The following is a 205,035-nucleotide window of genomic DNA, read 5'->3' as shown; positions in this document are numbered from 1 at the left end:
GGCAGGCCAAATCTCTGCCACCCAGAGGGGAGCCTGATGAGATGATGGCCCAGTGAACTGAGCCTGATGAGACGATGGCCCAGTGAACTGAGATACAGCAAGTAACACTGGATTCCTAGAGACACGGGAGTTTTTGATCCAGCTCTGCCCCAACTTATCTCTCAGTGGAGGCCTGAATGTTGCTGTGATGCTGAACAGGTTTCAGCAGAGCTTCCAGACTAAGACAGACTAGGAAGAAAGGCTTTGCGCTCTACTTCTAAAAATCAGCCAGTGAAAACCCTATGAATCACAATGGTCCGATACCATTGCATATGGAATCTCCAAGAGTCAGGGGCCAACTCAACAGCAGCTAACAATGACAGCAAATGCCTGAAGTCAACTCAACCCCTAGATCCCTCGATTTTCAGTTACATGAGTCAATTCATTCCCCTTTTTTCTCACACCAATTTGAGCTACGTTTTTGTTTAACTTAGTTGTTTCGGTCTTTTTTTCTGAAACTTGCGGCTAAACGAATCCCCAAAAATATAGCCCTTACTCAGTTCCAGGCATTGCCCTGAGTAATTGGTGTGAATTGTCTCATCTGACTCTATGAAAGAGAGAATAATTGTGATGCCCATTGAACTGATGAGGAAACTGAGGCTCAAAGAGATGAAAACATCACCGAAGATCAAAGCCTGCCTCTCTTTGAGTACAAGCAGCAGTTGCTGGATTTGGAGATTCAGAGGCAGGAGCTGAGGGTACTGGTGGAAGGGGGCGAGAGCCAGATGCCAATGACCTGGGCAACTCGAGCTTTCTTCAGATGGCACCTAGAAGCTATGGAAGGTTGTAAGGAGGGGAGGGACATGATGAAGGATGGACTGCAATGTGGGTAGTAGGCTCAATAATAAAAATAATAATAAAAAATAATATTTATCGAACCACAACAAAATATCTCTTCACATTCACTAAAAAATAAAAATAAAAAAAAACACCAAACCTGTTGCCATGGAGCCAATTCCAATTCATGGCGACCCCATGGTTACAGAGTAGATCTGCTCCACAAGACTTTCTTGGCTGTGAGCTTTATGTAAACAGATCACCAGGACTGTCTTCCAGGACACTGCTGGGTGGGTTCAAACTGCCAACCTTTAGGTTAGTTGTTGTTGTTACCAAAACCAAAACCAAATCCAGTGCCGTTGAGTCGATTCCGACTCATAGCGACCCTATAGAACAAGGTAGAACTGCCCCATAGAGTTTCCAAGGAGCACCTGGCAGATTCGAGCTGCCAACCCTTTGGTTAGCAGCCATAGCACTTAACCACTATGCCACCAGGGTTTCCGTTGTTGTTAGGTGCCATCAAGTCAGTTCCAATTCAGAAGAGATGAAAACATCTCTTCCTGCACCATCCTCACAGTCTTTGTTATGCTTGAGCCCATTGTAGCAGCCACTGTGTCAATCCATTTCTTTGAGGGTCTCCCTTTTTTTCTCTGACTCTCTACTTCACCAAGCATGATGTCCTTCTCCAGGGACTGATCCCTCCTGATAACATGTCCAAGGTATGTGAGACAAAGTCTCACCACCCTTGCTTCTGAGAAGCATTCTGGTTGTACTTCTTCCAAGACAGATTTGTTCCTTCTTTTGGCAGTAGCCAAGTGCAAATCACTTGCACACTGCTTGCACCACCCAAGGACCTTTTCACACTCACTAGGACGACTATAATATAAAAAAGACAGATAAAAACAAGTATAGTGAGGTTAGGAGGTTAATACGTTGCTGGTGGTAATGTAAAACAGTGTAGTCGCTTTGGAAAACAGTTTGGTGGTTCCTCAAAATGTTAAACCTACCATACCAAAAAAAAAAACAAACAAAAAACAAACCCAAATCTGTTGCCATCAAGTCAATTCTGACTCATAGCAGCCCTATAGGACAGAACGGAACTGCCCCATAGGGTTTCCAAGGCTGTAATCTTTACCCAAGCAGACTGTCATATCTTTTTCCTGTGGAGTGGTTGGTGCATTTGAACCACAGACCTTCCTGTTAGCAGCCAAGCGCTTAACCACCGAGCAACCAAGCCTCCTTATTATAACATAGATGAACCTTAAAAACATTATAATATTTTGAATGTAAAAAAAAAGAGGCGGAAAGCAGAACAGGATTTCAGATTCTCATGGCCTCTAGACTTTCTGGAGCCATGGAAGGTGGGTGAACCCCTGAAACTATTGCACTGAGATAATCTTTAAACAGTAAACCAAAAATATCCCCTGAAGTCATCTTAAAACCAAACATTAGCTTAGCTTAATTAGTAAAAAAGGTCTGCTCTGAGCATTATGTTCTTTTAAGAACTATCTGTATGAAATCAAACTGACAATAGCAACTCGAAAGATTAGATAGGGACCTTAGGGGACAGTGAGTTTATGCTAATGAGAAACAGCTCAGAAAAGGAGGATAAGAATGGTTGTATACAACTCTAAGACTGTAATTAATGTCACTATATTGTACATGTAGAAACTGTTGAATTGGTATATGGTTTGCTGTGCATATTCTCAACAACAATGCAATAAATTAAAAAAAAAAACTGCTCCACACACACACACACAAAATTATGATAAGTGGAAGAAGCCAGTTATAAGAGAGTATATATTCTGTGAGTCCATTCATATGAAATGTCCAGAATAGGCAAAGCTAAAAAAAGAATAAAGAAATTAGATTAGTGGTTGTCTAGGGCTGGGGGCTAGAAGAGAATGAAGAGTGACTGCTAATTGGTACAGCATTTCTTGTTTTTAGAGTTTTATTGTGGCAAAAATATATACAACATTTGCCAGTTCAAGATCTTTTACATGTATAATTTGGTAACATTGATTACATTCATCGTGCCGTGCCATCACCATGAACAGAAGCTCAGTGTCCCCCAAGCAATGACTCTCCTTCTCTCCCTCCCTCCCACCCCTGGTAACCACTAACAAGCTTTGGTCTCTCTGTATTTGCCTATTCTAGAGATTTCGTATAAGTGGGATCATACACTATTTGTCCTTTTGCAAATGACTTATTTCACTCAGCATAACGCTTTCATGGTTCATCCATGTTGTAGCACGTACCAGAACTTCATTTCTCTTTATGGCTGAGGGATATTCCGTTGGATAAATATACCACATTTCGTTGATCTGTTCATCTCTTGATGACATTTGGGTTGTTTCTACCTTTTGGGTATTGTGAGCGTTTGCATTCTTGTTTCAGGACTTTTGGGTATATACCTAGGAGTGAAATTGCTCAGTTGTATGGTAGTTCTATCTAACTTTTAGAGGGAACAGGGTTTCTTTTCGAGGTGATTAAAATGTTCTAAAATTGATTGTAGTAATGGTTACACAACTCTGCAAATACACTAAAAACCATGGAATTATATACCTTAAATGAGTGAATTGTATGGTACGTATGATTGTTAAGATTGTGTGTCAGCTTGGCTGGGCCATGGTTCTTGGTGGTTTGGTAGTTGTATGATGATGTGGTCACTTCCTTGATATCTAATGTAACGTGATCACCCTCATAATGGGATCTGCCATGAGTAGCCAAGCAGTTGAAAGGGAGTTTCCTTGGGCGTGTGGCCTGCATCAAATGTAAGTGGACATTCTGGCAAGGCTGGTGAGCTTTTTTTTTTTTTTTTTGCTTTTTAAAAGTTTATTGATTGCCTCAAAGTATTGATTCTATTTAACAAGACCAGGACACTATAAAAGGGAATATTCAGAAAACAAATAGAACCCTTAGTCATTACATATAGCATTTTTATCTATATATATAATTATATATAATTTTATGTTTATGTATAATTACACACATATATATATTTGTCATACATATGATAGGAGAAATCAAAAATCATTAAAATGGTTCAAATATGAAGTGGAAGAACTGTCTCTGAAAGTGAAACAAAAAAGACAAAGAAAATAATAGTCCAAAAGTGTGAAAATTAGAAGACAATTACAGGATCCCTGTCATCAAAATAATAGGAGTTTCAGAGCCACAAGCTAACACCCCACCCTACCCCACCCCCAAAAAAGAGAACATCTTAATGAGCTACTTCAAAAACTTTTTGTGTTATGCAAAATTTTGCTTCTTGATTAGAAGGGCTCACTAAACGTCCAGCACAAGATTTGCAGCTAGATCCACAAGAAAAAATGAACTTCATTTCACTTCTTTGTCTCCCACTCCTGGTCCGATCTACATTAGAAGATGGCTAAGTCGCTGCAATAACCTGCTAACTAGTCTTTCTGTTTCTGCTGTTGTCCACCTTTAATCCTATCTTCATACAAGCAACCAGAGAAATCATTTTAGCTTATTAAATTTTTACCTTAAGACTCATAAGTGGCTTTCCATTACACTTAGAATACACTTAAAGTTCTATTTAAGGCTCAAAAGTCTCTGCATGGTCAAGCCTTTGATTAACTCTCCAACTTTCTCTCCTCTCACCCTCTCCCACTAACTACCCTTCAACTGGCCTCCTCACTGATGCTTGGACAAGCCAGGCTCAGGGCCTTGGAACTTGCTTTTTCCCTTAGTCCGAAATGCTTTTTTTCTTCCATGTGTTTGTATGTCTTTCCCCATAATTTTATTCAGATCCCCAAGCAATGTCACCTCTTCAGACTTGCTTGACTTTACAATCTATGTTTTACTTCCATTGCTCTTTCTTCCTCTATTCTACATTATTTTTCTTCAACATACTTATCATTAATTGAATAAATGAATAAATACCTAATTTTGCTTATTTTTATCTTCTCTATGGAATATAAGCTCCACGTTGGGAGAAACACAGCATAGTTTATTGCAGTAATCAATATTTAAAACCGTGCCTGGCATACAGTAGGCACTTAATACTTTCTACTGAAATAAAGTTGTAGGTATTTCCAGCTGCTGTCATCTATACGTAAAACTTTGTTCTCCCTCAATTCTATTTTATTTTTATTGTTTTGTTATCTTGGCCAAACCAGAGGTTTCTTTTATTTTTGAGATAGGCTCCTGGAGGGGAGTATAGTAGACTGTAGGTCTACCAGCAGTGGGGAGGAGAACTAAAGCAGTTAGAAAGGATAGGAGAGCCTGCGGAAGCATGACCTGAGGAGGTAGGCAGAGCTTGTCCCAAGACTATAAAGGAGGTGGGGGCATTGGAGCTTCTCCTAAAAGCAAAGTCTTACCTGTTTGTGCTCTAGAAAATTGGGAAGGTCTCAAAAGGAAATGGCTATGTGGGCTCCTGAGCTTTTGATAGCCATGGATCCTGCAGCTGGCTTCTGTTCATCTGACCTCTGGTTCTTGGAACTTGAGCTAGCAACTTACCTGCGGTCTTACCTGTCGATTTGGGGATTTGTCAATCTTTGCAGCCTGCGAGCAAGAGCCCTGCTGTCTGGCCTGCCCATCTTGAGTTCGCCAGCCCCTGCAACTATGTGAATCAGGAGAAACTTCTATCCTGAGCCACGGATTTGGGACTTTCCAGCCTCATGTGAGCCATTTCCTTGGTATAAATCTCTCTCTATATATATTTATACGCCTTGCTAGTTTTGCTTCTCCAGAGAACTATATCTCAATAAAGCTGTTAAAAAAAAAAAATAATATCATCGCAGTTAATTGGCCTAATAACTTGTTTAGTGCTTTGTTTTTATCTCCTAGTTCCTTGTGTAGTGCCTGGAAGGGACCATTCAAGACACAACAGTTAGTCTCTATTTGCCTAGGGCAACAGAGGAAGGAGAGTTAGGAATTGGAGGAGGAAATGAAATGTGTAGCTAATTGCCTCCATGAACAACTACCTCCTTTGTCTTGAGACCAGAAGAACTTGATGGTGCATGGCTACCAGTAATGAACATGTTGATCAAAGATTCTATAGAAGAATTTGACCAAAAAGGAGAAAATGCAGAGCAGAATTTCAAATTCTCAGATTTTCTGGAGTCATGGAGGCTGGATACACCCCCAAAACTAGTGCCCTGAGATAATCTTTAAACCTTAAGCCAAAAACATCCCCTGAAGTCTTCTTAGAACCAAACAACACTTTAGCCTACCTAGTAAAAAATGTCTGCCTTGAGCGTTGTGCTCTTTTAAGAACTATCTATATGAGATCAAATTGACAGGCAACTCAGAAGAGATAGCAGCCTTAGGGGCCATTGAGTTTATTTTAATTTGGAAAAGGAGGGTGAGAAGGATTGTACAACTTGAAGAATGTAATCAATGTCACTGAATTGTACATGGAGAAATTGTTGAATTGGTGTATGTTCTGCTATGCATTTTCTCAACAACAGCAACAAAAAATAAAATAAATTATTAAAATAATAATCATAGCATCTAACATCAAGTAGTTAGCTCTAGGCCAGGCAATGTGCTGAACTCTATACCAGTGACCTCATTCCGTCCTCATAAGATGGCTGTGAGAAAGAGGCTAGGATGCTACCATTTTACGAGACAGGAGACTGAGACTCAGAAAGGTTAAGTAAGCTACCCATAGTCATACAGCAAGAAGGTGGCTGGGCTCCAGAGGCCTGGTATCCAAGGCCCCGCCAGACTTGGCCCTTTCCCAGCCCTGAGCTTCACCTCTCATTCTGCTCCTTCCTCCCCGCAGGCCAGTCTCCTGTTTTCAGTTCTTCAGTGCACACATTCTTTCCAGCCTCCAGGCCTTTACACATGCTGCTTCCACTGCCTGGCTGTTCTTTCCCCTCCCCTCCCCACCTGGCCTGTGAAAAGAATATCTAAGGGTGAGGGTGCCAGAGAAAGGAGGTGCTGACTCCAAGATTCCAAGTCTGAGGCCTGAGTGGTGAGAGGTTTTGGGGGGCACCTCAAGGGGCTGCTTGGAAGAAAGATCAAGACCCTGAGGGCTGCCCTGCCCCCAACCTACCAAGATAGTATGTGGAGCCATCACTCACCCTAGGCCTGGGATTAACCCAAGCTGTAAATGGGGTCTCAAGGGGAAGGAAGAGGTCAGATTTTCCCAGGGAGTTCACCAGGTCAAGGGTGAGCAGGTGAGAGGAGACAGGCGTGGCCCTATCCAGTCCTGCCCAGTGCCTCAGCACCAGGTGTCTCCCGTCCCTCTCCCAGCTGCCTTTACCCTTCCTAACTCAAAGCTTCTTCCCAAAGCCTTGTAGAGCCTATAAGAAGTACACTAGGCTTTTGCTCACGCTGATTCCTCCGCCGGGAACACCCTTCCCCACTGCTTTTGTAGTAGTCTGGCATCAGCTCGCTTCTGCTCCTCAAGGAGGCTTTCCCTGCTCACAGGATCTAAAATAGTCCCAGTCACTCTTGTAGCTCACTGTGATGTTTTGTTTACAACACACACCACTACCAGGAAGTCTTTTATTAACTTGTTTATGGAATTTTTTTTTTTAGGTTAGATTAGTATGTGAGTCCCTTATGGGGAGGGGAGAGGGTGTGTCCCCATTTTCAGTTGAGAAAACTGAGACTTGGGGAAGTCATCTTGCCATCCATGCTTCTGGCCTCCCAGTCAGAGATCTCAAACTCAAAGATTGTCAGGAGCCAGGATGGCAATCTGAATGTCCAAAGCCACCTGGTGGGGTGTCCTGGGAGCACCTGAGGGCTTCTCAGCAGATGTTTTTATTTTTTTATTCTGAAATAATTTTGGACTTACAAACAAGTTGCCAAGATAGTGCAGGGATTTCCCATCTATCCCTCACCCAGCTTCCCCTCGTGTTAACATCTTACCTAACCACTGTGCAATGGTCATAAGGAAGAAATTAACCTTGATACATTACTACTAACCAAACTACAGATTTCATTTGGATTTCCCCATGTTTTCCCTAGCGTCATTTTTCTGGTCCAGGATCTCTCTTCCAGGAAGACCCCTGTTTGTATTTGGTCGTCACGTCTCCTTAGTCTCCTCTAGTCTGTGACAATTCCTCAGTCTGTCCTTGTTTTTAATGACCTTGGTGGTCAGGTATTTTGTAGAATGATCCTCAGTTTGGGCCTGTCTGATGTTTTTCTCTCATGAGACTGGGGCTTTGGGTTTCACGGAAGAAGATCACAGAAGTGAAGCGCCCTTCCCTTCATATCATATCAAGGGGTACGTGATAGCTACATGACATTACGGGGATGCTGACCTTGACCTCTTGGTTAAGGTGGTATCTGCCAGGTGTTTCCACTGTAAAGTTACTATTGCTCCTCTTACCACACATCATTCTTTAGAAGCAAGTCACTAAGTCCAGCCTACCCTCTATGAAGGGGGAATTAAACCTCACCACTTGGAGAGAGAAGTATCAAAGAATTTGTGGGCAAAGGTTAAAACCATCACCAAAAAAAGCAAACCAAACTCATTACCATCAAGTTCATTCTGACTCATAGACCCTATAGGACAGAGTAGAACTGCCCCACAGGGTTTCCAAGGAGTGGCTGGCTGATTTGAACTGCTGATCTTTTGGTTAGCAGCCACTCTCTTAACCACTATGCCACCAGGGATCCAAAACCATTGCTTTAACTAATAAATTTTGGCGGGGAGAGCCTTAAAGACTACGTGAATTTCCTATTTCTCTTTACAGTGCTGCCCACCGATTACGGCATTTATCAGCAGGCCCTGACTGTGATGGTTCTTTCATCACTCATTCTATGTTTATTTATTGCGATTCTTCTGTAAGAAAGATCTGTCTTTGCCCCCAATTATTAATTTGCTTATTAATAATTTACTTATGTCAGTATGGGCTCATGAGTATTTAGTGTATTCTTTGGGGTGTAATCTAAAATGATTGCTATTTATTTTGTTGTTCAAATTGTTCCAGTTTGGCCGTTGGGAGTTCTTTCAGGTTGGCTCTTGTCTATTTTTGACATTTTGAGTTTTGGGTTTTTTTCCTAGTATTTTCTGGCTCCAAGCTCATCTTGTGTTTTCCCTGCCCCAGCCCTAGAATTAGCCATTTGCCCAAGGAGCCCTAGTTCCTCGTTTTGGAGATGGTATTAGAAACCAAGTTTTGAGTGCTAGGTGTACTCATTGCTACTGGAGTGTCATTGCTTCTGGGGCCTCAGCAAAGTTAGGAAATATGTGTGTGTATGTTAACTCAGGGTTGCCTCAGAAGAATGGCTTGGCAATCTACTTCCAAAAATTCAGCCACTGAAAACCTGATGGAGCACAACTCTACAACACACATGGGGTTGCCATGAGTCAGAATCAACTCGACGGTCACCTCAACTGCAACTGGTTTGGCTTTTTGGTTATACTAATCCATGTACACATATACATATGTATCTGTATTTACTTTTGTGTCTATCTACAATGAAAACTGTGAAAGCCGGAACTCAACAGGACTGCCTTGTTTTTCCAGGTCTTGCAAGTTTTCTGCCTTTGACAGGGTGCAATCTTACCACTTTTCTATCACTTGTTTTAGCGGAAAATATATAACCTTTCCTTTCTCTGACATGTTTCCGCCTTACACTGGTTTTAGCTTTCACAAGATTTTACTGTGTCTGCATATAAAACCAAAAAAAAAAAAAAACCCATTGTGGTCCAGTTAATTCCAACTCATAGTGAGTGACCTTGTAGGGCAGAGTAGAACTGCCCTATAGGGTTTCCAACGCTGTAATCTTTATGGAAGTAGACCGCCACATCTTTCTCCTGAGGAGCAGCTAGTGGGTTCAAATCTCCAACCTTTTGATTAGCAGCTGAGTGCTTAACCACAGAGCCACGAGGGCTCCTTTATCTGCATATACAGTATATCAAAATAAACATGAGTTCACACTGATAGCCCTAGTCCAGCATCACAAGTTTAAGTCTAGTATTCCCTCTTTGCTTATTTGTAACTTCCTCCTTCAACAGTGAGTCATTATTTTTATATTTACTTAAGTAAATATTTACTTATTTACAATATACTTACTGGAGCCCTGATGGCACAGTGGGGAAGAGCTTGTTCAACCCTAGCATACGAGTAGTTTCAGAATTGTTAGCGTGTACCATGTAAAATATTGAATATACCATTGGCCATCAAAAGAACAAACAAACCTGTCTTGGAAGAAGTACAACCAGAATATTCCTTAGACGCAAGAATGGCGAGACTTCGTCTCACATACTTTGGACGTGTTATCAGGAGGAATCAGTCTATAGAAAAGGACATCGTGCTTGGTAACGTAGAGGGTCAGTAAAAAAGAGGACGACCCTCAACAAGATGGACTGACACAGTCGCTGCAACAATGGACTCAAGCATAACAACGATTGTGAGAAGGGAGCAGGAGCAGGCAGTGTTTTGTTCTGTTGTGGATAGGGTCGCTATGTATTGGAACTGACTCGATGGCACCTAACAACAACAACTGCTGTGAAAAACAAATTTACCAACGAGAGTAAGGGTTTCTTTACAGTTCAGAACAATTTTTGACGGGGAGCCTCGCTGAGCTGAACAAAGACGCCTTGTAGGTAGGGTCCAGTGTGAGACCCCCAAACTCTGACTGCTCTGGTTTCTGGCCCTGGGAAAGTTGTCAGCACACATGCAGCTCTCTGTTGCACATTTGTGCCTCTGGCCTGTGTGCAGGCTGGTGAGGAGGTGAATGAATGAATGAGAGGCTCTGCAACAGCACTCTGGGTGGGGCCAGGGTCTGAGGGGCCACGGGAAGCATTTTGCTCTTTCAGGGGTGTGGACTTGGCTTGGTGAGAGTGGGCACAGACCTGGCGGGACGGCCCCAGCCCCTTGGCAGCAGAACTTGCTAGGTGGGTACGCCAGCCCAGGCATGCATCTGACGGGCAGGTAGTGGCAGGAACATGGATGCCAGGGGTGCACTTGGCCTGGGATGGGACCAGGCTGGGCTGGGGGTGGGGGACTGGCTGGGTCTGAGACTAATCCCCTCTTAATTCCTCACAGGGATACTCTGGTGACCAATAGTAGCCACAGCTAACCCTTATTGGGCTCTCAGTGTGTGCTGGGGCTCTGTTCCAACCACTCCTTACATCCTCAACAACAGCCCTTGGAATCAGGACTGTTTTAGCTCCATTTTACAGATGACGCCACTGAGGCTCAGAGTAGGACATCACTCACCCAGGATTGTAGATCATGAAGTGGCTGAGCAGGGATTTGAACTCTGGTCTCCTGGCTCCAGGTTCTGTGCCCTTAACCCTTACACAGCTCTGGACAGAAGAACAGAGACAGTCCCTGCCTTCCTGGAGCTGAGGGTCTAGGACAGAGTCATACAATAGGCCAGATGAGGAATAAATGAGCCACGGAATTTCAGATGGTGCCCGTTGCCATGTGAGAGCTTGTGTGTGCTGAAGGAGAGAGGGGTAGGGATCAGGGGAGGCCTCTATAAGGAGATGACTAGGCAGGGGAAGGGTGTTCCAGGCGGAGTGGTCTGCAAGCCCAAAAGTGCAGAGATGAAAGGTGTAAGGAGCTATGAGGAGGTCAGTGCACTGGAGGGAGAATGGGAGGAGAGAAGTTCTGAGAAGACACAGATCTGGAGGGCCTTATGGGCCAAGGTGAAGACTTTGGCTTTTACTTTGAGTGACATAAGGAGCCGTGGCAGGGTTTGGAGCAGGGGAGGAGGGTGGCCTGAGTTTTATGAAACATCCTGTGGCTGCCGGGTATGGAAGGGAGAGTAGGGGTGGAAAGCAGGAAGGCGTTCAAGGGGCTCCAGGCATCTGGCCCAGGGGCTGGAGCCTGGGTCCCCAAGGGCCCAGTTCATGGGAAAGAGGGGCAGGGAGGCGGTGGAGGTGAGGGGCAATGGGCCCGCGACCCGCAGGCCGGAAAAGCTCCCCTCCTCCACAGGGCCCCAGGGAGGCGAGGATGCCGCCTGCGAGGTGTGGAGAGGCCGCTGGGTGCGGCTTCCCCTTTGCTGAAAGAGATCATATATCGAACGCCTGCTGTATGGCAGGTGTCGCCCTCCCGCGCTGGGGATCTCCAAGTTCACCCCAGAGGGCGAGGACTGGGGCTTGGTCCTCAAGGCTGCGGTGTGCCAGGCACCGAAGCGTTAATGCCCCCTCACCGTGGGTGTCGCCGCTGAGCCTCATTGGCAGCGCTGCCCTCGCGAGCGGTCTTTGATTGGTCGGAGCAAGCAGGTGCTGTCCAGTACCCCTCTTCCCCGAAGAGAGCAGCGGGCACTGGCCCTGGATCCGCCGGGCCAAAGGGAACTGTCCCGGTGAAGGTCGCGGCGGCCAGGCCCAGTCCCACCGCCAGCCTCTGGCACTGGTCTGAGGATGGGGGAGCTGGGCCCGGCCCGGAAGCTCTTGGGACCTGGGGATGGGGGTGCGGGCCCAGCTGGGACTGGCCAGTTGGAGAAGCGGCAGCCTAGGAGAGGCGTGGGAGAGCGACACCAGCAGAGAAAAACACAGACAGCACGGAAAGACAGAGACTGAAACAGGGAGAAACAGAGACCAAGAGATAGGCAGGGTGAGACTCTGAGAGACCCGACGAGAGAGACACACACAGTGAAAGAGACAGTCATTCTTTCAGTCACTCGGCAGGCACATATTGGGCACTGGCTGTGTTCCTTGCAGTACCCACGACAGACACAAAGCCCTGTCCCCGTGGAGCTGACAGGCTGGTGCGGACGCAGCCCAGAAACACGGTAAATGATTAAATCACATTGTCCAGAGCGACAAGGGTGGAAGAGACGGCGGGAAGGAGAAAAACCCAGGCCCCACGGGATCGGATGAGCCAGACCCTCCTTATCTCTGGAGCGGGAAATTCCCACCAGGCTCCTGCCTGTGCCTGCCCTTCCCCCACGAGCCCTGGGACAGGGCCCAGGAGCCTGGGGGGAGGGGGTTCAGGGCACAGCCATTCCTGTTGAAGACCTCTCTCGTCACCGGCGCTGCCCGGGGCCCTCCCGCGACGGGGCATACTTGGGGCCTGCCCAGGCTCAGGAGGGAAGTGGGCGGAAAATGAGGACAGGCCTGTATCCGCGCGCGGGAGGGCACCGGGATCCCTCTGATGGGGGCAAGGGACTGAGTCCGGGACCGCCCCTGCTGGGGAACCCTCCACCTCCTGGTCTCCAGGCCCACCAACGCGACGGAGCCGGGAACGAAGCCCAGGATCAGAGCGGGAGCCGAGGGTTCGCCTGTGCCAGTCGCCGCCGGGGCGCGCTCCGGTTCCGCGCCGGGTGGCACAGGCTGGCAGCCACGGGCTGTGTGCCCGGGCCCCAAGGGGAGGGGGCAATTGCTTTCGACCGCTGGGTCCTCGGCCTCGCGGGCCCGCCCCGCGCCTGTCGGATCCTGTCCCGCCCCCGCGTAGCGTCTGCTCACTCCGCTCCCGTCAGCGCGGCGACTGGGGGCGCACCGCCGGGCACAGGGGTGAGTGTGCTGCACCGGTTCCAGGGGACGCGGGGTTCGGTCTGGCCCGGAGGGGGTCTCGCTTGGTGTTATCACGGTCTGCTAGGGCAGCGCGCCTTGCTGGGATTTCCTGGGTCTTTCCCGGCGGCCCCCAGGGAACTAGAAGCCATAGTCGCTGGGGCTAGGTCCGGAGCCCTGGGTAGAGGACGTCTGGAATCCGCCGGCCTTGCCCCCTCTGGGCCACGCCACTGCAAGCTTCGCTACCTCAGTCCTGCCTTCGGGCTAGTGGGGCGAGGGACGATGCGCCTCTGTGCGGGTGTACCCATCAGAGCATGTGTAGCCCGGGTCAGCGTGATTTAGTGCCTCACCTCCCCACAGCTCAGCGTGACTGAGCCATTGACTCCCTATCCGTCTGTATTCATTCCCGTGCGGTTCCCTGTGTGCGGCTGAATTTGTCTGGATTCCATTTGTCCTTGCTATGTGTCAATAAGTCTGGTCCCCTCATTAGGTCTCGGTTTCCCGAGACTGAGCCACCATTTCTGCGTGGATGCATTTGTGTGGGAGCGTACAACCTTTGTGCCTGCTCATTGTGAGCATCGGTTTCCTCATATGCAAATTGGAATAAGAGGAAACTCGAGGGCATTAAAGGGTGAAGCCGCAGATGGGAGGTGTTATTATATCTAATGACATGTGTGACCCTCGGCAAGAGTTTGTACCATGTGGATCCTGTCTGCTGCCCTCCAGCTATGTGTCTGTAAAATGGGTACATAGAATCAGCTTTCTCACGGTTTGGAGTGGATGAAGGGGTTTGGTCAGGAAAGAGCCCTGTAGACTGTGGGGCTGTGGGCCCGAGGTTGAGGGATGTGGTGTGGGTGGAGGTGGTGAAATGGTGGTCTGTGTGACTATGTGTCCCCATCTGCGTGTGGCTGAATTTGTGTCACTGGGTATCTCAGCCTGTGTTGCTCTGTTGTATGAATGCATCTGTGTGCTTCCATGGTGGTGTGTGACTGTGTGTTTTGGCCTTTCTCTGTGACTATGTGTGTCAAGGAGTCCCTGAATTTGTGTGTGACCCTGTCTGTTAATGATCGAATATGCCTCCGGCTATCCCGGCTTGCTTGTGAATTATCAGTGTCCCTTCCGCTTGAGTTTGTCTGTCTCCATGGGCACCCCCCTTTCCATCCCGAGCCCCTCCTTTGCTCCGGCGTGCGTGTGGGGTAGTGGACAGGGATGAGGGCCCCTTTCCCAGAGCCGCGAAGTCACACCCGTGCCGCTTTCCGCAGGCCGCGGGGACAGCGCGCGCGGGGGATGGCCAGCCTGACGCCGCACCCCACCTCTCTGCAGCCTTGGGGTGGGCGGCCCATGGAGCCGGGGCTGCTGCGGCCGGCGCCGGTGAGCGAAGTCATCGTCCTGCATTACAACTACACCGGCAAGCTCCGAGGCGCTCGCTACCAGCCTGGCGCGGGACTGCGCGCCGACGCCGTCGTGTGCCTGGCAGTGTGCGCGCTCATCGTGCTGGAGAACTTGGCCGTGCTGCTCGTGCTCGGGCGCCACCCTCGCTTTCACGCGCCCATGTTCCTGCTCCTGGGAAGTCTCACGCTGTCTGACCTGCTGGCAGGCGCCGCCTATGCCGCCAACATACTACTGTCCGGGCCACTTACGCTGCGTCTGTCGCCGGCGCTTTGGTTCGCGCGCGAAGGCGGCGTCTTCGTGGCGCTCGCTGCGTCCGTGCTGAGTCTCCTGGCCATCGCGCTCGAGCGCCGCTTCACCATGGCGCACCGGGGACCCGCGCCCGCCGCCCGGCGGGGGCGCACGTTGGCGCTGGCGGCCGCCGCCTGGGGCGCGTCGCTGCTCATCGGGCTGTTGCCGGGGCTCGGTTGGAACTGCCTGGGCCGCCTAGACTCCTGCTCCACAGTGCTGCCCCTCTACGCCAAGGCCTACGTGCTCTTCTGCGTGGTCGCGTTCGTCAGCATCCTGGCCGCCATCTGTGTGCTCTATGCGCGCATCTACTGCCAGGTGCGCGCTAACTCGCGGCGCCTGCGGGCGCGACCCGGGGCTAGCGGGGGCGCCTCGGACCGGGCGCGTCGCACGCCGCGCACGCTGGCGCTGCTGCGCACGCTCAGCGTGGTGCTCCTGGCCTTCGTGGCGTGCTGGGGTCCCCTCTTCCTACTGTTGCTGCTCGACGTGGCATGCCCGGCGCGCGCCTGCCCAGTGCTCCTGCAGGCTGACCCCTTCCTGGGCCTGGCCATGGCCAATTCGCTTCTGAATCCCATTATCTACACGTTCACCAACAGCGACCTGCGCCACGCGCTCCTGCGTCTCGTCTGTTGCGGCCGTCGCCCCTGTGGCCTAGGCCAGGGTGATTCCAGGCGGCCCGGGAGCGAGGCTGGGGCTTCCGGCGGCCTGCGCCAATGGCTGCCTCCCTGCACTGATGGCAGCTCCAGCCACTCTGAGCGCTCGTCGCCCCGACGGGATGGGCTGGACACCAGCGGCTCCATTGGCAGCCCCGGCGCACCCATGGGTGCCCAGACCCTGGTGCCCATGCCCACTGCAGACTGATGCCTCAGGCCCGCCATTGCCTTCCCTAAGAGCTATTTTGCAGACTTTTTTGCTTTAAATAAAGGAACCTGTAGGAAACGCAGCCAAAGACACAGGGCAGATATATTAATTGAAGTCAAACCCTATTTATTGAGTGCCTACTGTGTGCCAAGCTCTATATTAGTCACTAGGGACACAGCAGTGAACAAAACAGACTACATCTTGCCTTTGTGGTACTGAAACTCTGGTCCAGGAAGAAATAAACGCGATAATTCCAGTAATAATACAATCATGGTGTCAGTGATGGTGGTCACCTGAACAAAGGGCACTTCAGGAGGAAGGAATTGCAGGTGCAAAGGCCCTGAGGCTGTTGTGTTCAATGAAAAGCAAGGATCCTGGTGTGTCTGACAGAGAGTTGGTGGGGGAGTGCAGGAGGAGGCAAGGGAACAGATTGTGTAGGGTCTTGTGGGGGAAGGGGAGGACTTTGGTTTTGCTCTAAATGAGATGGCAACCATGGAGGGTTCTGAACAGAGGAGCCAGGTGACCTCGCTCGGGTGTTCACAGGCTCCCTCTGGCCACTGTGGAGACAGGCTGTGGGGAATGAGGTGATGGTGCTGGCCCAGGAAAGCCATGATAGGAACACCAACCAGGCTCAGACCAAGCGGTTACCGTACAGATTTTGGAGGCAGTGAACAAAATTACCAAGGAATTGGGTATGGGGTGAAGGAAAGAAAGAAATCAAGGATGACTCCCCACTTTAGAGGCAAGGAAGCCAGGGACAGGGCACCCCAAAATTTGAGAGATTCAGCCAAATCCTGTCTGAGCACAAAATTTTCTTGAGTGCAGTGTCGATCCCTCATTATAAAAAAAATAATAATAAATTTAAAGTTAATAACATTTACAGTTTATTGACGGCACTGGGCTTTTTGGTTTAGTCGCCTTAACAAATCCTAGGCTGAGGACACACATTTGGTTTTTTTCTCACCCTTACAGCAACTTTGCAAGGTAGATTTTGTCACCTCCATTTGACAGATGAGGAAACTGAGGCTCCAAGCAGTGAGCACCTTGCTGCAGTGTTTTCAGCCGGGATTCCAGCCCAGGCAGTCAGGCTCCCAGGCCCAGGGGGCCTCAGGTCTAGCGTCTGGCTCCTCCCGACGATTCCAACCGACACTCCCAAACCCCAGGGGTCTGCATTCTCAGCCAGGGGTGCTACCAGGCCCCTTTGTGCCCATAAAAGGCTCCAGGCACGCTGGCCACAGCCCCGGCACGTCCCGAGGAGCATTCCTGACCCCTGAGTTGTCGGCGGCCGGGGGAGGGGTGGGGGGCGTCGGGTTTTCACTGTGGTGTGCCACCTGGTGGGAGGTCTCGGAACTGCAGGCAGCCAGACGGCGGTGTTTTTGCAGGGCCGGGGGCCTGTCCTGGGGACCGTCTCCGCGGGCCATACCTGGGCCGCCCCTGAAGGTTACACGCCTGAGAAACCAACCTGTTTCTTGAAATATACATACACAAGCTTGGGGGTCACAGTCCCAGGACGCTTCTGGGATTGGACCCAATTCCACCCTTGCCCTAGTGCCCCTAGTCCGGACGCTCTTCTAAACTTCCAAGGGAGTCTGGGGCCTTCCCAGACATTTCACCCCATTGTTCGATGGCGAGATGGTAGGGGACTTATTGAATTGTTTACATCTCACAAAATTGAAAAACAAACAAAAAAAACACCCATTTCCCTTTCCTGGATTCGATCTTGGGAAACTTCCAGAGCTGTCTGTGAATAAATAAGCTGAAAGGAGTTTTGATCATGTAATAATAGGTCTTGGAGATTGTTGCACGTATGCACATTTTATTCTGCTTTGTTCTTATATCTTTTTTTTTTTTCAGTTAAACATTCATAGAGTAAATGTCTAAATGTCTTGCTCCTTTTAACCGATTGCATAGTATTTCACAGCATGGCTGTAAAAGAAAAGCTGTGCCCATCACTTATTAAGCCACGTCCCCATGGAGTGACATTTGGGTTGAGTCCAATCCACACTATACACAGGGCTGCAATAAACCTCCCTGGACATAAATCCTCCTGCACGCGTATCAGTGTATCTTGGATAAATCCCTACGAATGGCACTGCTGGGTCACAGGGCGTGAAGGTTTGATTTATAGATAGGCAAGGTTGCCTTGGGGCACGTGCGAGGAGGGTGCGTGTTTCCCCACAGCCTGGGCACTCAGCGTATTCGCCGACTATGAAACAGCGCTCCCCACCCCCGCCGCCCCGGAGAGGATAGGGACTGTAGTTTCACGCAAAGGGGTTGGGGGGGAAACCCCACACCAATTTCGGGCACCAGTTTAATTTCAGATCCTGGTGGCTTACGGAATCCTTTCGTAGACCAACAGCTCTTCATTTCAGCGTCTCCCCAAACTTCATCCCCTTCTATTACTTAGTTTTCATTTAGATGGACTCCTTTTAAACTAAACTTAAACACATTTATTTAAAAGTTAACTTTGTATCATAAACGGTGCAAATGGCTGTTTCAATTATCTAGTGCTGCTATAACAGAAATAGCACAGTGGGTGTCTTTAACAAACAGAAATTAATTTTCTCACAGTTTAGGAGGCTAGGAGTCCAAATTCAGGGTGCCGGCTCTTGGAAACCCTGGTGGCCTAGTGGTTAAGTGCTACAGTGCTAACCAAAGGGTTGGCAGTTCGAATCCTCCAGTCGCTCCTAGGAAACTCTATGGGGCAGCTCTACCCTGTCCTATAGGGTCACTGTAAGTCTGAATCTACTCGACGGCACTGGGTTTGGTTTGCTTTGGCTCTAGGGGAAGGCTTTCTCTCTGTGTAGGCTCTGGAAGAAGGTCTTCGTCTTTTCTGAGCTTCCTGGGTGATCTTCATGTAGCTTGGCATCTCTCTTTCCTTTTCTGCTTGGTTGTTTAATATCTCAAAAGAGACTGACTCAAGACACACTCTACACTAATCCTGCTCATTAACATAACAAAGACAACCCATTCCCAAATGGGTTATAACCGCTAGCATAAGAGGTTAAGCTTTGCAACACATATTTTTGGAGGACACAATTCAATCCGTGATAGTGGCAAATCAGTATCCCTTGTCATGAAAAATAATTGTTCATATCTATTGGGCGCTCGCCTTCGCATTTAGTCCTTACAACAACCTAGCCGGTAAAAGGTCCTATTATTTTACCATTTTACAGGCAGGAAACTAAGAGCTGCGGGAGGCAGAGCCGGGGTTCGAACTCCGGCAGGTGAGCTTCACGCGTCTCTTAATCAGAGGTAATAAATAAAGACAACAAAATCCCAACTATGCAGGTAATTCTGGCGGGATCCTGCGTGCGCCAGAATGCGAGGCCTGTGCCGTGTGCAGTTACAGGGAGAGGAGCAGGTCGCGGACAGCAACCCTGCGCTGGGACGCTCTGGCCACGAACTCAGGATGGAGCAACAGCGCTCAGGGGGAATGGTCCCGGCGGGCCCGGAGCCCCGCTGGCCTCGGATGGGCGCCCCGCACCTGAGGGAAGGGCGGGGAATCGCGGCTCCTTCCCCACCGCGCCCTCCCCACCCTCTCCCCGCCTCCTTCCCGGGCGTCCCGAGGCTGCCCCCCACGCGACGGCGGCGACCCCGCAGGCTGCGCCGCCCCGGATCGGAGGCCCTGCGACGGCGGAGGCGCCAGCGGATCCCCGACGGCGGAGGTCAGGTAGGAGCCGCCGCGGCCCGGCCGCTGCCCTTCAGGCTTCCCGGAAGGGCCGCGCGCGCGCGGGTGGCACCGCCGTGCCCCGAGCCGCCGCGGTGACTCAGGCATCCCCACCGTCAGCGAGAGCTACGGAGGCGACGAGGAGGCCGAGATGAGCGCGGCGGCAGCGGCGGGGAGCGGTGGCCACCGGGTCCCCGGTGCGGGTTGGGGAACGCCGGGCCTCGAACTACCGGGTGTAATCCTCGCGGCTCCGGCCGCGCGGGTGGGGGCCCCCGCAGAGGACCGGTCCCCGGCCGCGCGCACGGTAATGGCCGTCTCTGTGGTGGCCTCACAGGGGCGGTGCAGCTTGGCGACCGCGGGCGGGGGCGGGAGGTGGCCGCTCTCGCGTTCCCGCGGCGCCGCCAGAGGCCCGGGCCGCGGGGACTTTTATTCTGACACGGCGGGCCCCGGCTCTGCTTAGTCATGGTGACCTGCGCGCTCCGCGCCTCCCCCCGCCGCGCGGCGATGGAGGCGCCGGGGCCCCGGCGGCGGAGGCGGAGCCCGAGCGCGGCCATGGCGGGGTGAGTGAGGCGACCTGTGCCCGGGCTGCGGGCACCGCGGGCCGCGAGCGCCCGAGCGACCGTGCCTGAGGAGCGGGGAGCGGGGCGTCGCAGGCCAGGGCGCCTCGGGGTTCCCCGCGGCCTGGAACGGCCAGGAGACGGGTCCGGGGTCCGATCCTTTTGTTGGACTGCACGACCCTTGGGTTGGCCCGAGAGGAAAGAAAACAGGGCGGGAGGCTCAGGGAGCGCCGATCGCACGGAGGCGCGGGGACCCCGAGGCGTTGGGGGGACCCGTTCCATCCTCTGGGGCTGGCAGGCGAGAGGCCGCGGCGGGGTCACTTCCTGCCTTCTCCAAGTCTTGGTGGCGGCCCATGCGGGGCATGCGCAGTCCGCACTGGGCGCTTCGTTGGGGGAGTGCCCGGTGGCCAGGGGGCACCAGTGATCGATTGGCCGAAGGTGGAGAGGCAGTCGGTACGGGAGAGGGAGCCAAGCTGCGCCCTGGGTCCGGGTGGAAGAGGGCGCAGTGGGGTGGGCAGGCAGCCAGACGGCCCCGTGTTTACTGAGCCCTGCGCAGTGTCAGGCCCGGGGCAGGACGTGGGGGTGGCACGGCGGGGGAAGGCACAGCAGTGATCTAGACAGGGGCCCCCCCGGCCTGCCGGAGCGCTGAGGCTGTGTGTGAGAAGGATGGCCAATTCCTCAACAACAAGCCATGGAGATCCTTTCAGTTCCTGACAAGTGCTGTGATGAAAATGCATGAGGGAGGTGGTGACTGCATTTCAATGAGGAGGAGAACCTAGCCGCCCCTTGCAGATTCACCCCCCACCCTCCAGGCCAGCTAGTGTGGAAACCTTTCAAAACACATCGCAGACCTGGCCCTCTGCGACCTTGGGCTTTATGCAAGCCCAGCTCCTTGTCTCCCACCATACTCTCAGCAGCTTTACTCCTCCTCCTGGATTCTCCAGGTTTCCGCTCCAGCCTTACTGATTTTATTTATGGTCCTTTCCTCCCCTAATGTCAGCTCCACAGAGGGCAGGGGGTTTTGTCTGTCTTGCCCACTGCTGTGTCCCCAGTGCCTAGAACAGTACCTGGCACACAGTAGGCACTCAATAAGTGTTTGTGAGGTGAATAAAGGAATGATCTTGGCGTGCTGTAGGAAGGGCATGCTCCAGATGGCTGGGACAGAGAGAGCAAAGGGAAGAGGCTGCAGGGGCTGACCGGGCCTCTGAGGAGTTCGGTTTCATTCTTAGTGTCTTGGGGAGTTGTCAGAGGATTCTGAGCAGGGGAGGGACATGGCCTGACCTAGGTTTTAAGATGGGCCCTTGGGCTGGTAAGGCTGGGGACAATTAGGAAGCTGGAATGAATGCTGCTCTATCTGGTTCCCTCGGGAAGGAAAGCTGATCTGAGAATGGCTTTATCTTACAAAAGGAGGCCTGGCCGGTGCTGGCCCAGCCCCAGGCCCTGCCCCCAGCCCTGTGCTCTCCTCCTCCAGGGCCCTGAGTGCCAGTGGTGGTGTTGTCCCTCATCGCCAGGAGCCTCATGCAGCTGGAACCCAAGCCTAGCAGGGCTGGGGCCCACAGCCGATTCCTGCCCCTGCAGTCGCAGTGCCCCGAGGGGGCAGGGGACGCAGTGATGTATGCCTCTACCGAGTGTAAGGCCGAGGTGACGCCCTCCCAGCATGGCAACCGCACCTTCAGCTACACACTGGAGGACCACACCAAACAGGCCTTCGGGATCATGAACGAGCTGCGGCTCAGCCAGCAGCTCTGTGACGTCACCCTGCAGGTCAAGTATGAGGATGCGCCAGCTGCCCAGTTCATGGCCCACAAGGTGGTGCTGGCCTCATCCAGCCCTGTCTTTAAGGCCATGTTCACCAACGGGCTGCGGGAGCAGGGCATGGAGGTGGTATCCATCGAGGGCATCCACCCCAAGGTCATGGAGCGCCTCATTGAGTTCGCCTACACGGCTTCCATCTCCATGGGCGAGAAATGTGTGCTCCACGTCATGAACGGCGCTGTCATGTACCAGATTGACAGCGTCGTCCGTGCCTGCAGTGACTTCCTGGTGCAGCAGCTGGACCCCAGCAACGCCATCGGCATTGCCAACTTCGCTGAGCAGATCGGCTGTGCTGAGCTGCACCAGCGCGCCCGCGAGTACATCTACATGCATTTCGGGGAGGTGAGCGTGGAGGAAGGTGCCTGGAATCAAGGCTGGGGCAATGGCAGGGAGGGACCAGGGAGAGGAGGACAGGAGGTCATCATGTCCCTTTTGGGATGTGAAGGGTCAAGATAGGCAGCTGGAGAGAAACGGGCTTCTGAGCTTCTAGTCCACACATCTGCAAGACTGGGAAATAGCCATGGAAAGGGTAGTCTCCGTGGGTCTCTGGGCTTCCTGGTTTCTCATAGGTCAAGGGTGGAGACATGGTGTGGTGGACATGACAGCAGCCCAGCCCTGGGGTGTGCTGAGCAGGGCCCAGCCTTTCAGGCTGTCAGCAAATACTCACTGAACACCCGTGACATGCTGTAAACTGCAAGCCTGACCCGTAGACGTGTTTTATTTGGTCCACTCTGTGTTGTTCTTAATGTTGTTTTTTGGTTTCATTTTCGTTTTTAAGTGGAGGAAGTTAACAGAAAATATCTTGAAAAGTAACAGTGATGAGCCCAGTTCCTGCATGGGAACACCTAGCAGTGGTACACTGAGATGATAATTATAATAACGTTGATAATATTTGTCAAGCATTTGTGTTGTGTGCTAGGCTCTCTTCTATGTCCTTTAAATCACTGACTCTTCCCAGCCATCCGATGAGGAAGTACCGCCCTTAGACCTGGGCAGGCGAGCAGGGCCAAGGCGCCAAGCCTCAGAGAATCCCTAGCTTTGTAGTATCTTCCCTGAAACCTTATAAGTCCTCCTCCAATGACTGGGACCAGCTGGGGTCAATGGTATCCTCATCCCAGAGAGTTTGAGAGATATGCCTGCAGTCACACAGCTTGAAAGTGGGCGCGGGGGGGTGGGGGCAAAACTGCAACTCAGGCGGGTTTCCTCAGAGCCTTCACTTTGCCCCAGAATATTCAGTTGCTGTTAACTTTTTCCTTTTTAGTCAATCGGGTCTTTTTTAAATGTGCTGCCATTAAAAGAAGACGTAGGTAAGATGTTCTTATGATTCAAAAACCAAATGATACAAAAAGGTGCATGGTACATTGTATCTTCTCTTATTTACCTGCCTGAGCACAGACAACATGCCTGTTAAATAAAAATAAAGCAAACCTCAGTTGCCTTGAGCAGCTTCCCATGGCAACCGCATGTGTTACAGAGTGGAAGTGGTCCATGGAGTTTTCTTGGCTATAATCTTTAAGGAAGGAGATTGCCAGGGCTTTCTTCCACAGTACTGCTTCTGTGGAAGAGAAATGGGCTTCTGAGTTTCTAGTCCACACATCTGCAAGACTGGGAAACAGCCGCGGAAAGGGAGGTCTCTGTGGGTCTCTGGACTTCCTGGTTTCTCATAGGTCAAGGGTGGAGACATGGTGCCGTGGGCATGACAGCAGCCCAGCCCTGGGGTGTGCTGAGCAGGGCCCAGCCTTTCAGGCCGTCAGCAAATATTCATTGAACACCCGTGACATGCTGTAAACTGCAAGTCTGACCCGTAGACGGTTTGGACTGCCAGCCTTTCAGTTGTCAAGCACAAACTGTGCCACCCAGGGCTCTTAGGTGCCTGGCATGCAGTGTTAACTCATGTAACCCTCATACTATTCGAATCCCCATTTTACAGATGAGGAAACTGAGACTGTGTCAGAGGCAAGTTGAGAGCTTTGTCCAAGATCCTACTGCTCGTACGAGGCGAGGGGTGGGGGAGTGACACAAGAGTCAGCCCGTCACACTAACGCCCTCCGCAGGTGGCCAAGCAAGAGGAATTCTTCAACCTGTCCCATTGCCAGCTGGTAACGCTCATCAGCAGGGACGATCTGAACGTGCGCTGTGAGTCCGAGGTCTTCCACGCCTGCATCAACTGGGTCAAGTACGACTGCGAGCAGCGGCGCTTCTACGTGCAGGCACTGCTGCGGGCTGTGCGCTGCCACTCGCTCACGCCCCACTTCCTGCAGATGCAGCTGCAGAAGTGTGAGATCCTGAAGTCGGACTCCCGCTGCAAGGACTACCTGGTCAAGATCTTCCAGGAGCTCACACTGCACAAGCCCACGCAGGTGATGCCCTGCCGGGCGCCCAAGGTGGGCCGGCTCATCTACACGGCCGGTGGCTACTTCCGCCAGTCACTCAGCTACCTGGAGGCTTACAACCCCAGCGACAGCACGTGGCTCCGGTTGGCAGACCTGCAGGTGCCACGTAGTGGCCTGGCAGGCTGTGTGGTGGGTGGGCTGTTGTATGCCGTGGGCGGCCGGAACAACTCGCCCGATGGCAATACTGACTCTAGTGCCCTGGACTGCTATAACCCCATGACTAACCAGTGGTCACCTTGCGCCCCCATGACTGTGCCACGCAACCGGATTGGGGTCGGGGTCATTGACGGGCACATCTATGCCGTTGGTGGCTCCCACGGCTGCATCCACCACAACAGTGTGGAGAGGTGAGTGCTGGTGGGAGGGCTCTGGGGGTCCCACTGTGATAGGCCCCAGGCAAATGGGATCTGGGGGTTCTGCCTGTTGTCAAGTGCTCATCTCCGTTCCCTGCCTTCAGCGGGTGGAAGCCTCAAGGTGGGAGCTGAACTTCTGGAATATTTATGATTGGTGACCTTGTGCAATGTGTTTATGGCTGTGAATTGCTTCTAGGGCCGTCACAGACCTATACGGCTCCTTCGTGCAGATTTGAAAATGGTTTCATCCATTTTGTAGTAATATGGGGATTTTGTTGAAACAGGACATTTCACTGCTATCTGTCCAAAAACTGTCATAATAAGCAGATGTATGAGGTCTTCGATGTGGTAAGTGCCCCCTTAGACATAGTACCCTTGTGCAGTGCACAACCTGCACAGCTGTGCATGGTAGCCCTGTGTTTATAGAGGTCAACCATTTTGGGACTTTGGCTCTTGTGTAGCCTAGTCCTCTGCCTTCTCCTTCTCCCAGAAGAACGGCCTAGGATGCAGTTCTTACCTGGAGAGCTTGTTAAAACAGGGCAAATTCCTAGCCCACTGCTGGGAATGCCAGAGATCTGAGGAACAGGAATTTTAAACAAACGCCCCCCAGAGACTTCTAATGTAACTGGTCTGTGAATAGGATGATGGGGTGGTGAGTCACTCTAAGCAGGCCACTTTCAAGGACAGGGGCACTAGTAGTAATTACACCAGAGCATTGAGCATCAGACTTTCAGAGGTACTGCCCTGGGCCACAGCTGGTAATTAGAGTTGAAGTTCTGAGGTCATAGGGGGCTGGGTCAGACCCCAGCTCTGCCATTTACTTGGTGACTCCAGGCATACCACTTCACCTCTCTGGCCCTCATCTTGTCATCTGTGAGGTGGGGGATGATAATAAGGACTGACTGCCCCATTGGGCTTGGTGGGAGCTGCACTCAGTGTGGGGCCTGGCAGTGGTAGTATTGAGCCATTGGGGTCCAACAGTTGTGAGTTGGACCTTGAGCAGGTAATGGCTGTGAACCTCAGTTTCCTTACCTGGAAACTGATCACACCTGCCTTGTAGAACGTCACGAGGATTAAAGAGTTTAAGTGTATAAAGAGCTTCAGGAGGGCCAGGTGTGCTTGCTGTTGTCACCCTTGTCACTGTTATTATGCCCTTGCAGGTATGAGCCAGAGCGGGACGAGTGGCACTTGGTGGCCCCCATGCTGACTCGAAGGATCGGGGTGGGAGTGGCTGTCCTCAACCGTCTGCTCTATGCTGTTGGGGGATTTGACGGGACAAACCGCCTCAATTCGGCTGAGTGTTACTACCCAGAGAGGGACGAGTGGCGAATGATCACACCTATGAACACCATCCGAAGTGGGGCAGGTGCGTGGGGACTGTGAGGCAGGGGGATCCTTGAGGAACGCCCCCACCTCAGGTGAAACTCGGCCTGGGTGAGGCCTGAGCCCTCTCACACACACAGGAGAGCTACATTCTGACAGAACCCAAGCTCCCTCTCTCCTGCCTTTGTTTCTGAAGGGTTCCTCAGGAGAGGGGAGGGCCTCCTGCCACCCCCCGGGAAGGTTGTCGGGGGGGCCTCCAGGCCAGGCCCCAGAGTCACCCTCTCTGCATGGTGCGGTTTAGGAGTCTGCGTCCTGCACAATTGTATCTATGCTGCGGGGGGCTACAACGGTCAGGACCAGCTCAACAGTGTGGAGCGCTATGACGTGGAGACAGAAGCGTGGACATTTGTAGCGCCCATGAAGCATCGGCGGAGTGCCCTGGGGATTACCGTGCACCAGGGGAGGATCTATGTCCTTGGTGAGACCCGGGGCAGGGGTTGAGGAACAAAGATCCCTGATTCACCCCCTATTCTGGGGCTGGCCTTACGGGGCCTTGCTTTTTCCTCTTTCCTGGTCCCCTGAGGGGGCATGACCGATGAATGCCCCCCTGCTCTCCCTGCAGGAGGCTATGATGGTCACACGTTTCTGGACAGCGTGGAGTGTTATGACCCAGACACGGACACCTGGAGCGAGGTGACCCGCATGACGTCTGGCAGGAGCGGGGTGGGCGTCGCTGTGACCATGGAACCCTGCCGGAAGCAGATCAACCAGCAGAACTGTACCTGCTGAGCCATTTTTATTTCCTGGGCAAAAAAATGGTCCAATCGAGAGTATTGTTTTTGTACAAAAATAAGGACCCAAGAAAAGGTAACAGAGCAAACCCTTCTCCTTCAGGATGGGAGGCTGAGATGCCTCAGTGTTAAAACGACAGCTTGAAAGCAAAGAAAGCTGGAGCAGGAACCCAAGTCAAAGAAGTCCTGGGAATGTCTGAGAGCCTGCCGCCAGGGTGGTGTGGAAAGGGCGGGCTCCTGGCAGAGAGGTCCCCAACCCACGGGCCAGAAACTAGGCCTGGGTCCCACACCAGCAGCTGCACCCTTTGAGGTGAAAGCAGGTGCCAAGTTTGTTCCCGGTGATGTTGTGATTGGTTCCTAGAGGCCTGGGAAGGGGCCGAGTGAGGCCTCAGAGGTTGAGGCCCCTGTGGAGGTGTGGACCCCAGGGATGGGCCTGTACATAGAAACCACTGGATATCTCTGCCCTGGACAGTCATTTTGTTGATAAGTAACCCTGTAACTTTCCAATGAAAATAAAGAACAGACTAACTAGTATCTTCCACCTGGCTCTCAGCTGGAGGCCTTAAACCGCTGATAGAAAGGGCTCTTCTCTTGAAATGCACTGAGTCTTTGATTTCAGGCTTATATTTGAAGCCAGTTTGTTATCTCTGGTCATCTCGCCTTGATATGTAGGGCATCTCTCCCCACAGGCAGCCACACAGGACTCACATTGTCTCAGGTGCTGATGTTTTAGAAGGCAGTGACCTAACACCTTGACATATCTCCTAGGACCCCAAGGTTCATTTCTTTTTTAAATCAGCAGGGGCTGATAATAACCCAAAACCAAACCCATTGCCTTTGAGTCGATTCTAATTCATAGCAGCCCTATATAGAAGCGAGTAGAATGGCCCCATAGGGTTTCCTAAACTGTAGTCTTTACAAGAGCAGGCTGCCAGGTCTTTCTCCTGTGGAGTGGCTGGTGGATTTGAGCTGCCGACCTTTTGGTCAGCAGCTGAGCACTTAACCACTACACCACCAGGGCTCCTTGGTCTGATAACATGCGTGTTAAATTCCTTAAGGAATTAACAAATGTTATTGGTTTTCAGTCGCTGTCCAGTCGTTCCTAACTCATGGCGGCCTCAGGTGTGTCAGAGTAGAACTGTGCTCCATAGGGTTTTCGTGGCTATGACCTCTTGGAGGCAGATCACCAGGTATAAGATTAATTTCTTACCACCATACAGTTTATATTTTAAGGCTGACCAATCCCAGCATGCCTTTCCAATTTAATGAAAATCTACCCAGACATTTTTTTATGTGCTGCAGTAAGGCAGACTGAACCTTTGTTTTATTTAGATGCTCGGGTATTAAAAGGACAAAGGAGCTCCCAAGAGATGAAGCCGCTTGGGAATTACTTTAGGCAAGGGGTTCAGATGCTGGTCCGTTCTGAACAATTTGTACAAAGGCAGTATGTGGCCCGGATCTTCTGCCAGTCAGCTTTGCACATGCTGGCGGAGGATAAAAGGTAGACAAAATAGGGTGCTAACCCTTGGGGACTTCACAGGTTTTTCCAATAGCTTACAGAGGAAACATTGATCCCTTCCATAAGAGCCCTAGGAGAAACCTGGTACCTCCCCTCTCTGCAGTCTTACTCAGTTCTGGAAGACTCAGGGCTCCTTATTGCCCCCAGGAGTTCTCTGGCCCTTATCATAAGGTTTCTATGGAAAAAGAAAATAAATGTGTTGGCTGCATTGTACAGTTGGGGAAAGACTGGAAATTATAAGCATAATATCCGGAAAGCCTTTTAGCATTTACAAAGTGCTTCTACACATATTGGAGCCCTGGTGGTGCAGTGGTTGAGAGATTCACTGCTAACCAAAAGGCCAGCAGTTCTAATCCACCAGCCGCTCCTCGAAAACCCTATGGGGCAGTTCTGTTCTGTCCCGTAGGGTCCATATGGGTTGGAATCAACTCAATGGCCACGGGTTTGGTGTTTTTTGGTTTTCTACACATGTTTTTGACCCTCACAGTAGCGCTGTGAGCTAGAAAGTACAGACATGAACTCTTTTCCTTTACAGATAGAGAAGCAGGGGATCAGAGAAGCAACAAGCCCAAGGTCACACAGCCTGTAAGTGGTAGAGTTCACATGTGACCTTTGGAACCTGAGACCAAAGCAGCCATTGTTACCCATAGCCGGCTACCTACTGCTGCTCCATTTGAGAGAAGGAGCATTAAAGAGGGCTTGCGGAGTCAGTGACGGAGCTCTGGTGGCACAGTGACTAAGCGCTCAGCTGCTATCCAAAAGTCAGTGGTTCGAACCCACTAGCAGTTCTGCGGGAGAAAGATGTGGCAGTCTACTTCCCTAAAGATGACAGCCTAGGAAAACCTATGGGACAGTTCTACTCTATCGTATGGAGTAGGTATGAGTTAGAAAGAACTCAACGGCAGTGGGTTTGGTTTTGTGGAGTCAGCATGTATAGCGGTGAAAGTTCTAGAGACCATGATCTAATCGAGTAGAAAGTAGAGGGGATTTGCACACAAGCAGTTGCTGGAAGCCTTGCAGCCTGTACCAGTGTGGGGTTTCCTTTCAGAGGGCTTGAAGCCCTGTCTGGAGGTCAGGTTAGCAGTGTAGATAAGACCAGTCAGGTGAACAGCTCCTTAGCTGCAGATTGGTACTTGGAGACCTGTGGGGTGCTGGGCCCTGTGTGAGCTGCTGGACCCATAAAGGTGAGTGCCACACCATCACTGTACTTATACTCACTTTCTAACACTATGAAATAAAAATAACAACACAGAAAGCTTTTTTTTTTTTTTTGAGTCCTTGCTCTGCTAGGCACTGGGGCTGTGGTGGTGAATAAGACCCACATGATCCCTGCCCAGCAGGGAGGGAAGTAGGCTGGCCAATTTGTCCCAGTTTGCCTAGGACTCTCTCAGTTTGAGTACTGAAAGGCCTGTGTCCCAGGAACCCCTCAGCCCTGGACAAATCAGGACAGCTAGGCCCTCGACAGGTAAGTCAACAGTTGAGACAATAGCTACAAACACGTTGAGTGACAGATGCACTGTGTCACCCGGTTACAGCACACTTGGAAGTCAGTGGCTCTGGAAGCTAGGTGGAGAATGGCTGGTCAGGGACAAAAATGGAGCAGGGAAGGCTAGATAGATAAACAGCTCTTGTAGTAGTCCAAGGGAGAGATGATGGCGGTGTGGATTAGGCAGGTGGCTGTGAGAATGGAAAGGAGAAGAATCTACAGGCTAAGAGACTGGTTGGATATGTAGAGTGGAGAATCGAGAAATGCCTGGGTTTCAGGCTTGAACAGCCAACAGTAGAGAACCTTGCAGGAGGTGGCAGTTAGAAGGGAAGTGACAATGAGTTCAGTTTTAGGTGTGATGAGTTTGAGGCCCCAAGATACACTCGCTGGCTTTAGCAAAGTGCACAGAGTCAGGTTTGCTAGCCCTTGGTTTTCAAGGCTTCCAACAAATAGTTCCTGGGTGCTGCCATATGCTAGGCGTGGAGTGGGTGATCAGACACAATGAGCAGCAAATGTGATGCTATCACTCACTCATGGAGCAGAAATTACTAACCACATGAATCGTGTAATTGCAATCACAGGTAAGCTCTCTGGAGCATGGGAGCTCGACCTGGGCCAGAGGCCCTGTGAAAGCTTTCTTAAGGAAACGACTTTGAGACTGAGAGCCAGAGGAACCGGTAAGTGGTGTCAACCAGGTGCGAGAAGGGGCAAAGTTCTGGATGGCGGCAGCATCATGTGTAAAGTCCCTGTGGTGCTGGGCAGCAAGCCCAGCTGAAGCTCAGAGGGAAGAGGCACGTGGTGTGAAACAAGGTTGAACAAAGGTAGTCAGAGGGCAGACCATGCAGGGCCTTATGGGACGTGCTCTTTTCTCTTTAATTTTTAAACGTATAAATATTACCTTTAAAAAAAAAAAAAAGTCCAGATAAAGCTGAAATCTTACTATCTCTCCATTCCGGCCCTCTTCAAATCTTAAGAAAATAATTTGCAGTCATGTTCTACATGTTTTCTTATGGAAATGACACAATATGAAGCTTATTCTGCAAGTTGCTTTTGTCCTTTCAATGAGACTTTGAGACCTATCTGTGCAGTCACATCTTTTTACCAGCTACTCGACATTCCATTTTCTCTCTTCCACTCCTGATGAATGTCTAGGTTATTTCCAAGGTCTCAGAATTACAGATAAGGTGGCAGCACCCCCTCTCAGCCACACCTCCTTAGGCACAAGTGTGAGTGTTTCTCCACGTAGCTACTAAGAGGTGAGCCTTACTATATCACAGAGTCGGCACAGTTTGAGCTTGATTTAAAAAAAAAAAATCAGATGAGATGCTGCCAAATCGCCTTCAAAGTAGTGGTAACCAATTATTTTCCTGTCGTTTTCTAGGATTTCTTTATAAATTTAGGTGGTCTAGTTTCACCTGCTTTTTCTTGATGTTTCTTTGCTTTTGTGTCCTATTGAGGGGGACCTTTTGGTTTTTGCTATGTTGGTTCTTTAGCCTTGCCATCCACTGGCTACATTACTGGGTCTCCTGCCCACAAATTAATGCCATTTCTGCCTAAGTTAGCCAGAGTCAGTTTTCGTTGGTTAGAACTAAGAATACGAATGAGTAGAGTCATCAGCAAATTTAAAAATACATATATTTTCCTCAAATATGTTTAAGTTTTGCTTTAACACTCTTACTAAATCCATCTGGAATTTGTTTTGTGTGGTACGAAGTAGGGATTTTAATTTATTTTCATATGGATGGCTGCCCAGCCACTTATTTATTTATTTTAAATGTTAATGGGCCTCATTTATTTTTTTTAATATAATAGTCTTTATTTTTTAGAGCACTTGCAGAGCTCTCGAAAAATTGTATAGGAAGTACAGAGAGTTCCTGGATCCTCTGGTTCAGCACGGTTTCTCCTGTTATTAACATCTTGCATTAGTGTAGTACCTTTGTTACAAATGATGAACCAGTATTGACACGTGATTATATTAAAGGCCATAGGTTACATGAGGGTTCACTCTGTTGTATGGTTCTATGGGCTTTGACAAATGCATGCTGTCATGTACCCACCATCACAGTAGCATACAGAATAGTTCCACTGCCCTAAAAATGCCCTGTACCCACCTCCTCTCCTCCCCCTGAACCCTGGCAACCACTGATCTTTTCACTGTCTCTACAGTTTTTCCTTTTCCAGAATGTCATAGGGTTGGAATCATGCACTATATAGCCTTTCCAGACTGGCTTCTTTTGCTTAGCAATATCATCCATTTTATTTTTTAACCTGTTTCTTAAGGAATAGTTCATTTTTTACCCATAGTTTTGATATGCCGTCCCTATCGTATACCAGGGAAACCCTGGTAGCATAGTGGTTAAGAGCTATGCCTGCTAACCAAAAGTTTGGCAGTTCAAATCCACCAGGCGCTCCTTGGAAACTCTGTGGGGCAGTTCTACTCTGTCCTATAGGGTCACTATGAGTCGGAATCAACTCGCGGCAATGGGTTTGGTTTGGTGGTTTTTTATCATATGCCAAATTCGCATATATGCACAGGACTCTCTAGCCTGTTTCACGGACTTTCTATTCTGTTTATTGATCCGACTGTCCATTTTTGTACCCATTTCATGGTTTTAATTACTACAGTTTTATAAGATGTCTTAATATCAGATGGAAAGTGGCAATGGGTTTGGTTTGATCTTTTGGTTCTTCGATGTCCTCAGGAAAGCTTTATAACTTCCCCACAAAGAGCGTGCACGTGAGTTTATTCACCAGAACTTTATGGTTTTGTTGCCATGGGCAGTAGGACCTTTACTCCTTGCCCTTTTGAAATTGATACTGCTGGTATATGGGAAAGCTGTTGATACAGGTATGCTGATCATCCACTGGCCTAGTTGGTGAATTCTCTTGATTAGCTCTACTAGTTTAGATGTTTTCCAAGATGGTCATATCACCTGCAGATGATGACAACGTAATCTCATGCTTTCCAGTCATTCGTTTATCTTTCTTCCCTTGGCTTACAGCATTAACTAGGGCCTCGTGTACCATGTTGGTTATCAGTGGTAAGAGTGATGACCATTTCTAATGCGCCACCATTAAATCTCATGTTTGCCAGAAGACTTTCTGTAATCTATGTCACAAGTTTTGCTGGAAACTTTATCAGGTTCAGGAAGTTCCCTTCTAATCCTATTTGGCTGTTTGTTTTTAAATCATAAATGGCTGTTGAATTTTGCAGAGTCTCTCATTCAGTGGATAGATTGCTGCCTTTGAGTCGACTCCAACTCCTGGTGACCGTATGTACAACAGAACAAAACATTTCCTGGTCCTGTGTCATCCTCATGGGCACTGTCACGTTCAAGTCCATCGTTGCGACTAATGTGTCAATCTGTCTCACCAAGGGTCTCCTTCACCCTCACCGGGCCTCTACTTCATCAACCATGATATCCCTCTCAGCGATGGCTCCCTTTTGATGACATGTCCAAAACAAGCAAGTAGATTAATGTTCTGTTGTGATTCATAAGGTTTTCATCGGCTTATTTTTGGAAGTAGATGGCCAGGGCTTTCTTTCTAGTCTATCTTAGTCTGAAAGCGCTGCTGAAACCTGCCCACCATGGATAATTCTGCTGGTATTTGAAATACCAGTGGTATAGCTCCCAGCATTACAGCAACATGCAGGTCACCACAGTATGGCAAACTGACAGCCAGGTGGTAGCATTCAGTAGGTACCTCACCCATTGCCATCAGTTCTGACTCATAGTGACCCTATTGGGCAGAGTAAAACTGCCCCACAGGGTTTCCAGGGCTGTAAATCTTTACAGAAGCAGACTGCCATATCTTTCTCCCACAGAGTGGCTGGTAGGTTCAAACCACCACCCTTTCGGTTAGTAGCCAAGTCGTTTAACCCCTGCACCATCAGGGCTCCTTATTCAGTAGGTAGGCCCCAAGAAATTGCGTTTCTAACAAGTTCTCAGATGATGCTGATGCTTCTGGTCCAGGGGCCACACCTAGAGACACACTGGTATAGAATAAGAACAATGGGTAAAAGGCAAAATCTGAGAAACGTTAAAGGAGTAGATAGAAATAAGACAGCTTCACTGACAACATAAAAGCTGCAGAAGATTATGAGGAAAACCAAGACTAGTGTATTAACCTGTGTTATGCAGATGGCACGAACTTGCTTGCTGAAAGTAAAGAGGACCTGAAGCACGTATTGATGAAGATCAAAGACCACAGCCTTCAGTATGGACTACACCTCAACATAAAGAAAAAAAAAATCCTCACAACTGGATCCAATAAGCAACATCATGATAAACAGAGAAAAGATTGAAGTTGTCAAGGATTTCATGTTACTTGGATCCCCAATCAACACCCATGGAAGCAGCAGTCAAGAAATCAAAAGACGCGTCGCATTGGGCAAATCTGCTGCAAAAGACCTCTTTAAAATATTAAAAAGCAAAGATGTCACTTGAAGACTAAGGTGCGCCTGACCCCAGCCATGGTGTTTTCAATCACCTCACATGCATGTGAAAGCTGGACAAGGATAAGGAAGACTGAAGAAAAACTGACACTTTTGAATTATAGCATTGGGGAAGAATACTGAATATACCATGGGTTGGCAAAAGAACAAACAAATCTGTCCTGGAAGGAGTACGACCAGAACGCTCCTTAGAAGCAAGGATGGCCAGACTTCATTTCACATACTTTGGACGTGTTATCAGGAGGGACAAGTCCCTGGAGAAGGACATCATGCTTGGTAAAGTAGAGGGTCACCAAAAAAGAGGAAGACCCTTAACAAAATGGATTGACACAGTGGCTGCAACAATGGGCTCGAGCATAACAATAATTGTGAGGATGGCACAGGACTAGACAGTGTTTCGTTCTGTTGTACATAGGGTCGTTATGAGTCAGAACCCACTTGATGGCACCTAACAACAACCACAAGAATAGTGTCATAGAAGCCAAGAGGGGAAAAAGTGGGACACCAAAAGTTTTGAAGAGCAACATTGTCAAGTGCAAAGAGGCACAGGAAAATACTTTCAAACTCCTACTGGGTTTGACACTGGCAATTAACCTTATTTAGAACCATTTCAGTAGAATCCTGAGGATAAAGCAATAGACTCTTTCAGTAAGTATTTGTTGAGTGACTCCTTGGAACAGACGCTGCTGCAGAAGAGACACTGAGTCAGTGAAGGAAGCTGAGGAAGGAACTTCTCTTTTGAGATATTTGACTGAAAACTAGCAGAGAAAGATAGAGGGGAAAGAAGGGTTTAGGAAGGGTTTGAGGTTTACCTTTTAAGATTCAGAAGATTGAGAATATTTATAAACTGAGAGGAAATTCCAGTATAGAAAGAGATACCGAAGGTGAAGGTGAAAGAGAGGGTGGACTCATGGTGACCATAAGCAAGTAACTTCCCTCTCTTAGTTAAGCGGACAATGTGTAAGATAATTTTCAGCTCTGTGAAGGGCACTGTGGTTCAGGATGCAGGTGTACCTTGCTTTGTGCAATAGAACGTGTCTTCAGTTAAGTGAATATCTTCTCCCTTGGAAGTGTATTCTGGTTTTAAAGCATAAATATTAGTAGAATTATATGCTGCAGAAGATAGAATTTAAGAAAAGAAAAAAAAATACCCTTGAGTACAGACATTAAAATGGTTAAGAGTTTAGATTTGAGACCCTTCTCTGATACTTGGTGTGTAAATATGAGCAAATCTTCATTGTGCCTCAATTTCCTCATCTATAAAATGGGGACAGCAACAGAACCTCGCACCTGGCGCTCAGTGAAAATACAATAAATGTTAGGATTATTCAGTAGGAAATGAGTAAGTACTGGAAACTTGAAATGCTAATATTATCTGAATTATCAAGGTTGTTAAAGTTAGAACCAGATCCAGAGCCCCAGTGGTTCAGTGGTCAAGCCCTCAGCTGGTAACCGAAAGTTCTGCGGTTTGAACCCATCAGTCTCTCCGCAGGAGTAAGATGTGGCAGTCCACTTCTGTAAAGATTACAGCCTTGGAAACCCCGTGGGGCAGTTCTACTTTGTCCTATGGGGTTGCTATGAGTCAGAATCAACTCAACAACAACAGATACAGGATATGATTAAAGTTGGAATGATAATGATAACATTTAATGAAAGCAGAGGACTTGTGTGTTGCCTTGTTTAAAATTCCTCACTGGCTCTCATTACCTATGAAAAATCGGCACTTCCACCAACCCACCTGTGTGATGGTTTTGTAACTCTCAGATGACTCTCAGGGCTGACCTAGAACGTGAGGTCTAGAAGGAGTGGAGCACCCTCTTGTGGGTCCCTGGGTGAAAACAGGAACTATTTCCAGAGAAGAAAGTTAGAAAAGGAACAAGACTGGAAGAGCCCCAGGGTGTAGAATGCCCTGAACTTCTTCAAAAATCGTGAGCAAATTATATATATATATATTTTTAATTTTCATTGTGCTTTAAAAAAAATGTTTTTTAAGTGAAAGTTTACGAATCAAGGCAGTCTCTCATACAAAAATTTACATACACCTTGCAACATACTCCTAATTGCTTTCCCCGCAAATTGTATTTTTTATACATCAAATAAGACTTCAAATGCATCAGGTAGCTCCCCTCTTTAAAGGACTCTCCCTCCTTCAAGCCCTAGCCTCTCATACACACCCTTTGATTGCTCAGGGTTGTAACTTTGAATTTTATTACATCACATTTTAAGCAGGGCACCCAGGAACACTGTTTTCAGATGACATATCCCAGGATCCTCTGGAATTTAATCAGCTGATCTGAACAACTTTGGTGGGAAATTTGAAACTGAGCATTCTGAGGCGGACATCACTGGCCTCTTCGCCTTCACTTGCTCTCAGCTTCAGGGTCAGGAAAGGTAAATAACATTAGTCAAGGAATTGGTTTTTGTTTTCGTTTTTGTTTTTTTTCTCAAGCCTCAGATATTGTCTGGGGGCCTTCTTTCATCTCTAGCCTATGTCTTCCCCTGACTCACAACACTTCACCCTCCCTGACCATCTCTCAGTTCCTCTAAAATATTAGATTCTTTTTGACCTCTATGTCTAGAATTTACCCCCCAGCTCTTTTGCTTAAAATAACATTTATTGAGGTATAACTGACATACAATAAATTGCACATATTTAAAGTGTACAATTTGATATGTTTTGACATATGCATATACCCATCAAACCATCACTACAATCAAGATAGCAAACACCTCACCCCTAAGGAATTTTCTCATGTCCCTTTGTGTTCTCTCCCTTCTGTTTCTCCCCAGCCCTCATCTCCATGAAACCATTGATCTGTTTTCTATCACTATAGATTAATTCGCATTTTCTAGAGTTTTATATAAAGGAAATCATACAATATGGACTTTTTTTGGTCTGGCTTTTTTCACTCAACATAGTGATTTGGAGACTCATCCATGTTGTTGCCTGTATCAACAGTTCATTCATTTTTATTGATGAGTGGTATTCCATAGTACGGAAGTCCCAGTTTGTTTATCTGTTTCCCTGTTGATGGACATTTGGGTTGTTTCCCATCTTGGCCATTACGTATAATGCTGCTGTAAAATTCATGTGCCTTTCCCCCAATTCTTGGAGAATCCTTACACATCCTTTAGGTTCTCATTTACATAGCACTTCTTCAGAGAGCCTTTCCTGATCCAGGCACCCCCTCCCAGCCTAAGTTAGGTACCCCCTCATTATTATTCCTAGCACTTACCATCTTGTACATATGTTTGTAGGTGTAACTGTTTAATGTTTGACTCCTGTCAGGGATTGAATTTTGTCCTCCAACTATATGTCTAGCAACTTGGCTAGGCCATGACTCCCAGTATTGTGTGATTGTTCACCATTTTGTCATCTGATGTGATTTTTCTATGTGTTGTAAATCCTACCTCTATGATGTTAATGAGGTGGGATACGTGGCAGTTATGTTAATGAGGTAGGACTCAATCTACAAGATTGGATTGTGTTTTGAGCCAACCTGTTTTGAATTATGAAAGAAAGAAGCCAGCAGAGAGACAGGGGGACCTCATGCCACCGAGAAAGCAGCTCCAGGAGCAGAGCTCTTCCTTTGGACTTGGGATTCCTGCACGGAGAAGCTCCTAGTCCAGGGGAAGGTTGATGACAAGGACCTTCCTCCAGAGCCAACAGAGAAAGCCTTCCCGTGGAGCTGACACCCTGAATTTGGACTTCTAGCCTACTAGACTGAAAGAATAAACTTCCATTTATTAAAGCTATCCACTTTTGGTATTTCTGTTATAGCAGCACTAGATGACTAAGACAACTCCCCAGCTAACGTGTAAGCTCCATGACAGCAGACGCTACATCTGTTTTGTTTACCACCAGCATATACCATGTTGTTCTTGTTAGGTGCTGTTGAGTCGATTCTGACTCACAGTGGCCCAATGTGACAGAGTAGAACTGCCCCATAGGGCTTCCTAGGCTGTAACCTTTATGGGAGCAGATTGCCAGGTCTTTTTTTCCACAGAGTGGCTGGGTGGGTTCCAACTGCCAACTTTTGGTAACCGGCCGAGTGCTTAACCATGGTGCCACCAAGGCTCCTTAGCATACACTATAATAGCTCTTAAATAAATACTGGCTGATGGAATGAAGCCATCAAAGATTTGTCTGCTTTAATGCAGTATATATAAAAATTACAAAGGTTTATAGTTAACTGGTGGATTTTTTTTTTTTTCAATCCTATTTTAACTTGAAATTTACAATTACTTCTCCATTGCCCCTGCCAAGGGAAAACACCTTAAAAATAAGAAAAAATAACCTTTTATTCCTTTTACGAGACTTTGCTTCTTTTCTTTTTTTTCCCCATTTAAACTTGGTCAGCTTTATCTGGTTTCTGGTTAATCACTCTGTGTGTGTGTGTATATATATATATACACCCACAAATTAAGGCAAGCTTTTTAAAAAAGATGGAATCGCTTTGTTGTTGTAGGTATTGTTGAGTCAGTTCCAATTCATAGTGATCCCTATGTACAACAGAACAAAACACTGCTCAGTCCTGTGCCATCCTCACAATCATTGCTGTGTTTGAGCCCATGGTTACAGCCACTGTGTCAGTCCAATCTCCTTGAGGGCCTTCCTCTTTTTCGCTGACCCTCTACTTTACCAAGCTTGATGCTCTCCAGGAGCCGGTCTCTTCTGATAACATGTGTAAAGTAAGTGAGACGAAGTCTTGCCATCCTTGCTTTTAAGGAACATTCTGGCTGTACTATATGAAGAAGAATGTGGCATCAGGATTGGAGGAAGACTTATTAACAACCTGCAATATGCAGATGTCACAACCTCGCTAAAAGTGAAGAGGACTGGAAACACTGATGAAGATCGAAGACTATAGCCTTCAGTATGGGATTACACCTCAACACAAAGAAAAAAATCCTCACAACTGGACCAATAATATCATGGTAAGTGGAGAAAATATTGAAGCTGTCAAGGATTTCATTTTACTTGGATCCACAATCAACACCACTGCAGTCAAGAAATCAAATGATGTCATTGTACTGGGCAAATCTGCTGCAAAAGACCTCTTTAAAGTGTTAAGAAGCAAAGATACCACTTTGAGGACTCAAGCCATGACATTTTCAATCACCTCATGTGCATGCAAAAGGCTGGACAATTAGTAAGGACAACTGAAGAAGAATTGATGCCTTTGAATTCTGCTGTTGGCAAAAAATACTGAATATACCATGGGCTGCCAGAAGAATCACTTTAAGCCCTACTTTAAGAGATTCAGAGCTATTCTGATTTAATATCTTACTCAGGGGCAGGAACAATAAACACTCCAATGTGTACCATGTTCCACTGTACTGATAAAATTGGGAGCAGAACACATGGTTTCTGTCCTCCTGGAGATTACAGTCAACTAGGGGAAACATTTGTATAGTTGTTCCTTTATGTATAACCACAAACCCTGACAAGTGCTCTAGAAAAAAGTACCTTGCAAATGTCATAATGTATTTGTCAACCTTATGTTTGTAAGTTATTCTTCTATTCTCATTCTGTATTGTTCAGCATTATATTTTCATGCCTAGAACTCTGGTACACAATAGGAGCTTCACAAATATTTCAACATTACTAAGTAGACAAATTCTTGGACACAATGGATGTACTAAACATTTGCCTGATTGAATTAAATTGGCTTGGTCTTCCAGAGGCTTCACCAAGGGTGTGGATTTTGCTAACTCTGTGGAAGAGTAGCCTGTCAAGATTTCAGCTCAACACAATGAAGCCCTTTCTATGTCCTTGTAACTGTTACCATCAGATGCTTTGGGACTTCATGGAACAAAGTAATACCTCTTCCATGTAACATCCAATCACTGGATAAGGAGCTGGTGAGGATGTCAAGAACTGTGAGAAGCACTTGACAAATATTTTAAGCCAGCTTTAGACCCTTCCTGCAGCTCCTATTTTAGGAGGAACAGCCCCAGTTCCTTAAATGATTTCTCATGTGACATGGTGAGTTCCTTTATCAGCTAGTTTCACTCCCTCCCCACTTCGGTTCCCCAAAAGGGGGGCAGCAGAGCACAGGAGAGGGCTTTGGGACAACCAAAGTTCTTGTAGGGGTCTGTCTCAAATGGAGCCAACAGGATTTCCCTCAGAAAGAGGGGATAGAGGAGGGACAACATCAGGGCCCTGTCTCAGGAAGGCGAGAGGGTGCCAGGGTCCTCTTCAGGAAAAAGGATCCTTGAGGAAAGAAGGATGATTCTGGGGTCTCATCAGGAGAGGGGCACTTCTCAGAGCAAATCCGGCCTAGAGGTGGGGTCTAGAAAGTGCCCTCACTTTCCTGAGGAGGACCCTGGCGTCCTCTCACCTTCCTGAGGGCAACTCTGGCTTCCTGCCCCCTTCCTGAGGACTCTGAGAGAGCTGGGGCTCCATCAGGAAAGGGGATTGTCACCGGAGTTTCCTCAGGAAGGGTGGATGACCCCAGGATTCCCCTAAGGTAGTGAGAACGACTCTGGTGTCACTCTCAAGAAAAAGAGATGGTGCCAGGGGTCCTCCTCAGGAAGGTGAGAGGACTCCAGGGGACTCCTCAGGGAGAGGGGAATGACGTCATGGCCCTCTCAGGAACTGGCGACGATGCCGGAGTCCACCAGAATAAAGTCGGAACAACCCTGGGGTTGCTCTCAGGAAGAGTAGCGGTGCTAGCGTCCCCACACCCGGCCCGGGGGCGTCCTACCCGCCGCTCCCCAGCGCCCCGCCCCCTCAGTTCTCGGGTTCTAAAGGCGAAGCTGCCACGCCCTTCATTGGCTGTTTTCTTGTGTACTGACAACCATGCCAGCCAATAATTGTGCGGAAAAAGTCGCCTGCTGGCTCTAGCCACGCCTCCCATCTTGCCTGCCTGTGCTCTCCTTCTTGGTCCTGTTGTACTTCCTCAGCTCCACTCTAGGGGGCACTCGGGGACTTACTCTCCCAGCTCTGCCTCCTTCCCTGCCTAAACCTATGACCCCTTTTATAAAAATTGTACCTACCACTGGAAACTCTGGCTGCGTAGTGGTTAAAAGCTACGGCTGCTAACCAAAAGGTCGGCAGTTAGAACGCAACAGGCACTCCTTGGAAACTCTATGGGGCAGTTCTATTCTGTCCTATAGGGTCGCTATGAGTCAGAATCTACTCTACGGCAACGGGTAACGGATATAGGGATGTTGTGAGAATTAAATGCGATAACAGTGCCTGGCACTTAGTAACCGACTAGTTAGTCTGCGCTATTGTGATTACTTGCATTTTACAGCGAGGGAAACTAAGGCACAGGGAGGGTAAAGTAACCTGCTCAAACTAACCAGCCATTAACCGACAGTCTGAACCAGAACCCAGGCAAACTGAATCCAGTCTGTGTGCTTATCCACCTTGCTTTTGTGCTTCCCAGATAACAAACACCACCTGGTTATTATTTCTTTCCCCTGATTATAAAATAACTTCCTCCTGATGATAAAATATTTCCTCACTGCAAAAATTCAGAAATACCGAAGACTACAGTACAGAAAATACAAATCTCTTTTAATCCCACTACTGTAGAGAGCCACTGTTAACATTTGACAGACAAGCTGCCTTTTTTATGCACATATTTTTTTAGTAGGATCGTATAATACAGAACATTCTGTACCCTGTTCTTCTTAACGTGAACATCTTGTCATTTCGGTAAATATAGATATGTCTCATCGTTTTTAGCAGCTGCATCGTTCAGGTGAAGCATAATATAATGACCTAATTTTGGACATCTGAATTCTTTAATAATTCTTCACTATTCTGACCAAACACTAGAATGGACATTTTTATACCTGCATCTTAAGGTATTCATCCAATTGTTTCTTTAGGAGAAATTATTTTAAAAATGCAATGGCTTATGAATTAATGCCACTGAACTGTATACTTAAAATGGGTTAAGATAGCAAATTTTATTTAATTAAAAAAAATTGCCATCAAGTAAATTCTGACTCATAGTGGCCTATAGGACAGAGTAGAACCAGCCCATAGGGTGTCCAAGGTGCAGCTTGTGGATTTGAACAGCAGACCTTTCGGTTAGCAACCTGAACTCTTAACCATTGTGTCACCAGGGCTACGAAATATGCAATGGCTGGGTCAAAACACATGCGTGGTAGTTATGTTTTTGATAACTATTGCCAGACTGCCCTCCTGGAGAGTTGTATGTGCAAACTTCCATCAACACCAATGACCTGCAAAAGTGCCTCACCTACCCGGGACACGGTTCATCTTTTCATTCTTTGCCAACGTTGTTGTTGTTAGGTGCCATCAGGTCACTTCTGACTCATAGTGACCCTATGTACAAAAGAAAGAAACACTGCCTGGTCCTGCACCATCCTCGCAATCATTGTGCTTGAGCCCATTGTTGCAGCCACTGTGTCAATCCATCTCATCGAGGGTCTTTATCTTTTTCACGGACCCTCTACTTCACCAGGCGTGCTGTCCTTCTCCAGGGACTGGTCCCTCTAATAGTTGAGGGGGAGAAAAATGAGCACCTTGTTTTAATTTCCACTTCCTTATACTTTTATGCTGTTAAGGAGGGGGAAAGCAGCCCTGGTGGTACAATGGTTAAGTGCTTGGCTGCTAACCGAAAGGTTGGTGGCTTGAATCCACTCAGCAGCTCCGCAGGAGAAAGACCTGGCAATCCGTTCCTATAAAGATTGTTGTTGCATAGCCATCCTCTAGGACAACGTAGAACTACCCCATAGGGTCTCCTAGGCTGTAAATCTTTATGGTAGCATGTTGCCAGGTCTTTTCTCCCACGGAGAAGCTGGTGGCTTCAAACTGCAGAGCTTTTGGTTAGCAACTGAGTGCTTTAGCCATTGTACCACTAGGGCTCCTCTCATAAAGATTACAGCCTAGGAAACCCTATGGAGGCCGTTCTACTCTGTCACACGGGGTTGCTATAAATCAAAATTGACTCCACAGCACCTCACAAGAAGGAGGAGGAAAAACTACCCACATTAAAAGGTTTTGTGCAAGTAAAATGGTGACAATAATATACAAGTAAAAGTAATAATGGCAACTATCATTGTCCAGGGATTAACTAAGAGCAGTCATTGAGTGAATGAAGTGTGACCCCACTTCATTTCCCTGAATCTCCTGATAACACCGTGAGATCTATGCCTGGGCCGCAGTTTCCTCATCTGCAAAATAGAGCTGATGATAGTACATACCTCAAGGATGGCTGGGGAGAGTCAAAGAGATAGTCTAAAGAGTTCAGCCCAGGCAGAGTCCTCAAAAGGCTGGAAAGAGGTAGAGACATTTAACCAGGACCAAATAGCCTGCAAGTGGCTGGTGTCAACTTACAAGAATGAACCAACTCCACCCCTTCCCCAGGTCCCCCTGGTCTGTTCAGATTTCAAGGCCTCACTAAACCCCAGTGCCCTAGGTCACCTTTGCCTGAGGAAAGATGACCTCCCCACCAGGGGAATTTTAAAGACCCAGCTGATGGTCACATGCTGTCCCCACCCTTTGACCTACATTCTCAGTCTGTTACCACATCCTAACATGAAGCTTGTCTGAGACAGGAGGTGTTTGGGATGTCACGCCTGCCCTTTTACACTTGGGGAAACTGAGACCTGGAGCAAGAAGGCTTGCCTGAGGACAAGCAGCCATTCCCTGCAGCCTCCTGACTCCCAGCCCGACGCCCTTTCCCCCTGGCTCTGCTTCACTTTGAAAGACCCTTGGGAAAAATGTGTCTCCTTCTCTTGTACAAAGTTCAGATTCCCTAGAAACTTCCACCTAGTTTTTCAGCTTTGCTTCTCCAGTCTGTGTCCACACTGGCCCCTAGCCCTCTGGGCTGTCATACCTACTGTAAATCTTTACGGCCACAGTAAAGCAGGTGAGCCTTGAATGCTTAAAATCCTCTACTTCAGCTCTCTCACTTAAGTCCCACAACTGCGCCGTCCAATATGGAAGCCATTGGCCACACGTAGTTACAAAAAGTAAAATGGCAACTCCAGCTCCTCTGTTGTACTCACCACATTTCGAGAGCTTGCATATTGGATACTGCAGATACAGAAGCTTCCATCACGGTAGAAACTTCCACTGGACAGTGCTGCTCTACAACAGCTCTGAAAGTCTTGACTAATGTTATCCTTACTTTGTAAATGACACAACTGAAGCTCAGAGAGATCATGTCCAAGGTCATACAGCTAGAGCTGGGATCCAAACCCATAGTCCCTGGAGGCAGAGTGGGCAAGTTGACCCTGCCTTGGATTCAGGCAAGCTGCCCTCATTTGGTTCAGAACACACGTTATGAATCTATAGACCGCATTCCACCATTTAAGCACTGTGTCTTAATTTGTTACACCCTAGAGGCAGCCAATATTCTCATCAGAAAGTCCATATTCAAATCCTTTTGCTGTCCATATCTTTATCCAAACCAGAGGTTTTGCTCGTTAGCGTAATGACTGCCAGAAATGTTTTATTGGGGAAATTAGTGGTTTGTTAATTAGCCTAATAAAGATAAAAAAAATAGGCTCCCATGGGTGGAATTAATGGTATTCAAACATGTGAATTGGCTAAAATATCTGAGACTCACTACCTAACCTTGAATGAACAGATTAGGAAAAGTTTGAATCCTGAGTGGTCGTCCAGCTATTAATTTGGACGATTCAGGTTGCCTGATATCCATAAGGCTTAAAACCTCGTTGTCGTAGAGTTGATTGTGACTCATAGGGACCCTGTACGACAGAGTAGGACTGCCCCATAGGGTTTCCAAGGCTGAAATCTTTATTCAATCTGTATGCTGAACAAATAACCTGAGAAGCTGGACTATGCTAAGAACAGGGCATCATAACTGGAGAAAGACTCATTAACAATCTGTGATATACCAATGATACAACCTTGCTTGCTGAAAGTGAAAAGGACTTGAAGCACTTACTGATGAAGATCGAAGACTACAACCTTCAGTATGGATTACACCTTAACATAAAGAAAACAAAAATGCTCACAACTGGACCAATGAGCAACATCATGGTAAGTGGAGAAAATATTGAAGTTGTCAAGGATTTCATTTTCCTTGGATCCACAATCAACATCCATGGAAGCAGCAGTCAAGAAATTAAACGTTACTGCACTGGGCAAATCTGCTGCAAAAGACCTCTTTAAATTGTTAAAAAGCAAAGATGTTACCTTGAAGACTGAGATGCACCTGACCAAAGCCATGGTATTTTCCATCACCTCGTATGCATGGGAAAGCTGTACAATCAATAAGGAAGATCAGAGAAGAATTGATGCCTTTGAATTATGGTGTTGTTGAAGAATACTGAATATACCATGGATTCCAGAAGAACAAATCTGTCTTGGAAGAAGTATAGCCAGAATGTTCCTTAGAAGTGAGGATGGCGAGACTTCATCTCAAATACTTGGACATGTTCTCAGGAGGGAGCAATCCCTGGGGAAGGACATCATGCTTGGTAAAGTAGATGGTCAGCAAAAAAGAGGAAAGCCCTCAATGAGATGAACTGGCACAGTGGTTACAACCATGGGCTCAAGCATAGCAACGACTGTGAGGAAGGCACAGGACTGGGCACTGTTTTGTTCTGCTGTACATAGGGTTGCTATGAATTGGAATTCAGAATGGACTCCATGCACCTAACAACAACAATCTTTACGGGAGCAGACTGCCCCATCTTTCTCCTTCGGAGTCACTGGTGGGTTCGAACTGCTGACCTTTCAGTTAGCAACTGGGTGCTTTAACCACTGTTGCCGTCAGGGTTCCCTCCATAACACTTATGGGCTCAAAAGGGCTCAAAAGTACCCAGAACCCTTACAACAATAAAACAAAAATAGAAAACATCCTGCCTTTGGGATACTTTTTTTTAATGTAACATGAAGGTTGCAACACCAAAATGGATAGAATGCTGGAAGCTCATGGAACTTACAGGTATGAATTCTTCTGTGCCTGTGAATTAAATTTAGTATCTGCACAGCAGAACTTAGCTTAAGACCTTTTATCATAACCTGGTAGCCAGATGGTGGCGGCATGGTCAATCTGGCCCCTTGGAGGTTTCTGGGGCCACTGCTAGGTACCAGAAGAACCAGAGCTGTGTCAGCCAGCAAGGCTTACTCGTGTCTGTTGGACTTGAAAGGCTGGGTGACCTGCACCTCCACATGGCTCCCTGGGTCTCTGTGCCAGCACATGCCTGGCCCTGAGACTACCTCCAGCTGAGCTCTCCATACCCTCCTCAAGTTCTAGTCACAATTCCAACTGCTTAGGGAGGGCAAGAGACAGATAACCCCCCTACCACCAGGCAGACAGTGCCGGAGAGAGGCCCCTCAAGAAACAAGGGGGAATGAAGCCACATGAGCCAGGAAGATCAGTGAAAGCCTCAGTTTAATTGGAGACAAGATCGAAGGATTATCGATCGACGGACCAATTGATCGTCAAGTAGACAACACACAAGAAGCTCGTGGGGGTCCTGCACCCACCCTGGGGAGAGGAGCCCTGATTGGGGGTGGGAGTCCATCTTGCCAGTCACCCAGGCTCCTGGGGAAGTGGGAGGGCGCAGGCTCTGCCCAGCCAGCCCTCGGCCCCTCCGGTGACACAACTTCCCAGGTCTATGGTACAGTTTATATAATACAGCAGGAGTGGAAGTGAAGTTCTCCTTCTGGAGGCCCCTCCCTTCTTCCCCTGACCGGGGCAGCCAGGGAAGGGCAAATTTTATTTTCCCTTTTTGCCTCTGTAGAATAATTTACAAACCAACCTTAGAGCAGGTACGAAAGGAAAAGAAAAAAAGGAAAAGGAAAGGCCCATTCTGGTGGCCGGGTGAGAGGGAAACTTTTGCTACAAAAATAAACCCTGTTCAGCATCGTGGGGGTGGGAGCGAGCCCTCCTCACCTGTATGATGGACGGATGGAAGGCTAGGCTGGGGGCGGGGGGTGGGGGCTACAGTACCGTGTGCTGAGAACTCGGGGGAGGCCGATGAAAGAGATAGCCCCTGCCTTGCCAAGCTACAGAGCCAGGCTGAGGGGTGTGGGGGGAGAAGAGGGGGTCTTTCCTTCTAAGCAGTCCCCCATGGCTTGGAGAAGGTGGTCTTGCATCTGTCTGTCCTATTGCTGGGGAAGAGCCAGGGTGAGAGGGGCAGGCGGGCAAGAGAGGCATCGGGACGGGACAAAGGAGAAATAACGCAGGTGCTAGGACAGGGAGTGCCCAGGAAGGGGGATGTGTGTGTATACCATTATTGCTTCCTCCTAGGGCGAAGGGTCAGAGTCTGGAGGGGGCTGGGGAAGGATGGGGGATGTGCCCAGGATGGGGGCTCTGGGCCTGGCCCTGCCTCATTCCAGGTGCAGTTGGGAGCCACTGCAACCCCCCATCTCCTGTGGCCACGGGAGTCATTAAGGCAGAAACAAGAGGAGAAGCAGCTGAAGGGGGGATGCGGATCAGAGTTACCCCCACAAAAACGGAAAAACTTCCAAATGAACCGGAAGGGGAAGGGAGTGGCAAGTGGCGGGGCGGGGGGGTCAAGCCTTCACCAAATCTCAGGCCCAAGGCTGGCGGTGCAAATGGCCCCTCACCCCTAAAGTGAACAGCTCCCCGACACCCCGTCCCCCCGGTCAGTATTGCCAGGTTTGTGCAAAATGAAGCGGAAGACTTCTGGGGGCAGGAAGCCAGGGAGGGGCTGGAGCTGGGGCCTCCCACAGCAACCCCCCCCACCCCAGCCAGCGCCACCCAAAATGGCTATTCCTGGTTGGGTTTTCGAGACCCTCCCAAATTCAGGAGAAAAGCCCAGAGGGACTCCCCACCTGGTTTGGGCCCAGGCTAAGAGGCAGGAAGACTGAGCCTGGAACCTGGGGGGAAGGGGCATGGGGGTGGAAAAGGGAGCCCGGAATAGGCGCATCTACAGTTACTGTGTTTCCTTCAGGTTTTTTTTTTTTTTCTTTTTCTTTTTCTAAAAACGTAACAATTAAAATTCAAAAAATAAAACCCCTTCCCAGACCTCAGCCCCTCGTTCCCCAGCCCCCACCTCCAAAAAAAGGCCCCATGGGTGGGGGTGGGGAAAAAGGGGAAAAAAAGAAAAGAGAAAAAAAGCCACTTTTCTGTTTTCTTTTTTCTCAGGCCCAAGAGTTTTTGAGGCAGCAGAGGAGGTGGTCCGGGAGTGATGGTGGAGGCGGGCAGGGAGGGCAACAGGGTCTGGGGGCTGGGGCTCAGGTAGGGCCTCCATCTGCCCCCCACTCGCTGGGAGCTGGCAATGTGGCTGGATCCTGGCTGGATGTCCCAGTGCACACACTGCACGACCTCTTGGCAGCCTGATGCTCCCTTTGGGCCCCCACCTCGGCCGCCGTGGAGGGGAGGCCCAGGAGGCCCGGGGCCTCCTCTTCAGAGGGTGGGGTCCTCAAGGCAGACAGAGGGGGGCTTTCAGGGAACAGGACAGGGGGGCTGCTGCAGCTTACAGCATCCAGAGCCACAGATGTGTCCTGGGACGTGGACTGGTCCTGCGTCATAGACCCATTCTCGGCTGGGTCTGCCGGCCGTGTCAAATACAATTCCTCTATCTCTACCTCTGTGGATGGGTCCTGGCCCTTGACCTCCAACAGCTTCTCAGCTGGGGATGCAGCCGGGGCTATGACAGATGTGTCCTTGGCTGTGATGGGCACTTTTTGGGCCAAGGACAGTTCTTGCACTGTGGACGCATCTTGGGCTGTGGCTGTTATCTGGGCTGTGGTCACCTCCTCCTCCTCTTCCTCCTCCAGAGTCAACTCAAACTGGAACTTATCAGGTGGGGGTGGGTGGCCTGGCCCCCCAGGCTCCTCCTCCGGCGGTGGTGAAGGGCTCTGCCGAATGGCACTGTAGTACCAGTCCCGATTGTCCTCCAGTGTGTCCAGGATCTCCTGGGCATCTGGGTGGACCAGGTCAGCCCATGTCTCCCACAGCGGGTGCACGATATAGTCAATGAAACCCACCTGGGGAAGAAGAAAGAGCATCAACACGTTGCCTCCTGGTGCAGATGGCACCACCACACTGTGAGATCTACAAAAATGAAAAAAGACATTTGTACCACTTGACCCAGCAATTTTACTTCTCCAGATCCACCAAAGCTCTTGCACAAGTAAGAAAAAAAAAAAAAATGAGAATATAAACAAAAACTGGAAACACCTCAATATGTACATGGATGGGGAATTAGTTTTGTTGTAAATCATGGTACATTAAAGGTGCTCATTATTACAGGTTATGGTGAAAATGAAACCTCATGGCAGACGGCTGGCTAACACCCTGACTTCCCCTTCCCTTTTTTCCCTCCCTACATATTTTATTTATTTTTGTTGTTGAAAATACACACAGCAGAACATATACCAATTCAACAATTTCTACAGGTACGACTCAGTGATACCGATTACATTTTTTGAGCTGCGCCACCATTTTCACCCTCCGTTTCTGAGTTGTTCCTCCCTCGTTAATATAAACTCACTGACCTCTAGGGTTCCCATCTAATCTTTTGAGTTGTTGTTGTCAATTCGATCCCATACAGACAGTTCTTAAAAGAGCATAATGCTCAAGGCAGACATTTTTTACTAGTTAAGCTAAACTATTAGACTTCAGGGGATATTTTTGGTTTATGGTTTAAAGATTATCTCAGGACAAGAGTTTTGGGAGTTCATCCATCCTCCATGGTTCCAGAAAATCTGGATTCCATGAGAATTTGAGATCCTGTTCTGCTCCCTTCCCTCCTTCTTATTCACGGAACTCTGTTCTTGAGGAGATAATGCATTCAGCTGAAAACTCTCTTTTCCAGTCTCCCCTGCAAAGAGAGCATGGCCATGTGACCATCTATGGATGGAAGATGCTGGGGCTGCCTCAGTTGGCACTGGCCATTCCTCCCTGAAAAGTAACCAGAATTGACAGCATCTGTGCCTATGACGAGGCGCCCTGGTGACGCAGCGATTGAGCACTTGGCGGCTAACCAAAAAGTCAGTGGTTCAAACCCACCAGCTGCTCCCTGGGGGAACGATGTGGCAGTCTGCTTCTGTAAAGATAACAGCCTTGGAAACCCTATGGAGCTGTTCTACTCTGTCCTATAGGGTCCCTAGGAGTCAGAATCAATTCAACAGCATCCCCAAAATGGAAGCCCCACACTTCAGGTGATGGAACAGAAAGACCAAAGGCTCTTGGTGCCTGTGGAGCTTCTGTCCCTGCACCAGATTCCCTTTCTCTAGATTCTTCTTGGAGTCCCTGGGTGGCACAGATGGTTAAGCTCTCAACTACTAGCTGAAAGGGTGATAGTTCAAACCCACCCAGTGGCAACTTGGAAGACAGGCCTGGGAATCTGCTCCCAAAAGGTTACAGCCTTGAAAACCCTATGAAGCAGTTCTACTCTGCACCCATGGGGTCGCCATGAGTCAGAATCAACTTGACAGCAAATAACTACAACAACAACAACAGACGTTTCTTACATGAAAGAAAAAAAAAATAAAGCTTTATGTTGTGTAAGTCACTGTGAATTCCTAACAGCTAAAAAGCTAAATGTTCACCAACAAGGGAATGCCTAAATAAACCATCATCTATTTATATCTACTGGAATACTATATAGCAACAAAAAAGGGTGGACTAAATCTATGTGTAATATATTGGAAATACCTGCTAGTCATTGCTGGGAGATTAAAGCGAGCTGTATACAAATAGGTATATATCGATACAAATAATAGTTTAAAAAAAAAACTAAACACACGAACTATTGCTACTGAGTTGCCTATGGATATAATTGTATAAAACATATAGAACACTGGTTCTCAATGGGGTTGGCTGGGGATTACGGGGTAATTTTTCCACCTAGGGGACATTTGGCAATGTCTGGAGATAACTTTGGTTGTCACAACTGGAGGAGAGCAGTGCTCCTGGCATCTAGGGGGTGGTGGACAGGGATGCTGCTCAACACCCTGCAATGCACAGGATGGCCCCACCACAGAGAATAATTGAGCTCCAGGTGTCAGCACTGCGCCGATGCTGGGAAACCCTGGTCTGGAAGGACATACATACCAAAGCGAGAAGGCTGAATCTCACCAAGGAGACTGGAAGAGAGGAGGGTGAGAAGCTGTCACGTTCTCACTTTAGAGTTAAGTCTTTTACAACAAGTTTGTGTTCCTGTATCTCTTGATACAGGACAAGTCATTGCACCTCATTTTGAAATCCACTGAAAATCAAGGACAGTATTAGTCTCTGGGTGGGGTAAACAGTTAATGCACTTGGCTACTAACCAAAAGGTTGTGGTTCAAGTCTACCCACAGGCACCTCAGAACAAAGTCCTTGTGATCTACTTCCAAAAAATCAGCCATTGAGAACCCTCTGGACCACCGTTCTGCTCTGACACACAAATCGACTTGACGGCAACGTTTTTTTTTTTTTTGGCAAGTGCAGCCATCACTCGTTTGTCTGTCAGTAGAGGCTTGCATATTGCTGTGATGCTAGGTTTCAGCAGATTCCAGACTAACATGAACTAGGAAGAAAGGCCTGGGAGTCTATTTCCAAAACTCAACTAGTGAAAACTCTATGGACCACATCGATCCAATCCTGTTTGTTGTGCATGGGGTTGCCATGACTTAGAGGTGGCTCAAGGGCACCTGACAACATTTGGCCATATCACTGGGACACTGATGCTAAAACAACATAAAGTTTGCAAATTAGAGTCAGGCAAGTATCATCATTGTTATGGTGATTGCTGCAAATGAGTAAGAACTGAGAGCAAGTCTACAAATTTGAGTCCTGAGGCTCAGTTTGGTTGTCCTGTGGAGAAAAAATTGTGGCATATTTTCCATCAAGACAGAAAAGGGTAAAAAAGAGAAAAACTTGATGCTGTGGAGAAGCAGGTGAGGATTTCCCAGGTCCCAGAGCTCTAGGCCAGGCCAGGATGGGGTGGGGAGGCCTTTCTGCTCCCTTCCACCCACTGCCCCGTCGTACCTGGGACTTCTCCACGGAGGCCGTGTGCTTGTCACACATGGGGCTGATCTCCATGCCGCGCTCACGCTCCCGGTCCCCCTGCTGAAAGAACTCCGCCATGATGCGGTCTGTCCACTGGCGGTATAGCTCCAGCGGCTTGGTGGGGTTGCTGAGGTCGGCACAGTGCACCATGTTCCGAAGGACCTGCGCCGAGTAGGCAGGGGCCTTCAGAGGTCATGTCCCTGGCCCAGTCTGGGGCCTTGGGGCTTCCTTACCACCCACCTAGGGGAGAGGGAGTGGGGAGAGAAGGAAAGAGAGAGTAGGAGGGAGAGGTGTGGTGCAAGGTGGGGGAGATGGGAAGGGGGAGCTGGGGGAGAGAGGGAAAATGGGGGATATAAAAGGAGAGATGGGAATAGAAGATGGGGGAGCAGAGAAAACCAGAGACACAGTATGGGGAGATGGAAGAGACATGACAGAGACTGGGATAGGAGCAGCAGCCCAGATGGATAGGGGTGAGGGGAGTGGACAAGGTCCAGTCTCCTTATTGGGGTAGGGTACTCCACCTGGATTCGGTCAGAGTAGTTGTCCAGCAGGAGGACCCCTGAGCTGGTCACTTTCTTGGTCTCCACCATGGTCTTCAGGTCAGCCAGGAGGGTCATGTGCTTGGACATGTCTGTGGCCAGCACCTAGGGACAAGGGGGCAGGGTTACTGGGGCGGCTGAAGCTGAACCAGGGCCTTGTGCAGAATCCGCCTTCCCACCCAGGCCCGGTCCTCCCACCTTCAGGGGGCTCCTGTGAGGCTCTGGCCTGCCCCTCCCTCAGTCCCCTTTCCCACGGGCCCCGCCCCCATTCCGCCCACCATGTCGATGACCATCTTCCGCAGGCTCTGCCGCTGGCGCTTGCTGAGGTTCTGGAAGATGTCGCAGTTGTCGTCCTGCAGCAGCTTGAAGCCCACAGCCAGGTGGTGGTTCTCGAGCACCGACTCATCGTTGTACATGAGTGCCAGCTCCGAATCTGCAGCCCAGGCCCGCGATCAGGGGAGGGCCCACCAGGAGCCCTGCCCGACCCCGCCAGCCCGGCCCCTACAGGGGCCACTCACTGGTGTTGATGAGGAACTGGTTGGAGACCCCAGGGTGGTCCACATCGTGGATGGCAGCCGCAAAGAGGGCGGCGAGGATCTCTAGGTCTGTGAACACGGCCTGGGGGCAGAGAGAGAGAGAGAGGTCAGAAAGATGGGGGTCAGAGAGTCAGGTGGGAGTCACAGGGATGGGGGTAAGGGATGGAGGAGGCAGACAGACAGATGGAGGCCAGGGAGGAAGTAGGGGGTCAGAGAAATGGGGGTCATGGAGGGAGGAGGGGGTCAGAGGGATGGGGGTCAGGGAGGGAGGAGGGGGTCAGAGAGATGGGTGGAGATCAGGGAGGGAGAAGGGGGTCAGAGAGCAGGGGGTCAGGGAGGAGGGAGGGGGTCAGAGAGGTGGGGGTCAGGTAGGGATGAGGGGGTCAGAGAGATGGGGAGCCAGATGGGGTCTGAGGACGAGGATCAAATAGAAGAGCCAAATGAAAGAGAGATGGAGGTCAGAAAGGTAAAGGACATCAGAGATTGGTTCCCAGGGAGAGAGGTGGATTGGGGAGACACAGGGGAGGTGGCTGGGGCCAGGTGGCCAGTGCTCACGTCCAGTGCAGGTGTGGCCAGAAGCACATGGGTGGACTGCAGCACGTCAGCCGCATGCAGGCTGTTGTGGTAGGCCACGTCTGCATGGTAGTGGTCCTCCAGCGTCAGCATGTATGTCACCATGGTGTCCACCGGGATGCGGAACTTCTTCAGCAGGTCCCGCTCCTGAGGGCAGACAAGGCGGAGTGGTGACCCCTGCTGGCCCTCAAATCCCGCCCTGCCCCCTTCATCACAGCTCACGCCCTTTAGCCCCCGCCACCTGAAAAATCGTGTAGATGATGCAGCTGAGGGAGCGGCCTCCGGCGTAGTCCGACACACGGAAGATGTTCAGGCCCCACTTATTCAGGTTCTCCAGCTCCTGGAGGGGATGGAGGATAGAGGTCAGGAGCATCCGAGCCCCAGAGAAGGTGACCTGGCCTCCTAGACCCTTTCCTAGGACTTTGGAGCTCTTAGAACTAACGCTGTCTGTGGGTAGCACATTATGCCCGCCCAGCAGCTGGTGTGCTCAGCATAGAATTGACCACCCATGTCCTACGGGGCTGGATAACAACACAATGACCCCAGCTGCTGTCTACTGAGTGTTATTACTTGCCACACACTGTGCTAAGCACTTGATCTCATTTGGCAAGTGAGGGAACTAAGGCTCAGAGCAGTGAAGCAACTTAACCCAAGATCTTATAGCTCATAAGTGGCAAAGCTGGGATGTGAACCCAGCTCGGCTGACCCCCAAGCACAGCTCAGCCTCTAAGCTAAATTACTCATGAGCCCCTGAAGAAAGAAACACGGTCTTACTTTCTATGTCTTCCCAAAATCCTGAGTTGATTCCAACTCATGGTGACCCCACTGGTCAAAGTACAACTGTCCTCTGTAGTGTTTTCAGTGGCTGGTATTCAGAAGTAGATCACCAGGCCTTTCTTCCGAGGTGCCTCTGGGTGGACTCGATCCACCAAGCTTTCAGTTAGCGGTGAGCATATTAACCGACTGCACCACCTACGCTTGCTCCGCTCCTTCCTATCCTCTCTCCTAATAAAGCAGGTATCCTATCCTCAGCTCAGGCTGTTTCTAGGGAACCCGACTTCAGACTTGACCCAAATCCCAATATTTCTTTGGACCCCAGGAAACCCTGGCTCCTGCTCTCCAGCCAGCCCCCTCCAGGCCCCACCCACGTGGGCTAAGAGCTCCTCTTGATCAGTCTTCACCCCAAAGCGGGGGATGCTGGCGCTGTTCAGGCCGCTGCTGTGCATCAGTTTCTTGACGCCCGTGATCTGAGACATGGGCTGGAACTGCGGCACAGGGGGCGGGGGGTGCTGGGGGGGTCGCTGCTGCCGCGGTGCGTGCTGTTTCTCTCGCTCCTTCATCGTGGGTGATAGGATCTCTACTTCGTTCTGCTTGTCTGCAGAAGGAAGCCAGGCCAAGGGGCAAGCTTGAGAACTGCCCAGGCTCCCTCCACTGGTCCTCAGCCCCCATCACACCCTGGGAAGCCTCACCAGAGAGGACAGACCCCTTCCGAACATCATGCCGCCGGCTACTCAGAGACTGGAAGCCATAGGCGGGGTAGGAATTCTTCTGGGATGTCGTGGGCTGGAGTGGTGGCCCCTGGGCCAGCCCGGGGTTGTGGGGAGTCCCCAGTCCGACCACTAGGTTTGGGAGGGGGGTGGTATGGGAAGTCAGGAAGTGGGATGGGGATGCCAGGGGTTGCCGCTGCCTGCCCCGGATGGCCAGAGGGCCTTCTTGGGTGGTGAAGGCGCCCCCATGGTGGCCCAGAGTGCTGGTGGGGGGCGGCAGTGATGGGAGGAGGGAGAGGGTAGGGGTGGTTTCTGGCTCCATGGGCCCCCCCCTTGGCACCATGGCACAGCCTGCCTGGGGGCCAGCCCCAGGAGCACCTTTCCTGAGCTTTCAAGGGTTTCCAGAGCCCAGCCAGGGCCACCCATTGTGACCTGGGGCTCCCAGTCAATGGCAATGGCCTAATGAAGGTCATTTGCATGCCACACTCCCATTGGCTGGATCCTCAGAACGCTAGGCACACCATACCCCCATGAACCCCTCTCTTGAATTTGTGGGGGTTCTCCTGAATTAGGAAGCTTTGGTGAGAAACTGGAGCCCAGGTGGTGCAGTGGTGGAGAGCTACGGCTGCTAACCAAAAGGTTGGCAGTTCAAATCCACCAGCCGTTCTTCAGAAATCCTATGGGGCAGTTCTTTTCTGTCCTATAGAGTCGCTATGAGTCAGAATCAACTTGATGGCAACAGGAGGGTGAGTAAAGGAGCCCTAGTGGCACAGTAGTTAAGCACTTGGCTGCTAACCAAAAGGTTGGCAGTTTGAAACCATCAGCCGCTCCATGGGAGAAAGATGTGGCAGTCTCCTTCCATAAAGACTGTTGTTGTGTGCTGTTGAGTCGATTCAGACTCATAGGGACCCTAAAGGGCAGAGTAGAGCTCCCCCATAGGGTTTCCAAGGAGTGGCTGGTGGATTCGGACTCCCAACGTTTTGGTTACCAGCCTAAGCTTTTTAACCACTTTGCCACCAGGGCACCTATGGGGCAGTTCTACTCTGTCCTATAGGGTCACTATGAGTCGAAATCGACTTGATGGCAATGGGTTTTCTTTTTTTTTTTTTGTAATAAATTAAGTCATAAGAGTGAGACTATCCTGAGTTTGGGATATACCCTTAGCTTGGGGGCTCTTGGGTTCAGAGGTTAGGATGACTGTGAGGTCCCCTTAAACTCAGGAGGTACCATGAGTTACTCTATTTTGGGTTTCATTGAGTTAGAAAATTTTCCTAAGTTGGGGGAATCTATCACAGGTTCTTAAGCTTGAAAATCTTACTGAGTTTGGGTGTCTAAAACTTGGGATCCTCTGAGTTTGGGATGTCATTCCAAGTTTTGGGACTTTGGGGGGCTTTCAGCTTGGAAGGAGGAGCCCTGGTAGCACGGTGGTTAAATGCTCAGCTGCCAATCAAAACATAGGCAGTTTGAATCCACCCGCCACTCCACAGGAGAAAAATGTGGCAGTCTGCAACCATAAAGATTTATAGCCTTGGAAACTCTACGGGGCAGTTCTACTCTGTCCTATAGTGTCCCTGTGAGTCAGAACTGACTCAAGGCAGCAGGTTTGCCTTTTTTTTGTTGTTGTTTTTCAGCTTGGAGGTTTTTTAACGTTTGGGGGTCTTTTGTGGGCTCTTAAGTGAAGAGGTTCTCTTAGGTTTGAGAACCCTACTTACTAAGTTTGAGCATCTCTTTTGAATTTGGGGGGCCAATCCAAATTTGGACAATCGATTGAATTTTGGGTTCTTGAGTTTGGGGGCCTTTTCAGCTTGGAGGCTTTTTGAAGTTTAGGAATTCTGTTTGAGTTTGGGGGTTTCTTGAGGTCTTAAAGAGTTATATTGAGTTTGGGGTTGCGCTGAGTCTGGAGGGGTTTTTCAGCTTGGAGCTATTTTAAAATGTAGGGGTTTATAAAAGTTGAGGTCCCACTGAGTTAGGGGGCATCATGAGTATGGGAGCTCTTGCACTTGGTGACTTTGACCTTCAGGGAGTTATGAGTCAAGTCCCTAGGTAAATCTAGGCAGGGGATCCAGGGTCTGGGGTGGCCCTCTCTAGCCCAGGTGGGCCCCCTCCCCTGCCACTTGTCACTCACCCAGGAATGTTGTGGAGATGTACTCAGAGACCTGGTTTCCTGACCTGCTCATTTCTGACAGGTGTGTGAGCTCACGGTTTAGCATCCTCTTGAACTAAGGTGAAGTGAAAGAGACAAGAAGGAAGGGATGATGGAGGGTCATGGCCGGTGGGGGCAGCCCTCCCAGGATACTCCTGAAGACCTCACGAGCCCCTCCTCTTTCTCTGCTCAGCCAGCAGAGCCCCTACCAGGCTGCTAGAGGGGAGGGGCCAGCCCCTCCTCTTCTCCCCAGCTCTGGATGGGGGTCCCCAGGCTTGGGGAGTCAGGATTTCAGCATCCCCCTCCCTGCCTGAGGAAACAGGGGTTCCCCCACCCACAAGGAGAATCCTGAGGGGCACCTGTGGAGAGGAGGGGCGCCTGCCTACCAGGGAGCCAATGGGGTATCAGGAGAATACCGTCACCATGGTGATGGGAGTCTCCTTAGCAACTCCCCCTCCAACCAGCTGCTGAGCTGGGGGGGAAGGCAGACAGGCCAAGGCCCCTTAACCCTTGCCTTCCCAGAGCTACCCCTGGCCCAGGTCTTCCCAGACAGGGACCCCAAGCCCTGGGGCTCCTGGCCCCACCCCCGGCCCCTACCCTGGTTGAGAGGGGAATACAATATCCAAGCTCTGGTGAGAAAAGGTTTGGCTGGGCAGGAGTGAATAGTGAGCTGAGGAAACCCCAGTTTGGCCACCCAGGGGAGGGGGGTCCCATCATAGCCCCTCTCCCCCAACCTCAGGGAGGTGGACTGACACACAGACAAATGGAGTACACCCATACCCCGGCCTGGGGGCCGCTCCTGGTCCCCCCATGTCATTTCACACAACCCTCTGCTGTGACATTGTGCCGAGAGGAGAAAGGGCATCTGCTCCCCGCCCCCCAAGCTCTGCCGAAGCACCCATAAAGCAGGAGCAGACTGCTTAGAGAGGCAGGAGGGGTGTGCCTATGTGACCCACACCAAGACAGGTGCTCGCTGCCAGAGACCCTGGGTGTACAGACACAGACACACACACACAACCACACACTGTCACAGACCCTGGTGTTACACAGTCCTGCACAGCCTCACATAGCCACAGACACACAGACCAAGGTGCACACACGAAGGCAATCACTGACACTTGGGGTCACATGCTCCAGAAAAACCATGCAGCTGTGGGCTCACAAACATGGCCCAACACAGAGCACAATCACGGCCCCACACCCCCAGTCACCCACTGCCGCCATCCACACCCAGCCCAAGACCACATGCGGACCCTATCACCAGGCTTCATCCCCAGGTCACACACACGTGCACAGCTGCACATACAAGCCCACATGGGGGCTGGAGGGTCTGAGGTGGGAGGGCCCGGGAGGGGTTTCTTGCCCATCCTCCCCCCTGCTTTCCCCTACCTGGTCCCACCAGCCCACCAGCCACGGCTTGGAGCAGGTCTCGCAGAAGAAATCTACCAAGGGCATCTTGGAGCCTTAGCCCCGCTCGGGGCTGCCGAATGCAGAGGCTGGGCTTGGGGAGTCCTGGGTTAACAGTCGAGGGGGTTGCTGGGCAGGTGGGCAGTGAAAAGGGAGCCGCGGAGGGGCCTGGGCCAGCCCAGCAGGACTGGGGGCTCCCTTCCCCTCCGCGCTCCCAGTGGCAGCCCTGGTTACATGGTCTGCCAGCCCCTGGCCCTGGTGGGCCCCCCCACGGCGGCAGCTGGAGGTGGCCAGGGGCCCCTGGCCATAGGAGGCAGGGTGGGGGTCCCGGGAGGGAGGCTGTGGAGACCTCAGGCTGCGTGTGTGCACCCGTGTGTGTGTGTGTGTGCGTGTGCGTGCGTGCTCACTGCAGCACTGGCAGGCTGCATGCGATGTCAGGTGGTGCTGGGGGGGGGGCGTTAAAGGGGCATTGGAGCCCAAGGCTGTGGCCAGGAGCCAGGTAGGGCTGCTGGGGGATGGGTGGGGAGGCAGAGACATGCCCCCTCTGTGGACACACTAGAAACAGACATGCACCCAGGTGCTCCACATGTTCATGGATACACAAGCACCCTGAGACAGCTCCCATGGACACAGACACACACACAGATGCTTTCAGCCCTACACTTAACACACATACCCAGAGACACAGTCATAAATCCTGATGCCCAATAATACACTCAAGCACAGAGACACAACTGCCTTCAGGCACACCCCTTCTAAGACACAGACTCACACCAGACACACGTGGAGAAACACACCTAGGGACAAACACCCAGACACTGGACACACTGACAGACATGTATGCAACACACCCACAGACACACTCTCAAACAAACACAGACACCCATAGTCCCTTGGACATAAACATGCCCTGACAAGTCCGTAAGCGAATACTCACACAGATGCACAAGTACACACACACGAACACACACATGCACCATCACAGAAGCACACCCTCAGGCCCACATCCAGAGGTACAGTCACATTCAGGCACACAACTGCCCTCAGACTTGCATGTCCCCAGATAAGTCTCCACCTGCGGAGGTACACACCTCCCTAAGACAGACATACCGCTCCGTCCACAGACATACGCATCCCCCAACACAGACACCTCCTCCATCTGTAAACATAAGCACCCCCAACACAGACACCCCCACCGACACACTCATTTCCTGATAGGTATCCACCGACAAGGGCTGCCACCACATGGCACAACTCCAGGAAGCAGTGTTCACACTACTGCCCTCTCTGAGTCGTGCCCCCTGGGGTTGTGCAGTGCACAGTCTGCACAGCTGTACACGGAAAGCCTCACACTCTCCCCTGCAGCCCTGCAAATGCACACACAGTCACAGACATAGATACACACTCAGATTCACACCTGGACCAACTCACATCTGCAGACAGCCCTCCAACACACTCAACACACCCATCTACCCTCCATAGGTACACACCTGCACCCACCTCTCCTGGGTCCTCTGAACACAGCCCAGCACTACAAACACAGGCCCAACAAACTGACGCCCACACAGACTCACAGCCACAGAAACTTCCTGCAATCTCCACAAGCATAGGACCTCCCAATAGAGATGGTGACCATGAACAGACATACTAGTACAACTCCTGTGTGTACACACACACACACACGCATACACACGTGCACACACGTACATACACCCACCCACCCCCACTCCAGGCTCCTAGCCCCAGGAGAAGTCAGTATCTGCAGAAGCTACAGTCCTGAAGTCCCACCCCTCCAGCCCCAGCTCCACCCGGGCTGGTCACGCCCCTTTTGGCCCCACCCTGTCAGCACACCTTGTGAGAGGCCATCTCGCTGACAGAGCGGTAGGTCTGCATGGTCTCCAGCTGCTCCAGACACCAGTCCAGTTCCTCCAACGTCTCCCGGGCCAACTGCTGACATGTCTCCTCTGGGTAAGGGGTGGCTAGGCTGTGACTGCAAGGCTCCCCAGCAGCCCTGGCCCACGGTGATGGTGAGGTGATGGTGATGGGGCTCCCCAGGTGATTGCGGTGCTGGGGAAGTGGGTGGGACAGCCATGCAAAGACAGGCCCTCCTCCCTCTGGGGCAGCAAGAGGGGCCCTTTCCCACCCGCTAGGCTTAACTACCTGACAGTGTGGCCTTGCAGACAGGGGGTGGACCGCCAAGCGGTGACCGCCTGCAGAGAAATGCACCCCAGTGTCAGCCTGGGCCCCCCACATCTCTGTCTCTCCACCTGCCATGATCCACCCTCTGAAAACCCAGGGCAGTGCCAGTTTTCCTCTTGCCCAGTGTTCCTGCATCCCAAGCATGCTGCCATGTACCATCTGTGAGCCTCTCACTGAACTCAAGAGCCCATTTTACAGATGAGGAAACTGAGGCTCAGGGAGGTGAAACAACCTCCTCAGGGTGACTTGGCTGATCAGTAGCAAGGTCAGGGCCCGTAACTCCAAAGTCTCTGTTCCCTTGACTGCGACCCCCTACTCCTCGAGGTCTAAGAATGGCTCTGTTTTCCCCTCCCCAGAGGGGCCAGTAGTTCTCACCATTTGCCTGGCAAATCAACATCAGGGCCAGGAATGGGCCAGGGCAGGGGTGACTTGCCACCCATGGCCTCACCCCCCAGCATCCAATCCTTCATTCTTTCTTTATAAAAGCTTCTGGGCCTCAGGCTCTCGAACCACAGTGGCTCATCAGTCTCAGAGGGAGGCCTGAACAGAGGCTCAGAGACGTCAGGTGCTTGCTTGAGTTGAGGCTGCACAGCAGGCCCGAGAGTTGGGCCTGGCCTCATGATCGTGGGTGTTGCCCTCCAGCCTCGACTTACTTGTTGCTGGGAATGGGCACATTGGTCAGGAGCGAGAAGTTGCTGCGAACACTCCGGAGACTGGCCAGCACCTGGGACAGGGAGGGGCAGTGAGGCAAGGTGTCAGGCAGAGGGGTGGCTGGGGCTGCGCCCCTTTCCCCTCAGTACAGGGGAGAACGGGTAGGGTTCTCACCTGGGCAAAGGGTGTTACGATGAGATCTTCAGCATGCCTGAAATTAAGGGCAAAGACAGGTCAGGGCACCCCTCAGCAGGAACCCCCAGGGGCCGGGGGAGCCAGAAAAGTGACTCTGCGGGTAGACAGTGTGGGGCAGGGAGGGTGGCTTGTGGGCAGGGCAAGGAATTTTGGGGTGGGGGGCACTTTCACCCATAAGGGTGCAGGACCTGAAGGAAGTAGTGGGTATGGAGAGGGGCTCAGGTGGGTGAGAGGGGAGGGGCTGGGGACGGGGACAAAAGGGGTCGAACATGCTTCAGAAGCTGAGCTTGGTGAGAGAAGTTGGGGGGGGGGATACTTGATGTGCTGGGAGGAGAGCCAGAGGACAGGAAGGGGTCTGGGGGCTGAGGTGAACACCTCTACAGGGGCAGGGCCTGGAGGAGCCGGTGGGCGGGGATGGGGTCGAGCAGGTCTAGGTATGGGCATGACAAGGGGGGCTGGTTTGGGGAAGGCTGGGGAGAGCAGGAGCGGGTCTCAGGTGAGGTGGGGGAGAAACTCATGCCGAGCTGGCAGGGAGGGGCCCGAGTGGGGGTACACCCTCCTTGCTGGAAGAGATAGCTGAGGTGGGGCCAGGCCTGGGCAGCCAATGGGTAGAGAGGGCTCTCGGGGCCCGGGACTACGTGGACATCAGTGGGCCTGAGGGAGGGGCTCAGTGTGGGTGTCGGGAGCAGAGATGGGGTGGGCACACATACTGTAAGGCGGCTGAGCCCAGGCTGAGCTGGGGAAGGGCACACTCTGGGGACACACTGCTTATCCCTCACTGGGGAGGATAGCTTGTGGGGGGGCTGGGCAGGGTGAGGTGGGCACCCACACTCCTTGCTGGGACTGGCAGCTTGGGGCCGGGCTGCAGAAGCAGGCAGGTGAGGAGAGGGGTACTCACGCTTCGCTGGTGACCGATGAGTTCCGGGACATAGTCTTGGGGGACATGTCGTAGTCGCTGTCCGAGCGGTAGAGGAAGGACTCTCGGCGCTGGCTGGTGGCCCCCCCAGCATGCAGCACCAGGCCTGGGCTTGCCTGCAAGTCCAGGGGGCTGCGGCCGGGTGATGGCATCGGCCCATTCTCTGCTGCCTCGAAGCTGCAAGGGACAGGAAGAGGGGCAGGAAGGCTGAGCTGGTAGTGGGGAGGTCAGGAGGGAGGAGAAGACCAAGAGAGACAGACACGCCAAGACAGATGGGGGACAAGGCATTGCAGAAAGCAGACAGTTATTGAGCACCTGAGGGTGTTGAGCAGTGACCAAGATAGACCACGTCCATCGCTCAGGGAGATGACAAGGGGGGTCAGACAGCTTAACAGAGCAGCAAAGCTCCCCCCAGGCTGCGAGGTCCTCTTTGGGTCCGCGCTTCCCTTCGCACCCCAAATAATTCACAATCAGCCCACTCTTCCCTCCCTCCTTGGTTGGTCCCGTCATCTACCGCCTAGACCAGTGGAGTTGTCTCTGCCCTTACTCCCCGCCCCCATCCTCTCCAGTGGCCAGAGGAGCCTGTGAATGCTTGCATCAGGCCATGTCCCTCCTCTGCTGGGAACCTTCTATGGCTCCCACCTCACTCAGGACAAAAGCCCAAGTCCTCACTGTGACCCACACATCCTGACCCGTCACCTCCCTGCCCTTGTCTTCCTCCATTTTCCTTCTTGCTCACTCTGCTCCAGCCACAATGGCCTCCTCCATGTTCCCCAAACATTCCAGGCACATTCCAGCCTCAGGGCCTTTGCACAGGCTGTTGACACTGCCTGGAACATTCTTGTCCCTGATATCTACATGGCTCTTCCCTTGCTTCCTTCAGGTCTCAGCTCAAATGTCACCTCCTCAGGGACGGCTTCCCTGACCAAAAAAAAAAAAAAGCCATTGCCATCAAGTCGATTCTGACTCATGGCGACCCCATGTGTTACAGAGTAGAACTGCTCCATAGGGTTTTCTTGGCTGTAATCTTTAGAGAAGCAGATCGTGAGGCCTCCCTTCCGTGGTGCCACTGGGTGGGTTTGAGCCAACAATCTTTAGGTTTGCAGTCGAATGCACATGCCACCACCCAGGGACCTGTCTTCCCTGACCAGCCCATCTAAAATTACAACCCCATACTGACATTTCACACACCGCTTCCTTAAAAAAAAAAAAAATAAAATTACATATCACCACCTGACATACTCTACAGTTTCCTTATCTTCTTTACTGTTTGCCATCCCTTCTAGAACTAAGCTCCACAGAACAGAGATTTTTGTCTGCTTTGTTCACTGTTGAGTCTCCAGGGCCTAGAACAGGGCCTGGCACAGAGTGGATGCCTGTTATGGATTGAATCAGTGAAAGTAGTGCCAGAAGCAGAGCGTGTCCTTTGGACCCAGGGTCCCTGTACTGAGAAGTTCCTAGTCCAGGGGAAGATTGATGACAAGGACCTTCCACCAGAGCCGACAGAGAAAGCCTTCCCCTGGACCTAATGCCCTGAATTTGGACTTGTAGCCTACTAAACTGTGATAGAATAAAATTCTGTTTGTTGAAGCCATCTACTTGTGGTATTTCTGTTATAGCAGCATTATATAACTAAATGTTTATTGAATGAATCGTTAATAAATGAATGAATGAATGCATGAACTGGATTGTGCCTTGTAGAGAATTAAAACCAGATGGGGTGACAGGAAGTTACTGGAGCGGGGATTTTAGCTGCAGAGGTCTGGGCAGGCCTCTCTGAGGAAGAGACATCTGAGCAGGGCCTGAAGGTGATATAGAGCTGGCCTCAAGTCAGCAGGTAAGGAAGAGCACTCCAGATAAAGGGAACAGCAAGTGCAAAGGCCCTGAGGCAGGAATTAATTTGTTTTTGAAGAACAGCAAGGAAGGCGAAGTGAAGCTACAAACAGAACAAGACAGAGATACACGTACAGAGGGAGGGGAGACAGCAGGACTCCAGCCTGGGGGCACTGGCAAGGCAGAGATCACCAGGATGAGGCAGGGAGACCCTGGCTGTGCCACTTCTCCACTGTGTGACTTGTGGTGAATGGCTTAAACTCAGTTTCTCCGTCCACCACATGGGGACAACCACCACCTCCCTTGTCCAGTTGTCCAGATGACCAGCATTAAGACAGGTAAAGTGCTTGGAATGGTACCTGGGACAGAACCCAAAAAATGTTGGTGACAGTCTGTCAGCCCCAAAAACTCCACTTGGGGAGTGGACTCAGCAAGGCAGCAAGCAGTTGACACACAGCTGAGGGTGAGAGTAGGGAGCTGTGAGCCTGCCATGGGCTATATGGCCTCAGGAAGGCCACTGCCCTCTCTGGTCTCTGTAACTCTGTCGTTAAAGCTGGACTGGTCAGCAGACTTCAGGTTTGCTCTGAGTGGGAAGGGGGAGGAACTGGAAGTCTCCCTTTCTGTTCCTAAACGTCAAGAATTATTTATTTGAATAGTCCGTCTGCTAAGAAATAAAACCTTGAAATCTCCTGGGCCAAGACAGAGATACCAGCTTCCACATTGTTGTCGTTGTTGCCTGCCATTGAGTCGATTCTGACTCATAGTGACCCTATATGACAGAGTAGAACTGCCCCACAGGATTTGAACTGCCAACCTTTTGGTTAGCGGCCTGAGCCCAACCACTGTGCCACCAGGGGTCCAGCTTCCACATAGTGTGCCTTTTTTCTGGGGCCAGTTCTGGGAGTGCTTCACTGACAACATTTTACAGATAAAGAAACTGAGGCTCAAGGAAGAGAATGCTCAGCTCTGGGGCATACAGCACGACTGTGGCACAGTTAGAATTTCAAACCATCTTTAGACTCCAAAATGTTAACTGTTTTTCCAATAAAGGTACCTAACAAAAACAACCCTCTGCCTACTCGACCCCCCATTTGAGCAGAGATGGCAAATGCAAATGTTCCCAAGGGTCAGGCAGCTGACATAAAAAGCAAAGCAAAGCGGAGCTGAGGGCTCTGGGGAGCCAGATGTTCCAATTTTCCAAGAAAAACCAGGAATTCCCACTTTAAGTAGTCAAAAATTCAAACTTCTTAAACTACTTTAAAAAACACTGTGAAACTTTTGCTCTGCAAAAGATACTGTCAGGTAAATGGAAAAAAACAAACAATCTACAAACTAGGAGAAAATATCTGACAAAGGACTTGTATCTAGAATACATAAAGAACTCTTAAAACTTAATAATGAAACAATTCAATTAGAAAAAAATGAACAAAAGATTTAACAGTTCACTAAAGTAAATTTACAGATGGGAAATAAGCATAGGAAACATAATTCATCTCAGGGAAATGCAATTAAAACCAGGAAATACTGTCACACCTAATAGGATAACTTCAAAACAAAACAAAACACCAAACTGATAATACCAAGTGCTGATATGGATATGGAGCAACTGGAACCCTCACACATTACTGTTGAGAATGCAAAAACATTAACAGCCACTTTAGAAGACAGTCTGGCAGTTCCTATGAAGTTAAATACACACCATATGACCCAGCAATTCTACTGCTTGCTATTTACCCAAGAGAAATGAAAATATTTGTCCACGTAAAAACCTATATGCAAATACATATAGCAGCTTTGTTCATAATCAAAATCTGGAAACAACCCAAAGGTCTATCAACTGGTGAAGAGATAAACTCTTATAGATCCATACAATGGAATAATATTCAACAATAAAAAGGAATGAACTACGGATACACAAACCAACCTGGATGAGTCTTAAATGAATTTTGCTGAGAGAAGCCAATGGTTGTGGTTACATGTGTGTCAAAACTCACAGAACTTTATACTAAAAAGTGTGACTTTTTCTCACATGTCAATTCTAAAAAAAGAGAATTTTAAAAACTCTCATAATCACAGATCATCACCTTGGGCCTTTTGATGATAATGTCCATTTATTGAGCAACTGCTGTGTACCTGGTACCAGGTTACGTCTGTTTAGGTATACAATACGGTAAAACCTGTGAAAGTGGGAACCTGTGCAAGGTGAAAGCCTGTCAGAGAAGGAAAACTAAAATATTTTCCACTAAAATGAGCAATAGAAAAGTGCTAAGACTCCACCCTGTCAAAGGCGGAAAACTTGTGAGACCTAGGAAAACAAGGCAGTCTTATTGAGTTCCAGCTCTCACAGGTTTCACTGTAACAAGACACTTATTGAGCACTTTCGGTTTGCCTGGCATCTTTGAATCACTTTGTACATATTAACCCATTTATGCCTCCCACCAACCCCATGAGGTGGATACTGTTAACATCCCCTTTGATAAGGAGACTGAGGTACAGAGGGCTGGACAGGGGTTGGTGGCTTTGCTGCCTGAGAACAATGTTCTGCACCCCCAAGGCCCAGCCTGGACTTTCTGGCTCTGCTGGCTGAATGCCACAGGGGATGGGAGAGGAGCACACCTCCATATGGAGGACCCCACCCCTGCCCCAGGAACCAAAGCTGCAGCTTAGGGAGGGTGAGATTCGGGCCCCCGGAGGGTGCTCAGCTGACACCGCCCAGCAGATACACCTGCCTCGGGGGGACTTTGCTCTGCGCAAGCAGAAGCCCAGAGGCCAGGACGGGAAGAGGCAGCCCCTAGAGATCTGCTGTTTGTGTTTCCAGGAGCAGATGTCTCCTGGAGCCAAGAAAGGACAGAGGGAAGGGGATTAGGGCTAGAGAACAGTAGTCTGGGAGTGGGGTCCCAGCTACCCGCCCCCGAATCATGCTGCCGGGCCGTGTGTGTGGGGGGTTACCCCTTCTTGACCTGGCACTGCTCAAGGTGGACAAAAGTCAGAATGAAGCCTGCTTCAGAGATGCCCCAGCAAGACCCACAGCCAGGGACCAGAGCCGGGGCCACCGACAGGCTCTGACATCATCACAGCCACATGCCCTGACACGCCATCAGAGAGGTGAAGTGACCTTCCCAAGACTCCCCTCAGGCAGGCTGACCTCATGATGGCACTCTCAGGTGAAGTTGCTCCCCACTTCACCCTGATGGGTCCCCTAGGCTTGCCCACCTGGGCAGCAAATTGGGTCTCTGGAGGACTGTGCAGCCCCGGGCGAAGCGGGCCTTGGGGAGCTATGCTGCATGGGCTGATGGGAAACAAACAAGCTGGGGAGGCAGGGAAAAAGGACAAGTCACAGTTGATAAAAATGATAAAGACAGTGAAAGTAGCCAACTCTTATTGAATACCACATGCCAGGCACACCTTAACAGCCCATTTTTGAGAGAAAGAAACTAAGGCATGGAGAAGCTGACTAACTTGATTAGCGGGCTGGAGCAAGGATTTGAACTTGGGCAGCTGGGCTACAACACTGCATTCTCAATCACTGTGTGTCTGTCTCCGCCGGCTCCCTGCCCCCCTCCACCTGACTCCCTCAGAGGAGGTGCCAGGCAGCCTTCATGGAAACGCCTGGCATTTGCCTTGTGAAGGTCACACGGAGGTTGAGAGCGGGTGTTGGTGTGTGTCTGCCAGGCAGGCATGTGGTGCCAGGTGACATGGCTGTTTTTGGGGCTGGGTGTGCGAGGAGGGTCTGTGTGTGTGTGCGTGTGTGTGTGTGTGTCGGGGGTCTGAGTGCAAGGGCACCCGGGTGTACCCAGGTGTCTGTGCAGACATGTGCATCTGTGGGTATGAGTGGGGTGTCTGGGTGTTCGGGGTACCTGTATGGATCTGTGTGTGAGCCTCTGAGACTTGGTAAGAGCGCAGCTGTACCCTGCTCAGGTGCTGTGACCATCCCTGAGTGTCCCTGAATGTGCACCTGTGTGTTCCCATGTACGGGGAGAGCCAGGCTGGCGTTTGTGAGCAGAAGTCAGGCCTGTGGGGCCTGGGCGTGTGTGGCAGTGAGAGTGTGCTCCTGTGGGCGGCACAGTGGATGGAGGCTGTGTGAGGGGTGGGCCAGAGCTGCTGTAGTCTGTGTCATCATAGCCGTGAATCAGCTGTGGGTTTTTCCTTGTGCCCCCGCCAGCCAGGAGACCCACACCTAGCACAGTAAAGACCAGGTGATTCCAATTAGTGTGTGGTGTGTGTGTGTGTGTCATGTATGCTGAGGATGTGTGTCAGTGCTGTTGAATACCTGTGTATCCAGACTGTCTGCAGGGGATGGTTCAGGGGAACAGAGTCAAAGCTGGGGATCCCCAAGAATTCTGGAAACTTAAACGCTACTTCTCTGCCCCAGCACTGTCCAGCTGATTCTAAATACCCTCCCCAGAAGGAGGCCAGGAACCCTCCCTCCTCCTCCCATCCCCACCCCCACCCAGTTTGGTTTTCAGCCTGGCAGCCCCAGCAGGGAGGGAAAGGGGGAAGGCTGGTGACACTGAGCGGGGCAGGGCAGGAGGATCTGGCTCCAGGCCCATGGCCCGGGAGCAGAGCCCAAGTGACGCTGGACACCCATATTTGCTTCCAGGGTGAGTGCTAGAGCCCAGGTTTTGGGGAACAAAGAAGATGAAGGAATCCCACCTTGGGCAGGCAGGAAGGCACACAACTCCAGCACCTTTTGGGGCAGCCACTTTCAGGAAGTCCCCAACAGCACTCGGACCTTTAGGAACAGGGAAGGGGGTGGGGCCCCAGCCAGATCCTGGAAGCCACTAGGGGGACTCCCCAAGGTGGGTTAGGGACCCCCCTCCCCGTGCAGCCAGAACCCTCAGGACTCCAAGGAGACTGACTGTCAGAGGGCCACCCACCTGATGGATCTGCCTGGCAGGTGCCGACCAGTATCCTCATCGCTGAAGGAGAAGTGGACCAAGGACTCAGGGAACGCGGGGGGCAGTACCAGGGCCGGGGGCCGGGGCCGGGGCCGGGGCCGCGGCGCTGCACCTGAACGCATGAGGGCTGCACGCCGTCGGGGTGCACATGGGGACGGCTGCAAGGTAGTGTGGCGTGAACTGCTCGCTGGCCCGAGGTGTCTGCGGTCACAGCCAGCGCTGCCTCCGCCCTCCCGGTGACCCCCCAGGGACGGCTCCGGGCGTCTGCAGCGCTGGGGCGGGCTCCAGGCCTGCCCGCCGCCCCCCCCCCCCCACCGGGGCCCTGAGGATCTCGGCGCACACCTCCGGCCCCCTCCTGCCGCTGGCCTCGAGGCGCCCAGGGCTCCGGTTCCCCTGGCTCGGCTCGCCCTGGCCCTGCCCCGCCTCCCCGCCCTGACGTCGAACTGGACCTGCTGGAGGCTCCGAACGCCAGGCGCCCCAGGGGAGTGGGACTCGCGGGCCAGATGCTGGACCCCAAGACAAAACCCAGGGGAAGAGGCGGTGGATGAGGGAAGGTTAGAAACAGAGATAGGGAAACGGGGACGGAGACATTAAAATACAGAGACACTCAGAGAAAGGCATGACTCTCCACCTCACACACCCGCCCTGACCCCAACCGAGCTCCGAAAGACCCTGGCTCCTCCCCCTCCTAGCTCTTTCCCCGTGCATGAGCTAGGCCCGGTCCTGACCCTTCAGTGTCTTCTCCCAGTCTTGCGTCCCCAGATTCAGGTCCCAAACAAGTGCGCCAGAGAGCCTAGAGGGAGCGGCACCCCAAGCAAGGCCAGGGTGGGAGAGAAGAGGCCCTTCTCCCGCGCCGGCGAACCCCCAGCACCAGCCCGCGCCCACCCACCCCCGGTCTTGCCAGCCTCCCCTTCCAGGATAAACGAACTTTGGGAAGCTAGACCGGATGTGGCCTCGAGGCCCGTCACCTTCAGTCTTCCCGCCTCTAAAGCCCACCGCCTAGTCTGGCCAGGAAGGGAACTTCCATTTGCCCTGTATGCCAGGTGCCCGCAGTAACACCCAGACTCTGGCCAGGCCAAGAGGGCTCCGCTGGCCCATTTCACAGGTCACAAAACTGAGGCCGGCAGAACTGAACACACTTTCTTAGGTTACTCAGATTGGCAAGTCCGCAGCCTCGGGTCTGCACAGGAAGTGGTACCGAGGCAGCGTTTATTGAGCGCCTACTGCATACCCTATCAGATGTCTCCACGGCAACCCTCACGGGCAGGGATGATTTCTATCGCTGCCATATGACTGAAAAGAAAAGTGAGGCTGGACTGAGCTAGCCCCAGACGCCGGGGCGCACGTGAGGTGGTCAGAGGAGACTAACCCAAAGCCACCGGTGCGCACTCACCCTGCCCACGGCTGGCGGCCGAAATCCTGGAAGCTACGGTGGAGCCAAAGGCGTCTGCGGAAAGTTGGGGACGGGCTGGGGAAGAAGACGGGAGAGGAGGGCGGCGAACGCGGGCGACGGGGCGCGAGAGGGGCCGGGGGCTCGGACAGGAATGCCTCGTCTTCGGCCGCCGCCGCCACCGGGAAGCCCGCCAGCTGCAGCTCGGGAATGCGGCCCAGGCCGCGCGGCCGCGCCATGGCCGCGGGGGGCGCGGGGCCGCCACCCCGGCGGGCGCTGGGGAGCTACACCGTCCGCCCCGAGCGGCCCACGCAGGCCAGTCGCCCAGCCCTCTGGGCCCCGGGCCTCACCCCGCCCGGCCGTCTCGGCCCTTCCGGCTTCGCGCTGGGGCCGCCCCCGGGGCGGGGCGGGCCTGGGGCGCCCGCACGGCCTTGGCGGGCTCCCCCGCGGACACGAGGGGTGCCCCGCAGTCTTCCTGACGTCCCCTCACTTTCCGGGAGCGTCCCCACAAGTACCAGGGACGCCCCCAAATCGCTGGAGGGTTCCCCCCAAATCCCCGTGGTGCCGAGAGGCCCCACAGACCACAGAGGCCCCTCAGACACCCCCGGATGCATGCCCACTGTCCTGAGACATCCCTACAAACCCAGAGGTGCTCCAAGAGGCCCCGTAGACCCTGGGGCACTTCCACCGTTCCCCAGATATCCCCATGATTCTAGCAGTGTCCTCACTGTTTCCAATACATCCCCCACAAATCCCAGGGGCACCCCAAGAATTCCAGGATGTACTCACAAATCTCAGTGATTCTGAGAGTGCCTGAGAAACCCTTTCAGACCCCAGGAGCACCCTCCATGGTTCCTCAGATGTCCCTTAGATTGCTGGGAGCACCCTGCCATCCTTGAGACATACAGAGACCCCCACAGGGTACTCCCAGAATCCTTCACAGCTTCAGAGCCATTCCCACAGACCCCATGATGGCTCCCAGAATCCCAGAGTCCCTCAAAGCCCCAGGGATGTTTCCACAGTCCCTCAGTTGTCCCCCCATCCCCAAGTGGCTCCACAGCACCCTTAAGATACCCCTACATGCAGAGACCCCCAACAGAACCCCAGAGATGCCTTCAAACTCTGACATGCTCCCAGAGCCATGCCCCTAGAACCATGCCCCCAGAGATGCCACCAAAATCTTGGGGTACCCTACAGACCACAGGGGCACAACTAATTTCTCCACAGCTCCTGAGACACTCTTACAACCTGAGCCCACCCCTGGAACTGAAGATGTACCTGCTATCTTTGGGGACACCCCCAAAATGCTTCAGGGATGTTGCCACAGCTCTTATACCCGTAAGACACCCCTAAAAACCATGAGCATACCCACTGTCTCTAAGATACTCCCTAAGGGCCCCCAGCCCTGCTACTCCTCAGAATCCCTAGGGCACCTTTAGAAGTGGGGGGCTTCGACAGCTAGTGAGGTTTCATCAGGAGAATGGGGGCCCCTCAGTCCTAAATCCCGCAATAGACACAGTAGGAGGCTTTCTGGGGGCCCAGCAGTCACCCTGCATGCCCAACCACTGTGATCCTGTGGGGTGCACATTATCCCCTTTCACAGATGAGAAAACCAAGGCTCAGAGAGGTGAAGACCCTTGAATAAAGCCAGTCAGCTGGTTATAACTCCAGAGACTCCCCCAACCTGTCCCCAGCTCTTCAGGGATGGGGAAGAGGGAGACACTTATTTTAAATAAGAAAAAAGGGGGTGATTCTGCATTTTAGGCCCCCCACCTCTGTGAAATACTTCTTTCTCTCTTCCTGTCGGCTCTGATGCCATAGGGCCCAGAGTCATGTGGCCGGAGCTTGAGTCTGGCACATGGCAGTTCTTAAGTATGTGACCTAGGGCAAGTCACTTCATTTCACCAAGCCTCAGTTTCCCCAGCTATAAAATGGGTATTAGGATATTACCCACCTTGTGGATGGGCTCAGAAACGTGTCAGACATCATAAGCTCTCACTAGCCATTAGCTATGATTACCATTATTTGACAAAACATTTAAGGGCTTATAATGTTCTAGCTACTGTGAAACTACAGATGATGATGACAATGATAATAACAGTCTTCCTATGCAGTCAGTGTCTCTAGCTACCGAACACCGAACCCATTGCAGTTGAGCTGACTCCAACTCACAGTGACCCTACAGGACAGAGCAGAAATGCCCCATAGGGTTTCCAAGGAGCGGATGGTGGATTTGAACTGCTGACCTTTTGGTTAGTGGCCAAGCTCTTAACCACTGTGCCACCAGGGACCCCTCTAGCTATGATCTCATTTAATCCTCACAAAAACCCCATTTTACAGACAGGAAAAGTGAGTCTTGGAGGGAAGTAAACCGGCTCAAGATCACACAGCCAGTGAGTGGCTGAGCCAGACTCTAGACCTGTGTTTCTCATCCTTTATTTCATTATCACTCCCCAAACCAAACCAAATCAAACCCGTTGCCATACAGTCGATTCTGATTCCTGTCAACCCCACATGCTTCAGAATAGAACTGTGCTCCACAGGGTTTTCTTAGCTATAATCTTATGCAAGTAGGTTGCCAGGCCTTTCTTCTGTGGCACCACCAACCTTTTGGTTAATAGACAAGAGCAAACCATTTGTGCCACCCAGGGACCTCAGCCCCCCGCAAGAAGGAGGCTTTTTAGACATTTTTTCCCTAGTCACCTCTCCCATGAAATATTACTATCACAGATAATACTGTACATCTGTTTATATAATGTATGTACCAAAAAAAAAAAAAAACAACCAAGCCCATTGCCATTGAATCGATTCTGACTCATAGCAACCCTAGGAGACGGGGTAAAACCGCCCCCTAGCGTTTCCTCGACGGCAGTGGGTTTTTTTTTTTTTTTTGATGTAGCGTTTCCAAGGAGTGGCTGGCAGATTAGCAGCTACTCTCTCAACCACTATGTAAAACACTTGTACTTTATACATAAAAGTTAAAATGTTTTCATCACCTTCTCCAAGAACCAAATTTCCTCCCCTTGAGAGTAATATCACCCCATTGAGAATGCAGGGTCTCCCAACCTTGGCACTATTGATATTTGGGGCCAGATAATCCTTTGTCCTGGAGGCTGTCCTGTGCACGGTAGGATGTTTAGCAGCATCCCTCCCCTCTATCAGTTAGATGCCAGTAGCACCCCTTTTAGTTGTGACAACCAAAATATCTCCAGGTATTGTCACACGTCGGGGAGGCAGAAGTGTCACTGGGTGAGAACTCAGACTCAGGTCCAAAACAAAATACCCAAACCGGTTGCTGCCGAGTTGATTCCGACGCATAGTGACCCTATAGGACAGGTCCACACACTGCCAACCAGGACTCTGCAGTCCAGTTACAAACCAAAAGGAAGATCATTCATGTTCGCTAACCATCCACCCTAAGTCTGGACCACACCCTCAGGCCTCTGCATTGTTCTGCTGAATTCTCAGGTCACAGGATTTCTTACTAAACCCACGTCGGAGATGGGGAAGCTAAGGCGTGGAGAAGGGTTGCTTATCCAGCTGGAAAGAGCACAGCTGGATTATGAACCCAATCACCTGACTCCAGAGACTGGAATTTTAGCCACTAGGACACACAAGCCCTTCGTGGGGTTAGTCTCCTTCCAGTCCAGTGACCTTTGCCCCTTCCTAGGAAGTCCGATGTAAACTGAGCCTTGACCATGGCCTACAAGGCCCTACAAGAGCTGCCCTGTCACCACCCCTGCCTCATTTCCTTTCACTCACCCCTCACTCACTCTGCTTCTGCCACACTTATCTCCCCCCGTTCCTCCAATTTATTAGACATGCTCCCACCTCAGGACCTTTGCACCAGCTGTTCCCTTTGCCTGGGACCCTGTTCCCTTAGACACACCCAAAACTCCCTCCCTCACTTCATTCAGTTTTCTGTCCAAATGTCACCTCAGAGAGACCTGCTCTGATCCTCCTATCCATTTGTCTTCATATCCCACGTCACCACTGGAATTATCGTATGCCTTTACCGTTATGTCTGCCTCACCCGCTAGTTTGAAACCTCCGGGACAATAGGGACTGGGTCTATGTCATTTGGCATTGTAGCCCTGAAGCTGCTCAGTCAATGTTTGTGAAATGAATGGCCCTGTGGAGCCCTGGTAGCACAGTAGTTAAGAGCTCGACTACTAACCAAAAGGTCAGCAGTTAGAATCCACCAGCCGCTCCCCGGAAACCAAATGGGGCAGTTCCACTCTGTCCTATAGGGTCTCTGTGAGTTGGAATCAACTTGATGGCAATGGGCTTGGTCAGGTTTTGGTTACAGATGAAGAAATTGAGGCTCAGACACCAGTGTACACAGCTGGGGGGCTCCCAGCAAGAAAAGGGCAAAGACTGGGTTCAGAGGCATAGTGAGGGGGAGGTTAGAGAGGGGCATGTGCCCTGGGAGCACAAGAGGGCACCAGATAAGGCCAACCAGCAAATCCTCCCCTACCATCCCCCACCAATGGGGGGGCACAATTTAAAGATTGTCCCTGGGCACTCCTTACCCTCGCTAAACCTTTGACTGGATTTGAAGTCTTAGGAGTGAAACAGTGAGCTCAGCTGTCTCCTGAAGCTCTGTTCTCACTCTGCCAGTTTGCCCAAAGCCTGTTTCCTACAACTCAGAGGAGCTTGCAGTGGCTCTGTTACCCGTGAAAGATGAGGCTCCCTGGCAGCCAACAGCTTGGGTTTGTGGTTTGGGGGACACCTGCTTTCTCTCTGCTGATGTCACTTGAGGAAGTGAGTCCTCAAAACACCAGCTCTGGCTGCCCAGGCCTGACCTAGCCATTTCAGCCTTACCACAACCCTGGGGGTGGGCAATCTTATTTTTGAGCCTTGTTCTGCTGATGAGGAAACTGAAGCTCAGGGAGAGTTGACAGGCAGGACCACAATTTGAATCTTACCCACTGGTCTGGAGTCAAGGAGATGTGGTTTTTAATCCCACTTCTGCTCTTCCTTACTGTGTGACCTTGAGCAAGTCATTGCATCTCTGTTTCCTTGGCAGGAGTGGAGAGCCAAGGACGTTGTTTTTGTTGTTAGTTGCCATCAAGTCGATTCCGACTCATGACGACCTCATATGTTACAGAGAAGAACTGCTCCATAGGGTTTTCTTGGCTGTAATCTTAACAGAAATAGATCCCCAGGCCTTTTCTCCCGCGGTACCGCTAGGTGCGTTCCAACCGCTAACCTTCGGGCAAACCGTTTGCGCCACCCAGGGACCTTAGACGGTGAGAGTTAAATCCCAGGTTGGTAGTGGGAGGCCCGGGCATAGGTACAGGCAAGGGCGCACAGGCAGAACAGAAACTTTGCGTCCCCGCCGGGAACATTTCAGCCAAGTTCCTCTTCTCTCCATCGGCCAGGCGGCTCTCTCCGACGCGCCTGGAAGGAGGGGGGTGGGAGGTAGAGGAGGATAGGGACAGCACACTAGTCCCAACTCGGGGAGGGCAAGGACCCCACCCGGAGCCTGCGGTCCGCCGGTCTGGCCCCCACTCTCCGGGACGCTCAATAACCATGAAACTAATAATACCGGGCGCCGCGGTAGTGGCGGCACCAGCGACTTTGCTTTGGTCGGAGACCAGCGTCCCGGAGGCAGGTCCGGCCTCGGAGCGCACACCCGGCTGTGCTTTTCTCATCGTCCAGCAGAGGGCGCGCAGAGGGAGGGGAGCGGGGAGAGACACGCTCCCGGTACAGACCCAGAGATATGGGAGAGCCAGCGACCAGGAGAAGCGGGGACCCAAGTGAAGACAGAGACCACGGGCCAGAGAGCCCTCACTCTCCCCAGCCCAGCTGCCTCCACCCTTTTTTGGGTTCACACAGAGTTTTTATAGCGTTTCTTTCGGTGAGGAGAGTTTGGGGAACCCAGCCGAGGGGCATACCCTGGACCCTCAAAGCAGGCAGTCCCTCCACCAAGCGTCCTTCTCCTCCTCATGCTCCATCTGCCTCTTGACAGAGCATGGCGGTGCCGTGACTCAGCTCTGCAGGGCGCCAGGAGCTCTGGTTTGTACATCCGCAGGTCTGGAGGGGGTGTGCAGATGCCATCTCTGATAGGGGCAGTGCCTTCTCTCTAGGGTTCCTGTGACTCAAGTCTGGGGTTTTCACCGGAACCCCCTTTTGGAGGCTGGGTGAGCTTCTACTTGGGGAGTGCTGGGAGCCCCCTTCGGGAAGAAGTAGCCTGACCCAATGCCTGTTCTAAGGAGGGGGAGTTCCCAGCAGAGGCCTCTCAGTTCCCCCTTCCTTTTTTCTCCCTGGGGGAAGACACTGGCACCAGTGTCCTCCTCTCAGGCCACAGGCCACCCACTGGGCCAGCTGTGGGCTCCGGTGCAGACACGGGAGGCTCCATGGGGCCCCGAGTGCGACAGAAACCTGAACCCCTGAAGTTTCTCCTTTTTCTCACCACCCAAGAGGAGCAGGGTCCGCCCAGGTCCCACCTCCTCTCCCCTGAGGCCAGGTCCCTGAGCAAGTATCCACTGTGTGAAGTCCATTACACACACCCCTAAGGGCAAAGAGCTTTCAAACTGACCCTCACAGAACAGTACCACCAATATCCCCTCTTAACAGATGTGGAAACTGAGGCTGAGTGAGGGTAAGTCACTTGCACAATGGCACACAGGCATCAGACAGACCTATGTTGTTATCCTGGTTGCCATTTCCCAGTTGTGTGAGCTTGAGTGAAAAGAAGGGACTTTGAATCTCTGGGCCTCAGTTTCCCCATGTGTGCAACAGGGATACCTCACCAGGCACTGGGGACGATGACATGTGGAAAAGTCCCTGGCATGGAGCCCCGAGTAAGCCACTAAAATAATGATGATTACCACTCAGACACTGTCCGCCTAGAGTCGGCATCCCAGGAGGCCAGGGTAGGAGGAGTCTCCAGGGTCTTAAAAAAGAGTGAGGCCCAGTTCCCACCCCACCCCACCCCCATCTTCATGTCTCAGACAGTGACCTGCATCAGTTTGGACTGCTGCCCCTGGTCTTGGCATTTCCTGTTGATTTCAGTTTTGTTTTCTTTCAGCTTCTTTTCGCACTCCCCTTGGGAAATATCAGGTTGTGAGTGCTGAACCCATGATACTCGCTTCCTGGGAAGGGACAGGGGACCCAGGGCTCAGAGTGCCCAGAATGGAAGTAGGGTGGCTTTGGGAGCTGTGGTGCCTGCTGGAGGGGCCCTGAAAGACCTAGGAATAGCAGGGTGACAACCTAGAGGGGCCACTTTCAGGAACTCCGGGGGTGAGAGTCCCCCGTCTGACTGTCTTAGTGTTGTCTCAAGAAGAGGGGCACCCATGGTGCAGAGCACATGGTCAAAGCCATCAGTCACACACCACCAGAGCAGGCAGACCCCAGAGCACTGTGGCAGCAGATACAGTAACTAGGGACACCAGGCAGTTGGAGGACGGAGAGCTCACCCACCTCTCAGCCAGGACACAGAGCAGCAATGAGGACACCCTGCAGGCCACAGTGCAGATCCTGGACATGGGGCAGGCAGGTGGCCAAAAGCATGGCCACAATGTCCCAACCAGCGTCCCAGAGAGCATGGACAGTCCCACTGAGTATACACATCACAGTGTCACAATCACTGCATCCCAGGAGTGCACACTATCACAACTACTGTCCCAGGAGCACAAAGTTACCCTGTCACAGTCACAGTGTCCCAGGGGCACATGCAGTCATCCTGTCACAGTCACAGCGTCCCACGGGCACAAGCAGTCATCCTGTCACACAGTATCCCAAGGGCACACACAGTCATGCTGTCACAGTCACAGTGTCCCGGGGCACACAGTTACCCTGTCACAGTCACAGTGTCCTAGGGACATACACAGTCACCCTGTCACAATCATAGTGTCCCAGGGGCACACACAGTTACCCTGCCACAGTCACAGTACCCCAAGGGCACACACAGTCATGCTGTCACAGTCACAGTGTCCCAGGGGCACACACAGGTACCCTGCCACAGTCATAGTACCCCAAGGGCACACACAGTCACCCTGTCACAGTCACAGTGTCCTAGGGCCACACACAGTCATGCTGTCACAATCATAGTGTCCCAGGGGCACACAAGTCACTCGTCACAGTCACATTGTCCCGGGGCACACACAGTCACCCTGTCATAGTCACAGTGTCCTAAGGGCACACAGTTACCACATCATAGTTACAGTGTTCTAGAAGCATACATAGTCACCCTGTCACAGTCACAGTGTCCTAGGGGCATACACAGTCATGCTGTCACAGTGACAGTGTCCCACAGGTACACACAGTCACACCGTCACAATCACAGTGTTCTGGAGGCTCATGCAGTCACTCCGTCACAATCACAGTGTCCCAGGGACACATGCAGTCACCCTGTCTCAGTCACAGTGTCCCAGGGGGCACACACAGTCACCCTGTCACAATCACATTGCTCCTGGAGCACACACTCACACTGTCACAATCAGTGTCACTGTCAAAATCGTAGGACCCCAGAAACCCAGGCACAACACCCAGCCAAGTCAAGCACAGCTAGTCGTCAAACCAACAGTCAAGCACTGGGTGGGCAGAACTCAGGTGGATCAGAGAATATACATCACCACCAGCCCAACAACCCCCCCACACACTCTTACCTCGGCAGGGGCAGGGACTCCCTCACCCTATGCTGGACAGTGCACCCCTCCACACTGTTCTCTACCGCGGGGCGGCTCTTGTCCTCAGAGGGGGCTTCAACCCAACACACAGGCCCTGACAGTGTAGCCCAAGACGCTCCCTCTGGGTTTCTGACTCCAGTGCTGCAGGGTGAGTCCGCAAATGCCCGCCACCCCACACAGTCCTCCACCCCCTACAAGGACCCTAAGACCACCCCCCCAGCCTGGAGCAGATTATGATCCTAGCAGGCGCCCCTCTAAGAGTGTCCCCAGGACACCCTCAAGCGCACTGAATCTAGCCCTCAGTGAGGTGCCACCGGGAAGATCCCTCCAAGCACTACTCAGCCTATCCGCCACCCTGCACTGCCACCAGTTGAGGATCTAGACCCCTAAAGCTGCGGTCCTCTCCCCCAACCCAGACCCTGTTGATAGCACACGTAACATGGCACCCTCTAAGTCCACCCCTGGACAGGATTCATCGGAAGCCGCCTGCACAGTGCACCGCCAAGAACTCGGTCCAGGACGCCCCCGCAATAGATCGACCCCCCCCACCCCAGATGCCAGGCACACTGACCCCACCCGCGTCACAGCGCCCCCTGCGGTCGGCTGGGCGAGTTGCTTTCTCTCTGCGCGCTTATCCGCTCCGCTCGCGTCCACCGCCCAGGGTCTTACCGCCTGCAGCTGCCTCCGCCCGCGCCGCCGCTGCCGGTGCCGTGGAAGGACGAGGGCCAGGACATGCGGGACGTGCGCAGCCCAGGCCGGTCGCTGGTATCCACGGCGTCGGCGCGTTCTATGGGCCGGTGCAGCGGTCGTTCGGGCTCCGCGCGCTCTGCGCTGTCGGAGTAGCCGCGCTGCTGGATACGGATAGGGGTCCGCGGCTGCCGCCACAGGTGCTGGGGGGGCGGCTTCAGGGTGGCCTGGCCCTCTCGGGGCCCAGGCAGGGACAGGGACAGGCTCCTCTCCGAGGGGGCGGCCGGGGGCTCCATGGCGCTGGCCCCAACCCGCGCCCCGGGGGCCTCGGCCTCTCCAAGCTGCACCTCGCTCAGCGGCTCGCGAACCGACGCTTCCGGAGCCCAGCGGGTGCGCCCGGCCTCGGTGGGGCCATGGCGCCCCGGGGACAGACCCGGGGGCGCTGCGGGCCGATCGCCCCCGGGCCGGGCGCCGCGGCTTCCTGTCGGCACCCGCCGCTTCGTTCCTTGCCGGGCTGCGCTCTCCGTGCTCGGCGCCCCGCTCGGCGCCAACCCCGGCTCCTCCGCCGCTTCCCGCCCCTCCCCGCCCCCCGCCCGCCGCGGCTGTCAGCACCGCCCCCCTCCTCCTCCGTCCGGGCCAGTGGGGGGCAGCCACTAAGGGGGGGGCTCTCCCCTCCCACGCAGATCCCGGTTCCCGGCGGGGAGGGGGCGCCGGAACTCTGCTCTCTTCGGAGTGCCCTGCCTCGCCGCGGCGCGCACGGGCATCAAAGAGTTAAGCGGTTAAACCGATCGGGAAGAAGACACGCGACTGGTTGCTGGTGTGTCAGTCAGTCCGTCCATCATGGCGGGGCGGAGCCCAGGGTTGGCGTGTCCTCGCTGCTACCCCTGGCCGGGGGAGGTTGTGGAGAGTGGGTACCCGTGCCAGAGGCGCAAGTGCCTGAGGCCGCCAGTGATAGTGTGCGGGAAACCTCCTGCTGATGATTCCAAGGATGGCAATGGTGTGTGTCCGGGGCGGGGTGTGCACGCACGTGGCCCCTTCTGAGGGCTGTTTTCGGTGTCGGCTGTAAGTGTGCGTGTGCACGTGGTTGGCTGCTGCGGGCTGCTGATTTCTCTGGATTTCGCTGTGTATCTGTTTGTGTGTCTGTGGGTGAAGGATGTGTGCGCACGTGTGCTGCCTGTTTAGAGAGTGTCCGCCTCTACAGGGTCTGTTCTGGTGGCCTGGGGGCTATGTGTGTGTTCCCATGCGTTTGGTGTGCTTTGTGGTCCATGCCTGTTTGCAGTCGACGATGTGCCTGCGATTCAGCCTCCATCGTCTGATTGTGGTGTCTGAGTGCGTATACGCGTGTTGGTGCCTTGGGGTGTTTCTGGGGTGTGTTCATTTGGTTCTTGAGTGGCTCCGGGAGGACACCGTGGCCACTACGCCGGCTGCCCGTCCAACGCTCTATCTTCCCTGTCTGTTTTAAAGTGTTTCTGCAGAAGGTAAACTGAGGCAGGTTCGCGGCATCTGCGGGGCGCACCTGCCTGCCCCTTTTAGGCGAGTAAACAGGCGGGCCTCCTCCCCGCGGCCCCCGTCTGCAGAGCCCCCCTTCCGGCACCTAAATCGGGAGTTGCCGTGACTCACGCTCCCGCCTCCCCCAGCGCAGCGCCGAGCGAGGAGCGAGCGAGCGGGATCTGGGCGCCCTCCTCCCCGGGCCGAGCCCCCCTGGCTGCAGGGTGGGGGGTGCGGGGGTAGCGCACGCGCCCTGGTGCCCCTCCCCCCAGGGCCGAGCTGTAATCCGCGCGAACCCGCTTCAGTGCTCGCGTTCAAGGGCAAGGCACGCGCCCCCTTGCGCCCCCTCTCCCGGGCTCCTGGGAGCAGGCCGCGCTGTCTGCCACCGCCCCTCTCCCCCGGTGGTGTTCTCCTTATGAAAAACTGCCCGTCTCCAACTCCCACAGCCGCTTTTCTCCCCGCCGGAGGGGGCTCCGGGCGTGGGCGCACCCGGAGCAAAAATCAGCCCCCCCCATCAGAAACCGCCCGGTGTCGCAGAGACCAGAATTGTGCTCCCCACTTCTCACAAGGAACCCCCAAGTATGCGCTCCAAACGACTTCTGGGAGAATTTGCAAGGGCTGAGGATCTCCCCAGATCATTTGAGGGTCCTGGGCTGAGCCAAATTCTTGAGGAGAGGTGTTTGTAGCGTTGGCCAGACCTCTGGAAGGGGGATGGGAATGCCCTGGATGGGGTGGGGGAGAGAGACAGGCCACAGCTAGGGTTGCAGAAGAATGAGGGCCAAAGGAGGCAGAGGGCCAGAGCTGGAGGTGGGGGCTGTGGCCTGAGGCAGGGACCATCAGGTGGGAAATGAGGGCAGTAAAGGCTAAAGCCTTGGGAGGGGGGTGGGAAATGGCAGGCACTTCCTCCCCCATCTGGAAATGATCCGTTGTACCAGGACCCAAGCAGAGACCCTGGGTAGATAAACAGGGGTGTGGAGGGGGGTGGGCGGATGGAGAAAGGAAAGGCCGCAGGGAGCAGTGGCCTGGGGAGAGCAGTGGCGTAGGGAGAGGTCAGCAGCCAGGGGCAGCTCAGCTGTCTGCCTTTAAGACTTATCCTTGGGCCAAGAGGGGTGTGGGGGTGTCCTTGGAGGACCCCAGACGAGAAATAGCAAGAAAGTGAAGGCCGAAGCTGGGCTCAAAGACCCTCCCAGGTCACCCCAACAGAAAAAAAATGCCCTCCAGGCCTCCAGGATCCCACTATCCCCTCTGAGAAATGGAAGAAACGGAATTCTTCCAGCCGGAAAACGCGGGCTCACAGCGCACTGGTCAGAAGCCCAGTCCCCAGCCTGTGCCAGCTCCATCAATGAGGGGGCATTGCTGGTGGCAGGAGGCCTGAACGCCCTTTCCTCAATCCCGCCCCTCGCTGACTCAGGCAGCTGCAAAATGGAAGAAGGGGTTCCTAGAGGCTGCAAGAGGCGCCTTTGGGGAGGAGTGCTATAGCCCGACGATCCAGGCTTCTGGAAGTCTGGAGCTCTGGGAGGGCTTGTGACTGGACCAAGCCTAGGTCGCCCTGTTCCTTCTCCTTTTCCCCTAGCCCAGCCAGGTTCCCCTCACGCCTACCTTTCGGCCTCTGCCCTGGTGATGGAAATCCGAGGCGGGATCAGCAGCGGCAGCGTGGTGGGCCGTGGCGGCTGAGAGACCCCATGGTCGGAGGGCTCAGTCTGAGCCCAGCCCAGGCCAGGACCGGACGAAAGACGGCGGCGGGGGCGGCGGAGGTCGGCCCCCAGCATGTTGGAGCGGCCGGGCTCGGGGTTCTCCCGCAGCCTCTGAGGAGGAACAAGGGTGGGATGGGGGCGCGGCCTACCTGGACAGCTCCGAGCCCCAACCCCCAGAACGTCCCCACCCAGCCATCTCAGGGCATGGCTGATGGGGAGGGGATAGGCCCTCTGTGCCCGTCTCACATCTAAGCTACTCGCTGAGCCCTCCTACCAAAGGTCCCCTCCACTCCTCACGTCTGAGGAGTACTTTCTCAGCCATAATTCTTGTGGGTCTCCCTCTCCCTGGGGCTCTGGGTCCTCAAGTCAGTGCACTCTGTCCCTCACGTCAGAGGCCCCTCTAACACCTCGCTTTTTAGGATCTTTTTCCACTCTCCAGAAGGCTCCCTCTTGGCTTCCATGCCCAGCGCCCTTCTCCCCACAATCCTCTCCCCAACTGGGAAGCCCCTTGCTCTATGCTCCTGGTCTGCGAGCTCATAGTGCGGGCAGCAAGAGAAGAACGGAATCAAGGATGTAAACGGAGATACGTGGGGACGAGACAGCCTCACGGCTTCGAGGCAGTGACGCCACGCTCAAGAAAGCGCGATCACCAGAGGGCGTCCTTCTCCCCTGGGACCCGTGCCCCGCCCCCTCCGGACCCCGCCCCTCGCACCTCGTCCCCCGTCCCGGCCACCGACAGAACACTGCGACTCCTCTTCATCCCGCCAACCTAGAGCGCCGTGCGGATGCAGGGGCCATGGCAGCCCGGGCCAGCGCCTCCTGCAGGACCAAACCGAAGGCATCCACCATTAGCGCCCCGGGGCTCCCCCTGTTGGCGGGGCCTGGAACCCGCTACCGCCCTGGAGCTGATTGCCTCTCTCTGGGCGTGACGTCAGCATGCGGTTGACGCACTGCCTGGCGGTGACGTCGCCCGCCCGTTACCAGGGCTACGGCTGACGCACGGCTGGGCTCCGGACAGCGTCAATGCCCGGCTTCGCCGCTGGGGGGCCGGGAGCCTCCGAGCCCGGGTTGCCCCAGCCCCCACCCGTCTTCCCGCGGGGGTTTCCCCGGCTCGGGGATCCCGCAGAGAAGACCAGGAGCTCCCGGAGGCGGCCGCGTGTGGCGCATGGTCCGAGCTGGGGGCCGTAGGAAGCGTCTCCTCCGAGCTGTTGGGCTTTTATGCCTAAACCCGAAATAACTCCGATGTGCGGGGGCCGGGCGCAGAGAGACGGCGGCATGGGCACAGATGGGGGACGCGCAAGCAGAGGCGCGCGGAGACAGACAGGGACGCGTGGAAATAGAAACAGACAGACAGGGACACAGACGCAGCTCGAGATGATGGATGCGCGCTGCTGCCGCAGTTGCAAGTCTAAAAGCTTGGGGTAGGGGAGGCTGGCCTACTCACTTTTGCGCCCAGGCGCTGCAGATTATTGCTGTGTGGCAATGGGTCAGTGGCTTCAACTCTGTGAAGCTGTTTCTCTTCTGTGAACTAAAATGATGATCTCTACGGGGTCCGTGTGAGAATGCAATGAGATCATATCTGAAATCTCACAGAATAGTGTCTAGCACTCAGTACCAGAAAAACCACGGCTGTGGAGATGATTCCGAGGCATAGAGAGACCCTATAGAACGGAGTAGAACTGCCCCATAGGGGTTCCAAAGCCGTAATCTTTGAATTATGGTGTTGGTGAAGAATATTGAAGATGCCATGGACTGCCAAAAGAATGGACAAATCCGTCCTGGAAGAAGTACAGCCAGAATGCTCCTTAGAAGCAAGGATGGTGAGACTACCATGGGCTTAAACAAAAGGATTGTGAGGATGCCAGAGAAGTGGGCAGTGTTTAGTTCTGTTGTACACAGGGTTGCTATGAGTTGGAACCAGCTCGATGGCACCTAACAGCAACAATCATCACGAATGTAGACTGCCACATTTTTCTCCCTGGGAGTGGGTTCAAATCGCCAACCTTTCAGTTAGCAGACAAGTGCTCTAACCTTACCCTGTTCTATATTTCCACGGCACTTAACACCTCATAACGTGCTATGTAGTTTATTTATTGCATTTATTTCCTGCCTCTCCCCGCACTGCAATATCAACAGCAGGAGGGTGGGGCAATTTTATTTTATTCATTACCGTATCCCCAGTGCCCAGAACAGTGCCTGGAACACAGTAGATGCTCAATAAGTATTTGTTCAATGTCTGGTTATTATTGTGAGGATTCAATAGCATGGTATCTATAAAGTTCCTAGCAGGCCTACCATGGACTAGGTGCTTTGCCCCCTACTTTTTTGTTTTTTCTTGCTCTATTGCACTGGTTAGCACTTCAGTTCAACATCAACTAGTAGAAGTGAATGTGTACATCATCTCCTGACTTAACGCTGTGCACTCAGTGGACCCTGGACAGCCACTTGTTGAACAAATGGATGAATATAAAAAGATAACTTAAAGGTCACCTCCAATTTCTTGCCCCCAAGTGAGCCAGTCCATGTTCTGGGCTCCCACTGCCACCTGTTCTGCCATTAAAGCACTTGTCACTCTGAGTTGTAATTGCCTGTGTTTCCCAGCAGACTGGGTACTCTCTGAGGTCAAGTCCCTCTCCACCCTGGTCAGGACCTAGCACACATAGTCTCAACAAATGCTGAATGAATAAATGAAGGAATGAATGAGGCAGACACAAAGAGGCACCGAGTGTCACCTTGGGCAAATCACCCAGCCTCTCTGGGCCTGTTTCCTCATCTGTAAAATAGGGATGATATTAGTATCTACCCAATGGGGCTGTTGTGACAATGAAGAAGCCATGCATGTAAAGTTCTGAGCACAGTGCCTGGCTCATAGTAGGTGCTCACAAAATGGTAGCTACTATCCTAATAATAATTATTATTGTTTTTGATTCATGTGGAGCTATAGACAGACACAAGAGATAGCAACGTATTAACAGAAATCTTACTTCTTCCCACCCTCCGCCTCTCATTTTCCTCCAGCCCCACTAGCCTCCTAACAGTTAGTTCCTCAGACACTCCAAGCATATTCCCACCTCAGGGCCTTTGCCCTTGTTGTTCCCTTCAGATGGGAAACAAGCCTCAGAAATCCTGTGTTCTCCTACTCCTCTGGTCCCCTTCATACTGCATGTTTTGTTTTAGACGGATAACAGTCTAACAAGATATGCAACATATTATTGTTATTGTCTCTTCTTTGATTAGGACACAAAGCAGGGATGATGGTCTGTTTTGTTCCCTGATGGGTTCCAAGGCCTAGAACACTGCTGACATGCAATAGGTGGTACCCTCACCTCCTTCAGGTCTCTGTTCAAAGTCACTTCCTTCCAGAGGCCTTCTCTGAGGTAGACCCCTCCCACCCCTCAGCTCGATTTTTCTTCTCAGCTCTTGTTTCCATGATGTGCAACCTGTGCAGGCACCCAGGCCCCAGCCCCACATTTTCATCTTGCCCGGACCCTGCAAATTCTGTCGCCAGTTCTGGCTGTTTGCCCCAGTGCCTGGAACAGCACGTGGTAGACACTCAAGGATTTGTGGAATGAAGGAAGGCATGGAGGAGTGGATGTCCAGGGGAGGCTCACAGGCCGGAGACAGCAGCAGAGACGCACACCCCGCCGCCACTGGACACATATGGACATCTGCAGACATCAGCTCAATATAAGCCCGTGAGTGGGAGGCAGGGTGAACTGGCCTGATGCCCCAGGCGGGGGGCGCCTCTAAGCCTGCCTCCCTCCCCGGGCAGCAGGCCAGCTGGGGCGGGGGTTCAGATGGCAGAGGAGACAGCGCTGGGCAGCTTGGGCCTGTCACCTGGCAGCCCCACAGCCCTCAGAAGGAGACAGGGATGGGTGGCCACACAAGAGAGAAAGTAGTGAGGATGAAGTCCCTGAGTATCCCCTGATCATTCAGGCCTGTAGAGGGACAGTAACTATCCAAGGTCCATGCCTGGAGCTGGAGCAGGGCTGGGAAGGACTATCAGGGGCCCCAGACACGTGTGCTCATGTGCGGCTTTGGACATGGCCACTTGTGTATACCTGGACAGACAGAACTTTCTAAGATTGCGTTGTGTAGCGTGCACACATGACAGGTTGACATCTGGGGGTGGCAGGGAAAGAAGCATGTGGACACAGCAGGAAGCAGCATTTCACAGGGGTCAGAAATGCAGGTTCTGGGCTCAAATCCCTGCTCAGGCCCTTACTTAGGCTGTTGGTTTGGACCTGTGTATGGTATTAGTGTCATTAGGTTTGTCTGGGTTTGAGTGCACAGGTTGCATGCGTGCATGAGGTTGTGTTTGAAGAGTAATTTAATCCCTCCAAGAGATCTTCCTGGATATCCCACTTGAAATGTCACAGGCCCCCTATTCCATCACGGTCCTAATAACAATTTGTTATGTATTTATTTGTTTATATTGTTTCTTTTCTGTTTCCTCTATTAAATGTCAGCTCCATGGGCAGGGAGTTTGGTTCCCCAGCACCTGGCATATAATGTTTTTGTTCTTAGGTGGTGTCAAGTCGGTCCCGACTCAGAGCGACCCTATAGGACAGAGTAGAACTCCCCCATATGGTTTTCAAGGAGTGGTTGGTGGATTTGAACTGCCCACCTTTTGGTTAGCAGCCGAGCTCTTACCCGCTACACTACCAGGGCTCCTGGCATATAATAGGTGCTCAATAAATACTTGTTGAATTAAAGAAGGCAGGGCTGTGTCTGTGTGGGTGTGGGGGGAGTGGTGGGCGCTGGCTGGGTATCACAGGAGCCAGGAGTGCCCTGTGCTCAATTCTGCTCTCTAACCCCTTTCTGTCCTAGCTGTTCACAACCATTCATTTATTGTTGCTAGCTGTCTTTGAGTCTGCCCTGACTCATTGGGACCCTATGCACAACAGGACAAAACACTGCCTGGTCCTGTGCCATCACCATGGTCACTTTCCGATTGGATCATTGTGATCCATAGGGTTTTCATTGGCTGATTTTCAGAAGTAGATTGCCTGGCCTTTCTTCCTAGTCCATCTTAGTCCGGAAGCACCTCCGCTGAAACCTGTTCAGCGTCATAGCAACACACAAGCCTCCACTGACAGACGGGTGATGGCTGCACATGAGGTGCATTGGCTGGGAATCGAACCCAGTCTCTCACACGGAAGGTGAGAATTCTACCACTGAACCACCAATGCCCCATCTGCCCTGCTGTGTCGCCTATGTCTTTCCCCTTCTCTGGGGCTCAGCGACTCAATCGTCTCATCTGTAAAATGGTGGCCGGGTGGAGGTTGGATTGTTTCATGATAAGCTCCCTTCCTGATCTAAAATGCTATGAACCTAATTTCCCCTTTAATTTGCTGAACATTTATTGAGCACCTACTGTGTGTCAGGCACTCTTCTGGCCCTGGCCCTACCCTCCTGTAGCTCAAAGAGAATGAGGAAGACATGAGCCAGAAATCTCATTTAATCTTGAGTGCGCCCTCCCCCAGTCCCTCTCCTCACCTGCTGGAATTCTAGTCTTCACAGTGTGGAATCACCTTGGGTATTTCTCTGTTTACACACTGATCTTGCTCCCTCATCAGCCTGGAAAGTCAGCAAAGCAGGGACCCCTAGGTGCTGTTTATTACTGCAGCCCCACGCCTTTGCCAAAGGGCCTGGCGTACAGTAGGCACTTGGGGGAATAGGTGTGGAATAGGCCAAGAAATAAATGATGGAGCAAAGGGAGGCTTGGCATGCATGACTTAATAACTTCCATGAGTCTGTCGTTACCCACTTCGCAGATGAGGAAACTGAGGCTCAGGAAAGCAAAGCCACTTGCTCGGTTCCCGCCGCAGCTAAGTGGTGTGTGGCTGTTGGATGCAGCAGAGGAAGCAGGGGTAGCGGAGAGGAGTAGTCCCAGCTCCCACCCCACCCCGCAGAAACAAGAGACACAAGGGGGTGCACTGATGCGGCGGTAAGACCAAAAGACAGCGTAAAGCAATTCAAGGGTCTGTCTCTCTCAGCCCCCAAGGCTGGAAATGCTTTGCTGGAAGGAGACTACGAAATATTTGGCGCTGATGGGGAAGCTGCCTATTCCCTGTTGCCAGCTCTAGAGATCTGGGACGCCTGAGACTCTGTTTCTCGGCAGCTTCAGGTTCCAAAGCCGGGGAGGAACCCCCCGCCCCGTGCCTACCGGGGAATCCCCTGCATCCGGGGTCCTCCCCACACACCCGGAGCCGGGCGGCTGGGCCGAAACCCGCAGAGCGCAGACGCGGTGCCCGGGTTTTCAGAGAGGCGGGGGAAACACCCCCCCGTTCGGGCCCCCACCGTCCGCGGCACTGGGTCCCTTTCCCGCCGCAGTTCGCAGCACGAAGCTTACCTTGCAGGGGGGCTGGGGAGGGAATGTGTATGTGTGTGCGCGATTGTGAATCCCGCCGGTGTGTGGGTACGTGCGCGCGCGTCCCCGGGCGGTGACGGCCGCGGAGATGCTGGACTGCCAGGGCTGGAGGGGGAGGGGGGACTCCCCCGCCCCCGCCCGCCCACTCGCGGGCTTGAATGGACCGCTAGGAGGAAGGTCGGCAGCGGGAGGGCGCTTTTGTCTGTCTGTCTGGACCCTCCCTCTCCCCCGGACCGGGCACTCCCTGCCCCCCCAAACTGGAGACCTTTCCTCCGTTCTCTCCTGTCCCCCAATCACTGACTTCGAGGGAGTCTGGGAAGTGGTGCCCCTCGCTCGGGTGCCAGAGCTCCTCCCATCCGCTCCCAGCCGAGCGTCCTTTAATCTGATAATCCTGGCCCAGGGCTGTAACCAGGCCTTTTATCTTGGTATCAAAGCGTGGGTTGCGGCCGGGGTCCCCCAAGCTCAGAGTAATGGAGTCTTTGGAGCCTTGACAAGGAAGGGGCCCCCGACGAAAAGGAAGGAGCTAGGAGCGGCCCCAGACAGCGGCGCCCAGGAAAGCCCCCCATCCGCCTCTCCACGCTCCTCCGCCCGGCGCGGGGCCAGGAGCATTGGCCCCAGGCTAGACATTAGCGACACTCAGTGGCCGCGCGTGGAGACAGGCGCCAGGAAGGCGGGGGGGAGGGGAGGAGCCCGGGTGATTCCAGTGGGACGTGTGTCTGTGTTCGAGTCCCCGTTCAGGAGAGGCAGAAGACGGGGGCGGGAAAGAGACCTGGAAGGTGGAGGCCGATGTCTGAGCCGAGGAAATACTAGCCCCTAAGGGCAGTGCCACGTCGCCTTCAGATTGGAAAGGTCCCCTTAGATCACACACCCTTCCCAGCGCAGGGCTAAGTGTCCCCTCACAAGAGGCAGGGGGCGGGCCTTCTCTGCAGTGGGCTCAGGTTGACGTCATGCGGCGTGGCCAAGGGGACAATCCCCGCCCTTACTCTTGCCAACTGCCCTTTGAGGCCGCTGCAAACGCTCACCGTGGGGCGGCGAAAAATGAAGGAGATCGTGGCTGGAGCGCCCTCCCGTGTGCCCTCAGGAGGTGCCCATTGGAGCCCCCGGGCCCGCTGAGGCGGGGTCTTAGTGGAGACTCCCCGCAGCCAGAACACGTGCGCAGTGCCCTTTAAGGCGTGCTCGGTCTCCAGTGGCGCCGCCGTGGTTACTAGGGATGTGACGTCACGAGTGGGGGCGGGCGTGTCCGGCGGAAGCGGAAGGGGCGGGGCCCCGCGGCCGTGTCTTCAGCACCGCTGCAGCCGCCGCCGCCGCGGGAGCCGGAGCGGGCTGGGCCGCTGAGGCAAGATGGTGGACTACAGCGTGTGGGACCACATCGAAGTATCTGACGATGAAGACGAGACGCACCCCAACATCGACACAGCCAGCCTCTTCCGCTGGCGGCACCAGGTATAGTGCACGCGCCCGCCCGGTTCCCCGCTCGCCCGGACCCGGCTCCAGAATTCTGACCCCAAGTACGGGCCAGGGACCTCTCCTTTAACACCTGTGCTCCCACCTCACACTCCGGATTTTTATTATCTCCCGGGGTCCCTCGATTCAACTCCAGAACCCTGAGTACCGCCAGGACCCTGTCCGTCTTACTGCGATCCCGAGACCCCTTTGATGATCTGCGTGGGACTCCCTATTGACCCCTAGAACAATTTTCCCAGTCTAGGTTCCCAAGATAAGCGTTGGGTATATCCTCAGTCCTGTCCGCGATCTTCCATTTACACTCAGAACCCTGCCTCAGAGCCTGGATCCTCAATTCAGCTAGGTGATTTGTGGTCCTATTTGGATCCCCACTTCTGAGCTGGGATACTCCACTAGGCCCCCCAATCCTAGGGTCTGGAACCCCAATACTTTAATCCTGTCTGGAATCCACCTCCAGGGGTCTTGATGGGAATTCCTAGTCAGATTCCTGTTCCTAGGCTTGGGACCCCAACCTGCACCTGGGACCCCTTCCCTAGAGGTGAGATTTGCGATCCACCAGTGTCCTCATCTTGCCTGTTGTTGTTTCGAATTATGGCGACCCCATGCGTGCACAGTAGAACTGCTCGGTGGGGTTTTCAAGGCTGTAACCTTCCGGAAGCAGATGGCCAGGCCTTACTTCCAAGGCACCTCTGAGTGAGTTTGAACCGCCAATCTTTTGGTTACTAGTCCAGCACTTAACTTCTTGCACCACCCAGGGACTCCTCGGTTCAGCCTAGGACCAGGGTTTTGGAAACTCCAGACTCAGTCACCAGCTTCCATCCTGTGGAGTTTCCAGTTCTGACTGTCCTTCAGCCTCACATACTATAGATCTCATTTCCCATTACACTGGGAAACCTGTCTCCATGGCTTCCGGCCCAGCCAGAGCCCCTGCCTGTGTTTAATATTGCAGACCCCATTATCACCCACCTCCAAGACAGGCCTCCCGTGTGAACCTCTGCCAGCACTGGAAACCCACAGCTAAACCCAAACCCAGGACCCAACACCCACCCTGCCTTACCCTTTCCCGCAGCCTGGTCTGCCATTATCTGATGCCCAAATTGGTCCTGCACTCACCCAGGGACCCTACTGATTTGATTTCTAAATTCACTACCCCTTCTTTTATCTGTCTTCCCACAACACAAGTACCAGTTGCCATCGATCGAGTTGACTCCGACTCTTGGCAACCCCATGTGTGTCAGAGTAGAACTGTGCTCCACAGGGTTTTCAGTGGCTGATTTTTCAGAAGTAGATTGCCAGGCTTTTCTTCTGAGGTGCCGCTGGGTGGACTGGAACCTCCAACCTTTGGGTTAGCAGCCAAGCACGTTAACTGTTTGCACCACCCAGGGACTCCCACAAGAGAACTCCCAGATCCAGAGCTCAGAATCCCAAGTCTGTGTGACCTGTGACCTGCCACCCCGTCCTTGACTGGTAGTGCTCATGGGCCAATAGGATGACTCTCATAAAATCTAATGGTCTGATCCTCTGCTCCCCCAAATCAGAACTCCTGTACCCCCCACACCTATGCCCGTTATACTCTCAAACTGAGGGCTTATGCTGGCTAGGAGTTCTCCACCTCCTCCTATATGGCACTTCCCAGTCATTTATCCAGAAAATCCTCAAAGGGCACTTCCCCATCCTTATGGGACCCTACACTGGCTCCTGTATCTGGTCCCCAGTTCAACTTTGAGCCTCCCATTCCTTAAAACAGCAGTCTCCTGGGTAATGTACCTGCTGGGCAAGCCACTCGTATATGGGAGGAAGGTTCTAGCACCTCTGTTTCTTGCTGTGTGTAACATTTTGTTATGAAATATTTAAGACCTTCACAAAGCTCTAAAGAATGTTCTTGGGAATACCTATTTCTGTCTATAAAAGAGTTAATCTTTACTACTGTGTAGAGGTGATTTGGTCCCCATCCCCATGCCCGGCTCCCCAGTGCCAAGTGCCAAGGGCAGGGTGTCTGGGCGATGCCCCCTTTCCTGCAGTGTCCTCTTCCAGCCACACCCTCCTCCCTGGCCCACAGCCTTTTCCTGTCTGGCCGCTGAGAGCCCCGCCCCTTTCCTTCTCTTAAAGGCCCTGTGGCTGTAGTGGAGGCGGTGGCCTGGGTGTTTCCAGCACCAGGTTCATGGACAGGCAAGCTTGGATTCTGATCCCAGCCCCACCGTTTCCCACCTCTCTCCGTGTGAAGTGAGGTTCATAGGCCCCATCCATGAGTCCCTGTGAAATAGGGATAATATGGCCCTGTCTTTATGAAATTGTCGGAATGAAAGAGATTAGGTTTGAAAACAACCGGGCTCAGGGCCTGGGAGGCAGTGTTCCAGAAAAGGAGGTAGGCTTAGTTAAAAGGTAGCCTGGTGCCTTTTGACTAGCCCAGCTCCTTCTGCACCACTGACAAGCTGTCTCAGTTTCCCCAGCTGGGAATATTAATAATATCAATTTTGTAGTGTTGTGAGAAATATACTACTTAATGTCTGTAGTGTTTTGTGGATAGTATCTAGTACATAATCTTTCTATAAACGTTAGCTATTGTCATTGTTAATATTTAGGTAATTCATGGTCGTGGTGAAAAATTCCAAAGCTTCTAGTAGGGATAAGAGGACAAATGAGTCTTGCTTCCTAGCCCAGCTCCCCAGTTCCCTTGCCCAGAGACAGCCACTGTTCCTGGTTTTTTGTGGCTCCATCTAGTAAGCTGTTCAGCAGTGAGGTTCGGTGGCCTAGGTTTCCCCATCTGTAAGGCAAGAGGGCAGTGATTCCAGCTGCCGTGGCTCCTGGCCTGCCTAACCTGCTATGGGCCCTTCGTAACATGAGGTGTAAAGCTAGGGCCGGGCAGGCTGCCGGCCCCACAGCTCCAGGAGGCCTTTATTTAGCTTTCACGTCCCTGGTGGCCTCTCAGAGGATGCTGGGAAGAGCTTGGAGGCCGTCCAGCAGAGAAAACCAGGGTGGTCGGTTCCTGCCGAGGCCTGGGACCACCTGTAATGTCAGCTGCAGAGAGCCCCTTGCGGGTAGCAGGAAGGTTCCATGGTGACACAGGGCGTTGCGGAGTATGGGTGGTGGCAGAGGCCAGGGCTCCTGTCCATGAGGCCTGGGCCTTCACCCATTATCCATGCCGGAAAAGTAAGCCTTGGGGCTATCCCTGTTAGTTCAATTGGGCATTGGAGTAGGGCCCTGGTGTCACAGTTCTCACTCATCATTGGCCTGGCCCTGTGCTAGAAACCTGGGGATACAGCCTCATAGAAGGCACAGAAGTGAGTCAGCAGACTGTTCTGGTGGTGGTGACAATGACAGTGGTGATCTGTGGCTAACATCTACTGAATGCTTGCTGCGTTGGAAGCATTTTTTTTTTTGACTCGTTTAGTCCTCACATTTCGTCTCTCTGACTTTGGACACGTTATCGGGAGGGATCAGTCCCTGGAGAAGAACATCATGCTTGGTAAAGTAGAGGGTCAGCGAAAAAGAGGAAGACCCTCGATGAGATGGACTGACACAGCGGCTGCAACAGGGGACTCAAACATAGCAACAATTGTGAGGCTGGTGCAGGACTGGGCAGTGTTTCGTTCTGTTGTACATAGGGCCGCTATGAGTTGGAACCGACTCAGTGGCACCTAACAACAACTACAGCAGTCTTCACAGCAACCCTGTGAGGTCCCATTTCACAGAGAGAAAGACCAAGGCAGGGAGAGCTTTAAGCGACTTGGCCAAAGTCATGTTGCCAGTAAGTGGCGGTGCTGGGTGCAACAGCAGTGAAGTTGCAGCATCCACCCCAGTTCTTGAGCATTTGCTCTGGGCTGCAGGTTAAGCTGAGCACCTGAAGTACCTTTTCCTGTTTGAGCCCCAGAATAGTCCCCAGAGAGAGAGAGAGAGAGATTATCTCCTTGAATGGCTATTTCTGAGTGCCCAGCACGGCTCTGGGCTTTTTCCTTCAATTGCCGCCTTTGTTTCTCCTACTGCAACCCAGTGAAGTAGATGCTATTGTCTGCATTTGACAGGTGAGGAAACCAAGGTTCAGAGAGCGACACACTGCAGTACGTGGTGGTCATGGGATAGGACTCCAGGTCTGGGGCCCCAAGGCCATCCCCCAGCACAGGAGATAATCATCTAATGATGGTGGAGGGGCCTGGGGGTGCTCGAGGGCAGCTCTGTTGGAGCTGAGATGTGGGTGAACTAGAAGAGGGTTCCAGGTGGAACGAACATCGTGTGCAGAGGCCAAGAGGCCAGAGAACGCTGGTGCGTTTGGGGAACCCCAAGGACCAGCATCTGTCTGGGACCTGGCATTGGGAGTGGAGAGCAGGACGCAGCTCCCATGGTGCCTCAATGCCAGCCAGGAGCTTGGGGAGGGTCAGGAGTCTATCTGAACCCTAGCACATTAAGATGGGTACGGGAGAGAGCTGCAGTCAGGCGTACCTGTCTCAGACTGCTTTGGTGGCCTGTGAGCCTGGACTGAGGGACAACGATTGAAAGTGGTGGCACCTCTTGGGGTTCTGTCAGCAGCTCTGGATTGATCCGAAAGGAGCAGGATCTGGGAGCCAGGGGAGGTGGTGGTGGAGCTGAGCAGGAGTGGAGAGCAGAGAGTTTTGAGCAGCCTGATAGGGGCCAGGAGGGGTTGGAGCTAGAGAAGGAGTGAAGGTGGGGGCCAGGAGCCTGAGGAGACACAGCGCCATCATCATGAACAGGGTACAGAGGAGGGATGTGCCCTGACTCAGGTGCTCACAGGCACCTCAGAGTGACAGGCCACTGACTGTCCCGCCCACAGGCCCGGGTGGAGCGCATGGAGCAGTTCCAGAAGGAGAAGGAGGAGCTGGACAGGGGTTGCCGTGAGTGCAAGCGCAAGGTGGCCGAGTGCCAGCGGAAGCTGAAAGAGCTGGAGGTCGCTGAGGGCACAGGCAGCCAGGGAGAGCTGGAGCGGCTGCAGGCTGAGGCACGGCAGCTGCGCAAGGAGGAGAGGAGCTGGGAGCAGAAGCTGGAGGAGCTGCGCAAGAAGGAGAAGAGCATGCCCTGGAACGTGGACACGCTCAGCAAGGACGGCTTCAGCAAGGTGGGCGGGCCCAGTACTGCGGGGTAGGGGGGCATGCCGCTGCCGTGGCGGGGGGAGGGGTTGGGGTGGGCGGGGGAAGCAGGTCTCGGGGGCCGAGGAGATAAAGCACCCCACCAGTACGGTACCCCCTCTGGTCTGCCTGAAGGCCCTAGTCCGAGGCCACACCTGCCATGCCCACGCTCCCGCTTCCTTGACGCTCATGGCACCATCACTACCTCTGCTGCTGATGGGATGGGCGCTGCGGCCATGGCCCGCCTGGCCGCACTCAGGGTGCTCCACGGCGGCGATGCCCCAGCCCACTCCCCCTCTCGCCCTACCACAGAGCATGGTCAACATCAAGCCAGAGCAGGCAGAGGAGGACTCGGAGGAGGCAAGAGAGCAGAAACACAAAACCTTTGTAGAGAAGTATGAGAAACAGATCAAGCACTTTGGTGAGTTGGCCCAGGGGCCTCCTGTAGGGGGAAGGGAAAGGGGCTGACCCTTTGCCTCCAGGGCCCTTCCAGCACCTTGCTTAACACCTTCCTGCAGGCATGCTCCGCCGCTGGGACGACAGCCAGAAGTACCTGTCAGACAACGCCCACCTGGTGTGTGAAGAGACGGCCAACTACCTGGTCATCTGGTGCATTGACCTAGAGGTAGAAGAGGTGAGTGGAGCCTGCCCTGGGGCTGGGCTAAGGCTCTGCCCTGAGGCTGCCTCTTGGTGACACCAGCCTGTTCTCCCTTGGCAGAAATGTGCACTCATGGAGCAGGTGGCCCACCAGACCATCGTCATGCAGTTCATTCTGGAGCTGGCCAAGAGCCTGAAGGTGGATCCCCGTGCCTGCTTCCGGCAGTTCTTCACGAAGATTAAGGTAGGGACCCTGAGATGCCATCGGGTACTGGGTGTGGCCAGAGGCTCCCTCCTCAGGGAACCAGCCTGTACCCCATGGGGGAGGCAGACACATGTCCGTGGGACTCAGGCCCCTATGATCAGAGCCTCACACATCAGGAGAGAGTAGGGCTCTAGGGGGGCCAGAAGAGGTTCTGGATAGACTGAGGGCAGAACCAGTGGGCTCTGCTGAAGGTCCCAACGTGGGGGTGAAGGACAGAGTCAGGATGCCCCCAGGCCTTTACCTGAGTACCTGGAGAACAGCACTACCCTGACTGAGATGGCGGAGACTGAGCGCAGGTCAGATAAGGGGTAATCAGGAGCTCACATGTTGCTGTGTTGAGTTTGAGATGTCTAGGAGACCCCCAGGCAGGGATATGGAGGTGGGTGTGGGTCTGTGGCTTGGGGGGTACATCAGCAGACTCCCTGTATGGTGGTCAGGCTGAGAATAGATGGATAAAAGGAGCAGCCCAAGCCCCAGCGCTCCATCCTTTAGTTCAGGGTGACTCGGGGTGCCCCCGAGCGCCTCTGAGGAGCTGCCCCAAGAGGGTCGGCCTAGGCCCACTGACTGTTGCCCACCCCCCACAGACAGCCGACCGTCAGTACATGGAGGGCTTCAATGATGAGCTGGAGGCCTTCAAGGAGCGCGTGCGGGGCCGTGCCAAGCTGCGCATCGAGAAGGCCATGAAGGAGTACGAGGAGGAGGAGCGCAAGAAGAGGCTTGGCCCTGGCGGCCTGGACCCCGTCGAGGTCTACGAGTCCCTTCCTGAGGTGCGCTCCTCTGGCCCTAGGTGGGTGGTGGGCGGTCAGCAAGCGGGGCCCCAGGTAACTAGGATGCAGGCCCTAACCCCAGCCCCTCTGGGCCCCCAGGAGCTACAGAAATGCTTTGACGTGAAGGACGTGCAGATGCTACAAGATGCCATCAGCAAGATGGACCCCACCGTGAGTAACCATGCCGCCTGCCTTCCACCCCTCTCAAACAGGCTGGCAGAAGCACCCCTCCGGGCTTCTCAGAGTAAGGGGACTGGGTCACCACACTCACATTTATCTAGTGCCTACTGTGTGCCAGCTTTGCTCTTGGGGCCAGGTATGCCGAAGTGTGCAGCACATGTTCCCTGTAATTGTCCCTGCCGCCATGGGCCAATTATGAGCACAGCCTCAGGAGCCAGCACACTGGGGCTGAGCCCCCAGTGACTCAGGATGGCCTTGGGGGTGTTCTTCCCAGCCTCAGTTTCCTTAACCAAACCACAGTTACTCTCTTGAAATTAGCTCACGTAGTGTGTGGGGAGGGCTGAGCACACAGGAGGTGGTGGTAAACATCAGCTGTTTTGTGAGAATGTAGTAGATTTGGTGGAGTCCCTGGGTGGTGCAAACGGTTAACGCGCTCAGCTGCCAACCAAAAGATTGGAAATTTGAGTCCACCCAGAGTCTCCTTAGAAGACCTGGCGATCTGTTTCTCCAAAGACTGCAGCCAAGAAAAGTCTGTGGAGTACTTCTACTCTGTCACATGGGGTTACTATGAGTCAGAGTCAACTTGATGACAACTGTTTTGTTTTTTTTTTTTAAGTAGAGCTAGTAAAACAAGGTTTTAGAGTCTTAATAGACCTTGGTTTGACTGCATTTTTGCTACTTGGTTTGTTGGGTAGCCACACCAGTTTCCTTATCTGTAAAATGGGTCTAGTTACAGGGTTCCTGGAAGCTTCCATGGGAATGACTATCTAGATCAGGGCTTGGCAAATTATGATTCACAGGCCTGCTGTCTCTTTCTTATAAATAAAGTTTTATTGGAACACAGTTCCACTTACTTGTTTCTGTATTGACTATGATTGTTTTTAGGAAACCTTGGTGGCATAGTGGTTAAGACCTGTGGTTGGTAACCAAAAGGTCGGCAGTTCGAGTCCACCAGGTGCTCCTTGGAAACTCTACGGGGTAGTTCTACTCTGTTATATAGGGTTGCTATGAGTCGGAACCGACTTGATGGCAATGGGTTTTTTTATGACTGTCTTTGCCCTTCTTGTTGTTAGGTGCTGTCGAGTCAGTTCCGACTCACAGCGACCCTATGCATGACAGAACGAAACACTGCCTGGTCTTGAGCCATCCTTAGAATCGTTGTTATGCTTGAGCTCATTGTTGCACTTACTGTCAGTCCACCTCGTTGAGGGTCTTCCTTTTTTCTGCTGACCCTGTACTCTGCCAAGCATGATGTCCTTCTCCAGGGATTGATATCTTCTGACAACCTGTCCAAAGTATGTAAGACACAGTCTCGCCATCCTTGCTTCTAAGGAGCATTCTGGTCGTACTTCTTCCAAGACAGATTTATTTGTTCTTCTGGCAGTCCATGGTATATTCAGTATTCTTCGCCAACACGACAATTGAAAGGCATCAATTCTCTTTTGGTCTTCCTTATTCATTGTCCAGCTTTCACATGCCTATGATGCGACTGAAAATACCATGGCTTAGGTCAGGCACACGTTAGCCTTCAATGTGACATCGTTGCTTTTCAACACTTTAAAAAGGTCCTTTGCAGCAGATTTACCCAATGTAATGCGTCTTTTCATTTCTGGACTGCTGCTTCCGTGGCTGTTGATTGTGGATCCAAGTAAAATGAAATTCTTGACAACTTCAATCTTTTCTGTGTTTATCATGATGTTGCTCATTGGTCCAGTTGTGAGGATTTTTGTTTTCTTTATGTTGAGGTGCAATCCATACTGAAGGCTGTGATCTTTGGTTTTCATTAGTAAGTGCTTCACTTTCAGCAAGTCCTCTTCACTTTCAGCAAGCAAGGTTGTGTCGTCTGCGTAACGCAGGTTGATAGTGAGTCTTCCTCCAATCCAGATGCCCCGTTCTTCTTCATATAGTCCAGCTTCTTGTATTATTTGCCCAGCATATAGACTGAATAGGTATGGTGAAAGAAAACAACCCTGACGCACACCTTTCCTGACTTTAAACCAATCAGTATCCCCTTGTTCTGTCCGAACAACTGCCTCTTGATCTATGTAAAGGTTCCTCATGAGCACAGTTAAGTGTTCTGGAATTCCCATTTTTCCCAGTGTTATCCATAATTTGTTACGATCCACACAGTCTAATGCTTTCGCATAGTCAGTAAAACACAGGTAAACATCCTTCTGGTATTCTCTGCTCTCAGCCAGGATCCATCTGACATCAGCAATGGTATCCCCGGTTCCATGTCCTCTTCTGAAACCGGCCTGAATTTCTGGTACTTCCCTGTCGATATACAGCTGCAGCCGTTTTTGAATGATCTTCAGCAAAATTTTGCTTGTGTGTGATATTAATGATATCGTTCTATAATTTCCACATTCGGTTGAGTCACCTTTCTTGGGAATAGGCATAAATATGGATCTCTTCCAGTCAGTTGGCCAGGAAGCCGTCTTCCATATTTCTTGGCATAGACGAGTGAGCACGTCCAGTGCTGCATCTGTTTATTAAAACATCTCAGTTGATATCCCATCAATTCCTGGAGGCTTGTTTTTCGCCAATGCCTTCAGACCAGCTTGAACTTCTTCCTTCAGTATCATTGGTTCTTGATCATATGCCAACTCTTGAAATGGTTGAACATCGACTAATTCTTTTTGGTTTAATGACTCTCTGTATTCCTTCCATCCCCCACATTGTCTGTCAGTTTGTCGTTCCGTGGGAGCTTGCATGTTGCTGTGATACTGGAAGCTATGCCACTGGTATTCAGGTACTAGCAGGGTCACCCATGGAGGACAGGTTTCAGCTGAGCCTCCAGACTAAGACAGACTAGGAAGAAGGACCCAGCAGTCTACTTCTGGAAAGTATTAGCCAGTGAAAACCTTATGAATAGCCCCAGACCATTGTTTGATATAGTGCTGGAAGATGACCCCCCAGGTTGGAAGGCACTCAAAAGATGACTGGGGAAGAGCTGCCTCCTCAAAGTAAAGTTGACCTTAATGACGTGGATGGAGTAAAGCTTTCGGGACCTTCATTTGCTGATGTGGCACGGCTCAAAATGAGAAGAAATAGCTGCAACATCCATTAATAATCGGAACCTGGAATGTACGAAGTATGAATCTAGAAAAATTGGAAATCGTCAAAGATGAAATGGAATGCATAAACATCGATATCCTAGGCGTTAGTGAACTGAATTGGGCAATCATATAGTTTACTGTGCTGGGAATGACAACTCGAAGGGGGATGGTGTTGCATTCATCATCAAAAAGAACATTTCGAGGTCTATGCTGAAGTACAACGCTGTCAATGATAGGATAACATCCATACGCCTACAAGGAAAACCAGTTAATACAACTATTATTCAAATTTACGCACCAACCACTAGGGCCAAAGATGAAGAAATTGAAGATTTTTATCAGCTGCTGCAGTCTGAAATTGATTGAAATGCAATCAAGATGCATTGATAATTACTGGTGATTGGAATGTGAAAGTTGGAAACGAAGAAGGATCAGTAGTTGGAAAATACAGCCTTCGTAATAGAAACAATGCTGGAGATCGAAAGATAGAATTTTGCAAGACCAACAACTTCATTGCAAATACCTTTTTTCACCAACATAAGCAGTGACTATACACATGGACCTCACCAGATGGAACACACAGAAATCAAATTGCCTACATCTGTGGAAAGAGACAATGGAAAAGCTCAATATCATCAGTCAGAACAAGGCCAGAGGCTGACTGTGGAACAGACCATCAATTACTCATAATGCAAGTTCAAGCTGAAACTGAAGAAAATCAGAGCGAGTCCACGAGAGCCAAAATATGACCTTGAGTATATCCCACCTGAATTTAGAGACCATCTGAAGAATAAATTTAATTCATTGAACACTAGTGACCGAAGACCAGACGAGTTGTGGAACGACATGAAGGACACCATACATGAAAAAAGCGAGAGGTCATTGAAAAGACAGGAAAGAAAGAAAAGACCAAGATGGATGTCAGAGGAGACTCTGAAAGTTGCTCTCAAACGTCGAGAGGCTAAAGCAAAAGGAAGAATTGATGAAGTAAAAGAACTGAACGGAAGATTTCAAAGGGCGGCTCAAGAAGACAAAGTTAAGTATTGTAATGACGTGTACAAAGAGCTGGAAATAGAAAAGCAAAAGGGAAGAACAAGCTCGGTGTTTCTCAAGCTGAAAGAACTTAAGAAAAAATTCAAGTCTCAAGTTGCAGTAGTGAAGGATTCTTTGGGGAAAATATTAAATGATGCAGGAAGCATCAAAAGAAGGTGTAAGGAATACACAGAGTCATACCAAAAAGAATTAGTCAATGTTCAACCATTTCAAGAAGTAGCATATGATCAGGAACCGATGGTACTGAAGGAAGAAGTCCAAGCTGCTCTGAAGGCTCTGGCAAAAAACGAGGCTCCAGGAATTGATGGAATATCAGTCGAGATGTTTCAACAAACGGATGCGCAGCGCTGGAGGTGCTCACTCGTCTATGCCAAGAAATATGAAAGACAGCTTCCTGGCCAACTGACTGGAAGAAATCCATATTTATGCCTATTCCCAAGAAAGGTGATCCAACCGAATGTGGAAATTATAGAACGATATCATTAATATCACACACAAGCAAAATTTTGCTGAAAATCATTCTAAAATGGCCGCAGCAGTATATCAACAGAGAACTGCCAGAAATTCAGACCAGTTTCAGAAGAGGACATGGAACCAGGGATACCATTGCTGGTGTCAGATGGGTCCTGGCTGAAAGCAGAGAATACCAGAAGGATGTTTACCTGTGTTTTATTGACTATGCAAAGGCATTGGACTGTGTGGATCATAAATTATGGATAACATTGGGAAGAATGGGAATTCCAGAACACTTAACTGTGCTCATGAGGAACCTTTACATAGATCAAGAGCAGTTGTTTGGACAGAACAAGGGGATACTGATTGGTTTAAGGTCAGGAAAGGTGTGCAGCAGGGTTGTTTTCTTTCACCATATCTATTCAGTCTGTATACTGAGCAAATAATACGAGAAGCTGTACTGTATGAATAAGAACGGGGCATCTGGATTGGAGGAAGACTCACTACCAACCTGCGTTATGCAGACGACACAACCTTAACAACCTTGCTTGCTAAAAGTGAAGAGGACTTGAAAGCACTTACTAATGAAGATCAAAGATCACAGCTTTCACTATGGATTGCACCTCAACATAAAGAAAACAAAAATCCTCACAACTGGACCAATGAGCAACATCAACTCTTCTTGGGTCTTCCTTATTCATTGTCCAGCTTTCACATGCCTGTGATGCGATTGAAAATACCATGGCTTGGGTCAGGCGCACCTTAGCCTTCAAGGTGACATCTTTGCTCTTCAATGCTTTAAAGAGGTCCTTTGCAGCAGATTTCCAAGTAAAATGAAATTCTTGACAACATCAGAAAAGAAGTTGTCAAGAATTTCATTTTACTTGGATCCACAATCAACAGCCATGGAAGCAGCGGTCAAGAAATCAAAAAATGTGTTGCATTGGGTAAATCTGCTGCAAAGGACCTCTTTAAAGCATTGAAGAGCAAAGATGTCACCTTGAAGGCTAAGGTGCGCCTGACCCAAGCCATGGTATTTTCAATCGCATCACAGGCATGTGAAAGCTGGATAATGAATAAGGAAGACCCAAGAAGAGTTGATGCCTTTGAATTGTGGTGTTGGCAAAGAATATTGAATATACCATGGACTGCCAGAAGAACAAATAAATGTCTTGGAAGTAATACAACCAGAATGCTTCTTAGAGGCATGGATGGCGAGACTGCGTCTTACATACTTTGGACATGTTGTCAGGAGGGATCAGTCCCTGGAGAAGGACATCATGCTTGGCAAAGTACAGGGTCAGCAGAAAAGAGGAAGACCCTCAATGAGGTGGATTGACACAGTGACTTGAACAATGAGCTCAAGGATAACAACGATTGTAAGGATGGCTCAGGACCAGGCAATGTTTCGTTCTGTTGTGCATAGGGTTGCTATGAGTCGGAGCTGACTTCACGGCACCTAACAACAACAACATTCCTTCCATCTTCTTTTGATGCTTCCTGCGTCATTTAATATTTTCCCGATGGAATCCTTCAGTATTGCAACTCGAGGCTTGAATTTTTTCTTAAGTTCTTCCAGCTTGAGAAACACCAAGTGTGTTCTTTCCTTTTGGCTTTCCATCTCCACCTCTTTGCACATGTCATTGTAATACTTTGTCTTCTCAAGACACCCTTTGAAATCTTCTGTTCAGTTCTTTTACTTCTTCAATTCTGCCTTTTGCTTTAGTTTCTCGACATTCGAGAGCAACTTTCAGAGTCTCCTCTAACATCCATCTTGGTCTTTTCTTTCTTTCCTGTGTTTTCAATGACCTGTTGCATTCTTCATGTATGATGTCCTTGATGTCATTCCACAACTCGTCTGGTCTTCGGTGACTAGTGTTCAATGCGTGAAATCTATTCTTCAGGTGGTTTCTAAATTCAGATGGGATATACTCAAGGTCATATTTTGGCTCTCATGGACTCGCTCTGATTTTCTTCAGTTTCAGCTTGAACTTACATATGAGCAATTGATGGTCTGTTCCACATTCAGCCTCTGGCCTTGTTCTGACTGATGATACTGAGCTTTTCCGTCGTCTCTTTCCACAGATGTAGTCAATTTGATTTCTGTGCGTTCCATCTGGCGAGGTCAATGTGTATAGTCACCGTTTATGTTGGTGAAAGAAGGTATTTGCAATGAAGAAGTTGTTGGTCTTGCAAAACTCTATCATTCGATCTTTGGCATTTTTTCTATCACCAAGGCCATATCTTCCAACTACTGATCCTTCTTTGTTTCCAACTTTCGCATTCCAATCGCTAGTAATTATCAATGCATCTTGATCGCATTTCAATCAATTTCAGACTGCAGCAGCTGATAAAAATCTTCAATTTCTTCATCTTTGGCCCTAGTGGTTGGTGCATAAATTTGAATAATAGTCATATTAACTGGTTTTCCTTGTAGGCGTGTATATATTATCCTATCACTGACAACATTGTACTTCAGGATGGATCTTGAAACATTTTTTGACGATGAATGCAACACCATTCCTCTTTGAGTTGTCATTCCCAGCATAGTAGACTATATGATTGTCCAATTCAAAATGGCCAATACTGGTCGATTTCAGCTCACTAATGCCCAGGATATTGATGTTTATGTGTTCCATTTCATTTTTGACGATTTCCAATTTTCCTAGATTCATACTTCGTACATTCCAGGTTCCAATTATTAGTGGATGTTTACAGCTGTTTCTTCTCATTTTGAGTCATGCCACATCAGCAAATGAAGGTCCCGCAAGCATTACTCCATCCATGTCATTAAGGTTGACGCTACTTTGAGGAGGCAGCTCTTCCCCAGTCATCCTTTGAGTGCCTTCCAACCTGGGGGGCTCATCTTCCAGTACTATATCAGTGTTCCACTGCTATCTATGAGGTTTTCACTGGCTAATGCTTTTCAGAAGTAGACTGCCGGGTCCTTTTTCCTAGCCTGTCTTAGCCTGGAAGCTCAGCTGAAACCTGTCCCTCATGGGTGACCCTGCTGGTATCTGAATACTGGTGGCACAGCTTCCAGCATCGCAGCAACACACAAGCCCCCACGGCACGACAAACTGACAGACACATGGGGGTTTTTGGCCTGCTACGGTAGAATTGAGGAGTCCTGGGCTGAGCGGCTGTGATAGACACCCTACATGGCCTGCAAAGCCTAAAATATCTGACCTTTTACAGAAGAAGTTTACTGACCTCTGTTCTAGATGTACACAATTGAAATTTAGTGGAAGTTAAGTAAAATTTAAAATTGTGTTCCCCAGCCACATTAGCCACATTTCAAAGGCTCAGGTAGCCACTCGTGGCTCATGGCTACTGTGTTGGGCAGCGCAGATTATAGAAAATTTCCACCGTCACAGAAAGTTCTTTTGGACAGCCATGGTCTAGAAGGAGCAGTGAGCGAGCTTCAGGACGTGGTAGTGAGCTCACCGTTCCTCAGAGCACAGGAAGCCATGGGCCACCTGGGTGGCAGTACCCTGCCTCATCTGCCTACGCTTCTCTCCACAGGATGCGAAGTACCACATGCAGCGCTGCATCGACTCCGGCCTCTGGGTCCCCAACTCCAAGTCCAGCGAGGCCAAGGAGAGGGAGGAGGCGGGGCCTGGGGATCCCTTGCTGGAAGCCGCCCCGAAGTCAGGGGATGAGAAGGATGTCAGCGCGTGACCCGTGACCCACCCTGGCCGCCGCCCACCTGCCTGCAGGCTCCTGCATTCCCGTTTTCAGAAAACAAAAATAGACACCTTCTCCCCAGCCCCTGGCTTTCTCCACTTTCGCTGCTCCCCGAGCCCTGGGGGGAGGGGGCTGTGCTCCCTCCCTCCCTCTCCACTGCCCCCAGCGCTCATCGAAGTCTCTGATTTGAGTCAAGGGGCTTCGCTGCCTGCAGCCCCCCATCAGCATTATGCCAAAGGCCCTGGGCGTCCAGGGAGGGGCACAGGGCTCCAGGTCGCCCATAGGTGGAGGGGAGGGTCCCCAGCTGGGGGCCTCCTCCAGGCACCGTGGGTTGTGTTCACTGTTGGTCTGCTGTTGAGTCTTCTATTTGGTAAATAGCAATGATCGTCAAATAAAGAGTTTCGGATGCTGTTGCGGCTGTGGTGAGGGCTGTTGGTGCCGCTCTTCTTGTGGGGGTGGGCAGGAAACAGGACAGATGGCATGTGGAGGCTGGGCTGGTGACCCCCGGCTTTTGCCCTCCAGCCTCTGGTCAGGCAGAGTGAAGGATGCAGAGGCGCTCTCCTCTCTCCAGGCTTTTGCATGTCCTGTTCCTCTACCTGGAACATCCTTCCTCCTGATGCTTTCTCATCAGAGTCTTCCACCTTCAGTTCTCACCCACTCCTCCAGAAAGATTGCCCCCAGCCCATGCCTCGCTCCTCTCAGCCCTTTGCTTGTTCCCTCAAACCCACTTATTATGTATTAAATTGTGTCCCACCCAAAATGTGTATCAACTTGGCTAGGCTATGATTCCCAGTATTAGGTGGTAGTCCACCATTTTGTGATTTGATGTGCTTATCCTATATGGTATAAATCCTAATCTCTGTGGTGTTAATGGGAGCCCTGGTTGCACAGCGGTTAAGTGCGCAGCTGCTAACCAAAAGGTTGGCAGTTCTAATGTGCCAGCCGCTCCTTGGAAACCAAATGGGGCAATTCTACTCTGTCCTTGTAGGGTGGCTATGAGTCAGAATTGACTTGACAGCAATGAGTGTGATGTTAATGAGGCAGGACTCAATCTACAGGATTAGGTTGTATGTTGAGTCAATCTCTTGAAATGTAAAAGAGAAGTGAGCAGAGGAGTGGGACCTAGTACCACCAAGAAAGAAGCGCCGGGAGCAGACCGTGTCCTTTGAACCTGGGGGGCCTGTGCTGAGAAGCACCTGGACCAGGGGAAGATTGATGGCAAGGACCTTCCCCCAGAGCCAACAGAGAGAAAGCCTCCCCCTGCAGCTGGCACCCTGAATTCAGACTAATAACCTCCTAGAGTGTGAGAGAACGAATTTCTGTTAAAGCCACGCAGTTGTACTTCTGTTATAGCAGCACTAGATAGTTAACTAGATAGCTTTCACCTCATCTGTGCCTTGGCAGTTGGCACCACCCCCTATTCAGGAGCAGTGTCCTTTACTGCAGCCCCACCAGGCAGCGGCCAGAGGGCACCTGGCATGATGGCAGGACCTGGCCATCCTCGTCCCAGGTCCGTCTCAGGGCTCTGCGTTCTGAGCAGAAGCCCAAGGCCTCCAAGCAGCTCACAAGACCCAGCACCATCTCCCCATCCCCTCCCCGGCCTCATCTCCTCCTTTACCCCTGTTGCTCGCTCACTCCAGCCCCAGGAGCCTCCTCACTGTTCCTTAAGCACTTGGAATTTTATCATTGTGACCCTGAGCCAGTTACTGCTCCTCAGTGTCATCTGTATACTGAGGGCAATGCCAGTGACTCCCTCCAAGGACTGCAGGGATGAGGACTAAGTGAGGTAATGCAGGCAAACCTGGTGCCCGGCCCTGCGATGCTCACAACGTGGGCCTTGGTGCTTGCCCGGCCTTCTGTCTGCAGCACCCTTCCTTGCAAGCCTTCAATGGTACTCCTTCTTAAGAACAAGTAATGAAGTATGTTAGCCACAGGAAAAGGCTGAAAGAATTAACACTCAGGTCGACATGGATCGATTGGAGCCCTTTCCCCACCCCTCCCGAGGGTGCCCACCCTCTGGTGGCTGCTTGTCACCTCAGAGCAGCTCTCGTGGCCCACCTCCTGAGTTGCCGTCATGCCCAGCCCCTCAGCCTATCTCACCAGAAGATGCTCCCAGATGCCCTGTTTGCTGAGCTGCTTATCGTCGCCCACCTTGTAGCTGAGCACCACCAGGGCACAAACCGAGTCTTTCCTATTCCTGCTATATCTGTAGCACCCGGAAGGGGTCCTGGCACACAGTATGCCCTCAGTAAATGTTTGCCAAAGGACTGAATAACCAAACCAATTGCTGCACAGTTGATTCAGACCCCATGTGTTAGAGTGGAACTGTGTTCCTCAGCGTTTTCAGTGGCTGATTTTTCAGGAGTAAATCACCAGCCCTTTCTTCTGAAGTGCCTCTGAGTGGGTTTGAACTGCCCGCCTTTTGGTTAGCAGGTGCCAGTGCTAACCGTTTGCACCACCCAGGGACTCCAAAGGATTGATTGAATATGGCCCCCAGAATGCTTTTGTGCCCATGCCAATAACCACCAGGGGGCAGCAGTGAGCTGCAAAACCCAGTAGCTTCACCTAAAAAAACCAGTTGCCACGGAGCCAGTGCCAACTCATGGCAACCCCATGTGTTTCAGAGTATAACTGCTCCTATGGCTTTTTAAACTGGAGTGAGAATAGCAGGCTGGGGTTCTGGAGGGAGTGGGGGCATCCAGAAACCCTGGATAAACCTGACCTACCTTCCAGGATTGCCAACTTCTCCCTTCTTTATTGTGAAAACTTTCAAAGAATTGGTATGACGATATCTCCTTTTGCACCAAGCTCCGACGTAGCGCAGCGCTGTTACTGATCCTGCCTTCATTTACAATGGATTTTTTTTTTAATACTGCTTTATTTGTCTTGATTACTGAGTTTCTTGGCACCATGTTTGCCTGACCTCATCCTAGCCTGGGAGAGGTTCAGGATTTAAGCACCAAAAGATACAAAAACGTGAGCAGTGAAACATCTACCTGCATCACTCCATTCCCTGTCCCAAACCACAGGAAACCTCTGTGAACAGCTTCTTGCCATTCTTCCCAGGTTTTTTTTTTTTTTTTTTGGTAAAAGCAAATATGTTCTTATCTCTTACAGCCAAGCAAACACTATGGAACTAAGTTCTACTCTCTAACACATGGGGTCTCCACAGATGGCAAAGGGTTTGATTTTTGTTTCTTCCCCCGTGTTTACACAGAACGTAGCTCACACTGCGCTTTGTAGTGCGTCTTGCTTTGTTCACTGAGCAGTAGGCTGAGCACAGCCTTCCTTATCAGCACATCAGCACTTCCGTTTCCTTCTATACTGCATAGTACCCCAGTGTGTTCAGGGACCCACGTTTATTTCAACCAGCCCCTTTTGATTGACATGCATTTTTCCCAATCTCTGCTTTGACAAACAATCCTGCAAGAGAACCTTGTACACCATTTCCCACGGGTACGGCAGCTTACTTGTAGGATAAATTCCCAGGAGTGGGATTGCTGGATTCTAGTGCTGGGTCTTAGTGGGAAATGGGGAAGGAGCCTGGGTGGCACAAACAGTTTGTGATCGGCTGTTAACCTAAAAGTTATCCCCAGTGGCTCCAGGGATAAAAAGGACTGGCAAACTGCATCCAGTGAAGGTTATAGCCAAGAAAACCCTATGAAGAGACCAAATGGTCAACAGTTACTCTAAAGCAAAGATGAAGCGGTAAGGCAAAAGGAAAACCAGGTTACTGGAAGGGAAACACCCAGAAGGAAATTATGGAGAATGCTGATACATCGTAAAAAAATGTAACCAATGCCTCTGAAGGATTTGTGTAGTAATAGTTAAACAGAAACCTAATTTGCTGTGTAAACTTTCACAGAAAACACAATAAAATTTTATTTAAAAAGAAAGAAAACCCTGTGAAACAGTTCTACTCTGTAACACATGGGGTCGCCATGAGTCAGGGGTCAACTTGACAGCAACCAACAGTAATAGTGGAAAACGGAATTCCACTTGAAGGGGTTTAACTGAACAAGCTGTAATGAATGAAGTTTTCAGTGGCATGAGCAGGATTAAATTATGTCGAGAATATTCACTCTTTGTGGCTGCGGTAACAAATTATCACAAATTTAGTAGCTTAAACAACACAGATTTATCATCTTACAGCTCTTGAGGTCAGAAGTCTGACACTGGTCTCAGCAGGCAAAAATCAGGACATCGACAGGGCTGCATTCCTTCTGAAGGCTCTGAGTAGGATCAGTTTCCTTGCCTTTTCCAGCTTCTAGAGACCGCCAGTGTTCCTTGGCTTGTGGTCCCCTTCCTCCATCTTCAAAGCTAGCAAAGGCAAGTCAAATTCTTCTCATGTCAGTGTTTACTGCTTCTGTCCTACCTCCTGTTAATTTTGTAGTACCTGGAGTCTTCAAACGTGATATTCACATGGAGCAACAGAGGAAGGAAGAAAGTCAGGAATAAGAGGAAGAGATGGAATATGTGGCCAATTGCCTCCATGAACAACTGCCTCCTTTGCCATGAGACCAGAAGAACTGGATGGTGCCCAGCTACCGTTACTGAACATTTTGATCAAAGATTCTGTAGAAGAATCCTGATCAAAAACGGGGAAATGTAGAACAGAATTTCAAATTCTCATGGAGTCCAGATTTTCTGGAACCATGGAGTTTAGACGAACCCCTGAAATTATTGCCCTGAAAAAATCTTTAAACCTTAAACCAAAAACCTGAATTTTTTTTTTAAACAAACAATAGTTGAGTTTAACTAGTAAAGAATGTCTGCCTTGAGCATTGTGCTTTTTTAAAAGATCTATCTACATGGGATCAAATTTACAACAGCAACACAAAAGATTAGAAAGAAAAATCAGGAGGGATTTAGTTTATGTGAATGGAGGAGGAACAAATCAGGAAAAGAGGGTGAGAACGGTTGCACAACTTGAAGAATGTAAGCAACGTCACTGAATTGTGGTGAAATGAGTTTCCGCAGTGCAGTGGGTCACTTTTATATGGCCTATCTGGCCATGGTCTTGTAACTCCCACCAAATGATTGGGTGGGACTATGCAAATAAGGTGCTTGTGGCACTCCAAGGGAATTGAACAGTTTGCTAATAATGCAAATAAAATGTATTGTACCTTGTGGGGGAGGGACCATGCAAATAAGGTATATGGAACCCTAACGAGGGGATTGGTCAGTTTTGCCATCCCAGAGCAGAAAGGAGGGACCTTTCTACCACCAAGAAAGAACAGCTGGGAGCAGAGCGTGTCCTCTGAACCAGGGTTCCTGTGCTGAGAACCTCCTAGACCCAGAGACAAAGAACTGTAACACTGGGGATGGTGTGAAATGGTGAGAAGTGGCAGCAAACACAACAGAGAACCGACAGCAGCAGAACCAGGAGACTGGCAGGAGACGGCATGGGGGGGCTCTCCGCCCACAGAGTGAGAAACCTGAGTGCCTTTGGGCAGAAGAATTGCTGATGCAGTGGGGTGCCTCTGAGCATTTGGCAGAGTTAAGCTGCTTGAGGACCCACAGGGCTCCAGAGCTGAGCACCCTTGGGAGTGGAGTGGTGTGCCTCTGGGCACTTATTGGTGGAGCTGAAGGACTTTGAAACACTTGCCTAAGCAGGAAAAAGGCTGAGCTGGCCCAAGAGGCCTGAGGGGCCAAGTGGTCCAAGAGTCGAGAGGCTGAGGGCTAGGGAGAGTTCTGCCTTTGGATATGGCTGAGAAGCTGTCCTGAGTCGTTCCTGATCCTGAATTGTAACCTTTTTTTTTTTTTTTTTTTACTTCCCTAATAAACCCCATAACTGTGAGTATGGTCTGTGAGTTCTGTGTGGTCATTACAATGAATTATCAAACCTAGCAGGGAAGTAGAAAGTGCCATGGGAGGGACGGCTGGTATCAGAATTGGTAAAAAGGTTGGAGAGAGGAGGTATGTCTGACTTCCGCCTCACAGGAAACAGCCTTGGGCTGTTGACCTTGAGTTCCTTCCCCCTTGTGAAGTCAGATGCTCCCATCATATCATTTTTCAGTTCCTTTATCTGGCCTTTGGCCTTGGTTCTTTGGAAAAACAGCTTGAGAGATTTTCCCCCTAAGCCCTAAGGAGTTACTTTTGCCCTAAAATCAACTCCACGGCAACTGACTGGTGTTGAGATGTACCTCACATACCATACAATTCACCTGGTTGAAGTGTACAATTCAATGTTTTACGTATGTTCACAGGTATGTGCAACAATTACCACAGTTTTAGAACATTTTGATCACCTCAAGAAGAAACCCCATATCCTTTAGCTATCACTCCTCCTTTGCCCGGAAATCTCCCACCAGCACTAAACAGCCACTAATCACCTTTCCATCTCTATAGATTTCCCTGTTTCAAACATGGCATATAAATGAAATCATATAATACATGGTCTTGTGTGTCTAGCTTCTTTGACCTGGCATAATGTTTTCAAGGTTCAACCATGTTGTACTGTCTATCGGCACCTCCTTCCTTTTTATGGCTGAGTAATATTCCACTCTATGGATAGTGTACCACATTTTGCTTATCCATTCATCAGTGATGAATATTGGGGTTGTTTATGCCTTCTGGTTATTATGAATCATACTGTTATATTCCTATACAGAGAAATATTAAAGTTTTCAAGGATTTCATTTTACTTGGATCTATAATAACACCCATGGAAGCAGCAGTCAAGGAATCAAAAAACATATTGCATTGGGCAAATCTGCTGCAAAAGATCTCTTTAAAGTGTTAAAAAGCAAAGATGTCACTTAGAGGACTAAGGTGCCCCTGACCCAAGCCATGGTATTTTCAATCGCATCATATGCATGTGAAAGCTGGACAATGAATGAGGAAGACCGAAGAATTGATGCCTTTGAATTGTGGTGTTGGTGAAGAATATTGAATATACCATGGACTGCCAGAAGAACGAACAAATCTGTCTCAGAAGAAGTTCACTCAGAATGTTCCTTACAAGCAAGGATGGCGAGACTTTGTCTCACATTCTTTGGACATGTTAACAGGAGGGACTAGTCCCTGGAAAAGGACGTCGTGGTTGGTAAAGGAGAAGATCAGGGAAAAAGAGGAAGACCCTCAACGAGATGGATTGACGCAGTGGCTGCAACAATGGGCTCAAGCATAACGATGCTTGTGAAGATGGTACAGGACCAGGCAGTGTTTTGTTCTGCAGTACATAGGGTTGCTATGAGTCAGAACCGACTCGATGACACCCAACAAAAACATCAAGTTTTTGTTGTGGAAGTGTTTTCATTTCTTTTGGGTGGAATTCCTGGGTCAGATGATAACCCTAGGTTTAATCGTTTGAGGAACTGCCAGACTGTTTTCCAAAGTGGACACAGATTTGAGGAATGTTTTAGATGTATCTCTACACCTCTTTGGATGCCCAAAATATTTCATAATAAAACAGTTCAACAAAACAGATCTACGTGTAGGAGAAAGGAATAATTGCCAAGAGACACTGTGAATTGAAAGAGATGATAGCACTTACCCTGGGCCAGGCTCCTTACTAAGCTTTCTACGCATATTAATTAGCTCATTTAATGCTCCCAACACACCTCTCAGGTTGGGACTCTGACTAGCTCCATTTTGCAGAAGAGGAAACTGAGGCATAATGAGGTTAAAGAACTTCTCAGAACACACAGTGGCTGAGCGGGGATTTGAACCCAGGCCATCAGGCGTCAGCCTACTCCCCTCTGTTTGTTTTTTAGACCAGCACAGAGTGTCCCATCTGCAACTGTTCGTGTGAATTTTCTGGGTCATTACACGTGCCCAACAGGGATGTGGAACTTCCCTGGGAAAGTTGCTGGGGAACTAGCTTCAGGGCTGTTTTGGGGAGGGGACTGACTGTTCCTGAACTCACCCGTTCAAAAGAACACAAAAGGATTTTGTTTTTAATGTACCAACTGTTGGCTTTTTCACCAGCCCGTGGGAGCTTAGGGGAGGCCCCCCCGCAGGCCGCCCTGAGTCAGGGGAATCCCCCAATTCAAGCTTCCTCCAGAAAACCCACAGGGGAAGAGTGGCGCCTGGTTTGCCCAGAACAGCCCGTTTTAGCACTGAAAGTCCCCTGTCCTGGGAAGTCCCTTAGCCCTGGGCAAACCAGGACAGCTGTTCACCCTTAGTTTGCACTGGAACCTCCCTGCTGCGCCTGGGTGGGTGATATAGGAGTTCAGGACGGAAGCCTTGGTGCTGAGGGCCGCACAGGAGCCTTCCCGTCAGCCTCCTTGGCTTCTGCTTCTTCAGCTGTCACGTGTGGGCGCAGGCCCACTTCAGAAGGATCTGGAAGGCCCTGAGAGTTCTTTGTACTCAACTCTTGGCCCAGCATTCAGGCTGGGAAAATGGGAGATATCGTTATAATTCATGATTATAATCGTAACTATTTTAAACATCATTGTTAATGTTAGTCACCTCATCTGAAACTTCCTGTGGGTCCCTGGAGTGGTGGACGCTAGGTCTCAGGGCCACCTAGCCTGTCTGGTTCAGCCTTTAGACTGGCTATTGAGGAATCTGGCACCTTCGGCTTCCTCTGCTGCTTTCCTGAGGCCAAGAGGAAGCTCAGGCCTGAAGGCCACGGCCAGCCCTTCTGAAGCAGGCGGGGTGGCAGCCTGGGTGCCTCAGCTCCTCACTGCCCTAGCCTGTTTGGCTCCCTGGGCCGTTCATCCCACCAACACTGACTCATTGAACGCCTACTGGGTGCCAGGCACATTCTGGGTGCTTGTGACACAGCAGGGAACCAGACAGATAACATCTCCCCTCCCTCCTGGGCCTGACATTCTAGAACTGAAGCCAGGCATTAAGGTTGGTGCTCAAATAAACTTCAAGTGAAATGTCGGGTTGTGATAAGTGCTGTGAAGAAAAATGCAGTGGGGGTTGCTGACTCAGAATGGGGAGCTTCCGGAAAGTGGTGAAGTTGTATTTCTTGGCTTGGGTGGTTTGTTTGTTTTATTACTGTTGTTCTTTAAAACTACGGCCATAGGTTTTCACATGCAAGAATGTTCCTCATAGCAAAAAATGGAAGCCCCATAAAAGATCTTCAAGAGAAGAATGGACAATTATTCATGATCTATTGATTTGTACAGGGAAATACCATAAAACATACCCCAGATAAAAGGAATGTTCTAGACCTACTTGTGTCAACGTGGGTGAATTCAAGAATGTATCGTTGAGTAAACACAGTCAAGTGGCAGAAGAAAATATTTTTATGAAGCCAAAAAGCACACAAAACAGCAATTTAGTATTTGAAAGTCTAAATAAAACGAGCGGAGGAGCCATACAGAAATCTGGTGATTTTATTCCAGGTAAGGGCAGTGGTGGTTCAGTGGTAGAATTCTCACCTTCCAGGCAGGAAACCTTGGTTCGATTTCTGGTTCATGTACTTCATATGCAGCCACCGCTCGCCTGTCAGTTGGGGCTTATGTGTGCTGTGATTATGAACAGGTTTCAGCAGAGTTTTCAGACTAAGACTAGGAAGAAAGGCCTGGTGATCTACTTTTGAGAATCAGCTAATGAAGAGTCTATGAATTACGACCATCAGAGCCCAGTTGTGCATGGGGAGTTGCACAACAATGGAGCTGGAGGCCGATTTCATGGCTCCTAACAACAGCAGCATATTTCAGGCAGAAGGAACAACCAGTATAACGGTCCTGAGGTAAGATGTGTTGGAGAAGCATTGAAAAGGTCAGTGTGGAAAGCAAGAGGGAGAGTGGGAAGAGGTGAGGGCAGGGGGCAATGGGGCAGATCATGTAGGGCTTGTGACAAGGATTTGGGCTTTTATTCCAAGTGAGGTGGGAGCCCTGGAGGGTTTGGATCAGAGGGGGATGTAACCTGACTCAGGTGTTCACAGGCGCCCTCTGGCTGATTCAAGGTGGATAGACCATGGGGGTCGAGGGCAGAGGCTGCTGCACTGGTCCTAGGGAGCAATGATGGGACTAGACCAGAAGAGGTGAGAAGCAGGCAGATTGCAAAGCCTGCAGAATTTACTGACGAACTGGAGGTGGGTATGAGAGAAAGAGGGGAGTCATGGAGGACCCTAAAATTTCCCTCCCTGAGATAATCAATATTTCCATTTTTCTCAATTTCTTCTAGAGATGGATTGAGCAAGCACAAGGAAACACATTCTTTCTACTCCTCTCCTTTATTATAAAACATATAGATGCCTTGGGGAGTTTTCCGTATCAGCACAGACAGAGCCCTCATTTCGTTCTCTTTTCCAACTGCATATTATTCCCTTTGCCCAGATGGATCACTCTCTGCTCATTCCCAGCCCCCAGATTCCCAGTTCTTACTACTGGCCAGGCGACAGATTAAGTCTCTATCACCTTCACAACGAAGTCGCCCTTCCAGGAAGGATCTGTCTTTCCCCAAATTATCACAGGGCTCAGAGAAGAGCAGCCTCCTGCCCTTGGCCACAGCAGTTATGGATCCAACTCCAGAAACAGATCTAGCTCTGTTCTTATGTGCTTGTGACCTGGGAAAGTTACTCAATCTCTCTGTGTGCCTCAGTTTCCTCCTCTGCAAAATGGGAATAATAACAGAAACAATGAGTGAAAACAGCGCAGTACGTAAAAAAAAAAAAAAAAGTACGTAGCACTGAGTAAATCTCGCATCTGATGGGACAAGCTTGCTACTACCTTGATAGCAAGGGAGGGGCCACCGGTGATTAGGAAAGAAATGTGGGCATGTGGCCGAAACGGCGGGCGGTGGGGAGTCTCGGCCTACCAGGTGGTGTTGGCCAAGCTGAAATGAGGGTAGAGAGGCGGGATGGAGTGGGGAACCACATGGCAGGGAGTTGGAGGACTGAATGACGGCCGGCTACAGCCTTGAACGCCGAGGTGAGGACATGGGTTGTGTACCAGGGTGATGTCCGAACACGTGACTGAGGCCTGGAGCCCACATAGGCATTAAAAGAACCCGCCGCTCTGCACAGAGTATGCCCCCCGCCCAACTGCGCGGGCCGCCCCCTCCTGGTCTCCGCCCACCCCTGCTCCGTGAGACTGTGGGGCTTCCGGAAGCCGCCCCAACCAATCGCGGCTGAGTGACGAGTGAGGCCGAGGACCAATGAGAGAGTCGCTCCTGCAGCAAAGAGACCAATGGAGACACTCCAAAGGGCGTGTGCGTTTCAGGCGGCCAATTGGAGGCGGCATCTCGGAGGCGCCCGGGCGGTGGCAGCCGGCGGCGGCGCGGGGCGGGGACTGGGGTTCGAGCTGAAATACCCTGGGAAGGTGAGTTTGGAAGGGTCTTGGAAAGGGAGCGCCGGGAGGTCCTCAGGCGGGGCTACACGGGGCGGGAGGCCATGGGGACTGGCTGCGTTTGGCAGGCGGTGGATAGCGTGAGAGCACCCGATATCTCTGTCCGGTGTGGGGAGGTCGCAGTTCCCGCCTCCTGCCAGCCGGGTTTGGAGGCCCTGGCGTGGGGAGGGGGTCGGGACAGACCTCACCCCGACACCGTCTTCAGAGCTGGGTAAAGGTCCAATGGAGACGAGGAAGGATGGGACGCGGCACCCCAGAAGCCGCATCCCTAGGATCTCCTCTCAAACTTTAATAAAAAGTGGCTGGATATCAACAAAAACAAAACCCGTTGCCGTCGAGTCGTGAACATTTATTAAACGCGTACTGCATGCCAGGCCCTGTGCCAGGCACTGTACGTCTGCAAGTCATTGAAGCCTCCCAACAACTCTTTGGGGTAGAAGCTGTTACATCCCTATTTTCCAGATGGATAAACAGGCTCAGCCACGGGCAGATTCAGGAAAAGCTGATCTTTTGCTTTATTACTGCATTTTCATCTTCCTATTACTGTGTCTTAAATTAGTAACTTGGTGGAATTGCTGACAGCTCCCTCCCTGGCCATACTGGGAACCTCTCTGGAAAAGTCCCCGGGGCTGGGTTGGGGGGACTAAGCTGGATGCCACCCCTCCTCAGCTCCATGGAGTCAGGAGCAGCTGGGGTCACTCATGGAGGTAGATGTGGGAAGCAGGAACCTTGGCCTGAAGGAGAAAAGTGATCATGAGGATGAAATCAACCGTAGTGATTCTGTTCTTGTTTTTGTTACATTTGTCGTTTTTTCATGCATGTACCAAGGCCTGCACTGAACGAATAACATGCAGAATTGTGTTGAAATGTCACAACCACCGTTTGATGGCAACACTTTCAGCATCTCCATTTTCCCAATGGGGAAACTGAGGCCTAGAGTGACTAACTGATTTGCCTGAGTTGACACAGGGACCTCCAGGACTCGCCCCGGGTTTGTTGGACCACACCTGCTTGCTTGGTTACCTGGGGGAGGTGGGGCCAGAAGGGATTTTTATATTGGTGCAAATTGTCAAGAGGGGGGTGATTCTATGTTGTTAACATTCATGAGAGATCTAATAGGTAAGGATATATACCCTGACCCTTTTGAAAAGATATGGAAACCAAGGCTGGGGGAGGAAATAGGGTGCCTGAGGTGAGAATATGTACTCCAAGTCCTGGTGGTGCAGTGGTTAAGCACTCTGCTGTGCACTGAAAGGTCAGCAGTTTGAACCCACCAGCCACTCCGAGGGAAAAAGATGTGGCAGTCTGCTTCTGTCAAGATTATAGCCTTGGCAACCCTATGCCGCAATTCTACTCTGATTTACAGTGTCTTTATGAGTCAGAATCGACTCAGTAGCGTTGGGTAAGGTCATGGGGAGGGAGAACAGAATCTTCTCCTCAAGGCCTCAACCTGGACAGGTAGAGGTAGAAGACCGAGATGCTAAAGGGGACCCCCAGGCTGAAGCGTCGGTGTGGGGAGGGATTTGGGACAGACCTCACCCTGACCCCATCTTCAGAGCGAAGTCTGGGGGCTGACAGGCAGTTCTTCTCCAGCTGAGCCACTGTCCAGAGCATGCCACTGTGCCGGTGGGGAGCCACCGCCCGTGGCAGCAAGCCTGATGGGAACGGAGCTCAGCCTATGGTCACCAGGGGAGTCCTGAGGGTACACCTGCACTGGGCTGGCCCCGGTGGTGGGGAGCCCTGGGTCACCTTCAGCGAAGCCTCACTGACAGCCGAGGAGGTCTGCATCTACATCGCACACAAAATCGGTGAGTCGGCAGCATGGTGGGGGAGGGGGCATTGACCCCACAGCAGGTGGGGCAGCAAGGCAACAGCTGGGCCTCATCCATACATTTGTCAGTCTTGCCATCAGTTCATTCAGCAAACATGGAGAGAACACCTATTGTATGCCCGTCCGAAATCCCTACTTTTGTAGAGCTGATTTTCTACTGGGGAAGGGAGTGAGAAACACTGTAAATTAGGCAACTGCAGGAGGCCAGAGGGCAATAAATACTATGGCCAAAACTCAGCAGCAGAGAGAGGTGGGGTCTGGGGGTAGTTGGGAAGGCCTCCCTCAGAAGGTGATATTTGGTATGTTGTTGAATTCTATTGGCTAGAATTTTGTTGAGGATTTTTGCATCTATGTTCATATATTGGTCTGTAATTTCCTTTGTTTGTGGTGTCTTTATGTGCTTTTAGTATCAGGGTTATGCTGGCTTCATAGAATGAGTTTGGGAGTATTCCATCCTTTTCTATGCCCCAAAATACCTTTAGTAGTAATGGTGTTAACTCTTCTCTGAAAGTTTGGTAAAAGTCTCCGGTGAAACTGTCAGGGCCAGGGCTCTTTTTTTGTTGGGAGTTTTTTAATTACCTTTTCAATTTCCTCTTTTGTTGTAGGTTTATTTAGTTCTACCTCTGTGTTGTTCAGGTAGGTAGTGTGTTTTCCAGAAATTTGTTCATTTCCTCTAGGTCTTCAAATTTGTTGGAGTACAATTTTTTACAGTATTCTGTTATGATTCTTTTAATTTCAGTTGGGTCTTTTGTGATATTGCCCATGTCATTTCTTATCTGGGTCATTTGCTTCATCTCCTGTTTTTCTTTTGTCGGTTTGGCCAGTGGTTTATCGATTTTGTTGATCTTTTCAAAGAACCAGCTTTTGGTCTCATTAAGTCTTTCAATTGTTCTTCTATTCTCTATTTCATTTAATTTAGCTCTAATTTTTATTATTTCCTTTCTTCTGGTGCCTGAGAGCTTCTTTTGCTGTTCTCTTTCTATTTGTTCCAGTTAACCCATTATAGGGTTAATATTTTGATTTTGGCCAGAAGGTGATATTTGAACCAAAATTTAAGGAAGTGAGAGAGGGAGCTGTGGAAATATCTGGGGAAAGAGGGTGCCAGGCAGAGGGAACAGCCTGTGCCAAGGCCCTGAGGTAGACACCAGGATTAGTAAGGAGGCCACAGTGGCTGGAGTGGAGGAGCAAGGGGAGATGAGAGGAGGTGAGGACAGGGAGGGGAAGGGCAGGTTGTATAGGGCCTTGTGGGCCTCAGGGAGGACTTTGGGTTTCATTCTGAGTAAGATGGGAGCCGTGGAGGGCTGTGAGCAGAGGAGGGATGTGTCCTGGCTCAGGTGTGCACAGACTCCTATGCCTGCTGTGAGAACAGAGTGCTCACAGCAAGGCTAGGAGCCAAGGGACCAGGGCTGAGGCCACGTCCAGGTGGGAGATAGCAGGGGAGAGGTGAGCTGGGGCCAGTCTTACACTCCAGAGAGAGAAGTTTAGAGTTAATTTTTTTATTTTATTTTATTTTTAAATGTTTTATTGTGTTCTACATAAAATAATACTCATGAAGAGTGTGCTTCTTAGTTCAAGTAGACACACGAGACTAGATGGGCAGCTCCTGTCTGGAGGCAAGATGAGAAGGCAGAAAGGGATAGGAGCTGGCTGAATGGACACAGGAAATTCAGGGTGGAAAGGGGGAGTGTGCTGTCACCATATACGCATAGCAGCTAGGGTCAGATAACAATATGTGTATAAATTTTTGTGTGAGAAACTAACTTGAGCTGTAAACTTTAACCTAAAGCACAATAAAAAAAAATTAAAAAAATTTTAAAGTATTTTCTTGTGTTTTAGGTGAGCTTACAGAGCAAATTAGGTTCCTATTTAACAATTTTTTTTTTTTTTTAAACAGCATACATTTATTATCTCACAGTTTCCATGGGTCAGGAGTCCATGCGTGACTTAGCTGGGTCCTCTGCTCAGGGTCTCACAGGCTGCAGTCAAAGTGTTGGCTGGGGCTGGGCTTTCTGCTGAGGCTTTGAGTCCTCTTCTAAACTCATGTGGTTGTTGGAAGAATTCACATCCTTGCAGCTGTAGAACTTGTGGCAGCTTGCTTCTTTAAGGCCAGCAGGGGAGATAGCCTTTGACTTCTTCACCCTCTTTTTTTTTTTATTAACTTTTATTGCGCTTCAAGTGAACGTTTACAAATCAAGTCAAACTGTCACATATAAGTTTATATACACCTTACTCCGTACTCCCTCTTGCTCTCCCCCTAATGAGTCAGCCCTTCCAGTCTCTCCTTTCGTGACAATTTTGCCAGCTTCCAACTCTCTCTATCCTCCCATCCCCCCTCCAGACAGCAGATGCCAACACAGTCTCAAGTGTCCACCTGATACAAATAGCTCACTCTTGTATTTAACAATTTTTATACAAATTGTTCCGTGACATTGGTTACACTTTTCACAATGCATCAGCTTTCTGATTATTTCCATTCTGTTTGTTCCGTTTTCCATTGATCTAGCTTCCCTTTCCCTCCTTCCCTTCTCATCTTTGCTTTTGGGTAAATGTTGACCGTTTGGTCTCATCTAGTTGATTGTTTAAGGAGGCACATTCTTCACAGGTGATATTGTTTATTTTTTAAGGCAATCTCTCATTTGGCTGAAAGGTGGTCTCCAGGAGTAGCTTCAGTTCCAAGTTGAAAGGGTATCTTAGGGCGATAATCTCAGGGGTTCTTCTAGACTCTGTGGGTCCACTAAGTCTGGCCTCTTTTAGCAATTTGGATTTTCTTCTATGTTTTTCTCCCATTCTATCTGGAACCTTCTAGTTCTTGTCTCAGGCTAGAAGAGGCCGTGATTCATGTGGGTTATTAATCCTGTGGACTAGTTTCTTCTTTGAGTCTTTGATTTCCTTTATTCTCTTGCTCTAGATGAGTAGAGACTAATAGTTGAGGAGTTTAGAGTTTAAATGTTCTCCTGAGGGCCGTGGGGAACCAGCTGCGTGGAAGAGCTTAGAGAGCCTGCAGTAGATGTGCTCAGACGTACAACTTAATTACCAGAGGAGGGGAAGTTCTCTCCCAGGGGACTTTGCTTACATATCCTTCCTTCTGGAAAGCCTTCTCAGCTTACCTCCCCACAATGGCTGGCTCTTAAAAGACTTGACGGGTATGCCAGGTGTTATGATACATGCCAGACAGAGGTTCTGATGGGTACAAAGGGCCCAGAGGACATGTCCTGTTTGAGGAAGCAAAAGACCTTAGAGTGTTGATTTTGAGAGTTTGGAAGAGGAAGTAAGAACTGAAACCTTAGCATAACTGGGAGGGGCCAGATAATGATTACTGTCCGCTGAGGGGGTTGGGCTTTCTCAGGGTTCAGTGGGGAACAATGGAAAGTTTAAGGCCAAGAGTGAGATTGGCTCTTCAGGAAGTTCTGTCACAAGGGAGACATTCTCCTGCGGGGGGCCAGTACAGTTGAATGCCGCAACTTTGGAGAGCAGCTTGACATTATCTAATTGCATTGAAAGGATCCCTGATGGTGCAGTGGTTAAGCACCTGGCTGCTGACCAAAAGGTCAGTGGTTCGAACTCACCAGCCACTCCTCAGGAGAAAGATGCCAAAGTCTACTTCAGTAAAGATTACCACCTTGGAAACCCGATGGGGTAGTTCTATACTCTGTCCTGTAGGGTCACTGTGAGTCAGAATCAACTCCACAGCAATGAACTGGATTTTTTCAATTGAATTAAAATGTCCGTTCCTTGAGGCCAAGCAGTTCCACTCCTAGAAACACGCCGTAGAGACACACCACTCATGTGATCCAGGGGATGCATACAGGAATGTTTAGAGTTGCTGCATTTATCCCAGTACATCAGTGGGAAGATGCACATAAATTATAGTATGGTTGAAGACTGGAATACTATACAGCGAGGAAAAAGGAACAGGCCAAAGTTAGACATATCATGTATGAAGCTGTAAAACCTTTTATAGCATGAAAAAGAAAATTACAGAAGGAAACCTACCATATGGTACCACACATTTAAAGTTTATAACCCTCAAGACTAGATCTGTTGTCTCTTGTTAGTTGCCATCGGGTTGGTTCTGACTCATGGTGACCCCATGTACAACAGAACAAAGTGTTGCCCAGTCCCGTGCCATCTTTATAATCATTGGTAAGCTCAAGTCCATTGTTGTGGCCATTGTGTATTTTGAGTGCCTTCCAGCCTAGGGGGCTTATCCACCAGCACTGTATCAGACAATATTCATTCGCTGATTTTCAGAAATAGATCTCCAGGCCTTTCTTCTTAGTCTGTCTTAGTTTGGAAACTCCACTGAAACCTGTCCAGCATGGTTGACCCTGCTGGTATCTGACATACCAGTGGCATTTATACTAGTGGCTTTCGGTATCGCAGAAACACACAAGCCACCACAGTTTGACAGACTGACTAGATTTGGAAGATATGAAAATGAGAAACACTAGCCCAGGCATGCAATTACCTCTTTGGGGGAGGAGGAAGGAGGAAAATGTAGGCAGGCACTTCAGTTGTATTTGCAAAGTTTTCTTTATCTGGTGACTGGTACACGGTGTTTCTAAATGATTCTGAAGGGGCTATTTTAGGTAAATCTTTTAAATGACGTGTATCATAAAGAATGCAGCTTGGGTGGCTGGCGTGGAAATAATGGCAAGCCTGGAGGCTGGAAGATAAGTGAGGAGGCTGAACTGGGGCTGGGCTTTGGATTTAGGGAAGTGGATGGATCACAGAGAGTTGGAGGATGCAGAAAGAGCAGGACTTCATGACCGAGCTAATGTGGAGGGGCTAGGAGGAATTAAGGACAAGGATCAAGTTTCCAGCTTGAAGAATTGGGGAGAGGAGGGGCAGGTTTGGGGATTGCAGATGAGATCTGCTTGGAACAAGGTATGTCTAAGGGGCCTGTGATGTCCAAGGAGAGACAGCTGGGAAGTAGTTAGGTGTTTCTTCAGGGCTGGATGTCTGGGAGAGACCAGGCAAAGTGCCAGTGGTTTGTAGAGTTGTGTTAGCCTAGGATAGGTTTTGCTGCAATAACAAGCAACACCTCCCCACCCCAATCTTCCTGGCTTAAGATGGATTTACTGTCTTAGTTATGTAGTGCTGCTGTAATCAGAAATACCACAGGTAGGTGGTTTTAACAAACAGACATTTATTTTCTCACAGTTAATAGGCTAGAAGTCCGAATTCAGGGTGCCAGCTCAAGGGGAAGGCTCTCTCTCTGTCTCTGTCAGTTCTAAAGGAAGGTCCTTGTCTGTTTTGTACTTCTATTCTTCGATGATCTTCATGTGGCTTGGCATCTATTTTCACCAGTCACTGCTTGCTTAATCTGCTCTTTTATATCTGAAAAGAGATTGATTTAAGACATACCCTACACTAATACTTCCTCATCGACATAACAAAGAAAACCCATTCCCAAATGGGATTACAACTGGAGGTATAGGCGTTAGAATTTACAACACATATTTTTGGGGTACACAATTCAATCCATATCATTTACCTAATAAAATCTAATGTAGGACAGGTGGTTTACCTCTTGTAGCTTTGCCACCTGGCACAAGGGGCCTCCAACATTCCTGGGGCAGGGAAGATGGCAGGAGGGCTTATTGATCCACTGGAAATGTGCTCATCCTTTCTGCCCACATCCCATTGTCCTGAAACCAGTCCAATGGCTCCAACCTAGCTACAAGGGAGGCTGGGAAATGTCTTCCTGTGAGGCCACAGTATGGTCAACACACTGCCCTGTCTTCTGCCCCATGAGCAATGTAAACTGAATCTGTAGGCAGGGGAGGAGGTCCAGGTAGGGCATGTGAAGGGAGGTGGAGGGTCTGGGGGCTCGTGGGGCTGATGGCAGCAGGAGACTTGACTTGTAGCCTCATTTTTCCCCTGTCCCAGGCATCACTCCACTCTGCTTCAATCTGTTCGCCCTCTTTGATGCCCAGGGCCAAGTCTGGCTACCCCCAAACCACATCCTGGAGGTCCCCAGAGACTCCAGCCTGAATCTGCACTTCCGCATGAGGTAGGCAAAGAACCCTGGGGAGGCTTGTCCTCTTTTGTCATGTCGCTCCCCTTCCTTGAGCTGAGCTGAAGCTGTGCTGACCCCTGTTTCCATTGCCTGGGCAGTGGCTTTGGAAGCAGGGCAGTGAGATAGCACTCAGAGCCCCAGCCCTGCTCCTCCTTACCTACAGGTTTTATTTCCGGAACTGGCATGGCATGAACCCTCAGGAGCCAGCTGTGTACCGCTGTGGGCCCCCTGGGGCCGAGTCTTCCTCAGATCAAGCAGAGCATGGGCTGCAATTCTTAGATCCAGCCTCCTTTGAATATATCTTTGAGCAGGTGTGAGCAGGGCTGGGGGGCGGGACTATTTGGGGGGGGCCTCATGAGCCATTGAGGAACCCCCACTTCACTCCCCAATTCAGTACTGACAGTAGATTTCAACTCATGCCATCCAGGAATCTTTGCCTATTCTGGGACTCTAAGAGTTGCATGGGAAAGAGTGCTGTGATTGATTAGTGATGTCTGCCATGGGCACAGGATTGGGCAGAGGACGTGTGCATGCTTTGTGTTTGCCCTTTCCACACAATCGTCCTTCCCCTCCCCAAGGTGTCCTGAAGGGGAGTGAACAGGACCTCATACCTCCCTTTCTGCTGATTCTCCCACCCCCAGGGCAAGCATGAGTTTGTCAATGACGTGGCCTCACTGTGGGAGCTGTCCAGCGAGGAGGAGATCCACCACTTTAAGAATGAGAGCCTGGGCATGGCTTTTCTGCACCTCTGCCACCTTGCTCTCCACCGCGGTGTCTCCCTGGAGGAGGTGGCTAAAAAGATCAGGTGTCTGGGAATGGGGCAAGCGCACCTCATGGAGGGTAAAAATATCCCGGACATGTGCGGGCAGGGGAGTCTTTGCATCCTGCGGTGGCTTCATCCCACAAACATTTATTGAGTACCTGCTGTGTGCTGGCACAGGTTCTGGGTGTTGAGGACACAAGACTGAGCAAGTCAGACAAAAAGCCCTGCCCTCCTGGAACTTCCATTTCCTGGAAGAGACAGGCGAGAAAAGAATTAGAAAAGTCAGATGTACCGGGCTTCAGATGGTGAGAAATCCAAGGGGAGAAAGTTAAGCAGGAAGGAGGCGTGGGAGTGCTGGGGAGTGCAGGGGAGTCAGAGAAGTCTGCACTGAGAAGATGGCATTTGAGCAAAGATCTGACAGAAATGAAAGAGGGTGTCTGGGTTGTATCTGGGGAAGAGCATGCTGTGCAGAGAGAGCAGCCAGTGCAAAGACCCTGAGGCTGGACCATGCCTGGCATGTTGGAGGAATAGCGAGGAGGCCAGTGTGGCTGGAGCAGAGTGAGCTAGGGGAAGAGTGGAAGGAGGTACAGGCAGGGAGGTGGGGAATGGGCAGATCCTCAAAGCCCACTGGCTTTGAGAACTCATTAGAATTCAAGGGCAGGAAGGAGGCAGGAGTCAGGGAACTGCGAGCCAGTCACACCTCCAGAGATGGCCACTGTGTATCCCTGCATTGCAGTGAGGGCTGGGACAACCAGGGCACCCCTCCTGGAGGAGGCAGCACAGGAGCTGGGTCTTTAAGGACCTGCTTTCCAGTCCCTGTCGTGCTATCAAAAGGAGCCCTGGTGGTGCGGTAGTTAAGTGCTCGGCTGCTAACCAAGAGGTCGGTTGTTCAAACCCACCAGTTGCTCTGCGGGAGAGAGACGTGGCAGTCTGCCTCCATACAGATTACAGCCTTGGAAACTATATGGGGAAGTTCTACTCTGTCATACAGTGTCACTATGAGTTGGAATTGACTCGATGGCAAGGACAGGGTGTCTTTTATTGATAATCATATTGATGATAAAAACAATAGTGACTTCTCCCTTAATAATAATGCCTGACAATCAAAAAAACAGGCAGTTGCTGTCAAGTTGATTTTAACTCATGGTGACCTCATGTGTGTCAGAGTAGAATTTTGCTCCATAGGGCTTTTAATGGCTGACTTATTTATTTAAATTGGATTGTGCTTTAGGTGAAAGTTTATAGCACAAGTTAGTTTCTCACTCAAAAATTTATACGCAAATTATTTTGTGACATTGGTTGAAGTCCCCACATTGTGTCAGCACTCCCCCACTTTCCTTTTCTACCCCGGGTTCCTTGGGTCCATTCGTCCCATGTTCTTGTCCCCTCCTGCCTTCTTGTCTTTGCTTTTGGGCAGGTGTTGCCCATTTGATCTCATATACTTGATTGAATTGAGAAGCAGGTTCCTCACGTGTGTTATTGTTTGTGTCATAGGCCTGTGTAATCTTTGGCTGAAAGGTGGACTTTGGGAGCAGCTTCAGTTTTGAGACAGCTGGGTATCTGGGGGCCATAGTCTCAGGGGTTCCTCCAGTCTCTGTCAGACCAGTAAGTCTGGTCTTTTTTTGTGAATTTGAATTTTGTTCTACATTTTTTCTACCACTCTGTCCAGGACCCTTATTGTGATCCCTCAATGGCTGATTTTTTAGAAGCAGATCTCCAGGCCTTTCTTCTTAGGCACTTCCAGGTGGACTTGAACCACCAACCTTCCAGTTAGCAGCTGAGCGTGTTAACTTTTTGCACCACCCAGAGACTGATACTCACATACTTGATAAGTCTGATCCGTATCCTAAGCACTTTGCATAATTCATTTCATTCAGCAGCCCCAGTGGCAGGCACTATTTGATCCCCATTTTACAGATGAGGAAACAGAGCCCCTTAAAGCCAAGGAAGTTGCCCAAGAGCTGATTCCCTCCCAGCTGTCTGCTCCAGAAACCTGAGCCTGGGCCCCCCATCACCCCAGCCTCCCCGTGCTGGCCCCGCATCATCTTTTCTTTCCGCCTTCAAACACTGCGCCCATTTCTAGACTGAGGCTCAGAGAGGTTAAGCTGCTTGCCCCACATCCCCCAGCCAGGCCCCCAGCCCAGGCCCCTGACCAGCCCTTCCGCATTGTCCCCACAGCTTCAAAGACTGCATCCCACGTTCCTTCCGGAGCCAGATCCAGCAGCACAACGCGCTGACGCGACTGCGCCTGCGTAGCATCTTCCACAAGTTCCTGCGAGCCTTCCAGCCCAGCCATCTCTCCCAGCAGCTCGTCATGGTCAAGTACCTGGCCACGCTCGAGCGGCTGGCGCCCTGCTTTGCCACTGAGCACATACCGGTATGCCACCTGGAGCTGCCGGCCCAGGCTGAGGGGAAGCTGTGCTACATCCAGGACCACGGGCAGGCCACTCTGGACCCCGGAAAGGAGTCTGCCCTGGGACCCCCAACCCACGAGGTGCTGGTGACAGGCACCGGGGGCATTCAGTGGCGGCCGGTACAGGCAGAGGTGAGCAGGGCACTCATCCACTCTGGGGGTCCAGGTGGGCGGGGGGGTGGTCTCCTGCCTTCCATGGCACACATGCGTATGTGTCTAAGTGTGCAAATGTGTTTGTGTAAAGTGTGGCTGTCTTCCCCATGTAGCTCCAGGAAACTGGTTTCTAGGGGTGTGTCTGCCTGTCCCCTGGTTTCTAGGGGTATGTCTGTCTGTCCCTTGGGGTCTGTTTCTTGGGGGATCACTGATTTCTGGGGTCTGTACCTCTGGAGAGTCCCTTTGTGGCTCTGGGGACCAGGCATCTGGGAGGGAGCTAGGATTCATCTCTCTGCTCTCCCTGAGGTTCTGGCTTCTCAAATGTATATCTTCTGGGGGTGGGTCCCCTGACCTGCCTGTGCCATAGGGGCTGGGTCAGTAGGGCGATGCCTGAGGAGGTCCCCAGCCTTTGGCTCCCACCTGTCCTGTGGGGAACGTGCAGGGGAAGGAAGGCACAGCCTGCTCCTTCTATCGGCCCACATGCTGGGCTTCCAGGGCTCTGGTGGCAGCGGCAGTGGCAGCAGGAATCCTCAAGCCAACCTTTCTGGGAAGAAAGCCCAGGCTCAGGAGGTGGACCTCCAGCCAGCGAGCAGGCCAAAGGGGCTGCCCTGGGCCTCTTTCTGTGACTTCCAGGACATCAGCCACCTGGTAGTGAAGGAGCACCATGTCAGCGTCTACTGTCAGGACAACAAGTGCCTGGTAGGGCCCGGGGCTGGGGCCAGGCCGGGCCAGCTGGGGTCTGGGACACCCGCCTGATGTCCCCCTGCCTGCAGGAGCTGACTCTGCCCTGCCGGGCCACGGCCCTGTCCTTCGTGTCACTGGTGGATGGCTATTTCCGCCTGACGGTTGACTCAAGCCACTACCTGTGCCATGAGGTGGCTCCCCCACGGCTGGTGATGAGTATCCAGGATGGGATCCACGGACCTTTGCTGTGAGTGCCGGGCAGGTCAGGACAGGGCAGGTTGGACAGCGAACGAGACTGTGAGCTGTAGGGACTTGTGTGACTTGAATGTGGTATATGCATGCATGTGTGTGCATTACTTTTCACTGTACGTGTGCCTGCTTACATATCTCAGCTGTGTACATATGGGTCCACATGTTCACACCTGTGTGTGTCCCATCGTGTGAATGCTTGTGTGTATGCCTGTACGTGTGTGCATACATGTGCTTGAGTGTATGCATATGTTGTGTGCACATGTGCACGTATGAGTGCATATTGCACGTGTGTGCATCTGTGTGTACACATGAGTATGTGTGTGCACGTGTGTGTGTGCTTGTATGTCTGTGCATGTGCACACAACAGGGGTATGGGCAGTTGAGCCATCATGAGTGTGTTTGGGACTGTCATTGTACGTACATGTCTGGATGTATAACAGCTGTTTTGTGTGCAGCTGAAACAGAAATCCCACAGGTGGGTGGCTTTAAGCAACAGAAAGTTATCCTCTCACTGCTCTGGAGGCTAAAAGTCCAAATCAGGGTGTTGGCCATGTCAATTCCTTCCTTGTTGGTAGCCTGTGGTCTTCCTTGGTTCTGTGGCTTGTAGGTGATCTTCATATGGTGTCTGTCTTCCCCTGTATGTGTGTTTGTGTCCCTTCTGCTCTTTTTATAACTGAGAAGTGATTACATTTAGGACCCACCCTACTGGGTATGATCAAATTAACGTACACAGAAATCCCTATTTCCAAACAGGATCAGAGTTATAGGTATAGCAGACAGGATTTCAGTACATTATTTGGAGAGGACACAATTTAATCCATAACACTGCTCTAGTGGCTGTAATTGACATCGTCATAGCATGTTTTTGTATGGGCCAGGGTGGGTGATTTTGGGAGGACTACGTGTAGAAGTGGAAACCCTGGTAGTGTAGTGGTTAAGTGCTACAGCTGCTAACCAAAAGGTCAGCCGTTCAAATCTACCAGGTGCTCCTTGGAAACTCTCTGGAGCAGTTCTACTCTGTCCTGTAGGGTCTCTGTGAGTTGGAATCGACTTGATGGCAGTGGGTTTGGTTTGGTTTTATGTGTAGGAGTAGCACAATTGCCAGTGGCCACTCAGATGTCTGTGTGGGTACTTAGGTCTGTGCTGGTTTGTCTTCTTTGACAATTTGTATGTTATCTCTGAGCAACTCTGACTCGTGTGACTGAGTGTTAAGTGCTTATGTGGTCGTCAGGTACGCATGTGGCTGTCCTGCATGCCACTGGGTTAGGATTTGTAAAGATCAGCTTGTCTGGTGGTTGGCCCTGTGCTTAGGTGTCCCTTCTCCTAGCTAGGACACTGGGACCCTGCCCCTGGAGGTGTCTAAGGAGGTCTCGACCCTAGTCCTATACCAGGGGGCGAGCGAAATGCCATTTCACTTTGTAAGGCCTGTGGCTTTGTCTGTTGTCATGGCTGGGTGTGTGCTGCTGGTACAGGTGTCTGGGGCCACGTCACTGTGTGAGCTACTGCATGTATAGCTGTCTGGGCCCTTGTGGCTGTCTTAACCTTGTGCGTGCCTATTTGTGTGGTGATTGTCATCTGAGTCTGTGATGTCAGTGCCCCTGTGTGGCCATTCTACACTGTGTAAGCAGCTCTATCTGTGTGTCTTAGCTGTCTAGTGCTGTTATAACAGCAATACCACAAGTGGATGGCTTTAGCAAACAGAAATTTATTCTCTGACAGTCTGGGAGGCTCAAAGTCTGAATTTAGAGTGCCAACTCCAAGGGAAGGCATTTTCTTTATGTCACCTCTGGGGGAGGGTCTTCATCATCAGTTTTCCCCTGGACTAGGAGCTTCTCAGCGCAGGGACCTTCGGTCCAAAGGACACACTATTCTCCTGACTCTTGTTTCTTGGTGGTATGAGGTACCCCTGTCTCTCTGCTTGCTTGTGTCTTTTATGTCTCACAAGAGATTGATTTAAAATACAGCCTAATCTTGTAGATTGAGTCCTGCCTCATTAACATAACTGCCACTAATTCCACCACATTAACATCATAGAACCATGATTTACAACACATAGGAAAATCACATCAGATGACAAATGGTGGACAGTCACACAATACTGGGAATCATGGCCTCGCCAAGCTGACACACATTTTGGGGGGGACACAATTCAATCTATAACACTGTGGTTGTTGTCCTTTGGATGTGTGACTGACTACCGATTGTGTGTCATCCTGTGAGCGGCTGTGGCTGTGGCCATGTGTATACATCTGGCATCTGTGTCACTGAGTCTGATGGGTATTTTCCTGTCTTAGTGTGTCACTGTGTGAGCAGCTGTGTCTGACAGCTGTGATGATCGGGCATGTGCCTGTGTCTGTGTGAGGGACCATGTCTGTGACAATTGCTATGTTTGGATGTGTGTGTGTCCAGGGTCACTGTCACCATGTGAGCGGCTGTCTGACATTTGTCCCAGCTGGGTGTGTGCCCCTCTGTGTGTCCTTGTCGCCAGGTGTGGGTCTTGCAGTGGCCCTGGGGGCCTGATGGTGCCCCTTTGCCCACCCCTCAGGGATCCATTTGTGCTGGCCAAGCTCCAGCCCGAGGACGGTCACTACCTCATCCATTGGAGTAGCAGCCACCTCTACCGCCTTATCCTCACCGTGGCCCAGCGTGACCAGGTGGGCCTGGGCAGCCCCAGGTTGGGGCAGGTGCACTCACTGCCTGGATCCTTGCTCACCAAGACCCCTGTCACCCCCACTCCACTCCCAGGCACAAGGCTCACGGAGCTTGCGCTTACGGAAGTTCACCATCGAGCAGCAGGCTGGGACCTTTACACTGGAGGGCTGGGACCGGTCCTTTCCCAGTGTAGGGGCACTACGGGCCGCCCTGCAGGACTGCTCACTGCGTGTTGGGGATGACTGCTTCTCCCTGCGGCGCTGCTGCCTGCCACTGTCAAGAGGTGCCTGAGGGGGCCAGAGGGTAGGGGTGGGATCTCCCACCGTGGGAGCCCCCAGTGACTCAGCCCTCACCCCCAGAGCTCTCCAACCTCATCATCATGCGGGGGCCTGCGGCCAGCACCAGGCCACTCAACCTCAGCCAGCTCAGCTTCCACCGGGTCTGCCGGGAGGAGATCACCCAGGTGTGTGCGTCGGGAGGTGGGGTGCGCCTGTGCCTGGGAGCATGGGGTGCTGGCAGCTCAGCAGCTAGCTGTTGTCACGGTGACGTTTTCTGTGCTCCCCCAGCTGTCCCACTTGGGCCAGGGCACGAGGACCAATGTGTATGAGGGCCTCCTGCGTGTGAAGGGCAGGGACTCTGAGGAGGACAAGGAGGAAGGCGGGGACCCCCTCTCACCCAGTAGGGGCAGCGGGCAGGAGCTCCGAGTGGTGCTCAAGGTGCTGGACCCCAGTCACCATGACATCACCCTGGTGAGTAAGCGTGGCTGGGCCCTGGTGTCTGTGGAGTGGGGTCAGGGTTGGCGGCCACCTTACCTGTTCCGTCTCCACAGGCCTTCTACGAGATTGCCAGCCTCATGAGCCAGGTCTCCCACGTGCACCTGGCCTTTGTGCATGGCATCTGTGTACATGGTTCCGAGAGTGAGTGCCCCCTGCCCCTGCTTATAGGCCAGCTCCCACTTATACCCAGTCCCTGGCCTGTCCCCCGACCCCTAATGGCACCCTGACCCCTTACCACCCCAACCTTCAACCTGCACCCCCTCCCCTGGCTATACCTGAACCCTCGACCTGTACCCCTTCCCCTGGCTACACCCCAGCCCTCCACCTGCACCTTCCCCTGGCTACACCCCAACCCTCCACCTGTACCCCCTCCCCTGGCTACACCCCAACCCTCCACCTGTACCCCCTCCCCTGGCTACACCCCAACCCTCCACCTGTACCCCCTCCCCTGGCTACACCCCAACCCTCCACCTGCACCCTCTCCCGTAGCTATACCTGAACCCTTGACTTGCACCCCTTACCCTGGCTACACCCCAACCCTCAACTTGCGTCCCTTCCCCTGGCTACACTTGAACTCCCAAATTAGACCCCAGCTCCTGACTACACCTTGACCTTTGCCAGCACCCCAGGCCTCACTGTACCCTGACCCTACACCCTGGTTACACCATGAGTGCTAACTCCATTTCAGTCTCCATCTACCACCCAAAACCCTCTACAACCCAGCCCCTATCTTTCCTCTGACTTCATTAGCACTGACTCTGTGTGACCCAGCCCTGGTGTGCACCCTGATCCCCTAGACCTCAGCCCTGCAATTCAACCCTGCTCAGAGCCCACTCTACCTCTACCCCTACTGCGTGTCCCTTAAAATCCCTGTACTATCCACTCCCAGCCCTGCCAGTATAACTTCATATGTTCTCTCTCTCCTGCTTTCCAGTCCAACACCAGGCCTACCCCTGACCTCCACCCTCACCCTCCACCGACCTACACCCAACCCCGGTTCCCAGCCTATTACCACTAACACTCACCTCCTCCAGGCCCCAGCCCCACCCTTCCCTAAGTGCCATCACACCCCTCTGCTCCCTGCACCCACCTCAGCCCATGCTCCACCCTGCATTTCTCTGCTTCTCCAGAACCTCCTCAAACACACTCCCAAACCAGACCAAACCCCGCCTGACCTCTGCTCCAACACCCTTGGTCCCAGCCTACAGCCTCTCCTGCCTTGGAGGGCGGGTGCCAGGGGGTGGTCTGGGTCTTTGTAGACATCCTGGTGACGGAATATGTGGAGCATGGGCCCTTGGATGTGTGGCTGCGGCGGGAGAGAGGCCACGTGCCTGTGGCCTGGAAGGTGGCAGTGGCCCAGCAGCTGGCCAGCGCCCTCAGCTACCTGGTTTGTGGCCTGTGGGTAGGCCTGGGTTGATGGGGGAGGGCCAGGGCGGCTTTGGTGTTGGGGTGGGGAGGCCTGAGTCCACACGTAGACCCTGGGAGATCTTGGCCGTGGCCACGACCTCCCCAGCTCCCATTGCCTTCAGGAGAACACCTAGCTCCTCAGCCTGGCGTCCTGGGCCCTGTGGCACTTTCTCTTGCCATTCGTCCCCCACCCCTCCTCCTCAGTCACCCCCATTTTTGAGCTGCTACTCCTGCACTCAGTGTTTACTGAGCACCCCCGGGCCCTGGGGACACCACAGGCAGCAAAACCAAAATCTTTGACCTGCCAGTAGCCATTTTAGTTGGGGAAGGACCAACAAGAAGCAATAAGTATGTTACATGATATGTTAGAAAGTAGTAAGAATAATGCCAAAAAGGGAGGATAAGGAGTTGCTTCAGTTTAGGGAAAAGCTGAAGTTCGAAGCAGGCAGGGCAGGGAAGGCCTCCCCAGGGCCACCTGAAGGTGGTGAGGAAGGAGCCCTGAGGGCATCTGGGGGAAGCACTTCTGGCAGAGGGAACAGCCAGGGCCGTGGCCCTGGGGAAAGAGCTGCCTGGCATGGGGGTGAGAACAGCAGTGGGGTCCTCCAGCCTTTTGTACCCAGCCAAGAGCCCTGGCCACCAGCTCTGTAACCAGTGCTACTTAGCTGCAATGACAATGTACTGGTATTCTGATAATGACAGTGAATGTCTTTGCCATCCAGCTATCCCATAGGGGCCACATGGGGTGGGGACTGGAGGTGGGGTCTGCTGCCCTCCCTCTGTCCCAGTGACCCTGCCCCTCTCCTGCCCACCCAGGAGGACAAGAACCTGGCTCATGGCAATGTGTGTGGCAGGAACATTCTGTTGGCCCGGCCGGGCCTGGCAGAGGGCACCAGCCCTTTCATCAAGCTGAGTGACCCCGGCGTGGGCCTGGGCACCCTCTCCAGGGAGGGTGAGGACCTGGGTGGGCCAGGGTACAGGGGTGGGCCTCCCCTATGCTCCACACCCTCAGTGACCTCTGACCCTGACCCTCAGAGCGGGTGGAGCGGATCCCCTGGATGGCCCCTGAGTGCCTACCCGGTGGGGCCAACAGCCTGAGCACCGCGGCCGACAAGTGGGGCTTCGGTGCCACCCTCCTGGAGATCTGCTTTGACGGTGAGGCCCCCCTGCAGGGCCGCAGCCCTTCTGAGGTATGTCCAGGGGACCCCCAGCCTCCCTACAAAGAAGGCTGGGCACCTGTGAAGAGTGAGGAGGGCAGAGTCCTCTTGTTCTGCAGCTCTGGGCCTCAGGTAATGCTCTGTCTATTGGGGGTAACTGTCATCCCAACCACACACGGTGGTTGTGGGGCTTAGGAGCAGTGCCTGACGCCCAGAAAGGCAGTCAGGGACAGGCTGCAGGGCAGGAGTGAATGGGGCTATGATGGGGAAGACACAGCTGTGGGGGGGGGCCCAGAGGATGCCCCTGACCCAGCCTGAGAGTTCTAGCAAGGCTGCCAGAGAAGATGTCGTGGAAGTTCAGGATTGTCCTGTGAGTGGAGCAGGAGGGGCAGCCTAGGCAGAGGGCACAGCCTGTGCTGAGGCTCTGGGGCATCCAGGGAGCTGCAGTTTGCAGGGGCTTCCTGGGGGTAGAGGGATGAGGGGTCAGGAGCAGAGGTAGGGGGAAGCTGCAGCATGGCGGAGTCAGCTGGACTTGGGTTCAACTCCTAGCTCTGTGGGCATGGGCAAGTCCTCTCCTCATTGCCGAGCCTCAGTAGCCTCATCTGTAGAATGGGAATGACAAGGGCACAGACCTGGCCAGTCCAGCCTTGCTGCTTTGGGGTTGACTCTGTCCCATGGGGAAGGGGACCCAGTCCAGGGACAAGGCACTGACTCCTGAGGTTCCCTCCCCCACAGAAGGAGCGTTTCTACCAGAAGCAGCATCAGCTGCCTGAGCCTTCGTACCCAGAGCTAGCCACCCTCACCAGCCAGTGCCTGACCTACGAGCCAGCCCAGCGGCCGTCCTTCCGCATAATCCTGCGCGACCTCACTCGGCTGCAGCCCCACAGTGAGCGCCACCCCAGATCTAGGGCCCTGGGAGGAGGGCCCCTGGGGCTGGGATCCCTGCTGAGGCCCTGCAGTGAACCAAGGTGTCCCAGCTCAAGGGGTGTGCCCTGTGCTAGTTCACTCAAGGACCAGCAGCTGCTGCGAGCCCTCCTGAATGTTTTGCTTGGAGGGAGAGAGAGAATTTCTTCAGGGGAATTAGATCCTCCCAGTTTTTGTTCTTTTTTTGTCTTGATGAAAAGCTGGTGTCCTCACCAAATTTCAGAACATCCCAGGTGTCGGTTTTGATGCAGCCAACCCTGTGCATTTGGGATAGGAAATGGAATTTTCCCAAACCCGTTGCAGTTGATTCAGACTCATAGCGACCCCAGAGGACAGAGTAGAACTACCCCATGGAGTTTCCAAGGAGGGCCTGGTGGGTTCCAACTGCTGACCATTTGGTTAGCAGCTGTAGCACTTAACTAGTACGCCACCAGGGTTTCCTGGAATTTTCCTGCTGTTGCCAAAAAAAGGGTTTCCTTAGCTCTGGGATAGGATGCTGGGGGAACAGTTGCTCACTTCTTGTACCCCCCAAAAAGTGGGCCTGCCAGAAAAGGGCCAGGCTTGGCCTTGTCCTCTGCGGTTTTTTTTTCTAGATCTTGTTGACGTTTCTGCTGTGAGCCCGGACTTGCCAGCGTCAGACCCCACGGTTTTCCACAAGCGCTATTTGAAAAAGATCCGGGAGCTGGGCGAGGTGAGGGCCGGGCCTGCAAGCCGGGGGCGGGGCCTGAGCTGCCGGAAGTCCACCTGGTGGGGCAGGAGTTGGGGATTCCCTAAGGAAAGTCGTCCTGCCTTGGAGGAGGTTCTCGGCAGATGTGGGCGAGGCTTGATCTAGAAACTTCTCAGCTTCCAGGGAGGCCCAGGGGAATTGCAGGGAAGGTCTAGATCTCAAGAAACCCATCAACCGGAGTAGGTTGGACCTGTTGTTAGATGCTGTCGAGTGGATTCCGACCCAACTGCTCCATAGGGTTTCCTAGGCTGTAATCTTTACGGAGCAGATTGCCAGGGCTTTTTCCACGAGTGGCCGGTGGGTTTGAACCGCCTACCTCTCAGCAGCTGAGCACTTATAACCTTTGTGTCACCAGGGCTGTTTAGGTGTGACCTAGGGCTTTGCAAAACATACCTGCTGAGGGACGGGGTCTGGGAGGCAGGGGCGTAGCTTTTCTGGATGGGTCTGATCCTTCTGCATGCTCCGGCCAGGGTCACTTTGGCAAGGTCAGCTTGTACTGCTATGACCCAACTAACGATGGCACTGGTGAGATGGTAGCCGTAAAGTCCCTGAAGGCAGGCTGCGGCCCCCAGCTTCGTTCGGGCTGGAAGCGTGAGATCGACATTCTGCGCAGGCTCTATCACGAACACATCGTCAAGTACAAGGGTTGCTGCGAGGACCCAGGTGGGCGGACCGGCGGGCCGCCCTGGCCAATTGGAGCCTCCCAACTCTAGGCTGAGTCATGGTGGGCGGGGCGGGCTGCCTCCTTGCCACCTGGAGGGCCCTGGGTCTTTGTGGCTCTTCCTTGTATGTGGTCGCGGTCTGGAATGGGCAGAGGTCCGTCCCAGCTGTGGGCAGAGCCAGGTGTACACGGACTTGGCCTGTCCTCCCCACCTTGGGCAGTGCTTGCGAGCCCAGAGATGGCCGAGCACAGCTTGGGTGGGCGGGGTGGCCCCTCCTCTACTTGTCCCCACGGGTGCTCCTCTCCGTGGCAGGCGAGAAGTCGGTGCAGCTGGTCATGGAGTACGTCCCCCTGGGTAGCCTCCGAGACTACCTGCCCCGGCACAGTGTGGGGCTGGCCCAGCTACTGCTCTTCGCCCAGCAGATCTGCGAGGTGGGCCCGCCCCTCCCCTGCCCCGAAGTGGTCCCTTTCTGTTCACTCATCAGCCTCGTCTCTGCTCTTTCGGCTTGGGCTCTGTTTCTTGAGCTGATACCTCCAGGACCCCATCCATTCTTCCTTTCACTTGGCCACTCTCCCAACACGCCTAGTCTTGCCAGGACTGGCCTCACCAATTTGGCCACGCCCAGCAGGCCTGGTCCCTCCCAATTCACCCATCCAGTCCCAGCATCCCCACCTCGCCCCCGCCCCAGCTTCCCTGCTCTGCCTCCTTTTGCTCCGCCCCACCTGCCATCCAGCCTGCTTTCTGGACTGAGACCTGCAGTCCTGCACACCTGAGCTGCCTGTCCTCCAGCCATCCTGGTGACCATCTTCAGTTCCCACTGATCTAACTCGCCCCGCCCCCAGGGCATGGCCTACCTGCACGCGCAGCACTACATCCACCGAGACTTGGCTGCCCGCAACGTGCTGCTGGACAACGACAGGCTGGTCAAGATCGGGGACTTCGGCCTGGCCAAGGCTGTGCCTGAAGGCCATGAGTACTACCGCGTGCGCGAGGACGGGGACAGCCCCGTGTTCTGGTGACCAGGCGGGGCGAGGCGGGGGTGCCAGGGTCCCCTGGAGCAGGCCGGGTGGAAAAGACAGATGTTGGCCCCCATGAAACTGCCCTTTAAGGGGCGGGGCCCCAGTAGGGGCCAGAGGAGCCCTTCAGTCTTAGATGAGGGCTGGAGGCTGCTCTGACCTCTCCACCTGCGTCGGCCCCCAAACCTGAGTGCCCATTCCCCCCAGGTATGCCCCGGAGTGCCTGAAGGAGTGTAAGTTCTACTATGCATCTGACGTCTGGTCCTTTGGGGTCACCCTGTATGAGTTGCTGACCCGCTGTGACTTCAGCCAGAGCCCCCCCTTGGTGAGAGCCAGGCCCTGACCCCGGAGTTGACCAGAGAAGTTAGGAAGGCATGCATTCGAATCTCAGTGCCTAACCCCCACCCTAGCAAGTGGTTATAACCTGACACGGGCTCCTGATCTGTAAAATGGGCCATTCATAGTGCAGAGAGCTTTGTGTGTCAGTGACAGAAACCCCACTCAAATGGACTTAGGCAAAACAGGAATGGCCGATTCTGCTACATATCTGCAAACTCCAGGGGTGGCTGGGGGCAGGCTTGATCTAGTTTCTCAGCTCTCATCAGGACTCGTTCTCTCTCTCTATTCTTCTGTTCTCTATGGGAGCACCCCTTTTGGCCAACTCTTCCTCTGTTGTGGCAAAGGTAGCCCCCATCTCTTCACCTGAGGGAACTAGGAGCCCTTCTATTTCCAGCAAAATTCTCAGGGCTCTCGCTGATTGGCCCAGCTTGGCTCATGTGTCTACCGCAGAGCCAATCAGTGTATAGCCATGGACCACAGTGACTGGCCAGGTCTGGGGGAAGGAGCCTGGGAATATGTTAAGTGTTTATCCCCAAGCAATTCAGGGAATCTTTATAGAAAAGAAGATTCTGGGCAAGTAAAAACAACATGCTATGAGGTTTAATAGTCACAGCAAACACTTCATTCAAACTTATGTTAGTTTACCTAACTTTCGCAATAAGCCCAGGCAGTGGAGGTTGTTACCGCCCCATTTTACAAATGAGAAAACTGAACCCCAGTGAGGTGAAACCCTATGTTTGAGGTCATGCAGCTGAGAAGTGGTAGAAGTGAGCCTAGAACCCATGCAGTCCAGCTCTAACATGTGAGCTCTTGACCATTAGGTTGCCCTGCCTCTTGAAAAGAGCACCACGTCTTGTGTCTTCCTTAGAAATTCATCGAGCTCCTAGGCCTCACCCAGGGACAGATGACGGTGCTGAGGCTCACTGAGTTGCTGGAACGAGGGGAGAGGCTGCCGCGCCCTGAGGCATGTCCCTGTGAGGTGAGACGTCCTCTCTTCCCCTTGTCTCCGTCTCTGCCAGTGGGTTGCAGAGAGAGCAAGGCCCAGCCCCAGTTTTTCCTTTCCCAGATCTATTACCTCATGAAGAACTGCTGGGAGGCAGAGGCCTCATTCCGCCCGACCTTCCAGAACCTCATCCCCATCCTTAAGACAGTCCATGAGAAATACCAAGGCCAGGCCCCCTCAGTGTTCAGTATGTGCTGAGGCATCCTGGCAGCTCTGTGTGGGAGGAGGTTGGGCCAGGCAGTACCCAAGATGGACGCCGGGGGGAGTCCTCCACACCCACTCCTGTGCCTTACTCCTTTCTGGAGACCCTGCCTTTGTGAACTAACTTCCCTTCTTTGGACGTGAGCCTGACTCAGGTCCCTGAGGGAGCTGGGAAGGGTGGGGCAGGGTGCTATTGAAGCCCTTGAATCTGATCCTCTTGCCTTCTCCCAGCCCTGCCCTTTGGACTCACTCCCCACTCTGGGCCAGTAATGAACTTCTCTTTCCTCTGCTGGAGGCTGTGGCCCTTGGGGACCTTGTTCAGCCAGGCAGGCCGACTGAGGTCTGGTCTCTTGGGGACTGCAGTTAGCATGAGACACTTGGCAGAGGAGGCTGAATTCATCTGTTTAACGTTTACTCACATTTGACTCACCAGCTAGCACCTGGACTGTTGCCTGGTACACAGAAGGCACTTAGTAACTACTAGTTGAGTGCAGAGTCTTTGGGGGTCCACATGCCCTGTAGATAAGACTGCCAGTTTCACCCCTTCCTCCCTGTGTGTCCTCAGGTGAGTGGCTTCCCTTTTCTTGGACCCCATTCTCACCTGTAAAATTGAGACTGTCCTGTTTGCTGCCTCATGGGACTAAGGAAAAGAGCTAATGAGGTTGCGTATGTAAAACGCTTAGCAGAGAGACTACCAAGAGGAAGTACTTAAACCTTCTGTATGATTGTCATTCTGGTGTTTGCCAAAGTGTTTGTAGGTAACAGGATGTTACTTGAGACAATGATATAGTCAGATTCGTTTGTGAAAGGCAGTCCAACAATTCTCTTTCCCACAGGATTTCTAAAGACCTTCGTGTTTTGAAACTCTGCTGTTGGGACATGCTGTTTTAACAGCAATTGCTTTTTATAACATTTTCCTAAATAAATTTTTCACTCTAATTAAAAGATTTTTTTTTTGGAGACATTGGTAGTTCAGTGGTAGAATTCTCGCCTCCCATGAGGGAGGCCCAGGTTCAGTTCCTGGCCAGTACACCTCAAGCTCAGCAGCCAGCCACCCATCTGTCAGTGGAGGCTTGTGTATTGCTAAGATACGGAACAGGTTTCAGCGGAGCTTCCAGACTAAAATGGACTAGGAAGAAAGGCCTGGCCATCTACTTCTGAAAATCAGCCAATGAAAGCATTATGGATGACAATGGTTTGATCTACAAGCAATCATGGAGACGGTGCAGGACCAGGCAGTGTTTCGTCACCGGGAATCGGAGGCTGACTGATGGTAGCTAACACCACCAGGATTGACACGGTTCAAAATTCAAAAAGCACTTAAGAATGGGCAGTAAAATGGCTCCTTCCTCTGTCCATCTGCCATCTCTTTCTTATCCCCAGAAGCAACCAATGTCTTCAGGTTTCCTATGTTTGCTTCCAGAGATCTTTTATGCAGATACAAGGAACTCTGCATATATGTTATATGCTTTCCCATCTTTTGCAAAAATCGCATGCTCTACCATACAGAGCTTCTACTCTGTATCTTGCTTTTTTTGTTTGTTTTATATAATAGATCCTGGAGATAGTTCCATGTACCAAGGCATCCAGAAGGTCTTCATTCTGTTTTATGATGATTGTGTAGTAGGTCTCTGGGTGGTGCAGTTTGTGCTTGACTACTAAACTAAAGGTTGTCAGTTCAGATCCACCCAGTGGCACTGTGGAAGAAAGGCCTGGCAATCTGCTTCTATAAAGATTACAACCAAGAAGAACCTATGGAGCAGTTCTCTGTAACACATGAGTTGCCATGAGTCAGAACTGACTTGATGGCAATGGCTTTGTTTTTTGTTTTTTTGTGGCCCATTGCTTAAGTGTTAACAACGTTTGTCCCCAACTGGTATTCTTGTAGGACCCCTAGTGGTGCGGTGGTTAAGAACTCAGCCGCTAACCAAAAGGTTGGCAGTTCGAATCCACCAGCCACTCCTTGGAAACCCTATGGGGCAGTTCTACTCTGTGCTTTAGGGTCGTTATGAGTCAGGATCGACTCGACAGCAACGGGTTTGGTTTTTTGGTTTTGGTGTTCTTGTAGTTCGATTCCAACCCTTCCCGTTCCTATAATGCTGCTGCAGTGAGTGACTGTCTCACCCATGTGCAAGGGGACCCTAGGATGTATATTCAGCCGTGGAGTGGCAGGTTGCAGGGTCTGGGCCTGGTAATTTTGAAAGAGGCTGCCACTATGTTTGAATAGTTTATAGAACCGTTCTCTCCTCATTCTTTTTTCAAAATTATCTTGACTTAATCTTGCGTAGTTATCTTTTTTTTTTTGAACATTTTCTTATGGACGTTTTAAAGCATATTCAAAACTAGAGACATTAAGATAACCTGTACTTAGCTGTCACCCAGCTTCACCAGTTTCCAAAGCCCATGGCCAGTCTAGTTTCAGTGTTGCCGCTACCCCAGCCCCTGACACCGGATAATTTTGAAGCAAATCGCAGACATCGTTTCACCTGTAAAAACCTCAATATGTATCTCAAAAAGATAATGACTGAAACAACCACAGTATCATATCATTATCAACCTAAAATTAATAATAATTCCTCAGCATCATTGTATGGCCTCTTAGTATTCAAACTTCTCCAATTGTCTCTTAAATATTTGTTATTTGTTTATTTGTTTACAGTTTGTTCGAATAAGGATCCAAGGTCCACATGCTGCATCATTAAATTCCAGGTTCCCGTCCTCTTTTTTCCTCTCTGGCAACATATTTGAAGAAAAAACCAGGTTGTTTGTCTGGTAGACTGCTATCTTCGCGGTGGCTTATCGAGTTCCTCTGAGATTCCTGTGAAGTCTTGGTCAGATTCAGTTTCACTTTTGGGGGGAGACCTCTCCGCAGGAGGCATTGTGCTTTCTCAGCAGGGGGCACAGGGGGTCCGGCTGACACTCCTTTTGTGACATGAACAGCCTCGGGGCTCTATGCCCTGATCCATCAGGATGCAATTTTTACTTTCCAAATGTTCAAACATACAGGAAAGTTGAAAGAATTGCACAGTGACCACCACTGGATTCCACAATTAATATGCTGTTAAATTTGCTGCTAACTGAAAAGTTGGAGGTTTGAGTCCAGCCAGAGGCACCTCAGAAGAAAGGCCTGGTGATCTACTTTGAAAAACTCAGACATTGAGAACCCTACCGAGCACAGTTCTACTCTGATACATGTGGGGTCACCAGGAGTCGGGGTTGACTTGACAGCAAGTGGTTAAATTTGCTTTAGCATACTGCATCTCTCCATCTCTCCATTCCTCCACCCCCCTCATGTTTTGAGTGCAAATCAAAATAGGTGGATGTAATTGTTTTTAATATGGCTTTTCCCGTGAAATATCCTGCTAGAGTTTCAACAGGATTGCAAGCCCTGATGTCTTTGCAGTTTTGAGCAGTATTTCCCCACCTGAAGGGGTCCTCAGAAATTCACAAGATGAGAGGTGTCACTGTCAGGACTTGTCTGCTTAATCTTCCAACTCCCTGTGCCTCCTCGGGCAAGTCACGCCACTTTTCTGAACTTGTTGCCTCAGCTGTAAAATGGAGAAAACCAGGGGCCTCGTGGGCTTAGGGCGAGGGTTAGATATATGCTGGGCAGTGTGCTGAGCTCTGTACATGTATTAAAGTGCTCAGTGATCACACCACTCCAGAAGGGAGCACTGTGATTGCCATGTTACCATTGAGGAGATGGCAAACACGGCTCAGGCTTGAGCCCAGTCAGCCCTGTGAGCCCCGTGAGGCGGTCCCACCCCCACTGCTGTGGACAACAGGGTGCAGTTGTGAGGCCACAGACTCTGCATTAGGTCCTTGTGTGCTGGTTCAGCTCACTGGCTGCTCCTGGCATCTCTAGAAGGTCGTTTTTAGTTATCCTAGAGCTGGCTCCAACCCATGGTGACCCCATGTACAACAGAACGAAGTGTTGCCCAGACCTTCGTCATCTTTGCGGTCGGTGTGCTCAAATCCATTATTGTGGCCGCTGTGTATTTTAAGTGCCTTCCAATCTAGGGGCTCATCTTCCAGCGCTATGTCATACGATGTTCTGTTGCGATCTATAGGGTTTTCATTGGCTAATTTTCAGAAGTAGATCGCCAGGGCTTTTTTTCTAGTCTGTCTTAGGCCGAAATGCTCCACTGAAACCGGTCCACCATAGGTGACCCTGCTGGTACTTGAGATACTGGTGGTGTAGTTTCCAGCATCACAGCAACACACACAAGCCACTACAGTATGACAACCTGACTGACAGGTGGCAGTCTAGAAGGTGGGGGCTCTGGACATGCCCACTTCACAGATGAGGAAGTTCAGGGTGGGACAGTTCCAACACGGTGTGATACAATAGCAGATACTTCATATCTTTCCTGGGCTGGGGAGCACCCTCTCCTCCCACCTGTCTCAAGCTCAGACATTGGCCTTTCACGTTCTAGGGTCCTGTTTTCCCACCCAGGTGGGGCAGTCATCACTCATGTCTTCCAGAGACTTGGTGGCCACTGCCACCACACTTCTTCCTGGGCTCCCCGCTTCTCTCTTCACTCCCTCTTGGCCCAAGGGACCAAGCCCCTGGCAAGATCTACCCCCCACAGGGCAGGGTTGGGAGCAGGGAGGGCACAGACATCGCCTGTCTCCTTTGCCAAGGGACATCTGTTCTTTGTGAATCACCTATTAGGGCAACATCCCGGAGTTCACAGAAGCCTGCGAGGGTCCCACAAAAGGATTTCAGGGGTCACAAGACCCCCAACCCATGTACCAAATTTCTGTGTGTGTCCATCCAACAAATATTCATTGAGAACCTACTGTGTGCCAGACACGGTTCTAGTCACTGGGGTACAGCAGTGAGCTAGGCAAAGATTTCCGCCCTTATATTCTAGGTGGGAGAGGCATTCAAGGGGCAGTAAGAAAAAAAAAAAAGGGGTTAGTAAATTATAAGTATGTTAGAAAGTGATGAAAGAAAAAACAGTAAATTATAAATATGTTAGAAGGTGATGATTTATGGGGACAAAAGGTAAAGCCTAAGGCTGAGTGACAGTTGTAAAATGGGTGACCAGGTGTGGTGAAACGAATTCCTGTATATGGCCTTTTACCTTGGTTCTTTGAAAAAACAGCTTGAGATTTTTTTCCCCGTAAGGCCTGAGGGGTTATCTTTGTCCTAGTTTTCTACCCCAGAGGGTTTGTTACTTTTGTCCAGGTTGATTGATATTTCCTGGGTAAATTGTGAATAACTTGATTTGATACTTTTGGTCTGGTCCTGGGCTGCAGCCTGCCCTGTGATTGGTATGCACCTTGCAGGGATTTGTTGATAGACTATGCAAATGAGAGGAGGTGTAGCCTACTATGCAAATGAAGTGTCTGAGGCCTACTGAGAGGGGATTGGTCAGCTTGTGCCCACCCCCATTGGGAGGGGCCATGCCTTGAAATTGACAAGCAGTTGTGTATATAAGCAGCCAGCACCACAGAGGTTTTTGAGATAGAAGCAGGAAGAAAAGCAGCAGAGAGAAGAGACAAGGAACCTCCTAAAAGGGCTGTAACCCAGGTCAAGAGCCATAACATTAAAGACAGCAAGGGACCCAGTGGCAGGGCCAGGAGCGACAGGCCCAGCTTGGGCCCATGGCAGAGTGGGCAGTAATGGATGGCAAGGCCAAGAGGAGCCTGTCCTACCGAGAGGAGCTGAGAGAGCTGTCCTGCACTGAAGAAGGGGACTCTGCCTACATGCTTCCTGATCCTGAGTTGTAGTCTGTTACTTCCTGAATAGACCACTTAACTATGCTCTTTGAGTTCTGTGTGGCCACTGCAACAGATTATCAAGCCCAGAAGAGAAGTAGAGTGCTGTGGGAGGAGTGGTTGGTGTCAGAATCGGTAAAAAGGCTGGAGAGTGGAGGTATGTTTGGTCTCCAGCTCATAGTGATCAGCCTTGGGCTGATCTTGAATTGCATTGTCCTCCCTGAAGTTAGACAGGTTCTGATGCTGCTACTGATACTGCTACTAGTACTACTACTGCCCCCATTTTACACCTGGGAAGGCCTCACCTGAGTAGATGGAGGTGAGGGAGGAGCCATGTCCCCCCGTGTAAATATAGAGTGGTCCAGGCAGAAGGAACATCATGTGCGAAGGCCCGGAGAGGGGACTGTTCTGGGTGAGTGGTGTGGTCTTGAGGCACAGCAGAGAGGCCAGTGTGGCTGGAGCAGAAAGAGGAGAGGAAGCTGGGAGGAGCTAAGGGCAGAGGGGTCCTGAGCAAACAAAAGGAGCAGCTAGGCCCAGGCAAGGAGTCTGGAGGATGTGAAACAGAGGGAATGACGGGATTTGATTTGCCTTTTGAGTTGGTCTCTCAAGAACTGTGGCAAGCGGATCTTTTGGGGGACAGAGCAGCAGCAGAGAGACTTAGTTGGTGGGATCTCCAAGCAAGAAGGGGCGGGTGCTATGGCCTTAGGGATGGGGAAAATAGATGAATACCAGGCACGGCACTATCAAGGCCCTCAACAAGGTCTCTCTTATAGAACTGGGATAGAGGCACAGGAAGTGAGGAGGCTGGTGGAGAGCTGAGAGAGGCAGAGAAGGAGAGAGGGCAGGGCCGGGGGGAGGGGAGGGGAGGAGAAAGGGCAGAGCACTTTTCTTGGAGTGAAGAAACAAGCTGGAGGGGCAAAGGCAGGGTGCAGGACAGGGGTAAAAGCCAGTTACAAGTGGCATCTTCAAGACAGTGGCCCAGGACTCGTTCCTAAGACACCTGCCTTGGCACTGCCTGCAGGGAGTGGGAGATCCTCAAGATCTTCAAAGGTAAAGGACCTTCAGGGGCCATGGCCTTGCTCAGGGTCAGCACAGGGCCTGGCATCTAGTAAGCGCTCAATAAATGTGGGTTCTGTTCATTTTTATGGCATCTCTCATCCTAGGGGTTCCTCACTGTCACCCCCAAATTCTTTATTTGCCCCCCAGAATGTTAAAATTTCACACTAACTTCTTGAGGCTATGCTTAAAAGTCTCCCATTGTCACCCCCTTTGAAAGTTTGCCTTGAAATCCCACCTAGCGCCTCGAGGACAGTGCCCAGAGGGCCCCCCCCGCATTAACTTCCCTTTCTAAGGACCAATCACCATCTCACCCAGTTCTGAAGGAAGGTGTCTCATCACCCCCGCCTCCCCGCAGGGTCCCTGTTGGTGAAAACAAAGGAAACCAGTTGTGTTAGCACTTCCTGTGGGTTCACCTGGGAGCCAGCAGTGCAGCTAAGGTCTGCCCTGTCAGAGACTTGCCAGTGCCCAGCGACCCCACCCCCACCCCCGGGGCTTCTTGGGCCCCGCACCTGCCGAGGTAGCCCACTCTGGGGCCACAGAGAATCCCCCTGCCCCTCCCTGGGCCTGGCCACAGTGCAGCCCCTGGCTTCTGCCATCCTAACCGCCATTTCCGTTCCCTGGGTGACCTACCCACCCCCTGCACTGCTGGCACCTCATCAGGGCACCTTTTCCCCAAAGACTGACCACCATGGTGCCCTTGGCACCACTGCTCCAGGCCTGCCTGTCTCTGCTCATCCTCCTGCTGCTGGTCTGCTGCCTGCTGCCCCCAGGTGAGTGCCTAGGGTTGGGGGGACTAGTAGGTTGGGGGCGGGGAACGGAGAAAGCACAGCTGCCCACATCCTGCTGGTCTGGTTGCTGTGCGCCTTTCTGGGAACTCGAATCTGATCGGAGCTCCTCCATGTCCTCTGGAGAAAGTCGGGCTCCTTAACTGGGCTTCAGGGATCCCCACAGCCCGGTCCTCTTGTGTGACTTGTGCTACACACGCACACTCTCCATGAGCCATCAGGACCCCCAGCCCTTTGCGTATGCTATTCCCTCTGCCAGGAACACTTTTCCCTTCTACATGGCTAACTCCTATCCACCTTTCAGAGCTGGCTGTAGGTGTCTGTTCCTCCAGGAAGCCTCCTGTAACCCACTCTCTCCTTTAGGGTGGATCAGGGCCTCCCTCGGAATTCTCCCCGTTTTTTTTTCTGGTCATCTGTCTTCCCCACCAGACTGCTTCCCCTCATATCCCAGCATGAAGAGGGGGCCTGCAGAGGGGTGGGTTGGGGGATACTGGAACAGCCACCTGAGCTTCCTCATGCCCCCGCAGGTGCCCAGGGGCAGGTGTCCCCCCTGCGGGTGGAGCCCCAGAACCCAGTGGTGCCCACTGGAGGGTCGCTCCTGGTGAACTGCAGTGCTGACTGCCCGGATCCTGAAAATATCATCCTGGAGACGGCCCTGTCCAAGCAGCCAGTGGGCAGTGGACTGAGCTGGTCAGCCTTCCAGCTCAGCAATGTGACTGGTGACAGCGACATTATCTGTGCTGGGTTCTGCAATGGCTCCCAGATTAGTGGCTCTACCAGCATCACCGTGTACCGTGAGTGGACGGGGCTGGCGACTGGCAGCGGGCAGCAGTTGGGGGCTGAGTTTGCAGGAATGGACCAGGGCTCTGACCCAGGGCTGGACCTGGACGTGTGTGTGTGTGTGTGTGTGTGTGTGTGTGTGTGTGTGTGAGAAAAACAGAAAGACAAACACATACAGACATACATCTCAACCTTTTGCCAGGGGCCCAGTTGTGAAATCAATTTATTTGGGTCCCAATGAGCAATTTTTAAAACGTTATCTCATGTCTTTTATTTATTACTTTTATTCTGATGGTAGGTAAAAATTAATGTGGTTCAAAACCCAAGAAATATAAAAAGATGTAAAGTAAAAATTGTCATTTGCCTAGCACTCACTGCATATGGGCATTATCTTAAGGGCTTGACACCTATTTGTTCATTCAATCCTCACAAAAGCCCTGGGAGGTAGGTGCAGTGATAAGCCCCATTTCACAGACAGGGAAACTGAGGCTCAGTGGGGTGAAGTCACTTGCCAGTGGCAGTCCAGCATCCAAGTTTCTGCTCTTAACAGGTAGTCTTTCTTCCCAGAACTTCTATCCCTGTTACCAGTGTTTTAGACATCCTTTCAGAGTTTCTCTGCATTTTAAAAAATAGAACAGACTAGAAAATAACAGACGATGTCACACATAGTGACTACTATTTTGTGAAGGCTTTGTAAGTGAATGTAGTGTACCTGTCTGAGATTATGAATATGCCCGTGAGTTTGTGTGTGTGTGTGTCGGGATCTGTGTGGCAGTTTTTCATGTACTTACGTGTTTGTCCCTGAGCCTATGTATCTGTGTATGTCAGTATTCGTGCGTGTCCGTGTGAACGGACATATATATCTGTGTTAGTGTCTGTCTGTACGGGTGTCTGTGTCTCTGTGTTTGTGTGTGCCTACAGCTGTGTGTGCCTGTGTGTACGTGTCTATCTCTGCATGTGCTGTCTGTGAATATATATGTCTGCAGATCAGTATCTGTGTGTATGTGTCTCTGTTGTTGTTGCTGTCAGGTGCCCATGAGTCAGTGACTCTACATACAACAGAACGAAACACTTCCTGGTCTCGCGCCATCCTCAAAAGCATTGCTGTGTTTGAGCCCACTGTGACAGCCATCGAGTCAATCCATCTCCCTGAGGGTTTTCCTCTTTTTTGCTGACCCTCTACTTTACCAAGCATGATGTCCTTCTCCAGGGACAGGTCCCTCCTGATAACATGTCCAAAGTACATGAGATGAAGTCTCACCATCCTTCTTTCCAAGGAGCATTCTGGCTGTACTTCTTCCAAGACAAATTTGTTCTTCTGGCAGTCCATGGTATATTCAATATTCTTTGCCAACATCATAATTGAAAGGCAGCAATTCTTCTTCGGTCTTCTTTATTCATTGTGTAGCTTCCACATGCACATGAGGTGATTGAAAATACCACGGCTTGGGTCAGCTGCACCTTAGTCCTCATCTAAGGCTGGGTTCTCTAGAGACACAAAACCAGTGAAGTGTATAAATATATATATAGAGAGAGATTTATATCAAGGAAGTGGCTTATGTGGTTGTAGAGACTGGAATGTCCCAAGTCTGTGGGTCAGGAGGCTTCTCCTGATTCACATAGCCGCAGTGCCTGGAGAACCCAAGATTGGTAGGTCAGAGAGCAGGGCTGTTGCTCACAGGCTGTGAAGACTGACGAATCCTGAGATCGGCAGGCAAGACCACAGGTAAGATGCTAGCTTAAGTCCCAAGGACCAGAGGCCAGATGAGCAGGAGCCACCTGCAGGAGCCAGCTGCAGGATCCAGAGAGAGTAAAAGCCCACCAGAATGTCCCTTGTCAGAACGTCCACTTATATTCGATGCAGGCCACACGCCCAAGGAAACTCCCTTTCAACTGACTGCTCACAGCAGATCCCATCATGGGGGTGATCACATTATATCAAATCTCAACATGGAAGTGATCACAACATCATACGATTGCCAAACCACTGAGAATCATGGCCCAGCCAAGTTGACACACAATCTTAACCATCACAGTCCTTAAAGTAACATCTTTGCTTTTTAACACTTTAAAGAGGTCTCTTGCAGCAGATATTTCCAATGAAATACGTCCTTTGATTTCTTGACTGCTGCTTCCATGGGCATTGATTGTGGATCCCAGTAAACTGATATCCTTGACAATACTTTCTTTTTATCAAGATGTTGCTTATTGGTCCAGTTGTAAAGATTTTTGTTTTATGTTGAGGTATAATCTATACTGAAGGCTGTAGACTTTGATCTTCATCAGTGTTTCAAATCCTCATTGTGTCCTGGAACAGAAGAGTCTGAAACTTGCTCTTGAACATAGAGTAGCTAAAGCTAATGGAAGAAATGAAGTAAAAGAGATGAACAGAAGATTTCAAAGGGTGGCTTGAAAAGACAAAGTATTATAATGACATGTGCAAAGACCCAGAGTTAGAAAACCAAAAGGGAACAACACTCTCAGCATTTCTCAAGCTGAAAGAATTGATGAAAAAATTCAAGCCTTGAGTAGCAGTATTGAAGGATTCTACAGAGAAAACATTGAATTGCACAGGAAGTATCAAAAGAACATGGAAAGAATACACAGTCACTGTACCAAAATAAATTGGTTGATGTTCAACCATTTCAGGAGATAGCATATGATCAAATACCAGTAGTACAGGAGGAAGAAGTCCAAGCTGTACTGAGGGCACTGATAAAAAACAAGGATCCAGGAATTGACGGAATACCAATTGAGATGTTTCAACAAACAGATGCAGTACTGGACGTGCTCACTTGTCTATACCAAGAAATTTGAAAGGCAGCTACCTGGCCAACAGACTGGAAGAGATCTATATTTGTACCCATTCCAAAGAAAGGTAAGTCAATAGAATGCAGAAACTATCTAACAATATCATTAATATCACACCCAAGCAAAATTTTGCTGAAGATCATTCAAAGGCGGCTACAGCAGTACATCTACAGGGAACTGTCAGAAATTCAAGCCAGATTTAGAAGAGGACATGGAACGAGGGATATCATTGCTGATGTCAGATGAACCTTGGCTGAAAGCAGAGGATACCAGAAAGATGTTTTACCTACGCAAAGGCATTTGACTGTGTGGATCTTAACAAATTATGGATAATATTTTGAAGAATGGGAATTTCGAAACACTTAATTGTGCTCCAGAGGAACCTGTATATAGACCAAGAGGCAGTAGTTCGAACAGAACAAGGGGATGCTGCATGGTTTAATGTAGGGAAAGGTGTGTGTTGGGGTTGTATCTTTTCACCATACTTATTTAATCTTTATGCTGAGCAAATAATCCGAGAAGCTGGACCGTATGAAAAAGAACGTGGCATCAGGATTCGAGGAAGACTCATTAACAATCTGCAATAAGCAGATGACACAAGGGCGGTGAGGAGCGGACGGGTCATTGGCAGGGCTAGGGAGGGGGCAGTCATGAGCAGAGGGGACGAAAGTCCTGCCACCCTTTCCTGGGGCATTTTCATTGCCCCGCCTGGAATATCCTCTTGGGACATTCTGCGGCATGGGTCACCCCCCCACCCCCCAGTGACTCTGTATTCTTTCCATCTTCTTTTGATGCTTCCTGCGTAATTCAGTGTTTTCCCTGTAGAGGCCTTCAGTACTGCTACTCAAGGCTTGAATTTTTTCGTCAGTCCTTTCGGCTTGAGAAATGCTGAGAGTGTTGTTCCCTTTTGGTTTTCTAGCTCTGGGTCTTTGCACATGTCATTTCAAGCCACGCTTTGAAATCTTCTGTTCATCTCTTTCACTTCATTTCTTCCATTAGCTTTAGCTACTCTATGTTCAAGAGCAAGTTTCAGAGTCTCCTCTGACATTCATTTTGGTCTTTTCTTTCTTTCCTGTCTTTTCATTGACCTTTTGCTTTCCTCATGTATGATGTCCTTGATATCATTCCACAACTCAACTGGTCTTCTGTCATTAACGTTCAATGCATCAAATCTCTTCTCGAGATGGTCTATAAATTCAGGTGGGGTATACTCAAGGTTGTATTTTGGCTCTTGTGAGCTTGTTTTAATGTTCTTCAGCTTCAACTCGAACTTGGATATGAGCAATTGATGGTCTGTTCTACAGTTGGCTCCTGGCCTTGTTCTGACTGATGATATAGTCAATTTGATTCCTGTGTATTCCATCTGGCAAGGTCCATGTATATAGTTGTAGTTTATGTTGTTGAAAAGAGAGAGGTATTTGCAATGAAGAAGTCATTGGTCTTGTACCATTCTATCATGTCTCTGTATGTGAATGTATGTGTATGTCCATGTCAGTATCTCTGTGAATATGTCTGTGCCAGTATCTGTGTCTGTATACATGTTTTTGTACCTGTGGGGCTACTGTGTATATCTGTGTGTTTGTCTGTGTGTGTGTCCCTGTCTCTGTTCATGTGTGTGTCTGTGAAATTTGCCAGGATCATGACCTGGGAGTGGACCTGCCTGTGCATCTCTCTGCTGACACTCCCTGGGATACCTCTGTCCAGTGCTGAGCTGGAACAGTCTGTCCTGGCTCATGAGAGTCAATTGTGCTCATCCCTTCTCAACTCCGCATCAGTGTGGTAGCTTGTAATCAGCCATAGTGAGAGTATTTACACCACAGAAAATGGCAAATGCTGTAAGTCGGGGATTTCCTTCCCCCAACCCTGACAGCCCAATTACCAGCATTTCCCAGCAAACTAGAGTCCCTGGCCAGTGGTACCCAAGGTTAAGATCATACCTTCCTTGTTAAATATTCTAAAATTGTAAATATTTAGATACTAAATATTTTTCCTATCAGCCCGTCCGTGGCCTCTGTGCTTGAGTTGTCAAGTGTGAAAGTGAGATGTTCCCCAAAGGAGGCCATGGCATTTGTCTGCCATGGGCATGCAGCTGCAGCTGGGAGGAAACTGGCCTGGGGACCCTTAAGACCCCCCAGACTGTGCCAGAACACCCTGAGGAGGCCACACGTAGCAGGTGAGGTGAGAGTTTTGGGTGCCCGGAACTGATTGGGGAGGGCTGGACCAAGTTCTTCGAGTGGCGACGGCAGGGTTCTAGGCCAGGATGGAGTCCCTGGACATGACAGCAACGAGGCCAGTGGACACCTGGGTCTAGAGTTTGGGAGACCTGGGCTAGCCTGGGCTCTGCCACTTCCTGGCTGTGTTCTTGGTAAATCACCTCACCTCTCCTGGCCATCCATAAAAGGAAAAAATAGAGCAAATTTCACTAAGCTGCTATGTCGATGAAAGCGGGTGACACCTGGAATGCCTAAGGAAATCTCTAAATAGAAACTTTCTATGATTACTATGAATATCTCAAGTGATGATAAATGTTAGTCCCCTTCCTTCATGACTTTTTGTTCTTAATGGTGAGATCCTTGGGAAATAAAAATCTGACTTTTATTTTAGGGCCTGGCAAGGTGTCTAACAACACAGGAAACAATAATGACACTAACGACAATAGCAAACACACAGGTGCAGTTCTAAGCCCTCTACCTGGACTGATTCAAAGTTCACAGTTCTGTGTGGGGCCTCCCTCTGCCTCCCCCCACTCCTGGAATGGGGGCTACAGGGCCAGCTGACAAATGCCATCTCTACCCCCACAGGGCTACCGGAGCGCATGGACCTGGCGCCCCTGCCCCCCTGGCAGCCAGTGGGCGAGAACTTCACTCTGCACTGCCAGGTATGGGGCGGAGCTCCCCGGGCCAACCTCTCCATGGTGCTGTTTCGCGGGCAGGAGGAACTGGGCAGGCAGCCCGCAGTGGGGGAGCCTGCTGAGGTCACGGCCACAATGCCTGCGCGCAGGGAGGACTACGGCGCCAACTTCTCGTGCAGCACGCAACTGGACCTGCGGCCCCAGGGGCTGGGACTGTTGGAGAACAGCTCGACCTCCAGGCAGCTCCGAACCTTTGGTGAGGCGTTGGGATGCCCATAGAGAGGGCGGGTTTAGGGGGGGAGAGGGGTTCCTGTTTGGGGTGCAGAACTCCGGGGGAGGTAGGACCTCTGCCTGCGGGGTACTGGATTGCAGAGGCTTCTGGGAAGAGCTTCCCCGTAGCCACTGGAGTAGGGTGTCCCGGGATAGGGTGCCCACGGCAGCAGGGTCTTTTGAGAAAGCTGTGATCTCCGGCCAAGGGGTGGGTGTGTCCTGGGACGGGGGTGACCCATGCCGCAGAGTGTCCCGAGAAGAGGATATTCCAGGCGAGGGAATGAAAATACCCCAGGAAAGGGCTGCAGGACGTCCATGCCCTTTGCTCACACTCGCCCCTCTCCCTAGCCCTGCCAATGACCCGTCCGTTTCTCACCGCTCCTCGTATCTTGGAGGTGGGTAAAGAGACCGCTGTGAACTGCTCCTTGGATGGAGTGTTCCCGGTCTGGGAGGCCCAGGTCCACATGACGCTGGGGGACCAGATGCTGAATTCCACGGTCGTAAGCCACGGGGACGCGCTCAGGGCTACAGCCATGGCCACAGCGCGCGAGGAGCAGAAGGGCGCCCAGATTGTCTGCAAGGTGACCCTGGCAGGAGAGAGCCGGGAGACCTGGAAGAATGTGACCATCTACAGTAAGAAGGGGCGGGGCGGAGCCAGAACGGCTCAACGGGTGGAGCAGAGGTGCCCAGCCTCTGGCCTCTGTAGCCCGATGGGCGTGGCAGAAAGAGAGCAAATAGGGACTAGCTAGTTGGGGAGACCGGGCCACAGGAGCCCAAATGGAAGGAGTTGCACGTGGGCGGGGCCTGAGTAACCCGAGAAATAGAGTTTGAGCGCCCTAAATTGGGCGGGGGCTCACAGGAGTGAGAAAGTGCGAAGAGGGCGGGGCCTGAGGAGCCAAAAGGCGGGGTCTGGACAACCTGAGAAGGAAGGGGCGGTGGGGGCGGGGCTGGCCGACGGGAGGGGCATGGCCAAGAGGACTGCTGTACAATGCCCGCCCTTAGGCTTCGTGGAGCCCATTCTGAACTTGAGCGAGGCCAGCGCCTCTGAGGGTACCATGGTGACTGTGACTTGCATGGCTGGGACCCGAGTCCAAGTTATGCTGGGCGGGGCTCCGATCATGGCCCCGGGGCAGCCCGCCCAGCTCCAGCTAAACGCCACCGAGAGCGACAACGGGCGAAATTTCTCCTGCAATGCTACGCTGGAAGTGGACGGGAAAGTCCTGCACAAAAATAGAAGCGTCCAGCTAAATGTCCTGTGTGAGTTGGTCACCCTGACCTTTAATTCCCTGCTCCCCTGAACTGAAAAGACTTGACTCTCCCTTGCCCCGTTGTGCTCAGGGTGTATTAGGTGTGTCTGATCACATGGCTGTTCCACAGACGGTCCCAAGATTGACCGGACCAAATGCCCCCAGCGCTTGATGTGGAAAGATAAAACTTACCAGGTCCTGCAGTGTCAGGCAAGGGGCAACCCGGATCCCATGCTGCAGTGTTTGCAGGAAGGCTCCCGTATCAAGGTGCCCGTCGGGATCCCATTCTTCGTCAGGTTATACCATAATGGCACCTACCACTGTCAGGCCATCAGCCCGCGGGGCATAACCACCGTGGAGGTGGTGATGGAAGTTCAGGGTGAGCCGAGGCGGGGCTGTGGGTCTGGACGGGTAACTCCAGGACTGGCCAGGGCGCGTCTTCACTCCGCGCTTCTCTGCACAGATCGGAACGCCCGCTCCGTCACCATCGCCATGGTGGTGTTACTGGTCTTGAGCCTGGTGATTGTCACAGCAGCCTTACTGTACGTCTTCGGGGTGCAGAGGAGGAGAGGCAGCTACTGCGTGAAGCACGAGAGCACTTCGCTGCCTCTCACGTCTACACAGCCCGACGGGCTGCCGGGGGAGGAGCCGTCCTGAGCTGCGGGCCTCCGAGATGCCAGGCCAAAGACCACGTGGTTGCTGGCTGTATCCTAGTCCACCTCAATAAAGCCTTCAAGCTCCGGAGTCTGTGGCTTGATTCCACCGGCGCCCCGGAACTCTCCCAATGCACTGCGTGTTCTCTGAGCTGCATTGGGCGGTGGAAGGGGGCGGAGTCTATGGCGGCCAGATGGGGCTAAAAGTCAGAGAGGCGTGCTGGGCCTTAGCCAATGGGCTGAAGGAGTAGGGAGGGAGGCGGGGCTCCACCCAGCCAATCGACGGGTGCGCCCTCGTTGCCGCTCTATGCTGCTCCGCCCCGGCTCGCTGGTCCCAGAAGGCGCCGGGTTTCCCAAGATGGCGGCCGACGTGTCCGTTACTCACCGGCCCCCTCTGAGCCCAGAGGCTGAGGATGAGGCCGGCGATGCTTCGGAGCGCCGGTTTCCCGAGGAGGAGCTGCCGCCGCTAGATCCAGAGGAGATCCGGAAACGCCTGGAGCATACCGAGCGCCAGTTCCGTAACCGCCGCAAGATACTGATCCGGGGCCTCCCGGGGGACGTGACCAACCAGGTATGGGGGGGGCGCGGTGTGGGAGCGTAGCGGGAAATACCATCCTGCGCGTGCGCGGGGGGAACTGGGCGCCACCAACCTGACGTGCGTGGGGGGCGCCGGCCGGAGAGTCTAAGCGCGGTATCCAGGCAGGTTCGGGAGAGACCAAGTTCTGGATGTGGGGGGCGGCGATGGAGGAATAATCAGCATTGGGCTGAAGGAGGACGTTGCTAGGGGCGACCACAGGCTTGGGCGAGACCAAGTGACTGAATGGGGCGGGGAATGGAAGGGGGCGGGCTGCCTTGGCCGTGTTGGGGGTTCGTGAATGGGCAGCCTAGATTAGAACTTGTGGATATCGGGACGCCAGTTGCTACCTGTGCAGATTTTGCTTTGCCTCCCCCCGCCCCCCACTACCACGGGATGGCAGGGCCTCATCCCCAGAAGTTTCAGGTTTCCCTGGAGTATGCCCTTCCTATCACACACTGATGCAGTCCTCTCCGAGATAGATCCGGAAGTTCTATAAGTCCCTGGGAGCTCCCTTTCCACAAACCCTCAAGATTAGTTTGGAAGAAGGGAGTTCCTGCCACCAATCCACAGACCGGCAGGACAGGGGGCCCTGTGTTCTGTGGCGCCCCCATTGGCTGATCCTCCAGCCAGGAGTTCCCTTTCTCTCGAGGCCTAGCTGGGGCAGGCCTTCCCGATGCTCTTTGGACTCAGAGAGATGGCATTCAGTTTGCCCTACCCTGGTGGAATGAGTACTTTCTGCTCCTGTGCACTCAGGCCCACCAGCACACCTGCCACTGGCCCTCCCCTGCCCACAGGTGGGCTTGTGGCTGGTGGGGCCCTTGGAGTGTTGAGAGGGGTGTGATTTGGGGACAAACCTGGGCAGGCGCTGCTAGGCTTGGTCTGGCTTGTTTTGAAGCCATTCCTTCACCCACTGCCCACTGTCTCTCAGCTGGGAATGCACTGTCTCTCCCACGGGTGCACAGTGTGTCTGGCACAAACAGGCCCCAGTGTTTCACCCCCGCAGCTGGCTTTTGAGATGGCCACCAGTGCCAGCAGAAGGCATGTGTAACTACAGGGTGTGGGCTTGTTAAGTACATGGGCTTCCTGGGTAGCCCTGGGTAGCATTCCTGTGGCTTCCCTGACCAACTGCATGACCTTCAGCAGTCCCTTCACCTCTCTGTGCCTGTTTCCTCATCTATAAAATGGGTTTGTTAATACCTAGCTTGTAGGGTTGTTGGAAAAAGTCAAGAACATCTTGCAAATCGAGGTCTAGATGGGTTAAATGACTTTCCTAAATGGGTTAAGTGACTTTCCTAAGAGCTGGAATTTGCACTGAGACCCACCTAACTCTGAGAGTGTGGTGGTGTCCCTAAAAGTCTGCAACCAGGCTCTGAGTCCCAGCTCTGTCATGTATCACTTAATGGCCTTGGCAAGTAGCAGCTCTGAGCCTCAGTTTGCTCGTTTGTGAAACGGAGAAGGTAACATAGGCATTCTATGTTAAGTGCTAGAATAGTTGTTGACACCAGTAAGCATTGAGTAAGTGGCACTGGATTGCTCCTCCCTTCATCCCCTCCTGACTCCCTGTCCTTTGGCTTTTGTCTCTGCAGGAAGTTCATGACCTGCTCAGCGACTATGAGCTCAAGTACTGTTTTGTGGACAAATACAAAGGGACAGGTTTGTGAAGCTGGGGGTTTGGTGAGGGTGATGCTGGGAGGGTCCTGGCCTAGCTTTTCCCCTCCTGAGTTCCAGGCCCAACATCACCCCTCAGGCCGGTGCAGCAGGTTGCCCCAATGTGTCCCTCACCCTAGGTGCCCATCTTAGAGCATCCTTGATGTTGCTGTTCCAGGTTGCTCGGCCAGATACCCAGGCACTGGGCCACCCGTCCCTGCGCCTCTCCCCCTAGTCACCCAAGCCTGTCTAGTTCTCTACAGAATAATCTGATGCCGTTCTACTCTCATGGCTTCCACCTGATCCCTGTCACCTCCATTTCTGCCTGGAGGGCAGCCTCCCTCTAGCCTCTCTGGCTCAGCCATTTCCTTCTGCTTCTCCTCCTTCAGTCAGCCAGCTCGAGTCTGACTGCAGATCTGATCCAACCTGATCCTAACCCTGAGTGTTCTTCTCTCCTGAAAATCTGTCTGAGGCTCTTCCTGTGAGGATATGTCCCAGCCTCACCAACTCTTCAGGGTGCCCGCAAGGTTCCAGATTGTTGCCTGTGCCACTGCTCTTAGCTGTCCCCTCTTCCATCCATGCCCCACCCAGGCAGGGTCAGGTGGCTCCCCCAGTGCCCTGGGTTCCCCCCTCACAGCAGTGACCTCCCTGGCTGTCATTGCAGGCTCACCTGCCTGCCTCCTGCACTGAGGGCCAACTCTGAAGATTGGGGGCCGGTCTCATGGGAGGCCCTCAGTGGAGACTTGCCTGCCCACATGTGCTGGGAATTAGACCTCCCAGGGCCTTCATATTCCAACTGGTAACATGAGTTGAAAGGAGCAGAGGAGAGGTGCCCTGTTGAGACCTACCTGGCTGGGAGGCAGGCTAGGGTAGTGGTTGAAAGGTCTTGGGCTCTGGGCTACCACCAGTGACCACCCTGACAGGGAACACAACAGAGAGTCCCTGACAGAGCAGGAAGAAAGTTGGGTACAGAATTCAAATTCTAGTAAAAAGACCAGACCTGATGGTCTGACTGAGGCTGGAGGAACTCCAGAAGACATGGCCCCCAGACTCTGTTAAGCCAGAGCTAAAACCATTCCCGAAGCCAACTCTTCAGACAAACGTTAGACTGGACTATAAGATATAAAATGATATTTGTGAAGAATGTGCTTCTTAACTTAAGTAGATACATGAGACTGAATGGGCAGCTCCTGTCCAAAGGTGAGATGAGAAAGCAGAAAGGGACAGGAGCTGGTTGATTGGACATGGGAAGTCTGGGGTGGAAAGGAGTGTGCTGTCACATTATAGGGAAAGCAGCTAGGATCACATAACAAGGTGTGTATAAATTTTTGTGTGAGAAACTAGCTGTAAACTTCTACCTAAAGCACAATTTAAGAAAAAAAAAGTCTTGGGCTTTGGAGGCAACCAGACCTGGGTTTGTGTTGTGGTCTATCCTTGTGCTATGACCATAGCCAAGTGATTTACCCTCTCTGAGCCTCAGTTTTCCCGCCAGCAAATTGGCCATGACCATAACGCCTACCTGCTTGGGTTAGTCATGAGGCTGAACACACGAAAAATCCTAAAAGGCTATGGGTGCCTGGCATGTAGTAGGAGCTTGGTAAACATTGAAGGGTCAGAAGTATTTGCTGAGCATCTATTACGTACATGCCAGGCATCAGAGAGTCAGGGGTGAGTGACACTTTAGTTCATATAGATTTTCAACAAATAACTTACTGTGTGATGAGCACTGGGGACACAGCTGTGAACTATACAGAGACCGTCTGGTTGGGGAGGAGGATGGTATTCAAACACGGCCATAAAAGGAGGTGAGATGGTTATGGGGACGAAAAGCAGCATGGCACTGTGGGAGCCCAGAGCCAGGATCTGAAATAGTCAGGAGCAGTCAGGGTAAGCTCATGTCAGCAGTGATATCTGTGGTCAGTCCTGAAGGGTGGGTAGGGGTTACCTAGCTGAAGAGGTGGGGATCGGTGTTCCGCACTTAGGAAACAGCAGGCATAAAGGCCCAAGGTAGGAGTGTGCCTGGTGTGGTCCAGGCCCCTCAGTGGCCAGCGTAGCCGGAGCAGCATGATGGGAGCAACAGCGAGAGATGGGAAAGCAGGTCAAAGAGGCCATGGGGCCAGGCCGTGCAGGGTCCACTGGACCCTGCCATCAGAAGCCACTGGATGGCGTGGCATGGTCTGTCATTTTGAAAAGCTCCCTGTGGCTGCTAGGTGGAAAGCGAACCAGAGTGGCGAGGGCAGCAAAGAGGCTGAGGCAGGCTCCCAGGAAGAGAGGCAGTGAGGGAGGAAGTGCGGAGCCAGGCTCTGGAGCCAGACTGCCTGGCTTGGAGTCCAGACTCCTCCCCTTGGGCAGGGGATGTGCTGCACTGTGCCAAATAGTGGTCGTGAGGAGTGACAGTAACAGGCCCAACAGTTGGCACTGTTCTCTGAATTCATGCAGCTCAGGAAGATGGGTGGTGCTATTGTTATTCCCAGTTGGCAGATGAGTAAACTGAAGCCCCAAGGCCACCCAGGGGCTGGGATTTAAACCCAGTCTCCACCAAGCACTTGCTTGCTTGATCACTACTCTGCATAGCGCGTAGTTACGCATTCCAGTTATACGTGGAGTGCTTGGGACAGAGCCTGGCACATAGTTGGTTTTGAGTTTGGGTAAGGGTGAGAGCAGGGAGTGAGGCCTCAAACCAGGAAGCACTGCTGCATCGCCTGTTGTATGAGTTGTTGGTGACTGTTCCGATTGGCTGTTGCTGCAGCCTGGTTGTTAGGGAGATGGGGCAGGAGATGGTTTAGAAGATGGGGGTGGGCCCTCAGAGTTCCTGCTGACCCTGAGCCTCCCTCTGCCGCAGCCTTCGTGACGCTGCTGAATGGTGAGCAGGCCGAGGCAGCCATCAGCTCCTTCCACCAGAGCCGCCTGCGAGAGCGGGAGCTGTCAGTACAGCTGCAGCCCACGGATGCACTGCTCTGCGTGGCCAACCTGCCCCCCAGCCTCACGCAGCAGCAGTTTGAAGAGCTGGTGCGGCCCTTCGGCAGCCTGGAGCGCTGCTTCCTGGTCTACAGTGAATGCACTGGCCACTCCAAGGGCTATGGCTTTGCCGAGTACATGAAGAAGGACTCGGCCGCCCGTGCCAAGTCAGACCTGCTGGGCAAGCCCCTGGGCCCGCGCACCCTCTATGTGCACTGGACAGATGCCGGACAGCTGACACCCGCCCTGCTCCACTCCCGCTGCCTCTGTGTCGACCACCTTCCACCTGGCTTCAGTGATGTGGATGCCCTGCGCAGGGCACTCTCGGTGGTCCACACACCCACCTTCTGCCAGGTGAGCCCCGTGCCCAGTGCAAGGGGTTATGGGAGGCAGTGCCAGGCCCAGAGCACCTGAAGGGGCTATTGGGAGTCACTCACCTGCTCTGTCCTCCTAATGCCTTCGTCCGTAAAGCCAGGGTAATGGGACTTTGAAACAAGGTTCTGTTAGAGACTGCATAGTGTGGGTGAGCACCCAGGGGCGAGCCAGGTGGCCAGGATTCGAATCCTTACACCACCTCAGGCAACTCACTTAACCTCGCTGGCGTCAAGCTCCCCTGTAGAACTCAGGTGAGGTGGCTTTACAACCACCAGTTGTGAGTCTCGCTCAGTCATTCGCTCATGACCTCATCAGACACTTGTTGGCACCTCCTGGGCCCCAGCCCTGGGCCAGGCAGAGCTGAGGAGGCCACTTCTATTCCTTGAGGTTAGGAAGTCAGGCTTGGGAGTCAGACAGGCTGGCCTTGGCCAGATCCCAGCCTTGCTCCGTGACCCTGGGTAAGTCCCTCTGCCTTCTGAACCTTGGTCCCCCTTCTCTGTGTGCTCTTCTTCAGTACCCTTCTTCAACGCTCACGTACTGGGTTGGCTAAACAGTCCCTCATTTGTTCAAGTCACATTTGTCAGGCACTTCTGTGCAAATGGTTAACTGCTAACCGAAAGGTTGGCAATTCAAGTCCACTGAGAGGCACCTCAGAAGAAAGGCTTAGTATATACTTCCGAAAAATCTGCCATTGAAAACCCTATGGAGCATAGTTCTACCCTGACACGTTGTCATGAGTCGGGGTGGACTTGAGCTGGAGTCAACTTGACAGCAATGGACTTTTTCTATGTGTGTGTGACAGGCAGTGCAGGGTGAAATTAGGCCTAGTCCCCAGCTGGTCTCACTCTCAGGTCCCCATGGCGGATGCTCCGCAGCCCTCACTGTGTGCCATATCACCTGGACTCATTTTTTCCATTTTATTCATTTTTGTGGACAGGCGATTCACTCACATTTCCAAATTCAGCCGTCCAGAAGGGTCAGTGGTTTAGGCTCCCTCCCAGCCTCCAGCGCTTTCTTCAGCAGCCACCCCGCACACAGCATGTGTCTCCATTCAGAGATGCCATCACACCTTTCGGATGAATGGGTGGATATGTCCCTTTCCCCTTTTCTCAACCCAAATAGTGCTGTACCTGGTTTGGTTTGATCTTCTCCACTTGGTTTGTCTTGGGGATCTTTCCATGTTTGGACGTAAGCACTTCCTTGTTCTTTTCTGGCTGCGCAGTTTCCATCCTGTGGATTCTGTGCTAGGCCCTTACCAGTTACCAGTTGCCATCAAGTCAGTTCCAACTCATGGTGACCGTGTGTGTGTCAGAGCAGAGCTGTGCTCCAAAGGCTGATTTTTCAGAAGTAGGTTGCCAGGATTTTCTTACGAGGGGCCTCTGGATGAACCCATAATGCCAACCTTTTGGTTAGCACCAGAGTGCTTAACTGCATCACCCAGTGACTCCGCTAGGCCCCTACTGATAGACATTTGCGTTGGTCCCAAAGCATGTTGAAGCCATCTGTGTTCTCTCTCAGGACCCACAAGGGTATGTCTCAGAAGGATCTTGGGCCTGGCAGCAGCCTGGCCACATCTGGTCCCAGTTCCTTCTCTGGCCTGGGCAAAGGACTGTCCCTCTCTGACCTTCAGTCTCCTTGTCTGCAAAGTGGGGGTGCTGACAGTACCTCCTCTGCGCTGTAGAGAAACGAGGCCAGCCGCGCCGTGCAGCCCCTCGGTGCCAGGCAGGGCCACGGCTGAGTGCCCTCACAGCATCCGCTTTCCTGGGCGAAGTCCTACCACAGTTCCAGCATCCAAGTGCCCTGAAACTCAGATCTGTTCCCTGAGTTTGGCAGGCACACTTGGTGGCAAAACCTGACCTGAACTGACGTGGGACTACGAATGGGCTTTGTCTTTGTGTCTTGCTGCAGAACTATCCGTGGGTTCGATTACAGCGAGCTGCCCTAGACCCTACTGAGGGATACCTACTATATAGCGTGTGTAGCATTCTAGCCTTCTACCTCCACAGACTCCTTAATCGCGGAAGACATCTGGCTCCAGGGTTCCGGCTCCAGGGCCGCAGGCCTGAAGTACAGCTGTGGAGGGTGGAGGGGCCTCCCTGACCTGGCCATGTGACCTTCCCCTCCCCTATCCAGTCTCACCCAGGCTGTGCCTTTTCCAGCCCCATGACAGTGTCCTAGCCTGAACTTCCTCTTCCTCGCCAGCCCCTCCTCTTCCCTGCTATGCCGTGTGAGGAGGTGGCCCTCCCCTGTGCCTTGGTGGCTCCAGAATCGTAATCACAGTCCCTCCGTGGCATTGGTGTGAGGCCAGAGGAGTTGACCAGTGTGAGGCAGGCCCCAGCTCTGCCCTCAGTAGCGGTGTGACCTTAGGCACGTGAGCCTCTCTGCCTCAGTTGCCTCCTCTGGAACATGGGCAGGAGGCAGGTGGCTGAGAAGAGATGAGCTAATGTGGGCATAGGGCTTGGTGGCGGTGCTGAGTCCCCTCTCTGGAGTTGCTGTCATGGGCAGGATCCATGTCCTGGCCACTGTTGTCACTTCACACGAGGCTGTCACTTGGTGGTTGCTGCCGTCACTGAGTGCTCACCTCTGCTTCCCCCCCACCAGCTGGCATATGGCCAGGATGGGCAGCTGAAGGGCTTCGCTGTGCTGGAGTACGAGACGGCGGAGATGGCGGAGGAGGCACAGCAGCGGGCTGATGGGCTGGCCCTGGGGGGCAGCCATCTGCGTGTCTCCTTCTGTGCCCCTGGGCCCCCTGGCCGCAGCATGCTGGCTGCACTTATTGCTGCCCAGGCCACGGTGAGTGTGGGGTGGGGAGGATGCCCAGGGGGTGGGCACTGGGGAGCGGTGGGCCAGACCCTTCTCCCTCAAGAAATCAAGGTCCCCAGTGGACACCAGCTGGGCTCTGGGTGTGGGAGGGACCAGCAAGGCCCCAGCCTGGGCCAGGCTCTGAGCTGCCCCCCTACCTTCCCTCAGGCCCTCAATCGGGGCAAGGGCCTCCTGCCTGAGCCCAACATCCTGCAGCTGCTCAACAACCTGGGGCCATCTGCTTCCCTCCAGCTGCTGCTGAACCCCCTGCTCCACAGCAATGCCGGGGGCAAGCAGGGTAAGGGGCCCCCAACTTTCCCGCTGAGCTCTGAGTGACAAGGGAGGAGGGACGGAGCGGGAGAGACACAGGAGAGTGCCAGTCACAGGGGGGTGGGGACCAGGTGCCTAAGGCCCTCTTCCAGGGAAGCAGAGTACCTGCAGCCAGGCTGAAGGGTAGAAAGTGGGGCTGCCCCACCCCGATGGAGTCTGCCCTTGCCAGGCCTTTCCCTCATGCTCCGCAGTTGTCCTTTCAGCTTCAGTTTCCTGTTCTGTCAACAGGCTCAGGCTATGTTTAATGGGGAGAGTCCTTGCCCATTCCGGGACCACTGCCCACTTCTCTGTGTCTCCCCCCAGGCCTCCTAGGTGCCCCCCCAGCTATGCCACTGCTGAACGGGCCAGCCTTGTCCACGGCGCTGCTGCAGCTGGCCCTGCAGTCCCAGGGTCAGAAGGTAATGCCCCAAGCCAGGCCGCCCGCTCACCTGCGCCACCTGGGCTCCTCCGCCAGAGCCCGTCCCTGCTGCACACACCTGTAGCCCCTGACTTTGCTTATAAAACATCACCTGCAACTGGCAATGGCTCGTGTCGGTGGCCTGTTTGATGTCTGAGTGTATCCTTGGTACCCAGTACGGAACCTGGCCTATCACTGGTACACAGGACTCAGGAAGTGACTTCTAAGTCACTTCCATCCACATAAGCCCAGGACTCTCCCCTCTGCCCCTCATGGCAGGGGTTCCCTTTCCTACTCCCAAGAGGGCTCCTGGCTTTGATTGCCAGGGCAGGATCAGGGGACCTAGACATACCCTCTTACAACCAGAAACCAGGTATGGGGCTGGGAGATGCACTACCAGATATCAGCTTGTACCCACCACTTCTGTTCTCCGCATTTCTTGTGGAAGAACAGTCTTAGGAAGAAAGTCCAGACCCCACAGCAGAGTAGAGTAGCTTTTTGCTCCCACCCCAGGTTCTCAACACACACACACACACACACACACACACACACACACACACACACACACACACACACACACACACACACACACACACACACACACACACACACACACACACACACACACACACACACACACACACACACACACACACACACACACACACACACACACACACACACACACACACTCACTCACTCACTCACTCACTCACTCACTCACTCACTCACTCACTCACTCTGCTCTGCCTGGTTTGGTCCACTGGAGCAAAATCAGTGATGTGGGTGTGTCTGATTGTAACTGACAAGGGCATGAGGTTGTGTGTGAGGGCCCTTGTATGGCTAAGAGTGACTGTCACCATGTGTGTGTATGTCTGACAGTGGTAGACAGTGTGGGGTGACAGACCCTGACACACTGTGTTTTTGGTGCATGGCTCCTGTGTCTGTCCAGTACTTAGGACTCTCCAGTACCTAGGACAGGGTAACTGCATAGTAGGCCCTCAGCAGCCATTGTCTGAGTGGATGGGTGGTGAGTGGGTGGGGCCACTACCTGTCTGTCTGAGTGGCTGTGGGCTGGAGGCTAGGCATATGCTGGGTGATTGGCACCCCTGTTCCCAGCTGACTGTGCTCTGTCCCTAGAAGCCTGGCATCCTGGGAGACTCTCCCCTGGGCCCCCTCCAGCCTGGAGCCCAGCCGGCCAACCCCCTTCTTGGGGAGCTGTCTGCAGGTAATGCAGACTCTACTGTCTCTCTGCTGGCACCACCCCACATCCCCTTCCCAAGCCCATTTCCTCACTGGGAGTGTCTGTTCCCAGCAGGGTGGCCTTGGGCAAGTGGCCTCACCTCTCCAGGTCTGTGTGTCTTCATCTGTCAGCTGGTGCTCAGTGTTCAGCCCCTTGTCCACTGGGCCCTGGTCCATGTGTGGAGGCTCCAGGGGGAGGGATCCTGCTCGGCCGGGCCCCTGACCCCTCCTTCTCTTTGTAGGGGGGGGCCTGCCCCCAGAGCTGCCACCTCGGCGAGGGAAGCCGCCACCCCTGCTGCCGCCACTGCTTGGCCCCTCTGGAAGTGACCGGGAGGCCATGGGCCTGGGCCCCTCAGCAGCCCAGCTCACTCCACCCCCTGCCCCCACGGGGCTCCGAGGCACTGGCCTTAGAGGCCTCCAGAAAGACAGTGGGCCTCTGCCAACGCCCCCTGGGGTAAGGCCCTGCCCTGTGCCCAGAGCCACATCCACCTCCCACCCTGCACAGTTCCCTCTGCCGGGGACCCTTGCAGATACCACCGTCCCGCCACAGGTCTCACTGCTAGGGGAACCCCCTAAGGACTTCCGGATCCCCCTGAATCCCTACCTGAACCTACACAGCCTGCTCCCAGCCAGCAACCTGGCGGGTAAGGAGGCCCGGGGCTGGGGGGGCCCTGGGAGGAGCCGCCGCCCAGCTGAGGGCCCCCTGCCTGCCCCCCCAGCCCCTGGAGGCGGCAGTGGTGGAGGTGGCAGCAGCAGCAAAGCCTTCCAGCTCAAGTCTCGTCTGCTCAGCCCCCTCACCAGCACCCGCCTGCCACCTGAGCCAGGGTTGCCTGACAGCTACAGCTTTGACTACCCCTCGGTAAGTACCCAGCACCCTGTGGCCAGCTATCCATGAGGGGCCAGCTGGTGTGGCCTTTTGTCCCAAGAGCAATTCATCTTCCAAACTGATATTTCTCCCCTACTGAGTCAGCTGGGTCCCAGGCCAGAGGCCAGGGAGACAATGGGAACATGCTGGACACAGTCCCTGCCCTTAAATCTGTCTGTCCATGGACCACCCCAGGTCCTGTTTTCTGTCTGCCTATCTGTCCCTGCAGCTCAGCCCGTGCATCTGTCTGTCTCTCAAGAGGCCTTCCTTAGGCCGTGTCTCTTTCTCCCTAGAAGCAGGGCTCAGCGACCTCTCTGTCCATCTGTCCTCACTTTAGTTTCTGTCTCTGTCCCTGGTTCCAGTCTCCTCCAGGTCAGAAGTTGCAAGCTGGCCATCCACAGGCCACCTGTGTTAGGGTTTTTTTTTTTTTAAAAAAGACCTGAAATAAATGCCAACATATAAAAATTGTGGATCTACACAACCCAGGTTCCCCGCTTGCCTTGCAAACCCCCCTACACCTGGCCCAGTGAGGGCTAAGCTTCTTCATGGTAGCCATCACTGGGCCCAGGTGCAGCACCCTCTTGGACAGGCACACACCCCATTTCATTCTGCCTGTGCTGCCCTCTCATGGCCCCTGCAGGCCGAGTTTGGCCCCATGTGCTAGCGTTTGCCTCAGCTGGGCCTCGAGAGGAGGGGGCGGACATGCCTGAGGGCAGCTGGGCCGTGGAGTTCAGCTGAGGCGGAGGTGGGTGCAGACTCCAAACCATCGTGCTTCTCCCACTTTCATTCAGGACATGGGACCTCGGCGGCTCTTTTCTCACCCACGAGAGCCCACCTTAGGGCCCCATGGACCCAGCCGACTTAAGGTAAGGGCTGTTGTGGCCACTCCTCCTCTGGGTGTACTGGTTAGCTACTGCTGCAGAACAAACCAGCCCTCCGATAGTGACTTAAAACAGTGAACATTTTGTTAGTTCTCACCGTTCTGTGGGGGTGGCGAGTGGTTCTTTGGAGTCATCCGGCCACTCGACTGCGAATGATGATCCCCGATGGTCTCACCTGCATGGCCGGCGGTTGGCAGGCTGATGACAGGGGCCTTAGCTGGGATGGTGTATCTCTGCTCCACACAGAGCCTGTGCCCATTCATGTGCTGGTGGTCCCAGGGTTCCCCAAGGAGGAGGGGAGGCCTGGTCTGCAGGCTTTATTCAGGACCCTGCTTGCAGCATCTTGCTGCTGTCCCCTTGGCCAAATCTAGTCACAATCATTTGGGGGATCCACACAAGGGTATAGACAGTAGGAGTCATGATTTCTTGGGGGCCAGTATTCCAATGGTCTGCCTCACTTAGCTCACCCCTTCTCTGCAGATGTCCCCCCCGCCCAGTGGCTTCGGCGACCGGAGTGGTGGGGGCCCCCTCTCTCACTTCTATTCTGGCTCGCCCACTTCCTACTTTGCCAGTGGCTTGCAAGCTGGCCTCAAGCAGAGCCACCTCAACAAGGTGAGGAGCTTCCCTGGCCAGGACATCCCCAGGGACAGCCAGAACGCAGAGCCCCTGCCTCCAGGGCTCTGGGAACTCTGAAGCCTAGGCCATGGCTCAGGTGAACCAAGATGTCCTTGTCTCAGTGCCTACATGTCAAGCACTGCCCCTGCCCAGCCTGCTGGGCTTCCCATCACTTCCTCCCCCAACAGCCCAGTGTGTGGGTGGTATTAAACCCAGTTGACAGATGAGGAAACAGAGGCTCTGCTCCAGGTCTCCTGGCTACTAAGTAGCAGGGGGAAGGTGTGAACCTGAAACCCCTTGCCTCTGCCCTAGGGACTCCTTCCTCTGGGCTACAGGAACTGACTCTCCTCTCTTTCTCCATTTTGCCCAGGCAGTCGGCTCCTCTCCGCTGGGCTCCGGAGAAGGGCTTCTGGGCCTCAGCCCAGGGCCCAATGGCCACAGCCACCTGCTGAAGGTACGGGCAGGGGACAGGGACCTGCAGGGCTGGGGAGCCGTGGCCCCTGGATGGCCCCTGACTCACCACCCCCCACCTTCTGTCTCCAGACCCCACTGGGTGGCCAGAAACGAAGCTTTGCCCACCTGCTGCCCTCGCCTGAGCCCAGCCCGGAGGGCAGCTACGTGGGCCAGCACTCCCAGGGCCTTGGTGGCCACTACGCGGACTCCTACCTGAAGAGGAAGCGGATTTTCTAAGAGGCCAGCACCAGAGATGCTCAAGGGCCTGCACTGAGTCGCTTTTGGGCCTTCTGGTGTTTTGTTTTTTTTTTTTGGTAATAGAAAAATCTTGGAAAGACTTTTCTGACCAACTAGCCGGAGCCCAGGGAGTGTGGGGGAGTCTGGGGGCCACTCTGCACCTTTGGCCTGCTCTGGGCGCCGAAACCCTGCAGCCTTACGAGAGAGGGCCCCAGCCTGCGCTCTCTCCCCTCTGCTGTCTCCTGCCCTCCACTGTGTCCACCTCTGGGAGTCCTCTCTTGCCTCGTTGCTCCTGTGTCTCGGCCTTTCGAGTGCCTTGGAGGTCTCCGTGACCTCCCGTGAAGATCAGAGACTGCCCCCCTTTTTTAACTTTGACAATTGACTTTTGTTTCCTTTTCTAATTTTTAACGTTTTTTAAAAACAATCCAGGAGAACCCCAGCTCTGATTCCTTCAAGGCTCAGCGTGTCTGTTCCTCTGGTCCACACCTTTTGGTTTGAATGGCCATTTTCGCTTTTCCCCGTGTCTGTTGCAGGCAAGGTCGTCTCCTGCCCCTGCCTGCCCACTCTGGCCTGTGCCCAGTCCTGGGTCCCCAACTCCCTGCCACAGTCCCCTCACCTTCAGATGCCTTAAAGCCAGGCCCCAGGCCCCAGCCAGCCAGAGCCTCTCAGACGCCAAGCTCTGGAGCTTGGCTCAGGACCAAACCGCTCTGGCCTGGGGATTGGGCCCCTTTGCCCAGGGTGCCTGCCCCTGGGACAGAAGGAAGTCAAAACCTTGGTCTTGGCACACCCACCCTCACCTTTGCGCCCAGGCCTACATGCAGAGCTGGGCTTTCTCTGCCAGCTGAAGCCAGTCCCCTGCTGTCTGTGAGTGTTGAGCATTGTATCCAGCCCAGTGAGCCTCTGCTGTCCACCCCCTTCTGAAGACAAACTCCACCTCTCCATTCCCAGGCCAGATCACCCGGAGCTGGCCTCCCTTTGGCCCAGTGCCCCACACCACCAACTCCATGTAGATACGCTTGCTCCTGCCCGTGAGCAGGACCTGTCTGCCAGAGGTGACCCTGGGCCCTGCTCCTGGCCAGCTGGGCCACCAGCTTCCTTCCCCAGACTCCGGCCCATCTCCACTCCAGGGGGTGTCCTTTCCCCAGTCCCACACAAACCTTTGCTGAATTAAAGTTTGTAAGTAAATGGGTTTAAAGAAAGCAAGACTGGCTGGTTCTTGGGCAAATAATGGGCCAGGGTGGGAGGTCTGGGATGGCCCACAGGTCTCCGCAGGCCCGGGTTACCTGGCCCCCTCCCGACTTTCCCCGCGTCCTCCCATCGTCCCACCCCTGGTATCCTGCACAGAAGCGCTCTGGCGCACACTTCAAGGAAACAGACGGCGCTTATGCTCGGATCTTTACGGATCTATTGTGCGTACTTCCGCAGCGCGCATGCCTAGTCCTCGGGTCACGTGATGCCTGTTATGGCCGCCTCCGTGGCCCGGAGCGGTGTGAATGCCGGGGTCTTGCTGCGGGCGGTCAAGGGGGTCTGGTGGGGCAGACTCGGGGGCTGTTCGGGGGCAGGGGAGGCAGCGACGCCGGCGACAACTAGGGAATTCCGGGCGACAGGTACCCAGGGTGCGCCGGGTGGGCAGCGTTAACCCGTCGGCCGCCGGTAGGGTGCGGCGCAGCCGCTCACTGAACTGTTTTCCAGGCTCGCGCCCAGCGGGGGAGGAGGAAGCCGGCGACCCTGAGCGGCCCCGGGACGTGTGAGTGCGGGGCAAGCCCCCCAGTCCGCATCCCACGAGGTTTCTCAGTACCCCACCGTGTCCCACAGCCTCATCTGCGGAGTACTCCTTCGGCCCCGCCCTATTTGCTTGTCCATCAAACCCCAGCCCCGACTCCCTAACCCTAGATTCCACCGGATTCGGGGTCCCTGCCCCAGTTCGGCATCTGTACTCCCCATCTGTCCCCAGGGTGAACGTGGTGTTCGTAGACCGCTCAGGCCGAAGGATCCCAGTGAGCGGCAGAGTCGGGGACAATGTTCTTCACTTGGCCCAGCGCCACGGGGTGGACCTGGAAGGTGGGAGCTCCGCTTAGAGAATTGGGGTGGCCCTTATTCATTCATTTGAAAAACCGCAAATCAGACTATGTCTTTCCACTGCTTAACCTTCCAATGGCCTCCCACCAAACATGGACCAAAATCCAAACTCACCGTGGCCACAACCCCAACCCAGCTCCTAACCATCCTGCGCTCAGCGCTTGGTTATTGAGCATTTACTAGAGACTAAAACTCTGGCCCTTCCGGAGCTTGTGTTTTCTTATTCTTTCTTCTCTCTATTCTAGCCACACTGGCCTCCATGCTGTTCCTCAAACAGCCAAGCTCATTCCTGCCTCAGGGCTTTTGCACTTGCTGTTCCCTCTGCCTGAAGTGCTTTCTGGCCAGATGTGGCTCCTCTGCACCCTGCATGTCTCAGCGTAAATATCATCTTGATGTCCCGGTCCCCTTAGCGTAGTTAAAGTTCCCATGCCCCAGTCACTCTTATCAGTTTACGGCTGTTTCGCTTGCTTCTTTTTCACCCATCCCATGACAAGAAGCAGAAACCCCATTTGCCACTTATCTATTGTCTATCATGGTACCTGAACATAAAAAAAAAAAAACAAACCTGTTGCAATCGAGTTGATTCCAACTCGTAGTGGCCCTATAGGATAGAGTAGAACTGCCCCGTCAGGTTTCCAAGGCTATAATCTTTACGGAAACAGACTGTCACATCTTTATCTCTCAGAGCAACTGGTGGGCTTGAACCGCTAACCAAAAGGTTAGCAACCGAGCACTTTAACCACTGTTAAACCAATGGTTAAGCACTTGCCGGCTAACGGCAAGGTTGTCAGTTTGAACCTACCAGGGGTTCTTCAGGAGAAAGACATGGTGATCTCTGCCTGTTAAGAGTAACCAACCCAAAACCAAACCCAGTGCCGTCGAGTCGATTCCAACTCATAGGGACCCTATAGGACAGAGTAGAACTGCCCCATAGAGTTTCCAAGGAGCGCCTGGCAGATTCGAACTGCTGACCTTTTGGCTAGCAGCCGTAGCACTTAACCACTACACCACCAAGGTTTCCCTGTTAAGAGTACAGCCAAAAAAAAAAATCCTGTGAGGCAGTTCTACTCTATTACATGGGATCAGCATCCACTCCATGGCACCCAAATAGAATGTAACAGGTGTTAAATCAGTATTGGCTGAAAAAATAATAGACACTACTTTAAGCGTGTTAACACATACTGATTGAATCTTTTTGACAACTCTAGGTAATAGGGAGACTGTTATCCCCATTTTATAGATTAGGAAACTGAGCCCCAGGTTATGTAGACTTGGTCCAAGGTCAAGTAAGTGGCAACATTAGATTCAGACCCATCCCATTTTCACGACTAATCTGTGCTACCCTTCTCTGAATTTTGAGCACCTACTGTTTGCCAGGCTCTGTGCTGGGGGCTGGGGAGACAGCAGTGTACAAGACAGATAAGACCCCTGTCATCTGTCACCAATTTCAACCTAATAGGGACCATAATCCAATAGTTCTACGAGTAAACATGATATCATGAGCAACTGGGAAGAGTAGTCTGAAGGAAGATGTGCAGGGGTTGTCCCGTAGTGGTGGGAGCCTCATTTAATCATTAGAGATGTTGAGGGCATGAATGGAGGGGGGCATCAGGGCAGGCCTACCTCGAGTTCTGTTGTGGAATCCAGCCAGCCCCTAGACCAGCTCCTTATCTCTGGGAAGTTAAGAGCCTTGGCTGGCAGTCCAGGACATAGGTTGGAAGACGAGTCTTAGAGGCAAATGCCTGTGTTCAGATTTTGCCTCTTACCAGCTGTGTGGCCCTCGGCAAGGTACTTAGCTTCTCTCGGCCTCTGTTTCCTCATTTATAAAATGGGATAATTCAGTTCCTATCCCACTGGGTTACTGGGAGGATTAAACAGGTGTCATGCACATGGTTAGCACCCAGTGAATAGCTGGGATTATTGTATAACTAGATCATTTTAATGTCCTGTGATGAGAATGCTATCAAGGTAGGAAATGGCCTCGGAAGAGATGCCCGGGTATTACTTGGAGTTTCAAGGCCCAGACATTTTGTGCCCAGGAGACCAGGAGGATGGGCAGATTAGACACAGGGCCCAGTGGTGGCATTTGAAGGCATACAGGGAGGTGCTCCTGGGTCTGGAGGCTGCCCTTCCAGCTCCACCCACATTGCAGGACATGTCTGAGAGGGAGAAGAGGAGGGACAGTTTAGCATGCTATTGTTTGCTCGTGACAAATGGTGCTTGAGCATCTACGGCATGTGCCAGGCTCAGTGCTAGGTACAGAGAGGCTAGGGCAGGCCTGCGGGGAACAGGTAAACCCAGAGGTCCAGATGTGATCAATGCTATACAAAAATTAAAAAGGGGTAATAAGGGCAAGAGGGACAAGAATTGGGGGACAGTTGAATCCCCAAAGATGAAGGATCCACTGTGGGAAGAGTGGCGAGAAAAGCATTCCAGGCCAAAGGAACAGTTAAGTGCAAGACCCTGAGGTGGGCCCAGCTTGGTGAGTGGGAGCTGCAGCAAGGAGGCCAGTGTGGCTGGAGTGGAGTGGAGTGAGCAAAGGTAGGGAGTTGGAGGCATGTGGATTTTATTTTGGGTGCGAAAGCCTTCTGGAGGGTTTTAAGCCTGGAGGGACATTATCCCCAAGCACAGTTTTTGATATTCAGAGGGTTGGGAGTGTGCCCAAGGGCAAGTAGTCATCAGCACAGCACAGTTTCACGAAAATGCAGGAAACTTTGGGTTCTGTAGATTTCAATCCTTAGTCCCTGACCCCTCCCCCACCGCTGAGTGAGCTGGTCCCTCCTTCAGGAGCAGCAGGGAGACCTCACAGGGACAGGGTTGCAGCAAGAGCTCAAGGGCTGAACAGAACCTGCCTTCCAGCTACTCTGAGGTCAAGTCCACGCTCACTAATGGTTCCCTGCACCCAGCCAGGTCCTCGGCCTACTAGGAAGTCCTTGGGAAATGGGACGCCCCAGACACCCCTTTGTAAAAGGGAAGGGCTGGCTGAGTAAATGACGGCGTGGAGCGTGCACACAGTGGGTATGCAGGCCCGGGAGGGAGATGGGAGGTGCAGAAACACATGGCTTCTCCTTTCCACCCTCCCCGATGGCACCTGCCTGCAGTGGTGGCCCCTTGATAACGCCCCCTCCCTCACTACCCCCAGGGGCCTGTGAAGCATCCCTGGCGTGCTCCACCTGCCATGTGTATGTGAGCGAGGACCACCTGCATCTTCTGCCTCAACCTGATGAGAGGTGAGCCTCTGGATCCCGGCTGTGCAGAGGCCCGTCTGGGCAGCAGGGGCAGGACAGCCCCAGCTCTCCCCCACCCCACCTCCTCCCTGCCTGCCCTCCTCCCCAGCCGGGCAGAGCACCTGCAGCTCACACTGCCCTCACCACCCCAGGGAGGACGACATGCTGGACATGGCTCCCCTCCTCCAGGAGAACTCCCGACTGGGCTGCCAGATCCTGCTGACGCCCGAGCTAGAGGGGGCTGAATTCACCCTGCCCAAGATCACCAGGAACTTCTACGTGGACGGCCACGTCCCCAAGCCCCACTGACATGGGCGGCTGCACCATGCCGGACACCATGGCCCCAAGGCCAGGACTGAGGAAGAGCCCCGCTGCCAGCCCAGCCCAGCCCAGAGCAAGGACAGGCCGTGTGATGATGGAAGGACCGCGGAGGCCAAAGCCCCTGCTTAAGAGAGACCCAGGGCAGGCTCTGGTGGGGACAGGCTGCCTACTGAGGTGGCTTCCCCAAGACCTCAGAAAATGGGCTGTGGATGGGAGTGAAATCTAATTGGAGCCACAATAAAACTGTCTCACAGACTTCCAGCTTTTGAGTTTACTTGGGGGGCAGTCTTTGGATCAAGGACGGCGTCTTCCGTGGCCCCAACTCCCCCTCAAGCAGCGATGGGGGCAGCTGGTGAGTTAAGTTTGAGGCCTGGAGCTGAGTTCCTAGGGAGAGAGCCCCCCAGCGGGAAGGGCCCACGTGGGTCTGCGTGGGTAGGCCCCGCCCCCGCAGCCGCGGAAGGATTTGGAGGGGTCACCGAACGTGGCCGCAGGGGTGTGCAAGCGATCCAGGAAAGCCAGAAGGGGCACTAGCGTATGGCGGCCCCCGGGCGAGGGCTTGGAAGCTGGTGCTCAGCGCCCCCTACCAAAAGCGCCCCACCCTGCAGGCTCCATCCACCCAGGTGGGACTCATTGCACCTCCTGCTAGAAGAACCCCCACCCTGCAGTCCCGCCCCTCCCAGGTGGGGCTCATCGGATGGGCACAGCGGGGGCCGGGTGAGGCGAATATTAGGCACCGCAGGGCTGTGGCCGGGCGCCATGGAGGCCCAGCCATCCCCAGACTTCATGCTGCTGCAAGAGCTGCTGGCGCCACCCCGTCTGGAGCCGGAACTGCCCCCACCAGCCCTCTCCAAGCAGGAGCCAATGATCCCCGGATGCGGATGCAGGTGCGTGAGGAACGACCCCTTCCGCCAACCCCTCCGTTCCTTCAACTGGTCCAGTGGTCAAGACGTCCTGGGGTTACCGAGGGGTCATGATGTTAGTTACTGGGACTTACAAAGGGGTCACTTGGGGTCATCTTGGGGTCAGAGTCCATGCAAGCCTCCCGCCCCCTTCCCCCATGTCTCAGGCTCATACAGCACCACCCAGGGGTCACCCAGAGGTTGCGGAGGGTAACCTAATAATAATGATAACAATAAAAATCATAACAATAGCACACTGTTCCTAGACCCAGCAGCCCCAGGCTTGGGTTTGAACCCTGACCCATCACCTAGCAGCTGTGGGCCTGCCTGGGCCTGGGTTTCCTCCTCTGTGAGATGGGGCTGGTCCTTGCCTTATTGAGTTGCTGTTTGGATTAAGTAATCCACGTGGAGGCTGAAAACAGTGCCTGGCGCACAGTAGGCACACTGGGTTTGCGATTATCTTGCAGTTTTTAAACCTTCAAACGATCCGGTGCTAGGGTTCTGAGCCCCAGGCAGGATGTAAACCTGCCCGAGGGCACACAACTAGCAAGGGGCAGAGCACAGCTTGGAAGGGCTTGCAGGACCCCTGGGGCTCGCCCAGGGAACAGGGTGATCACGCTGCCCTTGTCCTCAGGTCCACCTTGCCTGTGCACCAGGCCTCGGTCGCTGCGCTGCGCTTCCTCCAGGCAGGAAGGGCCTTCTGGGAGCCAATGACTCTGGGGGTCCTGGCCAGGAACACCAAGAACATGCTGACCCCAATCAGCCCGCAGTGCCGCACCCTGGGGTCGCCCAGGACTTCCCCAGCCCCCTCGGCCCTGTCCCAGAGGAGGCCCAGGAAGCAGCCGAACCCCCTCCGGGGCACTGAGAAGGTGGATCCTGGGTTTGAGGGGGTGACCCTGAAGTTTCAGATAAAGCCGGATTCCAGCCTACAGATTATACACACCTACAGGTAGGGGTTGCCCCGGGCAAAGTTGCTCTTATACAGGTAGTAATAACATCAGTTGGGGGGTGGTGAGCAGAGGTGCAGGGGCAGGTGCTTCCAGTCATCCACCCAGGACTCCCACATGCCGCCTCATTATAGATAGGCAAGCTGAGGCCCAGAGAGAGGGCACCACTGCCAGCCTCACTGGGTACAATCTCAGGCTGGTGTTCAAGTGCCAGCCCCACTGGTTCCTGAGCCAGCCTCATCCCCTGTCAAGCCCTGTCTCCGCCTTATGAAACTGGTCCTGACCATACCCAGAGCTGCTGCTACTGTTATCGTTCCTGATGATGATAACGTCCGTTACCGTCGATTCAGTTCTGACTCACAGCAACCCTATAGAATAGAGTACAACCGCCCCATAGGATTTCCAGTCTTTATGGAAGCAGACTGCCACATCTTTGTCCCGTGGAGCAGCTGGTGGGTTCAAACTGCCAACCTTCTGGTTGGCAGCCACGTGCTTAACCAGTGTACCACCAGGGCTCTTTGATAATGATAATAGCTACTGTTTACCAATAACAACAGCAGTAATAATAAGAGGTAACAGGTAGTATTTTACGTGAATGGACTTTTTGAAGCTTTTTGAAGTGCGTTTTGCAGATGAGGAAACTGAGGCACAGGGGGTTGCAATGACTTGTCCAGGGCACCACAGGGAGGACATGGGAGAATTAGAATTTGAACCTGGCAGGCTGGCCCAGGCTTGCTATCTCTTAAAATAATTATTATTATTATTTATTACAGGTCCCTGAATGGTACAGTTTGTGTTTGACTACTAACTGAAAGGTTAATGGTTTGAACCACTCAGGGGCACTGCAAAAGAAAGCCCTGGTGATCTGCTTCTGTAAAGATTACAGCCAAGAAAACCTGTGAAGTAGTTCTACTCTCTAACACATCGGGTCACCATGAGTCAGAATCGACTCAAGGACAGTAGGTTTGGACTTAATGAAAAGGCAAAGTACAGCCTTTCAGACATCAGATGCCTTTTCCAGGGCCACTCAATACCTTGATTTAAAAAAAAACAAACAAAAACCGTTGTTGTCGAGTCTAATTCTAATTCATTAGCGACCCTGTAAGACAGAGTAGAACTGCCCCATAGGGTTTCCAAGGCTGTAATGTTTATGAAAGCAGACTGCTACATCTTTCTCCCACGGAGTGGCTGGTGGATTCAAACTGCTGACTGTTTGGTTAGCGGCCAAGCACTCAATCATTGCACCACCAGGGCTCCTTGATACCTTGATAGTAAATCTTTATTTTGGAGGGCTGTCCTGTGGCAGAGCAAAGAGCCCCCAATGCTGATGCCTTGTCTACCCCCAGCCTGGCCTGCAGCAGCCGTGCTCAGGGACTCCCTGCAGGCCCTGCCAGGGGCCCTGAGACCAACCGGGGAGGCAGCGAGGCTCTGGGTGAGTCCTGGGATCCTGAGAGCTATAAATATTTGGGGGACCAATTTCTTACCTTCCCTGTCTTTGCTCCATCTCTTGCTTCCCCATCCTGCTTCCCCATTTAGACCCATCCAGAAGGAGTCACAGCCCCCCCAGGCTGAGTCACCCCCACCCCCAGCTTCCTCCTCTGACGAGGCTTTGCCATCTGTCTCCCTGCTTGGCTTTTCCTCTGCTTTAGATCCAGCAACCCCCAGCGCCAAGTAGGGCCTCCATAGAGACCCCCCAAGGCTGACTCGCCCTACCCTGGCTTCTTGAATCCAAACTCTTGGCCTCTGACTCCCTCCCTTTGACCTCTGCCCATTCAGGGCCCCGGCGCTGTGCTTCCTGTAGGACCCAGAGGACCCCACTCTGGAGAGATGCTGAGGATGGGACACCGCTCTGCAATGCCTGTGGTATCAGGTCCTCAGAATGGAGGAGGGAGGTCCCCAGATCAGGCCATGCTTAGCCAGCATAGGGTAGTGGGAAGGAAAAACACCCACTTCTTGGGGAAAAGTGGCTTCCTATGGTGGTTTCTGGGCCCCGCTGCATCCTGAATGGTGGTTTCTTGTACCCCCCACCCAGGTACAAGAAATATGGCACCCGGTGCTCTATCTGCTGGCTGGTGCCCAGGAAAAGTGTCCAACCTAAGAGGCTATGTGGCAGATGCGGGGTGTCTCTGAGCTCCCAACAAAGTCCAACTCAGGAAGGGTAAGCCCTTCCTCACCCTGCCAAGGTGGTCCTGCCTCAGTTTCTCCAGGTGGAGAATAGGCAGAAGTTTTCCTGGGAGGGGCAGGGTAAGAGCCTGGGTCCTAAGGGCCATTTCTGGGAAGAGGGGGCATACTTCTGACAGGCATCCTCTCTGTTCCCTCCCCCATCGGGGGGGATCCTAGGTGGAAGACTCTGGTCTCAGGCTCCAGAGCCCCTCAGGGAGAAGAAAGAGCTGGGGCTCCTGTCCTAGGGGGCCATGGGCTCCCTCCTCAGCCCCTGCTCCAATCATCCTGGGCTGTGCCCCCCATCAGGAAATGCTCTCAGCAGCGATGATCATGTTAACAATAGTACCAATAAAGAGCTACTCAGAGAGAGAGAGCAGTTTGATTTGGGGACCCCACCTGTGCACCCCTTACCGTCCTCTCCTCCAGCCCAGAAATATGGCAGCAGGTGTTTTCTCATTGGGATTCTGAGGGGCACACACAGTCACACACAGACACAGTCATCCATACAGGCAAGATTCACCACAAAGTCCCTTACAGGGAAACAGCCACCAAACACAGAGACAGAGTAGACATGTAGAAAGTCAGACACACACAAGACAGACACACAACATGAGAGACACACACACAGGACAGACACGTGCACTGACAGACCCACGTGAGACAGACGTGAAACTGATACAAGGCAACGCATACACATGAGATAGACACGTGCTGACAGACACACACATTGGCAGACATGGTGAATGAAACAGACACACCTATAGATGACAAACATGACACACAGATACACCAGCCAACCATTCCCCTGTCACCCCTCCCCCAACACACACACACACCCAGCAGACCTTCCTGGACAGACCACCTTTATACACACCATCCCCTGCCTCAAGCCAGGGTTTAGAGAGACTTGAAAGGGAGGTAGAAACATCCATGGATTCCTGACTCACTCAGCCCCTCCCATCCTTAGTCCTGAACACCTTCGCCGCAGATCTCCCCATAGCTACCACCTTCTCATCACTTGTGGGGGCTCAGCCCCACTGTCACCTCCTCAGAGAAGCCTCCCTTGATCACTCAGTCTATACCCCCCACTCTCATCTTGTTTCGGTCTCTATTTCAGCCCCTTTCTGGGCTCCCTCTTAGGGAATTGAAATCCTGGTAGGCTCTATATGGTCCAGGGTTATTTCATTCACATTCGTCTCCCCACTGGACCGTGACTTCCATGAGGTCAAAGGCCACCTTATCTTTGTCCTTGACCACCATGCTCATTGCCGCTGAGTCAGTTCCAACTCATAGCAACCCTATGGGACAGAACTGCCTCATAGGGTTTCCAAGGCTGTAATCTTCATGGAAGCAGACTACCACATCTTCCTCCCTCAGTGCAGCTGGTGGGTTTGAACTGCTGACCTTTTGGTTAGCAGCCAAGTGCTTAACCACTACATCACCAAGGCTCCTGTTTAACCATCATAGGCCTCCCCAGTGGCCAGCATGGCGAAGCCCTTCGGGAATATATGTTGAACACATGAAAGTCTCAGATGTGTGTCTGCTAAGTCTTGGCCGTTTAGATCCATTTATTCAACATTTAGGAGCCCTGGTGGCACAGTAGTTAAGTGCTCAGCTGTCCTGTGCCAGGAAGTTCAGATTTTACGTGGTAAACAATGGGACAGCATTTATCTGCCTAATGATTTATTAGGTACCTGCTGTGTACCCCAGGGACACTGGTAAATCCCGCAGACACCCTTGAGATCCTCATGGCCCAGTGTGGGAGGCTGAGGGACCAGAATGAGGGAGGGAGGTCTACAGGGTCTGTGGGTTCAAATCTAGCAGCAGCTCCATGGGAGAAAGAGGTGGCAGTATGCTTCCATAAAGATTTACAGACTTGAAAACCCTGTGGGCACTTCACCGAAGAAGACATTCAGGCGGCTAGCAAGCACATGAGGAAATGCTCACACTCATTAGCCGTAAGAGAGATGCAAATCAAAACTACCATGAGATACCATCTCACCCCTGACAATAACAGCACTAATAAAAAAAACCCAGAAAACAACAAGTGTTGGTGAGGTTGGAACTCTCATACGCTGCTGGTGGTAATGTAAAAATGTACAACTACTATGGAAAACGATATGGTGCTTCCTTAAAAAGCTAGAAATAGAAATAGCATATGATCCAACAATCCTAGTCATAGGTATAAACCCTAAAGAAATAAGAGCTGTGACATGAATAGACATATACACAACCATGTTCGTATCAAAAAGATAGAAACAAACTAAGAAAAAAATCATTGCCATGGAGTCAGTTCCAACTCATAGTGACCCCAAATGCCCATCAACAAACAGATGAATGGATAAACAAACTGGTACAGACACATGATGGAATACTACACAACAATAAAGAATAATGAATCCGTGAAACATCTCACAACATGGATGAATTTGGAGGACTTTATGCTGAGTGAAATAAGTCCATCACGAAAGGACAGATATTGTATGAGGCTACTATTAGAAAAAAACACGAAAAGGATTAAAACAAACCAACCCGTTGCTGTCGAGTTGATTCAGACTCCTAGCAACCCGATAGGACAGAGTAGAACTGCCCCACAGGGTTTCCAAGAAGCAGCTGGTGGATTTGAACTGCCAACCTTTTGGTTAGCAGCCAAGTTCTTAACTACTGTGTCACCAGGGCTCCAAGAAAAGGATTACACACAGAAAAAAAATTATCTGATGGTTACCAAGGATGGGAGGAGGAGGGAGGGAAAATCACTAGCAAGATACAAGATGTGTGTTAATATTGGTGAAGGAAAAGGCAATACAAATATGGAGGAAGTCAGCACAACATGACCAAAGCAAAGGAAAACAGACGAATGCAAGCATAAAGGGCAACTACAGTAATTACTATAACATAGATAATCTTGCAACAGTAGTATTAACAAACAATTTACAAGTGGATAAATAGGGATGCTAAAGAGAGGTGTTAAAGAGAGGTGTGGGAGGGCATAAGGGAGCACACCCACCTGCCGATACAGGTTTGTTGTGGATGTTTCTACCTACATAATTGTAGGTGCTGCATGTAGATTAATATAGTCAATAGAGCACACAACGGGCACAGTCATGAAAACCTCTTAGACATAACACCTCGCAGAATGAAGGTAAAGGACCATAGACTTAGGGGACATTTATGTCAATTGGCACAACATAGTTCATAAAGACAGTGTTCTACATCCTACTTTGGTGCGTAGTGTCTGGGGTCTGCCATCTAAAATACATCTATTGGTCTCTTCCTGTCCAGAGCAAAGGAGAGTGAAGAAAACCAAAGACTCAAGGGGGTAATTAGTCCAAAGGACTGTGATTGGGATCACAGCAGATAGCCCTGGACAGAGCAGGAGAAAAATGTAGAAAAAAAATCAAATTCACCAAAAAGACCAGACTTACTGGTCTGATAAAGACTGGAGAAAAGCCTGAGACTTATGGCGCTAAGACGCCCTTCTGACCTGGAACTGAAGCCACTCCCAGAGACCACCTTTCAGTCAAACAATAGATAGGCCCATAAAATAAACAGCAACAGCAAGAGGAATGTATTCCTCAGAACAATCAATTATAGGAGATCAAAAGGACAACATTTGCCCAAAAGCAAAGATGAAAAGGCAGGAAGGGGTGTAGAAAATCAGAAGGAAAGGAAACGGGGAGCCCAGGGTGGAAATAGAATATGGATGCATTGTGGGGAATGCAACCGTGTCATGGAGCACCTTATGTACAAACTATCGAATGGGAAACTAACATGCTCTGTAAACTTTCATCTAAAACATGATTTAAAAAATGGTAAAAACAAAAAAAACCCTATGGAGCAGTTCTACTCTGTCCTGTAGAGTCGCTGTGAGTCCGAATCGACTCAACGGCGACAGGCTTGGTTTTGGTTTTTTACTGTATGCCAGACCCCAGTGGAGACACTCAACCATGAATAGGACAAAGATCCCTACTCTAGTGGGGCTGACGCTCTAGACCAACAATAAAGAAATAGTCAGTTATATGCGTAGTGGAACTTCAAGTAATGATCCGTGTTACAGAGAAAAATAAGGTCTGTAAGGAGATAGAGAGTTGGCAGGGCTACCTCAGTCCTGGTGATCAGGGAAGGCCCTCTGAGGAGGTAACCTTTGTGTAAAGACCTGAAGGATAGCTATGGGACTGTCTGAGGTGAGAGCGGTCCTGGCAGAGGGGTCAGCAAGTGCAAAGGTCCTGAGGCAGGGCTTTGTGGGGTGCAAGGAACAGCGAGGAGGCCAAGGGGACTGGAGAAGCATTAAGGGGGAGAGGCAGAAAAGATGAAGCAGAGGCAGCAGGGGCTGCAGCACGCTGGGCCTCGTTGCCCTCTGCACCCAGCCCCAGCACTGTTCTCACCTTTGCTCAGTCAGTGTTCTAGTGGAGGAATGGGACCCGGAGCAGCCATGGTTTGGGAGCTGTCCAGGCTGGCTTCCTTCCCCAGAGCTCTGTGTTCCTGCTTTTGAGGGAGGAGGAGGTTGGGGGGGTTGGGGGAGGAAACCCAGCTGCGGTCTCCATAGGCTGTTGGGGGTGATGGAAATGGGAATATGTAGTGAGGAGTACAGCTAGGCCCCTATGTCTGTTCTGAACCAAGATGGGCCAAGTGAGAAGACAGGTTGGGGTAAACTGAGGCACAGTGGATAGACACAGGATGGAGGAGGCCTTGAGCGTGGGGCAGGGGTGCACTCTTAATAGAAGGGACATCGCAAGGTCTGACGCCCGTAGCTACAGCCACGGCCTTGTCCATCATGGCAAGACATCAGCCCCGCGCCCCCCCCAAAGGTAGCTCCAGCTCTGCCCATCCTGGCCTCAGCTCTGTCAGTAACCAGGCGTGGGGGAAGCCCCTCACCACCACCACCTAAGAGCTGGATCAGAAGGTCACTGCTGGGCGGAAGAGATAAGCAGCAGGGAGGGGAGGAAGGAGCGTGGTCTCCACCCCTGACCAAAGGTCTGTGAGAGCAGGAAATGGGCACAGAGAGGGCAAGCAGCAGGCTGTATGTCACACCAGGAAAGATAGCTTGGACTGTGCTTGGCACTTGTTATTAGGTGCCGTCAAGTTGATTCCAACTCATAGCAACCATATGTACAACAGAACAAAACACTGCCTGGTCCCACGCCATCCTCACAATCATTGCTATGTTTGAGCCCATTGTTGCAGCCACTGTGTCATTCCATCTCATTGAGGGTTTTCCTCTCTTTTGCTGACCCTCTACCTTACCAAGCATGATGTCCTTCTCCAGAGACTGATCTTTCCTCATAACAAGTCCGTAGTGTGTGAGAAGAAGCCTGGCCATCCTCGCTTCTAAGGAGCATTCTGGCTGTTCTTCTTCAAGACAGATTTGTTCCTTCTGCTGGCAGTCCGTGGTATATTCAGTATTCTTCTCCAACACCGTAATTCAAATGCCTCAATTCTTCCGTCTTCCTTATTCATTGACCAGCTTTTGCATGCATATGAAGCGATTGAAAATACCATGGCCTGGCCCTTAGTCCAAACCAAAAACTGCCATTGAGTCAGTCCAACTCATAGCAACGCTATAGGACAGAGTAGAACTGTCCCATAGTTTCCAAGGAGCACCTGGAGGATTCGAACTGCCGACCTTTTTTAGCAATGGTAGCACTTAACCACTACGCCACCAGGGTTTCCTGGCCCTTAATAAAATATAGGCCCTTAAAAAAAAAAAAACAAAAAACGCAGGATCGGGATTTGAACCCCGGGTTTGTTCCCCATCGAAGACACAGAAGCAGAGATGGGAGTCCTTTATAAAAACTTTACTGGGAGGGGGTAGAAAATAGGGCTGTTGCCCCTGGAGTTGAATAAATAAATAAATGAGTAAATAAATAGAACAATAAATAAGCCCCCGTGTACGTCTGGGGGCGTCCCCGGGCCCGCGGGGAGAAGGGCACGGGCTCATGCCGAAGTCAGCTGGATGGCGAAGACCTCGTCCCCCGCCGGCGTCTCAGTGGAGCCAGCAGCCTCCAGTCCATCTTCCGCGCTGGGGCCTCCCCCAGCGCCGCCGCCTGCGCCATTGAGGCACACGGCCTCCCCCGAGCTCTCCGCCTCCTGCACATTGTATTCACCCTTCTTGCAGGCTGTGGACTGCACGTAGAAAGCCAGGCCGGCCCCCGCAGCCAGCAGCGCTGCGCCCCCCGCCGCGCCACCCACGGCGACCCACATCCACGGACCTGCGGGGAGAGATTTAGTTGGAGCTCCCCATCCTCTGCCCTTGGTCCCTCTCCAACCCCCCTTCCACACAGTATACAATGGAGAGCGAAGTGGGTCAAGCCTCCCCCACTCAGAACCCACCCCACGCTAATAATTCTCTCCTGATCGCAGCCAAGCCCTGAAGGATCCGCTCCCCCTGTCTCCAACCTCCACCCCAGCCAGCCACCGGACAACCCCACCTTCAGGGCGCCCCTAACTGCGACCCTGGTCCATTCTGGTCTCACCTGTGGGTACTGAAAAGAAGGCAGGGTCGGGTCAGGCGTCCCAAGCCCCAGGTCACGCCCCCCTGCAGATCCCTCGCTCCCCCCACCCCCAGCTGCCACTCACCGGCCACGCGCACCATGATGCGCCTCGCGTGGCGCCCGTGCGCATTGGTGGCTGCGCACTCGTACTCGCCGCCGTGGCTACCCATGGCGCCAGCCACGCTCAGGGTGCTATTGTTGCTCGACAGGCCAATGTTGGGGGCCCCCGGGGGCGCGCGCCAGCTGATCTGAGCTGGGGGCCATGCCTCGGCGCGGCACGTCAGCGTGAAGTTCCCTCCAGGCCGCACGCCTCCCGGGGGCGAGGCTGCCAGCTCGGCCACCACCGGCCGGTCTGCAGGGAACCGGAGGCTCAGCGCCAACTCAGCCACTGACCAAGGGCCCTCGTTCCGCCCACCACTATCGGTGTGGGACCAGCCCCCTTCCGTGGGGGCGGGGTGAGGATCCTGCTTCGCACCAGAACCTCCTCCCCCCAATAAACTGACTGTGTTCCGACTGTAGCCAGGACTAGAATCCTGCCGCCTTTCCACAGAATGGGAGATGGAGACCCGCACCAGTGTCCTTCTGGCCCAGGATTTAAGGGGACCAGATGTCTGTTCCCTAGAGGTTTTATTACCCAAGGTTTAGGCTGGGAATCCTTGTCCCCGAAAACGGGCCTGGGGGAGATGCCCCCTGCACTCCCTTGGGGTCCCCCAGCACTGCGAGCCACATTTCTAGGGTGCCTAGTCCCCTCCATCCACTGCTGCCCCTACTCACATTCCACGCCCACAGTGACGGTCCGGGCGTCCGTGCCGTGAGCGTTCGTGGCCACACAGCGATAGGTGCCCGCGTCGTTGCGGGATACGCGCTGCCGTTCAGGCCGGGGTGTGCCCTCCCGGTAGCAGCGCACGCTTGGGGAGGGACGACCCCCCGCAGCGCAGGTAAGCGCGGCCACCTCGGCCCCTTCTAGCCACGTCTGGTTACTGGGGCAGGTTGACTCATCCATCTGTGGCGGCGCTGCAAAGCAGCCATGAGGGGGGTTGGGGAGGAGTCCAGATCCGGGGGCACCCGCTACCCTCCGCCCGCCTGGGCCCCGCTCACACTCCGCGCTCACGGCGACCGTCTTGACCACCGAGCCGTGCGGGTTGGTGGCGTTGCAGACGTAGATGCCGGGTGCCAGGGCACTGGAGATGCTGGAGGCTCTGGGAGTAGGGGCTGGGGATGCCAGCGGCAGCAGCAGCCCTTCACTGGCGCCCCCGGAGCCGACGCACTGCAGACTTGGCTCTGGCTTCCCTTCGACCTCACAGGAAAACAGCCGCCCAGACCCTTCCACCCATGTCCAATTGCTGGGGCAGCTCAGCTCCTCAAAACTGGGGCCATCTAGGGGTCGGCCATGACACAGGAGCAGGAAGTCAGGCCCGGGTTGTCCTGACAGACCCCATCTCACCCCCTGGTGCATCCACTCACATTCCACCGTGACAGCCACCGTTTTGGCTGCAGAGCCGCGTGCATTGGTGGCTTCACAGCGGTAGGTGCCTGCATGCTCCCGGGCCACGCGCAGCAGCCCCTCGACAACCCCATCCTCCTCAGGGCGCACACAGCTCACGGTGGGCGGGGGGACCCCGTGCGCCACACAGCTCAGCGAGGCCTCTGTTCCTTCCAGCCAGGTAATGCGTTCTGGGCAGCCCACGCTGTCCAGTGCCGGTGCGTCTAGGGGGGCGGGGACGTCGTTGTTGGATTTGGGGTTTTGGGGCTGGTATGATGTCCCTGGAAACCCTGGTGGCATAGTGGTTAAGAGCTATGGCTGCTAACTGAAAGGTCCGCAGTTCAAATCCACCAGGTGCTCCTTGGAAACTCTATGGGGGCAGTTCTACTCTGTTTTATAGGGTCGCTATGAGTCGGAATCCACTCCACGGCACTGGGTTTTTTGGTTTTTATGATGTCCCTAGACTCTTCTTCCCCACCCCATGGCTTCAACAAAAGTCGGGGGCAGGCTGTGTCCTGCACAAGGACACAGAGCCAAGGGAGGCTGCACCAATCAAGCCATGGGTTCTGTCTCAGGGTTTCTGAACTTTGAGGACTGTGTTTCCCTAATTCCCACAAAGCACCTACAGGACCCATCTGGAGCCGTTGCTGTCTCAAGGGGTCCAAAGTTTCACCTAAAAGCCATGCCCAGACCCCTATGGACACACTTAGGCCCCCTCTGTCCTTCTCGAAGATCTTCCCTCAGCCACTTAAAAGTAGCCTTTCCCCTTTCCCCAAATCCTGCCCAAAGGCACATCTCAGACCCCTACAGACACATCTCAGACCTCTATAGACATGTCTCAGACCTTGTTCCTACTTTTCCCTTGCAGAATGGCTACCCCGGCCCTGAGAACAAGACAGAGATGCACCCCACGCACCCCTACTCACACTCCACCATCAGTGTCACGTCCTTGACCGCCTCGCCCAGGACGTTGGCTGCCCTGCAGCGGTAGGTGCCGGCGAGTGCTCGAGTAACCGGACCCAGCAGGCCCAGTGCCAGCACGGCGCCACTGTCGGGTCGTGCGCAATGCACCGAAGGCGCTGGGTTTCCCCGGGCCTCGCAGCGCAGCGTCTGCTCCGGGCCCTCCGGCCACGTCCAGCTTCTGGGACAGCCCGAATCATCCAGCCGGGGGGCATCTGAGGGCAGAAGGGGATACAGAGCTAGATGTGGACCGTGAAGAAAGTCCCTGCCTCCACAGTACCGCCAGGGACCCGGGGGTGGGGGATGGCAAGGCGATAAAAGCTAGCTCACATAGGACTCGTAGCTCGGCGCTCCGGTTCTTACTCAAGATCTCCCCGTTCACCTCAAGGGTGGCGTCGCAGAAGAAGTCGCGCCTGTCATCATTCTCGGTAGCGTTTAGCTGGAGCTGGGCGGGCTGCCCCGAACCCACGGCTTGAACTCCATCCAGTGAGACCAGGGCTCGGGCCCCAGCTGTGCAGGTAATCGTCACCGTCGTCCCCTCGGGTGCTATGGGCTCGCTTAGGGTTAGGAGGGGCTCGGGGAAGCCTAGGGACCGGGCATAGGCTGGAGTCCGCTAACCACGCCCCTCTGGCCGGTCAAAGCCCACCCCCTATCGCCAGAATTCCCCAAGCGCAGCAACCAAACCCCGCCTCTCGGGACGCTCAGCCTCTGCCTCCATCATGCCGCACCTATTGGTGTTGAGCCAAATCCCTAGGGACCCCTGCCCGCTTGCGGCCCTTCACACTGGAGCGGTTCAGACTCCGCCTCTCCAGCTACTTGGTCTTGATCTGCTTATCTACCCTGCCCCTTCGGGAGCACTCGTGCAACACCTGCCCCGCTCTCAATGGAGGCCCCGCCCGCTATCCTTCCCGCCCCGCCTTCGGGTTCCTCTGGCCCCGCCCCTGAGCAAATGCCCCGCGCCTCCCCCTCTTACTATAGACGGTCACGTTCTCCCGGGTCTCGCGGCTCTCGCCACCCAGGGTCACGTTGCAGACCAGCTGCCCGATGCCCTCCTCCTCTGCGCGCGCTGTGGCTGTGGCAGTGGCTGTGAGCGCGTCCCCCTCACGCATGACTTTGGAATTCAGCCTCTGGTCTCCCAGCGCCAGGTAGATATGGGCCTCAGAGGCCGGGAACAGTCCTTCGAGGGCGCAGCTCACAGGCCTTTCCAAGCCCACCTCCAAGAGCCGGGGAGCAGCCAGGCGCGGGGAATCCGGAGACAGGGCTGGGGATCGAACAACAGATCTTCAGCTTTTCAAGTTTTGGGGACTCAATATGTGCTAAACGTGTGCATGCATTCTTATTTAATCCTCATAGTCATATGGGAAAGTACTAATATCATCCTAGAGGCAGAGAGACGCAAATAACTTTCAGCTGGCGAGCGTTGAAGTCAGGATTAGAATTCAGGTCTTTCTGCCTCTAAATTGCTTAAACACCAGGCCGACCCCACTTGGTCCCCTTCTCCTCCCCACACCCACTCACTGAAAGTCCGGAGCTGTCTGGGGGCCGAGCTATTTTCAAACAGTCCCAGCCCGTGGGGCCGCAGGTCCAGCTCCGCGCGGCATGAGAAATTGGCCTCATGGTCCTCCCGCCGCGCCAGTACCGTGGCGGTAAGCACCGCGCCCCGCGCTCGGGGTGGCTCCCCGACGAAGCTGCGCCGGATCAGCTCCTGCGCGCCCCGCAGCAGGGTCAGCGTGAGGCTCCCACGGGGCCCCGCGCCGGGAACCCTACAGCTCAGGGTGAAGTTCTCGCCCACGGGCTGCCAGGGGGGCAGTGGCATCAGCTCTACGCGATCCGGCCGTTCTGCAGGGGAACCGCGGCTCTTGGGTTCAGCGGCCCAAGACGTGGACCCGAGGGGAGCAGGGGCCAAGAGTGGAGGGCCTTGGGAACCAGAGGGTGGGGCCTGAAGGCGCAGACCCGGGGAGCCAGGAGGAGGAGTCTGGAAGGGAGGGAACATAGAGTACGAGCGTGGAGGTGGAGAACTCACGGAAGGTGCGGATGAGCCCACGCGCCTGCAGTGTGCGCCGCGCGCAGCGGAAGAAGCAGACAGGCTGTGTCTCTGGTTCGCGGATGTCCACTAGCTGCCGTGCCAGCCAGCGCAGACCCCTCTGGGTCCCGTTCCGGCGCAGCGAGGTCTCCAGGCCACCGCGCTCCGGCCGTGGGCAGTTGGTGCTGCAATTCAGCCACAGCGACCCCCCGCGCTCCACGAGCGCCACGCGGGGCTGCAGGTCCGCCCAGAAGGGCTCCTGCGCGACCGCTGCGCGAGGAAATGCGGGCTCAGCCTGGAGGAGCCCCCTTTCCGGAATCTGAGCGCCCCTAGCCAAGTCAGGGGTCCCAGGAGGACGCGCACAGGCCCAAGTCAGGACAGAGCCTAGGAGTCCCGGGTCCAGCCCAGACCTCAGATTTGGAGGAGCGCTCCAGGGTCTAAACCTTGAAGATGTCTTTGGGACATGACAGCGGAAAGCCCTGGTCTCCAAGGCGTAGATGTAGCGGTGGCAAGGGATGGCGGAAGGGGAAGAGGGTCTTTGCACACTGCAACGCTGGGAGGAAGGGACCGCAAATGGGGGAAGGGGAACAAACCAGTTCTCAGACTCCTGGCACATTGCGGGGAGAGGGGAGACTGAGGTTGGGGCGAGGGCAAAGGAGAATTGAGGCTAGGTTAAGGATAAGGGAGGCCCCCAAATCCTGATGAAGAACATGGAAAGCGGGCTCAGGGTTGGGCACGTGCAAAGGGCAGTGGGAACAGGCAAGGGACCCGGTTGCTAGGGCTCCGGGTGGCGCGAAGACAGCGCCTCTGAGTCACGGTAGTAGACTAGATCGGGTCTTCGAGGACTGCGAGTAGGGAAAATGACAGCCCGTGGACCTTGGTACCCAGCAGAGCCCGAGGTAGTACCCCGGAAAGGGACGAGAGAGACACGGGGCCTCCAGGGTGCGAGGTTGGGTGAGGAAGAGCATTCAGGATCTCGAGGGGGTAGGGTGGAGACCTGCGCACACGAAGAATCAGGGAGCGGGGTCTCGGGTGTGTGTTGGGAGAAGGGATAGGGAGAAGACTTGGGGCAGGAGCGTGGGAGCGAGGTGCGGGGCGGAGCCGGGAGGGTCACGCGGCCGCTTCTCGGGTCTAGGAACTCCGCCCTCACTCTGCCTACCCTCGGCTGGGGCCGGCTCTTACCTGAGAGACCGAGGAGCCCCAGGCTCAGGGCAGCCCAGAGGCCGAGTAGCGCCCGGCGCAGCCCTGGCCAGGGCCCTGGCATCGCCGCCGCAGGGGAAACGCAGGAGGCGAGGGGAGCTCGAGCGACGAGCTGGGCTAGAAGACGGCGCGGCACGGCGGGTGGGGTGTGGGGGAGGCAGAGTTGCGCTCGGGGATTGGCTTAACGTTGGTAACTTGGTTTCCAAGGAGGGGGCGGCAGCAGAGCCGGCGGTGGTGGGGGGGGGCGAGCGTGCGCCAGGCTCGAGGCCTTGGTGACGGCGAGCTGGCAGGAGCGAGGGACCCCCAGGGTCTACAGGGAGTCTGGCTAGAGCGCCTGGAGCTTTTCTGGGGGCGGCTGCGCGCTCCCGCGTTATCCCCAGTGGAGACTCGGAGGGCGGAGATGCTGAATTGCCTTTCTCCAAACCCCTATCCCACCCCTTGCAGGCTATGATAATAAGCTGGTCTCCGAGCCCCGCCCCCATATTTAGTTCCCTCCCACCAGCTCCCCTTAGGCGAAGATGAATTTGGGTGCTATGGGAGGTTTCGGAGGCGCAGGATTGAGAGTGGAGAGGGCGTGGGGTGCCCCCTCACTGATCCTTCCCCTTTTGAGCCAGGGGGAGCTGAGAGTTACAGCCACGGCCTTTCATTCCCCTCACGCTCGCCCCGGCGCGCGACCGAGGGGGCGGGGACAAGGGTACCAGCGAGCCAGGGACACATGTGCACGCGCGCAGCTTTTGCGGGCATCTAAATCAGGGTCGGCTCTGCTCCGGGTCTGTATATACCCAGCGTGCAGCGGGCACGTGTCTACTCGGCGTGTGCGAGCTCTAGCCGCCGAGTAGCTCCCCTGAATCCTCCTGCGGCGCCGCGGGCGGGCCCTGAACCACGTGGGCTCTGCCAAGCACCTAGTGCGGCCCGGGTTCTGCGTCCACGCGAGCGCGAGAGACCAACTGTAACGCTTTTGACACCACATCCGGACTTCAAGCTTTGACACCGCCCCCCACCATGCGCCCACGTAGCCACGTGACTACCAGGACATTGTGACAGGAGTCTGTAACACCCCATGTGGACCAGCTGATTACCCCTTCGTTTGTCGCCACATGGGTGCTTCTTCTGCGGATCCGTGTTTCTCAATATGTCCAGGTGACCCTGCCCACTTATTGCTCTCACCACCAGCACTAATCCTGAGCTATAGGGGCTGATTCTCGATCAACCTTCGTCCTCAAGGAAAGCCTAGGGTCTAAAGTGGAGGTGGGAGTGAGGAAGAAAACTTAATGCATCAAAGCTGCTGTGTGGCAGACATGAGAGACAATCAAGAAAAGCCATAACCATGAACCAGACCCTTCAGGGCCCTCCAGGGCCTGGGCTTTGCCCATCTGCACCGCACTGATAAAGTCCTCAGAAGGAGAGTGCTTTACTACACCGGATGGGAATGCAGAGGAATTGGGGCTTGGAGAACCCCAGGTAGGCCTGAGTGAGAAGACCTCAGGTGCCCTCAGGAAGACAAAGAAGTTGGAGACAGTGATTCCGACAGAGTCGGAAAAGGAGACCTCTTCCTCTGAGAGATGCACTAATGGGGAATGGTTAAGTCAGGTGGGGGGACAGAGCAGTTATTGATCTGGGTTGAACTGAGGAAGACTTTATTGAGCTGGGGAAACCCTCGTGGCACAGTGGTTAAGTGCTACGGCTGCTAACCAAAAGGTCAGCAGTTTGAATCTACCAGGTGCTCCTTAGAAACTCTGTGGGGCAGTTCTACTCTGCCCTGTAGGGTCGCTATGAGTTGGAATCGACTGGACAGCAGCGGGTTTTTTTTTTTTTTTTTTGACCTGGGTAGGATTCCCCAAATTGCTTCTGTTGTTTTGTTTTTTTTTTCCTTCTGCAGGGGCGGACCACTCCCCCCTACTCCCCTACACCTGGGCCTGCATCTACAGGCACTTGCACAGGTAGGCGGCTCCCACAGCAAGAAGGATCACCACAAGTGCTGCAATGGAGGTGAAGGCCAAGGCTTTGGACTCAGTGCTCCAAGCTGAGGGCTGGAGGCAGGACTCGGTGCTCCAAGCTGAGGGCAGGAGGCAGGAATCAGGGAACCAGCACATGAAGGTACCGTGTAGAGCTCACCAGGAGCCGTGTGCCCTTTTCGGGTCCTTCCCCACCCTCTCTCCAAGTCCCCAAGATTAGAGGTGCCTCACCAAGGGCAGTTAACATCAAGGGCGCTGAGCTGCTGCGGACCACCATGCCGTTGAGATTGAAGCGCGCGTGGCACGTCACAGGCTGCAAGAGGTCGCGGCCCTGGGAGGGTACCCTGTAGCTCAGCGTCACATTGGCCAGATTCACATTTGTGAAGCGCTTCAGGCTCTCGGAGTAGATGACTTGGCCACCACGCTGCAGGGTCACTACCAGGAAGCCCACGGGGAACACGTGCGTCACTTGGCAGCGCAGCATGTACTCATTGCCTACCAAGACTGGAGGCTCCAGGATCACGCTGTGTGGCCGCTCTAAAAGAAGAAGAGGCTGCTGAACAAGGCCCATAGGCACCCCTATTCCCCCCACTTCGCCTCCCACCCCTTAACCCACCCCAGTCTCAGCCCTTGACCCTCACTGTAGGTGGTGACTCTGGCCGTGGCCTGGAGCCGTTCCCCGGCGCAGGTGACCACGCAATGCACATCTGAGCTCCAGGCCCTCACATCCCGCAGCTGGTAGGACACCCAGCCCGGCCCCCTGAGGGTTTCTCGATGCTGCAGCTGGGTTCTAAGTGTGTAGCTCTCCGGCTGAGGGCAGCTGCTGGAGCAGTTGAGCAATACTGAGTTCCCGGGCGGCACAGCCACAAACTCTGGGCTTAAGCGTACCCAGAATGACACTGAGTTTCCTAAGGATGAGGGAGGGATGACCCTGGGGCCTTGCACCCACGCAGCCCGGCGCCCCCTCACGCTCCTGCCTGCTGAGTAGGCCCCTTCCAGCAAAAGCAACAGGGAAAGGAGGAGCAGAGACGCCATGGCAAAGAGCCCCAGCTGAGTGTCCCAGCGCCAGGAAGCCACAGCTGGCTCTGGAGATAAGGAGGTCGGCATTCCCCGCCTTCTCAGCCCCACCCCGAGGAACAGAGGCCCCCAGAGGGCACAGGAATCCTACATCAGATATTCCCTTTCCTCAACTCGAGTGGGATTCCAGACCCCATTATAAACCAATTATCAACGCGCTTTTCTCGAGAGAAGTCTTTAGATTTCACTAGAGTCCGGAAAGGTCATAAAAAGCACCAGAATTGGATCAGAGCCCCAGGGTTGGGCCTTGAACCACAGCCTGCTCTTGGGGGAGGAAGTGGGAGGACAGGGCTTTGGTTGAGCGGCTAGAAAGGGTTCCAGCTGGGCATGACACCTCCCCTGGACTCACACAAGGCATGGGCCGGATGAAAAAGCTTTATTAAAGGGTGAGGCTTCCAGAGCTGGGAGGGTGCCCTCTGAAACCCCGGTTTCCCTCCCCACTGCCTGCAGGGCCTGCAGGAATTTAGAGTTGTGAGTGTTCTGTTTTTGCAAGGTCCCCCTGAGATGGAAGCAGATAGGACAGGGCAGGGGCATGCAGGGGCTGGGCATAGTTACACAGGACTCCATGGTTTAGCTGTCAAGGAGTGGCACCCATGTCTAGGCATGGCCACCAAATGTCATTGTGAGCACTGGCAAAGAGGCATTTGGGTGGGGAGGGGGCTAACAGAGGTCAGTGCTAGTGCTGGGGTGTAAGGGCTTAATGGGTCATCCCTGGGCATGTCAGCATTGCAAGTCCATACAGTGCCTTCGTGCAAGATAGAAATGGCCACCCCTTCTGGGGGAAATCAGCCTGAACAATGGAGTGAGGGATTCCAGCCCCACTTGGTCTTTTTGCCAGGCACCCTCATGCAGTGCACAGCCAGGATAACTGTACCTGGCGGCTCTGTAGGAGGTTAGACTGAGAGTTCCCTGAGGGCAGGAACCTAAATTCACCTTGTTCACCATTCTTGCCCACGTAAAAGGCACTCAATAAATAGCTAGTAAATGAACAAATGAATAAATATGTCATTATCAAGAGTTGGGGACAGTCAGTGGACAGTAGTGCCAGAGCTGGCATCTCTTGGAGGAAGGGTAGGGATTTGTGTTTCGATGCTGCGTGTGTCCTGTGGACAATGGGGCCTCAGCACACGCAGCGGGAGATGAGTTTCACTGTTTCCTGGCTGTGTGTCCCCGTAGGTATGTGTCTCCCAACACACCCCCTCCAGCCATGTCTGTAGTCATTCCCTGCAGTGCTTCCTCCTCTTGGTTCAGTTCTGTGGCTACAGATCAGGTGGGAAGCCTGGGGGTCCTCAGGGTGCAGGTACCATGACCCCAAGTACTGTGTATGCCAGCTGAGGCAATGCTCCTGTCCTCTGGCAGCTGGAGGAGGTGGGCGTAGCCCAGCGGTGTATATCCACCACGTTGTCCAATGTGGAGGGCTGCCACCGTGTGGGAAAGCCAAGGAGGAGGCCAGTCCTGGATTGGGATCAGGGTGGTGTGTTCATCTTCAGGGAGGCCGCCTCCTGAGCCTTCTGTAACTTGTATTTCCTGATCTTCCGCTGGCGGTTATAGAGGTAGCCGGCTGTGCCTCCGATGCTTAGTTTGACCACGGCTGCCACCGTAATGATGACAGCCAAGTAGTTCTGGTGGTCTGTGGGGAGGACACAGGGGGCGGTGAGGGCTGAGCCAAGCCCCCTGCCCCCCCCATCCCACACACCTGGACACTCACAGAGCACGTTCACAACCACTTGGCGGGTGACCATGCCACGCTTGCTCACGGCCCGGCAGAGGTAGGTGCCTGCAAACTCCCGTTTGACAGGCCTCAGGTCCCCAATGGGCAGTGAGAACTCATCCCCTTTTCGGAGACATTTCAGCTCGGGGGATGGGTTTCCCCAGGCCTGGCACTTCAGGGTCTCCTCAGAGCCTTCCTGCCATGTCCAGTTTCCTGGGCAGTCCTCCTCATTTAGTCGGGGGCCATCTGGAGAACCACAGCAAGATGTGGGCTGGGGGTCAGGGAGTAGGACACCACCCCGCCCCGACCCAGGCCTGGAGGGCTTAGGTAGGAATCTGAAAAGGGGGTGGGGGTGGGAGCAGGCCTTGGAGGGCAGGGGCTCATGAGGTCTTAGAGGCTGGGCTTCGAGGTCAGGGGTTGTTGTCTTACTCACACAGGACATTGACCTTCTGGGTCTGGTTCTTGTACAGCACCTGCCCAGCTACCTCCAGGGCAGCAGAGCAGAAGAACTTGCGGCCATTGTCCTCGGCGCTGGCATTAAAATCGAAATGGACCCTCGAGGCCAGGGGCGGGGTGGGGACTGGAGCTGGAACCCCGGTCAGTGTCACCTTGGCTGCAGCGTGAGCCTCACACACCACAGTCACCACTGTCCATTCCGAGACCTCCACTTCGCTCAAGGTCAGTTTGGGCGCCGGGAAGCCTGGGGGCGGGGCATATGGTGAGCCCCTTCCCAGATACAGCTCCCCCCTTTGAAGCCCCCAGCCCACTGCTTCTTACTGTATATGGTCACTGTCTGTCTTGTCTCCAGGCTCGTCTGGTTCCCCAGGATTACCGCACACATCAGCTGTTGGGTGCCCTCCTCTGCTGAGTCTGCCGTGACCGTGGCCGTGGCCAAGAGTGCTCTGGCATTGGACTTGATCATGGGGCTCAGTCGCCGGTCCCCCAGTGCCATGTGGACCTGGGCCTCCCAGACCGGGAACACTTCATTCAAGGAGCAGTCCGTGGTGGACTCTTCACCCACCTCCAAGATATGAGGGGCCACGAGGAGCGGATGGGTCATTGGCAGGGCTAGGGACAGGGGCGAGCGTGAGCAGAGGGCATGGATGTCCTGCCCCCATCCTGGGGGATTTTCATTCCCTGGCCTGAAATATCTTCTTCTCCGGACGCTCTGCGGCATGGGTCACCCCCGTCCCAGGACACACCCCTTGGCCGGATCACAGCTTTCTCAAAAGACCCTGCTGCCGTGGGCACCCTGTCCCAGGATACCCCAGCCCGGTGGCCACAGACATGCTCTTCCCAGAAGCCTCTGCAATCCAGCACCCCACAGCCAGAGGTTCTTCCTCCCCTGGAGTTTCGCACCACAAACAGGAACCCCTCTTCCCCCTTAAGCCTGCCCTCTCCATGGGCACCCCAACACCTCACCAAAGGTTCGGAGCTGCCTGGAGGTCGAGCTGTTCTTGAACAGTTCCAGCCCTCGGAGCTGCAGTTCTGCGCGGCACGAGAAGTTGGCGCCGTAGTCCTCCCTGCGTGCAGGCATTGTGGCCGTGACCTCAGCAGGCTCCCCAACTGCAAGCTGCCTGCTCAGTTCGTCCTGCCCGCGGAGCAGCACCACGGAGAGGTTGGCCCGGGGAGCTCCGCCCCATACCTGGCAGCGCAGAGTGAAGTTCTCGCCCACGGGCTGCCAGGGGGGCAGGGGCGCCAGCTCCACGCGCTCTGGGAACGCTGTGGGGAGTGGGTGTGTCTGGTGAGCTGGACGGTGCTCTCAGCTGGCAGGAGAGGCTGGCGCGTGGGCCACATCTGCCCTGGCAGCCTCTCCACCCTCTACTCTCCCTCCTAAATGCACCCCACCACCTAAGCCAGACAGGAATGTGAGGAGCTTCAGGGAAACCGGTGAGAAGGCCCCAGGTGTCTGTGAAGGGGACAAAACAGTCTTTATTCACTGCAGTATCTCAGAGTGAATAAGGGGGAAGAACCTCAAAGTCTACCACCATGGGTCTGTCTGGTCAGATTAATATGGGACATTTCATCGGCCAGGTCCACTAGGCATTGTTTAAAAAGATCCCTGCTTCTCCTTCTTCTCCATAGCACCCATTACCTTCTAACATGCAAGATAATCAATCCACTCATCCAACAGGCTTCTCTATTTCCACCATGAGTGGAGTTCTCGTCTGCTTTGTTCCCTGTTATGCCTGGCACACAGTAGGTGCTCTATATTTGTACAAAGAATGAGGCTGAGCCACCTGCACTGACCTGACGCCTTCTCAGCGCCCACCTTTAAAGGGAAAAAAAAATTTGGCAAATGTGCATGTGACCCGTTTGAATATTAACAACAACCCACAGATGCTGAAAGTGAAACTCTTCATGTCCCCTTCCACAACAAGTGGGCTCCATTTTTCCAGGCCAGTCTCCGTGCCACACAGGGTCCCAGGATTCCACACCTGAATTACCAGTGGAAATTCACAACAGAACCCTGCAGAGCCACAGCTAAGACCTCCAGGTTCCCTAGGGAGGGGTCTCAAGGAGTCCTACTCCGTATTTCCTTTCTGAGAGGCCCTGAAATGCTAACACATTGCTGCTAAAATGTCAGGAGCCAGACGGGCCTGGGTTTGGTCCCAGCCTTGCTGATTCTTTAATGTAGGCTGCAGGCAATTGACAGTGCCTGAGCCTGTTTCCTGAGCTGCAAAATGGGCCTATTAGAGGTAGGACTGTTCTGAACCCACTTAGGAGGTTGAGAGAATGACTATAAATGGGCAGGAGGTTTCTTCTTGGGGTGATGGGAAACGTTCCAAAATCAGACTGTGGTGCTGCTTGTCAGCTTGGGGTACACCACTAAAATTCATTTAAGTGTACACTTGAAATAGGTGAACGTTATGGTATGTAAATTATATATAAATAGAGCTGTTTAAAAAAAAAGGGCTGAGAAAACTCCCAGACGTCTGGTTCTTATCTCTAACAGCCTGCTCAAACCTCAGCCCCCAAATGGAATCCAACAGCTTCCTGAGCCCAGCTCCTTGCCTTGAAGACCTGGGCTGGGAACCAGGGAAGGGAGAAGGGCCGATTCTGATTTTCCCTTTTCTCCTGTCTCCATCTTTGGTCCTTCACCAAGTCATTTGACTCCATTCTTCAAATATTTGTCTGCCCCTCCCTTCCTGCACATGGCCTGGACAAGGCTCACGGCCAACTTCTCCCTGGCCTCCCAGAAGTCCAGACTTCTGTTTTCTATATCCTTGGCCTGTTCACACACTCTCCATGGCTCTCCAGTGCCCAGGGAAGGAGAAGGTCCCAGCTCCTTGCCCTGGCATTCAAGGCCCTGCCAACCTCCAGCCACCCTGCTTAGGTTCAACAGATTCTCTCCCTCCCCACCAATGAGGATGTTTCCTTACTCTAGATCTTTTTTTTCCCCCTCACGCTAGCCCATTCCCTCTATCCAGAATGCCTGTCTTTACCAACTCGTACACATCCTTCAAGGGCTCAGATAGGGGTCGCCTCCTCCAGGAATGACACCTCTAACATTTAGGGCGATGCCTCAGCCCTCCAGGAATGTTCCCTCATGGTTAGTTGTTGATTTTTTAAATCATTTCTAATTATTGTTATAAGTAGGTTGACCTTAAACAGCCTTGTTGTTGTTGTTATTAGGTGCAGGACCCCATGTGACAGACTAGAGCTGCCCCACAGGGTTTCCTCGACTGGAATCTTTATGCGAGCCTATCACCAGGTCTTTCTCCCGGAGAGCCGCTGGGTGGGTCAGAACTGCAAACTTTTTGGTTAGCCAGCCAAGTGCTTAACCGTTGTGCCCTCATCTTTACACCCAGGTGGCCCCATTCACCTTTGACTCCCTTGCTACTGCATGCCAGCCATCTGCTCCACTTCACAGAGGAGGAAACTAAGGCAAGGTCATGAACACAGTCACTGAGGAAGAAAGGTGGGACAGCCAGGACTCAAACCCAGAGTGTGGGATCTCAATCACCACACTCTTTGTTTGAGGCCTTCTAGAAGGTTTCCTAGCTCACCAAGAGGGTTTTCAGAGGCCACCAGGAATGTCTGGGGACTTCCCTTGCTGGGAGGGTGACCAGCATCTGCTCAAACACCCCTGAGTCAGAAGCAAATCCAATATTGGCCTAAAGGCTTCCTCTGCCCAGACGCCAGGACTGTGGAGCACCTTTGCGCCTCACTACATTGTTATACCCCTTCGAAGAGGTCTCATGTGGCGGAGAAGGAAACCGAGAAACCGTTTGCCCATCGTCACCCAGCTAGTGACAACCCAAGGCTGTCTAATTTCAAGGTCTGTTCCCTCCCTCCCTTTCTCTTCTTTTTTATTTTTTTAAATTTGAATAATATCTATTTATTTTGCCTTTGGTAACTCATTCTCACAGTTCAAAATCCCCAATGTAGAAAAGGGCGCCCCCTCCCCTCTTCCCAGCCCCCTGTCTTCTTTTCTCACAGCCAACTAATATTGTTCCATTTCTTACATTTCTGTTCAGGACTCTTTCATGGATGAACACAGCCTACCCCCTCGCTCCTTAACAGAGGGCAGCATTCCACTCACACTGGGCATACCTTCAACCAAAAACCAAACCCATTGCCGTCAAGTCAATTCCGACTCATGACGACCGTTCTTTTATACGGCTGCATACTATTCCACGGCATGGCCAAACCACAGATGATTTCCACGGCCCCTAGATGTGCATGGTTTGCAAACTGTTCCCCTTCCAAACAAAGCGGCAGTGGACAATCTCTTCCTCCCACCAGCCCCCTCGAGGGCTAGGACACCTGTAGGACAAATTCTCAAGGGCGGGGTTTCTGAGTCGAAGGGCACGTGCGTGTGTTATTTTGAGAACTGACACCAAATCTCCCTTCACGGAGATGTGCTTCTTCCTACTCCCACTAGCAATGTCCCAGGGGTGCCTGCTCTCCCACAGCCTGGCCAGCACAGCTGCGATCACCTCTTCCAATGTTTCCCAATATGTGAAAAATGCCATCTGAGGGGGAGTTTTCATTTGCATCTTCTTTTTAAGAAGCAGACCCAGGGCCTTGCCATGTATGTGCTTCAAGAGTGAGCCACTGAGAGCCAGTTCTCTTAAGTGTGCCGAATCCCTGATGTCCTACGTACACTCGAGGTTCAGAGGGGCTTCTGAATGACACTGGGACTTTCCAAGGATTTCTGCATTCACTCTTCAGTGATACCCTCCCCAGCACCACCACCAAGCAACCAAGCAGCCTTTGTCCACCCCCTCCCCAGTCTGCCCAGTCCAGCCCCTGGGGCCAGCCACTTACCATACATGGTGATGGAAATTGTAGCTGTTTCCTGCTCAGGTGTATCGCCACAGGTTGCATAGCATAGCCCGCTACTGTCTTCTTGCACATCACTCAGTTCAAAGACCTTCCAGCTGGCCCCCTCAGAAACTAGCTTCTTGTTGAACACTGTCTCCAGGCCCACTTCTAAGTTGGATTGGTTACAGGTGGCACTGCAATTCACTACCACGGAGCCTCCTTGGTGCACGATGGCTTCTAGGGGATGCACTGATACTTGGGCACCTCCAGACCCTGGAACGAAAGGGTTGCTTGACTCTGAGGAGGGGGCTGGCATTAGGCATGAAGGGGCCTACTGTGTGCCCACCATGTGCTGGGTGCTGGGGACACAGCCATGAACAAAACTCCTTGCCTTCAGTGTGAGAGAGAAAAATCTGTGAGCAAACAAGCTAATTTCTGATGTTATAAGAGCTTTGATACAAACACAACAGGGCAATAGAACAGACAGTGCCTTTGTGACATAGTGAGCAGAGATCTGCATAATAAGGAGCTGACCATCCAAGGGAAAAAAAAAAATCCACTGCCGCTGAGTCATAGCGACTATACAGGACAGAGTAGAACTGCCCCATAGGGTTTCCAAGGGGCTCCTGGTAGATTCGAACCACCCACCTTTATGGTTAGCAGCTGTAGCTCTTAACCACTGACCCATCAGGGCTCCATCCAAGGAAAAGCGGTGTGAATTCCAGGCAAAGGCAACTTCAAGTGCAAAGGCCCTGAGGCAGGGTGGCTGCACCATAGCAAGCAAAGGGGAAGACTGAGCAGAAATGAGGTCCGGAAGATCACGTGGGCAGTGCAGGCTGCCCTCAGGATGTATTCTTTATTCTGAGGGAGATTTTGTGAGAATTTTAGCAGAGAAGGGACAAGCAGTCAGTGCCCTCCTCCCTCTCAAGAGGTCAGGAGGAAGGGGCCATCCCTCCAGGAAAGAGATGGGCTAGGCCAAGATGGAATGAGGTAAACAACAGAAACAAAGTCCAACAAAGGGCAGTTCAAATTGGGCTGGCTCCTCACTCCTTTGGCCAGTGATCTCCCCTCTCTGGGCCTCAATTTCCCTATCTGTAAGATAGGTGAGTATTGTCACCCCACCCCATGCTAATGCAAGTAACTCCTACACAGGGCAGGAAGCAAGGGGCTGTGGGTAAGAAGGAGGGGTGTTGTCCACAGACCCTGTCCACTTCATATCTGAAAAAATATCTGAGGCTACCCCCACATCCCTGCCCTTGCTCCAGTGGTTCCCTCAAAGCCTTGGGCCTGTCTTATCAGGGCTGGAGGCCTGTGAGAGCAGTGGCTCCAGAAATCCTCCGAGGGAGATTCTGAGTTCATTCCCATTTCAGGGAGAGAACCAGTGAGGCTTAGAGAGAGGAAGTTACTCAGCTAGAAAGCCTTAGAGTCCCGATTCAACCCTTTACCTGACAGGCTCCAGAATCAAGCTGGTAACCAAGGCGTCAACCTGCCACTCTCCTGCTGCCCAGCACCATCACCATTTGAGGCCCTCTGACTGCATTTCCGCCCACCCTCCCTATGGGGCTGAAATGGGGGGGGGCGGGGACGGGCCGCAGGAGCTCCTTGGTGTCTCAGCTCTGGCCCCTGGGCAAGTCAGCCCTGGAATTCCCCTGTGCAGAAACAACCCTGGACTTCCCCGGGGCAGGGGATGAGGAACAGAATGTGTGTGGGGGATAAGGGGGGGTCCCCGACCCTACTCAGCTTGGGTCTGGCCACGTCCCCATTTCGATCTGGTGGCCTCCTGGACCCAGGCGCTCTGCTCGGTCAGGCACAAAGCCTGCGACGTGGCCGCTAGAATCTTCCCCATTTGATGGTGAGAAAACTGAGCCTTCAGAGAGGCGCAGCTACAGCCTAAGGTCACACACACGGAGGTGAAGGAGGTCCGCATTTGAACTCACTGTTGACTTTCTCTCGGTGACTCTAGCCCTCCAGAAATGGTTTTCAGGCACCCCATCCTTCTATAAACCCGCTATCTGAGTAGGAACGGCCGGGAGCCGGTCCTCCCACCGCGCCCAGGGCGCAGCCCAGATCCCCGGAGCTGGTCCGACGGTTACTCTATACCCCGACTCACCTGGGAGCAGAGCCGCAAACAGGGACAGGAGCACCGCCAGCGAGGGCCAGGCGCCACAGGGAGCCATAGCGGGCGAGAGAGGCAGAGAGGACAACACCTAGGCGCTGGGTGCGCTGCGCGGACTGAGGAGCGAGGCAGCGCGCCCGGCCCTTTATAGTGCCCGGCTGCTGGGGCTCAGGGGGCGGTGCTGCCTTCCCGGAAACCTCGCGCTTTCTCCTCCCGACCTAGGGCTCAGGAATTTCCGGATTGAGAGGGTACCCAGCCCGAGCTGGGTCGTCCTCCCTGCTGGCCATCAAGCGCCCGAACTTCCAAGCTAAAGAGATTAGGGCGGCGGCGGAGGGATGGCGGGATGGTGGACTGGGAGCTGCCCCGGCCTCCAGGGGTCCTGTTCCCCCAGTCGGGCTAACCTGAATGCGGCGTTTACACCGCGCTAAGCTCTTTATCAAATACTTCCAACCATGCTGGAATGTAGGGACTGTTACTGTCTCCGTCTTACAAATGGGTAAACTGAGGCGCTGAGCTTAGAAGGGATTCGAACCAGGTCTAACTCGCCAGCTCGCGCTTTAACCGAGCGGATGAGCACAGGAAGGGACGTGGATAGGTGTCCAGGAATCTTCCTTAGGCGCTGTCCATTCAAGGGTGCCCCTCCCAAGGGCATGTCTGGGCCTCCCGTCCCAGCTGACACCGAGATTTCGCGACAAGTGGCCGCAGCAGGCCCAGGCACCTCGAGGCTCTGAGAATCCCAGGGGTGGTGGGTTCGTGAAGCCATCGCGCCCGGAGGGGGGGGTCGGCGTTCCCCCATTGGTACTCCCACACCAACGGCCTCGCTTCCCCTTTCGGCTCGTTCGCGGCGGCATCTTTACAGTTCCCAGAAGAAGGAAGGAAGCCGCGTGGGCTTTACGCACTGAGCCCTCCATCCCCGCCCCAGGCTCCGCAGGGAAACTCAGGCAGCAGCTCAGGCCTCCACAGAGGAGGAGAGAGGGGGCGCTCGAGCCCTTGCCTTAGGCAGGGAATCTGAGGCAGCCCCCTAGCCCCA

General features: G+C 52.5%; 12 protein-coding genes, 1 long non-coding RNA gene and 1 other non-coding gene across 34 annotated transcripts; 8 read left to right on the top strand and 6 right to left on the bottom strand.

The window, feature by feature from the left end:
- The first annotated feature begins 12,050 nt into the window (after positions 1 to 12,050).
- S1PR5 (sphingosine-1-phosphate receptor 5) lies at positions 12,051 to 16,050 on the top strand. The gene is made up of 2 exons (XM_049875815.1): positions 12,051 to 12,486; positions 14,467 to 16,050. Exon 2 carries the CDS (start codon positions 14,492 to 14,494, stop codon positions 15,740 to 15,742), a length of 1,251 nt encoding a protein of 416 aa, XP_049731772.1. The 5' UTR covers positions 12,051 to 12,486; positions 14,467 to 14,491; the 3' UTR covers positions 15,743 to 16,050.
- A 3,089-nt stretch (positions 16,051 to 19,139) lies between these two features.
- On the top strand, positions 19,140 to 27,177 carry KEAP1 (kelch like ECH associated protein 1). Of its 3 annotated transcripts, none has more exons than XM_049876864.1 (6): positions 19,140 to 19,415; positions 21,441 to 22,126; positions 23,839 to 24,524; positions 25,691 to 25,896; positions 26,155 to 26,331; positions 26,476 to 27,177. In XM_049876864.1, the coding sequence occupies exons 2-6, from the start codon at positions 21,488 to 21,490 to the stop codon at positions 26,640 to 26,642; spliced, it is 1,875 nt and encodes a 624-aa protein (XP_049732821.1). In that variant the 5' UTR covers positions 19,140 to 19,415; positions 21,441 to 21,487; the 3' UTR covers positions 26,643 to 27,177. The 3 variants fall into 3 exon arrangements, with proteins under 3 accessions (XP_049732821.1, XP_049732820.1, XP_049732822.1); XM_049876863.1 differs by lacking the exon at positions 19,140 to 19,415 and adding an exon at positions 19,883 to 19,972; XM_049876865.1 differs by lacking the exon at positions 19,140 to 19,415 and adding an exon at positions 20,359 to 20,422.
- A 20,486-nt stretch (positions 27,178 to 47,663) lies between these two features.
- PDE4A (phosphodiesterase 4A) lies at positions 47,664 to 84,092 on the bottom strand. 5 transcript variants are annotated; one of them, XM_049876858.1, is made up of 16 exons: positions 84,023 to 84,092; positions 83,216 to 83,421; positions 62,667 to 62,861; positions 61,748 to 61,784; positions 61,576 to 61,646; positions 60,884 to 60,933; positions 60,575 to 60,687; positions 57,299 to 57,392; positions 54,835 to 55,061; positions 53,928 to 54,026; positions 53,669 to 53,833; positions 53,096 to 53,195; positions 52,856 to 53,010; positions 52,560 to 52,682; positions 52,018 to 52,200; positions 47,664 to 49,028 (listed from the first exon to the last, which is right to left on the bottom strand). In XM_049876858.1, exons 1-16 carry the CDS (start codon positions 84,068 to 84,070, stop codon positions 48,273 to 48,275), a joined length of 2,622 nt encoding a protein of 873 aa, XP_049732815.1. In that variant the 5' UTR covers positions 84,071 to 84,092; the 3' UTR covers positions 47,664 to 48,272. The 5 variants fall into 5 exon arrangements, with proteins under 5 accessions (XP_049732815.1, XP_049732814.1, XP_049732817.1 ...); XM_049876857.1 differs by lacking the exons at positions 83,216 to 83,421; positions 84,023 to 84,092 and adding an exon at positions 80,111 to 80,670; XM_049876860.1 differs by lacking the exons at positions 83,216 to 83,421; positions 84,023 to 84,092 and adding an exon at positions 70,809 to 71,065.
- A 4,340-nt stretch (positions 84,093 to 88,432) lies between these two features.
- Positions 88,433 to 88,502, bottom strand: TRNAG-UCC (transfer RNA glycine (anticodon UCC)). Its single transcript has one exon. It is a non-coding gene; the product is annotated as a tRNA-Gly (tRNA).
- A 2,420-nt stretch (positions 88,503 to 90,922) lies between these two features.
- Positions 90,923 to 106,699, top strand: CDC37 (cell division cycle 37, HSP90 cochaperone). The gene is made up of 8 exons (XM_049876856.1): positions 90,923 to 91,126; positions 95,934 to 96,215; positions 96,538 to 96,646; positions 96,744 to 96,859; positions 96,944 to 97,066; positions 97,672 to 97,854; positions 97,954 to 98,025; positions 106,125 to 106,699. The coding sequence occupies exons 1-8, from the start codon at positions 91,025 to 91,027 to the stop codon at positions 106,278 to 106,280; spliced, it is 1,143 nt and encodes a 380-aa protein (XP_049732813.1). The 5' UTR covers positions 90,923 to 91,024; the 3' UTR covers positions 106,281 to 106,699.
- An 8,836-nt stretch (positions 106,700 to 115,535) lies between these two features.
- TYK2 (tyrosine kinase 2) lies at positions 115,536 to 147,081 on the top strand. Of its 8 annotated transcripts, none has more exons than XM_049876837.1 (27): positions 115,537 to 115,591; positions 115,731 to 115,941; positions 116,158 to 117,514; positions 118,370 to 118,532; positions 119,135 to 119,349; positions 125,265 to 125,388; positions 125,558 to 125,705; positions 126,036 to 126,199; positions 128,336 to 128,702; positions 129,219 to 129,422; positions 129,497 to 129,654; positions 132,205 to 132,313; positions 132,405 to 132,594; positions 132,671 to 132,774; positions 132,878 to 133,060; positions 133,141 to 133,228; positions 134,347 to 134,489; positions 135,308 to 135,443; positions 135,527 to 135,681; positions 136,384 to 136,534; positions 137,166 to 137,263; positions 137,770 to 137,962; positions 138,274 to 138,392; positions 138,804 to 138,976; positions 139,185 to 139,302; positions 140,185 to 140,295; positions 140,368 to 147,081. In XM_049876837.1, the coding sequence occupies exons 5-27, from the start codon at positions 119,154 to 119,156 to the stop codon at positions 140,515 to 140,517; spliced, it is 3,582 nt and encodes a 1,193-aa protein (XP_049732794.1). In that variant the 5' UTR covers positions 115,537 to 115,591; positions 115,731 to 115,941; positions 116,158 to 117,514; positions 118,370 to 118,532; positions 119,135 to 119,153; the 3' UTR covers positions 140,518 to 147,081. The 8 variants fall into 8 exon arrangements, with proteins under 8 accessions (XP_049732800.1, XP_049732794.1, XP_049732795.1 ...); XM_049876838.1 differs by having other exon boundaries at positions 116,137 to 117,514; XM_049876843.1 differs by having other exon boundaries at positions 115,536 to 115,591; positions 115,731 to 117,514; positions 129,357 to 129,422.
- Positions 147,082 to 147,149: 68 nt separating this feature from the next.
- On the top strand, positions 147,150 to 156,707 carry ICAM3 (intercellular adhesion molecule 3). Of its 5 annotated transcripts, none has more exons than XM_049876848.1 (8): positions 147,150 to 148,076; positions 148,619 to 148,885; positions 154,287 to 154,352; positions 154,484 to 154,789; positions 155,152 to 155,436; positions 155,806 to 156,060; positions 156,181 to 156,429; positions 156,514 to 156,707. In XM_049876848.1, the coding sequence occupies exons 1-8, from the start codon at positions 147,995 to 147,997 to the stop codon at positions 156,705 to 156,707; spliced, it is 1,704 nt and encodes a 567-aa protein (XP_049732805.1). In that variant the 5' UTR covers positions 147,150 to 147,994. The 5 variants fall into 5 exon arrangements, with proteins under 5 accessions (XP_049732805.1, XP_049732806.1, XP_049732809.1 ...); XM_049876852.1 differs by lacking the exon at positions 147,150 to 148,076 and having other exon boundaries at positions 148,759 to 148,885; positions 154,484 to 154,560; positions 154,683 to 154,789; XM_049876849.1 differs by lacking the exon at positions 154,287 to 154,352 and having other exon boundaries at positions 147,151 to 148,076.
- Positions 154,260 to 156,333, bottom strand: LOC126072145 (uncharacterized). Its single transcript, XR_007516462.1, has 2 exons — positions 156,243 to 156,333; positions 154,260 to 156,023 (listed from the first exon to the last, which is right to left on the bottom strand). It is a non-coding gene; the product is annotated as an uncharacterized LOC126072145 (long non-coding RNA).
- A 198-nt stretch (positions 156,708 to 156,905) lies between the features above and the next one.
- On the top strand, positions 156,906 to 171,254 carry RAVER1 (ribonucleoprotein, PTB binding 1). Of its 3 annotated transcripts, XM_049876847.1 has the most exons (14): positions 156,906 to 157,274; positions 158,867 to 158,933; positions 161,770 to 162,239; positions 164,862 to 165,053; positions 165,231 to 165,360; positions 165,696 to 165,790; positions 166,930 to 167,017; positions 167,274 to 167,485; positions 167,582 to 167,675; positions 167,751 to 167,890; positions 168,688 to 168,762; positions 169,258 to 169,389; positions 169,763 to 169,846; positions 169,936 to 171,253. In XM_049876847.1, exons 1-14 carry the CDS (start codon positions 157,011 to 157,013, stop codon positions 170,080 to 170,082), a joined length of 2,190 nt encoding a protein of 729 aa, XP_049732804.1. In that variant the 5' UTR covers positions 156,906 to 157,010; the 3' UTR covers positions 170,083 to 171,253. The 3 variants fall into 3 exon arrangements, with proteins under 3 accessions (XP_049732804.1, XP_049732803.1, XP_049732802.1); XM_049876846.1 differs by having other exon boundaries at positions 166,933 to 167,017; positions 167,582 to 167,890; positions 169,936 to 171,254; XM_049876845.1 differs by having other exon boundaries at positions 167,582 to 167,890.
- A 178-nt stretch (positions 171,255 to 171,432) lies between these two features.
- FDX2 (ferredoxin 2) lies at positions 171,433 to 175,963 on the top strand. Its single transcript, XM_049876855.1, has 5 exons — positions 171,433 to 171,689; positions 171,775 to 171,829; positions 172,037 to 172,143; positions 175,304 to 175,391; positions 175,541 to 175,963. Exons 1-5 carry the CDS (start codon positions 171,536 to 171,538, stop codon positions 175,695 to 175,697), a joined length of 561 nt encoding a protein of 186 aa, XP_049732812.1. The 5' UTR covers positions 171,433 to 171,535; the 3' UTR covers positions 175,698 to 175,963.
- Positions 175,964 to 176,213: 250 nt separating this feature from the next.
- ZGLP1 (zinc finger GATA like protein 1) lies at positions 176,214 to 179,945 on the top strand. The gene is made up of 5 exons (XM_049876854.1): positions 176,214 to 176,593; positions 177,243 to 177,557; positions 178,902 to 178,987; positions 179,332 to 179,425; positions 179,588 to 179,945. Exons 1-5 carry the CDS (start codon positions 176,244 to 176,246, stop codon positions 179,715 to 179,717), a joined length of 975 nt encoding a protein of 324 aa, XP_049732811.1. The 5' UTR covers positions 176,214 to 176,243; the 3' UTR covers positions 179,718 to 179,945.
- Positions 179,946 to 185,524: 5,579 nt separating this feature from the next.
- ICAM5 (intercellular adhesion molecule 5) lies at positions 185,525 to 191,965 on the bottom strand. The gene is made up of 11 exons (XM_049876831.1): positions 191,858 to 191,965; positions 190,676 to 190,945; positions 190,171 to 190,491; positions 189,626 to 189,913; positions 188,983 to 189,237; positions 188,619 to 188,867; positions 187,674 to 187,916; positions 187,308 to 187,586; positions 186,984 to 187,223; positions 186,295 to 186,561; positions 185,525 to 185,927 (listed from the first exon to the last, which is right to left on the bottom strand). The coding sequence occupies exons 1-11, from the start codon at positions 191,937 to 191,939 to the stop codon at positions 185,653 to 185,655; spliced, it is 2,769 nt and encodes a 922-aa protein (XP_049732788.1). The 5' UTR covers positions 191,940 to 191,965; the 3' UTR covers positions 185,525 to 185,652.
- Positions 191,966 to 193,701: 1,736 nt separating this feature from the next.
- On the bottom strand, positions 193,702 to 195,121 carry ICAM4 (intercellular adhesion molecule 4 (Landsteiner-Wiener blood group)). Its single transcript, XM_049876835.1, is given in 3 exon segments — positions 193,702 to 193,931; positions 194,062 to 194,367; positions 194,472 to 195,121. Coding segments are annotated over 3 exon segments (924 nt in total). The 5' UTR covers positions 194,938 to 195,121; the 3' UTR covers positions 193,702 to 193,779.
- Positions 195,122 to 195,259: 138 nt separating this feature from the next.
- On the bottom strand, positions 195,260 to 204,125 carry ICAM1 (intercellular adhesion molecule 1). 2 transcript variants are annotated; one of them, XM_049876834.1, is made up of 8 exons: positions 204,000 to 204,076; positions 202,538 to 202,655; positions 201,893 to 202,162; positions 198,041 to 198,340; positions 197,396 to 197,686; positions 197,052 to 197,318; positions 196,616 to 196,864; positions 195,260 to 196,537 (listed from the first exon to the last, which is right to left on the bottom strand). In XM_049876834.1, the coding sequence occupies exons 2-8, from the start codon at positions 202,575 to 202,577 to the stop codon at positions 196,374 to 196,376; spliced, it is 1,581 nt and encodes a 526-aa protein (XP_049732791.1). In that variant the 5' UTR covers positions 202,578 to 202,655; positions 204,000 to 204,076; the 3' UTR covers positions 195,260 to 196,373. The 2 variants fall into 2 exon arrangements, with proteins under 2 accessions (XP_049732791.1, XP_049732790.1); XM_049876833.1 differs by lacking the exon at positions 202,538 to 202,655 and having other exon boundaries at positions 195,263 to 196,537; positions 204,000 to 204,125.
- Positions 204,126 to 205,035: the final 910 nt, after the last annotated feature.

This window comes from Elephas maximus, chromosome 3 (assembly GCF_024166365.1).
Source record: "Elephas maximus indicus isolate mEleMax1 chromosome 3, mEleMax1 primary haplotype, whole genome shotgun sequence".
Taxonomy (NCBI): Eukaryota; Metazoa; Chordata; class Mammalia; order Proboscidea; family Elephantidae; genus Elephas; species Elephas maximus.
This window is presented reverse-complemented; position numbering and strand designations above follow the sequence as displayed.

Excerpts from the sequence above, each read along its gene's own strand:
- KEAP1 (XM_049876864.1), top strand. The coding sequence starts at position 21,488 with ATGCAGCTGGAACCCAAGCCTAGCAGGGCTGGGGCCCACAGCCGATTC. Across the intron at positions 25,897-26,154 it reads CACCATCCGAAGTGGGGCAG|GAGTCTGCGTCCTGCACAAT; the intron begins GTGCGTGGGGAC and ends GGTGCGGTTTAG. Across the intron at positions 26,332-26,475 it reads GGGGAGGATCTATGTCCTTG|GAGGCTATGATGGTCACACG; the intron begins GTGAGACCCGGG and ends CTCTCCCTGCAG.
- ICAM1 (XM_049876833.1), bottom strand. The coding sequence starts at position 204,066 with ATGGCTCCCTGTGGCGCCTGGCCCTCGCTGGCGGTGCTCCTGTCCCTG. Across the intron at positions 197,687-198,040 it reads CAGGCAGCTCCGAACCTTTG|CCCTGCCAATGACCCATCCG; the intron begins GTGAGGTGTTGG and ends CCCTGTCCCTAG. Across the intron at positions 196,865-197,051 it reads CCAGAAGGTCAATGTCCTGT|ATGGCCCCCGACTAAATGAG; the intron begins GTGAGTAAGACA and ends GTGGTTCTCCAG.
- CDC37 (XM_049876856.1), top strand. The coding sequence starts at position 91,025 with ATGGTGGACTACAGCGTGTGGGACCACATCGAAGTATCTGACGATGAA. Across the intron at positions 91,127-95,933 it reads TCTTCCGCTGGCGGCACCAG|GCCCGGGTGGAGCGCATGGA; the intron begins GTATAGTGCACG and ends TCCCGCCCACAG. Across the intron at positions 97,855-97,953 it reads TCTACGAGTCCCTTCCTGAG|GAGCTACAGAAATGCTTTGA; the intron begins GTGCGCTCCTCT and ends CTGGGCCCCCAG.
- RAVER1 (XM_049876845.1), top strand. The coding sequence starts at position 157,011 with ATGCTGCTCCGCCCCGGCTCGCTGGTCCCAGAAGGCGCCGGGTTTCCC. Across the intron at positions 168,763-169,257 it reads ATGGACCCAGCCGACTTAAG|ATGTCCCCCCCGCCCAGTGG; the intron begins GTAAGGGCTGTT and ends CCTTCTCTGCAG. Across the intron at positions 169,390-169,762 it reads AGCAGAGCCACCTCAACAAG|GCAGTCGGCTCCTCTCCGCT; the intron begins GTGAGGAGCTTC and ends CATTTTGCCCAG.
- TYK2 (XM_049876837.1), top strand. The coding sequence starts at position 119,154 with ATGCCACTGTGCCGGTGGGGAGCCACCGCCCGTGGCAGCAAGCCTGAT. Across the intron at positions 125,389-125,557 it reads AATCTGCACTTCCGCATGAG|GTTTTATTTCCGGAACTGGC; the intron begins GTAGGCAAAGAA and ends CCTTACCTACAG. Across the intron at positions 132,775-132,877 it reads GCCGGGAGGAGATCACCCAG|CTGTCCCACTTGGGCCAGGG; the intron begins GTGTGTGCGTCG and ends GTGCTCCCCCAG.
- S1PR5 (XM_049875815.1), top strand. The coding sequence starts at position 14,492 with ATGGCCAGCCTGACGCCGCACCCCACCTCTCTGCAGCCTTGGGGTGGG.
- PDE4A (XM_049876857.1), bottom strand. The coding sequence starts at position 80,424 with ATGGAGCCCCCGGCCGCCCCCTCGGAGAGGAGCCTGTCCCTGTCCCTG. Across the intron at positions 53,834-53,927 it reads TCATCTACACGATTTTTCAG|GAGCGGGACCTGCTGAAGAA; the intron begins GTGGCGGGGGCT and ends GTCTGCCCTCAG. Across the intron at positions 49,029-52,017 it reads CCTCCGTGGAGAAGTCCCAG|GTGGGTTTCATTGACTATAT; the intron begins GTACGACGGGGC and ends CTTCTTCCCCAG.
- FDX2 (XM_049876855.1), top strand. The coding sequence starts at position 171,536 with ATGCCTGTTATGGCCGCCTCCGTGGCCCGGAGCGGTGTGAATGCCGGG. Across the intron at positions 171,830-172,036 it reads CCTGAGCGGCCCCGGGACGT|GGTGAACGTGGTGTTCGTAG; the intron begins GTGAGTGCGGGG and ends ATCTGTCCCCAG. Across the intron at positions 175,392-175,540 it reads CTGCCTCAACCTGATGAGAG|GGAGGACGACATGCTGGACA; the intron begins GTGAGCCTCTGG and ends TCACCACCCCAG.
- ICAM3 (XM_049876848.1), top strand. The coding sequence starts at position 147,995 with ATGGTGCCCTTGGCACCACTGCTCCAGGCCTGCCTGTCTCTGCTCATC. Across the intron at positions 148,077-148,618 it reads CTGCTGCCTGCTGCCCCCAG|GTGCCCAGGGGCAGGTGTCC; the intron begins GTGAGTGCCTAG and ends ATGCCCCCGCAG. Across the intron at positions 156,061-156,180 it reads CGTCCAGCTAAATGTCCTGT|ACGGTCCCAAGATTGACCGG; the intron begins GTGAGTTGGTCA and ends GCTGTTCCACAG.
- ICAM5 (XM_049876831.1), bottom strand. The coding sequence starts at position 191,939 with ATGCCAGGGCCCTGGCCAGGGCTGCGCCGGGCGCTACTCGGCCTCTGG. Across the intron at positions 188,868-188,982 it reads CGCCGAGCTACGAGTCCTAT|ATGCCCCCCGGCTGGATGAT; the intron begins GTGAGCTAGCTT and ends TTCTGCCCTCAG. Across the intron at positions 187,224-187,307 it reads GGTCGCCGTGAGCGCGGAGT|CGCCGCCACAGATGGATGAG; the intron begins GTGAGCGGGGCC and ends GCTGCTTTGCAG.
- ZGLP1 (XM_049876854.1), top strand. The coding sequence starts at position 176,244 with ATGGCGGCCCCCGGGCGAGGGCTTGGAAGCTGGTGCTCAGCGCCCCCT. Across the intron at positions 176,594-177,242 it reads ATCCCCGGATGCGGATGCAG|GTCCACCTTGCCTGTGCACC; the intron begins GTGCGTGAGGAA and ends CCTTGTCCTCAG. Across the intron at positions 179,426-179,587 it reads TGCAATGCCTGTGGTATCAG|GTACAAGAAATATGGCACCC; the intron begins GTCCTCAGAATG and ends CCCCCCACCCAG.